Source organism: Lynx rufus, unplaced genomic scaffold, assembly GCF_022079265.1.
Source record: "Lynx rufus isolate CCGP_SWC_20201006 ecotype Redwood Valley unplaced genomic scaffold, mLynRuf1.p SCAF_2, whole genome shotgun sequence".
Taxonomy (NCBI): domain Eukaryota; kingdom Metazoa; phylum Chordata; class Mammalia; order Carnivora; family Felidae; genus Lynx; species Lynx rufus.
In genome coordinates, this window is record NW_025814834.1 from 178907973 (window position 1) to 179118260 (window position 210288).

At 41.5% G+C, this 210288-nt stretch overlaps 5 protein-coding genes and 1 pseudogene across 15 annotated transcripts; 3 read left to right on the forward strand and 3 right to left on the reverse strand.

Annotated features, from left to right (window-relative positions):
- Window positions 1-270: 270 nt before the first annotated feature.
- Window positions 271-21352, reverse strand: LRRC42 (leucine rich repeat containing 42). Its single transcript, XM_047084781.1, has 8 exons — window positions 21173-21352; window positions 14917-15403; window positions 9500-9631; window positions 8210-8328; window positions 6325-6413; window positions 6042-6155; window positions 2464-2548; window positions 271-770 (listed from the first exon to the last, which is right to left on the reverse strand). Exons 2-8 carry the CDS (start codon window positions 15387-15389, stop codon window positions 496-498), a joined length of 1287 nt encoding a protein of 428 aa, XP_046940737.1. The 5' UTR covers window positions 15390-15403; window positions 21173-21352; the 3' UTR covers window positions 271-495.
- A 97-nt stretch (window positions 21353-21449) lies between these two features.
- IFT25 (intraflagellar transport 25) lies at window positions 21450-54732 on the forward strand. 5 transcript variants are annotated; one of them, XM_047084055.1, is made up of 8 exons: window positions 23455-23748; window positions 28019-28148; window positions 29805-29874; window positions 31691-31803; window positions 43835-43941; window positions 45803-45871; window positions 50065-50108; window positions 52261-52471. In XM_047084055.1, exons 4-8 carry the CDS (start codon window positions 31706-31708, stop codon window positions 52372-52374), a joined length of 432 nt encoding a protein of 143 aa, XP_046940011.1. In that variant the 5' UTR covers window positions 23455-23748; window positions 28019-28148; window positions 29805-29874; window positions 31691-31705; the 3' UTR covers window positions 52375-52471. The 5 variants fall into 5 exon arrangements, with proteins under 5 accessions (XP_046940012.1, XP_046940010.1, XP_046940009.1 ...); XM_047084056.1 differs by lacking the exons at window positions 23455-23748; window positions 28019-28148 and adding an exon at window positions 21450-21513; XM_047084054.1 differs by lacking the exons at window positions 23455-23748; window positions 28019-28148; window positions 52261-52471 and adding exons at window positions 21772-21799; window positions 54326-54732.
- A 9915-nt stretch (window positions 54733-64647) lies between these two features.
- DIO1 (iodothyronine deiodinase 1) lies at window positions 64648-106099 on the reverse strand. Of its 3 annotated transcripts, none has more exons than XM_047085728.1 (6): window positions 105866-106099; window positions 104510-104690; window positions 81902-82169; window positions 73134-73277; window positions 67465-67664; window positions 64651-65485 (listed from the first exon to the last, which is right to left on the reverse strand). In XM_047085728.1, exons 3-6 carry the CDS (start codon window positions 82092-82094, stop codon window positions 65417-65419), a joined length of 606 nt encoding a protein of 201 aa, XP_046941684.1. In that variant the 5' UTR covers window positions 82095-82169; window positions 104510-104690; window positions 105866-106099; the 3' UTR covers window positions 64651-65416. The 3 variants fall into 3 exon arrangements, with proteins under 3 accessions (XP_046941683.1, XP_046941684.1, XP_046941685.1); XM_047085729.1 differs by lacking the exon at window positions 105866-106099 and adding an exon at window positions 105688-105817; XM_047085727.1 differs by lacking the exons at window positions 104510-104690; window positions 105866-106099 and having other exon boundaries at window positions 64648-65485; window positions 81902-82282.
- Window positions 106100-106317: 218 nt separating this feature from the next.
- On the forward strand, window positions 106318-143331 carry YIPF1 (Yip1 domain family member 1). 5 transcript variants are annotated; one of them, XM_047083956.1, is made up of 11 exons: window positions 106318-106408; window positions 106694-106765; window positions 107111-107190; window positions 111787-111950; window positions 115063-115143; window positions 115364-115451; window positions 121726-121842; window positions 125080-125246; window positions 125605-125787; window positions 130539-130636; window positions 142792-143331. In XM_047083956.1, the coding sequence occupies exons 3-10, from the start codon at window positions 107160-107162 to the stop codon at window positions 130626-130628; spliced, it is 921 nt and encodes a 306-aa protein (XP_046939912.1). In that variant the 5' UTR covers window positions 106318-106408; window positions 106694-106765; window positions 107111-107159; the 3' UTR covers window positions 130629-130636; window positions 142792-143331. The 5 variants fall into 5 exon arrangements, with proteins under 5 accessions (XP_046939912.1, XP_046939913.1, XP_046939915.1 ...); XM_047083957.1 differs by lacking the exons at window positions 106694-106765; window positions 142792-143331 and adding an exon at window positions 136903-137356; XM_047083955.1 differs by lacking the exon at window positions 106694-106765 and having other exon boundaries at window positions 106319-106408.
- A 7565-nt stretch (window positions 143332-150896) lies between these two features.
- On the forward strand, window positions 150897-198091 carry NDC1 (NDC1 transmembrane nucleoporin). Its single transcript, XM_047084612.1, has 18 exons — window positions 150897-151022; window positions 152314-152434; window positions 154682-154783; window positions 157424-157598; window positions 158752-158890; window positions 163727-163835; window positions 166225-166276; window positions 168943-169078; window positions 169870-169962; window positions 172421-172502; window positions 174366-174521; window positions 176894-177133; window positions 177245-177360; window positions 179704-179754; window positions 181509-181572; window positions 182593-182693; window positions 192539-192699; window positions 195515-198091. Exons 1-18 carry the CDS (start codon window positions 150966-150968, stop codon window positions 195576-195578), a joined length of 2019 nt encoding a protein of 672 aa, XP_046940568.1. The 5' UTR covers window positions 150897-150965; the 3' UTR covers window positions 195579-198091.
- Window positions 198092-206941: 8850 nt separating this feature from the next.
- LOC124514353 (40S ribosomal protein S15a-like) lies at window positions 206942-210149 on the reverse strand (annotated as a pseudogene).
- Between the last annotated feature and the right edge of the window lie 139 nt (window positions 210150-210288).

A 210288-nucleotide genomic window follows, 5' to 3' on the forward strand; every position in this document is an offset into this window, starting at 1 on the left:
GCTATGATGCTGACTTTTCCGAACTCTAAAGTGGGGCTAGTACCTATCTTCCATTGTTGCTGTGAGGACAGGGTGTGGCACATAGGCATTCAGTAATGGAAGGAAGACACACACACACACACACACACACACACACACACACACACCCTCTTGGCTGGGTCACCCTGTAGTAACAAATCATGCTAAGCCGCCTTGTTAATTCACTTGGCCTCCTATCCCAAACCAAAGTGGTGTTTCCTGTAGCTCCAGTCTACATTTCACAAGCAGAACTTAAGGACAGCAAAAACGTTTATTTGAAAAAATTACTATGTATTGAAAATATACATTACAAATTATTACATACTTCCATAGCATTCCCCTCCCCCACCACAAAAGTAGAAATATCCACTTGCTATGCTAATGCCATAGGTAAAGTCAAACAAAAAGGAAAACACCATCAGCCCCCTTTCCTCATACATAAGTGTAGGGGGAAAGAGGTCAACTCCTATCTACCAATCAGTAGGAATTTAACAAGTCCCAGTCTTCCACAGCAAGACACACGTATTTCTGCTTTGAAGACTGTGAAGAGTTGCTCTGTTCCTTCTCTGGCTCTTCAAAAGCTCTCTTCTTGCTCTTCTTTGACTCCTGGCTTGAGACAGCTTCGCGCTTCAATAGTGGCCCATGGCAGTCTGGGGCTTTCTCTTTATAGAACTGGAGTTTCTCAGAAGAGTTCATGTGGGTATCTGCCAGGGCACACTTCACAGGGGCTTCTGTTCGAGCCCGCTTGCCATCTGTGAGGGTGACAGAGGGAGGGGCAACGAGTTGACTATGCTGGTGTGCTAATGCCTGCCCAAGTCCAGAGAGATGATCCAAGGAAAACGACAAAGGCCTTAACAGGCAGAGGTCTGGATTAATTTTATTCTCTTCTGAATGCCCTACAGAGGAACAGTGGCATGTGCACTGGCACAGGGTGGAGGCGTGTACTCATGTGGGAGTACGACAGATTTGGATTCAAATCCCAGCTCTGCCACTTCTGGATAAGTGGCCTTGGGCAAGCAGCTTCTCGGAGATTCAATTTTCTCAGCTTTATAAGGATATAAATCCTATTTTATGAGGGTGATGTGGAGATAAATGAAGCAACATATAAAGTGTTCAGCTCAATGTTCGGCACAGAGTAAAAGCTCAAAAAAATGTTCCCTATTATTCTTCAAAATCTGGACTCTGTCTTCTAAAAAAGAGCCAAATTTGTGGCACACTCTAGCAAATGATACCACCCTATTCTATAGTTTTTGGTATGCCCTGAATTCTTATTTTGCTACCTTTATTTTTCCTTCATTTTGATTTCATCCCTTAACTCTTATAAAAAATTATGATAAAATATACTTAACCTCAATTTACCACTTTTATCATTTTTGAGTGTATAGTTAGTTCTGTGGCATTACATACATTCATTGTTGTGCAAACATCACCATCTTTCTTCAAAACTTTATCATCTTGCAAAATGAAATGATATACCTATTAAACAATAACTCCCTATTTCCCTCCCTGCCAGTCCCTGACAACCACTACTCTATTTTCTGTTTCTCTCAACTTGACTGTTTTAGGAACCTCTTATAAGAGGAATCATATAACCTGTTTCTTTCTGACTGGCTTATTTCAGTTGGCATGATCTCTTCAAATTCCATCCATGTTATGTCAAAACTTCTTTCTGTCTTAATGCTAATATTCTATTATATGGAAATACTACATGTTATTTATCCACTCATCTTTCTTTTCTTTTTTTCTAAAGATTTTATTTTTGGGGCGCCTGGGTGGCTCAGTCAGTTGAGCATCCGACTTCGGCTCAGGTCACACACGATCTTGCGGTTTGTGAGTTCAGGTCCCACATTGGGCTCCGTGCTAACAGCTCAGAACCTGGAGCCTGCTTCAAATTCTGTGTCTCCCCCCTCTCTGCCCCTCCCCACTCATGCTCTGTCTCTCTCTCTCTTAAAAATAAATAAACGTTAAAAAAAAAAATAAAAAATAAAGATTTCATTTTTAAGTAATCTCTACACCTAACTTGGGGCTCAAACTCACAACCCAGGGATCAAGAGTCACATGTTCCACCGACTGAGCCAGCCAGGTACCCTTATCCATTCCATCTTTTGATGGATACCTGCGTTGCTTCTATCTTTTGGTTACACTTAATTCCTTTTTTAATGTTCTGTGCTCTATCCACTTTTGTGCCACTGCAAATCTTTTTTGAAACAAAATGGGATATGCATACAAACACACACACGTACATTTAATAAACTACTTTCCTGGTGTAGGTGCTTGAGGCTAAGTGTGAACTTACGCTGTAGCATGTTGAGACAATACAAGTTTTGATGATCTCTTTAAGTCAATACCATCATAATTACTTTTCCCACTGGGTTAAGATGGGCTAACTGCTTTAAGGGTGCAAATAACAAGGGCAAAAACTCCAAAGAAAAGGAAATTTCTTACAGAAGTGTTGAGCTGCTGTTCGAGGCTCCCCGGTTTCTCGTGGCTTCACAGCTTCTGAAGTCACACGCTCCCATTGCAGAACAATCTAAAATGCCATTTGGAAAGATTTGACTCCGAACAAAATCTCAAGTTTTCCTTGTTTCCTCTAGCTCCCTTTCCAGAAACACAAATCCCTGTGGTAATCTTACTTCAGATAACAGGTGGTAAGAATAACCAAGTCAAGCCTGGATTTTCTGTTTTAACACATAAGGTGATCAAAATACAAATATGTTGGATATCTGTGTTTCCATGACTCAGGAAAAATCTACGAAGCTGAGTCCCTATTTTCATCTCTATTGCAAGCTAGAAAAAAGTGCATGTTCTCAAATTAAGTAATAAAATGTAAAACCTTAATCATAATACTTTTCACACGTTCCTAGACTCACTTCCATGCCTTAAATATACCAAATACAATTCAAACTCTTGTACGTAAAATGCCCATGTTTCCATATTCTCATCTTTCATGATCAGTTTCCGTTTTTTAAATCTGTTACAAATATATTTTTATTATAAACTACTACAAATTCTTTTGGAAACTTGGCTGAATATAAAATATACATAAACAAAGTAAGCGATTCTTTCACATACACCACAAGTAACAAGAACTTTTAATTTAATAGTTGTCATTACAGTATGCAATGAAACGATCCTAAAGAAAGTCGAAGAAAACATTTCAGGACACAGAGGCAGGACAGCACAAGAGTGTAAGAATACAGAGTTAGTGCCTCCACTTACTAGCCAGGGTACCCTCAGCAAGTGATTTGATTCTTTGGTCAGTATATACCACACCAGGCTCTTGGGAAGATTAAATGAGGGGTTTAGCAGTGTCTGGCATGCAGGAAGCACTCAGTGAATACCAGGTATCATCCCTTCCAGGGTAACTTCCTGATTGTGGAAAACGGGTCAGATCCAAGAGAACGCCAGGAAAAACCAAACCTGGTGACTCAGTGGGCAATCAGGAAAATAGTGCTTCCGCTAACACTAGTAAGAATATCAAGAAGAGCTGCTGGGGGAAAGGGAAGAGGAAAATGAGCTTGGTTCCGGACACATTAAATCTGGGGTGCACGGTAGAGATTTATGGACAATATTTAGGAACGGGTCTGAAGTCTGATGTGTCAGAGAAGGTAAAATCTTCCCTGCAGGGACAGTTAAGGTGCTAAGATCAGTTAACATCACCAGGAGAGTGAGAGAAAAGAGAGGAAGGGAGGAGGAAGTGAGGAATCAGCAAGAGCTAGAGGGAGAAGTGAGCAGGAGTCAGGAGAAAGGCCAGGAGAGGAAGGCATAAGGTACGTATGTTTATACCAGTACTGCAGAAAAGTGAGCAAGGTGGAGAATGAGATCACACGCCGCCTTCAAGAAAACACCCACCGCAGAGCAGCGGAGACCAGACACCTAGATTACAAGGGAGTAAGAGCTGAGTGGGCAATGAGGAGGGGGGCAAGATCGCGAAACCAATTCACGGCTGCATTAGGGGGGGGATGAAGAACATGTTAGAAAAAAGGTAACTCGTGTTTATACACAGAAAGAAAGTGGCCAACAAGGCATGAGACTGAAAATTGAAGGGTGGGGCAGCAGAGGAAAATAATTGTTAGTGACCTATACCAGAGAAATGTGGAGATCTCAGGGACTGTAACTGAAAAACAAACACTGACATGCTTATCCCTAGAATAAAGTGGCACACTTGACCCCTTGGATAGGAGGGAAGTAGGATACGGTTGAAGAAATGGAAAAATTCTGAGACACTGATAGGGCAGTATGGGGACTCCTGTTAGCGGCCATCATTTTTCTGTGTCACCTGGGGAGAACGAGGCAGGAGACTGGAGTCAGCCTGAAACATTTCAGTGGGGATCAGCAAGAGATGGGTAAAATGCTGCGGCCACGCTTTAGGGGCCTGCTCAGGGGGATATGGCCTGAAGCTGCGTGTATGAAGGAGCCCCATCAACTTAAAGGCACGCCTCTCTTTGCTGACCTTTGCTTTATTACGTTTAGCAGATACTGTTTTTTATGAACTAGACATCTGTGGCAATCCTGTGTAAAGCGAGTCTATTTGCATCATTTTTCCAACAGCATCTGTTCACTACACGTCTCTGTGTTACATTTTGGTAATGCTTGTAACACCTCAAGTTTTTTCATTGTTATTACATTTGTTATGGTCATTAGTGACAATGACTCGCTGAAAGCTCAAGTGACAATGGCTAGCATGTCTCAGTAATAAAATATTTTTAATTAATGTAACGTACTTTACTTTTTTAGACACAATGCTGTCACACACTTAACAGACTACAGTATAAACAGAAATCTTATATGCACTGGGAAACCAAAAAATTCATTTGACTTGCTTTATTACAATATTCGCTTCAATGAGGTGATGTGAACCAAACCCACATATCTCCATGGTACACCTGTACTTCAGGCCAGGATGCTAGGTATTTTACTTCATCCTCACTAAGCTATTTAAGAGAGGTCCTGGTTTCTGCATTTTACAGATGAAGAAACAGCAAATCCAAGTTGCCTAAGTCATGTAGCTATTGGGCTGTCCAGCCAAGATCCCAAACTCCTGTCTCCTTGACTCCATTGCCTATGCTCACTCCACCATATCATGTGCTACCAAACTTCATTAAACTTTTGTTTGACTATCCCACATCTGTCCCAATTCCACTGGATACATATAGGATTCATTCAGTGCTACAAACCTTCTGGCAATGCACTGTTGTGATTATTTCAGCATAACGTTTTCTGGACAAATGTCAAAGTGCTCCTAAAATACTGACTCATCCCTTCTTGATTACTTACAGGGAGGTGATGCTACAATTAGGCAGTTGGATAGGTCCACCATCATGCATTATAGTGGAGCCAAGGAGGAATTCAGAACCAAACATTTTGGTGGGTCCTCTAGGCCTCCACCAAGAAATATTAAAGTGTGTGAGGAAGAAAGGCACGAGCTACAGGCAAGCTGCCGTCTACTGGGGCTCTACTACTCGGTTACCTTCTGACTTCCTATTTAGGTCTACACTTTACCAAGTTGAGGAAGACCACCAAGAAGACATGAGAGAATCAGAGCCAAGAAGTTGAAAATGGGAGGGTTTGCTTAGTGAGAGGACAGAAAAAGATATGTCCTCACTAAGACTCTAAGAGTTAAGAAATTGGTCCAAACTAAGGAGAATCAGATTTGAATCCTAAACAGTGTAACTTATTCTCTTTTCAGCATTTATCTACATGCTAAGGGAATTTGTCCTAAAGTTAGGTCATATTGCTTTTTTGCATAGCAAGCCAGAATATGTTTTCTGAGTTGTTTATAACATGGCATTTTCTCCCAGGGTGAATAAGGATGAGACACAAGCTAGTGACCAGAGCAAGAGATTTAAGGATCAGCATCTAACACCTTGCTTTAAGTAGCTGGGTCAGTTAAAGGCCATCAGTGTCTCCGATTTGACATGAAGACAGCCATTCATTCAGACTACCAAGAGGATTAATGTTTGTTCAAAGTGTTGACTGAAGCACTTGGACTTCTCACTGTGGGAGAGAAAAAGCTGCAGTACCTGGTCAGCCCAGCCCTCTGTCTTGCAGTTACTGTGATCAAATTCCTTCAAAGGCACTTTGGAGTGGACAAGGCCTATGTGAGTCTGGAGCTTGTGTTTGATGGCTTTGATGTCCTATGAGGGAAAGAATAAGAATGCACACACATCTGGTCAATTCGTGCTTACTTTCAGTAGGAAATAAGTACTATCATAAATACCAGTTCTTTCTAAACACCAATTAGCAGGAGCCAAAAATATCTAATTGTCAGTCTGGAGAAATAAAAGAAGGGAGCAAATGTCTTACCTTGAGCCCTGTCCCAGAAATATCTAAACAGTTTAGTTTTCTAAAAGAGAAGAGGTATCCAATGCCCGCATCTGTGATCTCAGGATTACCTAGATGCCAGAAACATAGGTTGTATTATAATATACAGTATAACTAATGCTAAAATCCAACAACAAACTCAGAAAAAATGACAAACGATAAAATATAAAGTACTGAGTGAGCAAACTTTGCAGAGAAAACCAATATAAGGATCTTATCTCTATCCTGTCTGTAATATGGAAAAGCCATACTAGATGACCCTTAAGATCCTTTATAGCTCTAACTTTCTAGGAGCTGGGGATTAGCAGAAAAATAAACGGGGGCACCTGGGTGGCTCAGTTAAGTGTCCGACTTCGGCTCAGGTCATGATCTCACCGGCTGTGGGCTCGAGCCCCGCATCAGGCTCTGTGTTGACAGCTGAGAGCCTGGAGCCTGCTTCGGATTCCGTGTCTCCCTCTCTCTCTGGCCCTCCCCATCTCGCACGCGCGCTCTCTCTTTTTCTCAAAAATAAACAAACATTAAAAAAAAATTAACCAGGAAGTTATCCCAAAGGGTTTAATTTGGAGCTTTATGAAAGTAGCATACATGAACATGTATTAAAATGGTTTATCAGACTTTGTGCATGGTTATTTCACCTCCAAAGTTAAAGATTTATTTTAAAAATGTATGTATTTTTAAGCTATGAACCTTTCTTTTTTCTTTTAATGTTTTTATTTTTTGTTTTAGAGAGTGAGAGCACACACGCACACATGAGCATGAGCAGGGGAGGGGCAGAGAGAAACGGGGACAGAGGACCCCAAGCAGGCTCTATGCTGATAGCAGTAGGCCCGATGTGGGGCTTGAACTCATGAACCTCGAGATCATGATCTGAGCTGAAGTCCAACGCTTAACCAACTGAGCCACCCAAGTGTCCCTTTAAAAAGATTTTCAAAGGTATTTAGACATAGGACAACCACTACTCACTAATTTGCACTGTTTTCAGAAGCCTTTCTCACATATTACCTTCTCAACTCAGACAGTACTACTTGAATCCTCAAGGCCATAAGCACAATGCCTGGCACATTCTAGATGCTCAAAAAATATTTGCTGAATAAATATGTTTTCCTGGGAGGGAGACTGGACATTCACTATTGTTTCTGTACTACAGAAGCTAAGGCCCAGGAGGTTAAATAACTTGCTCAAGGGTACACAGCCGCTAAAAATACAGCAGAGCAAGGACTGTCCTCTGATCTTAAACCCCTGTTCCTTTTATTCTTTTGACACCATACCAACCTGCTATATATTCAATGGATGCTCAGCTAAATTGTAAATGATCTCTACCAGCTTTCTACCACTGAAATCAATATCTGGTTAATCCTGAGAAAGTTATCACAACTGTGAATTCATCCAGATTGTCATCAGACAAATACTGATTAAAAAAAGACCTAGGTGACAGACACCATGGATCAGCAACTCAAAGAGAGAGGAGCCACATGTCCTTTATATGTGCCATGAATATGATGAAAGGCTGTTCTGTCTGTACACAGTAAGTGACCCAGATGAATGTGGAAAGGCTTTTCCTATTCTTTTTTTCAGGACTGCTTTGGCTATTCGGGGTCTTCTGTAGTTCCATATAAATTTTAGGATTGTTTGCTCTAGCTCTGCGAAAGGTGTTTCCTATCCTAAAGACGTGGCAGCATACAGGAAAGGAATATAGTCAGGAGTCAACAGCCTCTGGCTTTAGTTCTGCTCTGCCACTAACTTGCTATGGCAGCTAGGAAGGGTCACCTCCCCTTCATCTTACCATCTCTAAATTGATAGGGAAAAATAGGTGATTTCTAAGGCCATTCTTCCAACGTTAAATACTATAATTGCTAATAAAACTTACAAGATAAGTCTAATAATGTTAGATTTTCAAGGCCTCTTTTCATCACTCGAACTGGTGCTGTCATTTTCCGCACCCCGGCATCAGATAAACAATTATCCTTCAGGTGGAGTTGAGTTACACTAGGGAAACAAAGTCCATACATAAATCACTTAAACAGAGTTTGAGAAAGTCCACATACATAAATTTTACCTAAATACCTAAAATACAAAATATCCTCTATATCCTGTTATCTCACATCCAATGCGTTTAACAGCTAAAAATCTTTTGTTGCTATTTACTGACGGTTAACTTAGGGATCAAAGTGTCAATGTAGCACTAACCTCAGATGGCAAAGGACACTAATAGTATATGGTCAAATGAGGTAAACAGGGACTTCACGAAGGAAATAAATATACCCTGTTTAACACAAAAGCTGCATTCATGACAAATCCTAAGTGAAAACCAAAAACACTCTATGTCAGGAAAGTCTATTAAAGAATTTCTATGAGAATTCATTTTGCAAAGCAAATAATCCTCTAATTTTAACTAGCTTTATGAATCCAGATTTTCAGATTGGATTTTTAGGTATACCCATAACCCAATCCATCCAGCTAACCTGAAATTGTGTATTAATTTGCTCCACTGTCCCCCACACAAGAAATCTGAACCTTTACTAACCCCACACAAAAATACCTTTGTATGGGGCACTGTGTAGTGTCGCTGTCTGAGGCAGGCCCCAGGAAGCTGGTTAGACTTAACTTTGTAATGCTGTTATCCTTCTGGATGTTTATGAAACCACAAAGAACCCATCTGGCCTCCTTTCTGCTGGCCAGACTAACGGGATCAGTTGGTCTATTTGTGAATGTGTATAAACTGGGTGATTTTTTAAGATTATGGTTCTTGAAAAGGATTAGGCAGTGTTTAGTAGTTTACGTTTTAAGTAGTTTATAGTTCAATGATAGTTAAAATAAAAGCAAATGATTGTAGATACCTGTATAACTATCTCATGCTAGAATAACCTAGGACTGGACAAATTGAGAGCAAAATTATTTTCACCTCTGGTAGTTTCCTATACTACATGTTGAAATAAAGGTTATTTATAAAAGGAACCAGCTAACTTACTTTCCTAAGACTTGTCCAATCTATATTGCTTATGCTCAGTTAAAGGAGATTGAAAATGTTTTAGAAAAGAGTAAAAATTAGCAAATAAACACAGGATTAGGAAATAACCAGCATTCTTCAAGATGATCCCATTGGAACTTTCTTTAAAAAAATAAAACAATTCATCTACAAGTAGCGGCAGGTCAATACCTAGACAGGGCCTCATTGGTGAGATGTTCTAGAAGTTCATGCTCATCTCCAAGCTTGCAACAGGAAAGATCCAGGCAGGTCAGTTCCCGGAAAGACTTAATCTCTTCAAGTTTTTCTGAAATCACCAGGTATCTGTGGGGCATGGAGGGCAATCAACAACTTTTTCTTTTTAAAACGTTACCATTTATGGCTTTGTCAAACAGTCAACATTCTATCAGGGCAAGGTACTATGTAATAAGCCGACTTCACCAACTACTATGTGGGCACAGGTTGAGTTTTTAAATTAGTAAATGTCTTAAAAGTCTTTTTACATGATGGTGGGATAAAATCTTTAAATAAAAATGTACGAGCAAAGGCAAGACACAAGAAAAAATATCTGCTTTTTCAGAAGACAGACCTTGGTGTTGGTGTTGGGCCCTATGGGAGGATTTCCAAACTTTAGGATACTCAAAAACTTAATCATTCATTTTTTTGAAGTTGCCTTTTACCTTATGCTCAGGATCTACTGGTTTGAAAACTGGAATATGACCTGGAACTCTGGGTTCCAATCTCTGCACATCCCCAAGAATATACCAAGAGATATTTGGCAGATCACATTTTCTCTCTTCTATTCAAACACACGCTTCAGCAGCTGCTCACTCCACTGTGCCTATTAACTTTACTCCAAAAGTAAGTGCAGCATGATAGACTCCAAAGACTCAGTCTAATTGAGATGGTTAAGACAAGTCTGTGAGCACAAACAATTTAATTACACTGGAGCACCTTGCCAAACTATTATCAGGAAGCATCAGGCAGGCCTCTGGAGAGGAAAAGAAGATCAAAAGGGCATTTCACAGCCCGGGCTAGGGCCTCCACCCTTTCTAGTTGTTCATCTATTTCAGATGATGTCAGTGAGAAAAAATCAAAAAGGGATTAGGTGTGACAGGAAACAGAGGAGAGGATCCTAAAAGAACAGGGAAACTAACTTATAGCAAGAGACTGCCTTTCTCATCCATTCTCCCCATGGGTGTCTAAAGTTTCGATTGCAAAATGGTATGCTAGGATCAGTGGAGTGACACTTAATAGTGCTCACTTCTCTCTTCTGTCAATAGGATCACAATTACCAAAAACAAGATGGAATAATCTGAGGGCAAGAGGGGAGTTATATCTCTTTTCTTCCTATTTCCAATCAAAATAAGATGTGCTGAAGCTGATCACTGGCCTGACTGCTAAGTACAGATGGCCTGGGGCATTGATACCCTCTCTAAGCTGCCTGGTGACAGAGCTCAGCTGGGTACACAATTGAGCCTTATTTACTCAGACATATTTTAATTGCACTGTAAATAAAGCTGCTGTTTTCCATCTTCCAATCACAGAGTTGAAGTGGGTTAATGGGGATTTGGGGGGATTACTGGCAATCAGAGAAAGGAAAACACACATCCTTTGATCAATTAACCAAAATATTTTCAGTAATTCTGAAACAAGGGTTATCTGCAAAGGACCTAACAATGTATACTTTGATTAACAAACATTACAAAATCAAGGCTGAGAAACCAACATACAAAGCCACAGACACTACTAGATGCTTATCTAGGACATGATCAAAGCTCTAGGGTCTTGCTCAACACTGGTCTTCCGATTTGCCCCATAGAGTTCAGAATGGTGTAATGGAGAAGCAACATAAAGAACACAGGCTTATTTTAGTGTCAGATACACCTGAATTCGGATTTTAACAACGCTAATTACTTGTGTGACTACAGAAAGTTACTTAACCTCTCTGATCCTCAATTTCTCCAGCTAGAAAATGGAGTAAAGGATTACTTCTTTTAAGAATTATTAAGAAAATTAGAAACAATATTCCAAAAACACATGACATCTTATAGAACTTCATTCAATGGTAGCTATTTTTTTATTTGAGGCAGAGAGAAAGCGTGCAGGCGAGTGTGAGCAGAGGAAGGAGCAAAGAGAGAGAGAAAGAGAGAGAGACAGATAGGGAGAATCCCAAGCAGGCTCTGCACTGTTAAGCACAGAGCCCAATGTGAGGCTTGATCTCGCAAACTGTGAGATCATGACCTGAGTCGAAATCAAGAGTCAGACACTTAACCCAATGAGCCACCTAGGAGCCCCAGGATGATATTTTAAGAAAACATACTTGCCTCCCTGTGACCACCAGTGGGTTTAAAAATCACTGGGCTTTCGGGGCACCTGGGTGTCTCAAGTCGGTTAAGCATCTGACCCTTGATTTTGGCTCAGGTCATGATCTCACAGTTTGTGGGATCAAGCCCTGTGTTGGGCTCTTGGCTGATGGCGAAGTCAGCTTGGGATTCTCTCTCTCTCTCTCTCTGCCCCTCCCCTGTTCATGCTTGCACGTGAGTGCGCACACTCTCTCCCTCTCAAAATAAATAAACTTAAAAAAACCCAAACCACTGGGTTTTCAACACAAGGAAGAAATAGTTTTACACGGTTGGGACCCAGCTGCAAAGACACTGGCTTCTTCTGACAAGCAGCTTTGTGACCTACCCCAGGACAGCAAGTGACTGAACATCCCCAATCATCTTATTTTCAATAACTTTCTCAGCCTCTTTCTCTTTGACTTGAACTCTTTTGTGCTGGTAAAACCTTTCTGCAGCAGCATCAGCCCTGGATTGTAAATGCAAACCCAAATGTCTTGTCCATTTCCTATTTTTCCTTTGGGGATTCTAAAGTAGAAGGGAAGTTTGGAACCATAATTGAAAATCTTACTCTTGTATCTGAATAAGACAACAAAGTTGAGAATTGTTGCACTAAAACATGAATCAAAAATCATGTTAAAAATGTTTCCATTTTTCTGATTATAAAAGTAATACAAGTTCCTTGTAGAAAAAAATTAAGAAAATTTGAAAAATTATAAAGAAAATTATAATGGTACACAGACATCACAAATGGATAAAACGTATTTTTGCCATCATAAGAAATACCTTAGCTATAATGGTAGATGGGGGAAAAACAGAAAACAAGTTATAGAATATATTTCCAAGTGTGTATTTGAAAATGATCACCACATATAGTGGCCCTATGAATTTCTTAAAATTATAGCTTTATGTATTTCCCAAATATGCACTGCCTTTATAAAATAATTTTAAGATACAGTATGTATCATCCATTTATTTTTCATTGTTCTAATTTTTCTACAATGAACATAAATAACTTGGAACAAAACATGAAGGAGTAAAACGTATTTTAAATATATGAGCTACAATGAAATATTGCTTAGGCTTTTTCATTTAGGTAAGGTAATTCTTTTTTCTTCTGGCAGCGGCCCCCGGTTTGGTCGTGACTGACCACAGCACAGAGACAGAGCTTTTAGAATGTGCCTGCTCCGTTCCTAAGTCCACGGTTCTGCTCTCATTGGCATGTGTTTATGCCTTGTCTTTTTATAGTACAAGGTTAGGACTGGGGTGAAACCATTAATTCCGTGAGCCAATTAAATAAAGATTGCTTCTTTTTTGTTTTTGTAAGCATATGAGTTTAGCTTATGCTTTCTGGTATGACTTTCTTCTCGTATATGCTCTTCTTAGCCTTGTTTTAACAGTCATATTGACGGTGCATCTTAATAGTAAGCTACCTTTCACATTTTCTAATCACAAGAAAAGTTCACACAGTGGCACACTAATTTTTTAAATCTACAGGTGTTGATGGCTAATGATTTTCAAAATATGTAAAGAAAGCAAAGTGTGTAACAGTGTAAGCAGTATGCTGCCACTTGTATAACAAAGGGGAGAGTTATAGATGCGTGTACATGTGCGAGATATCTCTGGAATGATGTAAAACTGTGAATAGTAGTTGCTTCTGGAAAGATAGAAGATAAAATGGGAGATTGTTTCACTTTATATCTTTTTGTGTTTGTGTTTGAATTTTCCATGCACGTTTTTAAAGTGTTTTTTTTTTTTATTAAAAAATGCTCATTTTACATGATGGAATAAAAACTTTAAATAAATCAATAAAAGCATGGGGCGCCTGGGTGGCTCAGTTGGTTAAGTGTCCAACCTCGGCTCAGGTCATGATCTCACAGTCTGTGGGTTCGAGCCCTGCATCAGGCTCTGTGCTGACAGCTCAGAGTCTGGAGCGTGCTTTGGATTCTGTGTCTCCCTCTCTCTCTGCCCCTCCCCCATTTGCTCTCTCTCCCTCAAAAATAAAACTGTAAAAAAATTAAAAAAAAAAATCAATCAATAAAAGCATATGAGCAAAGGCAAGTCACAAGGGTTGCTGTTGGGACCTGTGAAAATGAGTCATGGGAAGCCTCACTAAAATGAAGAGGGGAGTTTTCAGCAGGGGGAGCTCTTAAGCCCTATCACTAGGAGTCAATAGTGGACCCAACAGAAAGAGCGAGGCTTGACCTTAAATGGACTTGACCTTTCACGCAAACCCTATTCTACTACTCCCAGCCAGTAAAGAAACTGTTTTCCTCATCATCCGCCCCCCCCACCCCCCCACCCTGGCAATAGCTTTACCAATGAAAAGTCACCACACTTTGAACTCCTAGCTTACTCCAATGACTTTTAGTTCCAAACAACCTTCCCACCTTCCTTTTCTCCTTAAAAGAATATGCCTTGGGATACCTGGGCGGCTCAGTTGGTTGAGCTTCTAATTCTTGATTTCAGCTCAGGTCATGATCTCATGGTTTGTGAGTTTGAGCCCTGCATCAAGCTCTGCACTGACAGCGTGGAGCCTGCTTGGGATTTTCTCTCTCTGCCCCTCCCCTGCTCACTGTCTGTCTGTCTGTCTCTCTCAAAATAAATAAGTTAATTAAAAAAAAAAAAAAAAGTATGCCTCTCCTTTGTTCCCTTGGACTTGCCTGTGGTTTTGCCATAGCTTGTTCGTCCCAGGTTGCAATTCTCTTTTATTTCTGAATAAACCCATCTTCTGCTGATAAAATAACTGGTAGTTTCTATTTTTAAGGTGAACAGATCTTATGTGAAAATTTCCAAACTTTAGGATACTCGCAATTTTAATCACTATTTTAAAGTTCCTTTTTATCTAATGTTCAATATCTAGAGGTCTGAGAACTGGAACAGAGCCCAGAACTCTGGTTCCTAATCTTCACATCCCCAAGAGCATACCAAGAGATATTTGGCAGATCACATTCTTTGTCTTTTCTGTTTTCTCACACTAGAAAAGTTGGGGGTGGGGGGGAGTTGGTAGATGAGTTATTTTTTTACTGAATGGAAGAGTGGTAGCAGTCAAGTAGTGGCAAAGAGATTTCAAAATAAAGCTGTTTTCTGGTGGGGGTAGGAAGCGAGAAAGAGTGATTTTTCTCAAAATGGTCTGCCACTTTGTATTTGGAAGTTTTCAATTGAACTGCTATTTGATGGGGGAAGCCCCCAAGCCCACAAAGCCTGAGCACTAGACAGAATTAACACACCCAATAAAATACTCGATATCCCAATCGGAACACCCACCTGTTTCGCAAACACAGGGAGCAAAGCACCAGACTTCCATAGGCTTCAGTGAATTTCTGTAAAGCCCTCAGCCCTGCACCTGGCTCTGTGAATTTCTGTCTGGCTTCTGCAGCAGAGAACAGCTTTTCAGCAATCTGCTCAGGAAAGCCAATAAGGGAATCAATATGATCAACATTGTCGGAGATAAAGCCCAGGACGAGGCTGAAGAGAGATTTGGCAGAGTACCGAAGATTCCCCTCCCGGGTATATGTAAAGATGAAATGATCAGTCTTCTCTTTCTGTGCAGTATCATCTTCCCTGTTCATGCAAAGCTCCACAGAGAAGCCTTTGGGAAACAGTCTGAAAGGCCTTGGCTTCTGCAGGCTACTCTTGACACCATCCAAGGCCAGATTGACCATGTGTAGCTGACCGTTTTCTCGTACATAGATAGGTCCTGGGTCCAGGTGGTTTTCTGAGTTGAGGTAGTAAGACATTGCCTTGGTTGCAACTGTAAAAGCAAAGCACAAAGGAAGCAATCCAATTAAAATGCCATTTGTAACATGTAATTTCATCTTGCTGTGCCCAGAGCTTTATAAGCCTACCAGGAAGGCCCTTTGGTTGGTTGGGGAAACAAAGCTTACCAGTTGCTTGTGAACTCTGGCAATGAAGGCTGCCTCTATTGCCTCTACCTGGAATGCAGTTTCTTACTTTCCCCCTTTTCTTTGTACCTGGTGCACTCCCACTCATCTTTCAAAAGCCAGCTCAAATCTTATTTCTAAAATTCACCCTGAGGAAGTTACAGAAGCACGCAGAGTCACTTCCAAGGAAAGTCATAGCAGCTCAGTTGGTAATAGCAAAACAACTGGAAACAACCTAAATGTCCAACAGGGGTGTTATTTTTTTTTTTAATTTTTTTTTAATGTTTATTTATTTTTGAGACAGAGAGAGACAGAGCATGAAGGGGGGAGGGGCAGAGAGAGAAGGAGACACAGAATCGGAAGCAGGCTCCAGGCTCTGAGCCATCAGCCCAGAGCCTGACGCGGGGCTCGAACTCACGGACCGCAAGATCGTGACCTGAGCTGAAGTTGGCCGCTTAACCAACTGCGCCACCCAGGCGCCCCCAACAGGGGTGTTATTAAATAAGTTATGATACATCTGCACCATGGAACGTATGCAGTCATTAAAATCCTAAATTTTTTTACTGATTTGAAAGTTACAAACAGTACATAAGAAATTTACTATTTCTGTTTTTAAAAATATATTTATGCACAGAACAAAGACCAGCAACTAATAATTCCCTTGCTACCTTGGCACCTTCCACATCTTTGTTGACTCAGTGTTCCACTACTGATTTATTTCTGGGCCTGTGTTCTACTGGTTTGAGCTCCTTGAGGAGAGGGACCGTGTTTAATTCATCCAGACTCCCTAACATAGTGTTCTGGCATATAACAGTCCCTGAGCAGATATTTGTGGAACTAAAGTTTACTCATTTGCTAACCCTTACATAGACCACGAGCAATACGGTCTTTTGGATCTACAAAGAAAGACCTCCATCACAAGAGCTAAAAAGAAAGCTATTCTACTCCTTGGAAACATCATTATCTCTTAAGGTTCTATTAGATACTTTTGAGCTAAGGCAAAATACCAAAAACAGTGGGCATTTATGCAATCCTATGGGTGACATTTTGTGCTCAAGCATCAATTGGAATATCTGTTTTCCTGAGACACTGTGAGATTTCAAAAATACATGAGAAATTGCTATGTTAAATGAAAGTGTTTGATTATCATTTCCACAGCAACTTAGACAGAAAAAAATGTATACATGTCAAATAGCTGCCTTTATCTTTAAATGACTCTCTCTGCGCCTAGGTGGCTCAGTTGGTTAGGCTAAGTGACTTTTGATTTTGCCTCAGGTCATGATCCCAGGGTCAGGGGATCAAGCCCTACATCCCGCTCTGCAATGAGCATGGAGCCTGCTTAGGATTCTCTCTCTCCCTCTAAAATAAATAAAAGACTCTGGCTTTTAAACTGAGCTAGCCCAGCTTCCTCTGCATCCGTGCAGGGCTGGGATGTAGCTCTGATGCCATGTAAAAGCAAACAAGTCAGTGATCAAAAATGCTGAGTCTCTGGAGATCAAACAGTGATCCTGCTTGTGGGCATCAGTGCAATCCATGTTTCTCTGGAGGATAATTACGTGTATAAAAGCACATCAGAAAGAAGGGCCCTGCCTAGCCTGACAGCCTCACCTTTTCCTGCCCATCTTCTTATGCCCTACCTTCAGCCACGCCACACTATAAGTAAGTTGGCTGTGCTCTCTTATCCCAATGGTCTTTGCCCATTCTGCTCTCTTTGGTTGGAACATCCTTCTTTGCTTTTCTGACCTAGTTAAGCCTTACTCTCATTACCGAGCTCAACCACCATCCTTCTCCTGGGAAATCTTCACTAACCCCTGCACCAGTGCATGCCTGTCTGATTTTCCCAGAGGGCCAGTGTCTCCTTCTCTCTATATAGCATGTAGCACTGTGTACTATGTCTGTTCACTTGCTAATGTTCTCAGAGCTATGAGCTCTTTGAAGGCAAGACACTTAATGGATTCGTCTCTTTTTCCCAGGCCCAACACAGGGCTTAGTACTGAGTAAGCCCTCAACAGATACTTGCTGGACTGAATGAAAGGAAGGGTGAGACCTCAAAGGGACAGACTTAGTGCTCTGAGCTGCAGGGCCTGATGATACTGTTGCTAGGAGCCAGCTCCTCTTCTAGGCAACAGCTGCAGGCTCCTCCCCGACTTGCCAGACCCTTCTGCAGGTGGAAGAAGCAAAGCAGATGATGGGAGTATATTGCTACTGGTACTACCAGGGGGAAAAAAATCTAAAACCCAGAAAAAAAAATTCCTGTCACAGTGCCAGCTCTTCTAACCCATACTCTTGGCAGTATTCAGTGCCTGCTGCTAAGGAAATGCCTCTCTTATTCTAAGCTCTTCATCCAGTAGAGATAAGTGTCTGGCCCCTTCAACCTCACAGACTTTAATCTTGAGGATGAGGAGACAAAGCAGAGCCCCTCAGTCTCTATCCCTGGATTTGGACATTTAGAGCCCTACTCTACCTGTGGATCAGAAATTTGTCACCAGGCATGGCCCTAAAAAAGAATGACTTGACTGTAATATGAAAAAGGCAAATTCTATGGAAGATAGCATATTATAATAAATCAGCACACTATAAGCTCCCTGACAATGAAACAGGGTGTGCCCATCCGTATTACCCCTAACTCTCACCCCAACAGTGTGTTCCACAAACTTTGGAGTCCAATGGACAAATGGATGAATGACCACTTCGGGTGAAAATCAGAAAAGTCTGATTCCATCCAGCAGAGGGCACAAGCAACTTGGGATCAGAGTAAGGATGCTAACCCAGGCTGCCCCAAATCCTGGCAGCTTCTCTTTGCATCGATCACTTTCAAAAAAGGCATAGTTCTGGCTATATTTTACCTCTAAAGTACTCATCAAATGCTAGTTATCTTTCTAAATGATGAAAGGAAAACCCAGTATTTCCTGAAAAGTAAACCTACATTATCTGTCCAGAAGCCCCAAGGCTCCTCTGCTCTTCAATTGAAGGTACTTGAGTAACTAACCTTGGTTCAGGAAATCCAGGTAACCTTTGATTTCTACTACTAACTTTGTGCATCTCACATTCTCCCAATAAGAAGCTTCCGGAGAGTTTGTGAGGTACTATAGAATGAGCTAAGAATTAATGTTTAAACCTTTCAAGATTAAGAACCATAAAGACAAGAGTATTCCACATAAAGCTTCTGTACTTGGTTTTACTTATGCCTGGCCATTATACACGGCGGTCTATTATAAATGGGCCCTCAGGCAACAGGGCCTGTGCTATACCATGGCAAAAATCCCACACAAACTGGAAAATTAAAATAACTAGTATCTGTAAGAATGTCTAGTTGAGATCTGTATTAACTACATTTCATATTAGATCAACAGAATGACAAGGTATTCTGATGGTCTCCAAGCTGGTCTCCAGAGAGGCAGTTTTGTAAACCATACAACCTCATAGAAAAATATCATGGGGAGCATGGGTGGCTTAGTTGATTAAGTGTCTGACTTTTGATTTCAGCTCAGGTCATGATCTCACGGTTCATGAGTTCGAGGCCCATGTTGGGCTCTGTGATGGCAGTACGGAGTCCGCTTGAGATTCTGTCTCTCTCCCTCTCTCTTTCTGCCCCTTCGCTGCTCACTCATTCTCTTTCAAAATAAACTTTAGAAAAAGAAAATATTACAACAGTGTTCTATTCAGTCACCACAAATGAGCCAAAGTTATCACAAAACGTATCATTTCATCAAATGAAAATGTTCTTACTACATTAAGAACTCAGTTCTTTATAGCCTCTAAATAAGAGGCAAAAAACAAAAATAACTCATAACTAAACATGGCAACTTTTTACAACCTGCAACCAGTTTACCAAGCAAAAAGCAGGACCATCCCACGCAAATGGACTGGAGGGAAGGAATCGGAGACAGAAGTCACAGGATTAAAAATGTGAACTGAGTCTATGGCTCTCTAATTTGAAGTAAACACTTTCCTTAATTTTAGGAGGTAAAGTAACAATCCCCTAAGAATAAATCATACTGATGATGATGATACTGGGTGTGATAGCTACCATTTATTAAGCACCGACCCGATGTCAAGAACCGTGCTAGGTACTCTATTAAGTGATCTCATGTAGCCCTTGACAATCCTTTGAGATCAGGATTGCCACTTAACAGGTAAAGAGGCCCAGAGAAGTAAAGTAAGTTACTTAGGGCACAGAGCTAGTAAATGGCAGAGCCAGAATTCAATCTCAAGGCTGTATTACTCCAAAGCTCAAGCTCTTTCAACTGCATGATACTGTCTCTCAAGAATAAAAATATGACATCAGCCTTAAGGATTAAAAAAAGATGTTAAAAATTAATCTCACCCACCTGTTTGATCCTTCTGGTATTCACTGGCTTAAGCTTGGGTGGGGGGTGGGCAGAGAGGAGATTAAAAAAAAAAAAAAAAAGTGGACATCTGAAGAAAGAGTTGGTGGGAACAGAGCCAGGACAGAGCTACACTGAGGCCTCCCTTCCTCCCTCTGCCAGGGCAGAAATTACCCACATCCACACACCAGGAAAACATCTGTCAACCCATGGCCTTCATCCCAAGGCTGCAGACACCCTTGGTTTATTTGAAAATGCAGTATTCTTGAGAAAATTTCCACACCAAAATTTGAACAGAAACTAGTTTCAAACCACCAATAACCAACTAACAGCCTTACCTGCATTGTTCTGTGTCACCACCATTATTCGATTTTTAACTCCTTGCATTCCCACCGCCCCCCCCCCAGCACTTTCCTACCTGTCTTTTCACCCCTACCCTTTCCTTTCACACCACACCCAGCTCCCTACTTCCCTCCAGGAGCAGGCCAATCTCTTCTACATCCTGACACTCTTACAGTTCTTCTACCTGCCAACTCTAGAGCTATTCACACACAACCCAGTCTCTACACCCCAAATCCTCACCTCACTCCCTTCATCCACTCCCAGCATCCCTGCCCTGACTTCTCACATCTCAGGCCCTTCCAGTCCTTCCATGGCCCTTGTGAAATAAGGTTCTCGGTCCCAAACACCTTATTCCACTTCCACCTGCCTCTCCTTCCTTCCCCACACTGTTCCACCCCCATCGATTCCCCTGTCCTTCGCCAAGTATTCTTCCCTTCCTCCCACTGTCTGGGATTCCCTCTCCTAGGACGACAATCTCTCCATCCCTTTTCTTGTCTTCTGTCGATAACCTTCAAAATCCCCTTCCTTCACGCCTCACAACGCCCAACTTCATAATCCACAGCCCCAACTTTTCTCCCCTACCCCCAAGACCCCACCCCTTCTATTCCAATCCTGATCTTTCCTTCTTACAACCCTCAAATCCCATTTCGTTTTCCCCTTCCCCAGTACCGCAATTCTCCACCCCTCCCTCAATTCCCACGCATGCCCCTCCCCGAGCCCGCCCAAAGTGACCCAGGTCCTTTCTCCCACCTTGCCCCCAACTGCCCTACCACGGCACCCCGACCCCACCCGTAAACCCATGTCCCATACCCTTATCTCCTCATCCTCACACCTCTCACCCAAACCACACCCCAACCCCGTCCCTCCCGGTCTACCCCTCCCCCAGTCCGCCCCTCCCTCACACCCCGCCCCCGCCCCCACTCGCAGCCCCGGGCTGCGTGAGCGGCCCAGCCCGCGGCCGCCACCTACCTGTGCCCCTGCCCGGGGCTGCGAGCGGCAGCTTCTAGGTGGCGGCTCCCTCCTCCCGCAGCGCGGCTGATGGGGGAAGCGGCTCGGCGCCCCGGGCACAAAGCTAGGGAGGGTGGGACCGAGAGAGGTTGGGAGGAGGGAGGGGGCTGGGGGCGACCTGGCGCTGTGGGACCGCGGGACTGGCGGGGGCGGGGGAGAAGGCTGGGCTGGGAAGACGCGCGTGCGCGGAACCCGAAATGAGGGGCGGGGCCGGGCTGGAGGCGGGGCCGGGCCCCGGGCTGGAGACCTGAGGGCGGAGGGCTCGGATCCGGGAAAGGTGGAGATTGCGCATGCGTGTTCGCGTAAGGGCGGGTCCCCTGGGTCCTACAAAGCCCCTGGGATTAATATGAGATGGGGGAGGGTAGGCGGCGCGGGCTCGGCCGCTGCTTTGAGGAAAGGCCCTAGGGTGGGGCTGCGTAGTTTAGCCGCGAAGTTAAGGAGAACTCGGAGGCGGGGCCTGCAGGAGAGGTGGGGCAAAGAACCCGGAGTCGAGATGGGAGCGCGCCCCGAGAGCGCGGCTGAGAACCGGGACGGATTTCGCGGGGCGGGGCCTGTAGGTGGGATGGAGCGAAGAGCTCGAGTAGAGAAGTGCGCGCTCCCGGGAACTCTTTGGAGGCTTGGAGTAGGGGGCGGGGCTAGTGGCCGGGGCGCGCTGCGGCGCGGCGCGGCGGGGCGGGGCGGGACGGAAAGGAGGTTCCGGAGCCTGGACTGTCTGCCCGCCTGGAGCTAACGGGAGTGCAGGCGAGCGGGGCGGCGGGGCGGTGGGGATGGTGTGGGTGGGATCCTGGCTGGACGGAGGCGGACAGAGCGGGGAGCTGGTGGAGAGGCGAGCGAGAGTGGGGAGGATTGCGAGGAGACGCGCGGCGGGGAGGTGGAAGGCGGGAGGGCGCTGAGAGGCGGCCCGAGTGGGGACATGGATGGGGGAAGTCTGACGCAGACACCAGTGGCATTCCACGAACTTTTTTGAGCCCTGAAATGATGTTTTCACTCTCAAAAGGGAAAAACAATTGCAAATCGAAATTAATAAGTCTACCAAAATAACCTCTCAACTGGTACATAAGCCATATATTATGAATCACGATGTGGGTTCATTTAATACATTTTATACAATTTGGAGTGGGGCGATCAAGTCTGAGTGTTTAGGACCCTTGGAGGTCCTGAAATGGCCTTGAACCGAGAAGGGTTTGGGTTGGAAGCGAGGAGGTAGTGTCAGCTGGTTTGCCTTTCTAGGGATACCAAGCCGAAGGCGTTGGCCCCTGGGAGTACCAAGTCAGGGATACTGCGAAATTGACTTCTCTAGGTTTTCAGAAAGGGACCAGAAATGTCATGTGAACTGGAGATTAAAGGGTGGCTAAGTCGCCCTGGGTTTAGAGTACAGGATAAGACATCAGGGAAGTCCAGGGTCAGGGACCTTAAAAGGTGCAGAGGATGGTACCTCAGAGTGCACCCCCTTTAGTAAACTGAGGCCCTAAGGGAATACCTGATTTAGAGTAAGGTATCCCAGGGTGGGGTTTAGACTACATTGCAAACCTGCATCTTGTAATTGTGGAAGCAACATATCTATGGAGTTGTCTGGTGGGTTTCTTTGGGGCTAGTTTGCCTCTTTCTTATTAACCACAACAAAGGAACCTTAAAGAGAACTCAACTTCTGCCATTAAATAATTACATCCAACACAGGAAATGGGAAGGATATTGACGGACATAAGGAGGTATGAAGTGAGTTTTGTGTTAAAGTACATGTTGGCTTCCCTCAGACAACTTAGATGATAATGTGAGGCAAGAAAACTGAACGTTTAGCGTATATCCTTTCCTTATTCATATACTACACGTCAATGCTAGTTTTCCCTAAAACATAACTTTTTTAAAGCATATTCTCTGCTTAAGTCTCCAACCCCCACATTTCCACCCCCAAATATATTACCATAAGGTTTTTCCACTTCTTTACTATTCACATTTTGGGCTAGATAATTATTTGTTGTGGGGGACTGTCCTGTGCACGGTGGGATATTTAGAAGCATCACAAAATACCCACGAGGTGCCCATAGTAGCGCACACACACACACGCACACACATACCAAGTTATGACAGCAAAACTCTTTAAAAATTGTTGGGGCACCTGGGTGGCTCAGTTGGTTAAGGCAACTTGACTTGATTTCAGCTCGGGTCATGATCTCACGTCATGACATCAAGCCCCACAGGGCTCTGCACTGGGTGTGAAGCCTACCTAAGATTCTCTGACCTTCCCCTGCTCTGGCATGAGTGTGTTCTCTCTAAAAAAAAAAAAAAGGAAAAAATTGTCATGTTCCTGGGGGACAAAATTACCCCCAGTTCTATTGAGAACCATAGGATAGAGCCCATTGACTTTAACCTGGCTTTTAAGATCCTTCATTATCTGTTCTCAGTCTGTTTTTCCCAGAACGTGATCAGTCTAAAAGAACCACCAATGCAGGAATCCTTTCTTTAGTTTCCTCCATAAATTATCTACTTGTCTGGGACACTTTCAAGGATGGAAAAGACTTAAAACCTTTACTTTGCCAGTAAGTTCTTTTATCTGTGATGTCTTTCTTCCTGTTTAAAATTTGTATTTGTTGAGTCCAGTTCTCCCTCTTGGAGTTGTAAAAGAAAAATTCTAATCCTTTTTTCGTTTTTTTTTTTAATTTTTTTTTTTTAATTTTTTTTCAACGTTTTTATTTATTTTTGGGACAGACAGAGACAGAGCATGAACAGGGGAGGGGCAGAGAGAGAGGGAGACACAGAATCGGAAACAGGCTCCAGGCTCCGAGCCATCAGCCCAGAGCCTGACGCGGGGCTCGAACTCACAGACCGTGAGATCATGACCTGGCTGAAGTCGGACGCTTAACCGACTGCGCCACCCAGGCGCCCCTCCTTTTTTCGTTTTTGAACACTTGTGATATTAATCGCGTTTTTCTCTTTTGAAACATTTCAGCTCCTAATTCTTTCAACTTTCTCCATGTGATAATTCATGAACTTTTTGTTTTCCACTGACAAGGTGAAGTCTGACAATGTCCTACTTAAAATATACTACCCAGAACTAAACACGATTCTGGATGTAGATCACATTATTACACATAACATAGTATAATATTTGTTGCCTGTTTGTCCATCTTCCTTGACTCTGAGCTTGAAGGCAAGAACCAAGTCTTAGTCACCATCTTTGTCTTAGGTTGTAGTCATCTTTGCATTACTAGCAAGCACAATGCCTGGTCCTTAGTTAGTATTCACAAATTTTGATGGATATAGTTCCTCCTTACCTCTACTGCTATAATCTAAGATAGTATTCCTCTACCTTCGGGGGGTGGATATGTACACTCTTGCCCTATACTGTGACTTTGTAGTGAACCAAATCTATACATTTTACATATCTAGATCAGTGGTCAGCAAACTTCTTCTGTAAAGGGCTAGATAATAATTATTTTCACTTTTATGAGCCTTTTGATCTCTATGACAGTCACTGTAACACAAAAGTAGCCACGGACAGTGTATACATGGATGACTATGACCATGTTCAAATAAAACTATTCATGGATACTGAAGTATGGGTTTCATATAATTTTCATGTATCACAAGATATTATTTTAATTTTAAAAAGTAACTTAAAATAAAAAACATTCTCAGCTGATAGGCCATACAAAAGCAGATGGCAGGCTAGATTTGGCTCAGAGGCAGTAGTTTGCCAACCCCAATCTAGACCCAATCCTTGTGTGATTGATTTTTTAAGTCTGAGTATGGGCGTTTATTGTTATCCTTATTAAATATATTATTCATTGTACCCCATCTTTCTGCCTTGCTCAGATCTTTTTGTGTGCTAATTCTGTCATCCAGCATATTACCTGACATTCCAGCTTTGTGTCATCCGCAAAATTGATAAGCATACGTTTTCCATCTTTCATTAATAAAAATGTTGAATGGCATAAAGACAGAAGTCTTTCATAGTTCATTCTGTTCCATTAATCATCATTCTTTGAGCATAGCCACTCAAAGAGTTATAAATATCTACCTAAAGTACTGCCTGTCACCCAGCCGACATTTCTCCATCTGGTCCATGTGTATCTTAAGAGGCTTTGTCTGAAGTTTTGTTGAAATGTTCAGAACATGTCCCTAATTGGTAGTGACTCTATCAAAAAAACAAGAAATGTTTGTTATAATCTTTGTGAACTAATGTTATTGCTCCTTCCTATTGTACTACTCTCTTATTTATGTTTTCAAGGTTATCGTTTTAATACTGAAATTTGTTAATTTTAGAATTTTGTTGAAAATTAACACCCAAATTCATTGATCTGTATTTCTAGGAATTTATCATCTTTCTTCAAACTAAGTACTAACAGCATCTAACACTAGTTCTCTGGTATCGATAGTATTAAATGCAAGAAAAAAGCCAAAAAAAGAGGCACAAGTAGAAAATGTCAGAACATATCCCTTTTTTCTTGACCAATGTCACCATGGCTTTCAACTCTATAATACTAGATTTTTAAATTACAATAAAAATGAACTTTATGCCAATAAATATAAAAACAAGAAATAGTATTTTTCAAAATTGAAATTTCAGAATTGATTCAAGGCAGTGTGGAAAACCTGAAGCGAACAATTGAATTTGAAATAGTAAAAACAAAAAATGTGCCTAGAGAGATTTTAGCAGGCTTACAGGATCAAATAAGCTCTGTCTTATATAGATTGCTGACATATTTCACTTAGCATAACACTCTCCAGTTCCATCCACGTTGCTACAAAAGACCGTATTTCACTCTTGGTCATTGCCATGTAGTATTCCATTGTGTATATAAACCACAATTTCTTTATCCATTCATCAGTTGATGGACATTTAGGCTCTTTCCATAATTTGGCTATTGTTGAAAGTGCTGCTATAAACATTGGGGTACAAGTGTCCCTATGCATCAGCATTCCTGTATCCCTTGGGTAAATTCCTAGCAGTGCTATTGCTGGGTCATAGGGTAAGTCTATTTTTAATTTTTTGAGGAACCTCCACACTGTTTTCCAGAGCAGCTGCACCAGTTTGCATTCCCACCAACAGTGCAAGAGGGTTCCCGTTTCTCCACATCCTCACCAGCATCTGTAGTCTGATTTGTTCATTTTAGCCACTCTGACTGGCGTGAGGTGATATCTCAGTGTGGTTTTGATTTGTTTTTCCCTAATGAGGAGTGATGTTGAGCATCTTTCCATGTGCCTGTTGGCCATCTGGATGTCTTCTTTAGAGAAGTGTCTATTCATATTTTCTGCCCATTTCTTCACTGGATTATTTGTTTTTTGGGTGTGGAGTTTGGGGAGTTCTTTATAGATTTTGGATACTAGCCTGGTAAAGAAAAATTTTAAATAGTCTTTTAAGTTAGTAATATATGTACTATTTCCAATGCTCTTCCTTCCCACTCATCCAGGATTCAACCTGAAATCCTTTCCCTTTGACCCACAGCACTTCCTTTAATATTTTTTGTAGTGTGGGTCTACTGGTAACAAATTCTTTCAGCTTTTGTTTGCCTAAAAATGCCTTTATTTTGCCTTCACTTTTGAAGGATGTTTTTGGTGGATATAGAATTCTATATTTTGTCTGTTAGCACTTTAAAGATGTCATTTCATTGTCATTTGGTCTCTATTGTTTCTGATGAGAAGTCAGTTTTTATTCTTGTTCTCCCAAATGTAATGTTGTTGTTTTTTGTTTTTTGTTTTTTTTTGCTTTAGCTGCTATTAATTTTTTATCTTTTCTTTAATTTTCAGCAATAAAGATGCCTCTAGGTGGGGTTTTCTTTGTTGTGTTTATCCAACTTAGGATTCAAGAGCTTCTTGGATCTTTGGTTTATGCCTTTCATAGATTTTGGAAAATTTTCAGCCACATCTCCTCAGATTTTTCTTCTATAGTACTGTTTTTCTCTCCTTCTGGGACTCCAATTGCATGTATTTCAGAATAGTTTGATAATGTCTCACAAGTATCTGATGCTCTGTTGTATTTCATTTTTTCTCTGTATTTCATTTTGGATCATTTCTGTTGACCTATCTTTAAGTTCACTGACCCATTATTATGTTGGATCCAATCTGTTGCTAAGCCTATCTAATGAATTCTTTATTTGAGATACTATGCTTTTCAGTTCTGGAATTTTCATTTTGTTTTTCTTTAGTTTCCATTTCTCTGCTAAAATTCCCTTGTCCATCTTTTCACTAAATTATCTAACAGATTTATAATAGCTATCTTAGGTAATTCCAGCACTTGGGTCATCTATAGGTCCGCTGAAGTGATTTTGTATATTGGATGTTGTGTTTAAAAGAACAATAGATCCTCAAGTAGATAATGCTTTTTCCCAGAGAGGCAATTTTCTTTCCCCAGCAGCCAGGATAAGGGGCAGATCACTTTAGTCCACCTCAGGATTGGACTGAGTTGTAGTTTTATTTAAATAGTTTCAGTTTATAGGGGTGCCTCGGTAGCTCAGTTGGTTAAACGTCTGACTCTCGGTTTCGGCTCAGGTCATGATCTCGCAATTTCATGAGTTCAGGCCCCACATCGGGCTCTGTGCTGACAGTGTGGAGCCTGCTTGGGATTCTCTCTCTCTGTCTCTCTCTCTCTCCCTTCCTCCCTCCCTCCCTCCCTCTCTCTGCTCCCTTGCTTACACTGCCTCTGTCTCTCTCAAAATAAAGAGATAAACTTAAAAAAATAAAAATAAATAGTTCAGTTTACCTCTAATTTCAGATATTCAGTTTGCCTCTAAATTCAGATCAGTCCCCTCCATCAGGGCTTTGGGATCTAAGTACCCAAGGTCACAGAAATCTTTCTTTGCTTTTCAGTTCATACCCAACTTCCTGTGAAGCTCCACTTGGGGGACGATTTCTTTGATTTTATTAGAGGTTGAGCTGGGTTGGGGCTGGATTGCATCTTTACTTAGTTGCACTTCAAGTCTATGACACAGTGATATGGGTAAGTGTCAAAAACAATGATGAAAGAAGCCGGATACAAATGAGTACAAACTGTATGAGTCTATGTATATGAATCTCAGTCAAAATTAATATAAGAAATAAGGACCATACTTAACCTTGGAAAGGTGGGAAGGGTAGTGATTGGGAGGGGGCATGCAGAGAGCTTCTGAGGTGCTGATAATATTCTACTTCTTTACCTGGGTGTTGGTTACCTGGGTGTGTTAACTTTGTGAAAATTTATTGCTCTACGTACTTCTGATTTGTGTTCTCTTCTGTTTATATGTTATAGTTAAGCAATAAAAAGTGGGGGTGGGAAAACTCTTACACACACACACACACACACACACACACACACACACACAAAGTTAAAAAGAAAAATCAAGCTGCAGAGTAGAAGATATTTGCAACAAATATAACAAAGGATTTGTATCCAGAATATTTTATTTTAAAAATCCCCATAAATCAAAGAGCAAAGGACGACAAAAGTTTTAAAAAGCAACACAATAGAAAAATGAACAAAGGATAAGGAAGAGCAAATAACGGAAGGAGGTCTGAATGGCTCATGATCATATGAAACAGTATTCAACCTCACTAATAATTATACAAATATGAATTATAACCTTATTGAAATATCATTTCACACCGATGAGATTGGGTAAAGCCAAAATATCTAACAATACCAAATTGGTGAGAATATGAGGAAGCAGAAACTCATACATTGTTGATGGTAGTGTAAATTGTTAAAATTTAGACATCTAGGGGCGCCTGGGTGGCGCAGTCGGTTAAGCATCCGACTTCAGCCAGGTCACGATCTCGCGGTCCGTGAGTTCGAGCCCCGCGTCGGGCTCTGGGCTGATGGCTCAGAGCCTGGAGCCTGTTTCTGATTCTGTGTCTCCCTCTCTCTCTGCCCCTCCCCCGTTCATGCTCTGTCTCTCTCTGTCCCGAAAGTAAGTAAACGTTGAAAAAAAAAAAATTAAAAAAAAAAAATTTAGACATCTAGTTGATCAATTATTGACTTGAAGATATGCTGATTCTAAGTTTCTGCCATTTTACTTCTGTAAAGAGACTTTTATCATAAAGACTTTCTCCCACATGTGCTAAGGATACACACACAAAGATACTCATTTCAAATTCGTTTGTAATAATAGCAAAAAATTGGAAACTTACCCAAATATTCATCATTAGAGAAATAGAGAAAGACCTGACAGCAGTTGAAGTGAATAAAGTAGATTTATATATATATCAACACGATTAAAAACTTGAATGAAAAAAGCGGATAGCATAAGGATATGTATATACATATATATACATAGAGAGAGAGAGAGAGCGCGAGAGCATTTAAGTTTTAAAAGAACAGTGCATGTCATTTATGGATACATATATGGTAAAAGTATAAAAACATAGTAAGGAGGTGTATTTATCAACTTGAGAATAGCTGTTACCTTTGGGCAAGGAAAGAAATGGGCAAAAATGTTAATATTAAATCTGGACAGCGGGTACATAGTTATTTAACATATGTGATATTCTCTGTAATTTGTTGATTGTTTATTTGAAACAGTTTCACTTTTTAAAAAAATCAGACTGAGGCTGGAGTATGAAGGGTATTGGAAGCTTTTCTCCTTTTTCCAAACACTCTTTGTCTTTTAATTCTTTATAGATTCAGCTTCATAGTCACTTTGCATCTACATATTGGTTTGTGCCCTCTCACGACCAGATCAAGGAGAAAGGTGAGTGAGATCTGATAGAATCTTTTCTCATCTTCTGTCTTATCTACCAGAATCCATAGTAGAGCTCAATGATATCTTTTCAGGATACTTTTATTAAACTTAAAATATTACCGTACAATAGAAATGTCTTGAAACCCATGACCCAAGTGACTGATGTAGAATTTAAAAATAAGCAAAAGCTTGTCTTCTCTCTTATTTTATATTCTGCATCAAAAAAATAATGATGGTAAGATACCTTTTAAGTTGTGAATAATGTAGTTTGCTATTTTCAGTTGATAAATGTATGGGTAAACAGTCACAAAAACATCCGCTTTTATGTTCCAGATTTTTTTTTTTAATTTTTTTTTTCAACGTTTATTTTTATTTTTGGGACAGAGAGAGACAGAGCATGAACAGGGGAGGCGCAGAGAGAGAGGGAGACACAGAACCGGAAGCAGGCTCCAGGCTCCGAGCCATCAGCCCAGAGCCCGATGCGGGGCTCGAACCCACGGACCGCGAGATCGTGACCTGGCTGAAGTCGGACGCCCAACCGACTGCGCCACCCAGGCGCCCCTGTTCCAGATTTTTTTTAAAAAAATGTTTTTAACATTTTTATTTATTATTGAGAGACAGAGTATGAACATGGGGGGGTCCGAAAGAGGGGGAGACACAGAATCTGAAGCAGGCTCCAGGCTCTGAGCTGTCAGCACAGAGCCTGATGCGAGGCTGGAACTCGCAAACCACACACTCATGTCCTGAGCCGAAGTTGGATGCTTAACTGACTGAGACACCCAGGCGCCCCATGTTCCAGATTTTTTTTAATTTCAGAAATATGGGGCACCAGCTGGGTGGCTCAGCTGGTTAAATGTCTTGGTTTCAGCTCAGGTCATGATATCATGGTTCATGGGTTTGAGCCTCATGTCAGGCTCCGCACTGACAGTGTGGAGCCTGCTTGGGATTCTCTCTCTGTCTCTCTCTCTCTCTCTCTCTCTCTCTCTCTCTCTGCCCCTCCCCCACTCACTCTCTCTGCCTCTATCTCAAAATAAATAAATAAACTTAAAAAATTAAAAAAATAAATTTCAGAAATATAACAATATAAATCATTTTTTAAATTTACTCAATAATTCAGTGAAAAAGAATGAAATCTTGGCATTTGCAACAACATGGATAGAACTGGAGGGTATTATGCTGAGTAAAATAAGTCAGTTGAAGAAAGACAGGTATCACATGATTTCACTCATGTGGAATTTGAGAAACTTGACAGATGATCATAAGGGAAGGGTAGGAAAAATAAGATAAAAACAGAGAGGGAGGCAAACCAGAAGAAACCCTTAATACAGAGAACAAACTGAGGGTAGATGGGGATGGGGAAAATGGGTGATGGGCATTAAGGAGGGCACTTGTTGGGATGAGATTGGGTGTTACATATAAGTATGAATCACTGGATTCTACTCCTGAAGCCAAGACCACACTGTATGTTAACTAATTTGAGAATAAAGTATTTAAAAATTTACCCATTAATTCATGCCACTTTAGCTTGTTAATTGGTTCTATATCATTATTGAGGACTTTTAATTTTAGAATCAGAGAAATGATGTCAGAGTAGTCAGTCTTGTTTTGTGGAGTTAGAGTAGTAGAAATAATCATTTTCTTACAGATTACTGCTGGGAGAGGTTAGAAGTTTACTTATGTAAATAAACGTTAGAGTCCTTTTCACTTGTTGAATAGCTTGGTTGTTAAGCTGTGTGCTAGGCAACAGGCTTTCTCTGTCTTCCTTTTCTCAGATCAAGTTCAGAGAATCAAGAATTTACTATTTTTATTATTGTTTCATTTGCAGATTAAACACTTTAAGATGAAAAAAATTGACCTGTGTTTGAGCTCTGAGGGGGCGGAAGTGATTTTAGCTACATCAAGTGATGAAAAACACCCTCCTGAAAATATGATTGATGGGTAAGAGTTACTATTTTTTCTTCCTTAAAGTCTTGATAGTAGGTCAGTGAACCCCTTGAGTACTGGGACTATGCTTTGCAACAACCAGAACTTTTAAACATAGTTTAATAAATGTTTGGTGAAGTATATTACTTGACAATGTTCACCTTTGGTACCATTCCTGAAACCAATTCAGTTGTGTATATTTAGGTTTCTGATCCTTTCTTTATAATTCTTAAACAGACCTTTTATACAAATAGTTTTTTATGAAGCTGTTTAACAAGGCAAAACTTCAAACAACTACCTCATTTTATGGAAGAGTACATTTTAATATCTGGTTATGATTTTATTCCAAGTTTTTTTTTTAGTTTATAGGAATAAAAACATTGTAACTTCTCATCTACTGCCTATGTCCTTAGTGGTCTAAGCAACATCTTTGCTAAACTGAATGCTTAACTTCCTGCTATCCACATGCATTGTTTGGTTCTCAGCTTCTTGTTATCATTCCAATTTCCTCTCTTCACTGTGTTAGAGCTTATTCTAGGTAGAGATAAATATCATTCTCAGGCTTTTGAATTCCAAGAAAAAGTAGTTAGTGGGAAATGTCCTTTTTTAATAGTTGTGACCATTTTATTACTTTCTTGAATTCTCTTTCTAGATATCTGTACAATGGCCAGAGTTTGACTCATAGAATCATATAATTTTAGAGCTGGAAGGACTTAGGAATTTATCTTAGGTAAACGTTTTATTTTAGACTTGTAGTAAGAGAAGTCTAAAGAGATCAAGTACTAGTTTTAATTATTGAAGGCAGAGCCAGTTATAACGCGGATCTTGTGGTTTTTGTGTGTGTGTTTTACTGTGAACCCCATGTATCTAGATAAAATTCTAGCAATTCAACCTCTTCCTTTAAGCCTAGTTGTTATCTCCTGTCTGACATCTGTCCCTTTGCCTTCACGTAAGATTAATTTACCTTTGTGTTGGTCTGTAAAAGAATTTAGTATATACCTCTATTACCTTATTCCTTTATTATATGATTATTTATTTTGAATGTTTGTGTCCTCTCTTAACTATGAATTCCTACAAGTTAGAGACTATGACTTACTCAAATACTGTTACTTACTTAAAATAATTGTTGAGTAGCTTGAATTTGACCATCAACTATCAAACTCAAATTATATTGGAAAGTAGCTGAGGACACACACACACACACACACACACACACACACACATATGCATGTATTACTTTATATTTGCATAGGGCTTTATAGTTTCATAGATGTTATGTCATTTGACCCTCACCATAAGCTTGGGAAATAAGAGGCAAGATATTTTACAAATGTATTTTCAATCCATTGTAAAGATGAGGAAAAGGATAATCAGAGATAAAGATGACTTATTCAAAATTACACAGATAACCAAGTGGTGGAATCAAGATTAACACTCATGTCTTTTAACTCCTAGTTTGGGGTTCTTTGTACCATACTATCATAAGTCAAACTTTAGGTTTGAATCCGAAACTCAATATCTGTTTTTTTGCCTGTGCCTCTTAATCCTTCGTCTTTTACTTCCTAAAGTTCAGGTAATAGTTATTTATCCCACTCTGCCTTGGAGTAGAGAAATTAATGTGGGGACTGCTGTGAGGATACACAGACATAAAAAGATTCACCTTAAGTTGTTTTCAGAAATAGAGATCTTTCCAAAGATCAGTCCATATTAATGAATGATTAAGGACATCATACTTAATTAGACAAAACCCTTAGTACGGAAAACTATATGGAATAAAAGTAGTTACTGGACCTGACAGCTAAGCAGAACACATCAGAGACTTTTAATGCATATGCATTTCCAATAAATACAATTAGACTTTATACAGTAGATATTAAAAATTATTCTCTGCTCATGGGTTGGTTTGTCTAAATGGAAGTAACCATAGAATTATTTGGGGAAAACAATGCCATAAATTTGCCCCCATTAGGCAGTTCTCCCAACTCTCAATTTCCTCAGGAATCAGAGTTAAAGAAAGTGATTATATTTCTACTTGCCTTTGACTCTATTTTTGCTCTCTGATATTTAATATATCAATGAAAAAGGAGAAAGGAAGTTCTGCACTAGAAAAAAACGAGTGAAGAGAAAAGGGAGACGGAGAATTAGTCCTTTCAGCATAATATAGAAGAATACTAGATTTACAATTAAAACCCTGGTGGGGGTGCCTGGGTGGCTCAGTCAGTTAAGCATCCAACTCTTGATCTTAGCTCAGGTCATGATCTCACAGGTCATGAGATAGAGCCCCTCTGTGCTGACAGCACAGAGCTTGGGATTCTTTATCTCTGTCTCTCTGCCCCTCCCCAACTTGCGTGCATGCACACTCTCTCTCTCTCAAAAAAAAAAAAAAAAAACCACACAAAAAAAACAACTTTAAAATTCCTGGTGGAGTGAACTATATGTGTTAACTTGGACTAAAAGTATATCTTTGAGCCTCACTTCTCTGATCTGCAAAATGGAGATAACACTACCTACACTGACTACCTCAGAGTTGTGAAAAAAATCACTTGAGATAATAGATGTTAAAATAGATGTTAAAGCCTTATTTAAAAGAAAACTACCATTTTTATGACTTCGTTATACCTAACTATGAGAATTCAGTCATATGCCATTTAAAAATCTATTTATTTATTTATTTAAAAATTTTCAGTATGATTAACATATTAATCATATGCTATATTAATTTCAGGTGTAAAATAGAGTGATTTAACAATTCTGTACATTACTCACTGCCCTTAATCCCCTTCACCTATTTTAACCCATCCCCTAATCCACTTCCCTTCTGGCAACTAACTACCAGTTTGTTCTCTGTATATTAGTCTGGTTTTTTTGTTTGTTTCTTTTCTTATTTGTTTGTTTTTTAATTCACATATTAGTAAAATCATATGGTATTTGTCTTTCTCTGACTTACTTCACTTAGCATTATACTCTCTAGCTCCACCCATGTGTTGCAGATGACAAGATTTCATTCTTTTTTATGGCTGACTAATATTGCATTGTATATATGTACCATATCTTCTTTATCCATTCATCTATGGATGGATACTTGAGTTGCTTCCATATCCTGGCTATTAATAAATAATGCTGCAATAAACAGAGTGGTGCTTTTGTCTTCTTGAATTAGTGTTTTCATTTTCTCTGGGTAAATACCCAGTAGTGGAATTACTGGATCTTATGGTGATTCTATCTTTAGTTTTTTGAGCAACCTCCATACTGTTTTCCACCATGATGGCACTGGTTTTAATTCCCACCAACAGTGCACAAGGGTTCCTTTTTGTCCACATCCTTGCCAACACCTCTTGCTTCTTGTGTTGTTGATTTCAACCATTCTGACAGGTGTGAGGTGGTATCTCATTGTGGTTTTGATTTGCATTTCCCTGATGATGAGTGATGTTGAGCATCTTTTGAGGGTCTGTTGGCCATCTGGATATCTTCTTTGTAGAAATATCTGTTCATGTCTTCTGCCTATTTTTAATTGGATTATTTGGGTTTTTTTAGTGTTAAATTGTATGAATTCTTTATATATTTTGGATATTAACCCCTTATTGGATATATCATTTGCAAATATATTCTCCCATTGAGTGTGTTCTCTTTTTGTTTTGTTGATGGTTTCCTTTGTTATACAAAAGCTTTTTATTTGGTTTAGTCCTAATAGTTTAATTTTGCTTTTGTTTCTCTTGCCAAAGGGAATATATCTATAAAAATGTTTCTACAGCTGATTTCAAGAGATTACTGTCTATGTTTTTGTTTTTTTTTTTAATTTGTGGGGGGGGGGGCGCCTGTGTGGCTCAGTCGGTTGAGCATCCGACTTCGGCTCAGGTCATAATCTTACGGCTCATAAGTTCTAGCCCTGTGGCAGGCTCTGTGTGTTGACAGCTCAGAGCCTGGAGCCTGCTTCAGATTCTGGGTCTCCCTTTCTGTCTGCCTCTCCCCTGCTTGCACTATCTCTCTCTCTCTCTCTCTGTCTCTCAAAATAAATAAACATTAAATTTTAAAAAATTATTAAAAAAATAATACATTTTCTTTATGTTTTAATTTTATTTTTGAGAGTACAAGTGGGGGAGGGGCAGAGAGAGAGAGGGAGACACAGAATCTAAAGTAGGCTCTAGGGTCTGAGCTGTTGGTATAGAGCCCAATGCGGGGCTCAAATTCATGGACTGTGCTGGGTTTGGAGCCTGTTTAAGATTTCTTTCCCTTTCTCTCTGCCCCTTCCCCATATGCTCTTTCTCTCTTTTCCTCTCTCTAAATAAATAAATAAATAGATAGATAGATAGATAGATAAAATAAAAGGTACAATTTATTGGCTTCCAGCATATTTACAGTTATACACCTATCTCCATAATCAATTTTAGAGCATTTCATTACTCTCCATTGCAACCCATTGCAGTCATCTTATATTCCCCCATCCCCATCAGCCCTAGGCTCTCAATAATCTACTTTATGTTATATCTCTATAGATTTGCCTTTCAGAGATTTAATGTAAATGGAATCATACATATGGTCTTTTGTGACTAGCTTCTTTCACTTACATGTTTTCTTTTTTTTCTTAAAAAAATTTTTTTAACGTTTATTTACTTTTTTTTTTCTATTTTTTTTTCAACGTTTATTTATTTTTGGGACAGAGAGAGACAGAGCACGAACAGGGGAGGGGCAGAGAGAGAGGGAGACACAGAATCGGAAACAGGCTCCAGGCTCCGAGCCATCAGCCCAGAGCCCGACGCGGGGGTCGAACCCACGGACCGCGAGATCGTGACCTGGCTGAAGTCGGACGCTTAACTGACTGCGCCACCCAGGCGCCCCACGTTTATTTACTTTTTGAGAGAGACAGAGCATGAGCGGGGGAGGGGCAGAGAGGGAGTCACAGATTCCAAAGCAGGCTCCAGGCTCTGCGCTGACAGTTCAGATCATGGGGCTCGAACTCATAAGAAATTATGACCTGAGCCGAAGTCGGATGCTTAACCGACTGAGCCACCCAAGTGCCCCTCACTTACATGTTTTCAAGTTTCATCCATGTTATAGCACATATCACTGCTTCATTTATTTTTATTGCCAAATAATATTCCATTGTACGGATATAGCACATTTTATTTATCCACTCACCAGGCTGATGGGTATTCAAGTTTTTTCTACTTTTAAGCTGGATTTTCTCCAGTCTTATTAAAAAATGCCAAGTGATTGGGAGAGAGCCAAAGCATAAGAGACTGTTAAAAACTGAGAACAAACTGAGGGTTGATGGGGGGTGGGAGGGAGGGGAGGGTGGGTGATGGGTATTGAGGAGGGCACCTTTTGGGATGAGCACTGGGTGTTGTATGGAAACCAATTTGTCAATAAATTTCATATAAAAAAAAATGCCAAGTGACAAATCCAAGAAACTCAGCAAGCCCCAAGCAAGGTAATTACAAAAAGACCATACTGCAGTCTGCTGAAAAGTAAGAAAAATATTTTTTAAATAGCTGCAGGAAAAAATATATTAACTACAAGGGAACAATAGTACCAGTGACAGCTGACTTTGCATCACAAACAGTGGAACACAGGTGACAGTGGAACAAAATCTTAAATCTTAAATGCTGAAAAAAGAAACAACAGAAAACCCCTGTCAACTCAGAATTCTGTATCTAGCTAATATATTCTTCAAAATTCAGGGCGAAATAGAAACATTTTATTCATCACAACTAGCCCTGCATCACAGGAAATGCTAAAGGAAGTTCTGCATGTTGAAGTGTTGTAATGCTAAATGGAAATTCAAATCTGAGGAAGAAATTAGGTACATTGGAAATTGTAAATATTTGGGTGGATGTAAAAAACTATCCTTTTTCTTTTAATTTTTAAAAAAATTCAACTAACCATGTAATGGGGAAAAAGACACATTGTACTGTGGGATTTATTATATACATATAGTAGTAAATGTTATGTATGTGAATGTAAAATACATGAAAATAATGGCACACAAGTGGAGTTCAATGTAAATTGACTATCGTGAGGTTATTATGACCTTGAGAATAGCCACACACCAAAAAAAGAGATATAAAACCAATAGAAAATTAAATGGAATTTTAGGGTTTTTTATTCGGTCAAAAGTAGATAAGAAAGGAGAAATAGAACAAGAAAAAAATAGATGGGAGGGCAAATAGAAAATGAATAGCAAGATGGTAGACTTAAATCCAACCATAGCAATAATTACATTAAATGCCAATGGGCTAGCCATTTTAATTAAATGGCAGAAATTGTCAGACTGGATAAAAGGACAATACCCATGTATATGCTGTCTGCACGAGATGTACCTTAAGTATAAAGTCACAAATAGGTTGAAAATAAGAGGATGAAATAGATGCATTCTATAAACAATAAACATAGGAAAGTAACTGGCTATATTCATACTAGACAAAGTAGAATGTAAAAGAGGAGAATTACCAGAGCTAAAGGGGACATTTTACAAGGTGTGAGCATCTTTTCATCAGGAAGAGATAATAATCCTAAATGTATACTGACCTAATAATAGATCTTCAAAATTTATAAAGCAAAAACTGACAGATGAAAGAGAAATAGACAAATCCATAATCATACTTGAAGATTTTAACAACTTTCTTTCAGTAATGGTAAAGCAGCCAGATGAAAAATCTAAAGATACAGATAGTAAAGGCATAGTAAAGATAGAATGATCTGCACAATACTGTCAGTCACCTTGACTAAACTGACATTTATACAACACTATAATCAACAATGGCACAGGGAACAAGTATACATTAAACATTCACTAAAATGTACTGGGGTATAAAATCTCAATAAATGTCAAAAGATTCAGATCTTAGGGAATATATTTTCCAAAAAATGGTAAACATGTGAGATGATGGTTGTGTTCTTTATTGTGGTCATGATTTTACAACATATACACGTATCAAATCATCATGTTGTATACATTAAACTTATGCAATGTTGTTATGTTGAATATATTGCAATAAAGCTGGAGAAAAGAATTTGTTCTCTGACCACTATGTAAGTAAATTACAAATAAATTTTAAATAGACACCTGGAAGAATATCTCTGAAACTTAGATTTTAAGCATGGCACTTCTAAATAACCCATGGGTCAAAGAAGAAATCACAAGGTATATTAGAAAATATTTTTAACTGAATGATGATGAAAACACAATATATTCACATTTGTAGATGCAGCTAATGTGGGTGATTCCAGGGAAATTTATAGCATAAATATTTTCTATTATAAAGAATTTTTAAGAACCAACAAATAAATTTCCACCTTAGGAAGCTAGATAAAGAAGAGCAAAGTATACCCAAAGAATGTAGAAGAAAATAAATAATAAAGAGCAGAAATCAATGAAATAGAAAATAGACAATTAGAAAAAATTAACAAAGCCAAAATTGATTATCTGAAGGGATTAATAAAAGTTATAGACCACTAGTAAGATTGACCAAGAAAGAATAGAGAAAATATAAATTACCAGTACCAGCAATGAAAGAAGCAATATTGGGTTCCCTGGGTGGCTCAGTCAGTTAAGCATCCAAATTTGGCTTGGGTCATGATCTCACAGTTCATGAGTTCAAGCCCCATGTTGGGCTCTATGCTGACAGCTCAGAGCCTGGAGCCTGCTTTAGATTCTGTGTCTCCCTCTCCCTTTGCCCCTCCCCTGCTTGTGCTCTGTCTCTCTCTCTCTCTCTCTCTCTCAAAAATAAATAAACATTAAAAACATTTTTTAAAAAAAGCAGTATCAGTACAGCTTCTAAAAGATTAATAAGTCACTATCAAGGACAAATTGAAGATATTAAATCATTATGTTGTATGCCTGAAATTAATATGTTAGATGTCAGTTATACCTCAATTTAAAAATATTTTCCATTAGGGGCGCCTAGGTGGCTCAGTTAGTTAAGCATCCAACTTCGGCCCAGGTCACGATCTCATGGTTCATGGGTTCGAGCACCACATCAGGCTCTGCACTGAACAGCCCAGAGCCTGGAGCCTGCTTTGGATTCTGTCCCTCCCACTCTGTCTGCCCCTCCCCCACTTGTGCTCTGTCTCTCTCTCTCTCTCTCTCAAAAATAAATAAACATTAAAAAATGTTTTTAATTAAAAAAGAACAAATTTAGGCTAATAAATTTGACGACTTAAATGGACAGATTCCTTGAAAAACTCAACCTATAAAAATGACAAAAGATGAAAAAGGGTATTTGAATAGCCATGTATCTATTGTAAAGTCTGTCAAATATTTTGAGGAAAAAATAGTATAAATCTTTCAAAAATAGAGGAAGAAACATTTCTCAAATTGTTTTTTATGAGAACAGTGTAACCCTGAAACTAAAATCTGACAAAAACATTACAAGGAAAGGAAAGGAAGGAAAGGAAACAAGAAACGAAAATTAAAGAACAATATTCTTTATGAACATAGACACAAAAATCCTTATAAACTGAATTCAGCAAATGGAATTAATCCTGGGAATGCAAGGTTGGCATATTTACCACGTTATCATAGGAATACAAGGTTGGGTGTAATTCACCACATTGCCAGAACGAGGGGGAAAAATCAGATGATCATCCCAATAGATGATTTTGACAAAATCCAACATTCATTTATGATAACAGTTCTTAGCAACCAATCAGATTAACCAGTCTGATAAAGTCATCTACTAAACACATTCAGCTTAGTGCTGAAATAATAAATGCTTTCACCCTGAGATTGGAAATAGAGCAAGAATGTTTGCTCTCACACCATTTCTATTCAGCATTGTCCTGGAGGTTTTAAACCATGCAATAAGGAAAAAAAAAAGATATAAAAGGCATAAATATTAGAAGGAATAAAATTGTCTCTGTTCACAGATTGCATTGTTTCATCTGAATCTACAAAAAACAAGGAATCTACCAAAGAAAGCCTACTAGAGCTAATAAGTAAATTTAGCAAGGTCAATATATAAAAATCAACTGTATTACTATATAATAGCAGGAAACATTTGGAAACTGAAGTTTAAAAAATTCCATTTACAATAACAGTTAAAATATAAGAGAGTTAAGAATAAATTTAATAAGATACGCAAATATTTACACTGAAAACTATAAAATGTTGCTGAGAAAAATTAAATAAATAGATGAAAAAAATGCACTACATTAATGATTGGAAAATTTCATATTGTCAAGATGCAATTTCTCCCTAACATAACCATCGATTCAGCACAATGTCGATTAAAATCTCAAATGACTTTTTGCATAAAACACAAGTTGATTCTGAAATGTATATGGAAATGCAAGGGTCTCGTCTAGTCAAAATAATCTTGAAAAAGAAGAAAGTTTGAGCACTTATGTGATTTGATTTCAAGATTTAAAAATAACTTACAGTAATCAAAACAGTGTGATATTTTTGTAAAGATAGGTATCTATATCAGTGGGACAGAATAGAAAGCCCAGAAATAGACCCACTTATGCAAGGTCAATTAATTTTATTTCTTTTTAAAATTTTTTTAACGTTTATTTATTTTTGAGAGAGAGAGAGAGAGAGCATGAGCAGGGGAAGGGCAGAGAGTGAGGGAGATACAATCTGAAGCAGGCTCCAGGCTCTGAACTGTCAGCACAGAGCCTTACACGGGGCTTGAGCCCACGAATTGTGAGATCATGACCTGAGTTGAAGTCAGATGCTTAACTGACTGAGCCACCCAGATGCCCCAAGGTCAATTAATTTTCAACAGAAGGCTAAGGATATAGAAACAGAACAATGGAATAAAATGGAGGAGGCAGAAATAGATCTACCCATATACAGTCCATTAATTTTAGGCAAAGACATCAAAGCAATTAAATAAGAAAAGGAAAGTCTTTTAGTAAATGGTGCTGGAACAACTGAATAAACATACAAATAAAAATGAACCTCTACCCGTACCTTATACCAAACATAAAAGTTAATTCAAGATGGATCATAGATCTCCACTCAGAGCTAAAATTACTAAGCTTTGAGAAGAAAACATTAGAATGTACCTTCATGACAATGGGGTAAGCAAAGATTTCTTAGGACGTAAAAATCACTAAACATAAAAGAAAAAAGTTGTAAAACTGGACTTCACCAAAAATAAAACTTCTACCCATTGAAAGACACAAGGAGGAAAAGGAAAAGGCAAACTACAGACTGGAAAAAAATATACACAATACATATTATTTCACAAAGGACTCCTACAAAAATATATAGTAATGTACAGTTGACCCTTGAACAACATGGGTTTGAACTGCATGGGATTTTTTTCTGAATAAATATATGTACAGTGGTGTAAACGTATTTTCTTTTCCTGCAGATTTTCTTAACATGTTTTTTACTCTAGCTTACTTTATTGTATCATTATATAGTACATATAACATACAGAATATTGTTAATTGATTGTGTTGTCAGTAAAGCTTCTGGTAAATACTAGGCTATTAGTAGTTAGGTTTTGGGGGTCAAAAGTTATACATAGATTTTGACTGTGTATCAGGTCGGCAGCCCTAACCCCCACATTGTTCAAGTCAACTATATAACCAGTTTAATAATAAAAGAAAAAACACTTAACAGGCATTTCACAAAAGAAAATGTGTGAATGGCCAAAAAGCCCATGAAAAAATGCTTAGCAACATTTGTTATCAGAGAAATGCAAATTAATTATCATTGTAAGACACCATTTTACATCCATTAGCATGGCTAACATTTAAAAGACTGACAACAGCAAGTGTTGACAAGGGTGTGGAGCAACTAGAACCCTCTTACATTGATGGTAGGAGTATAAAATAGTACAACCACTTTGGAAATCTGACAGCTTCTTGTAAAATTAAATATACCTCTGCCCTGTGACCCAGCATTTCTACTCCTAATAATTACCCAAGAGAAATTGAAAATATGTCCACAAAAACACTTGTATAAGAATGTGTGTAATCACCTATTCATAATACTAAAAAACTGGAAGCAATCCAAATATCTAACAAAATATCAAACAAAAGAATGAGTAACCAAATTTTGGCATAGTCTGTGGTCATAGAAATCAGAGCAGTAATTGCCTAAGGGAGGTAAGAATTGTCTGGAAGGAAAGAGAAGGAAAGTTTCTGGAACAATGGAAATGTTATGTACCTTGATTGAGGTATTGGTTGACCTATATACATTGTCTAAGCTCATTGAATTATAGACTTAAGATAAATTTCACCATAGGTATAAATTTGCCTCCAAAAAAGAAAAAGAAAATAGAAATGGTTATTTCTGTAGGCAGTACTATATATTTAGTTATAGTTATATAGTTATATTTAGTACTATATATTTAATTATATATGTGACTTAAAATTGAGTGCATTTTTTTCTCAACACACATCTATTCTGCATCTACTATGGGTCAGCCATTGTGATAGTTGCTGGGGTATAAAGATAAGTAAGAGAAAGCGGTTTGACTCAGAAAAGTCAGCATCTAGCAGGAGCCATAAAAACACAAGAAATAAGTACCAATGCAAAAATCGATGCTAAGTGCAAAGGAGGCCTGAGGAAGTGATTCTGATTTGTTGGGGCTGAGAGATGGGACCAAAGAGTGAATAAACTTGTGAGGGAAAAAAGGCTTTCGGGTCAAGAGAATCTCATGAATTAAGTGAGGCACAGAAACATGAGCCTATATGATGTCTTTGCAGAATCTTAATTGGCCCAATGTGACTACAGTAATGAGAGAGGATACTATGATGGGAGACAGTGTACTTTAATAATGGACCAAATTGTACAGGGTCGTAAAATGCCATACTACACAGTCATGTTTATGAGCAATAAGGGGCCACTGAAGCTTTCAGACCAGAGCGATATCAGTTCTGTTTCTGTGTTTTTAAAAAATAGATCTGCTAGTAGTAAAGAAGAATTATTAAAGTTGGGGAGAGATTAGAGGCAGAAGGAAGAGATAGAAAGGAATTATAAGAATCCAGGGTCATTTATTTTTTTTAAAATACTTATTCACTAGAATTTTGTGATTAAACATTTTTATTTGGCTCTTCCTTTCTCTTTTTTCTTTAAAATTAACAATAGGAATCCAGATACATTTTGGACCACAACAGGAATGTTTCCCCAAGAGTTCATTATTTGTTTTCACAAACATGTAAGGATTGAAAGACTTGTAATCCAAAGTTACTTTGGTAAGCATATCATATGTGATTATTCATCATCTTTTAATTTTCCCATAGGCAGAGGGCACATATGTAAACTTTTGGCAAAACAAGTAAACTTCTTGGCAGAACACTAACTTTTTTTGCAGTTTTATGGCTGGGGTGGGAGAGTGAGGAATATGGGTTAACTGCCTTGAGCACAGTTAGCTTCTCTAAAATTGCAAATTTGAAACCCTTCCAAAGTGCATAATAATTTCCATGCAATTTACTATTTGATAATCTTTGGCAAAAGACCTATTATAAACATAAGAAGCCAGCTTGCCAGAACACTAAGTTCTTCAACATCTTTATTCCAGATTCATTTGGCTTGGGGTTCCTCTGTCAAATTCTTTCTGAAAATCTGATAACCCTGATTATTTGCATGGGATAATTTTGATTCTTCTATTAATAATGGCATTTTCTGAGGGGGGTTAGGAGGAGACTCTCCCATTGGAACATCATTCTAATCCTGTCTTATGTTTATTTAAGGATAAAGTATTTCAGACAAAGTCATGGCAGGAAACAATATATCCCAGATGGTTCAAATGAATTTATTGATGAGATTACTTACAAAATTATGGTCTGAATAAAGAAACAAATCAGGGATGGTGGGAACATCCTGAAACTGGCTACAGCAATAAGTCATTACCACTCCTGGGATAAGGGATGGAAACAGTGTTATCGGAGCCCAGTGGGAGCTGGAGCCTGTGGCCCAGCAGCAGCTGTAATCATGAAGGGACCCAACCACTGTCAAAGACATGGCATGGAAGCAGGCAGGGAGTGGAGAAAAAACTTGATCTCACTTTGCCACTGCCCTCCAATTTCCTCCCAGTGCCTCCCATTAGCCAAATCTGACCAGTAGCCAGTGGTGCTGTCTACAGGGATCCTCCCCCTAGGGCGCAGAACAAAGAAGAGAAGAGTGGTTCTGGGGTAGCAGGATCTGGGTTAGGGGTAATGGAGAAAAATCAAGGCAGAAGGAAAATGCCTACATTCTGGTTAAGTCTCTCTTCGGACATTAATTTTAGAGGCTCTGGAGTCAGACACACCTAAAGTTAGAATTCCACTTTTGGCCCCTACTAGTTGTGTATCATTGAACACTTTGCCTTACTTCTCTAGGGTGCCTGATTTCTCTAAGTCTGTTTCCTCATCAATAAAGTGGATTGGTAATATTTTTTCTCATAAGATTATGGTCAGGAGTGAATGAGTGAATAGGCCTGGCTCACAGTAGTTTCTCTAGTAAATATTTATGACCAAGACCGCTAATAATAATAATAATAATAATAGTAATAATAATATTATCAGAATATAAATAATAATAATAATTATTATTATTATTACCAGTATTCAAAAAACTCTGGATGATACCAATTCAAAGATTCTAGGGGCGCCTGGGTGGCTCAGTCGGTTGAGCGTCCAACTTCGGTTCAGGTCATGATCTCGCGGTCCGTGAGTTCGAGCCCCATGTTGGGCTCTGTGCTGACAGCTCAGAGCCTGGAGCCTGCTTTGGATTTTGTGTCTCCCTCTGTCTCTGCCCCTCCCCTGCTTGCACTCTCTCTCTGTCTCTAAAAAATAAATAAACTTTAAAAAAATTTTTAAAAAAAGACTCTACTAACTTTGTGTTGTTAGTACATTTATAAGATTATAGTGACATAAGACTGCATTTTACCATTGGGCCCTACAGAAAAACAGAGTATGTGGATGATTTTTCAATGGTGTTTCTGATCCCAGTATTTTGTGCAGTCCCACCAGTGGTTGACACTTTGAAACAGAGGAAAAAAGGAATATAGGGACAGCAACATAAAATCAGGTAGGTAATTAACACTTTATTTATTTTGTTTGCTTACAATGTCAGTGAGGACGTTGAGGATTGAAAAGAGCACCTCTAAAGAGCCAGTTGATTTTGAGCCATGGATTGAAAGAGGTATGTGCTTGTTTTTTACCAGCATTATTCTGATAATGAAGGAGTATTGTCCTTTGATTCTGTATTTCCAATTCGACTGCATTTTGGTGGAAAAAGATGACTCTTGTGATTTATTTAGAGCCCAGAAAAACTCAGGTTTGAATACAAGACTGCTTTTTCACTTACTGGTTATGCAACTGTTACCATGTTAATACTTAATTTTTTGGGGTTTCAGAATCCTTATCTGAAAAATGGTGATGGTAACCTACCATTTAAGGTTTTTGTGAACTTAGTATCTGGCATATGGTAGACAGTAAATGTTAGTTTCTTGTCTTTCCTTCCTTCCTAATTAGTGGTACTATTTAATATCATCAGCAGAATTTCCTCGAGTTAAACACAACATATTGCCTTCATGTGTCTATTTCCTTTCCTTCCATGAAAATACCGTGAAAATAATGATAAAGAAATAAAAGGAGTCAGGGCACCTGGGTGGCTTGCTCAGTTGAGTGTCTGACTTCAACTTAGGTCATGATCTCATGGTTTGTGAGTTTGAGGCCCACGTGGGGCTCTTGGCTGTCAGCATGCAGCCCAGTTTGGATCCTCTGTATCCCTCTCTGCCCCTCCCCCACTTATGCGAGCACACTCTCTCAAAAATAAGTAAAAAATAAAATAAAGGAAGAAAGAAAGAAGGAAGGAAAAGGAAGCATAAACCTACAAGGGCAAAAAATAAAAGCAAACAAAAACCATAGGAGATCAAAGCAGATGTGAGAGATGGATATTATGGAAGAGAGGATACAGGTGGAAGAGAATTAACTTGTACAGCTGAATGGAGTAAGTTATAACCTAAGTGTCAAGGAGAATAGCAGTGTGAAACACACCAGTTTGCCCAAACAGAACCCTAGAAAGGTCTAGAATTTGAATGTAAGAGGTACCATGGAAAGTGCAAGTGAGACAAGGAACAGAAAACAAGGGTGATTAGTTGAATATCTATATATAGAATGTTTGGGCCCTAGGCAAGTTCTCCTATTCCACAAAGCTGGACCACAAACCACTTGCAAGGGGTGACTAGGAACACTGAATGTTGAGGCTCAGCACTCCGGGAGACCAGGCATAATAGAGAAAGCTAAGTGAGGCATGGAGTTGAAAATGGGATTTAAGTGGAAGCCTGCATATTGAATGGTGGGAACTCCTCTGTGCTCTACTATTTATGACAGCAACCAAGAATATAGTCCTGGCCAGGAGACCGAATGATTAATTTTTGGAGAAACTGAATGGCTATAGAAAAAAGACCTGTGGATATTGACAAAGGCTAGCTTTTTCCTGGCCACCTATTGAAATCCACTAGTCAGTGAGCCTGGTTTCATGCACACAATTTTCAAGTGATTTATTATAAGTAACGAAAGACAGGGGAGCCTGGGTGGCGCAGTCGGTTAAGCGTCCGACTTCAGCCAGGTCACGATCTCGCGGTCTGTGAGTTCGAGCCTGGCGTCAGGCTCTGGGCTGATGGCTCGGAGCCTGGAGCCTGTTTCCGATTCTGTGTCTCCCTCTCTCTCTGCCCCTCCCCTGTTCATGCTCTGTCTCTCTCTGTCCCAAAAATAAATTAAAAAAAAAAAAAACAAAAAAAAACGTTGAAATAAGTAACAAAAGACAGCCAAAGATCACAAAGACATTTGGTGAAAGCCTCAAACCCTGAATATGATCAAGCCTTTAGTTCTAATTCCAGTATATAGGAAACAGAGGTCAGAGGAACAGATTTAATGAAACCATGAAGAGGCAAGATGACAAAATGTGTGTCATTCTGCATTCTGGTCCCTTCAGTAAGTCTGACGTGGGAAAAAATGGGGGGGAAATTAGTTCAAGATTAAAAGAGACTTAATTCTGATTTGGATAAAGCAACCATAAGAAGACATTTTGGGAACAATTGGAAAATTTGAATGTGGACTGGTTATTATATAATATTAAAGCATTTTAAAAATTATTTTAGTGTTTTTTTATTTTTGAGAGAGAGACAGAGCACGAACGGGGGAGAGGCAGAGAGAGAGGGAGACACAGAATCTGAAGCAGGCTCCAGGCTCCAGCTGTCAGCACAGAGCCCAATGCAGGGCTCAAACCTACAAACCAGGAGATCATGACCTGAGCCAAAGTCAGACACTTAACCGACTGAGCCACCCAGGCACCCCAAAGCATTTTTTAATGTTAGTATGATAATAGTATTATGGTTACGTAAGAAAATATCCTTATTATTTAGAGATAGATAATCAAATATTTGGAGGTGAAATGTCATGTTGTCTTAGAACATGCTTTAAAATACTTGAGCAAAAAAAATTCCATAAATTAAGTATACTGAAATGTTAATAAGTATAAAATCAAGATGTTAGGTGTATACAGGAATTATATCCTCTCTTCTTTTATGTATGTGAGATTTTCCAATTTTTCATAATTATAAAACTAAACAAATGAAAGAAGAGGTTATTATTAACTCCTGGTAGAGGAGGAATTGTGTAAGAAAGAAAATGGGATCGTAGTCCATTACTCATTTCAGCAGTAAATAACATTTATATAGGCAATAATGTAACCATCAAGTATTGATTTCAAAATTGAAAGGATGGTGGGAGGGAAAAGTTACAGGAGGAAAAGGGAGAGAATATTGGTCTAAGAGACCTAAACTTTCTCCTACCATAATATAAAGTCAGTAAATCATTTACAGATTGAGAAAAGGAATATAAACATGTTACAATTCCAGGAAAAAAAGCTTAAGGAGTTGAAAACATTACCTCTCAGGAGCAGGACTAGAGAAGGAAGAAAGGGTCAGGCAGGGGATTACTATTCATTACCTGAGAGAGAGGTTAGGAAACAAAGTCATGCACCATCTTACTTTCTACAGACTACCCTGTTTGTAGGATGTGCCTTGAAAAAGTATGCATGCTAACTATTCTGATACAAAGAAAGTTAATTTCTAAATTATGACAGTATTTATTATTATAATATTATAATATTATAATATTATTATATTAATCAAATCATATTTCCAGGGTACCTGGGTGGCTCAGTCGGTTAAGCGTCTGACTTCAGCTCAGGTCACGATCTCACGGTTCGTGAGTTCGAGCCCTGCGTTGGGCTCTGTGCTGACAGCTCGGAGCCTGGAGCCTGCTTTGAATTCTGTGTCTCCCTCTCTCTTTGCCCCTTCCCAGCTCACACTCTGTCTTGGTCTCTCAAAGATAAATAAACATTAAAAAAAAAAAAAATTCAGGGGCGCCTGGGTGGCTCCATTGGTTGGGCATCTGACTTCGGCTCAGGTCATGATCTCACAGTTCGTGAGTTCGAGCCCCGCATTGGGCTCTGTGCTGACAGCTTAGAGCCTGGAGCATGCTTCAGATTCTGTGTCTCCCTCTCTCTCTGCTCCTCCCCCACTCATGCTCTGTCTCTCTCTCCTTCAAAAATAAGTTAAAAAAACATTAAAAAAAATTCAAATCATGTTTCCAAAAAATGTTTGATGTGATTAACTTGTGATCAACTAAGTTAATGTTTTAAAATTATATAAGTAAAGGTTTTTCAAGTTAGATACCTGAAAAGATCAATTCATGGGCAGCATAATTCAACATCACAGTAAAAATTTAGTGTGAGAAACTGAGCTGTAGTCATGACCCATGAGAGTGGTGATAAGATGGCTCCTTTCAAGGGGCGCCTGGGTGGCTCAGTTGGTTAAGCATCCAACTCTTGATTTCGGCTCAGGTCATGATCTCGTGGTTCGTGAGTTCAAACCCTGCATCGGGCTCTGCACCAACATCATGGAGCCTGCTTGAGGCTTGAGATTCTCTCTCTGCCCCTTTCCTACTCTCTCTCATGCTCCCTCTCTCTCTCAAAATAAATAAACTTAAAAAAAAAGATGGCTCCTTTCAGGCCTATAATAACTGTTAACAGCTTGATCCTTAAAAGGGATTTCCACATTTTATCCATTCCTTACTTTATATTCCTTTACTGTAATTTCCATTTCCTTTTGTTTATACTTACTAGAGATGGTCTAGAACTCACAGTTTATCTTTCATGCTTTTTATATCACATATTCCTATTTTGAAATTGAATTTTAACCCCAAAACCCTGGTAAGTCTGATCTAACTATAGTTTACCAGACATCATGTTTTGCTGAACATAAATTTCAGTAGCTGTCCTCATGTATTTTGGTCCCTAATTCATTTCTGTTAAATTTGCTTTAGATCTAGTCCACACAGAGGGGCAGCTTCAAAATGAAGAAATTATGGTAAGTAAATATACTTGGTAGAGATAAACATTATCTTTAGCCAGCACAATGTATTTAAATTTTAAATCTATCTCTTTAGTCATAAAGTTAATAAATATCTTCCTGTTATACTATAGGTTCTTTATCCAACCAACCAACAGAGAAGGTTATTCTCAATAATATTATATTCTAAATATAGCATTCATAAACTAGGCTCTTGTCTTTCGTAGAATGACAGCAAGGATAAAAACAGTTCACTTATTTATCTTTATTTTGTTCATTTATTTTGAAGTATTTACTTGCTTTGCTTTCTTTCATTTGATTCCGTAGGCCTTTAGAATAGGAATTGAAAAAGGTCGAGATGCCAAAATCGGATGTTAATTTAAGCATGAAAGGACAAGGGAGATTCACATAAGGGGAACTGGAGCATAGGATCAGCAACAAATAAGCCAAAGAGAGATGAGGTGGAAAGAGAACCAGCATTTTTCGACAACATTCCATTGGGCTTTGCTTGTCAAGTGGAATGAATGCCCGTTGATGAAGCTGCTGCCTCATCAGGAGTTTCTCTGTTCCTGCTAGTTTATCAGGCCCTGGTTTTAGACAAACACACAAAAAAGTAAAACAACTGAATGTGGGGTGTTTTTTTGTTTTTTGTTTTTTAGATGATAGTGTTTGTTTAATTAAGATTTCTCTAAATGAGGCTTAAAGTTAAGTTTCCTTCTTCACAACTTACTGGGTGCAGCGTTTCAAAAGATTCTGTAGAAGTTTTTGAATCCTCTTAATTATCTTCTCTACCACCCACATGTGCCCAAGGACTGGAGAGGCCAGTGGGGGGCAGAAAAATGTTTAATTAGACAGAATATTAACTGCCTGTTTTTGTCCATCTTTACTAATGGGTTATGATTAGTAAGCTTCTGGTAAGTATTTTGTTTCAGAACTCACTGTGAATCAAGGAGCATTGCAAAATTATATAGAACATTTGGAAAATAGTAAGGGGGAATGGGAAGCTGGAAATCAGCCATGATTTTATTATTAGCCTGCCACAACAGCTTTTATTACACTTTTTTTCTTCTAGTTGCCAATATGCATCACATAGTTATCAAAATGAAGAAGTTTGTATCTTTTTAAACAATATTATATTACAAGTTTCATAATTAAAATTAAATGTATGAAAATAGGCAAATGTTAACTGATTTCATTTTTCCTCCCTCTGTCATTACAAGTAATACTACAGAGGCCATGTTATGCACGTTCTTGCTACCATGATCGTCACCTTGTGAATTATTCTCTAAGATTAAATTTCAAGGAATAGAATTACTGGGTCCATCAGTGTAGACATGTTTATAGCTGCTTATGTATATTGTCAATTTGCTTTCCAGAGAAATTATATAAATGTGAAAGTATAGTAACGTTTCAGGGTATATAGTCAGAAGAATCATAAAACAAGGGAAATCTAACATGAAAAATACTTCAGAAAGACACTTTTTAAAAATGTTTATTTTTGAGAGAGAGAGGGAATGCAGGCAGGGGAGGGGCAGAGAGAGAAGGGGACCAAAGATCTGAAGTGGCTGTGCCGACAGCATCGAGCCCGATGTGGGGCTTGAACTCATTAACCATGAGATCATGACCTGAGCCGAAGTTGGACGCTCAACTGACTGAGCCACCCAGGTGCCCCATAGAAAGACACTTAAAAAATTAATCAGAGGGGCGCCTGGGTGGCTCAGTCGGTTAAGCGTCCGACTTCAGCTCAGGTCACGATCTTGTGGTATGTGAGTTCGAGCCCCGCGTCGGGCTCTGTGCTGACTGCTCAGAGCCTGGAGCCTGTTTCAGATTCTGTGTCTCCCTCTCTCTCTGACCCTCCCCCGTTCATGCTCTGTCTCTCTCTGTCTCAAAAATAAATAAACGTTAAAAAAAAAATTAATCAGAAATGTAAAGTTGCAATTGTTAGCTCCACCTGCTTTCTTTTTCATCAAACCAATGCTGATACTTGCCTGATAATACATCAGAGCAACTTCACTGTTATGTGCAGCTGGCTTCTCTTCTGAGTGTTGTAGCTTATATATTATTATATATTTAGGATATCGTTCTTGCATCAAACCCTTTCTTCTGCTAACTGCCATTCAACAGTTAACTAGAATTGCTAAAAGCACTCATATTGATTTTTTCTTTACAGGCCCGGGATGGCCACGCCACTTACTTGAGATTCATTATTATATCAGCCTTTGATCATTTTGCATCTGTGCATAGTGTTTCTGCAGAGGGAATAGCAGTCTCAAATCTTTCTTAGTCATTGTAACAAAATACACTTGCATGATTTTTTAACAATACATTTATTTAAACATGAAGTTGTCATTGATATACTTTATTAAAGGGACTTGTATCGATCTGTTTCAGTTTTTATTTTCTCTTCACCATTTTGTGCAAAGGAATTGGTTCTTTAGTCAGAAGTGTTGGCCACCATGTAGGCTATGAGAAAGCTCTCACTTCTATATACAGCTTAACAAAGGAAATGACTATATGTGAAAACTTAACTGATAATCCGTGGTGTCCTCACAACATCTAACAGGATGCCCCTCAGATATCAGAGCATTAATTTTTTTTTTAGGTTCAGTGCATTAATTTTTTAACTGCTGAAAAGGGCTAAGTGAGCAATATAGACACGGAATGTATGAATTCAGAAAAGAGAAAGTACTTATAGGAAGGTTTCATGGAGGCGACATGAGCTGGGTCTTGTTGAACAAATAATTTATTTCTTTTAATTTTATTTTGCCTTGATTTGAAAATCTCAGGGAAGAATTAGGAAAAACATTATCGGACTTCCCATAGACAACCATATTGATATTATTTGATTTTTTGGATAAGTTGGGGAGGTAAGGAATAAAATAAGACAGACTAGAGGGAAATAAAACTTCTCTGAATGTACTTTATTATATAGTTTAACTTTGAAAACATAAATAACCAATATAGCCAAAAAGTAAAAAAAGAAAATCCAGAATATTGAAAAAAAAAACAGAAATGCGTAAACCTAATGTTATCTCAGGTTGATAAACACATAGAAACAATGGCATTAGAACATAGTGTTTTGCCTGTGGGGTTCGTATTAGTTTCTTGGGGCTGCCATAATAATGTACGACAAATTGGGTGGTTTAAAACAATAGAAATTTAGTCTCTCACGGCTCAGGAGGCTACGAGTCAGAAATGAAGGAATTGACAGCGTTTGTTCTTACTGGAGGCTCTGAGGGAGAATCTGTTCTATGCCTTTCTCTTAGTTTCTGGTGTTTCTGGAAATCCTTGGCTTGTAGCACCGCAGCTCCACTTTGCCTCGGTCATCATATGGCATGCTCTCTGTATGTCTTCACATCATTCTCCCTCTGTGCATATCTGTTTCTGTGTGTCTTCTCTTCTTATAAGGACATCAGTCCCATATTGAATTAGGGTCCACCCTACTCCAGTGTGACCTCATCTTAACTAATTACATCTGCAATGTATTTTCAAGTAAAGTCACATTCAAGGATTAAGACTTCAACATGTCTTTTTAGAGACCGTTCAACCCACAACACAATCTTAGTGAAATATCTTTATGATAGTTAATTTTGTGTATTATCTTGACTGGGCCACAATGCCCAGATATTTGTTCAAACATTCTGAATGTTTTATGTGTGGGGGTTTTTCTTGAATGAGATTCACATTTAAATTGGTGAACTTTGAGTAAAGCAGGTTGCCCTCCATAATGTGTGTGGACTTCACCCAATCAGTTGAAGACCTTAATAGAACAAAGACTGACCTTTCCCAGGCAAGAAAGAATTCTGCCAGTGGACAGCTTTCGGACTTGTACTACAACATTAGCTCTTCCCTGGGTCTCCAGCCTGTCAGCCAACCCTACAGATTTTGGACTTGCCAGACTTCATAATCATATGAGCCAATTTCTTAAAATCAATCTCTCCCCCCCCCATTATCTGTGTGTGTGTGTGTGTGTGTGTGTGTGTATGTATATGTGTGTGTATATATATGTATGTATATATATATATATATATACACACACGCACATACACACACACACATATATGATGGGAGGAGAGGGAGGTGGTGACTATTACTGCTATAATCTACTACAATTAAACACTGTATGCCCCCTGATGTGATGCAACATGAAGCACACAGGCCAGCCTCCGAAGTCCTCATGCCAAAATTACTGAGCCTAAATCGAGTCAAGTTCTAGAGTTCACTTCCATTTCCAGGAAACACGAGGGATGGATAAACAAGTAAAATGACACCAAAAGGAAGCAAATAGACTAGAGGCCATTTTGTAGCTCACTGAAAAGTGCAGAGCTGCGCCTTCCCTGCACAAGGTAAGATATGCTTCCTGGCCTTCTTTGCTTGGGTAGGGCCATGTGACCAATTGTGGGTGATGAGATGAGGGGAAAGTGATTGCTAGGCCGAGCATTTAATTGCCTGCATGAGACACTTCAAAGCTTTTTTTTTTTTTCTCTGTCACAACGACCGGCCGTGACGTTCTACACAGTAACTACTTCATCAGTCTGGGTCTGGAAGTGAGCCTGGTGATGGCAGGTAGCAGACCTCTCAGCCAGTGTGAGATGGACATACAGAAGGAAAAATAAAGGTTCATCGTTTTAAGTCAATGAAATTTGGAGTATAACCTGGCCTATCCTGACCGATTCACAGACAAATCTAGAATGTGGCTTATCCTACAGAGCAAGTGACCTGGTTTCTTCAAGTCAGTGGCCTGAAAAATGGTAATTAAGGGAGGGGGTCCACTCTAGATTCAAAAAGGCATGAGAGTCCCAATAACTTCATGCCATGTGTAGATCATGTTTGGATCTGATTTGAGCAAACCAACTGAAAGTAAGACATTTTAAAGACAATTGAGGACATACTCTTACAGATTGGGTGTTACTGTTCATTTTGCTAGGTGTGTTACTGGCATCATGCTTAGGCAAGAATGCTCATACTTTTCAGAGATGCATATAGACATATGTAGGGGTAAAATGACATATCTGGAATTTGCTTTAAAATACTTCAGCAGATTTTTTAAAGGGAAATGGCATTAGTTGAAACAAATATGGCCATAAATTGTTAGATCTGGGTGGTGGATATATGGGGGGGGGGCGCTTCACTGTCCCCATCCTTTATCTTCGTGTGTGCTTGACATTCTCCATAATAGAAAAATAAAAATCATTAATGCCACTGAGGGTATCTCTGTGCTGCCCCTCAGATGATTTCCTTAGAAGAGATTCCCAGCGGAAACTGGTCAAAATTAGGCTCTTAACTACTTTCTGATAAACTACTTACCACGATTTGTTGCACAAATTTACTTTTAGAAAGGTAAGTTTCAAATAAATGGAGGAGAGTAAGAAAGGTATTTCAAGAGCAACGTTGGTGTGATCGGCAATGGGAAGATGAGCACTCTCTGATCAAACACATTTGGAGAGTGATGAGGATTTAAGTCTGACTAGGGCAAAGAATGAGACGAAAACCATACAGATCACAGACAGCCTTTAATGTTCTCAAATAGTTTCCCCTAACACTGGAGCCATGTAAGGTTTTTGAGAAGGAAGGTGACTCAGAGCAATTGCGTTCCTGTTCAATAAAATGAAATGCTAAGGATTCTCTTTTGGCCACCTTCCTAAACTGAAATGTCAATGATTCTTTGCGTAAGAAGGGCTCACAGATTGCTGGAAAGGATCTCCAGAGGTTGTCTGATTGATCTCTTTGGCATAGACCTAGTAAATTATCTCTAAGTCTTTTTTCTCGGTTTCTGTCTTCCACGGATGCAGACAGCAAGTTATCAGTGTTAGTGCTTGTCTTACCACTTTATGATACTTAAAAACAGCATATTCTTTAACCTGCGTTTTCCTGGGCTTTAAAAACTCATTTCATCCTTATAAAAACCTCTCCAAGTTTCAAGCAATAGGTTTAATAATATGTGGCTTTATCTTTTTTCCTCCTCACTGCTGAACCCCATCATCTTTTCAAAGTATCATGTGTCCCCAGTTGGCTTCCTCTGTCCCCCTCATCCCTCATTTGGATTTACCTCCACCTACCCACTGACTCCTGACTCCCATTGTGCTGTGTGTGCTATGCGATTTAGACCTTTGAGTCTGCCTTCTCTTTCCTTTCCTTAGGTATCTGTACAGCTAGCTTCCTCATGGACTTCAGATCCTTACACCAAATCTCAGTGAGGCCTTCCCTGGCGTCCTGTATCTCACCATCCTGGCCATCTCCCACCCACACACGTCACTGCAACATGAACACATTCAGTCTTCCTTCCCTGTGTTTTCCTCCTGTGTTCTGGGACTAGCCACCCTGTGTCCTATGCTTCAGGGGTTCTGGTACTCCTCTTTTCTCACTAAAATTCAACTTTGATTTTCCCCCCTTCAACCATATCCCAAGCGAGCTTTGAAAGATGAGGTCAGTGCAGCCTCCTTTCAGGTGTAAATATCTTGGATAGGGTCTCAATTGATTGAATTGCCCTTGGCTCCCACAAGCCTTCAGGGATGGCCCTACCTATTACTATACATATTTTTTTCTTTTCTTTTTTTTTTAAGTTTATTTATTTTGAGAGAGTGAGAGAGAGCAGGGGAGGGGCAGAATGAGAGGGAGAGAGGGAATCCCAAGCTGGCTCTGTATGGTCAGCCCGACGCAGGGCTCAAACTCACAAACTGTGAAAGCATGACCTGAGCCAAACCTAAGAGTCGGACGCTTAACTGACTGAGCCACCCAGGTGCCCCACACATATTTTTTTCTTATTTCTTATGTATATCGTATTTGTTGTGTCTTTCCCTCACTAGCATGTAAGTTCCACAGGGCAGAGAACTTTTCTTTTGTTTATGACTGTATCCTCAGGCCCTAGTGCCTGGCACATAGTAGATTTTCAATGAATATTTTCAATAAATAAACAATGTTCATTTGTTTGCATATCTCTGTCTCTATACTATAACATCCTTGAGGAGTTTTTTAATAAAGCTAGCTAATAAAGTACCCATTTTTGGATCATTTACCGTGGGCCAGTGCCTACTACAGTGCCAAGTTAAACAACCAATCAATTTATTTAAAGGGATGGATTTTTTAAAAAGTAAAAATCTAGGGGCGCCTGGGTGACTTGTTGGTTAAGTGTCTGACTCTTTTTTTTAAATTGTTTTTTAATGTTTATTTATTTGTTTTTGAGAGAGAGAGAGAGCAAGCAGGGGAGAGGCAGAGAGAGAGGGAGACAGAATCCCAAGCAGGCTCCACACTGTCAGCACAGAGCCCAACATGGGGCTTGAACCCACGAACCGTGAGATCATGACCTGAGCTGAAACCAAGAGTTGGACGCTTAACCAACTGAGCCACCCAGGCACCCCGTGTGTCTAACTCTTGATTTCGGCTCAGGTCATGATCTCACGGTTCGTGAGTTCAAGCCCTGTATCCGGCTCTGCGCTGATAGTGTGGAGCCTGCATGGGATTCTGTCTCCCTCCCTCTTTCTCTGCCCCTCCCCCACTCGTGCCGTCTCTGTCTCTCAAAATAAATAAACAAAACAAAACAAAAAGTAAAAATCTAATGACGTTTTATGATGTACTCAAACAGGGCAAAGAAATATTACACAAATGAAAATTCTTGCATCTCTCACTCATTTATGCAGACTTTTAACAAGCATTGCAGTTCTGAGTCCTGTCTCAGGAATTCCCCTCCATGGGGGGCATCCTTTGGGAGCTCTACCTTCTAAGGTGATGCTCCAACAGCCCCTTGTAGCTGATAGCAAGCCCCCTAAAAATAGCATGTGGCAGTGTGAGAAGTTGTATGCGTATAGCTTTTGACACAAATTCCATTTATAGGAATACATGCTAATGAAAGAATCAGATCAGTGACAAATGAACCAAGATTTATAGCAATGCTGTTTACAGGACAGAAAACTGGAAACAGTGCATCCATACATTAGAAAGCAAATATATAGACATCAAATATACTTTATAATGGGATATAAATCATTTATAAATATGGGATGGATACTTCTGGTTAAAGATGGTGGCAGAAAGAGATTTTTACTCTGTCTCCTTTTTCAGAACACATATTCACAACAAAAGAATTATAAAAAGAAAAAAAAAGAATTTCATCTTCAAGGAAATAATTACAACCTCTAACTGGAAAGGATTTTCACTACATACGGTGAAATCGGGATTTTGGTGAAAAGGAAGCTGAGAACAGCCATGCTTTACCGGAACTAGAGACTTTTCTTGAACATGTCACAGACATGAAATGCTTATTCAACATTTTTTTGTTTTTAATTAGACTCAAGCCATCTCAGCCCTCAGGTAGCTTCAGAGGAGGGGGAATGTCCCCAGAGGGCTAAGGTTAATAAACTCCAAATGGCAGCCGAGATGGAACTGAAGGAGAGACAGGCAGGACACAGCAGAGGAGGTGCTGGAGGAAGCATGGTGAAGGCGGGCTGCCGTAAGAAAATCCAGCAGGCTGGGGGCTTAGACATTTATTTTCTCACACTTCTGGAGACTGAAAGGCCAAGCTCAGAGTGCCAGCATTGTTGGTTTCTGGTGAGACCTCTCTTCCTGGCTTGTACATGGCCACCATCTTCCTATGTGCTCACATGACCTCTTCTCTGTCCACAGCGGGAAAGTGAGCTCTCTGGTGTCTGTTCTTAAAAGGACACTGATCCTATTGTATCATTGCCCTTGCCTGACCTCATTTAACATTACTAATTTTTTTTAATGTTTATTTTTGAGAAACAGAGAGAGAGCATGAGCAGGGGAGGGACAGAGAGAGAGGGAGACACAGAATCTGAAGCAGGCTCCAGGCTCTGAGCTGTCAGCACAGAGCCTGACGCGGGGCTCGAACTCGTGAGCCGTGATATCATGACCTAAGCCAAAGTCGGACACCCAACCAACTGAGCCACCCAGGCGCCCCTCATTTAACCTTAATTACCACCTCTAGGCCCTGTCTCCAAATAGAGTCACCCTGGGGGTTAGAGCTACAACATATGAATTCAGTGCGTACTAGGTGGTGAGAAGGCAGTTAAAGCAGAGAGTGTGACTGAGGGGATTTCTAGGAGCACTGTTGCAAAGGAGGTAGTAAACTTAATAAGAGGGTATCTAAGACTGCTAATCTATTTTTTAATTTGAATTTATTGTTTAATTTACGTCCAAGTTAGTTAGCATATGGTGCAGCAATGATTTCAGGAATAGGTTCCATAATGCCCCTTACCCATTTAGCCCATCCCCCCTCCCACACCTCCTCCGGCAACCCTCTGTTTGTTTTCTATATTTAAGAGTGCCTTATGTTTTGTCCCCCTCCCTATTTTTATATTATTTTTGCTTCCCTTCCCTTATGTTCATCTGTTTTGTATCTTAAATTCCTCATATGAGTGAAGTCATGTGATACTTGTCTTTGTCTGACTAATTTCGCTTAGCATAATACCCTCCAGTTCCATCCCCGTAGTTGCAGATGGCAAGATTTCCTTCTTTTTGATAGCCGAGTAATACTCCACTGTATATATGTATACCACATCTTCTTTATCCATTCATCCATCGATGGACACTGGGCTCTTTCCATACTTTGGCTGTTGTTGATAGTGCTGCTATAAACATTGGGGTGCATGTGCCCCTTTGAAACAGCACACCTGTACCCCTTGGATAAATACCTAGTAGTGCAATTGCTGTTAAGACCGCTAACCTAAATGAAAGTTGCAGATAGCCCCAGCTTACTCCATCCTTCTACACTCTGTTCCAGCAAATAACATGCCCCATTAAAGAAGAGTAATCAGAAAAGACCCAGAAGGGTACCGCTTTAGGTCAGGTTCTCTAGAAACAGAGCCCAAAACAGAGATTCTTGCAGGAGCGATTTACTAAATGAGTGCTGTCAGGAAGCAGGATATGCCAGGAGGGGAAAGCTAATCCAAGATATGGCTTCAGCCGAAGCCCCAGCCTGATCCCACAGGGAGCTCTGGGCCATGAGTGGCACCGGAGAGGTATACTCCCCACCATGAGGCAAAGGACCAGGACTTTGTGCTTCAAATGCATCAATCATGGGCCACCTCAGGAATTTCTGGGTAACACGGCTCCTGTCACTTGAGGGCACTTGTCAGGAGAAAGGGTATCTGTGAGGAACCAATACGGCAGCTGGCAGATGGGTGCATTGGCTTGGTGAGAGGGACCAGGGTGAATCACCAACAACATCCAGTATCTCAGTGCTCCTCAAACTGTGGTCCCTGAAACAGCAGCGTCAGCCTCCATCTGAGAACTTGTTAGAAACGCAGATTTCCTAGCCACCCCCCCCCCCCCACCGCAGATCTGTTGAATCAGAAATACTGGGGGGTGAGACCCATGAATCTATTTTAACAAGCCCTCCAGGGAATTTTAATGCATGCCGAAGCTTGAGAACCACCATACTGTAGAGAATGATGACTAGAAACTAAAAGACATTGGAGGAAAAAAACAGAAAAATGAAGTGGCTATACAACACATGTTGCAAGAGAAATGAAAGAACACAAGAACTGAGGCCCATGGAAGACCAAAAGAGCTCAAAGAAGAGATACAAGCATTTAAAGAAAAAATTATAAGGCACGGAAGATGGACAGTGAGCCGCCAGAGCTAATAAAAGAAATGGAAGAGAAAAATAAAACCATTTCAGAGGTAAAGCCACATAAGAAACAAAGGGATGATGATGGTAGTTGCACCAGTCAGCATTCAGTTAGGACCCTACAGTCACCCCAGATATGTATTTAAAGCGGAGAGGGAAATAGTGCGGGGAATTTGTTACAAAATGTTGAAGAGGCTGGGAAAACAAACAGGAGGTAGGAATGTAACCCAACGTTGGCACCCATGAGCCACACTCACTATTGACCAGCAGAGGCACCATCACTGTCTCTGAACAGAAGCCACCCGCTGCCGTGGTGATAAGACAGCCACGGTGCACGGTCCCCTTCCATCCCTATAGCCAGATATGGGAAAAATGGCTTCTCCCTTCTACCCACCTTCTAATCTCCCACCAGTGCTTCCCAGTGGCAGAACCTAAGCAGAACACAGTCAGTCTTCAGGCTTCCAGGTCCCTGAAATCCAGAGGAGAGGGTGCGCAGATGGGAATGGGTGAGAACCAACAAACTTTATCTGGCTCAATAATAAACCCAGTTTAGGAAGAATCCGGGTCAGAGGAGAGAGATTGAGAAAAATCACGGAATGAAATAGAACACAGATTTAAAAAAATAGTTACAGAGAATAGCTATGGAAGAAAAGGGATACAGCATACCTAATTATAGTTCCTAAGAGAGTAGGACAAAATACAACAGAAAAGATGTTCCAGGCAACTGAAGAGAATGTCCTTGAAATTAAAAAAAAAAAAATAAGAAGAATTAAAGCTTAAGACCAGAAGAGGATGTTTTATGTGCCTTAGTTGTTTAGACTAGCATAACAAGAATGCCATACGCTGGGTGGCTTATAGACAACAGAAATTTATTTCTTATAGTTCCAGAGTCCAGAAGTCTGAGATCGGGGTGCCAGCAAGGTCAGGTGAGGGCCCTCTTCTGGGGTTGCAGACTTCTCGTGTCCTCACATGGTGGAAGGAGACAAGCTAGCTCTCTGGGGCCTCTTTTATAAACACGCTAATCTCATCCCAAAGGGGTCCCTCCCGAAGGATGATTCATTCAGCATTCCTCCCAGGACTGCCCTGATACTATCACGCTGGGCTTTCGGGTTTAGCATATGGATCTGGCAGGGGTGGGGGGACACCACCATTCAGACTATAGCGGTATTACAGGACATTTCGATACTAGAACAATCACCACTGGACTATGTCTTGGTGAAGTTACTGAACCTCAAGTATAAAGAAAGAATCTGACAGGTTTGGGGCAGAATAAAAGCAATTCAGGCAGGAAGTGCTAGGAGTAATCAGGCTGGCCCAAGACTTTTCTTCTCAGGACTTCTAGACAACAGTGGAGCTATATCTGCAAATCTCTGAGGTAAAGAGACTGAAACACAAGAGTCTAAAACCCAGCCAGGTATCCTGCAGGCTTACAGACGATAGACTGGCGGCTGCAAATATGTAAGACTTCATTCGGGGAATACAAGACCCATGTGCTTTTCTTGAAAAACCTACTTGAGACTTTTTTTTTTCCTAGAGAAAGCAAGGGGGGAGGGGCAGAGGGAGAGAGAGGACCCCAAGCAGGCTCCACATTGAGTGTGGAGCCCCACGTGGGGTTTGAGCCCACTACCCTGGAATCCTGACCTGAGCTGAAATCAAGAGTCAGGCACTCAACCGACTGAGCCACCCAAGCGCCCCCGACTTGAGACTTTCAATGATGTAATCTATATGGCAAAATAGGTATCCTGAATCCTTCCTCGGTCGAACCCCTAACTATGCTGGATGAAATGTATTAACATACATTCTTAAATTCATGGCTGAGCTTACCAGAAATGAAATAGTCTGTGGCCAGTTCAGCAGAATTAGAGTTGAGTCCAAACCTCTTGAGTCCCCTGCACTTGGTCTTTTTTCCATCTTTGCCGTGTAGGTTTCTCTGCTTTAACACCCTCTTCCCTTTCCGTGTTCTCCAGGTTTCCGTTCCGGAAGGCCTGGGCCTCCTTGAGGACCAAGCCCAAATGCCCCCACCTATGACAGGCTTTCCCAGACCCACCCAGCTCCGAGGGATTGCTCTCTCCTCTATACTCCCAGATCAGTTAGTCTTTTTTTTTTTTTTTTTAACGTTTATTTTTTAAAGAAAGGAACAGAGATAGAGGGCAAGCAGGGGAGGGGCAGAGAGAGAGGGAGACACAGAATCCGAAGCAAGCTCCAGGCTCTGAGCTGTCAGCACAGAGCCCAACACAGGGCTCAAACCCACGAACGGTGAGATCATGACCTGAGCCGAAGTCAGATGCTCAACCGACTGAGCCACCCAGGCGCCCCTGATCAGTCTTATCTCAGCTGTCCCCATCGTATTTGCTTTGAGTTACGGTCATTGCCATGTATGCCTAGTCCCCCACGAGGTTAAGCTGCTGGAGAACAATATAGCTGGACCTTGTCCATCTATGCATTTCTTAGCACCCAGAAAAGACTCAGTGCTCAATGTCTGAAGCATTAAACTGAAGAGAATTGAATTGGCACGCTTGGGGTCTATTTTAACATTCTAAAACCTCCTCAGTTCCAGCCACTATTGTTCACTGAAAGCTGGGAGATTTCTGTGCATTTAGAGGCATGAATCGGGGGACCATCTGGGAAGTGGTTCAGAGGAGCATGGCCTTAGCCGCTGTCTCCTTTTGTGGAACTTGGTACTTAGGAAGGACAGTGCTCGGCTGTGCGTTAGCCCCGCCATTTTCCCAGCTACTCATTCTCTGTCTAACCTCACAAACTCATGCCAGCATTGCTTTGGCAGGGTGAAGAATTTTTATCCAGTGTCCCTACTGTCCTGCCTTCCCTCCACCCCCACTCCCTAAAAAGGGGGCCCAAGGAAGCAGTTGTGAAATAATAATAATGGCCAACACATCCATGGCATTTTCTCCAAGGCAGGTACAGTGCTTTACTCTCTGAGAGTAGCATTTTCTGAGTGCTTTACTCATGAATCCTGTATGCAGCAGGCGCTGTTATCCCATTTTATAGTTGAAGATACCAAGGCAGCTTAGCCAAAGTCCCACAGCTAGCGGGAAGCAGAGCCAGGACTCTGGCTTGAACTTAGAGATGGGGTTTGAATCTCTGTGGGTTACTTACTAGTTCTGAGACCTTTCACAAGTTACTTAACTCTGAGCCTTGAGCTCCTCATCTAGAAAATGGGGATAATAATTTCCTCTTTGAAATATATGAAGATTAGATGAGTTAACATATCTGAAAGTGGGTAGCTGGTAGATGATTAGAGAGAACTTTTTTTAAAAAAGAATAAAATAGCAACGTTAATAGTATTAACATTGTGGCAACTAAGGCAGAGCCAAAGAGAATGTTTTCATGTTAGAAAAATGTCTCCCGGGACACCTGGGTGGCTCAGTCAGTTGGGTGTCCGACTTCGGGTCCGGTCATGATCTCACGGCTTGTGGGTTCGAGCCCCGCTTCAGGCTCTGTGCTGACAGCTGGGAGCCTGGAGCCTGCTTCAGGTTCTGTGTCTCCCTCTCTCTCTGCCCCTCCCCCGCTCATACTCTGTCTCTCTCTCTCCCTCAAAAATAAATAAAACATTTAAAAAAATTAAAAGAGAAAAGGAGAAATGTCTCCCAAGTCCATTCTTTTATGGCATGTTGTGAAGGTAGCTTGATTCCAATGTGAATCAAAATGTTTTTTTTCTTTAAATTTTTTTTTTCAACGTTTATTTATTTTTGGGACAGAGAGAGACAGAGCATGAACGGGGGAGGGGCAGAGAGAGAGGGAGACACAGAATCGGAAACAGGCTCCAGGCTCTGAGCCATCAGCCCAGAGCCTGATGCGGGGCTCGAACTCACGGACCGCGAGATCGTGACCTGGCTGAAGTCGGATGCTTAACCGACTGCGCCACCCAGGCGCCCCTGTTTTTTTTTTTTTTTTTTTTTTTTAAAGGCAACGGCCCCTGGACCAAATGAGGCACTTCCAGCATATGGTATTTTTGCTGATCAGATCACACTGGGCTATAATTAAAGCTGAAACAGGCCGACACAAATTGGAAAAGAAAACGTAAAGATCACACCGAAGCCATCCCAAATAGCCTGAGATGTTTTAATCATTCTGTATTAGCTTCACTGCATCTTAAAACATTTTCGTTCAAGTCAAGTCACAGCCGTGTGCACTTTAGACTGTGGCCGTCATAGACAAACGTGAAAAGAAGCAGAGTTAAAACAGATGGATACCAATGGTTATCCATGAGTCTGATGTAATGTAACACAAATGACCATTAGGAGACTTGCAAAGAAATCAGAGAAACAATTTCAAATACGAGCTTCCGCATCAATGAACGACAGCTTTCAATTCCTCATCTCTCTCTCCTCAACAGGAGTTCTCCCCATGCTTGGTTCTAAAAACCAATTTAGTGTCTTAGATGATCAGTTCCATAAACGGCAAATTTGGTAGAATGAATCTACCTGACGTAAGGACTGCCGTATGTAACCACTTGGTATCAGAGTGGCTGGAGATGGGGACCACGTGCAATGAATGTGGTCTCTGCCGTGGGGGCAGCATTGACATTCTGTACAGTCTTTAACATTCAGCTCACTTGCTGCTTCATTTTCTGACTACAGTTGTTCGGCTGGATCAGAGAGCTCTGAGCTAGTAGTTCAGCTGGGGATACAGGTCAAGAGGTAACAGCCACATGGGCTGGGGGGAGAGCCAGGACTTGAGGAGCCCTCCTGCTGATCACCTAGGGCTGGGGGATCTGCCCAGACTAACTGTGGAGCTTTTCCAGAACAGCGCGAACTTCCTCTGGATGGTAGTTCCAAGGGCCAGGTTTACCCTGCAAGAGAGATAAATCAGCATTCCCAGATTTCCGACTTGCAGGAATTAGCAGGTCTGGAGCTTAGCTGAGAGAACTGGGCTGGTGATAGCTACATGGGAGTTGTCAGGATGGTGTAGACAATGGCAGATGCAACCATAAAGCGGATGGGATCACCCAGGGGGAGAGTGTGGAATGACACTCACATCTAATGGGCAGACTGGACAGAGAAGTCTGAGGAGAACCAGAGGGGGTAAAGTGAATAGTTTCAAAGGAGAAAGGGGTCTCTACAAATAAGCTGTTCTTCCATAATCAGACCTTTAGATAGGCGTTATCTTCTCTATCCATCAGAACCACCTCTGCCTCTCCAATCCCCATGCCCTAGTTCAGCCCTCTTCATTCCCTACTTGGGCAGCCATCCCACCTCCTGACTATCCCCAGTCCTCAGTCCCTGCCCCCTCCAGTCAATGCCTCACCCTATAGCCAGTGATCTTTCTAAAATACAGATCTAGTCATGCCTGTCTCCTGCTTGAAACTCCCACTGGCTCTCCTCTGCCCTAAGAGGTAGGCTGGACTCCTTGGCCCGGAAGGAGCCCCAGTCACCTAAATGCCCCGACTCTCCATTCACACCCTGCCCTAACGTGCCTCAGTGCCTTTGCTCACCTTCTTCCCTATATTTGCCATGATTTTCACTCCATGCTCATGTGGCTGGCTTCCTGGCCTTTAAGGCTCAAGCAACTGTCACCACCTCTAAAGAGCCTACCTCTCTTCCTCAGGGGTCAGGAAATTTACAGTCTGAGGCCAAATGTGTCCTGATGCTCACACTCTTCCATTTACATATTGTCTATGCTGTTTTTGTGCTCGGACAGCAGGATTGAATGGTTGTCACCGGGATTATTTGGTCCACAAAGTCAAAAATATTTATAGCCTGGCCCTTTGCAGAAAAGGTTTGCTGATATCTGCTCTGGAGTGTCACAGCACTTGGGACACTGGAGCACTCTATGTGTGTCCTCCTCATCCTCCAGACTGTGAGCACCTCCAAGTAAGGGGTGGGCCATTTTCAAATCGTTTTTGTGTTGCCAGTCCTTGCACGGGGCCTAACCCTGCTTGGCCTCCATCGTGCCATCTTAGAGCCATGTGTCTGGGGAGGAGAAAGGAAGAAGGACCTGAATTCTTGTCCTGTGGCCCTTGGCACCCTGGGGATTCATCTGCAAATTGTTGCTCATTTTACCCGCGTAAGTAGGGCCAGCTTGACACGTGGGCAGGGGAGCATCCACATGGTTGGGCTTCATGTGCTCTCCAAGGCTTGAAACCCCTAAGGCAGCTATAAAACAGTTTCCGCCCTCTCAGGGGAGGCCAACAGTGCCCGAGTGGTCAGAGGCTGTGCTTACACCCCCCACCCTGGCCAGGCTGGAAGTCCTAATGGGGACACAATCACCAGAAAGGAAGCCAGGACTCAATTCCTGCCTTGAATCCCTGCTTTGGCATTTTCAGCTCTTAACTACAGGGTTTGCTCTCTTCCCCCTGCTACAACCCCCACCAGGTTCAGGCCGGCCTCGGAGATTAGCAGCTTCAGACCCTCCCACTCCTGGCCTGTCCCATTCAAAGGATTTAGAACTGAAATCAGAGCCTTGCGCAGTGTGACCTTGGGCAAGTCAATGTCCTCCGAGCATTGTTTAGGAAATGGAAACTATATCCTCTCATTCAGCTTCAAACTGAACTAGGGCTGGGCCAGTCTTCTGGGTGTAGAAGACAGCCAGGAGGCTGCGGCTCCAGTCCAAATGCTAGGGACAGGAAAGTCCCGTTATTTCACCTCCCGTGAGGTGGGGGGGCCAGAACCTCCATTTTGCAGAAGAGGAAAGGGAAACTCCAAGACAGGAAAGGACTTGCCCCCGGTCACATGCCGGTAAATGGCTGGGCAACAACTTGAATGCCGATCTGCCTGATACGAAGCCCTTTCCGGCCTCACCCGCCCTGGGCCCCTTGCCCCCGGGCACCACCTTGTAGAGGATCCTGCCCGCCTGGAGCACATAGAGCCTCTCGGGCAGCGCTGCGTAGAGCCGGCTGCTTTGGTTCTTCATTGTGTCTACCACCACAGGGCACTGGGGGCTCCTGTCCAGCAGCAAGCAGGCTGCCTGCAGGCGGTCCTGGAGATTCCGATGATTCCTGATGTTCACGTTGTTCTTGAAAGCCCAGCCATCTGCAGAAGAAAGGATGGGCCGCGGGCCTCACAGGCATGGCGCATATTTTCCGCAGATTAAATACCCCCATCCCCATCCCCACCCCTTTTTAACGGAGGGTCCCAGATGAGCCCTTGACCATGATTTGGCCCAGTGTCCTATTATGTGTGAATGCATGAGATCACATAAGGAGATACTGACTGACCCAAAAACAAAGCCTAGGACTCCTGACTCCCAGACCTCAGCTCTTCAGCATGAGAGAGTCCAATAGGCCAGTGCTTCCCGAATTTGAATGTGCATTTGATCCTCATGAGGGCCTTGTTAAAGGAACATCCTGATTCGGTCTGTCTAGGGTGGCACTGAGAGTCTAGCTGGTGCTTAGGAGGCCAAGGCTGCTTGCTCCCTGGACCACACTCTGAGAGGCAAGGGTCTAGAGCAGTTCTCTGCAGGCATTCCGTCCAGACGAGCAGTGCTGGCCTCACCTGGGGCTTTATTGCTAATTCTCAGGCCGCATCCTAGACTGCCCGGGAATGGGGCCCACCAATGTGTTTTCACAGCCTTCCAAATGATTCTAACACACACACTGAAGTCTGAGAACTACTATCCAGAATCTAGACAATCTCCCTCTTCTAATTATTCTCCACCAGAATGTTCTTTCCAAAATGCAAACCTGACCATGGCATTCTCTGGCCGTGGCTTTTCATGGCTCCCTGTCATCCTCAGGATAGATCTCCCCAGTGACCTGGCCCGAGTCACCTACATTCCTCCAGCCTCTGCTCCAGCCAGGTGGGTGAAACACCTGGGACCCCTTGACCCACAACCCCCAAGCTGCCTCTCACTTCCACCCTCTTCATCACGGTGCCGCCTTCACCCACGGTGTGAGGGCAACAGAACCTTCTCTTTCCTATGACGTCTGGCACTGCTGCTGGTGGGCTGTCCGGACAGCCCCAGGGTGCCTGCCACTCAGGGTGAGCCGACAGTCAAGTACAACTGCCGGCCTGGCAATGACCTTACTTTCAACTCCTCCTAAGAAGTATCCCTGCCTCCCTCCTGATCTTGCTCCTCTCTAACCCATCATCCAAAGATCTCTGGCAATGCTACCAACACAAAATGTAATCAGATTTGTTTCTCTGCTTACAAACCAGTTACAGGACCAGCTCCTTGGCATAGCATGTAATGATCCTGACCATCTCTTTCCATGCGTACTTCCGGTCACGGCTCCCTGTTCTCCCACGTCTAGCTGAAGTGAATCCTCCTCAAATGATGCTGCCCCCTCTCTTCCCTGTCTCCTTACCATCTCTTCCACATTTGAGATCCTACCTGTCCTTTTAAGGCTCACCTTGGGGCGTTTAGGTGGCCCAGTCGGTTAAGCGTCTGACTTCGGCTCAGGTCATGATCTCACAGCTTGTGAGTTCAAGCCCCACATCCGGCTCTGTGCTGACACAGCTCAGAGCCTGGAGCCTGCTTCGGATTCTGTGTCTCCCTCTCTCTCTGCCCCTCCCCTGAGACTGCTCAGTCTCTGTCTCTCTCTCTTTCAAAAATAAATAAACATAAAAAAAATTAAGAGGCTCACCTCTACCACGGTGCTTCTCAATGTTGGGACTATTGACATTTGGTGGGGGGGGGGGTGCCATCCTGAGTGTTCCCCGATGTTGAGCAGCATCTTTGGCCTCTACTCACTAGGTGTCAGCACCGCTCTGACAATTTGTGACAACCAAAAACATCTCCAGACATTGCCAAATACCCCTTGGGGGACAAAACCACCCTCAGTTGAGAACCACTCAACTGTCCTCCAGGAAGCCTTCCCTGACACACTCAGCTGTATGATATCGGGCAGGATCTTTAAATCTCTTTAAAAAATTTTTTTAATGCTTATTTATTTTGCAGAGAGAGAGAGACAGAGCACGAGCAAGTGAGGGGGCAGGGAAAGAGGGAGAAGCAGAATCCGAAGCAGGCTCCAGGCTCTGTGCTGTCAGCACACAGCCCAATGCAGGGCTCGAACCCATAAGCCGTGAGATCACGACCTGAGCTGAAGTTGGATGCTCAACCAACTGAGCCTCCCAGGCACCCCTGAAATCTCTTTAAATTCTCAGCTTCCCCATCTGTTATGGGATTAATAGAACCTATGTTGCATATGGCTGTGCAATGGCTTCTATGAGATAACTTATACGGAAATCCCTTCATAGAAGCTGCTTGAAAAATACTGGTTTATTTTGCCCGAGTGCCCTAAATAACAGACAGGTGGGAAAGAACCCAGTTTTTATTCTGTCCTGCAGAATACTGCTACTTTGCTCTGGAGATGCCCCAAACCACTTTGACTGCTTAACTTTAAACAGGAGGGGATTTTCAATTGGCCTCATTTGCCAAGGTGCCCCTCTGCCTCCTTACAGGAAGTGGTACTCATTAGTTATGGGCCCACAGTTTGAAAAAAACCACCATAAAGTGCTACCGGCCTTGCCCTTCTACTTGCCTCATTTCTGGGGAGCCTGGGACCCGGGCAATGTGGTCATGGGTTCCTTCAGAAGCCACGTGGCCTGTGTTTACAGTAATAGCTGCCTCCCAGGGTAATATAAGTTGATTAAGTCTATCAGCAGAGTCCTCTGCTCAGGAATCTTACTCCAAGAAAAACCAGCTCTCAGGAGAAATTCACACCAAGATAACAAGTGCCTGGCCATAGTGTAAAGTAATTATTACCTGCCCCAAGACACCAAAACTTTGTAGATGACGGTAACACCGGCCTACATTGGCCTCACGTGTAGGCAGTCAGTCTCGTGCAACAATTAGCTCACTGGGGCTTCACAACAGCCACCCACGGGAGGTCAGGCGGGATTCTCGTTCTCATCCTGAAGCTGAGACCATGGAGGCCCAGAGAGGAGCAGTGACTTGCTTCCCCAGCTTTAACTGTGAGTTCCTGAGAGAGGCAGGAACTGTGTGTGTCGTTTGTCTCAATATCCCTTAGCCCAGCCCAGGGCTGGCACACAGCAGGTTCTCATTAAACATCGTCAAGCGAGTGTGAGGTTGGTGTTGCCATCCTGTTTCAGTGTGGCAGAAGTGGGCACAGCAGGGAAGCTGTCCAAGGTCACGTGGCCAGCACGTGATGGAGCCAGGAGCCGTACTCAGGTCTGGAGCTCCAAAGTCCGTGTTCTTCCCACGATGCCTCATGCCTCCCTGTAATTTACCCGGACAAACATGTGGCGTGGGGAGGAAAAGGAAGCCAGCTGACTTGGGCCACAGGTCCCAGACCTGGTGGGATTGGTGGATACTGGTTCTGTGCATTTTAATTTTGGGGTTCAGGCCGTACTCACTCCTGTCTGGTTGACAGAAACAAGTACCCCCGGGGAAAGAGATGGGGAGAAGGAAGAAATGCCTGAACTAGGAGTGGCAAAGCACAGGGGCAAGAAAACTGTCAGAACAGGGTGAGGAAGTCCTTCTTCAAAGGCTTTGAGGTTCTGGAAAAGTTAAACCTATTGGGGCTGACCCCAGGAGGAACAGGACAGATACCAGGACCAGAAACCATTTCTGTGACGATCCACCCCTCTTGTCACGGTTTACAACTTGCTCCTTTAGAGATTAAAGCTGGATCCTCCAGGACCTTGTCACTACAAGTGTGGTCCCTGCACCAGCAGCCTCAACCTCCCCTGGGGAGCTGCACTGCGGCACTGCTGAGCCAGAACCGGCTGAGGTCCCCAGGTCATTGACGCGCACGTTCAAGTTTAAGTGCTGCCCCAGGACAGTTAAATCAGCTTTGGCTGAGCTTTGGCTGCCGGCTGCGATGACATCAAGTCAATGTCTCCTCTCGGCCATGGAGACCACAGACACCTGAAGGTGCCCAAATTCTCTCTCTGGAGCTCCTGGCTGCTGCTCTCCCAAAGGAGTGTTTGGCCCGGAGGCACACTGAGCTAGCATTTGCTCTCCTGTTACCTACACTCTTTTAAATTGCATTATGGAAAAGTTTTAAAGTACATAAACGTAGAGCGAACAGTATAATGAATCTCTTGTGTACCTATTCCCCTATGCTAGCTAATATTTTAGGTTGCCCCAAACCCTCAATGGGGACAGAAGCCGCCAGTGAAATGAACACAGTATTAAGTTGAAAGAAGTTCTCAAACCTTTGGGTGCAATAAATCAGGATGCAATGGGCCTGGGTGGGGGCCCTGGAATATCCTTTTTTTTCTTTAATTTTTCTAATGCTTATTTATTTTTGAGAGAGGGGGAGAGAGACAGAGCACGAGCTGGGGAGGGGCAGAGAGAGAGAGGGAGACACAGAATCCGAAGCACGCTCCAGGCTCTCAGCTGTCAGCACAGAGCCCAACGCAGGGCTCAAGCCCACTAGCTGCGAGATCATGACCTGAGCCGAAGTGAGACTTTTAACGACTGAGCCACCCAGACGTCCCTGGAATATCCATTTTTAACAAGCAACCCATGTAGCTCTGACTTAAGGGATCCAGGGAGCATATTGGAGAAAACACTGCTGGGCCATCTTTGCTGATAATTAATAGCAGCCTACACTTGATAGCACATGGATAAACCAGCAAGGCTAATACTGGCCTAAGCACGCTCATTCATCCAACTTTTGCTGAGCTCTGATTCTGCGACATGGGCTCTGTCAGATGCTGGGGACCGACAAATCGTGTGGGAGGTGGGCGAGTAAATGACACCGGTCCCACTTGCCTTCTTCAGTCTTTGGGTTTGAGAGTTGGGCCACACTCATGGGTCCAACCCCCTCGAAAATCGGGAGATAGGAGTGTGTCTGACCATTCTGTCAAGTTCAAAGGGCTTAGACCATGAGCTCTAGGAGTTTCAGGGAGAGCTCTCCCGAAGAGAGCTGCCCAGGAAAGGAACAAGATTAAACGTGAAGTAATGAAGATGTGTGGCCACCTGTTAGGGGCTGAAGAAAGAATGCCTGCCCCAGATGAAAGTTAGCCTGGAGCAGTGGTTCTCAAAGTGTGGTCCCCAGACCAGCAGCTTCAGCATCACCGGGAGCTTGGCAGAAATCCAAATTCTCAGATCTAACTGATAAACTCTGGGGTGGGCTCCAGCAGTCTGTTTTAACAAGCCTTCCGGGTGCTTTTGAGGCTCACTAAAGCTTGGGAACCATTGACTGGGATGAACCAGTGTCCCTTTGAGCTTGGAGAGTCTTAGGCTGGATTTCACAAGTAGCTCTAGAGCAGTCATTCCGGTCTAAATTCCTCCTCCTAGCTTCTCTCCCTTGATTTCCCTATTTATCCATTCAAGATCGTGGGTCCTCTGCCAGGGAGACTTGTCCCTCCAGGTCTTCTGCTCTGTGTGCCCGGTTGAAGGCACAGGCAGTGGAGTTAGCAGTGGTGGTAAACCCAGCAGGGACTGAACATGGCAGGTACACAGTGAATAGTGGGGCTCTTTCCCTCACTCTGTTTCCTCCCCAATCCCCAACCTTGAGACAGGGCCTGGGGGAAGCAGGAGAGAAAAGAGAAGGTAGGAAGAGGTAAGGGCAGGGCGTCTCTCTCTACCTGATGCGTGTGCTTCTTCGATGTAGATGATGAGAAAGTCTGCTATGGAGCAAAAGTCTTCAATAAGTCTCTTGAACTGGTCAAATTTGAAAAGAAATGAAGGTCAGGTACAACTTCCAAAATTCAGCACCAATGGCCGGTTGCCTGAAACAGGAATGGAACCAGCAACAGCCAGTCATCTACACACAGCATTGATTTGCCAGTAACTTCTTTACTCCTGCCCTCACTTCTGTCACCACCATTAAAAAAAAATGTTTTTTAATGTTTATTTTGTGAGAGAGAGAGAGAGAGAGAGAGAGAGAGGAAGAACAGGGGGAGGGACAGAGAGAGAGGGAGGGAGAGAGAATCCCAAGCAGGCTCCACACGGTTACTGCAGAGCCCGATGTGGGGCTTGAAACCACAAACTGTGAGATCATAACCTGAGCCAAAATCAAGAGTCAGATGCTTAACCAACTGAGCCACCCAGGCGCCCAAATTCTGTTACCACCTTTATTTTCCCTCAGAGATGAAGCCAGGCCACAGTGGGGGGCTGAAGCCTACAGGGCAAGACTGAACACAGGCTGGAGCCAGTTTGTTCCTCTCCACAATAAGGCCATGTTATCAAGGGGTCTCAGTAGACCACCTGCAGCCACTAGGTGGTAATTATTATTATTATTATTTTTTTGACTAGGTGGTAATTAAAATAATGATAAAGAGAGTCCCTCTCATGCAGTTTATAAGGCAGGCACGCACCTGTTTTCTCATGGGATGAGGTTAGTATACCGCAAGGTAGGCAATTTTTCCCCTTGTTTATAGGCTTGTTCCAGGCCACGCAGCAGGTCAATGGTGGAGTTAAAATTAATACTCTGGCTTCTAGACTCTCAATTTAGTACTCTTCCCATTCAAAGCCTCCGTTTCCTCATTCGCAAACAGACATAATATAGGATCGTTTTGAGGATTGAAGAAGGTAGTACAGATAAGGGCTTAAAATGGTGCCTGGCTTATAGTAGGTGCTCAATAAATGTAAGCTGTTGTTATCGGCTGTCTTATTCCTGAGCTACGAAGTGGGGGAGGGGCAGTGAAGGGGATGCCACCAAGGGGAAGGAAGGATGAGGACACGACTGGCTACATAATTTGCTGGCCCAGTGCAAAATGAAAATGCTGAGCCCCTTGCTTATAAAGTGGGGAGGGGGAGTGCCCCTAAATATATTAAAATAAACAGATTTTCTTCTGTGGTCTCTCTCCTGCACTGGCATGGTATTTTTTAGCTACTACTTAATGTCATGTTCCCACGGACAGAGGGATATTCATGGGGTGAACGCAGGCCCTCACAGTCACCCAGGAGCCCCAAAACTCGGTGCTCGTGTGCATGTGTGTGTGTGTGTGTGTGTGTGTGGCCAGTGGCTGCCAGTTTGCCTCTCCCTGCAGCACCAGATCAACACACTATGCCCCCGCTAGGAGCACAGAAATTGAGCTAGACATTCACCCTTCCCGCATGCCCACCCCCCACCTCACAGCATATAACGACTTCCATTCAGGGACATGTGCCCGGCTCCTTGACGGGGGAGGGGAGATGGGCAAGAGGCTTCTCCCACCACGTTACCCCACACACTCAGCACAGTGCACATGGCGCTGTCAGCCCGGGATGGGGACGGCCGCCTCCACGCCCTGCCAGGAGACGTGGCAGGATGGGCTCACGGGACCCCAACCTTCCCCATGTCTGCGTCCAGTCCCTCTCTGGGGTCAGAAGGAGGCAGCAGTCGCTGGATAGCAATGGGAAGGAGGCTGGCCAAGCCCTGCATCTGAGCGGGGTAAGAGTGGATCGTGGAGAACATGTCCCAGGGAGCGAGGAAGCTGTGGGAGGCAAGATCCTGCATGAGCCAAGGCTCCAAGTCCCCTGGCCCATCCCATTGTCCCAGCAGGCCTCACTTGCAAAATGCAGATTCAAAGGTACAATGATTAAGGATTTCAAACAGCTACTACAGAATACTGAACCCCAGGCACGGGGCCCTTCCGAATGTGGAACCCTGTGTGACCCACTGGTCCCACACCCATGAAGCCGGCCCTGGGTGGGAGCCTTCTGCAACTCTCCCACCTTAGATTGGGGGTAACTCCAGGGAGCTGCCAGCACCTGGTGGTTACCTGTGGCCGGGGCCGACATCATCGAGCCCGTCCCTCACATCTGTCAGAGCACAGCAGGCTGCGCCCCGTGACGGGTCTGTGCCCGCCAGGCTACTTGTTGCCCCTTGTGGGCAGGGCCTGTTCCTCATTCAACCTCATGTCCCCAAGCATCCTCTCATTCCACCTATAAGCAAGTTATTCAGACTCACCCTGTGCGAGGCTCTCAGCCACACACCAGGGATTCGGCAGAGAACAAAGCCAGCAGGCCCCTGCCTGCATGCAATTTGAGGTCTATTTAATGGCAAAAAAACAAGTAAACACATAAATGTGGTAATTTCAACTTGCGATAAGTGTTACGAAAGAGACAATCAAGGAGTGACCTACTTTAGACAGGTGGGTCGGGAGAGGCCTCTGAGGAGATGCCATTTAACCTGACAAATGAAGGATAGGAAAGAGCCAGCCATGGGCAAAGGGAGGAGAAGGGCATTCCAGACAAAAGGACTCTATCATGTACAAAGACCCTGAGGCAGGACAGAGCTTGGCGTGTTCAAGGACCTGTAAGGCCACTGTGACCAGAGACAGGCCTGGGGAGGGGGTGGGAGAGTGGGTAACGAGAGGCATGACTGGAGAGGTAGGTATGGGCCAGGGAAGGCAGGCTCTCCTATGCCTTGGTGAAAAATCTGGATTTTATTCCACGTACGATGTGACATCATGGAGATATAAAACAAGGATGGTGGATATTTGTTGCAATTTTGGCTGCCCAGTTCCTAAGCCTCCTTCCTAGTTGGAATTTCTTATTTTGTATGCTATTAATGGGAGAGTATGCCTCTGTGGAGGAGAGAGGGGCCAGGTCTGTTCTCTGTCCTGAGTAGCCAAGGCAAAAGCAGAGACCCAGGCTGGGCTGATTGGACTCTCCCACATAGATCTTTGATTCTGGAGTCATTGGGATGGCAGAATTCATCCATGGCCCAGTGGTAGTGCCCGTGTCAGGGATGGTGGGGTCCTGGGGGTGGGGGGTTGGTTCTCAAGGCGACCACAGTGACAGCAGCATCCTGGCCTGACACTGTTGATGCTAAAAGACAGTCCAGGCCCAGGGCTCCAACTGTGGTTGATTCTGGAGATCTTGCAACACCTTATTAATATGTTCTTTTGCATCCGTATGTTTGTGACTAAGAAAACCAGAGTGAGTTTCTGTGGCTCGCAAGCCGGAGCCCTGACTGTTACGGTAGGGGCATATAATAATGAAACACGATTAGATTTACACTTGGACATCACTCTTTGGAGAAAGGCCTGAGGATGAGAATGGAAGTGGGCAGGACCCAGTTAGGGGGCGTCAGAGAAACGCACGTGAGAGATCATGGGAGCCCGGGCAAGTATGTGGGCAGCAGAGAAGGGGAAAGATAGAACTTGCTGATGGAGGGGAACAGAGGGCATCTTACCTTGCCGATGCTTCATTCCATGAGTTACACCCTCAGCTTGTTGTGCAATGGGTTTGAAGCAGCTTACACATATAGTAAAATATTTAAAAAAATCATGCCCTTCTGGGAGGCACAGAACAGAAGGGAATTATGGAAGACAAATAAACCAGTTCTAAGGTCCCATGCATTCACTGCAACCGAACTAATAATTTGACTGAGTTTCCTGGTGCCCAAGTACAGATAGAAACAATTGGTTATATAGTCCTCATTTTTCAGTACATAAGGAGAAAGCTGGCCAGGAGATACAAATCTCTCCTTGTCCTTGGCTCACAGATTTTCTCTTAGGAGGCCCTAGGGAGTACCAAGTGGGCCTCAGTCCCCTGTTGGTTGATTACACAAGTCCTCACCCATGTGACAGGGTTGCCCAGGCCTCATCAGGGGAGGCTCAGAGGTAAGTCAAGGCCAAGTGGTCAGCCATTGGCCTCCAATGACCCCAGAGTCATGCTTTAGATAAGAACCCAAAAGACTTAAGGTCAGGACCAGTGCTAAATATTAGCTGTCTGGAATTTTGTTTTTAATTGGAACAAAATTCAACACTGATTAGGACATTGGAAGAGACAGAGACATTCGTTTAATTATTTATAGTGTGGTTGGGTGCAGTGATCAGTATTGAGGGCAAAGTTTAAACTGGGTTCCCCACTTACGTGGTAGCAGAGGGGAAGGATGGGTGCAAGGGGGTAGCGGTACAGAGGGCTGGCACTCTGCCTGTGTGCACAAGCCACGGTGCAGAGAACACCATTTCAAATGTCAGGCAAGTGCCGCCAAGTCCAGCTTGTCTGTATAAATGGGAAAACAGCTCTGCAGCAGCTGGACTTGAACCCACCATCCTGACCTCCATGCCAGTAAATTAACCCCCATGGCAGGCTCTCTCAGCAGACAAAGCCCATTTATAGTTGCTAGATGGCACCTCCTGAGTACACTGGGAGAGATTTTAGAGGATAGGAAACAGGGGCTGAAATAAATCCAGTTTCATATTAACTCTCAAGTGCCTAGAAAATAAATTACCCACCATCGCCTTCTACCACAACACACCAGTTAATCAATATTTTGCTGTGTGTATGTGTGTGTGTGTGTGTGTGTGTGTGTGATGTGTGTACATGTGCACGTACATGCAGAGGATAGGAGGTGGCTGGGAATTTCTCTGAGCCTCTGTTGTCTGATCCAACAACAAAAAGCACAGTAGCTGAGAGTCAGAAGGCACAAGTTCTAATTCAGGCTCTATAAGAACTTGCCATATGACTCTGAGTCAGTAATTTCCCTTGCTGGGCCTTTGCATCTGAAAAAATGAAAGAACTGCTTTAGATTACCCATAGAGTCTTCTAGATCTTCCAGTCTGTGGCTGTAAAATGAGCTCAAATTTATACCTAAAGCATACGTCAGAGATTTTTAGTGATCTGGTGGGTTTCCAAAGCAGTTATAGGATATCTTTCTATTAAGCAGAACTGATCATGTTAATGCCTTGCTTGAAAATCCTTCTGGAATTCACCAATACCTTCAGGATGAAGTCTACCCTCTTCACTAAGACACATCAGGTCCCTTAAGTGCTGGTCCCTGATGATGGCTCCAGTCTCATCCTTCACCACTTCATGCCTCCCACAGTCCCACTTCTGCCAAACTGACGTCACTTCCACATCTTAGATTGCAGCTCCCCACCTCTGTCCTGCTCTGCTCCCCACTCTCCTGTTCCCCACACACTCCAAAGCTTCACTGTCTCTAGACAATGGGCTCGCCATCCTCTTCCCCAGGAAGCCTTCCTCTGACCACCTTCCTACCCACCCCACATCTTCCAGAACCCTCTGCTTCCCTCTCTCACTATACCATCTCCCCCTCTGGGTTATGAGATTTTTCTAGGGCCGACACCAGTTGTGTTGATTTCTGTATCACCAGTATCTATTATTTCAGGACGATTCAGTACCATTATTTCTTTTTTCTTTTTATTTTTTTTTAACGTTTACTTATTTTTGACAGAGAGAGAGAGACAGAGACAGAGAGACAGAGTGCAAGCAGGGGAGGAGCAGAGAGAGAGGGAGACACAGAATCTGAAGCAGGCTGCAGGCCCTGAGCCATCAGTACAGAGCCCAACGTGGGCTCAAACTCACGAACAGTGAAATCATGACCTGAGCCGAAGTCGGACACTCAACCGACTGAGCCACCCAGGCGCCCCATCAGTACCATTATTTCTGAATCCATGTGCTAAAAGCCAACTCATTTTATAAGTAGAGTTTTCTTTTGTCTCTTGGTCTCCTTCTCTCTCCATTCTTCAGTCTCAGGTGCAATAGCAGGGAGCAGAGGCAAATATTTAAAGTATTTAAAATGTGAAGTGGTCCAGGGGTGCCTGGGTGGCTCAGACGGTTAGGTGTCCGACTTTGGCTCAGGTCATGTTCTTGCAGTTCGTGGTTCAAGCCCCGGGTCAGGCTCTGTGCTGACAGCTCAGAGTCTGGAGCCGGCTTTAGATTCTGTGTCTCCCTCTCCCTGGCCCTCCCCTGCTCACACTCTATCTCACTCTCTCTCTCTCAAAAATAAATAAACATTAAAAAAATTTTTTAAATGTAAACTGGTCCACTGAAAGCAAACAGTTACAAGAAGTGAGTACATTCTGTGAACTGGCCATGAGGCAAGTTGGCTTTCATGGAACTGGTCAGTAGATGATTGATATTCATCAAATTGGCCTGCTTCTAGCTCAGTGCTTGGCACATAGTGGACACTCAATAAAAGTTAACTGTTATTCTCAGTGTTCTTATTATCAGTGGTCACTTGGCAAATGTTGGATGTTGGATAAATACAGGTCATTTGTGCACCGCAGTTTAAAGTCATGAGCAACTGGGGCACCTGGGTGGCTCAGTCGGTTGAACGTCCGCCTTCGGGTCAGGTCATGATCCCACGGTTTGTGGGTTCAAGCCCTGCATCGGGCTCTGTGCTGACAGCTCAGAGCCTGGAGCCTACTTCAGATTCTGTGTCTCCCTCTCTCTCTGCCCCTACTCTGCTCACACTCTGTCTCTCAAAAATAAATAAATGTTAAAAAAAAAATTAAAGTCATGTGCAAGAAACTCTTGCCTGTTGCTCTACTTGAAACGCCTTTCCCTTCCCAAGCTATAAAAATCTTACTCATTTTTCAAGGCCTAGTTCCAAAGCCACCTCCTCCAGGAAACATTCCAAGCCCTGCAGGCAAACTTTATACCTTTACAGCCTCCCCCATCTCACAGAACTGTGAGGATTACTTTACTACGTCCATCTGTGCTGGGAAACCGTAACCTTGAGTGAAGGAGCAAGCTCTTACCTAACTCTGAGTCCTTGGCGTCTAGCTGAGGGCCGGGCACACAGGAGGTGCTCGTGAATGTATGCTGACTGAAGAAAAGGAGATGAAGAAGCCCAGATTCTGGGTCTGACTTGGTCGCTCACTGGCTCTGTTACCTTTGCCTCTCAGCGTTCTCCATTCCCTTCTAAAGTGAGAGGACTGGATCAGGTCAACTTTTCCCAAAGGGTGTTCTTTGGATCATGTGTGATGATGACAGGCATTTCCTCAGGGGGAGACCTGGGGGTTGTGTGTGTTAGGAACATCAGTCAGTGCTTTGTCAGTTTGGTTTTTTTCCCCCCAAGTTTTGTTTGTTTTGAAGCTTCAGGGCTTCTCAGAGCTTTAAAAATATTCGCGTGCTGTATGAATTTCCAGGAGGAGGGTATAGCGTGCAGCGTTTCTCAAACTACTTGAATCGGGGAACTCGATGTAGTAAAGCTTATCTGCGGGATTTGGCCTCCAAAGACGTGCTTTGAAAAACACTAGAATAGCCACCTGCCTCAGGGGCCTTCTCTACTCCATCCACTGGGTCTGGGTCCCGGGAAATCAGAGATGAATCGGACACAGTACTGTCAGGAGGCTCCCCGTTGGGCAGCCAGAGGCTGGGTGGCAAGAATCAGTGTCCGAGGAGAGGGGCAGATGCAGAGCCATGCGTCCAGGAGAGAGAGCGCCTGCCTAGCTGTAGGGCTCTGAGATGGCCTCACAGAAGGGCGTGTGTGTGAGAGCAGGCCCCTGTTGATGAGGCGTTTGGACTGTTGGCGATAGAGGGGAAGAGCCAACAACATGAGCAAGGCCGAGAAGGGAAAGCACAAGGGATGTGCAAGGCCCAAGAATTGGTCTGCAGGCCACAGCATGAGGCGCAGCCTGCAGGTGAGACGGGGAAGGAAAGCGGGAGTTGGCTCAGGAAGGACCTTGAGCACAAGGCTGGGCCCAGGTTCGTTCTGAGTGCAGAGGGCAGCTGCCGAGGCTGGGGATGCGCTTGCTAAGGGGCAATCTCACAGCCAGTCGCAAGTGGGGTAGGAAGAGAGGGCAACAGGGGGAGGAGGAGGAAGGCCTGGTAGAAGGAACAGCTGTGAGGACAAAAAAAAAAAGGGGGGGGTCTGTAAGACCCCACATCGATAGAACTTGTATACATAGGAGAGGGAGAGAGAGTGCTTCAACATATATTTACTGAGCGCCTGCCATGGGCCAGCAGCAGCCAAAAGGATGCAAAGTGGGTTAGACCACGGGCTCCACCTGCATGGAGCGTGCAGGCTAGTGGGGGCGGCACAGAACTACCTACCAGGTCAGGTGCAGTAAAGAGAAGCTTAGGACGTCAGGCATGGAAAAGGAGGTAACCTAGCCTGGTGGGGGATCCAGGGCTGGCTTGTTGCAAGAAGTGGCACTGAGCGGAAGTCTGAAGGATGAGCAGGAGCTGACCAGGCAGAGCGACTCTAAGAGCCTAAGAGCCTGTGGAAAGGGGCGCCTGGGTGGCTCAGTCGGTTGAGCATCTGACTTCGGCTCAGGTCGCGATCTCACGGTTCATGGGTTCGTGGGTTTGAGCCCCACGTTGGGCTCTGTGCTGACAACATGGAGCCTACTTCACATTCTCCTTTCTATCTGCCCTCCCCCACCACTCAAAAATGAATAAACATTTTTTAAAAATTAAAAAATAAATAAATAAAGAGCATATGGAAGGAGCTGAAGGCCAGTGTAGCTGGTTTGTGGGTTAAGGGCCTGGGAAGGTGGCGATGCCGCTCGGAAGAACAGAATCTAGAAGTCCTAGATGCAGGAAGTGAGAAGACAAGAAGCCAAAAGGGAGCAGTCAGAATAGAATTCAGGACTTTCCAACCCACTTCCCCACCCACTGCTGATACCCCCCCTCCAAGCGCATCTCAAGCTTGGAACAGTCTCCTGACCTTTCATGAAGTCCCAGATGCTGCACCTCTGTCCTGAGAGCCGGACCACGGGGCAGTTGGGGGCCAGACCTCCTGGCTCAGTCCTGTCCTCGAGTCGCTGCCATCGGACCTTCAGGACAAACCAGAAATACTGCACGCTGTACAGAGTTGGGGCCCAGTTGTCATAGGAAAAGTGGGGGTTCTTCCGGTTCATGGCCACGATGTGTTGCTTGACTCTCGAGGGAAACAATATCAGGAACACTTTGCCCACAGCCACCTGCAGGGCCACCTGAAAGAGGACCCAGAGCCTCCTCAGCCACAGCCCTGCCTGGGGCAGCCCCATTTTGGCACAGCCAGAGCTGGCTCTGGGGCTGGTGGGCAGAGAGGCCACAGCCGGGCGGTAATGGGAGGAGCTGAACAAAGGTGCAGGGTGGATGCAGCCAACCCGGGGCAGCAGGAAGGTCCTGGGACAGAAGGTGTCTGCCTTCCTGTCAATGGAATGGAAAATTCCAAACCGAGGGCTCAAAGGTCTCTTCTAATTATTATCATTTCTGATCCTTTGCCTTAACCTTTGAGAGATCCTTGGACTGAGAGACTTCAGATTTTAAATCCTCCCTCTGATAAATTTTCAAAAACCAATACTTATAAAGATCACACTTAAAGGGACTCTTTGGTCCTTTAGAAAGGCTTTGTTGTAAGTAACTCCTAACATTAATCGTTCTTTTAATAATGTAAATTGTTCCTTTACTAATGAGAGATGGTTTTCCCACTCACAGCTTCTTACTTGGTGGTTGAATGTTTCTGGAGGCATAGCCTCCCCTAGAGGATTTTGGGCCTGGAAACTCCCAGGCAGAGACAGAGCTGGGTTATCCCCAAGAAAACCTGGACCTGTGTGTGTGTGTGTGTGTGTGTGTGTGTGTGTGTGTGTGTGTTGTGTGATATAACTACAACACTCTGCACTCAGCAGGGTGGCAGTCCAGAGTGGGGAAAAGACAAGTAAGCAAAAAGTTATCATTTTAGCATATGAAGCACAGAAACAGAAGATGGGTGGGGGGCTTGGAAACGTGGTGGAGGGCAGTTAATGCATTTAATTCTATTTAGAGAGGTCAAGAGGACTTCCCCCAAAGTGATATCTACGTTGAAACCAGAAAGGCAGAATAGCAAGCAGTAAGCCAGACAAATGGGGACATTGGTCCTAGTGGACGGAACCACATGTCCAAAGACCTAGAAGCCAGAGACAGCATGGCCCACTGGAAAAATTAAAAGAAGAATCATAGAAGCTCAGAGCTGGAAAGCGTTTTATTTTTTTATTTTTTTTATTTTATTTTATTATTATTATTTTTTAATTTTTCAACGTTTATTTATTTTTGGGACAGAGAGAGACAGAGTATGAACGGGGGAGGGGCAGAGAGAGAGGGAGACACAGAATCGGAAGCAGGCTCCAGGCTCCGAGCCATCAGCCCAGAGCCCGACGCGGGGCTCGAACTCACGGACCGCGAGATCGTGACCTGGCTGAAGTCGGACGCTTAACCGACTGCGCCACCCAGGCGCCCCTGGAAAGCGTTTTAGAAAACATCTAAAACGACTTTCCTTTTAAGCAGGGAAACTGAGGCCTAGAGAGGGGAAGAGACTGAAGGCCAATTGTGCAATTAACTAATGTTCTAAAGAGTTAGTTCACAAAGCTTGAAGTTTACCCCTCCCTGACGCATTTGCATACCTGTGCATTAGGGCAGAGGGAAGAAAGACTTGAAAGGTGACTGTCATAGCCATAAAGGTGTTAACCTTGGCCTCTAGCACACTAACTCTATTTAGAGAAGAAAAAACACCTCCAAAAGCTGTTCTGTTTCTAAGCATCTCACTGTAAATGCCAAGCTGTGTCCCTAAAGTACAGCACCTGCCTGTTTGAGCAGTAATAACCCCTAATGTGTACATAGCATTTTCCCATACAAAGCATTTCTGTTATTTAAGTAGACTATTTTTTCAAGCAGTTTTAGATTTACAGCAACATTAAGCCAAAAGTATGGGAGTGCCCAACTACCCCTGGTCTCCATACTTGCACAGCCTCCCCTACTATCCGTATCCCACCAGAGTGGTACATGTGTTACAGTTGATGAGCCTATATTAACAAATCATTATCCCAAAGTCCATAGATTACATTAGACTTCACTCTTGGTATCGTACAATCTATGGGTTTTGACAAATCTATAATGATATGTACCCACCATTAACGTATCATAAAGAATAGTTTTGATGCCCTTAAATCCTCTGTGCTCCTCCAGTTCATCCCTCCCTCTCCCCTAATCCCTGGCAACCATTAATCTTTTTAGTGTGTCCATAGTTTTACCTTTTCTAGAATGTTATATAGTTGGAATCTTACAGCATGTAGCCTTTTCAGTTTGACATCTTTCACTTAGTAATATGCATTTAAGAAACCCTCATGTCTTTTCAGGACTTGATAACTCATTGTTTTTTTTTTAAACATTGGACAATATCCCATTGTCTGGATGTACCACAGTTTATCTGTTCACCTATTAAAGGACATCTTGGTTGCTTTCAGGTCTTGGCAATTACAAATAAAGCTGCTGCTATAGACTGTTTGTATCCTGCCCTACCCCTCCTCCCCCCCATTCATATGTTGAAACCTAATCCCTAAAGTGATGGTATTTGTTTTTTTGTGAGGCCTTGTAAGGTGATTAGGTAATTAGAGTGGAGCCGTAATGAATGGGTTAGAGCTCCTTCACCCCTTCATCCATGTGAGGACACAAGATGACTGACTGTCTGGGAACCAGGAAGTGGGCCCTCACTAGATACCAAATCTGCTGGTACCTTGATCTTGCACTTCCAGCCTCCAAAACTGTGAGAAATAAATTTCTGTTGTGATCCACCCAGTCTATGGTATTCTGTTATAGCAGAATTAATGGATTAAGACAGGTGCCATAAACAACTATACACAAGTTTCTGTGTGGACGTGTTTTCAACCCATTTGGGTAAAAACCAAGAAGCACAAAGGCTGGATCTTATGGTGAAAGTATGATTAATTTTAAGAGAAATTGATAAATTGTCTTCTAAAGTGCATGTGTCGTTTTATATTCCCATCATCAATGAATGAGAGTTACTATTGTTCCATGTCCTCACCAGCATTTGGTGTTGTCTGTGTTCTGAATTTTGGCCATTCTAATAGGTATGTAATAGTATCTCACTCTTGCTTTAATTTGCAATTCCCTAATGGCATATGATAATGAGCAGCTTTTTATACACTTATTTGCCATCCATATATCTTCTTTGGCGAGGTGTCTGTTCCAATCTTTCATTCATTTTAAAATCAGTTTGTTCATTTTTTATTGCTGAGTTTTAAGAGTTGTTTCTTTTAGATAATAGTCCTTCATCAGCTATGTCTTTTGTGAATATTTTCTCCCAGCCTGTGTGGTTTGTCTTCTCAGTCTCTTGACCAATGTCTTTTGCAGAAGTTTTTAATTTTAATGAAGTCTAGCCTACCAATTCTTTTTTTCACAGATTGTGCTTTTGGTGCTGTATCTAAAAAGTCATCACCAAACCCAAAGTCATCTAGGTTTTTTTCTGTGTTATATTCTAGGAGTTTTATAGTTTTGTGTTTTACATGTAGGTCTAAGTTCCATTTTGAGTTAATTTCTATGAAATGTCTGTGCCTAGATTCATTTTTTTTTTTTTTACATGTGGATGTCCAATTGTTCCAGCACCATTTTCTGAAGACTGTCTTTTGTCCTTTGTATTGTCTTTGTCCCTTTGTCAAAGATCTTTTGATTATATTTGTGTGGGTCTATTTCTGGGCACTCTTTTCTGTTCCATTGATCTTTTTGCCTATTTTCCTGTCCATATCATACTGTCTTGACTACTGTATCTTTATATTAAGTCTTGAAGTTGAGTAGTGTCAGTCCTCCAACCTTGTTCTTCTCTTTCAATAGTGCATTAGCTATTCTGGGTCTTTTGTCTCTCCATATAAACTTTAGAGTGAGTTTGTCAATATCCACAAAATAACTTGCTGGGATTTGCTTTGGGATTGTGTTGAATCTATAGATTAAGTTGGGAAAAACTGACATCTTGAAAACATTGAGTCTTCCTGTTCATGAACATGGAATGTCTTTCCATTGTTTAAGTTCTTGTTTGACTTATTTCACCAGAGCTTTCCTTGTATAGATTTTTTATATATTTGGTTAATTTATATCTAATATTTCATTTTGGGGGGTGCTAATGTAAGTGGTATTATGACTTTAATTTCAGATTCCAATTGTTCATTGCTGTTATATGAAAAAGCAATTAACTTTTGTATATTAACTTTGTATCCTACAACTTTGCTATAAACACTTATTAGTTCTGGGAGGTTTTCTTGCCAATTAATTCAGATTTTCAATATTGTAATCTATGAACAAAAAAAGTTCTATTTCTTCCTTCCCAATCTGTATACCTTTTATTTCCTTTTCTTGTGTCTTATTGCATTCTCTAGGACTTCCAGTACGATGTTGAAAAAGAGTGGTGTTAGAAGGGATATTGGCAGAGGTTATTGGGAGGACATGACTGCCAGTTGACCCACAAGCTGGGCCTGGGAAATCAGAGGCTCCTTACCACCTCCCCTATCCTTGGAATGTGTGTGTCATTTGCCTTCCCTGTGTTAGAAGCTGCCCAAGGACACAGCCTTGAGATAGTAATGTGCTGTTGAGACCATCTGGATGGTATACGTGACAAAACCCAGTTAACACCTCTATATAACTTTTAAGATTCTGGCAGGCAGGTGCAGAGATCTACTTCTCTTGTGGTTGCCCAAGACAAGCCTCATAAGTACGTTCTCTTGCTTACTGAAACTGCCACCTACCAATCTGCAATAGTCTGCCTCTTTCTTCAGTCTCTCCTTGCCCTCTGTGTAAAGGGGCCAGGTTGTGGACCAACAGGGTGCACTCTTGCCTTGTTCCTGATCTTGGTGGGAAAATATCTAGTTTGTCACCATTATGTATGATGTTAGCTGTAGGTTTTTTGTAGATGTTCTTTATCAAATTGAGAAGTTTCCTCTGTTCCCTTTTCTGAGAGTTTTTATCGTTAATGGGTGTTAGATTTTGTCAAATGCTTTTTCTGTATGTATTTTGCTATAATCGTGTGATTTTTCCTTAATCTGATGATGTAATGGATCACATTAATTCATTTTTGAATGTTGACCAAGTCTTACATATCTGGAATAAATCTCACTTGGTCATGGTGTGTAATTCTTGTTATACATTGTTGGATTCAACTTGCTAATTTTATTGAGGATTTTTGCATCTCTATTCATAAAAAATGTTGGTCTCTAATTTTCTTTTTTTGTAATGTCTTTGCCTGGTTTGGGTATTAGGGTAGTGTTGGTTTCATAGAATGGATTAGGAATTATTCCCTCTGCTTCTAATTTCTGGACAAGACTGTGGAGAATTGTTATAATTTCTTCCTTCAATGTTTGGTAGAATTCACCAGTAAACCAGTGGGTTCATTTGGGTCTGGTGCATTTTCTGTTTTCAAAAGTTATTATTTATTCAATTTCTTTCTTTATTAAAAAAACTTTTTTTAACGTTTATTTATTTTTGAGAGAGAGAGACACAGAGCGCAAGCAGGGGAGGGGCAGAGAGAGAGGGAGACGCAGAATCCGAAGCAAGCTCCAGGCTCTGAGCTGTCAGCACAGAACCCCACACAAGGCTCAAACCCATAGACCGTGAGATCATGACCTGAGCTGAAGTCGGAAGCTTAGCCAAGTGAGCCACCCAAGTGCCTCTTGATTCAATTTCTTTAATAGATATAGATCTATTCAGATTGTTTATTTCTTCTGGTATGAGTTTTCACACGTTGTGTCTTTCAAAGAATTAATCCATTTTATTTTGGTTATTACGTGTGGGCATAGAACTATTTAGAGTATCTCTTTAATATCCCTGGGATCTCTAGTAACGTGCCCTCTTTCATTTCCAATATTAGAATTTTTTCTTAGTTAGCCTGGCTAGAAGTTTATCAATAAACCTCTGGTTTTTGGCTTCCTTGATTTTCTCTATTGAATTCCTGTTTTCAATTTCATTGATTTCTGTTCTAATTTTTATTATTTATTTTCCCCTGCTTACTTTAGAGTTAATTCTCTCTCTCTCTTTTTCTAGTTTCCTCAAGTAGAAGCTTAGATTACGGACTTTAAATCTTTCTTCTTTTCTAATTTTCTAGGTATTTTTCTCTTATTGATTTCTAGTCTGATTCCAATGTGGCCTGAGAGCATATATAATATAGTTTCTACTCTTTTAAATTTGTTAAGGTATATTTTATAGCCCAAAATGTGGTCTATCTTGGTGAATGTTCCATGTAAGTTTGAGAAAAATGTATATTCCACTGTTGTTGGATGAAGTAGTCTATATATGTTGATTATATCCACTTGACCAATGCTGCTGTTAAGTTCCACTATGTCCTTACTGATTTTCTGTCTGCTAGATCTGTCCATTTCTGATAGAGGGACATTAAAGTCTCCAACTATAATAGTGGATTCCTCTATTTCTTCTTTCAGTTCTATCAGTTTTTGCCTCATGCATTTTAATGCTCTGTTGTTAGGCACATACACATTAAAGATTGTTATGTTTTCTTAGAGAATTGATCCCTCATCATTATGTAATGCTCCTTCTTGGTAATTTTTCTTGCTCTGAAGTTTGCTCTGAAATTAGTGTAGCCATTCCAGCTTTCTTTTGATTAGTGTTAGCATAGTGTATCTTTCCTCATCCCTTTACTTTTGTAAAAATAGAGTTATTATGTAAACAGTTATTGGAACGATATGATCTATATAATCACTGTTCCTATTACTTTTTTACTTTTGATTTTTTTTTGTGGTAAAGTACACAAAACATAAAATTTACCGCCATAAACAGTTTTAAGCATACAATTCAGTGGCATTAAGAACATTCACACTATTGTACAACCATCATCATCATCCACCCATATAACTCTTTCCATCTTGCAATTCTGAAACTATATTCATTAAACAATAACTCCCCATTCTCCACATCCCTCAGCCTCAAGCAACCACCATTGGTTTTTTGCCTGTGAATCTGACCACTCTTAGTACCTCATATAAATGGAATCATAGAATATTTGTCTTTTTTGTGACCGGCTTATTTCACTTAGCATAATGTTCTCAAGGTTCATCCATGCTGTAGCATATTGAGGAATTTCATTCCTAATTTAAGGCTGATTAATATTCCAATATATGTATTCCACTGTATGGATAATATGTATAATATTCCAATGTATGTATGTAACACATTTTGCTTATCCCATCTACTGATGGTCACTTGGGTTCCTTCCATATTTTAGTTATTATTGTGAATAATCGGCTACGAACATAGGTTTTTAAGACCCTGATTTCAATTCTTTTGGGTATATACCCAGAAGTGGACGTGCTGAATCATATGGTAATTCCACTTTTAATTTCTTTAGGAACTGTTTTCCGTAAAGGCTTCATCATTTTACATTCCCACCAACAGTGCACAAGGATTTCAATTTCTCCATATCCTTGCCAACACTAGCTATTTTGTGTTGTGTTTTGTTTTGTTTGTTTTCTTTTTGTTTTTATACTATCCATCCCAATGGGTATGAGATGATGTCAACATTAATATTTAAAATTTTAATGGTTATGTATTTCTTTCAATTTGTATTACCTATAAAAAGCACACCAAAACTGGGGCACCTGGGTGGCTCAGTTGGTTGGGCATCTGGCTCTTGGTGTCGGCTCAGATCATGAGCTCATGGTTTGTGGGTTTGAGCCCTGCACTGGGCTCTGCGCTGATGGCATGGAACCTGCTTGGGATTCTCTCTCTCTCTCTCTCTCTCTCTCTCTCTCTCTCTCTCTCTGCACCCCCTACAAAATAGGTAGATAAACTTAAAAAAACCCCTATCATTTCATAGTTATTATCACTTAGGGTAAGACCAAAGTAGATAGTATAGTGGTGAGCTACGTCTTCAGAAAAGAGTTAATGTTAAACAGTCCTTCTTGTGAGATTGGCACTTTACTGGGGCTCGCGAACTTGGATTTTAGAAGGGTTCCCACCACGGAAAATAGTGGTTCACTGTGAAGGAACTGTTTATGAAAACAGTGTGAACACCTGCTGAACACCTTATGCCGAACACCTGCTTTCCTTCTGGGACTCTGGAATTCAGGTGTGTGCTAGACAGAGGATGCCGATGTGACCAGCTCCCAGTAAAATAAAACCTTAGGTACTGAGTCTCTGATGAGCTTCCTTGGGAGACAATATTTCATACATGTTGTCACAACTTTTTCTCTGGACTGGTTTTCTCTGGACTTTGCCCCTTGTGCCTTTTCCCTTTGCTGATTTTGTTTTATATTTTTCGCTGTGAAAGCATAGCTGTGAGTATGACTATATGCTAAGTTCTCTGCGACCTCCTACAGATCACTGAGACTTGGGGTGGACCTATGATACACCATGTTACACAGCCTGCCCATAAACATTTCAAACCTCCAGCACTTCTGTTATTTTCAGTGATACATTAACCATCACTTCAGAAAGCTGACAACTGTTTATAATGCAAAGTAGGTATAAACATGTTTCACTGAAATCTAGAAAGGGATTAAATATGTTTTGCCTTTCCTTTCCAATTGCAGATATGTGTTGGGAGTTGGGATTCTTGGTGCTGTAGCACTGAAACCAAACAACAGACTCATTTTATTATTCTAGAAACAAATCCTTATCTTAAATAAAGAGACAATGAGGGGTGCCTGGGTGGCTTAGTCAGTTACGCGTCTGACTTCAGCTCAGGTCATGATTTCATGGTTCATGAATTCGAGCCCCGTCTTGGACTCTGTGCTGACAGTTCAGAGCCTGGAGCCTGCTTCGGATTCTGTGTCTCCCTCTCTCTCTGCCCCTCCCCCCTGCTCACGCTCTGTCTCTCTCTCTCTCTCTCTCAAAAATAAATAATAAACATTAAAAAAAAAAGACAACGAGCTTAATATATCTGTGTTACTGATTGATCATGTATTGTTCCATTATTCTCACTAAAAAGTTTTTTAGATATGTATTTGTATAAATAGATTATTACTTTTATATTTTATCATTTATTTTCTTAATTTTTAATGACTTTGATTTTCATTGTATTTATTAGTATAGCTACATTCTATTAATGGCAAGAGATTGTGGTTTTCCATTTCATGGAGGTTGATATACAGTTTCTCTCTAAAATAAACATATTTAGGGGCGCCTGGGTGGCTCAGTCAGTTGAACATCCAACTTCGGCTCAGGTCATGATCTCATGGTTTGTGGGTTCGAGCCCCATGTCAGGCTCTGTGCCATCGGAGCCTGCTTGGGATTCTCTCTCTCCCTCTGCCCCTCCCCTGCTCGCACTCTCTCTCTCCATCTCAAAAAGAAACATAACAAACAAACAAAAAAATTAAAAAATATATATATTTAAGTTTAAAGAGTGAGCTCACAAAACCATTAAAAAAAGAAGGAAAACGAGGATGTGGTAAGTGCACATAGGTGATGGTACACGAGATTTCACTGAATTGTCCTTTACTTTCTGTGCAGGCTTGGAATTTTGAATAATAGAAACACTAGTTAAGAATTGCTAGCAGTATGTCAGCCTTTTGCTCACAAAACAACTAGCTTTTCCATGAAAAAACTATTTAATTTTTTTTAATGTTTATTTATTTATTTTGAAAGAAAGAGAGACAGCATGCAAAAGGGAGAGGACCAGAGAGAGAGAGGGAGACAGAGGATCCAAAACAGGCTCTGTGCTGACAGTGGGGAGCCTGATGCAGGGCTCGAACCCAGGAACCGTGAGATCATGACCTGAGCCAAAGTTGGACGCTTAACCCGCCTAGCCATGCAGGCAACCCCCCAAAAACTATTTTAATGTATTACTTTCACAGGAGATAAAGGAAAACCTCCAAACATTGACATGTAAGTGTACACACGCATAAATAATATCGTTGGGTAAAACCAAAATAGGGAGCTGGGCAAAATGGTTTGGGCAAATGTAAAAGTTAAAGCAGCCCTGAGGGAAAATGGCAATATCAGTTCTGTGATTGTGCAAGGAAGTCCGGAACATGCTATAGGACAGAGCGGCCTATTCTGAGTTTCCTACATTAGGACAGAGACTCCTGGAAGGATATGTAAGGGGTCCTGTGTCGGCAGTGACTACTGGCTTCTGGAAGAATCAATATTAACTCTTTTCTGAAAAGATATCCCCTGTATCTTGGTGTCAACAATGACTGTGTGCATTTGAAAAAAGAGCCAAATAGAACCATTAGAAAAGAAAAAATATTTAGACCTGAGGATTTCCATAGATTAGGATAAAACTGATATGAGTATGCAAAGATTACCACCACGAGTAGTACAAAGAAACAAACCCCCATGAGTGAGAGTCAGCAGAAAAACGACATTGAAATCCTTAATTTCAGGTAGTGGGATTATCAAATACAGCCTATTTAAATAATTATAACTATGTGTTAAAAGTTTAATTCATTCATAGGAGCCAGGGAACCCTGACAACAAAGGCCAGCTTCTACCAGCAAACTATTAAGTATTTGCCTTCCTGGATTATTGAAAAAAAAAAAAAAGCATTCATGGGTTATCCAAAATGATTTTTAAAGAACCAAACAGAACTTTTAGAAAATGAATACATAATGGCTGGATTAAAAACTCAGTGGGTGGTTTAAATAGCAGATTAAGAACCCCTGAAGAAAGAATTAGCTAGAATGATGTATAAAGAAATTACTTGGGATGCCATGCAAATCAAAGGATTTGAAAAACATGAAAAAATGTTATTTGAAAACATGAAAGAGAAGTTAAAGCAATTCAGAGTAACATTTACAAAAAGTAATCAGTACGCTGTTTTAGTGAAGCTATGGAACACACACACACACACACACACACACACAAAAACAAGAACAAGGAGAAGATCTTGAAGTAGGCATGGGGGGGACAGGAAATAAGTAAAAGCAAGCAAGCAAAGAAAAAAAAGTCAGAGGGAAGAAACAGTCCCCTACAAAGAAATGAGAATCATATTGACAGCAATTTCGAGTCAGCTTTCCTAGAAGCAGAGCCTGAGACAAGATCCTTCGGCACATGATTTACTGACAGGGCTCTCAGGAGAACCTCTAAGGTATAGGAAAGCAGGACAGGGCAAGGGAAGAAGCTAAGTAAAATGTGGTTTCAGGTGAGGTCTAGTCTTTCCCTGATCCCATGAGGATGCTCTGGATCACGTATGGCACCACTGAGTTATATCAATTTGAGGCAAAGAGGGGTCAACCATTAGTATACTCCTATCACTCAGTTACTGGCTACACATATCACCTCCCAGACATTTCCAGACAAAGCAGCATCCTTCTGCTGAAGGGTAATTCTCCAGAGAAAAAGGAAGCTCTGAGCCATGAGTAATCACCACAGAAGTTGGGGAATGGATGTAGCAGGTAGTCATGAAGATTTAGGTGGGGCACCAAGTGCAACAGCAGAGTCCTCAGCAGCAACAATGGAAATCAGAAGGTAGTGGAATATCTTCAAAGTATTGAGGGAAAAAATAACTGGCAATCAGGAATTGTGTGCTCAACCCAACTGTCTTTAAAAAAATTTTTTTTTCCATTTATTTATTTTTTGAGAGACATAGAGAGACAGAGCACAAGTTGGGGAGGGGCAGAGAGAGAAGGAGACACAGAATCCGAAGCAGGCTCCAGGCTCTGAGCTGTCAGCACAGAGCCCGATGCGGGGCTCAAACTCACAAACTGTGAGATCATGACCTGAGCTGAAGTCAGACGCTTAACTGACTGGGCCACCCAGGCGCCCCCCCAACTGTCTTTTAAGAATGGGGAGGAGGGGTGCCTGGGTGGCTCAGTCAATGGAGCGTCTGACTCTTGATTTCAGCTCAGGTCATGATCTCATGGTTTGGGTGGTGAGTTTGAGCCCTGCTTTGGGCTCTATGCCTGCTTGGAATTCTCTCTCTCTGCCCCTCTCTCTCCCTCAAAATAAATAAATAAAAACTTAAAAAAAATCTATCAAATATTCCTAAAAAAAGAAAAGAAAAGAAAAGAAAAGAATGGGGATGAAGGAAAGTATTCCTGAATAAACAAAAACTGAGTTTATGATTCTAGACTTCATTAAAATTACTTCTAAAATTTTCAGGAAGAAGGAAAATGCTCTCAGGAGGAATGTCTAAAATGTAAGCAGGCGTAGTGGCAATGAAACTGGTAAACATATAGGTAAATCTAAATAAATATGTTCTGAATAGAAAAATAAGAATAGAAATAAAGGGTTGGGCATCATCCCCCCAAAAGTGATTGATTTAGAGGGAAATATTACAGTTCCTAACAGGATGGAGACACCTGGAAACACCCCAGGAACCAAAGTGGTTGGTCCATCTGTCAAATTAATGTGAACACTGTGGGAGCTTCCCGGGCAACAGAGGGTGAGTAGGTCTTGGTGAAGGCACGGGACAGAGCTGACAACACCTAAGACGATGGCTGTGCACTGGGGACTGGAGAGAGGGTGGACTATCATGTTTCCATGTGTCCATTTGCTGTCCCATACGTTCCACTGAGAGACCCTTTCACTCCCTCTTATTAAAAAAACAACTAAACAAAAAAACCAGTAGCCAGCCCATCACTACTGCTGAAACCAGACCAGAGTGGGGCATGGTTAACTGAGATTCAGGCAGACTGGTAAGTCCTAAGTGGTCCCCCTTTTACGATCTCTCTCCATATCTCCAAGGACTGGGTGGTTCTAGATAAAGGTGACAATGAGCAGTGCCAGGACACTGATACAGAGCATGTAACACAGCTGCCCTCTCCACTCTTTGGTAGCTCTCCACACCTTTCTCTCCCAATTCATCACATAGAACACAGAACACAGGTGTTGTTTTGTTTTTGTTTTTTTAGGCTCTTCTCTCAGGTATTCATCACCAGGACAAGGGGCTAAAACCCCTAGGAGAGTAAGAGTTCATTCAGAAAGATAAAACACCGTCTTAAAGGAAAAGATTCAATTGAACAACCTACATCAAAGGAGGCAGTGGGGGGAGGGTCATCAGTTATTGCAGCGTGACCTAGCCTATCCTGATTCACAGAGGGAAACAAATATAGGGAAAAAGACTTTCGTGAAATCCCAACTAAAAACCACTATAATTAGAGAAATATGTAAGACTTCAGATTGAAAGTAAGATTGAAAAAACCACACCTAGGGGTGCCAGGGTGGCACCCGACTTCGGCTCAGGTCATGATCTCATGGCTCATGAGTTTGAGCCCCGTATTGAGTTCTGTACGGACAGCTCAGAGCCTGGAGCCTGCTTTGGATTCTGTGTTTCCCCCCTTCCCCAGCTTGTGCTCTGTCTCTGTCTGTCTCTCAAAAATAAGCAAACATTAAACAAACCCAAAAACACACCTAGTCATATTATAGTGAGATTTAAGAACATTGGTCACAAAGAGAAATTTCTGTAAGTTTCCAGGGAGAAAAGGTAGATATCACATAATATTGAATGAGAAGAACAAAGTCAGATGACTGATACTACCCCAATTCAAGGATTACTATAAAGCTATAATAGTCAAGACAGTGTGCTATTGGCAAAAAATAGACAAGTATCAATGGAACAGAATAGGGAGCCCAGAAACAGAACCACATAAATATAGTCAAGTAATCTGACATAGGAACAAAGACAAGACAAAGGAGAAAAGACAGTCTCTTCAACAACGGTGCTGGAAGAACCAGACATCCACGTGCAAAACAATAAAATAAAATAAAATAAAATAAAATAAAATAAAATAAAATAAAATAAAATAAAATAAAATAAAATAAAATAAAATGAAATAAAATAAAGTCTAGGCACAGACTTCACACCTTTCACAGAAATGAACTGAGTAGATCACAGACCTAACGTAAAACACAAAACTATAAAGCTTCTAGAATATAACATAGCAGAAAACCTAGATGACTTTGGGTTTGTTGATGATTTTTTAGATACAACACCAAAGATACAATCAATGAAAGAAAGAATAGGCTGGACTTATTAAAACAAAACCTTCTGCTCTGTGAAAGACACTGTCAGGAGACTCAGAAGACGAGCTACAGACTGGGAGAAACATTTGCAAAAGACACATTTGATAACAAACTGTTACCAAAATATACAAAGAACTCTTAAAACTCAACAATAAGAAAACAAACGATCCAGTAAAAAAAAGGGGCAAAAACCTTAACAGACACCTCATCAAAGAAGACATACAGATGACAAATCAGCATATAAAAAGATGATCCACATTGTATGTCATTAGGGAACTGCAAGTTAAAACGATAATGAGATACCACCATCTGCCTATCAGAAAGGCCAACATCTGGAACACCCATACCACCAAACACTGGTGAGGGTGCACAGCAAGAGACTCTCATTCTTTGCTGGTTGGAATGTAGAATGGTACAGCTACTTTTCAAGTCAGTGTAGCAGTTTCTTAAAAAACTAAACATACCCTTACCATACAATCCAGTAATCCCGCTCCTTGATATCTACCCAAAGGAGTTGAAAACCTAAGTCCACACAAAACCCTGCACACAGATATTTATGGCAGTTTTATTCACAACTGCCAAAACTTGGAAGCAACCAAGATTTCCCTCAGTAGGTGAATGGATAAATAAACTGGGATACATCCAGACACTGGAAAATATTATTCAGTGCTAAAAAGGAAGGAGCATGAAAGGACATGGAGGAACCTTAAATGTATAGTATTAAGTGAAAGATGCCAATCTCAGAAGGCTATATATTGTATGACTTGAACCATATGACATTCTGGAAAAGGCAAAACTATGGAGACAGTGAAAATATCAGAGGATTCCAAGGGCTTGGGGTGGGGTGAACAGGAGAAACACAGAGGATTTGGGGGGGGGGGCATTGAAAGTACTCTGTATGATACTATAATGGTGGATACATGTCATTACACATTTGTCCAAACCCAAACAATGTACAACATTAAGAGTGAACCCTAATGTAAACCATGGACTTCAGATGATTATGATGTGTCAGTGTAGGTTTATCAACTGTAACAAATGAACCATCTGATGGGAGATATTGATAATGGAGAAAGCTGTGCGTATGTGGGACAGGGGTACAGGAGAAATATCTTTCTCTCTTCCTTACAATTTTTCTGGGAACCTAAAACTTCTCTAAAAAAATACAATACAATACAATACAATACAATACAATACAATATAATACAATACAATAAGATACAATATAATACCACAACACAACACAACACAATACACGGTCCCACCTAGAAAAATGAGCAGATTATCTACAAAAGGATAAAATGATAAGAACCATTGGAGACAAGTAGAAAAGGGAATAATATTTGTCAAGTGTTGAGGGAAAGTGACTGAATTTCATGTTCTGTTAAATTAATATTTAAACATGAGGGTAAAATAAATTTGAGATATTATGAGGCACGTATAGCCATTGGAAGGTTTGCCACAGAGACACATCTTGAAAACATTATTACAGGAAACTCTTCAGCAAGAAGAGAAATGAATCCAGGAAAATGCCATGGGCTAAGGAAAATAAGAATGAGTGAGTTTGTTTGTAAAGTTTATCATTTTCTAAATGAGCAAGTGTCAGAATAGACAACAGAGCAAGTACCAGAATGTATATAATAACAATACAGAAACAAAACTCTAGAGAATGTGCTGGGGTATTTTCTTGTTCATTGGATAGTATGCATGACTTTAATAAGCTTCTAGAAAAAAATGAGTTAGAAGCAACAAAATAAAATGGATGTATCACTTTGAATTAGCAAGAAAAAAAATTAACCTAGCTAATGAAAGATAGTAAGGAATATGAAGAGGGCTTGGAAGTAAGTAATGTGCAAAAAGATGACTGAAGTGTCTAAATATAGAAAATAATCGCATTTAATGTAAATGACTTAGAAGCACTTCTGGAATGGAAGGAAGGGTAAGGATCTTGGAAAATTCACTCCTTTATAAAGGTGATGAGAACAATGGCAAAAATGGTCAAAATCAACTTTTTTTTCAGAATTCTTTAAATTAACCAGAGAAAAGCTTGCAATAATCTGAAAAGTGTCTATTCAAGAAAAACAGCTGAATCTTGGTAAGAGCTTTGTGATGTTTTAACTCACTCTATTCCCATGCCCCTCACACAGCTCCAGTTGAAAAACAACAGCTTTGCAACCATGGTTGCTGTGAAAAACAGCCACCAAGTAGACACGGGAGGTGGAAGAATGGGTTGGGAGCTCTTCAAAAAAAGTCCTATCCTCAGAGAACTTCCATTATTTGACTTGTCTAATGTCTTCCTTGGAAAGCTCCATTCTTGGGTCTTGGTTTTATTTGACCTGAGTCAGAGCTCACTCTATAAAAGCAGGGTATTTGTCAAAATATCAGTGGTAATTCTTTAACACTACAATTGTCTGAGGTGATGTAATAAGTTTGGGGTAATGAGAGGCTGACCAAAAAAATTAAAAAGAAAAAAATTGAGGAATGAGACGTCCATAGGGGGTTTCGCAAAGCTCCAAAATATTCCTGGAAATCCAGAAGGCCATGTGCATGTGTGGGGCTGTAGGCATGCACAAGAAAGACCCAAGAAGGCCCTAATCTCTGTCTCTGGCTGACCTTGAGGCTCTGAACAAGTAGGAAGTGAAGGCTAAGAGCGGTCACCTGTCTGACTCAGCGTTGGAGGCATGAGCCAACATTCACACAGAGCCCCTCAGCAAAGTCTGAGAGACTTATTCCTTCCAGGCAGTTAAGGAAATCTGTGCAATCATTAGCTAACCACTAAAGCAACCAAGCAGAGACTTCAGTAGTCACACACAACAAAGAATACAAATTTTACAGCATTAGTTCAGGAAAGGAACCATGTGACCCAGCAATTCTACTTCTAGGTATATACCCAAGGGAAATTAAAACATGTTCACACAAAACTTGTACATGAATGTTTACAGTAGCATAATCCATGATAGCCAAGAAGTAGAAATGGCCTAAATTCTGTTAACTGTAATATGATAAACAAATTGTAGTATATCCACACAATGGGTTATTATTAAGCAATAAAAGGAAAGACATATTGATTGATACATGCTACAATATGGCTAAACCTTGAAAACATTATGCTAGGTGAAAGAAGCCAGTCTTTAAAAACTATATATTGGGATGAGCACTGGGTGTTGTACGGAAACCAATTTGACAATAAACTTCATATATTGAAAAATAAATAAATAAATAAATAAAAACAAAACAAAAAAAACTATATATTGAAAAAGTTTTAAAAACCTATATATTGTACTTTTCCACTTAAATGAAATGCCCAGAATAGGCCACTCTATAAAGACAGAGTAGATTAGTGGTTCCCAGGGACTATGAGAGTGGTGATGGGGATTGGGAATGACTGCTATGGGTACAAAGTTTCTTCTGGGGTGATGAAAGTATTCTACACTTGATCTTAGCCAAAAGGCCGAGAAGCGATTGTGATGAAAGTATTCTAAAATTATATAATTAGGCTGGATACACAGCTCTGTGAGTGTACTAATAACCACTGACTTGTACATCATTAAATTAGAAATTTGGTAACAAAATGTTAGCTAAAAAATCCCTTATACCTTGAAACTATAAGGCATGCTGTCAGATAAGCCTTGGATTGAAGAAGAAGTCATTTGGGAAATTATAAAATATTTAGAAGTGAATAACAATGAAAGCATAATGTGTGTCACAGCTAAAACAATACCAAAAATACTTTCTTTTAATAAAACAAGAAAGAATGAAAAAATGAACTAAAGATTCAAATGCATGATGAGAAAAAGGACAATAGAGTAAGCCGCCCTCACAAGGAAATCATAAAGATAAGGAAAGAAAAGAATAAATTGGTGGGGTTGGGTGGATGGGTGGCAATGGAGAGCTAGAAGGAAAAAACAAATGACTCAAAAAATTTTCCTTGAAATGATTACTGAGATAAATAAATCTCTAACAAAATCTGATAAAGAATGAAAATCTCAAATAAACACTAGTAGGAATGGACACAACAGAGGGGCACCTGGGTGGCTCAGTCAGTTGGGCGTCCAACTCTTGATTTTGCCTTAGGTCATGATCTCATAGTTGTGAGATCGAGCCCCGGTGTGGGACTCCACGCTGGCAGTGCAGAGCCTGCTTGGGATATTCTTTCTCTTTCTCCCACAATCCCTCTCTCCCTCAAAATAAATGAATAAATAAACATTTTTTTTTAAAAGAACAGACACAACAGAGATTTTAAAAATAAAATGAGATCTGAACAACGTGTCAGTATATTAAAAACCTTAGATGACATGTACCTTTCTGACAAATATCAAGATACTGAAGTTGGTAAAAAGGAACAGAAATTTGAAAAGATCAATGTCCATTTAAAATTGAAACTCTAGGGGCGCCTGGGTGGCGCAGTCGGTTAAGCGTCCGACTTCAGCCAGGTCACGATCTCGCGGTCCGGGAGTTCGAGCCCCGCGTCAGGCTCTGGGCTGATGGCTCAGAGCCTGGAGCCTGTTTCCGATTCTGTGTCTCCCTCTCTCTCTGCCCCTCCCTCGTTCATGCTCTGTCTCTCTCTGTCCCAAAAATAAATAAATGTTGAAAAAAAATTTTTTTTTAAATTGAAACTCTAACCCCTAACATCTTTCCCACCAAAATAATCCTAGCCTCACATCACTTTACAAAAGAGTTTAGCCAAACTTTCAAGGGATTGATAATACTTGCCTTGCACAAGATTTCCAGGAAATAGCAAAAGAGAGAATGCCTCTCAGTTCATTTTATGAAGCTATATAACCTTAATTTGAAAGCTGGATAAAGACTGTACAAGAAAAGTATAGGTCCATTTCACTTATGGACATAGATCTAAAAATTCCTGGAATTCTCAGCAACATTAGCTAATGAAATGCAACAGAATCCAAGCAGTTTGCCATTTGTGTTCAACGGTTCCCAAGACCACCCTCTGGTTCAATTACAGTTAAAAGGATACAGTTGAAAAGATACTACAGTGAAAGGATACAGATTAAAATCAGCACAGAAAAGAGACACAGGGCAGGATGTAGGAGAGACCAAGAGAAAGCCCCCAACTGTCCTCACTCAGTGAGGTTTACAGACATTGCTTAATTCTCCCAGTAGAAATGGGTGGCAAAATGGAGAAACACTCACCCAGCATTGACGTCCAAGGCTTTTTTTTTCCAACTTTCTTTTTTTATTTTTTTTTATTTTTGGGACAGAGAGAGACAGAGCATGAACGGGGGAGGGGCAGAGAGAGAGGGAGACACAGCATCGGAAACAGGCTCCAGGCTCTGAGCCATCAGCCCAGAGCCTGACGCGGGGCTCGAACTCACAGAGCGCGAGATCGTGACCTGGCTGAAGTCGGACGCTTAACCGACTGCGCCACCCAGGCGCCCCGACGTCCAAGGCTTTTGACGGTTGATCATACTGGCATGACTGACACTTTCTTGTGGCTGACCTTCAGTCTCCAACATCTCCAGAGGTCAAACTGATACTATACGGCCCAAGGTATCTACCAGAATCACATTGTTAGTATAAATTATCTGGTGTGGCCCAAAGCCTCAGGTAAATAAGGACTCTCTTAATGGCAGGATATTCCAAGGGCTTAGAAGGGATCTTCCAGTAGCCAGGCAATAGACAAACTTTCATTTGAAATGTGCAGGATTTAGACAACTCAGACCTGCTGAGTTAATCATTTACTGCATAGCATCTTAAAGGACTAAAGTAGAAAGATCATGTGATTCCTCATTAAACGTAGAAAAGACATCTGATACAGTTCAGCATCTACTTAAAAAATTTTTTTTTTGGGGCGCCTGGGTGGCTCAGTCGGTTAAGCATCCGACTTCGGCTCAGGTCATGATCTCACGGTTCGTGAGTTCAAGCCCCGCGTCGGGCTCTGTGCTGATGGCTCAGAGCCTGGAGCCTGTTTCAGATTCTGTGTCTCCCTCTCTCTCTGACCCTCCCCCGTTCATGCTCTGTCTCTCTCTGTCTCAAAAATAAATAAAGGTTAAAAAAAAATTAAAAAAAAATTTTTTTAAAGATTAATTTGATATCTGCAAAGCCAAGATACTAACCTTCTGTCAATTTTTGTTCAAAGGCGAGTGGGGGTTATATAAATAAGACAGCATAGTTGCAGGTAGTTGCCAGCTAGGGTGGGAATCATGGTGGTGGCCCTACACAGCTGAGGTTTGGAAAACTCGCGGCTCCCTGTGGGCTTTGCAGAGAGATCTGGGTCTGAGCCTAAAGCTCAACCACTGGTTGTCTCAGGAAACAAGAAAAAAAAAAAAAAAAGCATGCATACATCTGTTAAGTTTGTCATCAATTTTACAGATATAAAGGATGTGAAGTAAAAAATTTACAAATGACAATAAAATATAAGATATTCCTATTGCAAATCCCATCTAGCCAATTAGTTTTCATAGGATGCTTTCATTGCTTTTTGGCAAATACTTTTCTTCAGTCCACCTATGTTTGCAATGGAGAAATAGGATAGTTTGGACATGAGTGTTAATAATACTTTTCTTTAGGTGAAGGAGGAAGGTGAAAGTGAAAAAATAAACACATATGTCAAAATTTGACTTGTTTGTTCATGATGTTGTTTTTGAATACTCAAAGAATACTGCCTCAATTTTTTGTGTTATTCACAATATTACTACTACAGATACAACATGTATTTTTATATTTAACCTGCACTTTAACGTTTTCTCCATCACTTTCTTAAATCTAGACCAGGGGCTGGTAAATTGTGGTAAATTATGGCCAAACCTGGCCCTCTGCCTATTTTTATAAATAAAGCTTTTTGGAATACAGCCTGCCATTCATTTATACTTTTGCCTATGTCTACTTTTGTGCTACAACAGCAGATTTGACTAGTTGCAACAGACTCTGCTGAAATATATTTACTATTCTGGACTTTCTAGAAAAAGATTGCCAGCCCTGGTCTAGACAATTAACATCACAGTAAGTCAATCCCAGACATGTAGCTTTTGCCTATTTCTGTGATGTAATTAATTTCACCACTGCTCATTTTAAGCTACCAATGTGACATCACTGAAGAGATTGGGAAGAGATTATCAGAAGCACACTGTATGTATAAGATAGATACAGCTTCAGGAGAATAGATAATGGTAAAATGTAGAGAAATACTTAGAAAGCAGTGTTTTGAACATTATTACCTCTGTTGTTAAAATAATTTATTGTTCATATAATTTCTTTAATTGTAAGCTTATATAATTTAACTTTAATAATGGCTGGATTTAATAACTGGCTCCTGAGAATAACAGGATTCCTGAGAATTTAGCAACCAGCTCTCACGAACTGGTCCGAGAATGCTCCAGCACACCACTGGCCCAATCTGCACCCAGCTGTATGACCAAAGCCGAATCACTTAACCTCTCTATCAGACAGGGCATGCAATAGAATGCAGGCCAAGCCATGCTTCTCCACTTTGTCTCCCACGTACTGCTAACTACCGAGTATCTGGGACTAGCCCACTCAGTTTACAAAGTCTTTGAAATCTGTTATTTCGTCTTTTAAAATGTTTGCAGTTGGTTTACAAATTTTTATGATCAAATTTTGGTAGGGGGAGGGGGACACTTATATGAGTCTTGTGTCCTGTTTGTTGCAGGATGGCTCTGGCCTACCCTGAGCAAGGGCCAGCGGCCTATTTCAGGTCTCCCTTGCCCACACGGTGGCTTCAAACAATCTTAGCCCTTAACACCGGGTGCATTAAAAAAGGACAAGAGGGCTGTGTGTTAGGAAATCCAAAAGAAAAAGATTAAAGCAGTCCTAGGGTCAGGGTGAGATGCTCCCACAGTGCCAGCAGCCCTTTCCTTGTGATGGGTGTTGCTCACAGGGGTGGTGGAGATGCTTTCTGGAACATGGCTCACCTATGTGGTCACCAGCAAAAAGCCAGGGGACTAAGTCAGGATCACATGCAGCATCTAACCAGAGTGTCCCCTTTACCCCCCTCATCCCTGTCCATCAGAGCAAGATGCTCCTCAGCTTTCCTTCCCCCTTCATGCTTCCCTCATTCTATCTGGTGTGGGAGGGTGGGATGGGTTCCATCTCTCACTGGTTCATTCCCCTTCAGAGCAGTAGAGGTGGAATTAGCATCAGCGGCTGAGCTCATCTACTTTATCATACTTGGGCAGACAAGTTAAGGACATCTGAACATTTGAGCTCAGTTTTTTACCCTTGACACCAATAGTCCACATTTCGGACTAGATAATTCTTTGTTATGAAGGGCTATCCTGTGCCCTGTAGGATGTTTAGAAGTATGAGGGCCAGGAGCACTCCAGTAGCACCCCACAAGTTATAACAATCAAAAATGACTTTAGACGTTGCCAAATACCCCCTAGGGGCAAAATATCCTACAGCTGAGAATCACTGTTTTAAACCAGTAATCTTTGATTCTTATCTCAGTTTGAGCCAAAACTTTTATATCATTATAACTAATAAACCGATATAACCTTTATTTCTGTTTCTAAGAGAAGAAATATATAGCCTAGCTGTTATCACCTCCCCCCAACACACACATTGACCACCAGCGATGGGACTGTTGCCATCTGACTGCTGAGCAGTCCAGTTCTAAAATTCCAACCTGAGGGCTGCTTACCGGGGCCACTCGTGGTACCAGTGTGCCTTAATGTAGGTTCCTCATATGAGTACTTCACTGGCAAGTGTGAGTCCAAGAACCGGGAGTGACAGACAGGGGTTATAAAGCAGGAAAGGAAGGAGCGCCGTTGCAAGGATGCATTATCAAATTGGCCACTTCCTGAGGCACTTGCTGCTCGATCCTACAAGAGAGTTAGAAAGCTATATGAAATATCTGAAGAGTCTTTCTGAGGAGAAAAAGAGAGAAGCATCAGTTGCTGACCCCATCGGTCAAAAACGTGTCCATGAGGCATCAACCACTCCCCACCCCGGCCCTTCTGGGCTGTTCCTGTCCTGGTGCTGACCAGTTCCAACAGCCCCAGGACCCCATGGGATCAGGACACAAGCCATGAGGCAGGTGAGAACGCTGAGGCATGGGCCTGAGGTGAAGCCCACTTAGGTTCTACCTGCTGGAGTGGAGTAAGATACATGGTGATGAAATAAGCAGCAGATGAGGCCAGGAGGATCCGAAATGGGGCATGAGGTGTTTAATATACTTGCCCACCTGAATTTGTGCATTGCGATTCATTCCTGATACCTATTCGACCAAAGTACCCTTCTCATATTCTAAGCCTCAGCTTTTTCTTTATAAAATGAGGATAATCACCTCAAGCTTGCCGGATTGTTTTGAGAATTAGAGATCCTGCATGTATAAAGCCTGATCAGGATGTCAGCTCAACAAATACACTAAGTGTAAGTGTGAGTGAGTGTGTGTGTGTGTGTGTGTGTGTGAGTCAGATGTAAAGTCTTTCCAATTGACCACAGGGGTCCAGTGTGGCGAGGCCGAAGTCACCCTTTGTGTGAGCCGCGAATTATGCTTATGCCGCTCAGACAGCCAGAACTTGCTCACTCTACAGTTAACCTTTAGTGAGCAACTACTGCGTGCCCGGCCCTGGCGACCCAGACACCAGAAAATTCCTGATCATTGCGCTCTAAGTGCTCACAGGCTGGTAAAGATGGGCAGAAAACAGCAATCGCAGTGGTAGAAGCGAGCCCTGGAGACCAGGGGAGGTCAAGAAGTCCTTGCACGGTGGTGGAGCAAGGCAGGCTTTTTCTGCAAGGAGAAAATGTACTAAAACCTGGAAGGCTGTGTAGGCGTTAACCAGGCCAAGACGGAAGGCAGGGCGAAACGATTCTCACCAGGTTCGCTGGTGCACCCCCGCCATCGTTTACTGGGACCCCGTCGAGTGCCGGGTGGCAGTCAGTGCAGTGGAGGACAGAAGGGTGCTTGAGAAAGGCCTACTGCTCCCCACCCCCCGCCCCTACCCGGGGCAGAGGGAGGCGGGTGCGGGAGTGAAGGAACAAATACCACACTCACGGGGGACGGCGGCCACTAGAACAGACGTCATCCTGCGCTCGCTCACTCGTTCACAACTCAGAAAGGATTGGACTCATCCACTCCCTTACCGCTTCATTAAATTTTTAGCCAAAAAAGAATGCGAGAGGTTGATGACTTTTGGTCTCTCGACAACCGTTCTTCGTTATGTTATTTTATATTTCAATAAGAACAGAGGTATAAACAAACAATAAAAAGACCCCACAAGCTAGAGAATTCTTTGTGCCTCCCCTTCTCCTCCCCCCACTCCACGCCCACCACCGCTCCGGGCTGCGCCTGTCTCTTTAAGAACCCGAGCCTCCGCCTCGCAGGGGCGGGGCTAGGAGCCGGCTCTGGAGGCCGCGGCTGCCCAGTCTCAGAAGCAACGCTTCGGTCTCTTTAAGGAGGCGGGGCTCTGCCCGGAGGAGGTGGAGAAGTTCCGCCCCCCGGATCTCCGGCTTCCGGCAACTCGGCTGGACCTGAACCTGCCTGGTACTACTGAGGTTGGAGTCTCCCCCCGACCAGCTGGACGCCGAGCCCCTCGAGGTGAGGCGGCCGGGCCTGCGGGGAGAGCCCGGGACGCGGGAGACCCGCTATCTCCTGCCCGCCGGGCCGCTTCGGCCCAGATCCTCCCCCTACAACCCTGCCTTTGCTTTTTGGGCAGCTCTTGCCCAGGCCTGCCGGGGCTTAGGGTATCCCAGGCTGCAGGGTCGCCGTCACTCCAACGCCTACTAATTGCTCGGCTGTGCACTAAGCGCCTTACACTCACTGTCTCATTTAATGGCCCCCCAGCACCGTGCGAGTAGGTACCATTATGAACCCATTTTACAGATGAGAAAAGTGAGGCCCCGAGGAGCCTGCAGTCATACAGCGAGGACAAGCAGAATCGGGAATCAAACCCAGGTCTGTTTGACCCCAGAGCCTGTGCCCTTAACCACTGGCTAGGCTGAACTGTCTTTGCTCTTGACTGCCCTCTCAAACTCCAGCCTCTCCTTCCTCACCCTTACATTTCCAGGCTGCACCTGGTCCTTAAACACCCACAGAGTGAGTGAGATTGGATGGAACCTTTGGACCCGTTAGGGTTAGTTTTTTATATCTGTTGCTAAGTGGTTATCTTTATACAGACCTGTCTCACCCTACCAAAGAAGGAGGCAAGGAAAATAGTACCATTTCTAATGCTGAAACAAGAGTTGTTTGCGTGTATTTTATTCTGGTATCTTATGAAGTTTATTTATTTTTCCTTTTTAGACCTCTGCAAAATTTCTTCTTAATAATTGGGAGAAGACCCCCTGGCTGGATGGCAGCTGTAGGTGATTTGCAGTTTGAAGGTATATCTGTTGGGGGCCACCTTTTATAATCAGTGTTTCCACAGTCACAGCAATGGGTTCTCAGTGATATCCTGGCATATATATTTATGAAGATTATTTCAAGCATCTTGGTACAAGTATGTTGGCCACATCCAGGTTTTTCTGTTTGTCCACATCAGTTGTTCTTTTTTGCCGAATAGCCCTTCAGATTGGTAACGTCATTTTTTTAAAGATGTTTTTTAAGTTTATTTATTTATTTTTGAGAGAGAGAGAGAGAGAGAGAGAGAGAGAACACAAGCAGGGGAGGGGCAGAGAGAGAGAGGGAGACACAGAATCTGAAGCAGGCTCCAGGCTCTGAGTTGTCAGCACAGCCCAGTGTGGGGCTTGAACCCACTAACCATGAGATCATGACCTAAGCCGAAGTCCAACACTTAACTGACTGAGCCACCCCAGGTGTCCCCAGATTGGTAACGTCATTAATTTAATACTGTGATTACAAAATAGCTATAGAGTTACTGCCTTAGTTCAACAAATATTTACTGAACATCTACTTTGTGCTTAGAACTTACTAGATGCAGGAGATAAAAAGATAAAGGAGGAGTTTTTTCCTCTGCTGGAGTAGATAAAAGTGTAAAAAGCTAATTATGATGAAATGTGATCAGGTCATTCCTTCACTGAATCAATAAGTATCTCATGAATGTGACTATGAGCCAGGCAGTTGTTCCAGTTATCAGGGACAGAGGAGTGACAGTTCACTCCCTAATGTAGCTCTCAGTCTGTTGAGGGAGACATTAATTTGATAAATGATCACTTACATATATATCCACAGACTATGAAAATGTTGGAGGAACAGTTCATCACTCATAGCCTAGAACCTAACCTAGACTAGGGACTAACGAATGCTTATTTGTCTTATAAATACTTGCACATCACTTACTATACGTCAGGCCCTAGTTTACGTGCTTTCCAAATATTAGCTCATCTAATCTTCATGTTAACTTTATGAAATATTTATTCTCTCTGTTTTACCAGTGAGGAAACCGAGGCAGAGAAAAATGAAGTAATTTACCTAAGGCCACATAACAAGTGGTAAAGCAGGGTTTGAACCTAGGCAGCCTGGCTTCACAGCCAGTGCTATCTCACTGCTATCTGAGGAAGAGAGAAGATGTTTAAAGAGAAACCACCTCCTCAGCAAATACTGTCAACTCCATCTTCAACGTACATTCAGCATCTGACCACCTCTCCTCACTACTACCTCTCCCTCACCATGCTCAAGGTCACCATCACCTCTCATATGAATTATAGCCCTTACCTTCCTTCTAGTCTTCCTGTTTCCTCCGTTGCCCCCTTACAGTCTGTATTTTGCAACGAGTGGTCCTTTAAAACTAAGTCAGATCATGTCATTCTTTCAGAACCTTCCAATGGCTCCCATCTCACTAGGTATGAAAGCCAGAGCCTTTTCTGTGTTTGGAGGCCGTACATGATCCTGCCCTCCACTCCCTCTGATCTCTCCTGCTACTCTTGTCCTTTCTCTCTCTGCCCTACCCACATGGGCCTGTCACTGTCCCTCCTAGACACCAAGTACACTCACAGCTTAGGGCTTTTGTGCTATCTATTTGGGAATTTTTTCTCCAGATAGCCACATAGCTTGCTCCCTCACTCTGTTCAAATCTCACTTCGTTCGAGAGGCCCTCTTTGGCCATCCTTTCTGAGTACAGTGTAGGAAAGTACAATGTCGAGAACAGCATATGCAAAGTACCCAAGGGGGGAGGAAGTTTGTTTGACTTTTTTCCCAGGTAATTGAAAGAAAGCTAATGTGCAGAGCACAGATGGTTCGGGGTTGGCGGTGGGGGGGGGGGGGGAGATGAACACAAGGTGAGGTTAGAGAGGAGGCAGGTGCCAAATCACAGAGGACATTGCAGACCTTGTTAAGGACTTTGCTCTTTAGAACAGAATGTAGGATGCTATGGGGGTCATGGAAGGCTTTCCTGAGGAAGATGGGAGTTCAGGTGAGAAAGTGGAGATTGGGACTCGTCAGGTGGAAGACATTGTGTCAGGAAAGGATCAGAGGGCACACATAGCATAGGATATGCCAGCACGTAAAAGTAGAGAAGATGATGGTGGAAATGAAGAACATGCCAGTCTTGTCCTCAGGGAGCTGTGATGGACACCGGTAACTCATATGGAGCAGAATGTGTGGTCAAGTGATCCTGTGAGAGGTACACACATGCTGCATTCCAATCAAACCATGCTACCTGCTGTTTCTCAGTTAGGGGACACATCTTCCATCTTCTGGTTTTTGCTCATCCCATGCCCTTTGTGCGCGATGCCATCCCCACCACATCTGACCATCCTTCTCATGTGGCATCTTCAAGAAGCCTTTCCTAAGCCTGTCAAATAGACAAGTTATCATCCTCCTTTGAACATCTTTGGCCTTTGTACTTCTTTTTTTTTTTTTTTATGCTTATTTATTTTTTGGAGAGAGTAAGACAGAGCGTGAGCAGGGGAAGGGCAGAGAGAAAGGGAGACACAGAATCTGAAGCAGGCTCCAGGCTCCAAGCTGTCAGCACAGAGCCTGACACGGGGCTTGAACTCACGAACCACGAGATGATGACCTGAGCCGAAGTTAGACATTGAACTGACTGAGCCATCCAGGTGCCCCTGGCCATTGTACTTCTAAAGTGATCCTCTGTTCCTCCTTCTGCCTGCTGAACTACTGCTTTTTAAATATGAGACTTGGGGTACCTGAGTGGCTCATTCGGTTAAGTGTCTGACTTCAGCTCAGGTCATGATCTCGCGGTCTGTGAGTTCGAGCTCCCCGTCAGGCTCTGTGCTGACAGCTCGGATTCTGGAGCCTGCTTCAGATTCTGTGTCCCCCTCTCTGCCCCTCCCCCACTCACACTCTGTCTCTCTCTCAAAAAATGAATAAACATTAAAAAAAATTTTTAAATATGAGAAAAGTGTATCTTCCTCTGTCTGATTCCCTCAGTTGTGATCATCTTTTTAAATATATATATTAAATATATTTATATATATATATATAAACGTTTATTCATTTTTGAGAGACAGAGCGCAAGAAGGGGTGGGGCAGAGAGAGAGGGAGACACAGAATCCAAAGCAGACTCCAGGCTCTGAGCTGTCAGCACAGAGCCCGACACGGGGCTCAAACTCATGAACCGTGAGATCATGACCTGAGCTGAAGTTAGACACTTAACTGACTGAGACCCCCAGGCGCCCCGTGATCATCTTTTTAAATGTTAGTGTCCTGTTCCATCAATAAATGATAGCTATGACAATATTTATTATTATATCATATCATCCTCAAAATCTCTCTGTAAGATAGGTGTTACCTATGTTTTATTTATTTTTATTTTTAAAATTTATTTATTTATTTTCAAAAGAGAGAGCGCAAGTGAGGGAGGGACAGCAAGAGAGGGAGAGAGAGAGAATTGCAAGCAGGCTCAACACTGCCTGCCCAGAGCCTGATATGGGGCTTGAACTCACTAACGGTGAGATCATGATGTGAGCTGAAATCAAGCGTCGGATACTTAACCGACTGAGCCACCCAGGTGCCCCAATTACCTACATTTTAGAAACGGAGACTCAGAGATATAGTGTTATTTGCCCAAGGTCATAGAGCATTAGTCTTAACTAACCCTTTGACCTGGTAATTGCACTGATAGGTGTTCAGAGATAATAACTCAAAAGCTTTTTCTTTGCAGACATTCCTTACAAGTGTTATTTTTATAATGAAAAGTTGGAAACACCATAAACATCCAACTTACAGTCTCTCTCTCCTACTCCCTCCACCTCCCAGCTGTTGGAATATTACGTAGTTATGAAAATGGTTATTATGAAGACTGATATAAAATGAAAAAAATCATTTTTCTATAATCTCCAGTTGACAGAGCAGGATACAAAATTGTATAGTATCACATCAGTACTTGGCGCATTGTAGGCATGCAGTAAATATATGTTCAGTGAATGAATGATCATCACTGGCATGAATCTTAGAGAGTTACTGTATGGAGAAAAGGAAACATATCAAAAATTATTAGTGTTTGCCTTGATGTGGTAGGACTAAGAGTGATTTTTATTCTATGCTTTCTACTTTCATTTTTGACCCTATATTCCCTATAGTGATTACATTGGACTTCTTGGAAAAAATAACTTCCATTAAAATTTTTTGAACTTGAATGAAAGAAGACAGGTATAGATTGGGTACTTGCGGTGGGCCAGCCACTCTGCTAAGGACTTTACTTAGGTAACATTCCTGACTTTCCCCCAATTCTCTAAAGTAGATGTTATTCTCCCCATTGTGTGGATGAGAATACTGAGGCATACAGAGATTGAGTTACTTACTCAGGCTCTTATAGTTAGTAAGTAGGTGAGCCAGGACTAAAATCCAGGTCTGACTCCAAATTCTATTGTCTTTGTAACCCCTTTTCTAAGTCAGCCTGATGTCTAGGTGAGGTTTTTTTTCAGAGCCTTTTGCCATTTATATCAAATAGGGTCTATAGCAAAGCTGGGGTTGAAACAGCTTGTCTTTAGATTAAAAGTATAGCGTTTCCAATGTGGGTAAGGTCTTTGATGCCCTCGTGCTCTAATTGCTTTCAGAATTTGGTAACGCGGCCGCTACTGCAGCAGAAAACCCAGGTGCCACCACGATAAGTATCGAGGGTCCTGGTGAAAGCCCGACGCATCAAGCAGGACTCCCAAGAGGCTCCGGGGGAGAAGAGGATGATGAGTTGCTGGGAAACGATGACTCTGACAAAACTGAGGTTCGAACTTGTCTTTGATTTGTCCTTTTAATTTTTTTAAAACTTCTTCATGCATTTATTCACTGTCTCCCGTGTGCCACGAAGAGTGCCAGGCAGTGGCAGCCCAAAGGTGGATCACACATGGCCTCTGCCTCGGGGGGAGACAGACAGGCACGCAGGCCGTTGTTACCCACAGGGAGCGTGCTGGTGGAGGGGACACCGGGGTTGTGGGGGCAGAGCGGGGGCTTTGTGCAGGTAGTGACACTTGAACTGAGTCCTGGCACAAGGGTAGGAGGTGGCCAAGGGAAGAAGGCAGGGAAGGGTGATCTAGGCAAAGGGAACCGTTTCAGCAAAGCCAAAGCGGCACGAAAGAACGTGGCACACACGGCATGTTTCCCATCTTCACGTACATTGGAGCAAAATACAGGTGAAGACAGGAGGTGAGGCTACACGGCTCGGCAAGGACTCAACCAAATGAGTAGGAATTGTGCTCTGAAAGCTATCAGGAGCTACTGAAAGATTTTAGATGATATTTAGCCAGAGAGTTTAAAGATAAAGGTATGGTGGCCTTGTGGGGTAGAAACTGGAAGGAGCGGAGGCCAGTGGGAGACCGTGGCAGTGATCTGGGCTAGAAGCCCGAACCACAGCCGGACACAGGTGGTTAGGGGGTGGGCTCAGTTGGGCTTTGTGGAGAAGGGGTGAGGGATAGAGAGCAAAGATTTTATCGAGACTTCTAGGTTTCTGCATCTGGTTGGACGGTGAATAGCAGGTGGCTGTTTTTGGTCACAAAGATTTATCTCCACGTGCACTGGTAGTGTGTTCCAGAAAAATAGTATTTCTATCCATATTTTATAAATGCAGTCATGACTGTGATGCCCTAGAGGAGCACCCAGTTTACAGCATTGAGTTCACAGGCTCATTAAGTAGCAGAGCTCTAGGGTGCCGGGTGATCTTTCTGGAACTCCGTGAGCCATCACAATAAGCACCGAAGCTTGTGCTAAATTAAATACCCATATATGCTAGACACTGTGGCGAGAGCTTAGACTAGGAGCCTAACTTTGAATCCTGGCCCAGCCAGTAGTAACAGCTATGTGGTCTTGAGTAAGGTACTTGAACTTCCCTAAGACTGGGTTTCCTCATCTGAAATATAAGAAAATAATGTGTTGACTATCGCCATCATTATCATGACAATAGCTAATGTTTATTTCACGTTTCATAGCTGCCAGACACCATTTAAAGTTCCTTACTTGGATCATCTCATTTAACCCTCAAAACAACTCTGTATACCAGGAACTGTTCTTATCCTCATTTTACAAAGGAGAAATGTGAGGCGCAAAGTTTAAATAAGCTGCCCTGGAACACACAATTAGTTAGCGTGCTCCAGAGTGCTAGAACCAATAGGATGTGTATATATAGAGAAAGAGGTTTATTTTTAAAAATTGGTTCACGTGATTGTGGATGCTTGGCGAGTCCAAAATCTGCTGGAAGTGGCTGGCAGACTGAGACCCAGGAAGGAATTGGAGTTTGAGGCCAAAGGCATTCTGCTGTAGATCCAGGAAGAGCTGGTGTTGCAGATGAAGGCCAAAGGCAGTCTGCTGGAGCAGTCCCTCTTGCTCAGGGAGGTCAGCCTTTTGTTCTATTTGGGCCTTCACTTGATTGGCTGTGGCCCAGCCACATTATGGAGGGCAATCTGCTTTACTCAGAAAGCCACAAATTAAAAAAAAAAAAAATTCTTAACATGTATTTATTTTTGAGAGTCAGAGAGAGACTGAACACCAGCAGTGGAGGGACAGAGAGAGAGGGAGACACAGAATCCGAGGCAGGCTCCAGGCTCTGGGCTGTCAGCACAGAGCCCAACATGGGGCTCGAACCCACAAACCATGAGATAATAATCTGAGCCAAAGCTGGACCCTTAACCGACGGTGCCACCCAGGTGCCCCGAAAGCCCACCAATTTAAATGTTAAAGCTTATCCAAAAACACCCTCACAGAAACATCCAGAATAATGTTTGACCTCGATAAGTTGACACACGAAATTAACCATCACACTGAGCAACAGCGGGTGTCAAAAGTTTGAGAAATGTATGAGGGGGGAGAAAAATCTTAAAATTGAAAACATTCTATCCATCATCTTAATTTGTCTGGGAATTGGGAAGAAGTTACCAATATTCCATGATAGGCACTGAATCCCTTGTCCTAGCTTATAGAACATGGGTCTCTGGAGTTCAATATCTTCTAATGCTAGAGTTCGAAAGAACCTTCAGTCTCCTGTATGTCACCTTCCCTCCCAAGATACTAATGCTGTCTGTGGTAGGTGGGAAAGACAGCACTTGGATACCCCCTTCTGGAGGCTATTTGTTACCGTGTAAAGCAGCATTGCCACTATTAGACAACTTTAATCATGGGGAAATTCTCCTTTCAATGGACAAAAAAACACCTGCCCCTTGTCCTGGAAAGCTCCAGCTAGTCCATCCGTACCTTTCGCTGTACGAATCCTCATGAAATATCTGAAGTGGCAGTCGTAGTTCCCGGCAAGGGGTCTGCGTTCTGTTGTTAAATAGCTGCGCTGTTGGGATAGATGAGCCCCGTGTGTGCTGCTCATAAATTGGAGTTTTGTGGGGGTTTTTTGTCAGAGGAGTATATTTTAAGTTTTCAGCATGTTAGAGTGAATCAGCGTATCAGATTTTTGAGAGTTGAGGTGGGGATAGTGGTAGAATCTTGAGGAGGTAGGGGAATAGAAGATCTGACACTGCCTTCTGTGTGTATATGTTTGTGTGTGTAAAAATGCGTATATGTGTTATTGTACCTGATACATATTATATATAATCGATCTAATCCTTCTATAATCCTATGAAGTGGATCTTGTTGGCTGTAATTTTTGGAGAACAGTCTAGTGATTTGACAAAGTCTCCCCCTGGTGGAGGGACCAGGAATTGAAACCTTTTGGTCTGACTTCAAAACACACGCTTGTTTTCTATCAGGCTGAGCTGGGCATGGCTGTTGTAAAGTTCATGAATGCAGAAGAGCTTGGTCTCTGATGCATCTTGATTTTCCATTAGATTAGTTCCCTGTCTGCATCGCTGATATAAGGACATTACTTCTGTGTTCATTATGTTTTATTTCACCTCTGACAGTTACTTGCTGGCCAGAAGAAAAGCTCCCCCTTCTGGACATTTGAATACTATCAAACATTCTTTGACGTAGACACTTACCAGGTTTGTAAACCCATTTCACCTTTCCTTTTACACGTAGTGGAGACTTGTGTCTTTTGTGGTTAAACAATCACATGATGTGAACGCTTTTATGACTGGATATGGTCTTACAAAAATAAAGGATCATTCGCATTTGAAAATACTATCGTCATGAAAGCTGTAAGAAATCTTCACGAAAGCTGTAAGAAATCTTCAGGAGACTTACTGCTATGTTGTTTTCCAGGTCTTTGACAGAATAAAGGGGTCCCTTTTGCCAATACCAGGAAAAAACTTTGTGAGGTTATATATCCGCAGCAATCCAGATCTTTACGGTATGTGTAGAACTGTTTGGATTCTTTACCACGTACCAGTTGAATTCAGGTGCGCATGAGCGTTGCCTGAAAGGTTGGAGAAGTGCACTGTTGGTGGGGCATGCAACATTTCACTCAACTCTTCTGGATGTCAGTGACAGCCTTTACAAACAATTTTGGGGAAAATGCAATTCTGTGTTATATGAATGCTGTGATTACAAGTAATTGGCATGTCCTTTGAACATCTTCAAATGACACTGCAAACCTGAGACGAATTAAGTCACTTTGTCCAAAAGGAGATTGTTGATTTTAACTTGAGAGGATCTGAGGGTGGGGATCGGTGTGGAGAAGGTGCTCTCATACTTACTCATTGCTGTGCTGAGTCCCAGCTCTGCCCTCAGATGAGCTGGCTCCCCTGGGAATTCAGTCAGCAGCACTGGAAGTCTGTAAGAGGGATGGGCCGGGGGTGACTGCCATTCCTGACCTCCATGCTGTCTGAGGAGAGGTCAGAGGCCCACCTGGTACTCCTGAAGGGAAAGGGCTCCTATAGCCATGGCCTTCCGTGTTTGAAAGGAGAAGCGAGCCAGCAGTTCTGGGTGCTTCCTTTGTGCAGATGCGCTACAAAAGACTGGACGTGGGCATGTGTAATTCTTGCAGCCACCTTGGGGGTAGGTATTCTTCTCCCCCTTTCTCAAACAAGGAAGCTGACTCTCAGTGAGGCTCAGTGATGTGTATGCTCGATCCTGAAAAAGCATTAGAGTAATATGTTACATATTTTGTACATATGTTGATCATAAGAGGAGAAGGAATTCATGAGGATCTATTGTGTGCTGATGACTGCATACACTTTAATTCTTTCAACAAGACTCTATATTAAGTGTGGTTAGCCCTCTTTTCCTTGTGAGGAAACCAGGGCCGAGAGTTGTCAAACTGAAAAAGCAAGAGCCAGAACTAGTTTGATGTTACTTGAAGCCCATACTCTGTTCGCCTGGTGGTTTTAAGCTACAGAACCTTTTCATCAGCTAGCATGGAGGTCCAATAGTTGGAACCAGTGAAAGTGGAACCACTGTGGGGGAGGCTGGGGAGAGGGTCCCTTCTCTATAGCTCCTCTATCTGGCAGCACTGTAAGTTCCATCCAGATGTCGGCGGAATGCCCAGAGCGCCAGGGAGCGCCATGTGCAAAGCACTGCCTTGGCCCATGCCTCTCGTCTAAATGTTGCCAAGGCAGTTTCTCCTCCTCGCTCTCTTGTTTATTCTTCTAGCCTGAGATCTTGAGAGACAGGCTATGTGTCTGAGTGATTTATGTCATCAGTGCCTGGTGGAGGCCTGGCACAGAGTAAGCACGCAAACAATTTTTGAGCACCTTATTTTGTGCTACGGGCTGAGGATGCAAAGATAAAGTCAGTCTCCACTGCCAGGAAGAAAGAAATGATAGAACTAACATGTGCCGAGTGCCTCACAAGTGCCAAGAGCTCAGCACTTTGTCACTGTTTTATAGTTTTATATCCCACACCCCGAGGTAGGCTTACCTCACAAAAGAGAAAATCGAAGTTTGGGGAGGATAGCTTGCCCATAGTCACAAAGTTAGCATAGAAAATGACACTAGCAAATGTACGCAGTGCTTATTATGTGGCCCCGTTATCGGGGAAGAACCTGTATTAACTCACTTAATCCTCATAACAACCCGAACTTTATGAGGTAGTTACTATTATTATCCCCGTTGTATGAATAAGGACACCGAGTTACTCAGATGTAATGCATTGTGCCTAAGATCGTATAGCTGAGCACAGTTTTCAAATCAGCACCATAGCTCATAATCCATATTCTTTATTACTCTGTTATGCTGCCTCTCCTGATAAAACCAGGATTTGAACCCCAAGTTTGCTTCTTTCCACAACACTGTTAGCCTCATGAGCTCACAGACATGGTTAAAGAAAAAAAAGAGGTACTATATAGGTAAAGTGTTTGATAGTGGAGAGGACTGGGCCTTGTGGGGGAGATTGGAGGAAGGTGGTCAGGGAAAAGATGACAGAAGTGCCAGTCTGCAGAATCAGAGGGTGAGACTGATGAATTTGATTGCATTTAAACTGAAATACAAAATTACTGGGGGAGCCTGAGTGGTTCAGTTGGTTAAGTGTCTGACTCTTGATTTCAGCTCAGGTCACGATCTTATGATTTGTGGAATCGAGCCCTGCTTCAGGCTCTGCACTGACAGTGTGGAGAGAGAATCTTCCTTGGGATTCTCTGTCTCCCTCTCTCTTTGCGCCTCTTCCGCTGGTGGGCACGTTCTCTCTTTCTGTCTCTCTCAAAATAAATAAATAAACTTTTTTTTTAACTACAAATTTTTTTAATGTTTATTTATTTATGAGAGAGAGAGACATAGAGTGAGAGGGGAAGGGCAGAGAGAGAAGGAGACACAGAATTCGAAGCAGACTTCAGGCTCTGAGCTGTTAGCACATAGCCCGACGTGGAGCTCGAACTCACGGACCGTGAGATCATGACCTGAGCCGAAGTCAGACGCTTAACTGACTGAGCCACTCACGCACCCCCTAAATAAATAAACTTTAAAAAAAGGAAAAAAAATTTTCTATACCACAAAATAAACATAAGCAAAGTAAATAAATAAGTAAATCGACTACAGACCGGAGATAATATTTGCAATTCTCATTAGCAACAAAGGATGAAAAGCAAGAATATCTTTAGAACTCCTACCATTTATAAGAATAAAACCAGTTATAAGTTTTAGAGGAAAATGAGCAATTCCCAGCAAAGGAAACCCAAATGGCTAACAAATATATGAAAAGATACTTAGCCCCACCTGTAGTCAAGGAAATAAAAACAAGAGATTATATTATGCTCATTTTAGCAAACATACAAATTGACTTGTCTTCATTCGTTCATTCAATTAATTCAACAAGTATTGAGCACTAAACTATTGCAGGCACTGGAGATATAGCAGTGAGAAAAACAAAAATCCTTGCTCTGAGGCAGTTTAGAATCTACTGAGCTTTATGATAAGTAAAATAAGTCAGATATATAGTATGCTAATGATAAATGCCAAGGTGAAAAATTTAAAGGACAGGAAATACTTGTGTAGGTGGGTGAATTTGAAATTTAAAAAATTTTTAAGAGGTGAATTTTGAGTAAAGGCCTGGAGGAATTGGGAGCAATTCATGTAGATATCTAAGGGGAAGGCATCTGAAGCAGTGAGCACAGCAAACACAAAGGCCCTGAGGCAGGAATTTGCTTGGTATGCTCAGAGAACGGCAGAGACTAGTGTGACTGGGCCAGAGGGAAGAAGGGAGCCTAGGAGATGAGGAGGGAGAGACAACATGGAGGGGTAAGTTGTGTAGCATCTTGGTCACAGTGAGGACTTCAGCTTTTACTTGAGTGAGAAGCCATTGGAGGGTTTGAGCAGAGGAATGACATACGCTTAAGTCAGATTTTCAGAAACATTGATACCAAGAGTTGTCAAGATTGTGCAGCAATGGGAACTAATGTGTGTCTAGTGGGTATGTAAGTGGTGCACGAATGGGAGCCATTTGAAGATTCTTGTGCCCTACAAATTGGCAGTTGCACTGTATGGTCTAAGAGAAACACACAAATAGAAGACATATAGAAGAATATTATTCATTGTAGCAACAGTGCTTGTAATAGCAAATATTTGGAAACAAACAAAATATTCATCAGCAGGTGAAGAAATAAGTGAATTGTGGAGTATTCATACACAGAATGCTGTAGTTTTTAAGAATGAATGAGATCTATGAGCATCAATGTGGCTAACTGTCAGAATAAGGATAAATGAAGAAAGGCACGTTTTTGAAGGATGTGAGTAGTATGACCCCATTAGAAGGATTTGAAAAAGTAGCATGATGGGTACACCAGTGTTTGTTGTATCATTCTTTGTACTTTTCTGTATGTTAGAAATATTTTATAATATAACAATGCATAATACAAACTAAATTAAGACTCCTTCCCACCCCACCCCATAATAAGAGTAGAAATTGGCAGGAAAGAGGGAAAGAGAAGGTGTATAAAGCAACCTGGCAGGCCCTGTGATGAGTAGGTGGTTGTGTGTCTCTGGAATCCGAGCTTCCTGTTTGCCTTCGGGCACAGGACTCAGCGACTACATCTGTTGTGTGTCACTGTATTCCTCGCACCTGGCCCAGGGTCTAGAGAACAGTGGGTTCTTACAAATAATCTGCTCTGTCAGCACAGAGCCTGATGTGGAGCTCAGTTCCAGACCGTGAGATCATGACCTGAGCTGAAATCAAGAGTCGGTTGCTTCACCGATGGAGCCACCCAGGCACCCCCTCTGCTTTCTAGTTATAGGTTCTATAATATTTTGGCCACTTGTGGTCATATGCTTGGATGGTCTCAGCCCGTTGACAACACATGGTCACTTTTGTTCATTTTTTCAACAAAGCTTTTGGCAATTTTGTAATCATTAAACTGTAGGAATTTTTTTTTTTTTGGCCTTGTCTGTTGCATCTTTTATATGGTTGGTATTCAGAATAATATAGTGAACTTGTCCTTGGTGGTAGCAGAGGGCTTGCAGGCTGATGAGTCAAGAGCAGTATGTGGAAAGCCAATAGTGGTGATTCTTTGGAGTATCCCAGTTGATTGCTTGGGCTCTCTTTCCCACCTTCAGGAGCCAGCTTGGCTTTGAGAAGTGCTAACCCATTTCTGCTAGTCATCTCCTGCGACACAGTAATTTTCTGAGTTTTATGATACGTCACGGTGCCTGCAGTTATGCTAAAAGGTATTGCAAAGTATTGGTGACATCAAAACATTAAATTCATAAAATTTATTAGGAATATCTCAATTTAAAAATGTTCTTTGTTCTACTTTTGTAGTACTTTTTCTAGATAAGGAGAAGCAAGGGTGGTGTTCATGAAATCAAGTGAAATGGAGAAAGGGATTTGCAAAGCATAGTGTACTCATTCACTCAGTGGAATAGTTGATAATCACTGAAAGTAGAATAAGCTGATTTTTTAAAATATTTATTTTTTTTGAGAAAGAGAGAGAGAGAGAGAGAGAGAGAGAGAGAGAGCATGAGCAGGGGAGGGGCCAAGAGCAAGGAAGACACAGAGTCTGAAGCAGGCTCCAGGCTCTGAGCTGTCAGCACAGAGCCCAACGCGGGGCTTGAACCCGTGAACCTCAAGATCATGACCTGAGCCCAAGTCGCACACTTAACCGACTGAGCCACCCAGGTGCCCCGTAGAATAAGTTGATTTTTATGAACAGCTATGGTAGAATCCCTAGGATATATTAAAGTGAAAATCGTAAAGTATGGAATAAGATAGATATATATATATATATATATATATATATATATATATACACATATATATATACACACACACATACATAACTTAAAATTTACCATTTTACCTTTTAAAGTGTACAATTCATTGGCATTGAGTACATTCACAATTATTGTGAATCCACGTATCTTCCGGAAAGCTGTAAAGCAAGGCTAAATGGATATAGATATATACCTACATATCTACACGTTATCATTTATATAAACATACACACACACAAAATGTGCATTTGTTTATACGTATATAGAAATCTCTGGCAGGATTCACCAGAAACTGGTTATGGCTGCGAGCTCTGGGGAGAAAAAATATATAGAGCCAGGGAACAGAGAGAGAAGGAATTTACTTTTCTCTATTTTAAAGGAATTTACTTTTCTCCTGCCTGCCTTTCGTTCTCTTTTGAACACTGAACTGTGTGCATGTATTGCTTTCTCATTAAAAAGAAAAGTCTTAAACACATTGCATGCACACATACAACCATGACAAACTGGTAGATTAAATGAATTCTTCCCTAAAGTGTTCTGCTTGCACTACTCTTCCGTTTAGACTGCAGAAGGACCTGTCTGATTTAAGTTATTTTTCTCTGGCATTAATTAACATTTGGCACTTAGATAAGGGAAGTAACCTTTGCTTCCTATATCCTGATGGTGAAGATTTAACAAAATGTCCATGAGTTTTTTGACATCCTCTAATAAAAGAAGCTATAAACAAATTAGTGTCTTTATTCAGCTAATTGTAGAAGGTATTTTGGCCTTTTCATTCCAGTCTCCCCTGTCTTTAATGCACCTAATTGCTGAATTGTGTGTTTACCTTTTATAAAAGAAAATTCCCAATAGATGAATATTGATTGCATCTAAAATTCATTTTCCCTTGCTTATATGAATAGGGCGAGGGAGATAACAAATTATTCTGTAAGAGTCTATAAGCTGGTGCTTCATTTTTTTGTCTGAATTTTCTGGTTTTCTTTGCAGGCCCCTTTTGGATATGCGCCACATTGGTCTTTGCCATAGCAATTAGTGGGAATCTTTCCAACTTCTTAATCCATCTGGGAGAGAAGACATACCATTATGTGCCCGAATTCCGAAAAGGTTGGTGAATAGCTTGACTCACTTGGAATGCTTTCAATTTGTTACCATGCGTTCCTTTTAGTGAGCTCTTGGGCCCCTGTCTCTAGGTGCTGCAGCCCCTGCTTTTTTGTATTAAAGGATTCAAACACCCTTATCACCTCAGCATTTACCACCCATCTATGTAAATTGACATAGTCTTTTTTTATGATGGTAACATATACATAACTTAAAATTTACCATTTTACCTTTTAAAGTGTACAATTCATTGGCATTGAGTACATTCACAATTATTGTGAATCCACGTATCTTCTGGAAAGCTGTAAAGCAAGGCCAAATAGCAATTGGAACTTATTCAAAGCAAAATGTGCAAAGTAAGTAAAAAGCAGTGTGCATGAAAGTCTCCATTGTAGCATTATTTGTATTACCCAGATGTTGGAAACAATAGGGGCATTGTTATTTAAGTCATGGTGACTCAACTAGCTGGGTCTGTAGCCACTAATTATGAAACACTTAGAACCATGTGGAAAACTGATAATCCAAAATTATGCCTTTGCTGTTAGCTACTCTGTTAGAAGGAAGTCTGCAAATGGTCAGGGTCTAGAAGGGAGAATGTAGAAATGAGTTTGTCCTAGCGATGGGCTTGTGGATGACATTGTTTTTAAAACTTTCTTTCTTGTGGCAGTCTTGGATAATTATACAAACCAACCAACCAACCAACCAACCAACCAACAGCTTTTTAGGGACTTGTAGGTGACAGCCACCCCAAAATCAGGGAGTTTGGCTTTATAGGAGATTGATGTGTGCCACTTGCTCAGTTCTATCCTTCTCGCCCCCCAGCCCCCTGCCTGTCTGCTGTCCTGTGAGAGGCTATGTACAGACTGTGTAAGGGCACAGTCTCTGGAACCAGGCCACTGGCTTCAAGTTCCATTTCCATCATTCATTAGCTTCTACTTGTTGGGCAAGTTATTTCATCTCTCTTGACCTTGGATTCCTTATCAGTGAAATGGGAATAATAATACCTATGTTATAGGGCCATTGTAAGAATAAAGAGTTGGTGTTTGTAAAGAGGTTGGAATAGTGCCTTGTACAAAAAAGAGTTCATACACGTACACATATATGTGTGTATAGAGAGATATGTAGTTCCTTTTGTGTGTGTATGTGTCTCCGTGTATCCTTCCTTCTACCCTCCATGACCATTTTCATAGAGTCAGACCTGATTCATTTCCAGCCCCATTTGTCAAATGATCCTGGTTTGAGTTTAACTCAGTAAATGTTAATCATGAGATATAGACCCTGCCTTCAAGTTGTTCAATGGTTAAGTAAAGAAAGTCAGGTAAATGAATATTGCTGTAAATGGTATGTGTTAATTTCTATATCAGAGGTATGTGTAGGTATATTAACAGAAAAGAAGGAGTGAATTATCCTGCCTGAGGGTCTGGAAACTCAGCAGAGTTTTTATCTTTTCTTAACCTCCTTGGTTGGACAGTATAAGGGAGTCATGGGATGAATCGTTGACTCTGTCAATAAACACTTTTCCATTTTATGTGAAGAGTATACATCCACACATTCAAGGTCAGATCCTGCTTCCACCACTTGTTAATTATTTGACCTTGACCAAGCCACTTAACTTCTCTGATCCTATTTCCTCATCTCTAAAATGAAGATGTAGATTATGTGAAATAATATATTTACATATCAGTTAATGATATGAAAAGCTAATTCTTGAATGAGCATTTATTTATCAATCAGTGTTATAAGTATATTTGTTTTTACTCATTTAATTCTTCTAGTGATTTTTTTAAATTTATTTATTTTGAGAGAGAGCGAGAGCAAGAGAGAGAGAGAGAGAGCGTGAAAGAGCATGCACACATGCAAGCTGGGAAGGGTCAAAGAGAGAGGGAGAGAGAGAGAATCCCAGATGGGCTCCGTGCTGTCAGTGTGGAGCCTGGAATGGGGGCTCAATCTCACGAACCATGAGATCGTATGGCCTGAGCCGAAATCAAGAGTTGGACACTTAACTGATTGAGCCACCCAAGAGCCCCTAATTCTCCTGGTAATCTTAGAAGGTAGTATATGCTATGATAATTCCCATGAGGAAACTAAGGCAGGAAAGTTAAGTAATTCACCCTCCAGAGTTACTTAGCTATAAGTGGCAGAGCTAGGATTAGAACTCTTGGAGTCCACATGCAGAGTCTGTGACCTTGACTGTTACACAGTGTTGCCTCAATAAAATACTGAGTGAAATGCCTGACACCCAGTGGATGGCTGTAGGTATATAGGTACTTCCCTTCCCCTTCATTTAGCTATTAAAAAAAAAAAAAAAAAAAAAAGAAGGCAGTATAGCAGGAGAATTACATTTGGCTATTAGTTCCCAATATGAAAAATCTCCTCTGGGAGCTGAAAACGTTTTGGCCAATCACATGTCTTAACCAGAGTCTGACTACAATTGCTTGGGGTGCCTTTGTGCTTGCCAAGAGCGTTAAGTGCATTACTTACTGATTTTCCCGTAGGAAGGGCTGGTGCCATGGGCTTAGCCACACTTTATGGTCCTCCACTCCAGAGGAGGGAAAATGAATCTTCCGGAGGAGGAGGAGGCAGTGGCGGCGGCCTGGACCATAATAGACTGAACACTGCTGTTCTGAGGAGCCACTCGGTAGCATTGCTACCACAGACACAGAATTATTTAATGAAGAAAGTAAAAGTGAAGAATCTGTCGAGCGATTCATCAATGAACTGAAACTCCCTATTTCAGGGACAGCAGGCACTCTAAATAGCACGCAGAGCAAGTTAATCTGCACCCAGGGCATTTGAATACATTTGCTCAAGACATCAGTGTCAGCTCTTGTTATACTGGGAAAGAGGATGTGTTCTTCCAAGGGGATAGTTGGCTTTCCTTTGACTGAAATGCTTGGTATGTTTAAACACTTGTATTGAGGCCCTCTGAAGGCTTTCAGTTGCATAATTCAGTTGTTCAGTACTGTTTGTTGTTATTAAACCAGTTATAAAAACCATATGAGAGACCACTGGTCATCACACAAAGACAGTGCTAAATCTTCGTCAATTCAGCACCGCCTTAGAGTGCTTGCTCTGTGGCAGTACTGTGCCAGGCGCAGGGACTATGAGACCAATAAGACTCGATCCCATGAGCCAGTGAAGCAGGTGGACATGCTAGGGAGTAAGTCCAGTAAGGTATTAGAAGTGCTCTGATAGTAATTAAAGGCACGATGGGGATTAAAACTTGTGTCCTGTCATCCTCAGTGTCCATAGCGGCCACGATCATCTATGCCTATGCTTGGCTGGTTCCTCTCGCACTCTGGGGTTTCCTCATGTGGAGAAACAGCAAAGTTATGAACATCGTTTCCTACTCGTTTTTGGAGATTGTGTGCGTCTATGGATATTCGCTCTTCATTTATATCCCCACAGCAGTAAGTACTATACTTATTCTGAGCGATGCCCCGGGCTTGTTGAAAATTCAGCCAGCATCATCATTTCTAGCCTGACACTGATGCACGCCTGAAGAATACCATTTGAATTTAGAGGTGCAGCAGGAATGGGGATAGGGAGCCAAGTGCCTTTGCTGGATCTTGAGCCCTTTGTTCTGAAAGCATTCGCCTCAGTCTGCATGCTGGGGTGTTTCTCCAGCTGTACTGAGAAACCACAGTGGCACAGGGGGCCCAGCTGCTGATTGGCTCAGGGGCCTTTACAAACACACGTGCCTGGAATGAACAAATGCCTCTCCGAAATGCCTCCAAAAAAGCCCTCCCCTTCCTCCTCTTCTTTCAGGTGCTGTGGATTATCCCCCAGAAAGCTGTTCGTTGGATTCTAGTCATGATGGCCCTGAGTGTCTCAGGCTCTGTCTTGGCAATGACATTTTGGCCAGCTGTTCGTGAGGATAACCGGCGCATCGCACTGGCCACAATTGTGACAATTGTGTTGCTTCACACGCTGCTTTCTGTGGGCTGCTTGGTATGGTCTCATTCCTGTGATCTTCCTGTGTGCCTCAGATACAAATGCTGAAAGACCTCAACCTGTTACTCACAACGAACGGGTCTTTTAAGACGGGCTCCATAAAATCAATATTGTTTTGAATAGACTGTCCTAAATGAGAAGCGGTAAATTGATGAGAATTTTTGATGGTAATCTCTGGCTTTACCTAATTTCTGAAACTTGGTAAGATTTGGAGTCTGGCCAGAGGAAGTCGGGGTGGATGAGTGTCTGTAAGAGGTTGGGGGGCGGGGGGGGGATGTTCAACCTTTGGATGTCTTTGCAGGTTTTCTGCACATACCTAGAAAGAGTTTTGAAATTTCCGGTTTCATAGGTGGAAAGTCTGAGCATGAAATCAAATTAGGAAAGGGGAGATATTTTTAAGGTGAATAACATTTAAAAGAGGTTTTGGGTTCGTGTATTTGGGTGTCTTTTTAGGGAGAGCATGTGGTTTTCAGGCAGGTCCAGATTGAAGACCAGCTCTGTCACTCACTGGCTGTGTGAGCTGGGCCATGGTACCTACCTTCTCTGAATCTGAACGACTTAATCGGTAACATGGGCATAAAATTTCCTGCCACCGAGGGTTGTATTGAGGATAAAATAAAATAATACATATAAAACAGTTAATATAGAACTTGTCCCACAAATGCCCATAAATTAGGTCCCTTTCCCTTGGTCCTAAGGAAACACGGTTTTATATCTTTTTGTGCACATTGTACACAAAAATTGCTGCCCATGGCCTTAACAAGGCCTGAAGCAGGTTTTTAAAGAACACCGAGTCCAAGAATGTTAAGGTCACTAATGAAGGAAAGAATGTGCCCACAGGAAGGTACCCATATTGCATGTGTCCAGACCCTTGGCCGGGTTTTACAGCTGTGGGGGTAAATATTTCTTTGGCACCATTTGATCTGTGATAGTTTTGTGTAGACAACCTGGGTCATTAATAAGATCCCAATACTTGATCATTGAACAAAGTCTCATACAAAGTGCCAAGTTCTGAAACACGGACCTGGTTTACGTGCAGTTTACATGTCTAAGCTTTAAATTTTTTTTTTTTTTTTTAAATTTTTTTTTCAACGTTTTATTTATTTATGGGACAGAGAGAGACAGAGCATGAACGGGGGAGGGGCAGAGAGAGAGGGAGACACAGAATCGGAAACAGGCTCCAGGCTCTGAGCCATCAGCCCAGAGCCTGACGCGGGGCTCGAACTCCCGGACCGCGAGATCGTGACCTGGCTGAAGTCGGACGCTTAACCGACTGCGCCACCCAGGCGCCCCTAAGCTTTAAATTTTTGAGACGGAGGACTGTCGGTCTAACTCACGGCAGAGTGACACCATTGATTTCGGGGACTTGGAGTCCCTGGGCTGACCCATTGTAACGCTGCTGAGGCCTTTCTTGACCTTTCTGTCTGCGGAGGAAGAATGTCCTTTCTCGCCATAGCCCTCTCACTGGTGTCTCCCCATGTCTGTCTTGAAAATTTCCCCCCATATACCTAGTTGAGTTGGTGGAGAGAAGAAGGCAAGAGAAGAAGCACTGCCTTGTTCAGTTCTGTAAAGAATAGAGAGGAGCGTGGCAGATTAGACGATGGGGCTGGGAGGTGGTGGTGATGGTAATATTACTGAGAACCTATTTCCTTTGGTGTGGGTGGCAGGGTCTTTTACCTCCCATGCCTGTTACTCCCTTTTGGGGGTAAATGACACTGAAGTTAGGATTTACCTGCCCGTCCTGCTGCTCCGGAACTTGCTGGAAGAGAGCATTATAATGAAATAAAAAGAGCCCTGGACTGGGCTTAGCTTTGTGAGCCTAGGCGAGTGACTTCGTTCTCAGAGCCCTGGCTTCCTCCTCTATCATGGAGACTCATATTTTGTGGGCTCTTGTGAGACTCAGGGAGATGGCCGTGAGAGCCCTTCATGTGTCGTGAAGGGTTCTTCAGGTGTAAAGAAGGTACTAAGAGAGCCCTGTGCGATCTGAAGCTGCCAAGGCCACTCTGCTACCTCTTCCTCCTGAGTGCCCCAGTGAGAGTGGCCCAAGGTCACACAGCTCGAAAGACAGGGCCCTTTCATTGGTGCCTCTCACTGGCATCTTCCCACCTCTCTCCAGAATGCCTTTTCCATCATACACCTGGCTGGGAAGTTGGAGGAGAGAAGGAGACAAGAGAGAAGGCTTCTTCTTGTTCACTTCTTAGGGAGTCCAAGGAGCCAGGCACGTTGGATGATGGAGCAGGGAGGGAACTGCAGGTGTAGATCCCCTCTTGGAGGGAGGTGCAGTTTTCTCCTCCTCGTGGAAGGGAACCATCCCATGATTGGGTTTAGCCAGGGGCCCTCTGTGCCTGGGGTTTTGCTCTCCATGCTGGAGATGGCCTCCTCTTATCTCTTCTGGAGATGTGCAGTACAAGAGGTTGGAGCAGAAGTTAGGAGATGGGGTCTGGTCCCAGCTCCTTCACTCCCTGCTTTCGTTATTTCCCCTCTCTGGCCCCTACCTCCTCACTTAGAAAACGGAGCTGCAGGAACATCTTTACTGTTGTAAGGACTGAATGATACATGCAACATGAACAATACAAGCAGATATTGTATGCCGTATGGACAATATGCCGTATGAACAATACGGCAGATATTATTATTAGTGGAAGGGCAGAAGAGAGAAGAATTGTCAGGGGAGGGGCACTGGCTGACCCACACAGCTTGGCTTCTCACTGCCCCAGGAAGCACGGATTGCGGGTTTTAAAGCTTCAATGTACTAAAGTGTTTGACAGTCCTCTATCTGCTGAGGGCCCCTCAGGGCTCACAGTTGTATGCTAAGTTGGCAGTGGACGCTCACTCCAGGTGGGGAGGACTAAGGAAGCACCAGAGGGTGCGTCCTCGACTGGTGGATTGGAGATGTACAAGCCTGCGTTTGCCGTGGTTACTGCTGATGGTGGACAGTCCTGTGCCCTCTCTGCCAGGGGACACTCCCAGCCCTACTCCTAGAAAGCCTGATGTTTCATCCTGAGGCCTCCACAGTGCCTCGTCCTAGACTGGACATAGTCTACGGCCATACCACCCTGAACACGCCCATCTCGTCTGATCTAGACTGGGCATAAAGTTAGGTGCCAAACTGCAGGCAGCACTGGAGAAGAGAAGAACGTAGTTTTTGGAGCCGGACAAACCAGATTGAAGCCCTCAGACACAGGGTTGTGTAGCTTTGGGAAAATCTCTTTGCCACTTGCTCATCTTTAAAATGGGGATAAAAATTGCCTATTACAGGATTATCGAGTAGGTTAATGATCTATGCGCCTGATGCACAGTAGGCACTCCCTGAATGACAACTGTGGCTATTGCTAAGTATTTGTGGAATTAATGAACTAATGAGCCGTAGAATTACAGTTTGACCTTAGAGGTCATTTTTTCCAATCCTTCCATTTCACAGATTAGAAAACTGAGACTCACGGGTGGAGTGATTTGTCCAGAGTTACTGTGCGAGTTACTAGCAAAACCAGGTTTAGAACCTGGCCTCTTGGCTCATTCCCTCTGATGAGGGTTTCATCCAGTAGCCTGGAAGAAGGGTACTGTTCCTGCCTCATGAGGGCTTTGTGGCTCCACCTTCACGATATCTGGAGGGGCCCAACACTAGCAGGATGTCCCCTGTCCCCTCGTTAATTTAGGGACCATTCTTTCCCTGCCTCAGAAAACAAGTGCCAGAAGGGACCCTGGGAGGAAGGCTTTTAGAGCTAATAGGATTGCTCAGGGAATGTGACAAACTAGGGGCGCCCTGTAGCTGGAAACTTTGAAATGGATTGCTGAAGAGCTAACATAGAATAGGAGTATGTTGGGGAAAGTTCTAGTGTGTCGTGTTGGTGCCCCCTTCTGGCTGATAGCAGCGCTGGCAAAATGGTTCTTGACTTGGCTTTTTATCCATTTAATCCCTATGCCCTTACTTCCAAGGGGGGAATCACAAGTGTGCAGTGATCCTTAATCTGTTAAGAGATTCACCTTTCCTTTGAACAACCCAGGTATTTTACTGGGCTAAAGTCAAGATTCGCAGACCTTGAGACAGGTCGGAAGATCCTCCTTGGTTTTTTTCCCTCTTCTATCTCCTCCTGATTTTTGACAGTTAAATTGCAGATGTTGACTGAAAGCATTTATCAAACCTTTCATTTTCACGCTGAAGAATTATGAGGTAAGTCCTGCCTGGCGCTTTCTTTCGAAGGTCTTTACCAAGAGCCAGCGGGTTTAGCAGCAATCTGTCGTAGTTCAGTTCATTAAGTACTGGCTGTTTACATAGTGTGCCAGGCCCTGAGTCAGAGGCTGGTGGCACAGGGACAAGAAGGACACAGTCTTTGCCTGGGAGGAGAGACTGTAAGGTAGTGATTAAGAGCCTGAGGAGCTTGGAGTCAGAAAAGACGCGACTCTCCCACTTATTGGCCATGTGCACATGATTGAATGGCAGCCTCCCTGAGCCTCAGTTTCTCATTTGTCAAATGAGGATAACAACAGCACTCCCCTGGGGTTGTTATGCAGATGAAGTCAGATGTAGTAAGTCCCCAGTAAATAGTGGCTAAATTTTAAAAAGTTAGTCACGGTAGAGTAAGTGAGATGGACAGAAACAGAGTCGGTTGTAGTTCAGTGGGATGACAAGTGTGTCAGAGGGAAACATAGGGGCCATGAGAGCCCAGACATACTATTGGCATGAAGACTAGAACACTCGAGCAGATCACTGTGTTTTAACCGCCCTCATGGGTTTCCTTCTCCTGCAGGCATACTTTTTTGATGCACCGGAGATGGACCACCTCCCCACAGCCACAGCTGCTCCAAACCAAACAGTTGCAGCAGCCAAGGCCAGCTGAAAAGGAAAGTAAGAGATTATTTTTTGTTATATTTTTTGCTGTTTGGTACAGTCAGAAGTGGGCAAGCGCAGCACTTCCATTACTGTTAGCATCAAGAACCAAGAGGGCCAGACCCTTTTTGTCTCTCCGATTCACTGTGGTGTTTGTGCACGAGCGTGTCTGCATATATGTGTCCTCTAGCTGAAGGCCTCAACTGTGAAATCCACGTGGCCCTGGTTTGATAGGTTTGGGAGATGTGAGCTCTAAGCCTCTTCATGAGAGGAGCTCCTGCCTTCTGGTCCTAGCATCCCCTCCCCTCTGCTCTCTGCCCCTTTCCCAGGAGCACAGTGTGGGTGTGTTCTACTTGGTTACAGTCCTGGTGGTTTTTGTAATTTCCCTGTAACTTCTCACCGTGGCCTCAGACCCGGAGCATGACTTCTCTTGAATTACTCACGGGGTTCTCCAAAGCTTACACATTCTCATGCCTGGTTTACTCTCTGGCCTCTTGGATGATTCCACTTCGGTGGTTAGCTCCGTTGGTTAGAGTAAAGGAAGTAAAGGGAGAGCCAATTCCTCCATGGCCTATTCCTTGCCTCCCAGTTCCAGCTCCTCCATGTTCCAAGGCTGCAGCCATGCTGGACTCTTGCCCTTGCCAGAACACATGCCTTTGCACTTGCTCTTCCAGATGGCTGAAATGTTCCCTCTCTTCCAACCGTCATCACTTACCTTGTGATCCTATTATAGCTTGTATTATACATTACTGTTAATGGTGCTTGAACTACTAATTGTTCGCTGTGCGTCCATCTGCCTATTCATTTGTTCATTCATTGATTCATTTGTCCTCTGTGGACTGGTATATCCTCTTGAGGTATGAACTGTTCAACTCAGTTCCATGAGAACAAGAAATGGGTATTACCCTTTATCTTCATTGCTCACCACAACACAGTGGATGCTCAGTAAATGTTTGTGGAGTGAATGAATGAAGCCATACTCTGCCCCTGATCTCCCTGTGGGCCAAGAACCTTTCATCTGTTTTGTAAGCACAGGGTGACCTTCTCCTCTCCCAGAGTAATTGAGTGTAGTGCAAAGACCAGGGCCTTTAGAGTCAAGCAGAACTAAAATGAGATCTTGGTCCTACCTTATACTGGCCGTGTACCTGGGGCAAGGAGCTTACTCTTTCAGAGCCTCGGCCAACTTCACTGTGAAATAAGAATGATACAACCCATACTCTAAGACTGCAGTGAAGATTAGAGATCACGTTTATAAAAGCTCCTGGCACATAGTTAAGGTACTCAGTGATAGATTCAAAGCTACTGCCCCTCTGAGAGTGGCTTGGTATTTGTGTTGAGATTTGGTGGTTCTCACTGACTTTACCTTGACCCTTTATTTCTTTTTTGTCAAATAAGTAGATTTTTTCTCTTAGTTGGGGAATTTGGGTTGCAGGCCTTGCAAATTGACAAGATTTGCTTGGTCAAACAAAGACACCTCTGGCGGGGTTGTTGGTAAGACAATTGCCCTGACCAATGGAATGACTAGGGAACTATTGTAAATGTCACAGCCCACCTTCTCCTCTTCCTCTCTTCACATGGGGATGTACTGTCAGAATCAAAGGTCAGAGCCCTTGCAGATAGGATGGGCTTCCCTCCCCCTTTTTATAATAAGGAAGCTGAGGCCAAGAGAGGACAGTGCCTTGCCCAAGGCCATCCCAGACTTTTGTAGCAAACCAACATGTGTAGTATCACACTTCATTCTGCAAAATACTTTCCAGATCACTCTCTCTTTGTCCACTCTCACCAGCCTTGTTGACCCCATTGTATAGATGAGGAAGATGGACTTAAGAAGTCTGAGTTGACTAAGTTCACCTACCTCTTAGAGGCAGAGCTTGGACCCAAACTCATATATTCTGAAGCCAATTTTGGAGGTTTTCTGATTTCCTACCTTAAAGGCTGATGTTGTTTTTATTAATAAAACTTCCAGGCTCCCACTGCTGGCTTTTGGCCTCTTTTTTGGAGCCCTCCTTTGCTGGTCTAGAGATGCTTCAGTTCATAGAATCCATACTTGTTTGATTGCACAACCTATCAGTTAAGAATTTAAGAATGTGAGGGCTGTATTAATTATCTATGGCTGTCTAACGATATTACCTCAAACCTAGCACCTTAAATGACACTCATTTATTAGTTTGTGGTTTCTGTGGGTCAGGAATCTAGGCATAGCTTAGCTTGGTTCTCTCCTTCAGGTTCTCTTACAGGGCTGTGCTCAAAGTGTTGGCCTGGGCTGGGGTCTCATCTGAAAGCTGGACTGGGGAAGGATCTTCCTCCAAGCTCACATGGTTGTTCGCTGGATTCACTTCCTTGTAGCCTGTTGACTGAAGGCTTCCTTGCTAATTGTCAGCTGGAGGCTGTCCCCAGTTTCTTGCCACATAGGCCTCTCCATAGGCTCACCAGCATCATCAAAGCTGTAAATGGAGATAATCAACAGTCAGGAAGACAGAAGATCTGTAACATAAAATAACCATAGAAATGATATCTATCACCTTTGCTGTATTCTTTTGATTAGAAGCAAGTTACAAGTCTTGCTCATACTCAATGGGAGGGGATTATACAAAGGTATGAATACCTGGAGGCAGGGATCATTGGAGGGCATTTTAATTTTATTTTATTTTTAACCTTTATGAAGGAATCATTAACAAATAAGATGATACAGGTATTTAAAGTGTACATCATCATGATTTAATATACGAGTACATTGTATGGAGGCCATTTTGCTCTCTGTCTGCCACAAGCACATACTCTAGTAATATGTGTGTAGGTGTTTACGTATTTTGTTGTCAATCCATACAGTAACTAGTAAAGTGTAGTTTCTTCTTTTTTTGATGAAAAATAGATATTAATAGAAGTTCTAACATTTTTCCTCCATTACCTCAGTGGGTTGTTTTTGCAGCCCACCGCCTTAGAATGAGCATGTGGTAGCTTGTTTGCCTCATGGTTTGATTGTCTACACATTTGTTCAGCTCCTCTTGCAGATGGATTTCATTGACTGTTGCAGAGAAGGCCCTAGGACAAGGCGGGTCTCTTCCTGAGATTGAGTTTCATGGGGAAGAGACTGAGTCTAATTGGACTTGGACTCCCCAGTGCTTGGCCCAATGCCTGCCTGGCACAGACAGAGCGAGTGCTCAGTCAAAGTTGGGTGGTTGGAGGTGACCCTTTGTAAGATTAAGGCAAGAGTGGGATGTGGGCTTTTACCAGAGGTGTCTTGGCTCACGGAGTTCCAGACATCATTTACTCTGTCACTCAGTGTTTACTTGAGGTGACTCTGTGGTCCCCCATGGACCAGGCATTGGGGACCTAGAGAATCAGATGCAATCTTCCATGGGGAGCCTCGGTCCATGGGTAAAATAGCTAAACATATAATAAGCAGATTATGTGAGCAGTGCCCTACCCAAATTGTGAATTGATGAGCGTGGTGGGAGCACAGAAGCACTGACTCATTTGGCCTGAGGGAAGGCTTCGCAGAAGGGATCTTGTTTGAGTCTGGCCCTGAAGGTTGAGCAGAAGCAATCAATTACCTGTTTTTCTGAAGAGTGGTCAGCTTCCCATGGCATTTGGGAAGGTGAGGTCATAGGTTGTTCATTGGGACACAATGATGCGATGTGGGCTCACCTCACTGGGAATAAGAAAATCTGAGCTCAGCTGGAGGATAGGGGTAGAGACCACAAGGGCAACAGTTGCTTGGATCTCTCTGCCTTGGTCGAGAATACCTGATACCAGCCTGGGTGAGGGGCTCTTTCAGTCTGCTCTTGCATTAGGACTTGAGTTCCTTCCTTATATTTTATTATGAAGGCTCCGACTAATGTCCCAGGTGCTGTAAACCTTCAGAGAGTCAGAAACTGGCATCTGAGAAAAGCCTGGACCCTAGGACCTTTGCAGACCTCCCATCCTGATTTATACAAATTTGACACCTTTGGGCTTTGCTCAGATCTATAAACTTGGGTGTCAGTGTCTCCATTTGGCCTCACGTCTACAAATGAGATAGTGATGAACAGTTTCTTTGGAGCTTCCCTGGCAGAAGCATCAATCGCTTTGCCAATGAGGGGTCTGTCTAGAGCCCCAGGCACTGTAGATTTATGTGCTGGCTGCCTTCTACTGTAATCTTAAGCCTCCCAGCTTTCACTGAAAAAGAATGGCTTCTAATCTCGCAGATAACCTTCCTTATATAAATCTGTGCATTGGAGGGCTTAGCATAGCATGGATTATGGGAAGAGCTCTGTCTGGAAACTCAGGATCACAGAGGAGCTTCTGATTACTTGTGATCAGAGAAATTACCCCTGTGTAAGTCATTGAGATATTATAGAGAATATTTGGCTTTCTTCTTCCCTCCTTTCCTTCCTTCTTTCCTTTGCTCTTTCCTTCCTTTTTAAAAATCAACTTATCACCTGAGGGCCAGTGCCATTTCTTCTCTGAGCCAAGACCCTGGGAAAGCCTAGAAACTACCTTGGGAGTCTTACTTTGGCTTGTGGGAGGGAGTTTCTGAAGGACCGCATTCAGACGGGGGCTGCCTTCCCAGGAGCAGTGACAAGTGGGTCTGTGTGGAGGAAGGTGGCCAGCAGATAATTATACTGCAGTGTGATGGGGCTTTAATAAAAGATGAGAAGAGGACTGGAGAAGATTCCTTTGTCACTAAAACCCTCCTGATTTGATACCTAGGGTTTATGTGCAATTATCCTTTCACTCACTTGGGTCAGGAGTGTTCCTTTGGTCAACTAAAGCTACAAACCCTTTTGCTATGTTTATACACATCAGTTCCATTCTTAAATAAGCTTTAACCCAGTGCTATCATCCTCTTTAACACAGCATCCAAACAGCAGGACTTTATACCACGGCTAACACTGTTTTCTACCAGCCCCTTATTTTCTACACCATGTCTGAAAAGTCCCTGCACAGAGAATCCATTTTCAGTTTCTGCACTATTTCTTCATTGCTCTTCTTCCTGGTTCTCTTTCTTTGGAGCCATTTGGGGGAACTTGGGTTGGAGAGTGGGTCAACACAATAACTTCTTATTCCTTTTTAAACTTATTTTGTGGAAAGTCTTTAAACACAGGCAAAAGTAGAGTGAACAGTATAACGAATCTCCACATACCCATGGCTCACTTTCCACATTTTGTCAGCTTGTGGTCAGCCTTATTTCATCCACACACCCATCTAGTCCCTCCTATTCATTTGAAGCCAATCTCAGGTATCCTATTGTTTGATGCACAAATATTTAAATTCTGAATCTATAAAAGATACTTTTAAAAACATGACCATAACACCATAGTCACATCTAAAAAAATGATAACTCCTTAATGCAGGCATACCTCCTTTTTACTCAGCTTTGCTTATTGTGTTTCACAGATACTGTGTTTTGTACAAATTGAAGGTCTGTGGTAGCCAGGTCTATCGGCACCATTTTTCCAAAATCATTTGCTCACTTTGTGTTTCTGTGTCACGTTTTGGTAATTCTTGAAATATTTTAAACTTCTTCATTATCGTTATGTCTGTTATGGTGATCTATGATCACTGATCTTTGATATTACTTACTATTGTAATTGTTTTGCGGTGCTATGATCTACGCCCATATAAGATGGTAAACTTAGTAAAGGTTATGTGTGTTCTGACTGCTCCAATGACTGGCTATTCCCCCATCTCTCTCCCTCTCCTTGGGCTTCTCTGTTAAAGTCACAATACTATTGAACTTAGGCCAATTAATAACCCTACAGTGACCTCTGAGTGCTCAAGTAAGAAGAGACACACGTCTGTCACTTTAACTCAAAAGCTAGAAATGACGGGTGCCGGGGTGGCTCAGTCGGTTAAACATATGACTTTGTCTCGGGTCTCGTTCTCACTGTTCGTGAGCTTGAGCCCCGCATCAGGCTCTGTGCTGACAGTGCTGGGCCTGCTTCTGATTCTCTGTCTCCCTCTCTCTCTTCTCTCTCTCAAAATAAATAAATAAACGTTAACACAAAACAAAACAAAAGCGAGAAATGACTAAGCTTAGTGAGGAAGGCATGTCAAAATCTGAGATAGACCGAAAATTAGGCCTGTTGTGCTGGTTAGCCAAGTTGTGAGTGCAAAGGAAAAGTTCTTGAAGGGAGTAAAAAGTGCTACTCCAGTGAGCACATGAAAGATAAAAAAGTAAAACAGACTTATTGCTGATATGGAGAAAGTTTGAGTGGTCTGGATAAGAGACCAGCCACAACATTCCCTTAAGCCAAAACCTGATCAAGAGCGTGGCCCTAACTTTCTTCGTTTCTGTGAAGGCTGAGAGGAAGCTGCAGAAGAAAAGTTGGGAACTACCAGAAATTGGTTTACAGCTTTAAGGAAAGAAGCTTATCTCCATCACATGAAATTACAAGGTGAAGCAGCAAATGCTGATGTAGAAGCTGCAGCAAGTTATCCAGGAGATCTGGCTAAGATGATAAATGAAGGTGGCTACACTAAACAACAGATTTCCAATGCAGATCTTCTTATGTTGGAAGAAGATGCCATCTAGGACTTTTATGGCTATAAAGGAAAGAAGTCAATGCCTGGCTTCAAAGCTTGCAAGGACAGGCTGGCTCTCTTGTTAGGGGCTAAGGTAGCTGGTGACTTTAAGTTGAAGCCATTGTTCATTTACCATTAATAAAACCCCAGGACCCTCAAGAATTATGCTAAATCTCCACTTTCTGTGCTCTATAAATGGAACAACAAACCCTAGATGATAGCACATCTGTTTACAACCTGCTCAGAAAAAAAGATTCCTTTCAAAATGTTACTGCTCATTGACAGTACATCTGGTCACCCAAGAGCTCTGATGGAGATGTACAAGATGAATGTTGTTTTCATGCCTGCTAACACAACATGCATTCTGTAGCCCATGGATCAAGGAGTAATTTTGACTTTCAAGACATATTATTTAAGAAATCAATTTCATAAGGCTACCACTGCTGTCGTGATTCCTCGGTGGATCTGGGCAAAGTAAATTAAAGACCCTCTGGAAAGGATTCACCATTCTAGATGCCATTAAGAACATTTGTGATTCATGACGAGGTCATGAACATGAGCAGCAGTTTGAAAGATTCCAACCCTCATGGATGACTTTGAGGGGTTCAAGACTTCAGTGGAGGAAGTAACTGCAGATGGGGTGGAAAGGGCAAGAGAACTAGAATTACAAGTGGAGCCTGAAGGTAGGACTGAATGGCGGCAATCCCATGATAAAACCTGAGCGCCTGAGCAGTTACTTCTTACGGATGAGCAAACAAAGTGGTTTCTTGAGATGGAATCTACTCCTGGTGGAGATGCTGTGAAGATTGTTGAAATGACCACAAAGGATTCGGATGATCACATGAACTAGTTGATAAAACAGCGGCACGGTTTGAGAGGACTGACTTCCAATTTTGAGAGATGTTCTACTGTCACTAAAATGCTATCAAGCAACATCACACTCTACAGGGAAATCGTTTGTGAAAAGAATCAATCCATGTGTCAGACTTCATTGATGTCTTCTGAGAAATGGCCGCAGCCACTCCAGTCTTACCAGCACCCTGATCATTTGGCAGCCATTGCCACTGAGGCAAGACCTTCCACGGGCAAAAAGATTGTGAGTCGCTGAAAGGTCAGACGATGCTTAGCATTGTTTAGCAATAAAGTATCTTTTAAATTAAAGTGTGTACATTTTTTAGACCTAATGCTATTGCACATTTAACAGGCTATAATATAGTGTAAACATAACTTTTATGTGCTCTAGAAAACCAAAAAGTTCATTTGCTTTCACCTTATTGTGGTGTTCACTTTATTGCCATGGTATGGAATATCTCCACCATATCTCTGAGGTATGCCTGTATCAAATATACTTTAGTGTTTGAATTTCATCTTGCAATTTATTGATGTATCTCTTAAATGTTTTTCAAATTATAGATTCCTACTCCATTTCCCTCTCTCTCCCTTTACCATGTATTTGTTGAAGAATCATTTATCCTGTAGCTTCTCACTGTCTGGATTCTGCTGACTGTATCCGTATGGTGTCGTTTAACATGTTGCTCTGTCTTCTGTTTTCTGTAAATTGGTGGTTGTATCTAATGGTTTGTTCAGATTCAGCATTGGTCGGTTGGTTGGTTTTGGCAAGACTACTTGGTATGTGGTGGTAAATTCTTCCACCCATAAACTCATAGTGTGTAATTATCGCTTTTACTCTTTGATATTAGTGACCATTAATAAGCAATGCCTACATCTGTTCATTCATTAGGGTTTCCAAAATGGTGATATTTCAATTCCATCTTCGCTTCTTTGTTTACTAACTAGAATATTTCTTTAAAAAAAATGTTTTTTTAAGTTTTTTGAGAGAGAGAGAGAGAGAGACAGACAGAGCATCAGTAGGGGAGGGGCAGAGAGAGACAGAAACACAGAACCTGAAGCAGGCTCCAGGCTCTGAGCTGTCAGCACAGAGCCCAACAGGGGGCTCAAACTCACGAACTGCAAGATCATGACCTGAGCCGAAGTTTGCTGCTTAACCGACTGAGCCACCCAGGCACCCCTAGAATATTGCTTTTATAAAAACTTCCCTTTATCTACTCTTTGGCTATCCAGTGATATAGTTTTTATAGAAGAGCAGAATAAATTATTTATTTTTCACCTATTTTCAAAATAGTAGTTGGTTTAGCAGCACGTGGCAACAGTGACCAACTAATTTCAGTCCATCACAAGTATTATGCTTATCAGTACTCAAATTGTCCCATCTTTGGCTGATGGGAACCTCTTCAAATTGGCCTGGGTCCTGTTGGCACGGCCCTAAGAGTTTCTGATGACTGCCTTGTTATGTGTCATAACAAAATTTTCCGGGCTTATTCTGAACATTTCCTGTCCGAGACCCAGGTTGAGTCATGTCTCGAAGGAGCCTCGGTCCTGTTCAGTGGGGAAGTGGTGAACTGCCAGATCGTTGTAGGGGTCTTGGCTGTTTACGGGCCTTTTCACTGTTCAGAGTCGGGAAACAGATTTGTGGTTTGCTTCGTTATTTATTTTTTTAAAGAAGATACATTGTGAGTTCATACCCAGCCTTTCAGTTCTTATGTAGCACTACAGAATTTTCACTAAATCGCTTTTATCTTATATCTGCATCTCCTTTCTCACCTGAGGATCTCGCTTTTCAACAATACCAGCAGTGGTAGAATTGGCCTGTCACATAAGTACTTAATTGTTGTATCCAGGCACTCACAATGGTCTAATAATAACAGGACAGCATTACCATTAATTACTGGGAATATTGCTCTAAAACCTTTTAATTTTTGTTTTGTTTTGTTGCGTTTTGTTTAAGTTCTGGAATTCCCCTCCCTGGCTCGCCTGCTTGGAAGCTCACTATTTATCCTTCAGGACCCACTTCAGATACCCTCTCCTTGGGGAAGTTTATATTACTTACTCCTCTGTGCTGTCCTACAGCTCATTGTATGTTCCTGTGTTATGGCAATTTTTTCTATTTATTGTAATCTAGACTGAGAATTCCTTGAGAGCGGAGATGCATTTACCAGTATACCCGCAGCATCCAGCAGGCATTTGAGGAAAGCTTCGTTTTGAAAAAACTTTTTTTTTTTTTTAATGTTTATTTATTTTTGAGAGAGAGAGAGAGAGCAGGGGAGGGGCAGAGAGAGAGGGAGACAGAATCCCAGGCAGGCTCCATGCTGTCAGCACAGAGCCTGACGTGGGGCTTGAACCCATGAACCATGAGATCATGACCTGAGCCGAAACCAAGAGTTGGATGCTTAACCAACTGAGCCACCCAGGCGCCCCACGGAAAGCTTCATTTTGAACGAGTGACAGTTGGTACACCAATCACATGCATATATCCTCGGTTTGTTTGCCAGGTTACTTAGGAACTTTCATTCATTCAAAGAGAACTGCCCTTTGCTACTTTTTGCTGGGTGACTGAGGTGAACAATAGTGATAAGTCCTTACCCTCACAGATTTTACACCTTGATTTTCTATCCCATGTGCTCAGACAGACTAGAAGGCCCTGCTAAATTTAAGAGAGAACTTCTGATTGGAGCACCTCCGATCAGGCTTGGGTGCAGGGCTGTATCAACGAACAGGACACGGGGCATGCCTGTGCCACAGTGGGGCCAAAAGTGGGGAGCCAAAAGTGGCCAGGAATCGGGTGTTCGGCAGGGAAGAGGTGAAGGGGTTCTGGCATTATGGTGGTGGCATTATGGGCCAAGTCTGGCACAAAGTATCATCTGACTTGCCACCCTCTGGCCCAAGCCCCAGGAATTCCCAGCCTCTGTCCCACAGGCTACCTATAAAGGTTGGGAGCAGGGCAAGGGAATTTTCTGTCTGCACTTCCTCCTCTAGTCTTGACATTAATTTGGAACAGGCAGCTAGAGAGATGAGAGAAAAAGAGTATATTTATGAAAATAAGATCTTTAGTGCCTGCCCTGTGGGCTCGTTTGTCCCTACCTTTATTTAGCATTTCAGAAACCTGAGCTGATGTTTACCAGAAGGCCAGTCAGGACTTTAGGTTCTAACAATCCAGCAAATCCCAGCATTCACCCTTCTCGAACCACTTTTCACAGATATATTGTTGACAGCATTTCCCTTTTCTGGAGCCGGGCCATTAAGGTAGATTCCCCTGTCTTAGCCCCACCCTGCTAGTGTGGTCAGATGCCGAAGTCTAGGTGTGATACTGCCCCTGATGGTTTCTAAGGAGGCCTGGCACATTCTCTTAGGTTCAAGGCCATTTTTTAGGAAACCCTCTCTGCCACATTTCTTAACCACCCCCCTGAGATTTAACTATATTTCTGGCGCCTCTTTCCAAATTCCCATCTATTGCAAATCCCCAACTGGGTGTACCAACAGATGACTCAAATTCATTATGTTCGAAACTAAACTCACCCCCACCCCCATCAGATCCTCCTTGTATTTTCCTGACTCAGTGGATGGCACTACCATCCACACCGCCCCTGACTTCAGACTAGGTTAGATTCTTCATCATACTCTCTCACAGTTACCAAACAGTTGTAATTAACATAAGTAATGTTTTGTGTATTTGTTTCCTCTGTAGTTTCTGCCGCTAGACTGTAATTTCTTGAGAGTTAGGACCACATCTACCTTATTCATCACTGTACCCAGTGCCTGACACATCTGACACATGAGTCCTCACTCAGTGTTTGTTGGATTAATTAAGAAACCCAGGGGCGCCTGGGTGGCTCAGTCTGTTAAGCGTCCGACTTCGGCTCAGGTCATGATCTCGCGGTCCGTGAGTTCGAGCCCCGTGTCGGGCTCTGTGCTGACCACTCAGAGCCTGGAGCCTGTTTCAGATTCTGTGTCTCCCTCTCTCTCTGACCCTCCCCCGTTCATGCTCTATCTCTCTCTGTCTCAAAAATAAATAAACGTTAAAAAAAAAAAAAAAAAAAGAAATCCAACCCAGTCACCCAAGCTAGAAACCTCATCATCAATGTAGATTCCTCTCTCTTATCATCTACATCTTATCTATCAGCACAATTTGTCTATTCTACCCCTGAAATGTTTCACAGATCTGTCCTATCAGTACTATACCTGGTGTTCAGGATCTAATCATCTCACATTTGGACTGTGGTAATAACTTTATGGGTTTCTCTATCTCTTTTCTTTTTTTCCTTCTAATCTATCTGATGTGTAGCCAAAGAGGTTTACAAAAAATTATAAACTGTGTCACTCCTCTATTTAAAAACTTTTTGGGGGCCTCCTATTGTCTAAAAGACAAAATCTAAACTCCCGGGAGAGTGGGATCTATCCCAAATTTAATTGTCCTGCCTCATATCCTGCCATTGTCCCCTACATAACCTCATGTTTCAATAACCACAAACAGTTCCCCAGTTCCCAAATCTTTTTATGTGTCTCCATATTTACTTTCTTCCTCCTCTAGCACCTAACACACCTGTCACAAAGACAAGAGAAAGAAGGATGGGGTCTGGTAGAGAACTGTGGGGTCTGGTAGAGAAAAATCACTGGATTTCCAAAGAAACAGAGGAAAACTTTTAAAAATGTCATCTTCCCTCCAATGGTAAGCCTTGAAGCTCGTGAATCAGGGCTCAAGGCTGTCTGGTATTGAAGCTATACCTCTAAACATAAATACCGTCCTGCAGTTTAGCTCCTTTCCGTGTGGGGGACTCTTCATCTTAAAAGTTCCTCTTTCTGTTTTTCAGTTCTCTTTTATGTGTTTTGGCGTGTGTCTCCTTTGGACGTGGCATCTACTGCAGGAAAGCAGAACGACCAAGTGCAGGAAAACTGATGCAATGGCACCACCTTTGGCATCTCTCTGTAAGGTGTCACCCTGAAACCCAGTCACCTAATTTAACACACAGCAATTAAATGTTGTTCAGCGCCTGTGTCTTTCAGCTCTTCTTTCTCAACTGTCGATTACCATCGGGACTATGCCCTGATTTGGAGTGGAACACAAGGGAACGTGGTATGTGTGCCTGCCATATGCCTCTCGCTGTCACGTGACATGCTTCACATTAGGTCTGCCCTTGATACGTGGAATGGATCCATCCTGAGCTTCTCATGTCTTTGTTCTGGATGTTCCTCTAAGGTGATCCTCTCCTCTCCAAATGCTTGCCATCCTAAAGTGGCCAAACTGTATGAACTTTGGTTCGGATCCACTGGGAGCCTGAACATTTGTCTTTGGTGACCTGACACTGAGCAAGCAAACCTAATCGTTGCAAATAAATACCTCATAGAATGTCTGTCTGCATTTGATGACTTTGATCTCAAGTTCTTCCTTGATGTTTTATCTTTAGTATGCTGGAGGCTGCTGGGAATCTTGATTTATTTAATGCGCTAGCTGTTGGGGTGTGGGACATTGGAATTGTTCTTCCTAGAAGTAGGGAACAAAAGGATTAAAGACCATGCTCACTTACAACCTATTCTGACACACACATTTTTTTTTTTTAATTTTTTTTCAACGTTTATTTATTTTTGGGACAGAGAGAGACAGAGCATGAACAGGGGAGGGGCAGAGAGAGAGGGAGACACAGAATCGGAAACAGGCTCCAGGCTCCGAGCCATCAGCCCAGAGCCTGACGCGGGGCTCGAACTCACGGACCATGAGATCGTGACCTGGCTGAAGTCGGACGCTTAACCGACTGCGCCACCCAGGCACCCCGCGACACACACATTTTAGGAAAAACTTGGAGGGCACTTTGAGTGCCTCTTTGAGGTGGCATGACTCCTGGCTAGGGTGCCTTAAGGGGGGAAACCAGTGACGCCTCACGGATACTTTTAAAATACATTGTATTCAAAATGCATAGCACCTAGGAAGCTGAGCTTCTGCCAAGTCAGGATTGCTGATTCCCTACTGTTCTGTTACCTTCTTCAGGATAGGAATTTCCAATGTATTTCTGAGACAGCCACAAAGACGCACTCGGACTTAGAAAGCTGATCACACAGAAAAAGGAAGATGCATACCAATTCCAGCTCCAGTGAGCTTAAGATGACCTTGGCAAACCTCCCATCAAGTGCAGAGTATTCCTCCCACTGACTTACTTAACACGTATAGGTTGTGCACCTACTATGTGCTGATCACCATTCTAGGTAGTGGGACTAGAGCAGTGAACAAAACAGACAAGGTCCCTGAGCCCCTGGATCTCACCGTCACATGATTACTGCTGGGCAGTCGCCAGCCTCGGCCTCTCCAATGCCGCCATCTCCTCCTCGAACAACTCCTGTGTGTGCCTCTGCAGCTTTCACTGCTTGGTCCGAGCTCTACCCCTGGACCTCTCAGATCAGGTCTGAGCTGTCTTCCCTTTGTTGACTTCAGATAGTTGAAAACAGCTCTTCTGCACCCCCTGCGTCTTCTCCAGCTAAGTGTTTCTTCTTTTTTTTTTTTTTTTTTAAATGTTTATTTATTTTTGAGACAGAGAGAGACAGAGCATGAGCGGAGGAGGGGGAGAGAGAGAGGGAGACACAGAATCTGAAGCAGGCTTCAGGCTCTTGAGCTGTCAGCACAGAGCCCGACGTGGGGCTTGAACTCACGAGCCGTGAGATCATGACCTGAGCCGAAGTCGGACGCCCAACCTACTGAGCCACCCAGGTCCCCCGCTAAGTGTTTCTTTTATCTTCAAGGACTCTTCAAAGAACTTGGTGTCTGTACCTTCTGGTCACCCTCTGAACTGGTACCCTGGTGCTTTTTCTTTAAAATTTAACTCCTGCTGCCCAAGGCAGTGATTCTTATACATGTGGGTCCTGTGAATTCCCTGTACAGGCCATTTGCAACCTCCCCTTCCTGTCCCCTAGCAAGAGTGGCAGGACTTTCCTCCGATTGAAGAATAGAAGCATATTGTGAAATGATAAATCTATATATTGGTCTCTGCCACTGTTTCTGACCGAGCTGCTAAGACCCTTGGCATTTCCTGGATGATAAAGAGTGTCTGACAGAGCTCCCAAATCTCTTGGAATTTCCTAGGTAGTGGAACACTTAAAAAAAATTTTTTTAATGTTTTATTTATTTTTGAGACAGAGACAGAGCATGGGCAGGGGAGGGGCAGAGAGAAAGGGAGACACAGAATCCGAAGCAGGCTCCAGGCTCTGAGCTGTCAGCACAGAGCCCGACGCGGGGCTCAAACTCACAAACCGCGAGATCATGACCTGAGCCGAAGTCGGACGCTCAGCCGATTGAGCCACCCAGGTGCCCCTGGAGAATTTTTTTTTTTTTAAGTTTATTTATTTATTTTGAGAGAGACAGAGATAGCGCAAGTGGGGGAGGGGCAGAAAGAGGGAGACAGAGCATCCCAAGCAGGCTCCACACTGTCAGCTTGGAGTCTGATGTGGGGCTTGAAGTCACGAAACCAAGAGTTGGACGCTTAACCGACTGAGCCACCCAGGCACCCTTTTTTTTTTTCCTAATGAGGTGACTCTTGGGAGGCTCTGGAGGGGGCTGGTCACCAGGAAGACCAGGCCATGATTAGAAGCTTGGAACTTTCAGCCCCACTCTCCATTCTCTGGGGAGAGGTGAGGGGCTGGAAATGGAGGTAATAATCAATCATGCTTATGTGATGATGCCTCCATAAAAGTCCCAAAAGGACAGGGTTTGGAGAGCTTCTAGGTTGGTGAATACAACCACATGCCCGGAGGGTGGTGCACCCCAACTCCAAGAGGGACAGAAGCTCCTGTACCTGGGACCCTTCTAGAACTTGCCCTGTGTATCTCTCCATCTGGCTGTTTATTTGTATCCTTTAGAATGTTCTTGGTAATGAATCAGCAATAGTGAGTAAACTGTTTTCCTGGGTTCTGTGAGCAAATTGTCAAACTCAGGGAGGAGGTCATGGGAACCAACAATTTATAGCCAGGTCAGACAGAAATCATGGGTAACCTGGGAACCCACTATTAGCAATTGATGTCTGAAGTCAGCAGGGTGGTCTTGTGGGAGGGTGCCCTTAACCTTTGGGTCTGTATTACCTCCAGGCAGTTAGTGGCAGAATTGCTTGGTGTGGAAAACCCACACATCTGGTCACAGAAGTGTTGTTAAGCGTTAAAGTGAAGGAGAGTAGTGAGTTTTTCCTAGGCACATATAAATATCCATGTTGAAGGGAGAATTTAGTTACTACTGAGTACTTTTAAGTGTGGTATGACTGGTAAAGTTAAAAAAAAATGTTTAGAGATTATTTAATACATTGGTCAGGATTTAATTTCTAAGTAAGGATGTTAGACACAACCACCCTCATAAATTAGCACCATCATCTTATAAAAGAGAGAACATCATAATATCAAATAATCTGGAGGGGCATAATTTCAGTACTAAAGAAGCTGACTACTTTGTTCATTTTTTCTCACCTATGAAGGACCAGTGAACATTTCATGAACCAGACGGCCCTGCCATTTGGGGGCCCCTGCTCTTGGGACCTCCGCGAAGCACTTACAAATTGTATTCAACCTTAAAAGAATTCTAAAAAGCAATAGCTTAAACAAATTAGTAGTTTTACTTTTCTCACGCAAATAGAAGTTTAGAGATAGCCCCACCCTGGTTAATATAGCTGCTCCATGATGCCCCTAGGGAGTCTGACCTATTTTCATTTTTCTTTGGTTCAACAGTCTTTAGCATGAATTTGCCATCATCTGATCCCAAGATGTCTGCTGTCTTCCAGCAAAGTGTAGGCCGTAAGGAGTCCAGCTCCAAGCCAGAACCCTATATCTTTCAGGCTTGACCATAGACAGTTAGGGGCTATGTACCTAAAGACCTTTACCTGACAGGCTCTGGGAAAGCTGCCCACTGCACACCAGACTAGGTGCATGGCCTTAGCACTGTGCTCTCTGAGGGGAGTTGCAGTCAGGGGCTCTGGGCTCACCCTACCACCACCCCAGCCTTGTTCTTTTGCAAATCTGCATTTCTAGCGCAGCTTCCTTCCTTTGGAGGCCTCCTGATGGAGCTAAGGGATGAGGGCCCTAGCCATGGCCTCTCTCAGGTGCCTCTGCTAGACCAACATACTCGGGGGTTGGGGTGAGGTTGGGGTCTTGAAGATGTTTTCTCCACCCTGACCAGTATTCAGTACCCTTCTACCCATAGCCCTCTCCCTCCTCCTACCCTTCAGGGCTGTAAAATGGCAGGCGACTTTTGTTTAGGGATCCTTTGGCAGTAAGACCGCGCCACATCTGTACCAATCCACCTGACCCTTGCCTGTCACTGTTCCATGGAGAAAAATGGAACATTAGGGGAGTCAGTACTTTCTCCTATTTAGTGTCTTGCTTATACCATCACAGTAAATGATTAAGACTTGACTGTAACTATTCATGTTTACTACTCAGACACCTGGCAGCTCAGCTCTCCAGCTCAGCTCAGCTTTTGACAGGAAGAAGGGAAAGGGCAAAAGGGGTTGACCAGTTGGACCCACCTTTGAATAAGCTTTCTCCAAAACTGCATTTAATGTCTTATGCTTATATCTCATTGGTCAGAACTGTATCACATGGTCATCCCTAGCTGCAAGGGAGGCTGGGAAATGCTCTTTAGCTGGACACACTGCCACCCTGAATGAAACCAGAATGAGTTTTAGATAGATAGCTATTACGTCTTGGAACTTTTAGAAAAGTTGATGGATGGTGGTTTTTCCATTGTCAGTTTGATTTCACTGGTTGGCATCATATGAAGATTTAAGAGAAAAGAATTCTGAGAAGATGGCAGTGGCATTTTTGAATCTCCCCAAATTCCTCCATTAAAAACAGAACATCTGGGATAGCAAAACCAAAACCTATGGACAACATCTACAACAAACCTGGGTGACAAGATATCAAACCCCAAAAATCAAGCTGGTGGAAACCACTAGCAACTCAAAGACTCACATGGTATTAGCACTTTTGTGGAAAGAAGCAAAGGGAAGCAGCTCAGCTTCTGAGAAATCTAAAAATGAGAGAACCTCAAAATAGCCAAGAGGTACTCCCTAGAGAGGACAGTAGGCCAGTGGGAGAACAGCAGCTGGATTCGAGGGCAGTTTTGTGCAACCCAGTTTGCAGCTGATGAGCGCAGGGGGTCTGAAGTAAGGTCTGAAGAAGTTGGAGCAGTCCAGGTCCTGTGGACTCTCAAAACCAGCCGAAGCCTCTTTCCAGGACATCAGAGCAGAAACTGCAAGGAATGGGATACAGATAGAGTAGGCCAGAGATATTTGGGGCACAGAAAAGGGAAGTCAGAGGAGAGTGGGGGAAGGGCACACAGCCAGGAGGTCTCAGAAAGTGTGAAGCCATGTGTTTGAACGCTTTGGGAAAACAGAAAAAGAATCTGTAGAATCTTGAATTTAGCGAAGCCAACCTAAGTCACCCATCCTTCCTAAGTGTGCAGGAAAACTAATTTCATAGAAAAATGAGCAACAGAAAGGACCGCAGTCATATCTCATCATGAAGTTATTATTAGAAAAATGAAAATACAGAGCAGAATGATATCCCTAATGATATGAAAACATTCCAGAAGACACACCCACACAATCACATGAAAAGGCTAACTTAGTATTTCAAAATAAGCTAAAGTAAGTTAAGGAAATAGTGCAAGTTCCTGCTCAACAGCCATGGGGTAGTTCTAACAGCAACACTGGTGCTCCCTTCGTGTGCGTGTGTGTGTGTGCGTGCATGCATGCGTGCGTGCTTATGGCTCTAATACAGGAGTAGCACCTTCATAATGTTTGGATAAGGACTCCCTCCTCCCTTTTGCTACTGCAACCCTATTCTTTCTCCCCTATGTTGTTCAGCCCTTCTAATACTTTTGTTATCAATTCTGTGCATTCAGTCCCTCTTTGATTTGGATAACAAAGTTTGTTGTCCTGAACAGACGCTTTCTGATGTAGTTACTTCCATTCATTCTTCTGTTCATTTAACAAACATTTATTGACTACTGTCGAATGTTATGGCATTTCAAAACAGTGATAAACAGGATAGACAAAGGCCCTGCCCATGTGAAGCTTATATGCTAGTGAGGAACTCAGACAATAAATAAGTAGTTACACATGATGATTTCACATTGTGGTAAGTGCTCTAAAAATAAATGTGGTGTAAACAATAAATAATTGTCTCTTGTATAAATGAAGTCAGGAGGTAAGGGCAGGTAGCCTAAGGATTGGTTTAGTTGCTCCAAATAATCAAGTCTCCTTTTATCCATATTCCATGCAGCTGGATGGAGGAAGGGTTTAAGAAGGAGCAAAGACCTTGGATACCTCTCCTTCAAGGGGAGCTTCTGGGAAGCTACCACGTAACAGTTTGAATACATTTTTATTGACCTGAACTCATCAGTCACCTGGCTCCACCTAGCGGCAAGGGAGACTAGGAAATGTAGCCACATGCCTAGCTAAAAATTGGGGATTCTACTTCTAAGAAGTAAGGGAAGAATAGATAGGGTAGACAACCAGTAGTCTGAACAAGATACTAAAGGAACTAAACAAGGTAATCTGATCTCAAGTAACCTGGAGTGTTTAATTTTTTTTTAATGTTTGTTTATTTTTGAGAGTGAGAGAGAGAGAGTGTGAGTAGGGAGGGGCAGAGAGAGAGGGAGACAGAATCCTAAGCAGGCTCCAGGCAGCCCGACGTGGGGCTGGAACTCATGAACCGAACCGTGAGATCATGACCTGAGCCGAAGTAGGACACTTAACCGACAGAGCCACCCAGGCGTACCTCCTGGGATGTGTTTAAGGACACTCATTTAGACTGATTCTTTATAATCTTTCTCTACCACCAGATAGAAGGTTGTCAGATACCTGATCTACCTTTGTATTCCCAGTTTGTTCTTCAGTGCTTCAGACATGATTGATATTAACATGTTTTTGGAAGTGAATATAATCTTAAAGCAACTCAGGAAACCATTACTAGCAAACATTACAAAGCACTATGTGTGATCTCAATTTCTCTCACTAGACTGGGACTTTCTCCAGTCAGTAAATCACTGAATCTCTGTTACTAGAGTACTCAACATTGACCGTGGTATGTAATTGGGTATTAAAAGGTGTTAGCAGTATGCCTCCAGGGATCCCACTGAGGGCTGCTGCAATCAGAGAAGATTTCATGAAGTGGGACTTGGGTTGGTAAAAACCTTTTTCCTTACTGGCAGGAAATTAATATTTGTATAGCATTTTATCATATCTTGGCAACATCACTGGATGCTTTTATTTTTATCTTTATTTCATAGGTGAAGAAATGGAGGCTAAGAGAGGGTCAAGACATTCCACTTAGCAAGTGGCAGAGCTGGAACTAGGAACTAGATCTTAGGAAACCAAATTCACCTTTATGGAAAGAAAATTTTTTCCATCAGTAAAATTAGTAAGTACCTCTGTGGAGAAGGCCACACCATCCTTTGATTTCACTTTCAGGCAGTCGATAAAGAAAACTGGGAGAAATAAGGGCCGATCATTTTGCCAGATCTAACTGTAAAATTCCGACCAATTGTCACTGTTCATATTATCGGCTTTACAAAAGACTACGATTCCCAGCATGCCACAAGGTACTTCTGGGAAGACTTCCACTCCCGGCATGCCGCACTTTGGAACTGAGTCCCAGAATGCAACGCTCCCCTTGCTCCTAGACTGCGGTCGAGACTACAGTTCCCAGCATGCAGCGCCGCCCCCAGTCTCTGGCGCCCCGCTGGTCCCTGCTTCGGGGAGACCTTTTGGACGCCAGGGGGCGGGTCCTGAAGTCCCAGCTCCCTTTGGGGGACGTGTCCGTGGGGCAGTTCTGGCGCGTTGCGCCTGTCCAGAAGAAGCCTCGAAGGGATTGGTTGGGGCCCGGGCCGGGCTTCGCTCAGGCAGCGTTTGAGGCAGCCCCAACAGGGTCCTCGTCGGGCCTTTCTCCCTTTGAACTGCTGTGGCGGGCGGGCACACTGTCTCCTGCACCCCTCAGAGTCGGGGCCGCCATCACCATGGCCACGGCTGCGAGTCGGCCCTCCGCCGGCGGGTCGCGGGACATTTTGTGGCGCGTGAGTGCTGCGCGCGCTGTGGCGCGCGCTCGGCCCGCCGCTGCAGTCGGGCCTGGCGGGCGGGTGCTAAACGCGCGTGCGCGGTGAGCGGGTGGGTGGAGGGCGGCTCCAGCGTAGCGTGGGGAGCGCGTGGGGAGGGGGCGACCCGAGGAACCGATTACGGGAATGTGCTGGGGGCATCCCGAGTGGAATCTGGTTATAGGGTGGGCGGAGCGGGCTGAGGAAAGCTGATTAGTGTGTGCGAGCGGGACGTCCTGAGTGACTTGTTATGGGGTGGGAGAGGAGTCCCAAGAGGAAGCTGGTTGGAATGAGAGGGATGACCTACGTGGGAATTGGGGCAGGGAATGGGCAAGAGTTTCATGCAGGTGTGGTCTACCTAGTAGATGCAAAATAAATAGCTTATTGATTACTAGGGTTAAGAAGTGGGAAGGAATGTCCAGAATTGGAAAGACTGTGGTGTGGTCTTAGCAGAGGCTGTATTCCAAGCTAAACGCTTTGAGTCCTTAAGTTTTACTTGTTCTTTATCACCTATGTTATCCATGACTGGTGTTCAGTAGACAGAAAACATGGCTGGCTGCAGTTCTTCTTTTCAAAACGTTCCCATTGCCACTGCCTTCCTTCAGGCACAGGCTGTAAACTTTGGCTGTGGGCAGTTGTGGTAGACTGCCTCCTAATTGTCTCTTGTGGGTCTTGTCCTTTCTGATCCATCTTCATTATAGCCACTTTACAAACACGAGAGTGTTTTTACCTTCCAAAATGTAAATCCGATTGTCATTTTCTTTCTTCAGACCCCTCAGTATCTCTTCTTCTATTGACTTATTCGACATTCTATCTTGTGTCTCTTAAGTGGCAGGCTCTGGTGATCACACATGAATACAATGCAGTAACTGCCTGATAATTGCTGTAGCTAATAATGGAAACGCAATTACGATATGCAGATGATTCCCATACAGTGTTTACATCTTTTAGATACTAACATATCTATCAGTTAAACCTAGAGAGACAAGTACAAGTTGCTGTAAAATGCAGTTGTAAAACTAGATAAGACAATTCCTGCCCTTCCCCAAAGTGTGATATTTAATGTGGCATTGGACTCTGGACTAATACAAGAATCAGTTCAATGATAATTACAAGATTCTGTAGTCGTATGCAGTGTTATTCATGGGAGTAACCGTTATGATGTGGGTGTAAATATTAGTGTTTAACGTCCTGTATGAAAAGATAGGATTTGCATAACTGGAATAACTGAAATAGTTTGACTTCATGATTGAGGGATTTTGTTTAATTATAGGTTTTGGGCTGGAGGATAGTTGCGAGTATTGTCTGGTCAGTGCTGCTTCTACCCATCTGTACCACAGTATTTATAATCTTCAGCAGCATTGATTTATTTCATCCTATTCAGTGGCTGTCTGGTAAGTGGTACTCAGTTTGGGGAAATCAAATTTACAGGACCTACTTCTCAGCATAAAAATTGTGTTATCAGATAATTTGTTTTTCATCACTGCCTATATTGGTATGGCAAAACATTCACCTTGAGGTAATCTTAAGGCACTCCCTTTATGAATTACCTTTTCACTATATAGTAATATTAGTAAACCTGTCAGACTGTATTATCACATAAGCAAAAAGATAATTAGAAGATCACATAAATGAAAATGTACCTTAATTTTTGTTTGTTTGTCTTTTTTACTGCTTTTTTTTTTGACATTGTCTTTTTAAGGACCAGAACCGTTCCTTTTATCTATTTAAAAATTTGGAATAGAAAACATGACATCTATCTCTTTAAAAAACCTGTCTAAAATTGAGACTACTTCATTTCTATATTGTGATTAATAAGAAAAAGATGAGAAGAGAGAAAAGGGGGAAAGAGTTAAAGACTAAGAAACATAGAGTTAAATGCAAAGAGTGATGAGGAGGAAAAGATTGGAGCAGACTAAATGTTTCTCCGTGGAGACAAAAAAGTCACTACATTTATTACAATATGATTATGTTAATAATACGACCAATTATTGCCATCTACTGTGTGCCACACACTGTACTAAGAACCTTAAGTATATTAGCTGTTATCCTTCCTGCAACCCTATATAATAAAGAGGTATTATCCCTACTTTATAAATGAAGAAGCTGAGACTTGGTTGTATAAGTCTGTGCAGAGACACACAGTTAGCGAGTAACTGAACCAGAATTTGAACATTGGTCTCTGACTTCAAAGCCTGTGTTTTTCCACTATGCTACACTAGAATTAAAAAGAGAAATGTTGCCAGGATAGGTTTTGAACTCTTTAAAGTTTAAAGCTTCTTGCCTAAGGCTAAGAAGCACAAATACTCTTAATTCTTTTTATTTCCCTCTCCCCAACAAGAACAACAAATTTCTTTTGCTTTGGGAAGTGGAAAGTGTGTTGTTGATTTAACTTTCAGAAGAAAATGCCGATTTTCAGGGAGTCAGAAGCTTTACCTGTGGTCTTTGGAGACATTGCTGCTAAAGAATTATAGTCGTGTTAAGTTTTTTGTTGAGACACCTCAGTCCCTTCTTGCAGGGGTTCTACAAGGCAGATAAAATTAAGCCTTAATCCAGCACAGGGATGGCAGGTTATTTCTGTAACCACCTTGCCTGAGTCTGCATCATTCATTGATCTTGGCTGTCTGGTCCCAACCTCCGAGTATTGAGCACTGAAATCGAGAACCATTACCAGTTGTTCTGAATTGGCACTTAAGAAAAACTTTTTGCCATTTCACGGGCAAGGGTTTTTTAATCCTAGTAACACCTTCCCTCCAAATGGGATTTGATTTGTGCCATTTTTCTCATCAAATGTTTCTCATCTCTTTCAACTTTTGCTCACAAAGTCTTTTCAGAGAACTGTGCTCTTCCCTTTCTTATTTCTAGTCACATGAATCCGTTCTTTCATTCTTTTAGGTCAGTATAATGTTTGGCTTTAATTGTGAATACTTAACAAATATTCTTTACTAATCTTGGTCAATAATTATACTCTTAAAAATTACAGGTTTTATTATTAAGTCTCAGCCTGTACACCAAATATATTTCCTTGTTATTTCTCTTATTTATGTTTTTAGGTGTTTTATATACACATACATATTTTAAACTTGGCCATATTTTTGAAATGGAATATTTGCTTGTTCGGACTACTCTAAAATGTGAATGTTAGTATTTTACAGGAATATCGTGATTTTTAAATTTTTTTAATTCAGCTCACTTAGATGATTTATGGATTGTGCTGTTTCCAGAAATGTTACATTTTTTGCTGTAGGAGCTAATTGCATTTATTAAGAAGAGATATGAAAAATACTATTTATACATTTTAAAAAGAAACCTTGTTGGTATATTACTAAATGTGGTACTTCTCTTTCACACGATGAAATACATTTGCATATGGTAGTATTTTGTCTGATGTTAACATCTGGATCATCTAAAGGAAATTCTAGTATAATTTTAAAGGACCCAGAGCTTGGTATAAGTAACTCACACTGTAGTTCTTGAGTTGATGTTCTGTAGGACCTGTCAGCAGGGTATGAGTAAATTCTTAAAGAAAAGATAACTTTTACAATGAAACTTGCAGCTGTAGTTCAAACCCCTTTTCTATTGCAGTGTATTGATCGTGACTACATGACTGAATTTACTAATTCATCTCTCTTGTGTTTTAGATTCTTTCAATGATCTATATAGTTCCTATGTAATTTTTTACCTCCTGCTGCTGTCAGTGGTAGTAGTAATAATAAGTATTTTTAACGTGGAGTTCTATGCAGGTGAGTTTTCAAATGTTAATTGTCTTAAAAATATGTGACTTTATATTATTAAGGGCATACTCAGTGCATTTTGTATGTAGGTGTATATAACAGGCTTGTTTTGAGTCAGTTTGAGTCAGTTTAAGATATCTATACAGAATCATCTGCTTTGAATGTTTTAACTAAAAATTTATTTGAATGCCAGTTTCTCTGTGTTTAAAAATATTTAGAGGTTTGGGACACGTAGGTGGCTCAGTCAGTTAAGCATCTGACTCCCGATCTCAGCTCAGGTCTAGATCTCAGGGTCATGAGTTCAAGCCCCATGTTGGGTGTGAAGCCTATTTAAAATATTTAGAGCTCTTAGGACAAATATTATATGATTTCACTTATATAGTAGATTCCTAGAGTCATCAAATTCATAAAAACAGAAAGAATAATGGTTGCAGGGGCTGGGGAGGAGGGAATGAGAAGCTGTTCTTTGATGGACACAGAGTTTCAGTTGGGCAGGATGGGAAAGTCTTGAGGTGGATGGTGGTGGTGGGTATACAACAGTGTGAGTGAACTTATGCTGCAGAGCTACATGCTTAAAAATGGTTAAAATGGGAAAAAATGGTTAAAATGGTCAACTTCTGTATATTTTACCACAATAACAAAATTTAGACCTTTTAATAGTTTACAGCTGCTGTTAAAGCTGTGACTCAGCAGATGCATTATAAAAATAACTCCTTTATAGGGTAGGAGATCAGGACCAGATGATTTCTAAGGTCCTTTTCAAATATAAAAGTCTATAATTCTATAGTTAAAACAACAACAACAATTGTATGTTTTGCCTTGGGAAAATCACCTGCTAGATTCCAGAGCTTTGTATTTTTTTTGGTTTCTCTTTTTACTCTTTATGCCTTTTCTGATTCCTGCATCTGTCCTTATGGTACTGTAAGAAGCTTTTTCTGATACTTCTTTTTTTTTTGACTATACCATCATCCCTCTCTTAGCTCTTCAGTAGTTGCTTCTTAGAGATGGGATAAAATTTCAAGTCCTACTCTGGATGTTATAATATATACCCTTTTCCCTTGCTTTCTTAATCCCTCATGCCTAGCTGATGGATCTCTTTTTCTGTTCAAGCCATACACAACTCTCCCTAGCTTATAGCATTGTGCTCTTTTACACAGTCCCACATTCTCAGGTCATCTTGATGTAGATGCCACACTAGGGCTGTCCAGCTTGTCATTCTTAAAGCCTGATTAGTCACTTTGAATCATTCCGTCAAAAGCATTCTGTGTGCCATACATTGTATGGGGATAAGAGATAAGTATTATGGTCCCACTTGTCCCCAGAGGATCTCAGTTAATCAAACATATTCAATTACAATACACTGGATAGTATGGGAATATATAGGAACACATTTACCCAGCATGGGAAGCTTCGTGGAGGAGATGATGCTTAAACCAAGCCTTGAAGGATGAGTTGTGTTAATTGGGAGAAGGAAAATGATGTTCCAGGGAAAAGATACAGCACATAGAAAGGCTTAGGGGCACCTGGGTGGCTTGGTTGAGCTCCTGACTCTTGGTTTCAACTCAGGTCATGATCCCAGCATCATGGGATCGAGCCCTGTGATGGGCTCCATGCTGAGTGTGGAGCCTGCTTAAGATTCTTGCTCGCTCACTCTATCTCCATCTCCCTAGGCCCCTCTCCCTCACTCGTGTGCTCTCTTAAAAAAAAAAAAGGCTTAGAGACAGAAGCTTTGGTATGTTCAGAGCATTATAAGTCAATTGCACGCAAGTGGGTCTCATGGGCATTTCTGGGGGGCAGGGAGAGGGCATAGCAATCTCTTTTTCCAAATGTAAAACACCTAAGCCCTCTCCTTTCACAGGAATTTTTCATCTCTCTACTCTCTCTTTACTTGGAGTCTGTTAAAAGAAGAATGTATAGGGGCGCCTGGGTGGCTCAGTCAGTTGAGCATCTGACTTTGGCTCAGGTCATGATCTCACAGTTCGTGAGTTTGAGCCCTTGTCAGGCTCTCTGCTGTCAACATGGAACCTGCTTTGGATCCTTTGTCCCTCCCTCTCTCTGCCTCTCTCCAGCTCACTCTATCAAAAATAATAAATAAACATTAAAAAAAGAAAAGAATGTGTGTATAGGTAGGTCAGGAAACCCTCTGCTAGCTGTTTTCAAAAGTCAAAGTCAATATCCCTCCTACCCACACTCACCTGCCCTAGCACACTTCCTGAAAACTGTTTTTGATTATCAGAAGTATTAGAAATTCCTGTACAAGCATTTATTTTAGTATTCAGTGTTGTCATCATTTACCTAGTTTGTGGTTTAGTTTTTACAATTGGGCTATATATTGACAAGTTCAAATGCTGAAGTAAAGGTAACTTGTCAGAGGGCAAGCACTATCTTTCAAAAATGATCATTATTTGTTCTTTTATGGCACCTACAAGGTTGGCAGGGTAGACAGTATTTGAACTATTTTAATTAAACTATTTTAATTATTTTAACTTAGAATTCTTAATGTAGAGTTTTTCTTTACTTCACATTGATTCTGGGTTTCCTTGTGCCTTTGGAATATCTGTGCAAGGACGAGAGGGAACGATATGGTTCGTGTCCCCTGACCTCATATGCTGCAGATTATAAAGCCACAGTAATGTGCTTTATTTGCAGTTGTGCCTTCCATTCCCTGCTCCAGACTGGCACTGATCGGGAAGATCATTCACCCTCAGCAGCTCATGCACTCATTTGTTCATGCTGCAATGGGGATGATGGTGGCTTGGTGTGCTGCAGTGATAACCAAGGGTCGATACGGTTTTCTTGTGGTTTCCTGCACTGGTACTGAGAGGTAATATGAAATATGTTTTCTCTATGGAACTTGTTTAGTTACTAATCCAAAGGTGACCTGTATAGGTTAATAGTTTGTGGGCATTCTTTGTTTATTCTAGACTTACACGGAAGGTGCTTTTATACATAACATCAGATGTTTTTGATATTTATGCTTGTTGAATTTCAGTAGTTTTTTTAAAACCGTTTTCTGTGAAAGGTGCTATGCTAGGTGCTGTTGGATTTGTGAGAGTGATTCACACATACACTATAAGGTCTTTGAGAGTTAAGAACAGTAAGGGAATTAAGACATGGACACAAATGGATGTGATAGAAGAGAAATAGGAATTTATGTGAAGTGGGAGGGAATAAGAAAGTAACGTGTACACATTAAACCTGTGGCAGTTCAGAAAGCAGGGAAGATCATTGGCTTCTTGGAGGAGGTGGCATTTAGGTTGGAGTTTAAGGAAGGATTGTGTGGGGAGAATGAAGAAAAAACTTTAAAATAATTACAACCACCTTCTTCAGTAGTCGTTTTATCACTTTGAAACTGATACATTTCTTGAACACATGGCCCTGATAAAAATTTCAGGTGCTATTCTGAGCTTAAAAATAAAAAAAGATTACGGTAGTCTTAAGTTCCCTATTTTTTACCGCCTTTAAAATCTAGGGTTCACGAGTACTACTTAATACTTGATTTCCTTTTGCCCTCCTCCCCCCCCCCCAGTTACTATTACATAGGGCTTTTTTTTTTCCCTAATGTGATAAATTTTCTTTAGTGAGAAGGGTCCTCTTGAGGGGTTGCCCCTTTAGAGGCATTTAGAGAGGTCATTGCCAAAGGCATGACCTCTCTAGCAGGCACGCACCCTTCAGTTCTAGCTCCTCTCAGTCCAATTGCAGCGTACCTGCTTGTAAGCAGTGTTGCGTGCTATCACAGGGCATGTTCTTCCCGTTGGCAGACTTCCACAGGAAGAGCTAAGGAGTTAACCTTTAGAGAGGTCAAATTCTCATGCATCCGGGAAAGGGTTTTATTAATCTTTTGCCCACACTTAACCCAAAATGAACCATTTAGTTAGCATTTGGGGCATGTCTTAAGTGATTATGTCAAAGTTTGAGCTTTCTAAAACAGTGGTTTGTGTCCTTGACTGTTGAATTAATAACCTTTTTCTCTCCAGTTTAAATAGCCCTGCTGCACAAACCTGCTTAAATGAGTATCACCTGTTTTTTCTCCTGGCTGGTGCATTTATGGGCTATAGCTACAGTCTCCTGTATTTTATTAACAACATGAACTATCTTCCATTTCCTATCATACAGGTAAGATATCATTTGAGCATTACGTTATGTCAGAATTTAGCAGAGTTAAAATTGCCTTTGTATATGTGTATATAACTGGCCTCATCTGATTGATTCAAGATTTGATCAACAAAACTTAGGACTGAGATCATCAAAATGCCATTTGGAGGAGAGTGATTTGTTTTCAATCATATGTTTGAGAGCTGTAGCTGCCCTTCACACTGCCACTCTGAGGATACTGCTTTGCCCCACTCTTTCCCCTGCTGCTAGGTAGTGGCAGTTGCTGTGACCTAGCAGGGCTGGGGGAGGAGGAGGATGACATTCATGCAGTGTACTTCTGTGCAGCTGCCAGCTTCCTTTTGCACCTGAGAACTCATGGGCTTGAGGATGTTCACGTAAGTACAGGATGCCAGTTACTGTCTCAGATCTTTTCCAGAATGAGGCATGGTGTATATAAATAAATCAAACAGTTTGACTGGTTTGACTGAATAGTTTAAACTATCTTTCAGTTAGGTTTTTAAAAATCTAATCTGGTAGGAGTCTTTGGTGGAACTCAGAACCACCTCCTTTGGCAGGAGAGAGAAAGATCGGTTGAGATTTCTCCTGTGGCATGAAAGCTGTCTCCAGACTGTTCCCACTCTTCCTGACTATGCTCTTACTCGCTTCATTCCTGTGCTGTGGCAGGCTAAGGACTGGACTTTGGAGCAAAACTATTAGAACCAGTCCTTTCCCACTGAGACCCAGTCTGGTGGGGAGGGAGGGATGTGCAAACAGATGATGTATCGTGAGAGTGTGAGAATGTAGATTAGGGTTCTCCTGATTTCACTGAAGGTCCCATATGCCTGTTGCTTCCATGAGAACGATCTGTTAAAAATAGACCTATTGCAAGGAGATAGCGCTCACAGAAAAAGCTGGCGAGGGCACCTGGGTGGCTTAGTCAGTTAAGCGTCTGACTCGGTTTCGGCTCCGGTCATGATCTCACAGTTTGTGGGTTCAAGCCCCACATTGGGCTTTGCACTGACAGTGCAGAGCCTGCTTGGGATTCTTTCTCCCTCTCTGTTTGCCCCTCCCCTGCTCATGCTCTGCTTCTGTCTCTCAAAAATACATAAACATGAAAAAAAAAAAAAAAAAGAGAACAGGAGCTGGCCCTTACCTCCCTGCAGTCTGTGAGTGTATGAAGGAAGAGTCCTGGTTAGAAATTCTTCACATCTTGAGAAGATGAATTAAAAGCAGAGTGTCAGCTTTGCCACCTTAAAATTTTAGGAGGAAAAAACCCCAAATTCTGTACAGAAATATCCATGCTAAATCATATTTGATCCAAATGTAATTAAGAATATAAAGAATAAAAGTGTTAGAGAAAAACGAGATATCCCGAAATCACTTTCTCCTCCATGAACCTCAGTTGATGGCAAAAGAGTACAAGTAGGAACGGTCCGGTAACTGACGGGTGCCTGCCAGTAGAGGGTTCCCGCTGTGTAAAGTCACATTTGTTTTTTTGTTTCTTTTTTTTCTAAATGTTTATTTTTGAGAGAGACAGAGTGTAAGTGGGGGAGGGGCAGAGAAAGAGAGAGAGAGAGAGAGAGAGAGAGGGAGAATCCTAAGCAGGCTCTGAGCTGTCAGCACAGAGTCGGATGTGGGGCTCGAACTCATGAGCCGTGAGGTCATGACCTGAGCCGAAGTTGGACGCTTACCTGACTGAGCCACCCAGGTGCCCCAGTAATGTCACATTTGTAAAATTTTACTACTAAAGTTTTTGTAATTTCTTTTGATAAAATTTTATTTTATTAGAAATAGAGACAGAGTGTGAGCAGGGGAGGGGCAGAGAGAGGGAGACACAGAATCTGAAGCAGGCTCCAGGCTCCGAGCTGTCAGCACAGAGCCCGATGCAGGGCTCGAACTCCAGAACTGTGAGATCATGACCTAAGCCAAAGTCAGACGCTTAACTGACTGAGCCATCCAGGCTCCCCGTCCTTTGATAAAAATTTAGATTTATTTTTATGCCCATGAAGTTTCTTTCTTTTTTTTTTAAGGTTTTTTGTTTTGTTTTGTTTTCTTTTTTGTTTTTAGTGTTTTTATTTATTTTTGAGAGAGGGAGACAAGGCGTGAGCAGGGGAGGAGCAGAGAGACAGGGAGACACAGAATCCGAAGCAGGCTCCAGGGAGCCCAATGCGGGACTCAAACTTGTGAACCACAAGTTTATGACCTGGGCTGAGGTCAGATGCTCAACCGACTGAGCTACCCAGGCGCCCTGAAGTTTCTTTTCTAACGGTAATATTCAGCTTTGGCTTCAGATTCAACTTTGGCAGAATGTTGACTTTTAACATTGGGCCATTCTGTATTTGGCCAAAATCTATTTTGGGGGCATCTCTCATAACCATGAGTGTACAGGAACAGTGTCGTTTGGTCTGCCCAGGTGGGTGTTATTCTCCAGCCCCGGGATGGTTGGAACAGGGGTTTTATGGGTGGATGCAGTGGAGTAAGGGAGGTACAGGTTTTTGGCAAGAGTAGTTGAAATGATGGATCTTTGTAACCAGGATCATAGTTTCTCATCCACCAAGTTTGTAATGTCTTTGCCTGGCTGGATGGATTTGCCTCTTCAGAAGATTGACGGGGAAGGAACATACAATAGCTTAGCCTTCTTTGATTAGCCCTAAGAGCATGGTGCACATCGTATGACCTTTCCTTATGCACTTCAGTTGCTAAGGAAAGCAATATTGATAGGAACTTGCAAGCTTAAAGTGAGATCAGGCCCATTTGTTCTTCTGAACCTCCATAAAATGAGATGATGGTAATAGCTGTTTACTTTTTTTCTTTAACTGGCCAAGCTGACCAGAGAATGTTAGACCTTAAATTTTTTTTTTTTATAAGCATAACGGCATTATTATTAGCATCACCATCATCATTATTTTTGGTGCTGCCTGTCAGCTTACGTCCTAAGAGTAGAGTGGTAACACTATTTTTATTATAAAATATTCCAATACCGTAGATAAAACAAAAGTTTCCTTTAGTCTTTCTGCTGCCAATCTCAATCTTTGCCTCAGAGATCACTGTGACCAGTTGAGTGTATGTTCTGCTAAACCCTTTACTGTATAGTTACATATATATTATATATATGTAGGATGGAGCTTCCGTATGTATTTTGTAGGATGGAGCTTCCATAAAGTTTTATATGGTACATATTATTCAGTAACTACTGTTTTCATGTAACAGTATGAAAAATTAGCTCTTTTTAAAAATCTAATTCTAAGCAATTTACCATTAGCCTATTAGTTTTTCTCTAAACTAGCCTATAGAACTACAACCAGTTCCATTGTCCTTCTTGAGTTCTTAATGATAGACTGATGGGGAAAAACAGAACATCAGTATGGAGTAGGAGACAAGGAAGTGGATGAACATCAGGACAGGGCTTGGCAAGCTCTAGGCCAACAAGACTGAAAGTATTAAGTAAGATAAGATTTATAGAGCCTGGCACATAGTTAATACTCAGTGAAGGGTAGTTGATAGCCACATCACAGAAGAAACCCACTAGGGAATTGGGGAGCACGAAGAGGTTCTATTAGTTATTCTCTGCATATTTACTGATATGCCTACCTCTTTGCCTAACCTCTTTGGATAGTTGTGAGTAGTGGTTGAGGTGAGAGCTTCAGTAGGAACAGTATAGGAACTATAGCCTTTCTATTGGGAGATCGAGGTAAGAAGGTAGCACCCAGTGGCTGTGCATAATTGTGCCGCTCTGTATCTTGGACTTTGAATATATCCAAATAAACCAGGACACTTGGAACTGTGTGGTTAGTGACCAAGTATTCATATGGGATGCTTTTTGAAAGATACTGTAGGAGTTCACAGACGTTGTATGAAGCTGTAATTTCCACCTGAGTAATATAATTATTTGCTCTTCTTTAGCTCCTGAAATTCCTTAAAGAAGGATCAGCCATAATAGAAGCAGAAAAGAAGACCAGAATTTGGGAAATTCATCTTTGCTTCATTAAATTTCCTTTAGATTCTGTCCAATAATTTAAAAATATTTTTCCATTGGCATTTTTGGGGCAGGGAGGGGAGAGGAAAGAAGCAAACAAGCCTTATTTTACAAGAAGTGTAGTTTGTTTTTTTTCCAGGAAAAAAGCATTTCATATTTTTTCTTAATTGATTTTTCTCTCTTAGATGATTAGAATAGAAGATACCCATTAATGCACTGTTTGGCTGGGTCAGCCTTCTTATCTCACAGATAATTAGGAGACATGACTTGCTCAGTGCTACACAGAGAGGAGTACTGAAACTCAGGTCTCCCGACTCAGTCTCGTGTCTTCTGCCTATTTTTCTTGTAGACAGCATTTGAAAACATTGAGTGTAGAGGCAGTATGCAGAAGATTGTAGTCTCTGAAACCAGCCTGCCTGGTTTAAAATCTCAGATTTTCCTTTTGCTAGCTGTTAAATTGGTTAAGTCGCACCTTGGCTTCCTCATTGGTAAGATGAGGATAATAACGGAACCTCCTTCATAGCATACTTAGAGTAGTATCTGGTACATGCTAAGCGGCCAAAGAATGTCAGCTGCTGCTGCTGTGATTATCATGTTTTTTGTATGTACACACTCTATTTCCATAGTCTTTAGTATAACTATAGATGTTGTTAATGTTGTCATTTCTGATCTCCTATCAATGAGATGTTGTATATGTAAATATTAAATATTTTAACATCAGAAATTGTTGATTTTTTACCTCTGGAATAAACTTCATCTTTTTATGCAATGATTATTATTTTTTTTTTTATTATGTGGACTGTTTTAGTGTTTGCTTTAGAATGAACTAGAACCTCTACTTGGAAGTGTCCTTTGATTCTGTTTTTTCTTTTTTTTCTCAGCAATACAAGTTCTTGCGCTTCAGGAGATCTCTGCTCTTGTTAGTTAAGCATAGTTGTGTGGAATCACTGTTCCTGATTAGAAATTTCTGCATTGTGTATTATTTTCTTGGTAAGAATTTCTGCTTTTTGATACAGTGTATGTGTTAGCTCACAGCTCAGAAAATGTCAATTAACCAAGTCATTTTTGGTTTTGTTTGTTTCTCAATTGTAGGTATGTGACTAGCCTGATTCAATGTTTAGATTGTTAAAGAGTATTTATTAAGTTAAGGGAAAATATTGTTAAAGAAAATGTATGTACAAACAATGGAATATTATTCAACCTTAAAAGAGAAGGAAATCCTGTTATATGTTACAACATGGGTAAAACTTGAGGACAACATACTAAGTGAAATAAGCCAGTTGCCAAAAGACAAATACTGCATGCTTCCATTTACATGAGGTGTTACTTGAAGCAGTCACACTCTTAGAAATAGAAAGTATAATTGTGGTTGCCAGGGGCTGTGTGGGGGAAGGAAAAAGGAGAGTTGTTGCTAAGTGGGTAGAGAGTTTCAGTCTGCAAGGTGAAAAAGTTCGGGAGATCTGTTGCACAAGGTGCATATAGCGTCTGTACACTTCATGGTTAAGCTGGTTAATTTTGTTGTGTGGTTTTTACCATGATAAAAAAAGAAGAAAATATATGTCATTTTGTCATTCTATAAATAACATACTCTTTTTTTTATAACCTTTTGTAACTTGGTACTAATATACTAGAATATCCTGCTGCTAAGGGAAACATAGAATTTATTAACATGAATTTTAAGCACAGAAATATAGCTTATTTAATATAATGAGGCAGATCAAGATGAATGGAAAACATTAATTTCAATAGCAACATATAATAGTATAAACAAAATTCAGCATCCTAAAATACTGTTTTCAGACTACAGGTTTCCCGCATTATCTGAAAGTAGAGTGTTCCTGGGAAACTTTGTAAGCTGAAATGGCACAAAGTGAAGAAGCAATTACTGTTGATTTATATAGAAAGATTAAAAAATTTTTTTTAGATGTTTATTTTTGAGAAGACAGAGTCAGAGTGTGAGCCGGGGAGGGGGCAGAGGGGGGAAACCCAGAATCCAAAGCAGGCTCTAGGCTCTGAACTGTCAGCGCAGAGCCCGATTCAGGGCTCGAACTCAGGAACCCTTAGATCATGACCTGAGCTGAAGTCAGATGCTCACCTGATTGAGCCATTCAGGCACCCTGATATGGAAAGATTTTTGAGTATCCCAAAATAACCTCTCTTAGGCTTTTCTGATACTTTAGGACGCATCTTGCTAATGGATGCACAAAACAAATTGAGATAAAGCACAGATGCTCACAGACACAGTTCAAAGCTTTGGAGGCTTGATGCTGAGCTGCAGGAAGGAGCCTGGTGGGGCTGCTCTTGCTGCTCAGGGTGTGCTGCCTTTATACAGCAGCTGTTCGGCTTGGTGCAGAACAAAAGCTGAATGTTGTTTTCACTTTTCTGCCTTTTTCATAAATTCGGATTTCTTTCAGTTAGAACAAGTGCTAGCGTAGGCCTTTCATAAAAGCGAAGTGGCATAACATGAACTTTCAAACAGCAGGGGATATCTGCATAACTTTCTGATCCTACTTTTTTCTATGGAATCATTTTATAGAATTGTTTTTACTCGGTATGGGCTGTTCTGTTGTCCACTTCTTTCATCCTTAGTTTATATAACCCATTGTTTTACATAGCTCTTACAACTGTCATTCTGATGTTAACACCTTGTTGTTTTTTTATTAACCTACTATCTTCAGCCTGGATGTTTCCCCACCATTGTACATTTGGGCTGACATAGCAGCCGTGTGACTATTTCCGTGGTCAACTATTTCTTCTAGAACTCTGTACATGTTCCATTCAGATTTCATTTCCGATGTTAGCACTTTTCATTTCTTTGTTGCACTTGGGTCTTTTTGGCCAGTTTCTTTCAGTTATTCATTTTTATAAAATGTCATGTGGGCTTTTCATAGGAAACAAGGAGGCGACACAATGTTATGCTTTGCTGTCTGCGCCTGAACTGAATAACAGATGTCAGTGACCAATCACAAACAGACTTAGAAAGAAGGGATGTGATTAGTCACAGATTGTGATGTGTTTCCATTATCTACATACTGATTTGTGTACTGAGAAGCTGGAAATATATTCAGTTGCTCACTGTAAATATACCATTGGCAACTGAAATTTGAATTATGCTGTTGGGGGACTAGTGTGATTTAACTAAACCACCACTGAAATATGGAAATATGACTGAAATATATGCATAATCAGACCTGTGCAAAGCAAGGACTTCCTGTATTTAGAAATTATTCTCTTTTCCTGCCCATTCCTGATCAAACAACCTAGCGTTTTGACCCAGGTCTTAGTGTCTACTTGGTCATCTCATCAACCTCATGTTACAAAGTATGATTAAGATTTATTAACTTTTTATGTTTATAGCATTGTATTTTTTTCCTGTCAGGCCATATTCCCAAAGCTTGGATTAGCACTGCAATGGACCTTCAGATAGATGAGTAAGTGATATATGAAAAGTCTGATCTTTAAATCTGTTAGTTGTTTCCATCATTGTAGGTGTTTACCACTTTTCAGGTATTTTGTTTAGATTTAGCCTTTAAATTTTTAAAGTTGAAAACCAATTGTATTCATTTTGGAATATACCTAGTTCATATAACTCAAAATTCCAGTGTCATATAAAAGAGTATACAGTTAAGAATAATCCTTTTGCTCCTGTCTCTAGTCACCAAGGTTCCTCTCCCTGGAAATTAGCAGTCATAATTTGTTTTTTGTTAGATATAGCTTTTATATTATAGAAAAGTGGACTTCTTGAGTTGTATGGGCATACCTCTCTTGTTTTTCTCCTCAGTAATCATTCTCTGCTATTGTGGTAGGTAAGCACAGTGCTATGGTATTGTTTTAACTTTACCACTAAAGAAACCAAAATTGAGCAGGGTCATATGACCAGTTGAAGGTCAATAAGTGATAATCGAGTGGCAGCACTAGGGTGTCTTACTCTGGTTCTTTCCCATGTACTTTGCACATAGATAAGGCTTTAATCTTTATTTGGAAAAAAATGTAAATTTCTCTATCAGTATTTGTTCTTTTAATTTTTATTATTCTACTGTGAGACATTTTATATCATGTAGATTTAACTAATAGCATTTTGGGGGGGGTGGGGATGTTGACATTTGTAGGTGTTTGAGATATTATGGTTTCTACATTGTGTATTTCAATTTCTAACTTTTTTTTTTTAATGTTTATGTATTTATTTAGAGAGAGAGAGATAGAGAGCGAGCAGGGGAGGGGCAGAGAGAGAGGGAGACAGAGAATCCCAAGCAGGCTCTGCACTGTCAGCGTGGAGCCTCATGCGGGGCTTGAACACACGAACCGTGAGATCATGACTTAAGCCGAAATCAAGAGTCTGAGCCACCCAGACACCTCTCAGTTTCTAACTTTTAAAAGTTTCTAGGTAAATTTAGTTTTGTCCTCGGTTTAATTGCTAGATAATGAAACCACATGCATGGGTCATTTATTACGTTAGTCCGGATTTTACATTGGGTCTAATGGAAAGAGAAAAATGATAATGACATTTGACTGTAATTGAACATAGTATTTTTTTCCTTCTTTCACTTGAAATACATTTTATTTGTATGGCAGTGTCAAATATCCTGTTCTTAATATATGGCAGATACTTAAAATCTGAAAATAACTTTATTCTCCTAGAAACTGTAAAGCACTATGCTAGACACACCTAACATCAGGTGTTTTAAATGTCAGAATAGCCCTAAGAAAGGAGAGGGGTGTCTGGGTGGCTCAGTCAGTTGAGCGTCCAACTTTGGCTCAGGTCATGATCTCACAGTTCGTAGGTTCGAGCCCCGTGTCAGGCTCTGCTGAAAGCTCAGAGCCTGGAGCCTGCTTTGGATTTTGTGTCTCCCTCTCTCTCTGCCCCTGCCCTGCTCACGTTCTGTCTCACTCTCTCTCAAAAATAAACATTAAAAAAAAACAAAAAAAAAAACCCACCTTTTTTTAAATAAAAAAAAAAGAAGAGATTATGGCACCATTGTATGGATGAAGAAATTGAGTGTGGGTTAGGTCAAGCAGTTAAAGGTAATCACAACACACCTAGATGGCAGAGCCAGAGGTTCTAATCCTGTTTTAAAATTACTAGTTGTGTGATTGTAGGATTATGATGACTTTGCTAATTGATCTACTCAAGGTTTTGGTAAAGTAGTGTTCCCTTTATTTAGCCTTCTAACAGAGTTTCTTAAATTATTTTTTTTTTTAAAGTTTATTTATTTTTGAGAGAGAGAGAGAGAAAGCACCAGCTGGGGAGGGGCAGATAGAGCGGGAGAGAGAGAATCCAAGCAGATTCCTTGTGCTCAACTCAGAGCCCCAATGCGGGGCTCAATCTCACAAACCATGAGATCATGACCTAAGCCAAGATCAAGAGTCAGTCATTTAACCAACTGAGCCACCCAGGTGCCCCTTAAATTATTTTAAAAGTAAAGATTGTGATTTTCTGATAGTGCTATGTGCTCCCAACTATTGTGGAACCGTTTTTTTAGGGTATACAGATAGAGCTGAAATTTGGCCCAGGAGAGGTGCTAGTCCTATTGAATGATTATGTGTCAAGCTACAAAGTAACAGTAAAATTTTACCCAGCTGCTAAGGGTTGGCTTACAGGCTTGGCTCATTCTTTCTCCATAGGAAATGACAGTGAAGATTTGGAGCACAAGAAACTGAGCATAAGTTTAGGTCTCTTCTTCGTTTAAGGCTCCCTTATGTAGTTCGTAAGTAGGTATTAGGGAAAGAATTGTATAGGGTGCAAAAGGAGGGGAGTCTATAGCACCATTATTTATTTATTCATTACAAAAATTTTTTTTTAATTTTTGAGAGAGAGACACAGAGCATGAGTGGGGGAGGGGCAGAAAGCGAGGGAGACACAGAATGTGAAGCAGGCTCCAGGTTCTGAGCTGTCAGCACAGAGCCTGATGTGGGGCTCGAACTCACAAACTGACATCATGACCTGAGCCGAAGTCAGACACTTAACCGACTGAGGCACCCACGCACCCCCATATCACCATTATTATTAATAAATAAGATTGATTTGTCATTGTGAAGCTGTTGAATGCTGAGATTGTATTTTCCCCATTGGATTAAATAGTAATTTCTGCTTTCATAGGCAGTTTCATAGGCCTCTTGACACTCTGAGTGGCCTCTTGAATCTCTCATTACTCTACCATGTCTGGCTATGTGGTGTCTTTCTTCTGATGACTTGGTATATCTCATGGATACTCTTCAAAATCTTTGCCACAGAGGTTAGTATTGAGTTTTTTGTTAATACATTTGTGTTTTAGAGGGCACGGGTATTTTTAGCAGAGCACTAAGCAGTATGCTATTGTGCCTAAAGCCATTCTGATAAATTGGGTTTTGGTCTCTTTTCTGAGGCTTTACTAGGGATGTATCATTTGTAACCATAATTTGCTGTGTGTGTGTGTGTTTGTGTGTGTGTGTGTGTGTGTGTGTGTAAGGAACAGTGTTCGTGTTCTTGATCTTTGGAAACTAAACTGCATGAACTGCTAGTGGAACTTAATTGTGCTTTATCTGTAGTGTAATTCTCATTCCTCTAGTGAGCACATACTAAATGCCTGAATTTTAAATTAGTTTTACATGCTATCGGTATAGCTACTCTGAAAATATTCAATATAAAGCAATAAAATATTTGTTCTTTGAAGGAAAGTCTTAAAATTTGTATAGAAATTATTTTAAATGAATGGGAATTACATTGTCTTTATCATCCAGGTGTTTATCTTAGGAAATGAGTGTTTGTTTTTCAGTTTACCATCTTTGTAGGTTTGTGTCCTTCAGTGGCTTCAGAGAATCTTTGTTCCTGGAAGCCAGAGATTTAATAAAATGGGGAGAGTAACATTTCAGAAAGTAGTGTGTTTAGGTATATGTAATTTTGATGCAATCCATTATTAAAACACTGAAGATGTTAATTTGGTTGTATTGTTTCCTGTTGTAATAAATTTCAGTTAGTGCTAACTTACTGAATAGAGTCAAGAAAATAATCATTTTCATAGTCTTTATATTTGATTATACTTGATAGGCTCATCTGTTCCCTGTTCAGCCACCATTTTCAGAAGAGTCAGACGAATGCCTCCCGAAGGTCTTAAACAGCAATCCTCCCCTCATCATAAAGGTGCCTGAGCTATGTGTTTTGTGTCTTCACGCAGTAATCTCGAACCTATTTATGAAATGGACTTAATATTTAGCGTATTTAGATCTATTTTTTGAGGGCCTACAATATTCTAGCACCAGTATTGTAAAACATCAACTACACACTGCATGGAATGCCATTCACTTTCTTAGTTTTCATTCCAAGTGACTAAAATGCAAGGATATATTGCAGTGTGTATGTACAAGCTAAGCTAATTTGTGCAAACTAAACTATACTTAGATTAGACATAAAAATATTTCCTGGCACAAAATACTATGATATACAACCGTATGTGTGCATTAGCTTTTCATAAACTTATAATTATAGCAAAACAAAATACTGTTTTGTTTTATTTATTATGGAGTCAACATGTTTTTACTCATATACTATTTTTTAAATTTTTTTTTTTTCAACGTTTATTTATTTTTGGGACAGAGAGAGACAGAGCATGAACGGGCGAGGGGCAGAGAGAGAGGGACACACAGAATCGGAAACAGGCTCCAGGCTCTGAGCCATCAGCCCAGAGCCTGACGCGGGGCTCGAACTCACGGACCGCGAGATCGTGACCTGGCTGAAGTCGGACGCTTAACCGACTGCGCCACCCAGGCGCCCCACTCATGTACTATTTTTTAAAAATTTTTTTTAATGTTTGTTTATTTTTGAGAGAGAGAGAGACAGTGTTGAGTGGAGGAGAGGCAGAGAGAGAGGGAGACAGAAGCAGAAGCAGGCTCCAGGCTCTGAGCTGTCAGCACAGAGCCCGACACGGGGCTCGAACTCACAGACCGCGAGATCGTGACCTGAGCCAAAGTCGGACGCTCAAACGACTGAGCCACCCAAGGGCCCCTACTCATGTAGTATTGTTGGTTGTTATGATCAAAGGTAGTGCTTGGTAGGTACACACATACAATGAGCTGTCTTAAAAGATGAATAATGAGGGGCACCTGGGTGGCTCAGTCGGTTGAGCAACCAAGTTCGGCTCAGGTCATGATCTCGTGGTTTGTGAGTTCGAGCCCCGCATTGGGCTCTGTGCTGACAGCTCAGCCTGGAGCCTGCTTCGAATTCTGTGTCTCCCTCTCTCTCCGCCCCTCCCCTGCTCATGCTCTGTCTCTCTCGGTCTCAAAAATAAATAAAACATTAAAAAAAAAAAAGATGAATAATGATAATGATCCTAAATTAAATTTTAATCAAAAGAGTTTAAAGAAGTTCTAACAAATTTACAAATTAAACTAAGAATAAATTGTTTTGATTCAAATTGCATTTTGAAATTTTAAAGTAGATCTATACATAATATGTGTGATCCTGTTAAGAAGTCCTAGTACTTAAAAAATAATTCAAAGAAAATGGAACCCAGAGTTTGGAATACATTCCGAAAAGTTGTAAACGAATAAGAAAATGAACCAGTGAGGTTCTGATTACCGTTAAACATCAATTATGACTAATTTATTAGATATACAAAAATATCAGCTACTCATTTGGTTATTTAACATATCTTTATTTACTGGGTAGGTGTCAGTCATTGCTAGTTGCTTAAGGCATAATAACGAGTAAGATGTAGCAAGCCTAATGGAAAAGGCAGATACACAAAATAATGAAAATTTATTGTGATAAGTGCAGTGGGAGCCACTTTTGCTGCTTGGAACCAAAATAGGAAAGCTTCATAGAAGTGATGGTGTCTTGAATGATGAGTGAACGATTTTGCCAGGAAACAAAATGAAGATTTTCAGTAAAAAAAGTTCAACATATGTTGTGTGTCTGCTGTGTGCCAGGCACTGCCTTTGGATGTGGTAGCAAGTAAGATGCTGTCCCTGCCTCAGAGTTTAGTGGGTGGAACCAGATGAGACAAGTAAACAGGCAGTTAAAATAAATTATGTTAAGTGTCATGGTTGAGAGCTGTGTAAGTATATGTTGATGTGGGGAGGCCTGGGAAGTTCTAGAAGGAAGTGATGTTTTAAGTGTCTCACCATAGAGATGGGAGAGAACACAGAGAGTTTCTTGTAGCTGGAACCTACAGTGGGTAGGGTAGCTTACAGAGGGTAGAGGCAAGACAATTCTGGGAGTGTGGAAAGGAAGGTTATGGCCAGCTTGATTGACAAACTGAATTTCCTTTATGAAAAATTACAGCGATTTCCCCTTACATATAATACTGAGCCCAATTCATAACTAAGATTTCATATAGAAGTTAAAACAATTAGGGGCACCTAGGTGGCTCACTTCATTAAACGTCTGACTTTGGCTCAGGTCATGATCTCGCGGTTTGTGAGTTCACGCCCCACATGGGCCTATTGTCAGTCCAGAGCCTGCTTCAGATTCTCTCTCCCCCCGTCTCTCTCTGTCCCTTTCCTGCTTGCGCATGCGTGTGCATGCGTGTGCTCTCTCAAAAATAAACATTAAAAAAAAAAAGTTAAAACAATTAAATAATGTTTGTTTTTTTCCCTCTTAGTATTTGGCCTTGCAGGACCTGATGTTGCTTTCTCAGTATTCTCCCTCACGAAGACAAGAAGTTTTTAGCCTTAGCCAACCAGGTATTGCTAAAAGTAACAGATATAGGCATATGTGTGCAGAAGGTGTTCCACTTAAAATTTTTGGTGACAGAGATGTATTTAATAAAATACACAACTGTTGAGTCCATTAAATGAAGTATTGATTTTAATGCACCTAAATGTTTGCATTGCTGTGGTTAGAGGTTATATTTCCAGGAAAGGTATTTTAAAGCTTTCTTCAGCATCCTCATTCCCTTACCCTGAAGAAATGATGAGGTAGATTGACAGTTTTAGAGCAGAAGAGTACAGTTTAAGTATCCTCAGAGTTTTCATGTTACAAAGTGTCTTGAAAATCAGGTGGTCTAATTCCCTAGATGGGGGATCTAAGTCTCAGAGAGATTAAGTGGTTTATATACAGTTAATGTCAGAGTTGGAATAAGAAATTCTGTCATCTGACTCCCAAGTGCAGAGCTCCCTCCTTCTGTCATGTTACTTTGCCTCCCTTTAAAAAAAAAAGTAAAAAATAACTAGATTTGATGGTGACCGGAGGATGCCCTTGGCAACTCTGAAACACTTTTCTACTGTCAGTTGTTACAAACTCATCAAGACTGCAACTATGCCAGTGCTCTGCCTGTTTCTGGATGGAAAGCATTCCAGTTTAGCCAGCAATGGAGAACAACCTAACCTAGGTAGCTTTTCATCTCTGTAATCAGCTCTTCATTATTTTGCTAAACTTGCCAATTCCCACATTATAAAAGAAACTTTCTATGGTTAAATGTTACATGGAAATGAAATTCAGTTACATAAAAATATAAATGATTGGAGCCACACTCTCCTTTTAGTAGCATGAAAAATCCAGAGCTGATGCTGTAGAAAATTAACTAGCAATTCTTTTTTGTCAGACTTAGGTTCACTTAGGAATTCTGTATGCATTAAATATTTTCACCAGATATTCCAGTGAACTGTAACAAGGTGACATGTTCTCTGCTAGAGAACTTACATTCTAGGGCATATTATTAAAATTTCCCTGGACAATCACATAGTTGCTTAGTGGTTCTGAGTTACAGCAGTACAAAACATTCTGGGACCTACTGATGAAGTATTTTGTTTGCTTGGAGGTTAAGTGGTATTCCTCTTGAGCTGTAGATGGGGGAAATGTTTAAGGGGGGCTCTAAATGAAGACAGAAAGGTTATTTGGCACCCAGAATGGGAAACAAATTTTCAGTGGACTCCTTGGCTATTCTCAACATAGAAAGTAGCATGGTTGATTTTTATGTGGCAGCTGTGGGAGAGAAAGGTCTTAGGAAATGAAAAGATAATGAGAGTAAGGGAATTTTTACAAAATTGTGGATCGTAGTAGTTTCAGTTAAATAATAACAGATATGTGTATAAAATATGATCGTTAGGAATAACATGTCATTCCTACAGACATAATAAGAAATAGGGGCCATTGTAAATGAAAATGTAAGGAAGCTTAGTGGGCCAGACACAAGTTTATGGGTCACTGGGGGCCGTGGGGCGCATCTCATGAGACATGCCTGTATTCATTGTCTTCGTCTTCAGTCTGTTCAGTGCTGGTAGGGAAGTAACTCTAGTCTTTTTCACTCACACCATCCTCTAGTATTTGGCTTTATTTTAGCAACCAATTTGGCAGGTTTTTTGTTTTTTCTTTTTTAATGGTAAGATGGCAAGTTTTCGCTTGTAGACTTTTTGGAAAATTATTTCATACAAATATTTATTGAACTCCTTCTGTGTAGATGGCAGTGGTGTAAATAGTAGCTTAGCCACGGCAAGTGGACCTTCATGCAAAGTGTAATGTAGTGTTTCTTGCAGAGTTTTCTCCTCACTTTGAGAGGAGACTCTAAGATTATGTACATTTTAAAAGCTGGTTTTTTGACCCCTTAGGTGGGCATCCCCACAATTGGACAGCCATTTCAAGGGAGTGTTTGAGTCTTTTAAATGATATGACTCAGAAACTGGTTCTGTATCAAGAAGCAGCTGCTACGAATGGGAGAATGGTGTCCTCGTATTCTGTGGAGCCTAAGAAATCGAATTTTCCAGGTAATGCCTGTACTAGTGAGAGAGGGCAAAGTACATACATTTTGTTTCCTAAGAAAGATGACGGTAGTTAATCTAAGGATATGTATACATGAGTGTGAAGGAGTTTTAGGGAAATCCTGAATTTTTAGGGAAAATTGATCTCATAAGTGGGATATTGTACTGAACCAAGAAGAAGGCCTGAGTATCATTGTAGATTGAAGAAATTAAGTCTGGTGTGCTGATGGTGTTAAGAAAGTTAACTGTGGCTCATCAAATAGAAGGAAGTGTCAGCTTCCTCAGGTACAAAGCCAGGTGAAGCTTTACAGATAGTACTGGTGCAGTATCCCAGACACAAAAAGTCGCTGGCCAATGCCCAGAGAAGAGTAACTGTGTGACTGAGTGATTTCATGGTGGGGGCATCGCATTCATGGTTTTCAGAGAGCTTGATAGAATGTTTGAAAGATGAAAGCCGAGGGGAAGAAGTACAGTGGAGGAACCTAGGCTATTTGACCAAATTCCTTATGTCAAAAAATGCCAAGGAACGTAAGACTAACGAACGGACTTAATGTTCACCTGCCTTCTGGAGCCAGTCCTTTAATGAAAATGGGCAAAACTGGCTGGGTGAGGACTCTGGTAAACCTGAGAGCACTGGCTTCATCTGTAGGGGAAGCTGTGGGTTAGCTTCGGTTCATTGTTCCCATGTGGGAATTTGGACCCAGTATCTGAACTTCTGTGTGCCCCCCCACCCATCCCTACTTTTAAGAGAAGCCTGAAATCTGAAAATATTTTGGGTGAAATTTTCCACTTATTTTATTTTATTTATTTTTAGAGAGAGAGTGCATTGTTGTGAACGGGGGCTGGGGGGAGGGACAGAGTGAGAGGGAGACAGAGAATTCCAAGCAGACTCCATGCTGTGAGCACAGAGCCTGGATCAGGGCTCGATCTAACAAACCATGAGATGGTGACCTGAGCTGAAATCAAGAGTTGGATGCTTAACCAACTGAGCTACCACAGGTGCCCTGAAATTTTCCACTTTTTAAATGTTGGTAACTAATTTTGATATTTACAAAATCACTACATGGGTCACAGTAAACATCATGATTCTGAGGGGGTCATAGACCAAAATGAGAGATTACAAATGGAAAACAATTTAGGTAAGATCGTGAATGTCAGATTTTAAAAGATTCTAGTGTTTCACTTGTTCTCCACATTCAGATTAGCATTTATTTATTCAACAAATATTTATTGAATGCTTAGTATATGCCAGGCAATGTGCTAGAAACCAGAGAATCAAAGATGAAACACTCTTGGAACTGACCTTTTAGTGGGAGGCCCACAAATAATTACAAGACAATGGAATTGGTAAAAAAAAAAAAGAACTCTGTCACAGATTCTGAATGGGTAGGATGATTGTTGATAACAAAAGGAGGCCTGGCATATATAGTTTATATTTTGTAACAATATGGAGCCATTAGAGAATTTTGAATAGGCTAATTATATCAAATTAGCATGTTAGATCAATGCAGTCTCAGGTTAGGAGGGAATCATGGGGGTGACCAAATAGGAATTATTCATTATTTTAAATTGTTGTCACATCCCATTGCTCAGTCAGTATTTCACATTTTGTAGAACTTAAAAACCCCAGTCTCAATTTTTAAATTGATTCTTCAAATATTTCCAATTAGCACTAACCTTAAAAAGTCATTCAAAAAAGTTTGGCACTTTAAATGTTTGATGTTTTATGGTGGTTTTATTAAGAAGCTAGAACACCAATGTAATCTATTTGTCTTTGTGCCTTGCACTGGAGTGGCTGGAAAAATATTCCTTTGTTTCTGTACAATGGAATTTATAAATTGGTGATTATAAGATAAATTTTGAAGAAAGTGTTTATAGATCATATTTGTAGATCATCCTGGGCAAATTCATCTCTGGTGTGACTTCTGTTAACTTGAAAAAATTCTGTGGAAAATGGGTAAGTGTGCATTTATCAGTACATTTCACAATACAAATTTGTTTTAGCCAAGTAATAGCTATAGTAGGAGCTTGCAGTAACATTGGACACATTCTAGTGCAGTAACTGAGGTTGTTGCCATTTAAAAATAAAATAGAAATTGATAGGTTCGTTCAAAACAGCGTAGGTTTAGAGAAACCGACCTTGAAGGTGAAGATCTTCTCTGGGGGGAGAAAACAAGGGAAGCTGCACCAGTCTGACCGAAGATGTAGAACACCCCCGTGAGTGGTCGCTGAGTTGCTGTCATAAAAGCTGGATGTTGAGAGTGTAAACATACATGGAAACAAGCTACTGAACTTTGGGTAAATGCATTAACCCAAAAACTGAGATGTGTAAAGTTTGTTCAGGCTGCCTGTTCAGCACTGGCTCTGTTCTTTTACAGAAGAAACTACTTTTCAGACCCCAAGATCTAGCCAGATGCCTCGGTCTTCAGTGCCACCATTAGTTAAGACGTCACTGTTTTCCTCAAAATTGTCTACTCCTGATATGGCAAGTCCCCTCGGAACCCCATTTGGTTCTAGTGTAGTGAATCGGATGGCTGGAATTTTTGATGTAAATACCTGCTATGGGTCACCTCAGAGTTCTCAGCTGATAAGAAGAGGGCCAAGATTATGGACTTCTGGTGAGGATTGTTTTCTAAAGTTTGAAATGTCATAGTTGTAGAGAATCCGATATCCTAAGTTTTCACCTTCTTGATTTTGTTTTGTTTTTTGTTTTTTGTTTTTTTATTTAGATCAGCAAATGCCTGAATTTTCTAATCCTTCTCCATCTACCTGTGTTGGTGCGGAGGGTAAGACAGCAAGACAGCCTAGCATGATTTATTCATGGATTCAGAATAAACGTGAACAGGTAGGATGATATGGTTATAGGATTTATATTTGCACGTAACACTGAGAGCATCAGGAATCTCACAAGAGTAACCCATCAGGGATAATTAGGACTTTTTTTGATGCTTCATGTATTAAGTTGACCCAAATGAAATTGCCAGTATTTGATGGGCTTTGAGCTATATAAATTGTAATTTCATATGACTGAGACTAATATAATGCCTTTGATCTGTGAATTCTTTCGTTTAATGAATATTTACAAAGTTCTTTATATATGCTGGGTGTGGTTTTAGGCACTGGGAAAACAGCAAACAAAAGTCCCTGACCATATGTTTATATTCTAGTAAGGGGAAATAGATGAGCAAGCAAATGTATTAAACCATGTCTCTGAATAAAAAAAAAAAAAAGTATTGTGAGACTTATTTCATATGCTATTAAGAAAAAAAGTTGCCATGATATGCTGTCAATTGTTAAGACGCGTCCCAATATGTTATACTCAAAATATGAAAAATATGTGTTTTAAAGGGGAAGAAATTTGATGTCTTAAGTGCTGTATAGGAAAATAGAGCCATTAAAGGAAGTCTCCTTGATAAGTTGATACTTGATTAGAGACCCTGAAAGAAAGGCAGTGAACAGACAAATGCAAAGGTCCTCAGGTGGGGGTGTGCTTGATTTGTGTGAGGAACAGCATGGACACTAGTAGGTGGTGATGAAGTCAGAGAGGCAGCAGGCACCCAGAGCTCATCAGGCACATTAGTTATTGTGAAAACTGACATTTTCTCTGAGTGAGATGGAAAGCCACAGGATGATTTTGTCCACAAGAATGACGTGATGTAACCTTACATTTTGAAAGTGCTGCTTTAGCTGTTGTGTTGAGACTACGTTCTCAGATGGCAGGAGTAGAAGCAGAGAGACAGTTGTAAAGCTGTTGAAGTAACGTAGTGGGAGAGGATGGTATCTGTGATCAGGGTGCTTGTGGTGGAGATGTTAGATGTGATCAAGGTCTGGATGTATTTTGAAAGTAGGTGTGATAATCCTATCTTACTGATAGCAAGATAAACCTTGCTTGCTGTTTGGTTGTGTGTGAAAGAGAGAGACAGTGTTGACTTTCAAGTTTTTGGCTTGAGGATCTGAAATAATATAGTTGCAATTTATGGAGTAAATTTAACTGATTTGAAGAGATTTGGTAGAGATGAGGTAGGGAAATTATGAGTTTTATTTACGTCCATTTTGAGGTGTTTATTAGACAACCAATTGAAAATACTGAGTAAGACTGAGATGTATATCCAAAGTGTAGGGGTAAGTTCTGGGCTAGAAATACAAATTTGGAAGTCATCAGAATATAGACAGTATTTAAAGCCATGAGACTCCCATGAAAAAATGCTTTGGGAGTGGATATAGAAGAAAAGACATGTAAAAACTGGACTCTGCAATGACTAAAGAGGTCTGAGAGATGAGGAGGAATAGCAAAGGAGACCAAGTAACTATTGAGGTGAGAAGAGAACCAAGAAAAGGGGAAGTAAATGCCACATGCTGCCGATACGTAGCCTGAGATCCACACTAGGAATGAACTATTGTGCTAGAAATGTGGAGGTCATTGAGTCCTTGTCCAGCTATTGGGTGGAGCCTTGGGGATGAACGCCTGATTGGATGGGTCCAGGAGAGATGGGAGGAATTGCCGGCCACAAGAAAAGCTGGATCTTTCAAGGAGTTTTCCTATAAGTGGTACAGAGAAATGGGGTAATTAATAGCGGGAAGGAGTTGAGGGGTCAAGGAAGGGTTTTATATTTTAAGATGGGAGGAATAACATCTATTTTGACGGAATGATTGATTAATAGAGAGGGACTGTAGGCATTATACAAACTTCAGGATCTCATTTGCCCTACCTGTCGTAAGTACCGCCGTATCGTGAATTCCCTTTCAAGTCAGTTGGGGTATATAGCTTTCAGCTTAATACTAAGAAAATTGTTTCCCATGTAAATATCAACTAATAGAAAACAATTTCATGTCTTAAGATTTTTTGTTGTTGTCTAAGGAAACATTCTTTTTTGGCATTAAGAAGTTAAAGGGCAAGACAGTTGTCAAGAATTGAGTAAGAAAATATCACCAGAACCAATTCAGATTCCTTTTATTGTGGGGTTAGACATGTGTACTTGAGAATGCAGTTTAGGTGAGATGTCCCATCTTCGTTTTCCAGTTTATAATACGAAGGTATTTACTTATGTGGTTTACTATAACTATTCTCTGTAAGATATGAAGTGTTTCATTTAATGTAGTGTCAGGGAGAAACTGGGGATGTGTTAACATTATGTTTGAATAGATCTGAAAACTTCCATGTGTTAATTCTTCCTTCTTTCCAACTCAGGTTAAGAATTTCTTATCAAAACGGGTGCTGATAATGTATTTTTTCAGTAAGGTAAGAATATGTAGTTACAGCATTGGGAATGGGGGGAGAGGAAATGAAACGAAATGAAGTACCAGACTAGATTTGACTTCTAAATATTTAGTTCGATCCTAGGAAGCTTGGCGTAGTGCTCTGCTAAACCTCCATGTTAGTAGTTGCCCTAGACCCCCACCTCACCTCAGTGGCTTCCCGAGGCTTGACTGCAGTTGGCCTCCCGAGTCTCCTGGCTGAGGACAGCTTTGTGCTCATATTCAGCCTCTTCCTGCGGAGTGATCAAATCCATGGCGATCCTTCATGGCTCATTGTCCTGCCAAAATCTTTGTGGCCAATTTGGTATTCAGAAGAGAGATGACTGGATTAGATTATACATGTTACGCTTGCGTGGGATAAAAAGTTGTGATTCAGGCCACAAATGAAATGACGTTCCACCTTGTCCGTCCGCCGCCCAGCTGCCGCAGGAGAGTAACTCTGAATTGCAGAAGCGAAAGAGTCGATCCTGTTTCACTGACTACAGCTGTTGCATGTTAATCCTTTGATAAGCAAAACTTCTGCCCATATGTAGGGGAAAGAATTTTTGTTTTGTGTTAGCTATTTAAATCTAACTTCTTTCATTCTGAAGATACTGCAGTATTAGCTAATGTTGTACTTTGTTAAAGTGAAAAGTTTGCACTGGCATACGTTATTCATTTTCATTCTGTGGGGAGAGAGATCTGAGTAACTCTGATGGAACATAGGCACACACAAGAAAAGAATCATTTCAAGTGCTTGAAACTTTTTTCTCGCTTTGGTGGCAGGGAAGATCCACCCAACTAGCAATTACCTTTACCAAAAAGAATCTACCTCAGGCTCTCCATTAGAGCTTTGGGAAAACTATCAGCCCCCCCGAGGAAGGTGTCCTGTCTTCCACCAAGAGGAAGAGGGGTTGTCCGAAGTTTTACTTCAGAAGGATGGGAAGAGAACTCACCTTTGTGTCTTATGTATGCCATGTTCTTTTCTCTTAAGTTCCCTCATTTAATTCTAACAGCATTCCTGTCAGATGTCTTTCTGTCCTCATTTTACAGATAAGGAAACCTGAGGCTCAGGGGGGTGGGGGGGGTCAAGTAGCTAGTCTAAGGGCATATAGCCAGTAAGTGGCAGAGCAGATGCTGAACGAGATCTCCTTTTCCCTTGGAAGTGAACGTCTACTTTTGATTTTGATTTTGCAAGTGGATCTATTTTAAGATGAGGAGTTGTAGACACTGCCGTTGGATGTTGAAAAATGTAACGTGCTGGTGTATTTAATAGGCTTTGTTGGGCATTACCAAAGCCAGCATTTGTTAAAATGCTCCATACTATTTGACCTTGCTGTATTAAAGAAGGTTGGATGGTGTTTCTTTGGAGTGGGGCTAAGGGTAGACAATTTAAGAGTGGGTAATATGTATTTAGGCGTTCTGAGGTTTTGACGCCTGAGCATTAGGTGTTCTGAGCATTTGTAACCATTGTCTCTCAGGTGATCTGTATACCAATCTGAGGTGGGTTGAGTGTATGTAACTCTTATTTTAAGTGGGAAACTGAGACACATAGAGATTTAGAGATTGGGCAAGAGTCACACAATAAGTTGGTGATAGACTGCTTTATTGCAGTGAAATCATATTGTGTAAGAATTTCAGATTTTAATTCTTGAGAGCCAGCTGTGAATTTTGTACTGTTACAGCTACATAGTTGATAGATGACATAAGAGTTATTGCCCAGGGGAACTTATTGAAATGTTTTTGTTGTATTTGTAGCACCCAGAGGCATCTATTCAGGCTGTTTTTTCAGATGCCCAAATGCATATTTGGGCATTAGAAGGTAAGCAACCTCAGTGAACTACGATTCTGATTTTCATTATCAGTTAAATACTGAAGTATAATCCATGAAAGGTCAGTTCTAGACTCTGATATCAGTCTTTGAATTTTTAGATACATTTTTATATCTTTGTTTTATATGGATCATTTTTCTTTCTTAGATACTTAGGTGTGCTTTAATTTGGGCAGAAAATTTCCTTATATAGAAGCAGAGAAACTGAGTCTGGGATTCTTACCTATCTTTTTCTGCTTCAAAAAACTGCAACAATTAATAGATTGTTTTCAGCTGTCAACTTATATTGACCTAACATTTAACATTTTAATGTATTTAACTTGAATTTCATATTTAGCTTGAATATGAAAATTTAGTTGTTAAAGAACTGTTTTTTGTTTTTTTGTTTTTATCTCCTAGATACTGCCTTCTCAATGCTTAAATAATACTTCCTCAGAGAGCCCTTTCCTGAGCACCCTAATGAAAGTGCCCTCGGGGCGCCTGGGTGGCTCAGTCGGTTAGGCATCCGACTTCGGCTCAGGTCATGATCTCATGGTTCATGGGTTCAAGCCTTGCGTCGGGCTCTGTGCTGACAGCTCGGAGCCTGGAGCCTGCTTCGGATTCTGTGTCTCCCTCTCTCTCTGTCCCCTCCCCCGCTCACATTCTCTCTCTCTCTCTCTCTCTCTCAAATAAACATTAAAAAAAATTAAAAAAAAAAAAAAAAAAGAAAGTGCCCTCAGTAGCGGTCACTCTTTTCCTCTTTTCCTTTATCCTGCTTTGGTTTTCTTTCTACCAGTCATCACTACCAGACACAATATCATTTAAAAACTTTTCTTCCTACTAGAATGTAGAGACTCCTCTTTTTCAGGACTGGTGTAGTGAGGACCTTTTCAGTGCATGTTCCAATCTTTTGTGCATTTTTCTAGCGTAATACCCTCCTCCTCTATTTCAAGTTCTTAGGATATTAATCCCTTCTCGATAGATGTATCGTCAGTAGATTTGCCTAATTTTTTTTTCTCTTTTCTTCTTGAGGTCTGTCTCACTTAGTAGCAGCATCATTCACCGAAGATAGATTTGGAGTTGTCCAGACTACACTACCAGCTATTCTTAACACTTTGTTGACGCTGCAAGAGGTAGGCAGTGTGTGGGTTGCGGGGAGGTAGACGGTCATGTTTTTCCCTGCCTCCCAGGTTTTTCAGTTTGTTTCTCACGTATCACATTTATTGAGTAACAAAACATATGTTGGAAGTTAAAATGTGGTACTGTTCTCACCCATGGGAAATTCTAATCTAAGAGAGACCAGGAAGAGAAACTTCTAATTCGTTTGTAAATAATAATTTTATAGAAACAGAAAAAGGAAGTCACTAAACTTCTGGTATTAATCAGATTACTTAGAGTATTAGAATTCTGTTCAGTGATATAAATTTGGATCCTTACACATCTTGTAGCTACTAAAAATAACCTGTAGTTAAATTATCCTTGCAGATAAATGTTACCTATTGGCCAGATCCCTTGCTGCCAGGCTGGGTGAACAGTTTCAAAGTAGTAGGACTTTTTAGTCCTAGACTTAAAGACAGAAAGATAAAACATGCTTCTTGCTTCTGAATAGGCTGCCTTTCCTCATTTCATGTTGGGTGGTGTGTTTTACGCTGTCTTGGCATTGTCATTGTACGCCAGGTGACAGATGCAAACACTGAGTGCCAAAAGCATTTCCAGGTGGGAGCTGGGTTGTGCAGTAGGTGTTCCGGAGGAGTGGTGTTGAAGTAGGCTCAAAGAACGATTGGTGCATCTGTGCAAGAACATCTTGGGAGGGAATGTAAAATACGAGAAGAAAACATGCTTTGCCGTTCTTTTCTTCCACTCTCAATTTATTTTGCCTGTTACAAAGTCTTAGGCATCAGAGCCAATGATTCTTTTTTTTTTTCCTTTGAGTTCTTTTTGTGCCCACTTTCTCACGAATGTGTTTTGAGACGTGTGTACATGTGTATAGTTTTATTATTTGTGCTCTTTTCCCAGATACCTTTCTCTAAAGAAATCATTTCCTAGTATTTCCCCACAACTTCTAGTATTTGGCTTGCCTGACAACACAGTAGGATACCCAGGATTTGGGCGTGTATTTTTTTTTTTTTTAATGTTTATTTTTGACAGAGAGAGAGAGAGACACAGCATGAGCAGGGGAGGGGCAGAGAGAGAGGGAGACACTAGAATCCCAAGCAGGTTCCAGGCTCTGAGCTGTCAGCACAGAGCCCGACATGGGGCTCGAACTCACAAACCACGAGATCATGACCTGAGCTGAAGTCAGATGCTCAACTGACTGAGCCGCCCAGGCACCCCCTTTTTTTTTAAATTAAAAAAAAATTTTTTTTTAATGCTTTTTTTTTTTTTTTTTAATGTGGGCGTATCTTTTTTTTTTTTTAATTTTTTTTTCAATGTTTTTATTTATTTTTGGGACAGAGAGAGACAAAGCATGAACGGGGGAGGTGCAGAGAGAGAGGGAGACACAGAATCGGAAACAGGCTCCAGGCTCCGAGCCATCAGTCCCGAGCCTGACGCGGGGCTCGAACTCATGGACCGGGAGATCGTGACCTGGCTGAAGTCGGACGCTTAACCGACTGCGCCACCCAGGCGCCCCTTGTGGGCGTATCTTTAACACACATAGCATTGTTTGTTTTTTATCACTCGGTGTAGTTTACAATAAAATAACAATAACAGTACAGTGCTTTGTAGTCTACAGAGCGATTACTTACCATGTTTTGTTTTGTTTCATTTAGGAAGACTTAGTTTTAAATTCTCTAACTACCAAACTTCTGGGGTTGTTAAAGTATATTTTTTATTTAAAATAGTTATTATTCAAGTATAATTACCATACAGTGTTATTAGTTTAAGGTGTACAACATAATGATTCAGCAGTTCTGTCTGTTGCTTAGTGCTCATGCGGTAAGTGTACTTTTAACCCCCCTCACCTATTTCACCCTTCCCCCCACCCATCTCCCCTTTGGTAACCACCAATTTGTTCACTACAGTTAAGAGTCTGGGTGTTTTTGTTTGTTTGTCTCTTTTTTCTTTGTTTGTTTCTTACACCTAACCTTACACCCATCAGAATGGCTAATATAAAAAAAACACCAAGAAGTAAGTGTTGGTGCAGATGTGGAGAAAAGGAACCCTCCCTCATGCATTATTGGTGGGAATGCAAACTGCTACAAACTGCGGAAGACAGTATGGAGGTTCCTCAAAAAATTAAAAATAGAACTACCCTATGATCTAATAATTCCACTACCAGGTGTTTACTCACAGAAAATGAAAACAGTAACTTGGAAAGATACATGCACCCCTGTGCTTATTGCAGCATTACTTACAACAGCCAAGATAATGGAAGCAACCCAAGTGTGTCCATCCATAGATTAATGGATAAAGAAGATGTGCGGGGGGGACACACACACAATGAAATATTACTCAGCCATAAAGAAGAATGAGATCTTGCTATTTGCAACAACATGGATAGATCCAGAGGGTATTATGCTAAGTGAAATAAGTCGATTAGGGGCACCTGGGTGGCTTAGTCAGTTGAGCGTCCGACTCTTGATTTCAGCTCAGGTTATGATTCCAGGGTGGTGGGACTGAGCCCCACATCGGGCTCTATGCTGAGTGTGGTACCTGCTTGGGATTCTCTCTCCCTCTGTCTCTGCTCCTCTCCCCAGCTCACTCACACTCTCTCTCTCTTAAAAAGTAAGAAAAGAGAAATAAGTTAGAAAAAGACAAATACCATACAATTTCACTCTTACCATTATTATTATTATTATTATTTTTATTTTTATATTTTTTGGTCCTCATAACTATCTTGTGAAGGAAGTAGGATGGAGGTATTTTAGGCCTATTTTAGAGATGAGGGAGGCTAGCTTCAGGTCTCGCTCACAAGTCTCAGGTGGCAGAGCTGGAACTTGAACCTGAGCTGTTTGCAGGGCATTAGCACTGTAGAACTGTGGGTTTGAAGGCTCAGAGACACTTGACCAATATTCTTTTATAAGTCGCAGTTCATTTTTTGTTCCTCTAGAATCCTCTGCTGCTCTACCTAACGTTTGTGTGGTATTCCAAAGAAATGATTTTTCTCTAAAATTTTAACAACTAAGGTTAGAATAAGGGCTGTTGTACATGACTGTATCTGTCTCAAAAAGGCTACTATCTTTTGGTATGACTTAAGATTATGCTCAGTAAATGGTCAAGTCAGATTTGAAAACCAGGCTTTCGGACTCCTAGTCCTTTGCCTCTGTGAGGGCTTGGAGGGTTATGCATCTCCTAACCTTTCCTGAGATAGAATGGCAGTATGTTAGATGGACCAAAGTGCGAGATCTAGAATCAATCCCACTTGTGTCTGAGTCCTAGCTCCTACTACTTCCTAGCTCCTACTACTTCCTACTACTTCCTAGCTGTGCAACCTTAGAAATACATTTACCATATTTCATTGAGTCTAAGATATCATTAATTAGAAGATACATCTCCATTTCAGGAATTTTAAAATGGCGGGGCGGGGGAGTGCATTGTATAACCAGTGAAAATAGTAATCTCTAAACATCAGTTTCTGTATCTGGAAAATGGAGATAGTAATAGTAGTACTTACCTCATGGGGATGTGAACGGTGAATGAGATCAGTACTCAGGATGCCTGTCCCATATTAAGTACCCAACAAATGTAAGCTTTTATTACTTAGTTATTATTTCCATGTTGTATGACAGAATTCTTACAGTGTACAGGAGAAAACATCTTTCAAGATTAAAAAAAAGTATTGCTATCACTACTGTAAGCAAGCAGTCTAAGAGACATAGTGTCAGACAGATGCCCAGTTCAAGTCCAGGCTCTTGTACTTTCTGAATGATCAAGGGTAATTTATTAAACATCTGTCAGGTTAGAGTCTTCATCTTTAAAACAGAAATAGTACCTTGCAGGGTTATTATGAGGGTTTGAGATAAAATCTGTATACAGAGTCTAGAGTGGTGTCCTAAGTTATCAATTGCCTGACAATAATCAAACAGTTACCATGTGCTAAGATACAGAATAGAGAAAGACAGACATGGTTCCAGCCCTCTAGTTTACAGAGTATAAAACAGATAATCTATGAATAATTAACTACAATTGTAATAAGTGCCACAATGTACAGAAATGTAGAATGATCAGAGAACATAAAACAGGTATGCAATAAATAACAATTAAATGAACATTAAATGAAATGCTTGTGATGTCAGCATGGTGTCTTTGTTAGCAAATTATTTTAATATTTAAATGAGGTAACATATATAAAGCAGTTAAACTCCGTGCCTGGCGCACAATAACTGCCATCAGTAAATTTAGCTATCGGCATCATCTAAGAGTATCATTTTGTAGCTGTGGTTTTTGCCAGGGGCAGTTTTGTTTCCCAGGAAACTTTGGGCAATGTCTGGAGACATTTTGATTGTCACAGATAGAGGGGAATGCTACTGGCATCCTTTGTGGAGGCCAGGGATGCTGCTAAACAGCCCATAATGTGCAAAGCGGCCCCCACAACTGAGTATTACCCAGTCCAAGATGTCAGTAGTGCTGAGGTTGAGAAACTCTGCTCTGTAGTCATGATTACATTTAACAGAGTCTGGTGTTCTCCTTGCCATTTGTTTGGGACTCTGGCTTTCGTGGAATAAACCTCTATTTTAACTAGGTTATGAGTAAGATCCTTGAGACGAGGCGCTTTCAAAGCTCTGCACGGTGGACAATTTGTTAATGACACTGACAGATAAATAGTCACAGGAGAGCAACGAGCTCTTTATTCGGCTTTTGTGCATATACAGTGCATATAAATATAAATGGGCCAAAAGTGCCTATTTTCATAGTATAGCCCTTTTTCAGGCTTCTATAAGGGCTAACGTAAGGCCTTTTGGGGATTTTTCATTTTTACTGAAGAGTATATTGTTTAGTGGTGTACTCTACTCACTGTTTACCCTTTTCGTTGTTTGGGATAATTCTTAACTGGATATTTGAGATCCCAGTTGTGTAATCTCAATCTTCAGGCCAGAAACCATGTGTAGTGCATAAAATGAGTGCTCAGTAGATACTTGTTTAACCTCACAGCTGATTAAGTACTTCGGTTCTAACTATGGCATACATCACTAAATACTATAAACTGGTGTTTCCTAGATTGAAGTTATTCATGTGCTACTTCCATAGTTTTTGCTGTCATTGTTTATTACCACATGTTATTGCCATAATTTTAGTCCTATTTGCCACCTGAACTATTATTTACTTATTTAGTATTTTAAGTCGTTCATTATAAGCTTAATTAATTCATTAATTTGGATTTTATTTTTAAGTGATTTCTATACCTAACGTGGGGCTTGAACTCACAACCCTGAGATCAAGAGTCTCATGCTCTCCCAACTGAGTCAGCCAGGTACCCCTAACTTAAATTTATTTAAAAGGAAATTTTGTATCACTTTTGTAAAAGGAAAACTAGCTTGAATTGCTACAAATAGAACATAGGTGCACAGTTCCTTATCTCAAACCTTAGGATATATTTCAAAATTCAGATTTTTTTGGATCTTAAAAATATAACATTGTATATATATCCTAGATTACAAAATACTCCTATTGGAATCTGAGGCAGAATCCCCTTAATCAGATACATTAATACTTTTCTGCAGTGAAATATCTGGGTCTTCATATTAAGTAAATAAAGACTGTAAATAGCCTGTGTCAGCTCAGGTCAGGTTTTACTGCCAGATGAAGTCAGGTCAGCTTTTGCCACCAACAGTTAGAAAAGTTTTTGTTTTCAGGGCTTTTTGGATTTCAGTATTAAGGGTAAGACAGTCAAAGTGAGAAAAGATAATAATTGAAAGCTCTAGCTGTAGATACTGTTGTTTGCTGAAGTCCCTGAACCTGAAACCTATTTATCCTTTGTCATAGAAAGAGATTAATGAGGATTCAAGATGTGTTAGGGACAAATTAGCTCCAAACCTAGACTTTCCTCCCTTTGTTAACCCTTATCTCATTAGGGTCTGTCGTTCCTTATTTTTTAAGAGCTGATATTTTATGACTTTTATTCTTAGAGGTCTTTCAGAGAACAGATAAAAAACAATTTAACAAAATTCATTCTTTTGCATTTACCCTTCAGACCCTTTTAAAATCTAAGATGCGGGTGCTTGGGTGGCTCAGTCGGTTAAGTGTTCGACTTCAGCTCAGGTCATGATCTTGCAGTTTGTGGGTTCAAGCCCTACATAGGGCTGTGTGCTGACAGCTCAGAGCCTGGAGCCTGCTTCTGATTCTGTGTCTCCCTGTCTCTCTGCTTCTCCCCCACTTGTGTGCGTGCGTGCTCTCTCTCTCTCTCTCTCTCTCTCTCTCTCTCTGCCTTTCAGAAAAAGTAAGTAAACATTAAAAAAAAATCAGCAGTCTAAAGAAAAGTAAGCTAACCATTTAAAATAAATAAGTAAATAAATAAAATCCAAGATGTATTTTGGAATCTTAGTGATTTGATGTTTCCGGTATCTTGAAATGTAAAGATTTCAAGATTTGCTGTTTGAGCATCCTAGGAATTATTTCATCATTACTCATTATTTATTCCCAATTGTGCTAAAAAAGCCCAATAAGAAACAGGAGAATGATGGAATCACATAGTATTCCATCATCTTTCAAGAAAAGTATATAAGCAATATGGACATACGTTTTTATAGTCTTTTTTTTTTAAAACTTTCATTGAATATAGTTGCTAATTCAGAATTAAAAAATTTTTTTACTCACATTGGCAATTGGAAGAAAATTGCCAGTATGTGCAATATTATTTAGATAAATCAGAAGATGAATGCAAATAGCACTCTAGACCAGCTTTGTCAGATAGAAATATAATGCAATATATTATCTTACATTTTCTAATAGTTACATTAAAAAAATACAGGTGAGGTTAATTTTAAGGATATATTTTATTTAACTCAGTTTATCTAAAATGTGATTTTATTATGTAATCAATACAAAATTATTAAGGAGATATTTTATACGTATTTATTTTTTATTTTAGAGAGAGCATTTGCGGGTCAGGGAAAGGGGCGGAGTTCAGCAGGCTCCACACTCAGTATAGAGCCTGACGTTTGGCTTGAGCCTATGACCCTGGGATCATGACCTGAGCCGAAATCAAGAGTTTGGTCGCTCAACTGACTGAGCCACCCAGGAACCCTTAGATATTTTATATATTTTTTAACACTAAGTCCTCAAAATCTGATGTGTACTTTTCACTTAGGCAAATCTCAGTTCAAACCTGCCACATTTCCATGTATCTTAGTGGTTACTGTATTGGATCGCACAGCTCTAGATTTTTTAAAAAATTTTTTTTTTTCAACGTTTATTATTTATTTTTGGGACAGAGAGAGACAGAGCATGAATGGGCGAGGGGCAGAGAGAGAGGGAGACACAGAATCGGAAACAGGCTCCAGGCTCTGAGCCATCAGCCCAGAGCCCGACGCGGGGCTCGAACTCACAGACCGCGAGATCGTGACCTGGCTGAAGTCGGACGCTTAACCGACTGTGCCACCCAGGCGCCCCAAGATTTTAATGAGGATCATAGAGAGAAATTTTAAACCGTAAATCTTCAGATGATAATATTCTAGATATATTTTTTCAAACTCAAGAATTGATGACAGAATGATGTATTTTTAAGGAAAAAGGAAATATATGTGATATTCTCATTCAGTAAGTCATTCAAGAGGAAGGACTTTGTCCCAAAATATTTTATAATAAGAACCTGTGGATCATCCCATTTTGTTGAGAGTATATGTGACAGTATTCTTTCATTTCCTGCGATATTTTACACCAAAATTTACTTTATATGGCTTATAAGTGGATAAATGCTGAAGGGATACAAAGGTGTATACAGAGGTGATTGGAAAGAAATAGATGATGTTGAAATGAAAAAACTCACTAGATTCGTCATTTGAATTTTTCTTTATAAACCTAAGAATGAAAATATTTTACCATTATTGTGCAAGGAAAATGGATAAACTCTCTTCAACAAAATTATGAGCTGTCAAAAATTTTTAAAAATAATTGCATTTTGATGGTATCATTCTTCTGTAGATTTTTTGTAAGGTGACTTTAAATTATAAAAAGGGACCATTGGACCCAGGTGGTAAATGATGATAGCTATTTTTCCTGGTCTAATGAGGGTTAATCAAAGTTTGCAAGAAAATTGAAAAGGAAGTAACTTTTCCATTATGATTCGGTGTTATCTAATGTTGCTTAAGTACGTCACTGAATACCACCTCCCATTCTGCCTAAAATTATTTCAGGTATGTCCTGGTCTCAGGAAACACTCTTATAAGTTACTGTTGAAAGAATAAATGATTGGACTTGAACTTGTCATGGCAGACCAAACACACACACTAAATCTTGTTCCTTCCCCCACACTCTGCTAAACCACAGTAAAAGGACTTTTAAAAAGACATAAATCCACAAACAGGAGAGGAGACAACAGCAACAGAGCCTTCAAAGCTGGAGAGGAGATGGTTGAGATAACTAACTTGGCAGACCCCAGAAGCAAATCGGAAGTTGGTAATGAGACAGGCCCCCAGTACCTCTGGAACTAAGGATGAAGGGATAGGGACCAAAATAAGAACGATGGCTGAGAGCTGTTCGAAAATTAGATCTGTAGATTCTCTGCTGCTGGTGCCCCGCCTCCAGCAGCTGAGGTTTGTCCTTTAGAGAGGGTAGAGCACTGGGCTCTCTGGGCTGGCAGAGTTGTGAGTGGACACGACAGACACCCTTGTGGCTTCTGTATTAAATAGATAGGGGTATACTCCCCTGAATACAGGCCCACCAGACAGAGTACTGGAAAACTCTTCTCTGGGAACTCTGACTAATCCAAGAAGAAAAACAAAGTTACTGAGTTGGGCAACCCTAAAAAATCCATGCAGGTCACCTCTTGTGAAGCCTGTTGTCAGTAATCTCTATGTATTCAGTGCTTTTGGTCAGCTTTTTAGGAGGTCCCTCTCGCATTCATGAGCCAGGGATCACTAGATTTCCGAGCACAGTCTCTAATGCAGAAAATAGAGACCAAAGAAACAAAGATGGGGAAAGTAGCTTGGAAGAAACTATAAAACCAAAAACCAAAACCACAACAATCATCAAAATCCCCAGAAATAGGAGAGGATATTGCATCCTTGAAACAAAAATAGGATGCTAAAATAAAAGGGATCACTCAGATGATATAAAAGAGCTCTTGAAATTAAAAACATCATGGCAGAAATCATTTTAACTGTATTTAGTTCTTTTGGTGGTTCTTTCCATAACTATGAACAATAATCTTAAAGTGTTATTTCTTGTCACTATAGTATTATCTTTCTGTAATAGTTTAATACACTTATACTTCTGTATCTTTAGTTCTTCCTTTTCTTAATGTGGTTATATCATTTAAAAATTATATTATTTACCTTTGGCCTTCAAAAAATACACTTAAATCTATATTACTTTTTCTATCAAGTATAAATAAAGTCACTTTCATTTATGGATTCTCTCTCTCTCTACCTATTCTTGCTCATAGATGTTTTATCATCTAGAAAGGAAGATAAGCTAGCTTATAGTAAATAACTTTATTTATGTAAAGCATAAAGTTTTGGTCTTTTTTTTTTTTCTGAGATTTATAATAAAAGTACTCTTAGCTGTCACACACCATAAGCAAAGTAGGATATCTGTATTTCACTTCCCAGCTTTGCATTTTCAAGACCGTTGCAGAATGGCTCCTCTTGAGACGACAGGTCTGAACTTTTCTCTGCTAACTGCTGTAGTGGCTAAACATCCACTGCATTGTCTTTCAAACTTTTGACTGTGATCCAAAATAAATGTTTTCTAGAATGCCTGTATGATGTGTGTATCTCTCTCTCTTAATTTATTTGAAATAAAATCTCCTTGATTCTTTGGACTAATATGGCTTTATTGATATTCTGAGCTAATGTGCCTTCTTTCTTTCTTGATCTAGGCAGTTGACAAGTACTTCAAGCTTCCTCATGCTTCCAGTAAACCACCTCGGATTTCAGGAAGCCTTGTGGACACTTCTTATAAAACATTAAGATTTGCATTTAGAGCATCATTAAAAACTGCCATCTATCGAATAACTACTACATTTGGTGAACATCTGAAGTAAGTTTACCTGTTCTAACCCATGATGATAATCTACTTTCAGGAGTTCCCATGAGGAACAGGTATGAGAATTATAAAGGCTCACATGTCCAACATGTGACTTTCATGATTCCTACTGGGAATTAACAGCTTTGATATCGACATTATATTTTAAAATTGGGCCTATCATATAAGCTTTGGGGCCTTCTTTCAAACAGACAAAAAAGGATAGAAAGTTATAAAAGCAGCACACATCCTTATGAGATAAAAAGCAAAAAATTGAGTACCTTTCCAGAAAAGCATATTAAAAATAATTCTGATATTACATCTTAGTCAGCTAAGACTTTAGGTGAGCAGAGTTTTCCATAAATGAGTCCTTGGTGCTTTGTGAATCATGCTAGAAAAACAATGACAGATCATGACACCTTTGGAAACAGAACCAGAAAGAAAACCACAAATGCCAAGCCTGTTTATATTTAGTTTCATTGATGTTTACTGCTTTCTTCTCATGAAATAATCCAGCTCGGCAGGATAAGGGATGCTAGTTTATTAACTAAACTGTGTTTATCACAATTATAAATGAACTTTAGAAGGCACAAAAGATTGCTTTTTCTGTATGCGGTCAATGAGTAGTTTAGAACTTCTGCATGCTGCCTACTTTTAGAAAGAGTAGTATATTTCCTTTTACTTCCACAATGCACAGCAGTAATAGCAGGTTTTTATGGGACACTTGGCTCTGTGGCAATGTAAAGAGCACTAGATAATCCTCTCTCTTTTCAGAGGCTTATTCACTTGTTTAAAAACAAAAAAAAAACAATTTATGGAGTGTCTTCTACCTCTGTGCTCTCCAATATGATAACTCCATATTACTGTTCAAATTTAAATTAACTAAAAATTCAGTTTGTCAGTCAAACTGGCCACATTTTAAGTCCCCAGTAACTACATGTGGCTAGTGGCTACTGTATTGGACATCTTAGGTCTAAAACATTTGTTGGGGCGCCTGGGTGGCTCAGTCGGTTAAGCGTCGACTTCAGCTCAGGTCACGATCTCGCGGTCCGTGAGTTCGAGCCCCGCATCGGGCTCTGGGCTGATGGCTCAGAGCCTGGAGCCTGCTTCCAATTCTGTGTCTCCCTCTCTCTCTGCCCCTCCCCCGTTCATGCTCTGTCTCTCTCTGTCCCGAAAATAAATAAACGTTAAAAAAAAAAAAACCATTTATGTCATTGCAGAAAGTTTATCAAGACAGCACTGTTCTAGACAATACACTTAGCACTTTAAATACATTTTTTCATTTCCTTCTCTTAAAGCATCTATGAGGTATAGAGGTTATCATAACTGTACAGATATGGAAACTGAGGCTCAAGGAGATTAAGGACTTGCCTAATAGCACAGTCTAGTTGGGTTTAGAACATGAATCTGAAATCTGGTCTTACTTACTCTTAAAATCCCACCATTTCTCCCTATATTATAGACTGCCTCTGAGATATAAACCACCATGGAAGATGCTTGATGAATGTGGAGCATGAAATATGTATATGATGATAGAGCAAAAGCAGGGAGAAAGGGGGAAATAGAGAGTTTTAGATAAGAATGGGGGATGCATGACTGATAAATTATGACACTGAAATTCTGCCTTAGTTTCTTTTCTCTGAGAAGAGCCATCTTTTATATATGATGAGGTCAGTAGACTGTTGTATGTCCAGGACAGAATGGTATGGTGGGGAAAAAAGATTTGGAGTTAAAACATTTGGATTTATGTCTGGTTACATCATTGACTATCTGTGGTTGCAGTCAAGTTACCTAATGATTTAACTTGCCCACGATTATGTAGAACCAGAATTCAGACTCCAGTCTCTCTGACCTAGTGTTCTATTTAATGGTGTCTATAATCTTAACCAGTAGGCTGAGTTGTCTCCCCTAATCTGTGACCTTTGTGATACTGTTTACCCTCCTGTGAAATGGGTATGTTATCTGGCCTCACTAGCACCCGGAGGGAGTCCACACAGTAAAGTACTTGAAATGGTTCAGTTAGAGGCAGCTGGTTTCAGCAAGCAGAGATGCGTATTTATAAGGCGATTTGGGATGATTTGAAGCAGAATTATTGTAAGAAGACTTTTTTGGCACTTTTAAAAGTGGTAACTTTTATAACCTGGATTTTTTAAATCATTTAATAATACCATCTTCAACTAGAAGACCAGAATCTTTATTCATTTTTTACCCAAAAATTTGAAAAGAAGTTTTATACTAATTACAGAATATATTTACTCCGCTTTTATCAAGGTAATGTATTTTTGTGGGAGGCAAGGGTAGGGAGAGAACTCTATTTCCCCATCCAAGACATAACTTATGTTCAAAGGGAAAACTAAATCTAAACCACCAAGCTGTTACCTTTGAAAACGATTAGTGGAGTCTATTGTGTTTTAACCAAACATTTTAGTTTAAAGGATTTTATATTAAAGGCAATTCAAATACTCCACAACTCAAAGATAATGTTGGAATCTGGTTTAAATAAAATAATAAAATCCAGAAAATCTACTGCAAGGCCTGGAACTCTGCACAGCAGGTTCCACAGCAGAGCAGGTTAAAATCGATGCTTTCACTTGTCAGTCTTAATTTGCTTTGGTCTCTTAGAAGGTAGAAGCATGCTGTTACTGAATGCAAGCCCTCCTACTCATTAGATTAAGGAGGGTTTTCATCCAGCTTTCTCAGAAGTACTAAATAAGTGAAGATTTCTATTCATTTTTAATTGTTTTGAAAAATATTGACTCTGTGCTCTGTGGTTCACTTAATATGCTTAATGTAAAATAAAGCTTATGCTTTGAATTTATGTTTCATTTAGTGCTGTGCAAGCATCTGCAGAACATCAGAAAAGACTTCAACAGTTCTTGGAGTTCAAAGAATAGCTCAGTAATATAAACTGTGTTCATTACACTGCTGATACAGCTACAGATGGGACAGTAAATGTTCAGCATTCTTGGATCAGAAGAAAATGGACTAATTAGATGCTTCCTTTGTCGTGGTGGTTGCTTTGAAAACTATACTTTAATGGGAGAAATCATGGAAAGAAATTCTCAACAGAATAACCGAAAACTGCCTTTTCTGTACCGATGGCTTTTTGTGTGTGTGGTATAATAAAATCTTTATTCAATTTTACAGAAGCCTCTCTGGCAGTAGAAATGTCTTTAGCTTCTATAGCTTAATAATAATAACTGGAAAATGTTTAGAATTTACTTTTGAGCTGAGTAGAACCAGTTCAGAAGGTAAAATAGATTGACTTGATTCGGTCTTCCTGATTGCTGTGAGTTTAACTCTCTGTGCACTAGAAATATGTAAACTTTTTAAGAGTGGTTTCTGCTTACTGAAGGATGAAATGGTAATAGTGGAGAAAAATTCACAGAAAAATTATTGTTTAAAGGACATATTTTGTTAATCTGGTAGGTTGTGTTTTTCTTTCCAGGGACAAATTAAATTTGCATGATTGTCCAAAAAAAAAGGTCTCAATTTACAGATGCTAACTCTCTATAAAGGAATGTGGAAAAATTCAGTTCTTAAGTTACAAGATCAAACATTCATATTTGATTTTTGAAAGACGATTGACTGACAACTATGAATTTGTTTTGTATCATGCTAGTAAACAATAAGTGTATGGGTATTTTCCCCAACTAGTTTTGCTTTCTTTTTCTGGAACAAAACATTAAGCGATTGCAGAGCTTTTTAAGTGAGAGAAGAAGTTTTGCAACAAAAACCAGGAAACTTTCCCTTTCCCCCCGCCCCCCCCCCCCCTTCATCTTCATTAGATCAAATTATTTGGTGAAGCTCGTTTGGCCTTACAGAGGGAGCAGCCTTTGCTGTGTTAACTGGCTAATAAAAATATATTAGGAAAATCTTTACAACCAGAAACAACTTAGTCATCAAATAGCAAGTGAAACCAAAATGTCAGAGGGCTTACTGTACTTGGGAGTATGTTGTATGCCCCCAAAATGAGCAAAGTAATTTTACAATTTATTAGATCAGCTTCTTTGGAGATGGAAGATTGGAAATCCCACTGGTAGTATTCACTGGACTAGCGTTAGACTGAAATGCTCCCTTGTAATTCTTTCCCTATTATCTTTTCCTTCCACCCTTTCCCAGTTTTTTCTTTAAAGTCAGCACAGTATTGTATATGAATCTTTAATGTGGTATGTATGTCTGCCATTTGTCTGATTACTTGATGTATTATATCTTTATTCCTTTTATTTGTTGCCCCATCAACCAGCGCATGCCAAATTATAAATGAATCCTGCTGGCCTTTTGAGCGTCTTTAGGAGACAGTTCCCCAGTTGTCAAGTGTTTGGAGTATTTAGGCTAATTGCCATTGCTTTATTTTTTCTCATCTGAAGTGGAGTGATCTCTTTTTTGAATATGAAAATTGAATTTCGAATGTGGTAATTCCTTGGAGATGGCCAGAAGAGTGTGGCGAGGTTGACTGAAGACTGTTGAATTCCATGTTTTGGAGCCGTTGAGCTTTTTCTGTTGCACTGTCTGTGCTGTCTCTGGCTGAGGCATTTTGGGAGAAAAGGACTCTTAATCTTCTGCTTCCCTTAAAGAATTGTGGCACTTCACCCACTGGATCCTGGAGATTGACGAAGAGATGGTTCCTGTAAGCTTTCAGTGACTTGGGTAAAGTATCTGGCCAGGCTTAGTTTTTTGCCATTTCTCATGCTTTGGGAAAAGGTACATGTGATGAGCAATGTGAAAATTTGAGAGGTGTTCATCCCTATTTTCTCTCAAGGGAATGTGCTGTGTACAAAATACAGGTCACATAATGTCCGCCTGGTGGAGATTTGGAAACTCCGCCCAAATGTGGATTGTATTTAGTAGATAGGAGAGGTAGTTCCTTTTCCCCATTATGTGTTGATAACCTACACACCATCCGCTGAGGTAGGGTATTGCTCGGCCACCTGTTATTAAAGGGAGCTCCCTCTCCTGTGTACAAGGAGGAGGGTCTTAGAAAGGCTAAGAGGAGGGAAGCATTTCCTTTGATGAAGTCCTATCCTGCCTGTGAGCCCACAGGTGCTCTATGACATTGGCCTGAAAATTAGAGAGTGTTCTTTAAAAGTGTTTCTCTGTCAGTACAAAACATCGTTCTTTTCAGCACTTGCAATGTTTGCTTCACCTTATGGGGGGTATAAATTCAGGTAGCTTCTTTCCTGGGGAACCGGGAAACTGTCCTAGAATGAACCGTGTATATACCCTTGAGTAGATGTGTGTAAGCAACAATTTGTTACTTTGCTGGATTGTTCCTTGATAGTTGGTTTGTGTATCTTCCTGTAAATGTGGTAATCTATTTTATCCTTTTGTATATCACTGATACTGAATTGGGTAGAAAAATAAATCGACAGTTTTGCTAAATCGGACTGTTAAAATATGTGTATCCTTAAGGTCATTTATTTAATATCTGGTGTGTGTGTGTGTTCTTTTAGCCCTTTCAATCAAGCCTCAGTTGCGTACAAAACTTGAAAAGGTTTAACTTCTTGATAAATTAGCTATTGCCCCTAACTGAACTAATTTGGTGGATCTCTGTGTTCAACGATAACCAAGGAACCTGAATTCTGAAGGTCTCTTTCTTCCTTGTCTTGGCTGCCTTTCTTCCAGAACTAAGCAAAGGATGTAGGTGCTGAAAGCCATCTCTTAATAGAATTTTCTTTTCTTGCCAGTATACTGTTTCTGAATGGCTCATATTCCCCAGGCTCATGGTTATGTCTGTCAACTTTACTTAAATTAGTCTCAGTCTGAACGTCACCTCGAGGTTGTTGAGGCACTACACTAAGGCCCTCAACGCCCTCTTATGCTCTCCCAACCGATAGTTCTCTTTCTTTAAAACCAAATAGCTTAAAACAAAGATGGCTTTAATTCCTCAGTTAATAATCCAGCTGTTATTTGCAAGCTGCTGACCACCGTTTTAAAATAGACAAAATTGTTCTTGTTTTAAGGGGTATAAGACAAGGTAGGACAAGCACATAGGCCTGTAGTTCTCAGTCATGGTCCTAAGCAACCTTGGCAGTTGCTGTACTGATGTGCAGGTTGATCCAGAGCTAGCTAATCATTCAAAAACATTCACTGAATGTCTGTTACAGTCCAGCTATTGGAAACAAATTGAACTGTGAACAAGACAGTTCTTGCTTGCCCTTGAGAAGTTTATAATCTAATGCAGTGGCATTTGAAACTTGGAATCAGAAACATGAGCCTCTCAGAGAGTGCTTATTAGAGGTGTACAGTCCAGGCTCCACTTTGGTACAGATGATGCCTGTGCGCTGGTTCCCAAGAGATGTAGTTTGTAACAAATTCTAAGCAGTGGTCTGAGAATCACACTGTGAGAAGGGTTTATTTTAGATCAGGAGTTCTCAAACTTAGCATACGTCGGAATCCCTTGGAAAGCTTGTTAAAACAGATGGCTAGGCCCCACCTCCAGAGTTTCTGATTCAGTAAGTTTGGGGTGGGGCCCAAGAGTTTGTATTTCTGGCAAGGGTCAGGTGGTGCCGATGCTGCTAGTTAGGAGACCTCACTTTGAGAACCATGGCCCTAGTGGATGGTCTTCTATGTGGTGCTCTCAGATGAGTGTCTGAAGCATGTGAACCATCATTTGCTATAAGGCATACTTCTGATGCACTTATTGGAAAGCGTGAAGAATATGGTTAGACCCCAAAGGCTGAGAAATAGGTGTTCATATACTTACTTTGAAATTGCAGCAAGTGATAGAACATGAACTGCCCTTCCATGTCATTATATACTCATGTTCATGTTCCCTTTGCCTGGGTTTGTGTCTTGGCATACTTCCTGGTCTTCAGGATGAACTTAGCCTTTCTACATACTCCCAGATAGAATTCAATGTGTTTTTTTCAACGTGTTGTCATTCCCTCTTTGTACTTATCACATTGATTTGTAATTTAACTGATTATAATATGTATCTCCTTTTAGACTATGAGCTCTCTCTCTTTCCAGGATTCCAGTTACACTTTCTTAATATACCATATGTGTCTTAACTTGTCTTCTCTATTTTAATATTTTTGACTTTCTATGCTTTATTTTGGATAGTTTCTTCTGACCTATCATTTTCTTCCAGTAAGTCTAATCAGCGGTTAAATTGATCTGTGAACCCATGGAGACTATGTGCTCCACTAACCATGGTTTCCCAATAAATAAGTGAAAGTTAGTAGTCCTTTCTATGGTTACTTTAGTTTTCATCTTTAGCAGAGCTTTGTCTACAAAGTCTGAAATCTAGAGCGTTTTTTTGTTGGTAAGTTTTGTGACAAAATTTATTTGGCAGCAAAACCTGACCTGATGTGAGGCTCTTTGTAGACTTAATTTATTCCACATAGTGAGACTATGCTTACGTTTGCTGTAGTATGTTTGCTTATGAGGTGCTGTCCCAGACCCCATGAGAGTGTTATGTAATACACATCGTGATTACCTAACACCTGAAAAACTGTATTCTGAAACATCTGGCCTTGGGCATTTAAGACAAGGTGTTGTAGCATTTTTGTAAAATGCTGTTAATTCTTCCATTCACTCATCCAGCATTCACTCACTGCCTATGTATACCAGACCCTGTGATAGGCTCTGATCGTACAAGGTCATAGACCTTGTCCTCAAAGGGTTCTCCACCCTGTGTGAGAGAAGTAAATGGAGGCAACGCATGTTCCCACAGAACCTTTCCCTATTTATTTACAAAATTGACGTGTCCTGGGGCGCCCGGGCGGCTCAGTCAGTTAAGCCTCCAACTTCAGCTCATGTCATGATCTCATGGCTCATGAGTTTGAGCCCCTCATTGGGCCCTGTGCTGTCAGTGCAGAGCCTGCTTCAGATCTTCTGTCTCCCTCTCTCTCTGCCCTTCCCCTGCTCATGCTCTTTCAGAAATAAACATTAAAAACAAAAGACAAAAGAAGTCAAAATTGATCTGTCTTGCTGTTGCTGTTTGCTGATTGAACATCTGTTCTGGCCCTAGCCTACTCCAAGCAATAGCTGTTGCTTGCATTTGTGCCCACTTCCTTTACGGACCCTTTCAGCACTAAATGCAGCATCTCCTTAGGTGTCCTGGTGCTAGCTTGCTTTGTCACTTGTATTATTTTGCAGGAGCTGTGTGACTCTGCCTTGCTCTCAACTTCTCATGTTCTCTCTGCACACATGTCTTATCAGATTCTGTTGAGTGTGCCTTGCAAGTGATCCTGGTGGTAAAGCAGTCCTGGAAGATCTATGGGATGTTCCCTGGCAGGCAAACATTAAAAGGTGACCTCTAAATCACAGACCTTTACCTTGACAGTCTTTTAAAGATACGTGGACTCTTTTTCTTTTTTTCAATATTTATTTTTGAGAAAGACAGAGCATGAGCGGGGGAGGGGCAGAGAGCGAGGGAGACACAGAATCCGAAGCAGGCTCCAGGCTCTGAGCTGTCAGCACAAAGCCTGACGCGGGGCTCAAACCCACAAACTGCGTTTATGACATGAACCAAAGTCAGACGCTTAGCTGAGCCACCTAGGTGCCCCCAAATTTAAACTATTTTAAGAACTTATTTGTTTTAGAAGATAGAGAGCAAGCAGGGGAGGGGCAGAGAGAGAGGGAGAGAGAGAGAGCCCCAAGCTGGCTCCATGCTGACAGCACAGAGCCCAACGCAGGGCTTGATCCCACAACTGCGAGATCATGACCTGAGCTGAGATCAAGAGCTGGTCGCTTAACAGACTGAGCCACCCAGGTATCCCCGGAAATAAAAATTTCAACTATACTGACATCCCACTACTCACCCATCAGAAGGGCTTAAAAAAAAAAAAAAAAAAAGAAGACAATGACAGGTGTTGATGAGGATGTGGAGCAACTAAAACTCCCATAGACTTGCTGGAAGGAGTGAACAAATGGGCAGTAACTACTAAAGCTAAGCATATGCCTACCCCAGAATCTACCAGTTCCACTAATTGGTATTAGTGCATATCCCAAGATATGTAAGAGAGATTAGTGCATCTCCCCCTCCAAAATTCATTTACTAAGGATGCTTGTAGGAGTCTTAGGATTTTTCACAGTAGCCCCAGATCGGAGACAACTCAAATGTCCATCACTACAGTAGAATGGATAAAATGTGCTGTACTTTCACAATACAATTTTACAGAGCAATCAAAAGAATGAACTACTGCTGTGTTAAACAATGTGAGTGAAGTTCATAGACATAATATTAAGCAAAAGAAGCCAGACAGAAAGGAATATATACTGTGATTATATTTATATACATTTCAAGCACAGCGCCCTATGTTTTCACCCTATGAATAATGGGGAGAGGGGCGGTATATTGACTTGGGAGAGTCGTGAGCAATCCTGAAGTGCTGGAAATGTTCTCTATCTTGATTTGGGTTATGTGGGTGTATACATATGGAAATTCAATGAACTATATAAGATTTCTGTCCTTTATGTATGTTACACTTGAATTAAAAAATATTATGAATTAAAAATATTATGAATTTAAAAAATACCCATTATAATGGACAGAACCACTTACAAGGAGGGATAGACCAGTCCACAGTATAACAAGGTATTTTACATACCTCTCTTAGTGACTGATAGGACAAGTGGGTTTTAGAAATCAGTAAGGATGTAGAATATTTAAATGACATGATCAGCAAATCTGACCCAATGGACACATAGGGAACATGGCACCTAACAACTAAAGAACACACATTCTCTTCAAGCTTACACTGAACATTTACAAAGCTGGCCATATGTGGGTCCATAAAGCAAGTCTCAATAAATTTCAGAGGATTAAAATCCTTTAGAGTATGTTGGCCATAGGACAATTAAGGTAGAGATCAGTTAAAAGTGATAATTAGAACACTCCATATGTTTGGAAAGTAAGAACTACACTTTTAAATAGCCCACAGGTCAAAGAAGAAACCACATGGGTGGGAAAAATTATTTTAAATGGGCAATAATAAAAATACATGTTGAACTTATGAGATACAGCTAATGCTATGCTTGGAGGGAAACCTATACCCTTAAATGCATATAGCAGAAAAGAAGAAAGACTGAAATGAGTGAGTTAAGTACCATCTCAAGAAGCTAGAAAGTGAACTTAATCACGTTAGTCTTTACCATTCCTATACCTTTTCAGTGCATGTGTGGAAATGTATTATAATTTCCAATTCACTAGCTCTCACTGGAAACTGAAATCTGTGAGTTCCTTGGGTTCAGGGGTGATATCTCATTTTTTATAACCCCAGTGCCTATATTAAGTGCCTGGCATGTGGTTGATACTTGTTTGAACTGAACTGGGTTCATCATCAGTGCCTTTGGGCTTTTAGAAATCCAGAGTCTCAGACTCAAGCACTTGCAAAAGCCAGACAGGTGATGTGATGAGCGAGGCAGACCAGAGAGCACGCGCCCCATCTGGAGGGAGGACCGTGGCTGCTTGGCCCTAGTTGGTTGTCGCTGTGGGAGAATGTTGGCCTGAGAGGACTAGATCTCTCCATTTGTTGTTTATAAGAAGGCAGAAATTCAGATTTTGATGTGAAATCTCCATTTTTAAAGTGCTGGAAACTAATTTAAAAAATTGGGCAAGTGCCAAACCAAACGACATGGCCCTTTGGCTGCCAGTTTTCAACCTCTGTTTTATTTCACACCTTAAACAGTAGGAATGTGTTTCATGTCTAAATGTCCCAGGCCACAGACTCTTAAGTAGCCTCTTCCATCAAGTGTATTTCTGACTGAACAGAAGGGACATGGCGGCTTCCTAATTGGATTTCTGGGTCATATCTGTAAGAAGTTTGCAGGGTTCTTTAAAGCCTTCTTTGTAGTTGGCTGTTTACCCCAGCTGAATCAGACGTGTATTCATTCCCAAAGACTTTTTTTCCCTCCTTTTGTTGTAATATTCTTAATGATGCATTCTGACTTTTTCACTCTGTTTTCTACACATTTGTCACCACTTCTGCTTTTGGATCTTCATGCTGGAAAATCTGAGGCTTACATGGAAGATTGATTTTTAATGCCCCTTGCGTTGTTTTTCAGCTGTAACATTTGCATGCAATTATGACATTTTAAAAATAGGAGACCACGGGGTTTGAAAAAAAGATTCTTCTGGGCAGATGAGCAAATGGAAAGGCCGGCCTTTAATTTTGTTAACATCCCAATTACATCGTGGTAACCCTTGTGACGATTTCTGTCCCTTGTAATGCAACACCTGGTTTTTGTTCCAGGGACAGGGACCAAGCCTCGCTGACTCAACCCTTGCTCAATCATGAAAGAGTTGGCTGGAAAGCTCTGGTTTTCCACTGACCAGCAGAGGTCACTATTTCAAAGTTGTTAAAGGAGAGATGTCTGCAGTCCACACCACTTCTCATTTGTTTAGGGGGGAGATTTTATTCATAGTACTGGTGGAGATTTATTTTTTTCTGTATTTTCTAAATGTTCTTTTAAAATCGATTGTTTTAGTATCTTACATTTGAAAGTGCTGATGGCTTGAGTGGGATTCTGTAGATAGATGCTCATAGAGCAATAACTGCTACCATTTATTGAGCATCTGCTGGGTGCTGGACAACAGGTTCCGTACTCCATACAAATTATCTTTAATAGCCATTTATCTGTCAGGGTTATGTCGTTTACCTCAGTTTTCTAGGAGAGGAGGCTGAGGCGAGAAATGACACGATTTGCCCAAGGACACACAACTCATAGAGATGGGATTCAGATGCATGGAGATCTGTCTTCAAAGCCAGGCTCTTAATTTTCTTGGGAGCTGTACTTCCCACCCCACCCCTCCACTCCCCCCCGCCCCAGGAAGGAATATGTTATCATCTTGAAGAAACAATCCCCAAGAATGTGTGAGAGGAGTATGTATTTTTGAAGCAAAACCTTAGAAATAGCTTGCAATTTTTCCTTTGCAAATTTCAGCCTGTGATTTTCTTGCAGAATCTAGACTTTACTCCTTGTCTTCTTTGAAACGGAACTGTGATGCTCTGTCAGGCTTTGCTCCTTCTCCTCGTGAAAATGGAACATTGTCTCCAAATATGTCTCAAGCTTAAGACTTATTTAGTTGAATCAAGTTTAGTAAAGAGAATTCTTATTTCAATGTACAAGTCCAGTGGAAAACCTCCTAACTTTGGACAGAAGTACTGTTTGTGAATGAAAAGATAAATCTGTTTTAGTGGACTTTTATTTATTCGTGTTTTAAAACATGAATAAGTCACCAGGATTTTCCACAAAGCTAGACAGTTATGAGAGGACAGCTGTGTCCATCACCAGATAATGAGTGGTCAGTTTGCCCCACCTCGTTCTCACTGAAGAGGTCATGTGAGAACAGTAAGAAAAGCTTTGTATCTTTTGGGCTGCTATAAAAGGACACTGGGTTCTGGAGTCAGCCTTACAAATTGGCCTGGTATACTGAAGTCCATCATTCTTATTTCAAAAATTGTAATGTTTTTGTGGTTGCTATTAACTATGATAATAATAACAATTATTGTTATTATTAGGACAGAAGACCATATTACCCTTTTAGATCTTCTTAAATAATAAGATGGAACTGGCTTATTCTCTTTGTCAGCAAATATTAGACACGTTTTCATACGGATAGCAAGTAGCTTAGAGTAGGCAAACTGAGGCTGTAGTTGGAGGAGATAGGCAATGAATATAAACCAACGTCACGTGATGGTGAGTATTCTGAAAAGCAAGTAGATAAAGCAAGTAGGTAGTAACCAGCAAAGTGCGTCCATTTTAGGTGGGGAGGTCAGGGAAGGCCTTCCTGGTAAAGTGATGTTTGGCCAGATAACTGGGAGAAAAGTCCCAGAAAGCAGGACCCCAATACCAGAGTGCGCTTGATAAGTTCAAGGGATAGCAAAGAGGGCAGAGTGGCTGGGCACAGTGGGGGGTGGCAGAGGTGAGGTCAGCGACATAGGAGAGGACCAATCCATGTCCGGACTGGTAGGCTACAATAAGGACTTTGCTTTTACTCTGAGTCAGAGGCAACCATTGGAAAGTTCTGAGCAAAGGAGTAACTTGGGCCCACTTATGTTTTTTCAAAATTCAGTCTGTTCTGTGGAAAGTAGACTGGGGAGAGGGGGTGGCTGGTAAGAATGAAAGCAGGGAGACTACTTAAGAGGCTACTATATTGTCTGGTTCTGTTTCCTGACAAATACAGTGATGTGCTGAAAGCGAACTAAAGTTTTTATGGGAGAGCAGTTGCCCAGTAATGAGAGTGAGGAAGGGGTATAACTTAGTGGCCTGGTAATTGCGGCAACGTGGCTTCCAGAAACCACCATTAAGGATGAGGGATGCCTTGGGCCACCCAGGGGAAGTTCCAAAGTTGAAAACTGCAACTTCCAAATGCTTGACCTCTCCCTTCCCTTCCATCTCTGTCGCCCCCATCACCCGGGCCTGTCAGGTTAACTTCCTAAATAAAGCTGCATTTAGCCACTTCTGTCCATGCCCACCAACCCTGGCCACCTGAGTCCAGGCTCCCCAGCATTGCTCTTTGGGACTAGGCCTGATGATCCTGACAGCATCTGCACTTGCCTCTTTCTCAATACACTTTCTACACAACAGGTAGAATGGTATTTTCAGAACAGGTCTGATTATGTCAGTCTCCAGCCTAAAATTCTTCATCAATTTTGGATCCAGCCCTTTCCCTTCCCTGGCCTCATCTGGGGCCTCCCCTCCCCTCACTCACTGGCTTCCATTCACACTGCCCTTCTTTTGCTGCCTGGAAGGGATCTTCGTTCCTCTCATCTCAGGGCTTTTTGCACATGCTCGGCCATCTGCTGGAAAGCTCTTCCTCAGCTCTGAGACCAGCGACTTTGTTTCCTCCAAGATTCCATCTGAATCATCACCTCCTCAGGGAAGCCTTCTGTGACCCTTTAGACTTCATCAAGCCCCCAACACCCCTGCCTACTTCACAGCCTCTCATCACATGGGGCATTTCTCCTTCAGGACCTTATATCTTTGTTCAGTTGTATGATTCACGTACGTGCATGGATTTGTATGATTAGTTGAATACTTTCTGTCCACTACCAGTTGGAAGCTCCATGAGTCTCTGGCTCCTTAGAACAGATCGTGGGCATGGTAGGTGCTCAGTCAATATTGTTGGATCAAGATGGATGGGAATGTGCATACACTACCTCTGATCTCTCAGAATGAGTTTCTGGAGGGTCTTCACATCCTTTGGCAACTCCTTAATTCACTCTATTAACTTATGCATCTATTCAGCCATAATTCACTGAGTGTGCATGGACACCAGGCACATACCAGGTGCTCAGTACCAGGGCTAGAGTGGCACATAGAACAATTCCTGCCCCCAAAGAGCTGGGGACACTCAGAAGGCTTTCAGCCAGGAGAGCAACATGGTGGGATTAGTAATTTAGAAAGACCACTCTGGCTGCAGGGAGGAGGTTGGATTGCAGAGGCCAGGCAGGAGACCCAGATGGGAAGCTGGTCCAGTGATACAGACTAGAGATGATGAGGCCTGGTGAAGGCCACAGTGTGGAGATGGAGAGAAGGAGCACTTACAGGAAGTACAGGGGAGGTAGGAATTACAGGCCTTGGAGTCTAGATGTGGGTGGAGGGAGAGAAGGAGCCTGGGATAACCCCTAGGATCCCAGCTTGATGGTGCCATCATTCATGTAAGAGAAAACAGGAGGAGAGGAGAAAGGAGAAGGAGGGGGTGGGGAGAAACTTGACTTCTCAAGCCATTTATCAGTTTCTATTTGTAGAGAGAGTTTGATGAGCCTAAGGCGTCATTTAGAAGAGACTCCACTTTTAGGAATAACCAACTTGACTCTGTTTTTAATTTACATACAGTAAAATTCACTGTGTACAGATCTAAGGGCTTTGATAAATGCATAGAGTCGTGTAAACACTGCCACAATCAAGACACAGAACAGTTCTATCGTGGCCCTTCCTCCCCCAAATTGCCTCATTTCTTGTAGTCAGATCTTTTCTAACCCTTAACTCCTGGAAATTGTTGATCTGTTCTTTATAATTTTGCCTTTTCCAGAATGTTACATCAATGGAATCATACAGTATGTAGTTTTTTGAGTCTGGCTTCTTCTTTTTTTTTTTTTTTTTTTAAGGTTTATTTATTCATTTTGAGAGTGTGGGGCGGGGAATGAGTGGGGGAGAGGCAGAGAGAGGGAGGAGAGAGAGAGAGAATCCCAAGCAGGCTCCTCACTGTCAGTGCAGAGCCTGATGCAGGGCTGGAACTCATGAACCGTGAGTCTGGATCATGACCTGAGCCAAAATCAAGAGTCAGCTTCAACCTACTGAGCCACCCTAGGCACCCTGAGTCTGGCTTCTTTTACTCAGCATGATACATCTGATTCATCCATGTTGTTATGTATGTCAATAATCAACTTTATGTTACTGTTGAATAGTATTTCATTCTGTGCATTTACCATGGTTTATCTGCTCTGCAGTTGAGGAACATTTGGTTTTCTATTTTTGAGGATTACAAACAATGTTCCTAAAAAACCTTTGTGTACAGGTTTTTGTGTAAACCTAGATTTTCATTTCATACCGGGAAGGAGGTTGCTGGCTTGTATGAGTTGTATGGCAAGTATTATGTTTAACTTTGTAAGAAAATATCAAACTTTTCCAAAGTGGTTGTGCCTTTTTGCATTTCTACCAGCAATTTATGTGAGTTTCACTTGCTTCACATCCTTGCCAGCGTTTGATATTTTTAAAATTTTATTTTTAAATTTAAAATTATAACCATTCTAATAGATGTGTAATGGTATTGCAGTGTGTTTATCATTTGCATTCCCTCATGACTAATGATGATGAACATCTTTTTATGTACTTATTTTGCATATTTTCTTTGGTGAAGTATCTGTTCAGATCTTTTGCCCATTTAAAACCGTTGGTTGTTTTCTTTTTCTTAAGTTGTAAGAGTTCTTCAGAAATTCTGAATGCAAGTCATTAGTTGGATATATGATTTGCAAATATTTTCTCCCTGTTTGTGGCTTGTCCTTTCATTCTCTTAATAGTGGCTTTTGAAGAGCAAAAATTTTAATTTTTTATCAAGTCCAATTTAACATTTTTTACTTTATGGATTGTGCTTTTGGCATCATATCTAATTACTCTTCACCTAATCTGAAGTCACAAGTATTTTCTTCTCTATTTTCTTCCAGAAGTTGCAGCTTTGCATTTTGATCCATTTTGAGTTAATCTTTTATAGCGTGTGATGTATAGGCTGAGGTTTTTTTTTTTTGTATATGTATATTCAGGTGCTCCAGCACTATTTGTTGAAAGACTGTCCTTTCTCCACTCAATTGTTTTGTACTTTTGACAAAATCTCTTCGCCATATGTGGGTTCCATAGAATATGGAATATTCTGTTCCATTAATCTATGTGAATATCCTTTTGCCAGTATCACACTGCCTTGATTTTTTAAAATATAATTTATTGTCACACTGTCTTGATTATTATAGCTTTATGTTGAGTTTTAAAATCAGGTAGTGAGTCCTTCATCTTTTTCTTTTTCATAACTGTGGCCATTCTAATTCCTTTGGCTTTCCAAGTAGGTTTTTCAAACCAGCTTGTTGCTTTCTATTAAAAACAACAACAACAACAACAACAACAACAACAAACTCCTGCTGGCATTTTGATTGAAGTTGTGCTGAATTTATAGATTAATCTAGGGAGAATGGACATCTTAATAATATTTAATCTTCCAAATGATGAATAAAGTATACCTCTTTTGTTTACTTAGATCTACTTTGATTTCTTTAATCAGAGTTTTGTAGTTTTCAGCATATATATTCTGCACTTATTTGTTAGATTTATATCTGACTATATCTTTTTAAAAAAATTTTTTTACTGTTTACTTATTTTTGAAGGAGAGAGAGACAGAGCATGAGCCTGTAAGGGGCAGACACCCACACCCACACCCACACACACACAGAATCTGAAGTATGCTCCAGGCTCTGAGCTGTCAGCACAGAGCCTGACGCAGGGCTTGAACTCACCAACTGAGATCATGACCTGAGCCAAAGCTGGACGCTCAACCAACTGAGGTTTTTTTTTTTTTTTTTTTTTTTTTTTTTTTGTCCATTGAGGCATTTTATTTGCATGTATGTATTCCATCCCTAGAAAAAAAATCCCAGGATTTTTTTCCCCTCCTGTGTGTTTTCATCTTGCTTCTTCATGGTTCATGATGCCAGCTGAGGTTGTCAGTACAATGAAACCAAGCTGGTGACACGGGAACAGATTATTCTGCCATTTTTCTAGATCTTTAAGTTGTACAGCAAACCTGGGGCTGATCACTCCACACTTGTTTAACCTGCCTGTGAGGTTCACAACAATTTTCCCAGCTCTGTGATCATCAGTGATTTCCAATTTGCCAATGTAACCGTGCTCCATCATCACAGTTAGAAACCGGATGATGACTTTGGAGCATGGCCTAATAAGGCCCTGGCGTTTGTCTCTCCTGTCACATTAATGCTCTTGAGAGCATCTGCCAGGATGTTCATGCGCACTGTTATGGTGACATCGGAAGATGGGGAAAAGAGAATGGGCAAAATTAAAAAAAAATTTCTAGTGGTTTATTGCTAGTATATATAAACGTGATGGATTTTTCTATATTAACCTTGTATCCTGCAACCTTGATAAACTCAT

Coding starts and splice junctions, on each gene's coding strand:
- NDC1 (XM_047084612.1), top strand. CDS start 150,966: ATGGCCACGGCTGCGAGTCGGCCCTCCGCCGGCGGGTCGCGGGACATT. Junction 172,503..174,365: donor TTTTAGCCTTAGCCAACCAG/GTATTGCTAAAA, acceptor TTGACCCCTTAG/GTGGGCATCCCCACAATTGG. Junction 177,361..179,703: donor TTCAGAATAAACGTGAACAG/GTAGGATGATAT, acceptor TTTCCAACTCAG/GTTAAGAATTTCTTATCAAA.
- IFT25 (XM_047084054.1), top strand. CDS start 21,774: ATGGAGCGAAGAGCTCGAGTAGAGAA. Junction 45,872..50,064: donor TGAGCCATGGATTGAAAGAG/GTATGTGCTTGT, acceptor AATTTGCTTTAG/ATCTAGTCCACACAGAGGGG. Junction 50,109..54,325: donor TTCAAAATGAAGAAATTATG/GTAAGTAAATAT, acceptor TTCCATTTCCAG/GAAACACGAGGGATGGATAA.
- YIPF1 (XM_047083956.1), top strand. CDS start 107,160: ATGGCAGCTGTAGGTGATTTGCAGTTTGAAG. Junction 115,144..115,363: donor TTGACGTAGACACTTACCAG/GTTTGTAAACCC, acceptor GTTGTTTTCCAG/GTCTTTGACAGAATAAAGGG. Junction 121,843..125,079: donor TGTGCCCGAATTCCGAAAAG/GTTGGTGAATAG, acceptor TGTCATCCTCAG/TGTCCATAGCGGCCACGATC.
- LRRC42 (XM_047084781.1), bottom strand. CDS start 15,389: ATGTCTTACTACCTCAACTCAGAAAACCACCTGGACCCAGGACCTATC. Junction 6,156..6,324: donor TTTCTGGGACAGGGCTCAAG/GTAAGACATTTG, acceptor TTTCCCTCATAG/GACATCAAAGCCATCAAACA. Junction 2,549..6,041: donor CAGAGGGCTGGGCTGACCAG/GTACTGCAGCTT, acceptor ATGGCATTTTAG/ATTGTTCTGCAATGGGAGCG.